We start from the raw sequence: 217640 nt of genomic DNA, 5'->3' as shown, positions 1-217640 counted from the left end.
AAACGCATAGAATGAAGGTGGCGGTTAATTCCCACCTTAGGCATCCGCTGATTTTGGGGACAGATTGGCCAGCTTTTACACAATTATTGGGGGTTTTGTGTGCGGATGCTTCTTGGGAGACAGGGCAGGGAAACGGAGAAGCGGTGGCACAGGCTGACGATGCATTTGCTGGACCTTCACAGGCTGACTCGGAGTAAACGAGAGCGAGGGCGGACTTCATGTCCCTTGAGCTAGATGACTTTCCACTGGAGTAGTCTCGTGATGAGACGCTTAAAAACGCGTATGACCGGGTCCGCACCATCGACGGACGGCTTCTCCAGCCTGATCAGCCGCTCTCTTTTCCTTATTTTTCCATAATAAAAGATAGGTTGTATCGGGTGACCCAAGATACCCAGTCAAAAAGGAATATAACCCAATTATTAGTCCCAAAAAGCCGTCGGGAAATGCTTTTCCAGGCGGCTCACTGTAGTCCCATGGCAGGCCACTTGGGGGAAGCAAAGACACGTGAGCGGCTCATGGCTTGTTTTTTTTGGCCGGGCTTTCACGAGCACATCCGCCAGTGGTGTGCGGGGTGTCGGGAATGTCAGCTGGTAAATCCGCCGGCCACTTCTAAAGCGCCATTGCGTCCCTTACCACTGATGGAGGTCCCCTTCGAGAGAATTGGTATGGACCTCATCGGGCCATTAGAACGCTCAGCACGTGGGCATCGTTTTGCATTAGTTCTCGTGGACTATGCAACACGATACCCAGAAGCAGTGCCGCTACGCACAATCTCCGCAAAGAGTGTGGCGGACGCACTGTTTCGGGTGATCTCCTGAGTGGGGATCCCCAACGAGATCCTCACAGACCAGGGCACGGCGTTTGTCACATACGGTAAGCGAGCTATACGAACTACTGGGCATTAAATCGATTCGCACCAGCGTCTATCACCCACAAACAGATGGCTTGGTGGAACGATTTAATCGCACATTGAAATCCATGGTTCGTAAGTTCGTTAAGGAGGACGCCAAAAATTGGGATAAATGGCTCGAGCCCCTGTTGTTCGCAGTGCGGGAGGTTCCAAAAGCCTCCACAGGGTTTTCCCCATTCGAGCTTCTCTATGGTCGTCAGCCCCGCGGGGTGCTTGACGTCATTAGGGAGGCTTGGGAGGAGGGGCCTTCAAACAGCCGTAGTGAAATTCAGTATGTCATGGACCTTCGAGCAAAACTTCACACTCTGGGGCGGCTGTCTATGGAGAATTTGCTCCAGGCTCAAGACAAACAGAGTCGGCTGTACAACAGGGGTACGCGAGCACGTCAATTTACACCGGGAGAGAAAGTGCTTGTGTTACTTCCAACATCCAGTTCTAAATTACTTGCAAAGTGGCAAGGACCGTTTGTGGTTACACGGCGAGTGGGGGATCTCGATTATGAGGTGGTGCGTTCGGATAGAGGGAATTCACGTCAAATTTATCATCTCAACCTTCTAAAACGGTGGAATGAGGTGACCTCGGTTGAGTTAGCCGTGACGATTTCAGCAGAGGAGGATCTCGGACCAGAAGCAGCTGTCACAACCAACCCGCTCGCTCTGGTCCCGGGGGGAGATCACCTCTCGCCACGGCAGCTTGCCGAGGTAGCCAAGTTGCAAGCAGATTTTGCGGACATGTTTTCACCCCTGCCGGGTCGCACGAATCTCATACAGCACCATATCGAAACGTTCCCTGGGGAAGTGGCGCGCAGCCGCCCCTATCGTTTACCGGACACAAAAAAAAGGTGGTTCAAGATGAATTAACGGCCATGCTAGAGTTGGGAGTAATAGAAGAATCGCATAGCGACTGGGCGAGCCCGATAGTTTTAGTCCCTAAAACAGACGGCTCGGTCCGTTTCTGTGTTGATTACCGAAAGGTGAATGCAGTGTCGAAATTCGACGCTTATCCAATGCCCCGAGTTGACGAGCTGCTTGATCGGTTAGGTTCGGCTCGCTTTTATTCGACACTGGATTTAACAAAAGGGTATTGGCAGATCCCCTTGTCGCCATTATCCAAAGAAAAAACGGCCTTCACCACGCCGTTTGGGTTGCACCAATTTGTCACCCTTCCGTTTGGGTTATTCGGGGCTCCCGCCACCTTTCAGCGTCTTATGGACAAGATTCTTCGGCCCCATTGCGCGTACGCTGCGTATCTCGACGACATCATTATACACAGTAATGATTGGCAGCGGCATATGGAACATCTGCGTGCGGTCCTGAGATCCTTAAGGGTGGCTGGACTCACGGCGAACCCACGGAAGTGTGCAATTGGGCGGGTGGAGGTACGGTATCTGGGCTTCCACTTGGGTCATGGGCAGGTGCGTCCCCAAATTGACAAGACCGCAGCAATTGCAGCTTGCCCAAGCCCCAAGACCAAAAATGAGGTGAGACAGTTCCTGGGGCTGGCGGGATATTATAGAAGGTTTATTCCTAATTATTCGGACCTCACCAGCACGATGACTGATCTCACCAAAAAGGAAGCACCAGATCCGGTCCAGTGGACGGAGCCGTGCCAACAGGCCCTAACCAAGGTAAAAGCTGCCCTGTGCCTTGGACAGGGGGTTGGGTGCAGTCCTGTCTCATGTGGTCGCAGGAGAGGAGCGGCCGGTGCTGTATCTAAGTCGAAACCGCATGAAGGATACCAACGCGCGGATCACCCGTTGGTATCTCGCTTTACTGGCTTTTAAATTCAAGGTGATCCACAGGCCGGGGGCCCAGATGGCGGTGGCCGACTTCCTCTCCAGGAGTGGGGGGGGGAGGGGTGGGGGATGGGGGTTGGGGGCTGCTGCAGGCCGGAGTGCTTCCAGGCCTGAGTCGGGCGGTGGGGGTATGTGGCGAGGTGGGCGTGGGAAGCCGAAAATACTGCAGCGGGAGAAAGAATGTGGGGACGAGCGGTAATAAGGAGGTCAAATGATTAATGATTAACACCTGTTTGTAATTCCAGTGATTGGGGAGAGAGGATTTATAAGCGCCGAGCAGACCGGCGAGGGGGGACGGGATCTTTAAGAGAGCAGAGCTGAGGAGTGTGTGTGTGTTCAGATATATAGTTTAAAGGCAGAGAGCCGAGCCGCAGTTTACTTTTGTTTATCCTGTTTTATTTTGATTTAATAAAGAGCATTTTTCGCCACCCCTGTCTTCCTTGTCCATTATCTAACGAACTGTTTATACACAGAGATAATCACAATGGATGTTAATAAGGTATCTATATTATTGTTTGTTTTTAGTACATTTTCAAGCTTTGTAATGTCAAAGACAGTAGTTAAGTTTGTTCATACAATTTATGATTTTCAATACAATTCAATACAATTAATCTCAACAATTTTGAATAAAATAAAATAGTAATTTTGAAATAGAATGATAAATAGAAAAAGCTTATTCAGTAGTTAAAGTATTCAGACATTTAAAATAACATTAATTTGGTTTAATTTATTGGATTGATATTAATCAGTAAGTCAGTCAGACAGTCACTCAACCAAGCAACCAAGCAAGCAAGCAGCCTACCCAAACAAACACACATGCACACGCACACGCACACACACACACACACACACACACACACACACACACACACACACACACACACACACACACACACACACACACACACACACGCACACACACACACATATATACACACACACACACGCGCACACACACACATATATACACACACACACACACAAACATGCATGCTTAAAGCCTTAAATTGGGTCTTATTTAATTAAATTTATTTTATCAATATGCCATTCTGTACCATTAAGTTAAATACATAAAACATATAACTAGTAAACAGCAGCTTAATGCAGACCTAAGTGTATTCTTGAAAAACAACACCCATGAAGACAACAAGCATAGCCATTAACATGAGTAAAATTGGTATCTTTGCTTCAACAAAATGAACAGCTGTAGATCAACAGGATGTTTAAATGGTTTCCTGTGTGTTTGTCCACCGTTCGTTCGTTCACTCAATCTACTTTTTCTTTCTCTTCTTGTGGTCAGCTGTGAGTTCCACAAATGTTTCCATGGGACCCTAAAACAGACATTCATTTGTTTTTCTGTCTGTGTATTTATCCGTCATATATAATATTTTGAACAAATTTCATAGCATTGATGCACTTTAGATTTATGTGGAGCATGCAATTTGGTTTTGGATTGAGTAACATCAAGTCAACATGAGAACACTGCATGAAAACATCAGAAAACAGTTATATCAATTGCTTAAAAGCTGTTTTATTTTACATGTAACAGGTCAACACGTGGGGGCAGAAATGTTGAAATAAGCAGTCTGTCCTGATACCCAAATGTGGTCTTTTCACTTGTCCACTTACAATTTCCTGTTTTTGGTTGTGTATTACTTTTTTCTTTTTAATCACAATAAGACTCACAGTTGACTTTTGCTTTCCTTTTTAATGTACCTTGTTGGTACAAGCTGTACTTGTACTTGTATTGCAAGTTGGAAAGGTTCCGACACATATCATTTGTTGTTAAAACCAATAAAGAAAACACAGTGATCAAGATGGATATTCAGAGGGATATTTTACTGAGCATATTTGTGAAGAAACTACATAAAGACTTGTGAAGACTAGACATTATAAAGTGGTCGTTAGGGGCCACAGGATGTAAGAAGTGGTTTGTTACATTACCAGTAAAGAGAGTCCAACCTTCTCTAGAAGTCAAAACCACAAATGTGTCCAGGGGTCTTTGCAACTGTCCTCATGTGAATCATTGCATGGATTGCATTGATTACGATTATTGAGATTATGATCGATGTTATAATTGCTAACCATATTTTTAACATTAGGTAAGCTCTTCTCTCAGCTGGTAAAAAAGACAGGAAACCACACCTTGTGAATACATATGTGCATTTTTATGTGCAGGGTTTGAGCTGCTTGCATAGAGTGCACAAGAATAATGGAACACACACACATACACACAAAAAACACACACACACAAATTATATTTATAAATATATATTACCTTTTTAAACATATAACCTGGAAAACTAAAGGTTATTAACTATAAACTAAAACAGTGACCAATCTAAACAAAAGAAAACAATTCCAGCTTAAGTTTATAAAAACTCTTTAGCAGAAATACCTCCCACCACAGCCAATCAAATAAGAGCTGACATCTGCACTGAAGACTCTCCCATTTATCAGTCACTGGGATGGAGCGAGCAAGAGTTACAGTCATCGGACTTCTGTGTACGTCCTCTTTTTGTGCATGTTTTTTTATGTTATGTTCCATGTCATGGCATTGAAATACATCTATTATTTATTCTCTTTTTCAGGTGTTTTGTTCTGTGAACAGCAGAGAGTCTTTGGGGCAGAAGTGGACATGAGAGTTAAAGCAGGAGACAGCATCACTCTCTACTGTGACTGTGTCATACCATTAGGATCATACATTGTTTGGTTGAGAAACTGCTCGCATGAGCATCAACCATCTCTGTTAATAGAGACTGAAAACCTGTTCCAGGAGACATTTCCACGTTTTAGTTTCGTGCTCAACATCTCCAGTAACTCCTATGATCTACACATTACAAATGTCAGTGTCTCTGATGAGGGTATATACTACTGTGCGAAAACAGAAAATAAAATAAGTAAAGATGTACACGGCATCATAAATGAAAAATCTGAGTATGAGTATGGAAACTTGACAACTCGTCTATCTGTCTTGGGTGAGAAAACATTTTCACTGTTGTTCATGTTGATTTGTTTTGTGTTAACAAACCCATTTCTTTTATTTTCATTATATTTTCGATATACTTAGCAACAAGTCTTGCACATATGCAGTACTTATGCTGACACAATCCTGCAGTCAAACTTAGAACTGCAGAAAACTGCATCTATTATGTATAAAAATCTAGGTAAACGTACAATATGGGTGCACTAATGTGCATGAATTAATTCTTAACTAATGCACAGATAATCCTGAGAAAACCATTTATTAATGATTACTTCATCAGCAAATAATAGTCTATCTGATTAATAGATCAAGTAATATATGAACTGCTATTATTTAAATGTGTCATTATTTATTAATTTCTTAACAACTTCTAGTATTAACTATTAGGTTAAATCTATGTATTAATTACCTAATTACCACAATGGATCAAAGCTATATATTTCAGCTTCCAGTTGTCTTCTTGAATTAATCATTAGCAAATGATTTACAAATCTGTCATTACGTTACATTCTTAGTTAATATTATACATTAACTCATGTGTGCATTAGTAAGTATGAATGTTTGTTAATACAAGGTTTACGGATTCTTCATTTATATTTTTCTTATTATATTAACATTAATAAACAACAAAAAACTACAATATATTTTCAGATCTGAATGTGAATACCGATTTGCTAGGCATTATGCTTGACAAATGGAAACTATGTGCATTATTAAATATATTGTTAATGGTAATTTAACATTTTAATAGAATGTTAAAATAAAATGTATATATTGATTTAATATTAAAATAAAACACGTATCTTAACTGAATAGTGTGAGACTGTTTATAAATGGCTTATGTTTGATGTAGAGCCAGTGTGTCCTGGTTCTGAGCGGTTCAACACCTCGTCCACACCTCCTGCATCAGACTGTGTGCTCTGCTGGACGCTGCTGTTCAGTGTGTGTCCAGTGTGTGTTCTCCTCTCTTCACTCCTGTCCTCCATCTGTGTGTTCTGCTTTTGTCGGGCTCAAACTACAGGTACACATTAGAAAAATAGTACACCTAAAAAGAAAAAGTGTGGAAAGTGTACTTATCCTTAGGATGGTGTAGATGTAGATGAGTTTTTGTCTTCATAGTGGACAAATTTAGCATTACATCACTTGCTCACCAGTGGATCCTCTGCAGTGAATGAGCGCAATAAGCAAGAAAAATGTTTTTAGACTCTATCAATAATATTGTAAATTTTTCGGGTGTACTATTCATTTAACATTTATTTTTATAGAAAATGAATGTGTAAAAGAATCTTAATAAAAATTACAATTATTAAAATAAGGAGTAGCTGTGCTGAAATATAACCTATAATAAAGCATAAAGCATATTCAACTATATATTTGTTAAAAGTTGTAAAAGTGGTTCAATATAGGCCTGTGTTAAAAAGCATATGGTTGAAGTTTCAGTGTCGACCTGCATTGATTTTCAACAGTCATAATTATACTTTTTCAGATTTTCATTGCATGTTTTTTAGGTCCTGACCTGAGTGCTGAGATACTCAAAGCAAATGTTTTTAAGGTAACTGTTCTTTATTGTCAGTAAGCTTCACTATTTCTGAGATGTACTGTAGGTTGATGTGATGTTTAGTTCAGGTTGTCCTCTCTCCCTCCCTCTCAATCATTACAGGCCAATCTTCTGGAGAATCATCAGTGTGAGATGAGTAAGACTGGAAAGATCTGTCTTCACACTGAAGTCTCTTATAGACTCCTGACATCTGCACAGCCCTATGCCAAGATGTGATTCTGCTTCCTCATATCAAATACATATGCTGTTGCTAGTCTATTCATATTTTATGCTCTGCTATTTCAGCTATTATTTTAGTTTGCTGCCAAACATGCATTAATTAATTTTTGGCACTGAACACAATAAAGTTTTTTTTTAAAAATCCATTTAAGCCCCTTTTTGATCCAATGATACCTTTTGGAGTTTTACATTTTATTTACTTGTTCATTTTAATGTAAATTACTTTTAATAAATATTAACATGTAACTGTATGTTCTTAATTATAATTAATTAATTTGTTTGTTTGTTACATGTTCTGCATTGAATTAAAATCTTCTTTATATCAGCCTGACTATCATCAAATCTCCCAAACAAGTCTAAAGTAAAATCTTAAGGTTGTGTGTCTGTGTTTATCTATAGATAAAATGAGTACATATCTCAAAATAAATGTGGATGTATGCTGTTCAAGTAGTAATAAGAACATGCTTTTGAATGTTTACAGTACATTGAACAAATACAAATATATATATATTCTCTGAGTAGAGGCAGCGGCGTAGCAAGCTTTTCAAAAGTGTGGGGGATGGATGTGGTTTGTTTAAAAACAATAAAAATTATGAATACATTGACAGAGGGGTACAAAATGCAGGGCTTGAAGTTCTTGCAGCGTTGGCTGGGAAAAAATAACCCTACATTAAAAAAAAAAAATAAAAAAAAAAAAACATAAAAGGGGAGAAAAAAACGCCCACACAAAGCTATTTCTCTTGTGGTATAAATAATGTAACAATTTACTGTTTTTTAAACATCAAAATAATATACACTTTTCTTTCATAGTTCTTCAACAGGAATGCAAACAATGGCTGCTGAACAATATCCCAATAATAGCAATTAGTATTAGTCTAAAAAAAGAAATATAATACCGAAAACACTTGACATGTCAACAAAACGATAACAGAACATCTTCTCAAACACATATCAAGCTTATTTTAAAAAACTCGAAAGCATAAACACTCATTCAAAGTACCTGGAAAAGGGAGACGTAAATAACCATAACCATAAGTTCCCGCCTCCTCAGCACGAGCTGACCGATAACACGCCAAGAGAGGCGGGACTTAAGGCAGAACAGCCAATCATCAGCCGGTCACACTCAAAGCCGGTGTCAAGTTTGAGAGGGAGGGGGGAGGAGGCAGCCGCGGCGAGCGCAGACACAGAGCGGTCAGAGAAACGGAGGAACGACTGTAGTAAGGCGTTTGTGCAAAACTGCGGAAAAACTGCAGAAAACGTGCGGGTGTCGAACCCTCTCGCCGGGAAAAGTGTGGGTGTTAAAACCCCCACATCCCCCACGGGTGCGACGCCCCTGAGTAGAGGTATGATGGTGTCTGTGAATATTAATACTGCTCAAAAGAGTAAAAAAATGATGATCACCCAATGGCTCCATCTAGTGGCTAATAGTCAATGTTGAAACTAGTCTGGTCTACCAAACTATTACAGACGAAGTCAAAATCACTTACCCACAAACCATTTCATCAGGACCGATTCTTGCCTAGAACGCAGAAGTCAAGAAATTCCTTTATGAAATGTAACTGACTGATAGAATGGAATAAATGGAATAATTGTGCACAAATTAAAATTGTTTTTGTTTATTATTATTTTTTACTATATTCAAGTTACATAGTGAGAAGAGAGAAGCATGCTATTGATAATTAAAAACGTAAATAGTGCAATTTATTTTGGAGTAGTACATTTTACTGATTATTTACAGATATTATATATCTATATATTGTTTATCAAATAATGACCTCCTGCATTACATCCATGGCCCTCTGGGGGGCTTTGACCCACAGGCAACTACAGCGGGATCCCAGCCAATGTTACGCGGAAAATTATAATATATCAATATAAATATATAAATATAAACAAAATCATGACTTTCTGATAAACTGGCACTATACATCACTAAGAAAAGGAGAAGCTAATGAGTATAACAATTTTAATCCTATAATACAAATAATACAATTTTTTTTTCGCCTGGTCTTCTATGGCAGGGCAGAGACAGCATTTGCTTGAGCAGACTGATATAGGTATATATCGTAAACATTGCATGCTGGTGGTCTTTCCAGTGGTCTTTGTGATTGTCCTCTTGCAAATGTTTACTTATTTTTTGGTCATTTTAACAGTCTGTATATTAATCAGTTTATTATAAATATATAAATACATATATAAATATAAACAATATAATGACTTTCTGATAAACTGCATACACTACACTACATATTGCTAAATTAAACTGACATACAATGAAAAACATTAAAGATTATATTAGGAACAATAGGGATTGCAATCTCGTTAATATAAAGACATTGTTTGTCTCAGCAGCACTGTAATATTCCTCAAATACAAAGTATTAGCAGCATGTTTAATTATGGCTATCATCGTGCTGTTCACTGTCTCTGGTGCTGAATCTCTTTCATTCTATTTAAATATTTTCTTCACTCATAATTCAGTCTATTGCTGCAAAGAATTTAAGACTGGATTTCTCTGAAGTGGAGTGAATTCTGAAATCATTTCTGGGAGCTGAAACACAATTTAGATAAGCTAAAACAGGAAACCACAAGCTTATGATTATGCACACTAGTAAGTGAATGGAACACTTTGTGGTTACAGCCAGAAACAAAAATAGGTTTCTAACAACAATAAACATCTTCAAGTAAATTCGTTCTTATACAAACAAACAAACGCAGGCACATTAATTCTGGGAGGTTTAGAGACCAAAGAAAACAATAGCCATGTAGCTGGAATATACAATACAGGAAACCCATAATGACGATCAGCACTTTAGGTCATCTCCATCGTCACATTAAACATAATAATATTGTAAAAAAAAAATATTATCAAATTTGAATGTATGACTTCTCTGCCTCTTTTAAGGTGTTACACAGTTGTATTAAAAAAAATTAGCAAAAATTACCATATTGAAACATATACAAACTATTTAACATTCTGTTACATTTAACTGTGCAGTAATTCAAAATGAAGTTGACTAAGAAGTAACTGATGGTGATAATCTAAAAGAGCTTTTTACGTGTTTAAAAAATAAAAAACAAAAATAAAATAGAAAATAAATATGTAGGACAAGACCAAAATAATATCACCCTCACTTAAAAAAAACCTCCCCTCCCACCACTATGAACCAGACCATCTACGGTGAAGGTCCTCATCCTTATCAGTCACTGAGATGGAGCGAGCAAGAGTTACATTCATCATACTTGTGTGTACGTCCGTATTTGTGTTTTTAAATTTTGTATTTTATGCCATTGTATTGATTTGATTGACTGTTCATTGACCAAACTTTCATGTATTTGAACTTGTATTTTCTTTTGCAGGTGTTTTGTTCTGTGAACAGCAGAGAGTCTTTGGGGCAGAAGTGGACATGAGAGTTAAAGCAGGAGACAGCATCAGTGACTGTGTCATACCATTAGGATCACTGATTGTTTGGTTGAGAAACTGCTCGCATGAGCATCAACCATCTCTGTTAATAGAGACTAAAAACCTGTTCAAGGAGAAGTTTCCACGTTTTAGGTTCGTGCTCAACAGCTCCAGTAACTCCTATGATCTACATATTACAAATGTCAGTGTCTCTGATGAGGGAATATACTACTGTGCAAAAAGAGAAAATAAAATAAGTAAAGATGTACACGGCATCATAAATTAAAAATCTGAGTATGAGTATGGAAACTTGACAACTCGTCTATCTGTCTTGGGTGAGAAAACATTTTCACTGTTGTTCATGTTGATTTGTTTTGTGTTAACAAACCCATTTCTTTTATTTTCATAATATTTTTAATATAGTTAGCAAGCACATATATAGTATTTATGCTGACACAATCCTGCAGTCAAACTTCCAAACATCAGAACTGCAGGAAATTGCATCTATTATGTATAAAATTTTCGGTAACAGTACAATATGGGTGCACTAATGTGCATGAATTAATTCTTAACTAATGCACAGATAATCCTGAGTTAAAACCATTATTAATGATTACTTCATCAGCAAATGATAGTCTATCTGATTAATAGATCAAGTAATATATTAACTGCAATTAATTAAATGTGTCATTATTTATTAATTTATTAACAACTTCTAGTATGTACTAATAGGTTAAATGTATGTATTAATTACCACAATGGATCAAAGATATATATTTCAGCTTCCAGCTGTCTTCTTTAATGAATCATTAGCAAATGATTTACAAATCTGTCAATACGTTACATTCTTAGTTAATATTATACATTAACTCATGTGTGCTTTAGTAAGTATGAATGTTTGTTAATACAAGGTTTACAGATTTTTAATTTATATTTTTATTATTTTAGCATTAATAAACAACAAGCAAATTTCGTACCATTCAAATATGATCTGAATGTCAATCCTGATTTGTTAGGCATTATGCTTGGCAAATGGAAAATATCTGCAATATTAAATATATTGCTAATGGTATTTTTTTTTATTTTAATAGGATGTTAAAATAAAATGTATATATTAATTAAATATATAAAATAAAACATGTATCTTAAATGAATAATGTGAGACTGTTTATAAATGGCTTGTGTTTGATGTAGAGCCAGTGTGTCCTGGTTCTGAGCGGTTCAACACCTCGTCCACACCTCCTGCATCAGACTGTGTGCTCTGCTGGACGCTGCTCAGTGTGTGTCCATTGTGTGTTCTCCTCTTCTCCATCTGTGTGTACTGCATCTGTCAGAGGAAAACTACAGGTGATCTTTCACTCCTGAACTCAATAACATTACAGCTATAATGTTGCCAGATATTATCACAGCTCTAGATTTTCATACAGTATCACATGAAAACTGTAAAATATCACAGTCACCGTAATGAAAACTTTATGCATTTCCTTTGATCAGTCAATTGAGCTTATGCTGTACAATTTTAAATCTCAATTAATTTGATCTGAACCAAGTTGACTCTTACGTTATTTTAATTTCCTGTAGGTTCTGGCACTGAAACACAGACTGTGAGTGTGAACAGACATGTTGAGGTATTGAATTATATATGCACAGCAAGAAGAATATTTAAATACAATTTACACTTGCTTGATAGTTTAAAACTATAAATTACATCTTTATAATACATAATACATTACATATTAATATAATATAATATAATATAATATAATATAATATAATATAATATAATATAATATAATATAATAGTGTTTTACATACACTATTATTTCTATTCACAAAGAAGTAAATAGATTAAAACAATATTTATATATTTTAACAATTCATGTTTTTCCAGGGTGGTGATGAAGTATGTTATGCTTCATTGGACATGCTCTTATTACTTCAAATGCAATGGTATTAGATGACACTTAAACCTCTGTAAGTATAATCAGGCGTTTGTATTAAAATTCCAGTTGTATTTGAGTTGTATCTGAAATCATTTTAATTTGGCATGCAGTTATAGGCATTGTCAGGTTACAGCGCCACCTTTGGGCAAAAAAAGAAAAGAAAAAAGAACTATGCTAGTATGTTATGTGTATTATTCTTATGCTAAGCTTTGTGACAATAGTCTTATGGCCCTTTAAATAATTTTAAACCAAGCCATGTCCAGAACAGTTAATTATTCTGATGTTGCTGTTTTGATCTCAAGTTTTTTTTTTTTTTTTTTTTTTTGACAAAATTGCTTTGGGAACTTGGGTTTTCATGTTAAAACAAGTTGAAAATGTTTACAGAGTGGTCAAATTAGAAGTATTGCGAAAAAAAATAAATAAAAAAAAATAAAAAAATAATAATAATATTAATAAAAAAAAAATAATAATTGTAATGTAATTACCTCCTTTACCATTTTTCTATATGCAGTTTTACTGACAAGAATATGTAACAGATTTTCTAATTTACTACATTATTTATTTAAGATTTTAGACATTCTTCAGTAAATGATAAATGTGCATTATTTGTCATATCACAAACTGTCCTTACAACTTTAGAATATAGTGATTTTAATTAAGTAGAAATTCAGCACATTGGACAGCTACAAGAGCTAAACATGTGAGACATGAATTACTGCATCTTCTATCTTACTTTGACATGTAATGGCTACTTTTTGAAATGAGACTCAGTGACTTACCAAATGCAGCTGACAAGTGCTTTCGATAGAGAAGCCTTTTAAAATGAGACCAAGAGTCTGCAGACTTGAAGAGTTCACCCAAAGATTTGTTGAAAATTGACTCACTTTTTCGTCATCCAAAATGTAGATGAGATTTATACAAATGTAAATGTAGCATGACATCACTTGCTCACCAGTGGATCTCTGCAGTGAATTCGGAGCCGTACAAATGAGGGTTCAAACACCTCAATAAACCACAAGTAATCCACATGACACCAGTCCATTAATGAACATATTTTAAAGTGAAAAGATGCATGTTTGTTAGAAAAACAATCCACAATAAAGATATTTTTAACGTATGCCTAACTGTTGCTTCTAAAATACAAGACCTTGGTCCATAATATGGATAAGAAAAAATTTGTCTCAGCTGAATCAGTAGAAAAATGTGCACAGATCAAGCACTGCGTACAAGTGTAAACAGTCCAAAACAGCTCTAAATAAATATTTGTTGCAGGTATTATAAAGGACAAACTCCTCTACATCTTTGATATGCTGAATGTGAGTAAATGTTCGGCAAATTTTCATTTTTGGGTGAACTGTTAAAATATAAGAAAAGGGACTGTGATTTAATGAAAGAAACATCCAGACCAGTTATGTTGGTTATTGCTGAATTAGTGAAAAATGGCAAATATTAAAATGGATAAACTGGAGAACCACAGTATGCCAGACTTTTCATTTAAAAAAAAGAATGAACTCAAATCTTATTTTGATAGCCATAAAAACACACATAAAACTTCCCTAGTGCATGAATTAATGCGAGCTAGATGCCTTTGTTCAAATACATAATGATAACCGACACACAAAAGCATACAAAGGCTAAAGGGAAAATTTTTGTTTGGTGAGCAATAATCTACAAGATGTTCATGTTTCAGTTTGATGATGTGTAAAAGCAGCAAATGTGAGCAGGTTGTAAGTGGTCTGAATGGGGCCTGTGGGTTTCCTGTTTTGACCTGTTTGGATGTTGCTGCATCATAGCTTCTTATTTTGACCAACTACAGTAAAACAACAAAAAAAGAACCACACAGATTTTACACTATTCCTTCAGTTCAAAGCTCATTAATTTACTCATTGCATGTCAAATGCAAAGCGCATAATATTGGGCTTATCTGCGCACACAAAACATCTTAAATAATATAGAAATCTCTTTAAATAATAGTCTCTGTACATATCTGTCCGATGATGAAATGTCTTAATATTTTCATGGTCACAAAGAGTCAAGTCAAGTCAAATCACTTTTATTGTCACATCACCACAGCATGTGTGCTTTAGTAAGTGAAATTCTTGGAAGTGTGCACCAGAAATTGCAGAAACAATTTACATATAACCATACCAAAGACAAATCGGAGCAAACAAATGTATATTAGGTAATGGATAAGTGGTTAATACTGGTCTCAATCTTCCTGCGTTCATACAATAACCTAATTTACTGCTGAAACCTCATGATGTGGGCCGCTTTAGGTAAAACTTTCCACTGACCTGAACCAATCATATGAGAGCTTACATCTGCTTTGAGACCCTCACCAGTGTCAGTTATTGACAATCACTCACTAAGAAGGAGAGGCAAAGACTTGCTCTCATCGTACTTATATATAAGCAAAAATACACTTCTTCAGCTGTTTATTTTTTGAATGGTAGTTGTTTTGTTCAACTAGAACTGGGGATATGTCTACGTTTCAGCTTTATTCACAACAAGGCCAAACAAAGTAGTTATGCTTTCATTATCGGCGAACTCCCAACTGATCCCAGAGCGCCACAGCATAAATGGCTGCCCACTGCTCTGGGTGTGTGTTCACGGTGTGTGAGTGTTCACTGCTGTTTGTGTGCACTTTGGATGGGTTAAATGCAGAGCACAAATTTAGAGTATGTGTCTCCATACTTGGCATGGCCGGTGGATTCGACAAAGGATCTTGCGGCAACCACATGTGATGACCCCTTCGTCCATGGTGAAAGCTGATCCAGCGATTCAAAGCGCGAAGTTGATGTATTTTCTCAGCGACCAGCACAGATCACCCCTAGGCATAGTGAAGAGGATATCATCCTCTTTTGGATTTGACAACAAAACACACTGCATCTCCACAACATGGCGGAGGCAGCAACATTACTACAGTGAGAATAATAGTTATATCTCTTTGAATAATTAAAGAATATCTCTTTGGGTTTACCACTTTAGTCTTTGCCACTTTAGGGATCTTATCTATGCATGAAAAGCTTGTAACACAAGAGAAAGGAAAATTTATAAATGCATCATATGACCCCTTTAAAACATGTCCGTGGTTATCATATAATGCTTTCATTATGCATATAATGCATATTTTGCATATATAATGCTTTTTTTAATAAGCAATAAAGTATGCATGGCTGCAAAACCTGAAATTTTGAGTGCTCTTTTACAACTCCAAAGTAAAAAATAAATAAAAATACAAATAAAATAAATTCTTGCTCATTTTAGTTGCTCTTCAGTAGTAAGATACATTCCTTATTTTCCTTTTTTGTTATCTTTCAGACTGGTGCACAATCGATTCTTAAGGACATTTAAAATAAATTGGAAATCAAGTAGACGTAAATTAAAAGAAGGTTTTCTTTTAAACCCTTCTTCAAAATCTCTTTACTGTCTTTGTTTTCTCTCAAAGATAAGTCTTTTCTCATTCTCATGTAAAATGATAACCATCTTAACCACAAATGTTTCCATTCAGTTCACTGATTGTGTGCATATGAGAGAGATGTAGAGAGGACAGAGGTTGGTTTGTGTCTGGAAATGCTTATGTGGTGAGTTTGTGGTGAATGCAATGTCTGCAAAGGCTTGATTTGCATCTGCAGACTTCACAAATACCCTTTGATGGATGAGTATGTATCAATTACAGCACAGTGGACAGCACACAGTGCTGAACGATTGAACAACATCTGCTTTATTGTATATGTTGAGCTTCCTGTTTGTTTGAAGATGTATTAAGAGAAGAGACATCTTTATTAGGATCTCACAGACATATTTAACAATTTACACCACATGTTCAGATTTTAATATTATTTTTAATCATTTTCAAATATTTGCAAACCTCAGGCAAATATAATCACTGTACTAGGATTTTAGACCCACAGGTTTATCAACTAATTAACTAATGGTCACTGAGTAAATTTAATGTAGGCTGTAGTTTGTTTTTGAGGTTTTCTAAAATAGGAAAAAAAAATGTATATGGTTTCAGTGCTTACTACAATTTCCTGTCCAGCACATGTTTTACCATAAAAAGAATGGGGCATATTCATGGCTCTTCGCTTTCCTTTAATTTTCAAAAACATGTTCTTTTTGTCCTCCTATAAATCTATTTGATCCATAAGGACCAGTAAGTCTTGCTAACTGTTACGATCTCCAGCTGGAGTGCCCATGAACTCCACCAGAGAGCACTCCACCCCTGACTCTTGCCATTCTATCCTTGTAGACTACATGTACCATGATCCATTGCCCGGACTCAACATCTATTGCAAACACCTGTATCTATCACCCCATCAGTCTCACTCTATTTAAAGACATTTTTTTTCTGCCCATTCATTGCTTAGTCTTGAAAGTGTCTCTCTGCTGTTCTTAGCCTTTTATTCTGGTTCCTTTGTTGTAGTTAATATCTTTAACTGGTTTCCTGGTCATCCTTATTGTCTAAAGTTTTCTGCCCTAATTGTTTGGACTGACTACCTTGTTTATGTCAGCAGAATGACTCTCTTCAATGAGAGGAAACCTCCATACTCAATCCTAGTCTGAACTCTTAAGAGTGGAGGCCTCTGCCTAGCCACATTTAGCCTCAAAGGCAGTTAGTGAGGTCTCTCCTGTCTAGGCGGAGCTCTGGGGAGCGGAGGCTTCAGCAGAATGACTCTCAAATAAGAGGAAACCTACAATGCTCAACCCTGGCACGGGAGCTCTTAAAGGGTTAGTTCATCGAAAAATCTAAATTATGTAATTAATAACTCGTTTCAAACCCGTAAGACCTCTGTTCATCTTTGGAACACAATTTAAGATATTTTATATTTAGTCCGAGAGCTCTCAGTCCCTCCATTGAAACTGTGTGCACTGTATATTGTCCATGTCCAGAAAGGTAAGAAAAACATCATCAAAGTAGTCCATGTGACATCAGAGGGTCAATTAGAAATTTTTGAAGCATCGAAAATACATTTTGGTCCAAAAATAGCAAAAACTATGACTTTATTCATCATTGTCTTCTCTTCAGAGTTCAAAACAAAGCAGTTTGTGATATCCAGTTCGCGAACGAATCATTCAATGTAACCAGATCTTTTTGAGCCAGTTCACCAAATCGAACTGAATCGTTTTAAATGGTTCGCGTTTACAATACCATTAATCCACAAAAGACTTAAGCTGTTAACTTTTTTAATGTGGCTGACACTTCCTCTGAGTTCAAACAAACCAATATCCCGGAGTAATTCATTTACTCAAACAGTACACTGACTGAACTGCTGTGAAGAAATAACTGATGATGAACACCGAGCCGAGTCACATAACAAACAAAAGATTGACTCTCCTCTAGTCACGAACCGTTTCTGTCAGAAGCGTCTGATTCGAGAACCGAGGAGCTGATGATACTGCTTTTCGATTTACTAACCCTTTAAGAGTGGAGGTCTCAGCTTTACAAATATCTAAAGCTAGAGGAGACCTGGCTCAGCACCAGAGGCTGTATGTGAGGCTCAAAGAAGGAGCCTACAACTAACAACACTGCCCATGCTGGAGCTCTGAAGAGCCTAAGGCTTCAGCAGGTTGACTCTCTTAAACGAGAGGAAACATAACACTCAACCCTAGTTTGAGCTCTTAAGAGTGGAGGCCTCAGCATGATGAATCTCTAGAGAGAGAGGAGGCATAACAACACTTAGCGCTAAAGACAGTTGGCTAGGCTCACAAAAGAGGAGCCTTTCGGTGATGAGAGGAAACCTACAACGCTCAACCCAGGCAGGGGAGCTCTCAAGAGTGGAGGTCTCAGCATAACGACTCTCTAAAGTGAGAGAAGACCTGGCTCCACTCATTGCCAGAGGCAGTAAGCAAGGCTCCAAAACGAGACTTCAAACTCATATCACTGCACACGATGGAGCTCTGAAGAGCGAAGACTTCAGCAGAATGACTCTCTTAAAGGAGAGGAAGACTAACACTTAACTCTCTTAGAGAAACTCTTAAGAGTGAAGGCCTCATTATGATGATTCTCTAGAGCGAGAGAAGGCCTAACAACACTCAGCACTAAGGACAGTTGGAGAGGCTTTTCTCTTGAATGAGAGGAAACCTACACACTCGATCCTACAAAATCTAGTTTCGTTACTTCAGACTACTTCAGACTAGATTCTCATCATTGGTCAGGCTCCAGGATCCCTAGTTTTGAGGGGGTGTGGGTGGTCACCATAGTGTGTGGACAGAAGGCCCCAAACGCCTTCTTCCCAAGGCCTTGCCTAGACTGGAACTGTCCCTTGTGCTTGGGCGCAGACGTAGACCGGCGTGGTATAAAAGATTTATACGCTGCCGAGCGCCCCTTTGTGTCCCTGAATTTACAGACCACCACCTCAATGGATGTGCCAAACAATTCAGAGGGCGAAATCGGCGTATAGAGAAGAAAACATTTTTCCTTTTCCCCGATGACAGCCAGGTTCACCCACAGGTGCCTCTCCATGGCCACCATTGCCGCCATCGATCTACCAATCGTGGCAGCTGTCTGCTTGGTGGCCCTGAGAGCCAGGTCGGTGGTGAGGCACAACACTGCCAACGCCTCAGGGGGAGCATCTGATCCTGGTCTAGGTCCTTCAGAAAATCAGCCTGGTATGCCTGCAGTACAGCCATTGTATGCAAGGCAGCACCCGCCAGACCTGCTGCTGCATATGCCCTACCAAGATGTTTCTTTCAGCTTCCTGGATGGCAAGGCTGGAGCCTTCAACAAAGATGTCATCCCATCTGAGAGATAGCTTGCAAGCATCTCTTTGATAGGGGGCATCGACACATATCCTAAGCACATAACACAAAGTTTGTGTGCATCATACGGTGTCAAATAGCATGGACACAGATCTGCACACTCCCTAATACGCCTAAGATTAGACATTTTACTTACACTAAAGAACAAACAGCCCTGAAGACAAAAGAGAGGATGATTTGTTCTACAAGTGCCCTCCGCAGTTTACATCCGCAGTCGCTCATTTGCTCACGTCATAGGCTTCCACCTGCCAATGTCAAGTCACGCTGACAGCTTTCCCAAAGTGACGTCTAGAGGATGCAGCGTGAAGTTCCCTTTCGAACGCTTGTTCAGTGCAACTTTTCAGCTATGATTGGCCATTGCATTCTTAAGTTCAACATAATTGTGTGTGATTTATTTAAATGCTCAGAAGTCAATTTAACGCCTTATATATACGCAAAAAAAAATATGTTTTGCAAACGAAAATTAAAGTATTGAGGAAAATAAATTCGCTTTTTGCAAACAAAAATTTAGAATTGCAAAACATAAATGAAACAGCGCAAAAGCAATGATTTTGCAATACATATTTACCGTGGTCATATCTAATTATTTATTTGCAACACTGATTTTATTTTGCGTGTCAGTCTAGTTTGAGCTTGTGATACCATTTTCCTTTGCGCTTCACTTTTTTGCGTGTCTTGCTTTGTGGCACTGTTTTGATGTGAGGGTGGAGTCAAGGGATGAGGGTGTGCACAACATGCCTCCCTGGAAGTGACATCATCGGCCCGAGACGCAACTCACTGATCCAGATACTGTCATGATAAGCAGAAACTTTCGATTGATCCTTTCTTTTTATTCAATGGCATTAAAATTAATAATTTTCGTTTTATTAACCTTATTAACAAATGTATATTAGCAGCATTGGCTCAAGTTAAAGAAGTTGTTACCATGAACATCTGCTGTTTATTTCTCTTGATGTGCAAACTTTTGCTGTCACATAGCATAATCAAAGCTTTATTGACATGTCAGGCTTTTACAGTATAGGCTATTATTTACAAAACTCTTCAAGGCTGCGTTTTCCTCTGAACTAATGTAAACAAAGAACGCTTCAGTGCGCTGGCATCTTCCCGCAAGTTAAGAGATTTTAAACAAACACTTGCAGTTAACCAAATTAAACAATATACATTTTAATGCTATAAAAGTTTTGCATTGAATAAAAACTATTGAATAAAAAGAAACAATCCACTCGAAAGTCTCTGTTCATCAAGACAGGACCTGGATCAGTGAGTTGCGTCTCGGGTCGATGATGTCACTTCCAGGGAGGCATGTTGTACACGCCCCCGTCCCTTGACTCCACCCCATGTCAAAACAGTGCCACAAAGCAAGACGTGTAAAAAAGTGAAGCGCAAAGGGAAAATGGTATCGCAAGCTCAAACTAGACTGACACACAAAATCATGGCTTTCGCGCTGTTTTCATTTTGCAATTCTTAATTTTTGTTTGCAAAAAGCAAATTTATTTTCCTCAATACTTTATTTTTATTAGCAAAACTTTATTTTCTTTTTGCAAAACTTGTTTTTTTTTTTTTTGCGTATATATAAGGCATTAAATTGACTACATATCAGTGCTGTAAAAAGGTGTCTGTCTTGGCTCTGCGCCAGCTAGCAAACACAGATTTGAATTTTGGGGGAGTTATTGTTAGCCAGCACCTTGAACTGAGCTGAAACACAATTTAGACATGTTAAAACAGGAAACCACAAGCTTGTGTTTATATGCACTAGTAACTGAATGGAAAGCTTTGTGGTTACAGCCAGAAACAAAAACTTTTCATAACCCAGGTCAACAAACATCTTTAAGTCAGTGCATTCTTTCACAACAACACCCTCACACATACAGGAAATTCGTAGATGGAGCGATGAAGTTACAATCATCGTACTTGTCTGTAAGTCCATATTTGTTATTTTAAGGGTATGCTATACTTATGCTAAGCTTTGTGACAACTGACTTAAGTTTTTGGTGATATCATGTTTTTACAATTTCTTCAGGCAAAGTTGCTCATTATACTTGGGTTTTTCATCTTTTTCAACTACTTTTTTGTACATGTAGTTTCCGTGACAAAAATGTTCCGTGTTAGGTAAAATTTGTTAGCCTGAATGCACTGTAAGTCGTTTTGGATAAAATCATATGCTAAATGCATAAATGTAAATGTAAAAACATCTAACGGAGTTTCACATTTACTGGAAAATTGGTTTAAGACAACAAGGAAACTAACTGCATATTATACATTCTTCAGTCAATAAGAAATATATGCTTTCTTGTCATATCACACAATGAAATTGCAATTATAGAAAATAGTGAATTTAATCAGAAAAGTTTTTTTTCACCTTTTGGAAATGGAAAACCGGAAATTCAGCACATTGGACAGCTCCAAGTGCTGAAAGGATTAAATAAGTGTCTGCCTAAAATTTGATCTGATTTATGTGAGTCTCTCCACAAAATCATAAAAGTATTAAAGGGGCCCTATTATGTTTTTTACTTTTTCAACTTCAGTTAGTGTATTGTTGCTGTTTGAGCATAAAAAAAGATCTGCAAAATTACAAAGATCCAAGTCCACTTTGATGAATGACTCGTTTGGATGCATATTTTCCGGGATTTGTGATAACACAAATACTGATGAATGGGACAAGATCTGGTTCAGCTAGAGTAGGCAATAAGTGTTATCACTATGCTAGAGACATGCTAGCTTTCCCAAGGCAGACAAACTTAGAGTGGTTACAATCCCCCGGGTTTAAATCTTGTTCAAATTGATTTGTTTTTGATGCCATATTTAAACTTAAGCTTGCAGACGGCTATCTGGTAAGGGGCATGACATTTATTCCCAAACATGCACAAAGTGGAGCCAATCACAACAGACACTGGCCCAGCTGACCAATCCTGGCACATTACGTATTTCAGAAGGCGGGCCTTCATTTGATACAGGAACTATTCCAGCAGTTCATGCCAGAATGGCGAGAGAGGTGTTGCAATAATGTAAAATATATGAAAAAGAATGTGTTTTTCGAACAACCTAGTATCAGAGCCTATTCTGGTACACCCCAAAACAAATCAATACTATGAAAAAGAGCATAACAGAACCCCTTTAAACCACATCTGCATTATAACCTCACAGACATAGCAAAAAATCATATTCAGCTCTTATCTGACAATAAAAAAAAAAATCACACATTACTGTGTATTTGCCCTTATGAGGTGCATTTGCCACATACTTTATTGGGGATGACCTGTTTCAGAAAATTAAGCATTATAAAATTGACCTTTATTCCTTGAAATGCAGGAATTGCTTTAATGTCTTTATTACTTTGGAACATAATGGTAACTTTATTGAAATTATTAGAAAATATATACTGTATCACCTGTATGTGACTGACAAATGCTGCATCTAGAAAATGCAGTCTTCAAAAAATTATACTTCTCCATTTGTTGTTATTATTATTATTATTTTTAAACGTAAATACTAAATGAAAAACAATGCTGTTACTGTGAATATTTTGTAAGGCAGCATCAACTGAAGTGCTTTATACAGATATTTTATGCTTTTACAGGTGTTTTGCTGTTCAGTCAGATTGATTGAGAAAAAATGGAGATGAAAGTCTGACCAGGAGACAACATCACTTTCTTCTGTGATCGCTCTGTGACTTCTGGTTCCCACATTGTATGGTTAAGAAACAGCACTCATGTAAATCATCACTCTTTTTTATAAATGTCAAAGTTTTTGAATAATATAAAAAACAAAAACAAAAAATAAATAAAATACAAAATAAAAAAAGCTTCAGTATTTACAGTGTTGTATCAAATATTATTCAAACATTTAAAATAACTCTAATTTGGTTTAATTTATTGGATTGAAATCAATCAATCAATCAATAAATTATGCATCCTATGTTCATCTCAATAATCCATCCTTCCATCCATCCATACATACATGCTTCAAGCCTTGAATTGGATTTTATTAACATTATTTTGTTTGTTTTTTATCAATATGCCCTTTTGTGCCATTAAGTTAAATGCATAAAACATACTGTATAATTGAGGAACAACAGCTTAATGCAGATCTCAATGTAACTCTAGCACTGAATCACAATTACTTTATTTGTTGTGCAGCACTCAGTTTTCTGGGTTCTTACAGATATGAAGACAACAGGTATAGCATTATCATGAGTAAAATGGGCATCTTTGCTGCAACAAAATGAAGAGTTGTTGATCAACAGGATGTTACAATGGTTTCTCTCCACCGTATGCTCGCTCTCTTACTCTTTCTCTTTCTCTCTCTTCTTGTGGTCAGCTGTAAGTACCTACCACAAATGTTTCCACAGTACCCTAAAACAGACATTTGTCTGTCTGTTATATATATTTTGCACAAACTTCATAACATTAATTCAATTTAGATTTGTCATTAAATGCTCCAGAATCAACTTTTGTGGTGGATTAATTAACAACAAGTCAACACAACAGGAAATAATTACAATGCAAAGCAAAACAGTCTTCAACTAGTAGCTAATATTCAAAGTCTGTTCTTTCAGGGGGACTCAGAAATGTTTCTTTATTAAAAAAATAAAGAAATAAGTAAATCTACATATAAAGTAGAAAATATGTCTAAACATGATATAACAGTAATATCAATAGCATTTATTTTACATGTAAGTCCTGACACTGTTATTATGATAATATGAGTAATATTAGAATGCTAAATTTGAATATGTATATCTAAATTTCATATTAGTCTGTATCTATGCCTTTTGTTTCAGTATAATATATCAAATGATAATTTAATCTTTTTAGGTGGTGTATATATGGAACTAACAGTCATTTATGTGAGAATTTGGCTATTGCAAGTTTGTCAATTGCAAAGATTCAGTTACATATCATGTGTTATGATAATTATTAAAGAAAACAGTGATCAAGATGTATATCCACATGAAGGCTATTAAACATTATGAAGTGGTCTTTAGGGGCCACAGAATGTAAGAAGTGGTTTGTTGTTTAATGTGTGAATTCATTCTTGTTGTGTGCACAGGTTCTATTTCCAGTAAAGAGAGTCCAGCATCTCTAGAAGTTCTAGTAGTTCTTTAGAAGTGTTCTAACAACTAAAAAGTGTCCAGTGGTATTTGTGACTGGTATTATTTTTGCTAACGATATGTTTAAGAAGTAAGGTAAGCTCTTCTCTCAGAAAGAAGCACAGGAAACCACACCTTGTGAATATATGTGTGCATTTTAAAGTGCAATATCTGAGCTGCTTGCATAGAGCCCACAAGTGTAATGGAACACACACACACACACACACACACACACACACACAAACACACACACGCACACACACACATATTCCAAAAAATTCCATCCCTTAAGTTTATCAAAACTCTTTAGCAGAAATATGTCCCACCACAGCTAATCAAATAAGAGCGGACATCCGCACTGAAGACCCTCACCTTTATCAGTCACTGAGATGGAGCGAGCAAGAGTTACAGTCATCATACTTGAGTGTACGGCCATATTTGTGTTTTTAAATTTGATATTTTATGACATTGTATTGATTTGATTTTCAGTCCTCTTTCATGTATTTTAACTTGTATTTTCTTTTGCATGTGTTTTGTTTCAGCAGAGATCCTTAAAAAAAAAAAAAAAAAAAAAAAAAAAAAAAAATATATATATATATATATATATATATATATATATATATATATATATATATATATATATATATATATATATATATATGAATACAGTTCAAAAGAGTAAAAGAGTTATGATCACCCAATGGCTCTATCTAGTGGCTAATAGTCAATGTTGAAACTAGTCTGGTTTTCCATACAATTACAGACGATGACATCAAAATCACTTACCCACAAACCATTTCATCAGGCAATTATACAGAAATACTTTGATGACAGACTTTGCTTGGACATTTCAGAATGATCATATAACAACATATCATATGCGGATCAATATCGGTCCGCTGGTTAGTTAGGATTTACCTTCCTGGCCTGGTCTTCAATGGCAGGGCAGAGACAGCATTTGCTTGAGCAGACTGATATAGGTATATATCGTAAAGAATGCATGCTGCATTACAAGATGCAAAAGGGGCTTTTTGATGCAACAGGATGTAAGAAGTGGTTTTCGTGTGTGAATTCAGTGCTAGCTATTCACAGAGTCCAGTCGTCTCTTTTTTTTTCTAAGGTAACGTTCAAACCACAAATGTTTCCAGTGGTCTTTGTGATTGTCCTCTTGCAAATATTTACTTCTTTTTTGGTCATTTTAATAATCTGTATATAAATTAGTTTATTTTACAAGTCTTTTTTTTTGACAATAAAAAAAAATATATATATTGATTTATTTTTTTCATTAATTCAAATTATGTATTTTAAATTGAGTAAATATATAAAATAAATATAAATTTTATTGGAGCATGTAAAATCCATGGTAATCTAATTATTATAATTATAATAATTTTATATATTATCATACACACAGTACATATTGCTAAATTAAACTGACATGCAATGAAAAACATTAAAGACTATATTAAGAACAATAAGGATTGCAATCTCATTAATAAAAAGACATGATAATGTTTGTTTCTGCAGAACCGTGTAATTTTCCTCAACTACATTGAACATAGCAGCATGTTTATTTATGGCTATCATCATGCTGTTCACTGTCTCTGGTGCTGAAACTCTTTTATTCTATTTAAATATTTTCTTCACTCATAATTCAGTCTATTGCTGCAAAGAATTTAAGACTGGATTTCTCTGAAGTGGAGTGAGTTCTTCTACCATTTCTGGGAGCTGAAACACAATTTAGATAAGCTAAAACAGAAAACCACAAGCTTATGATTACACACACTAGTAAGTGAATGGAACACTTTGTGGTTACAGCCAGAAACAAAAATAGGTTTCTAACAACAATAAACATCTTCAAGTAAATTCATTCTTATACAAATAAACAAAACACAGGAACATTAATTATTGGAGGTTTAGAACCCAATGAAACAATAGCCATGTAGCTGGAATATGCAATACAGGAAACCCATAATGACGATCAGCACTTTAGGTCACCTCCATCGTCACATTAAACATAATAATATTGTCAAGAAATAAATAAATAAATATATAATAATTTATAAATAAAAAAATTGTCATGTTTGAATGTATGGCTTCTCTGCCTCTTTTAAAGTTTTACACAGTTGTATTTAAAAAAATTAGCACTTTAACATATTGAACATATTGAAAAATATACAAACTATTTAACATTCTGTTACATTTAAATGTGTTGTAATTCAAAATGAAGTTGACAAATAAGTTATTTAATTGGTGGAGAAAACTTAACCCTACCCTCCCACCACTATGAACCAGACCATTCACACTGAAAGTCCTCATCCTTATCAGTCACTGAGATGGAGCGAGCAAGAGTTACAGTCATCATACTTGTGTGTGCGTCCATATTTGTGTTTTTTTAATTTTTACAATTTATGGCATTATATTGATTTGATTGATAGTCCTCTTTCATGTATTTGAACTTGTATTTTCTTTTGCAGGTGTTTTGTTCTGTGAACAGCAGAGAGTCTTTGGGGCAGAAGTGGACATGAGAGTTAAAGCAGGAGACAGCATCACTCTCTACTGTGACTGTGTCATACCATTAGGATCACTGATTGTTTGGTTGAGAAACTGCTCACATGAGCATCAACCATCTCTGTTAATAGAGGCTGAAAACCTGTTCTTGGGGACGTTTCCACGTTTTAGTTCCGTGCTCAACAGCTCCAGTAACTCCTATGATCTACATATTACAAACGTCAGCGTTTCTGATGAGGGAATATACTACTGTGCGAAGAGAGAAAATAAAATAAGTAAAGATGTAAACGGCATCATAAATGAAAAATCTGAGTACGAGTATGGAAACTTGAAAACTCATCTAACTGTCTTGGGTGAGAAAACATTTTCACTGTTGTTCATGTTGATTTGTTTTGTGTTAAAGAACTTCTTTCTTTTATTTTCATAATATTTTTAATATAGTTAACGAAAAGTCTTGCACATATACTGTACTTATGTTGACACAATCATGCAGTCAAACTTAGAACTGCAGGAAACTGCATCTATTACATATATAAAATGGTGGTAACAGTACATTATGGGTGCACTAATGTGCATGAATTAATTCTTAACTAATGCACAGATAATCCTGCATTAAAACCATTCATTAATGATAACTACATCAGCAAATAATAAAGAGTCTATTTGATTCATAGATCAAGTAGTATATAAATTGCTATTAATTAAATGTATCATTGTGAATTAATTCCTTAACAACATTTTTTATTGTAATAGGATGTTAAAATAAAATGTATATATTAATTAAATATATAAAATAAAACATGTATCTTAAAAGAATAATGTGAGAAAAATGGCTTATGTTTGATGTAGAGCCAGTGTGTCCTGGTTCTGAGCGGTTCAACACCTCCTCCACACCTCCTGCATCAGACTGTGTGCTCTGCTGGACGCTGCTGTTCAGTGTGTGTCCAGTGTGTGTTCTCCTCTGTTCACTCCTGTCCTCCGTCTGTGTGTTCTGCTTTTGTCGGGCTCAAAGTACAGGTAACCCATTCACACATTAGAAAAATAGTACACCCAAAAAGAAAATGTGCGGAAAGTGTACTTATCCTCAGGATGGTGTAGATGTAGATGAGTTTTTGTCTTCATACATCACTTGCACACCAGTGGATCCTCTACAGTGAAGGAGCGCAATAAGCAAGAAAAATGTTTTTAGACTCTATCCATAATATTGTTGTCATGATTCTGCCCTCGTGTCCTTGATTTTTCCTAGTCTTGAGGCAGGATCATGACAGACCCGTGTTTTGTGTACAAGCGCATGGCCTTGTCTTTGGGCCATGTGCTTGTGTTGTCTCGTTCCCTTGCCCCGCCCCCCTTGTTAACCTAGTCGTGTCTTGATTGTCCCATCTGTGCCACCTGTCGTGTCTTGATTGTTCCCCCTATTTAGCTTTCCTAGTGTGCTCTGTCTTGCGTCGGTTCATTGTACCTGTGATTGTGATTTGTGTACCTCTGATGAGATTTGTTCATCACTTGTGATTGTACCTGTTCCTGAAGAAGTGTTTTGTATTACCGTGAGTGTTTGTTTATAGTTAGTATTTAGAGTCCTTGTTTTTCTTGTCAGTCCAGTCCTGTTTTAGTTATTTAGTCTTTACCTTGCTCCGTGTTTTCCCCCTCGTGGGTTTTGTTTTCCCCTTTTTGTGAATAAACCTGTTTGTGTTGTAAATCCTGTCTGCACCTGAGTTCCTCCTTGCCAAGATCCTGACAGAATGAACCGACCAGAATGGAACTCAGCGGACAGGAGGCAATGCTGGATGCCCGTGCCAGCAGCGTTGAGAGCTGGCGTGCCCGTGCCAGCAGCGTCGAGAGCTGGCGTGCCCGTGCCAGCAGCGTCGAGAGCTGGCGTGCCCGTGCCAGCAGCGTCGAGAGCTGGCGTGCCCGTGCCAGCAGCGTCGAGAGCTGGCGTGCCCGTGCCAGCAGCGTCGAGAGCTGGCGTGCCCGTGCCAGCAGCGTCGAGAGCTGGCGTGCCCGTGCCAGCAGCGTCGAGAGCTGGCGTGCCCGTGCCAGCAGCGTCGAGAGCTGGCGTGCCCGTGCCAGCAGCGTCGAGAGCTGGCGTGCCCGTGCCAGCAGCGTCGAGAGCTGGCGTGCCCGTGCCAGCAGCGTCGAGAGCTGGCGTGCCCGTGCCAGCAGCGTCGAGAGCTGGCGTGCCCGAGCCAGCAGCGGTGAGCGTGCCCGAGCCAGCAGCGGTGAGCGTGCCCGAGCCAGCAGCGGTGAGCGTGCCCGAGCCAGCAGCGGTGAGCGTGCCCGAGCCAGCAGCGGTGGGCGTGCCCGAGCCAGCAGCGGTGAGCGTGCCCGAGCCAGCAGCGGTGAGCGTGCCCGAGCCAGCAGCGGTGAGCGTGCCCGAGCCAGCAGCGGTGAGCGTGCCCGAGCCAGCAGCGGTGAGCGTGCCCGAGCCAGCAGCGGTGAGCGTGCCCGAGCCAGCAGCGAGGAGCGTGCCCGAGCCAGCAGCGAGGAGCGCTGGCGTGCCCGAGCCGGCAAAGAAGAGAGCCGTATTCAAGTCTGCAGTCGTCAGAGCGGAGGAGAGAGCCGCGGCCGACTCTGCAGCAAAGACTTTAGTACAGTGTGTCTCATCTCGTAAGGAGATGCCAATTGTTTTAGCGGCTAAAGCCTTTTCAGATTATTTGTCTAGTCTTGTCCGTATCCTAGAAGTCCCCGTCAGTCCTGTCTTGTCCTCAGACCCTGTCCCCAGAAATCCCGAGTGTCCTGATGTCGTCTCCCCGTGTCCCGTAGATGTCGTCTCCCCGTGTCCCGTGAGTGTTGCCCCGTGTCCTGCTGATGAAGTCATGTATCCTGTTGATGTGGCCCCGTGTCCCGTAGATGTCCCGTGTCCTGTTGTCCCCCCGTGTCCAGTAGATGTTGTCTCCCCGTGTCCAGTAGATGTTGTCTCCCCGTGTCCAGTAGATGTTGTCTCCCCGTGTCCAGCAAGTGTTGCCCCGTGTCCAGCTGATGTAGTCCCGTGTCCCAGTGATGTTGCCCCGTGTCATGTTGTCCCCCCGTGTCCAGTAGATGTTGTCTCCCCGCGTCCCGTAAGTCTTGCCCCGCGTCCCGTAAGTGTTGCCCCGCGTCCCTTGTCTGCTCCTGTCATGTCCCCTGTCAGTTGTCCCGAGACCCCTCCCCGCCCCTCACCACCCAGACCTGCCCGTACCCCCCGTCGTCAGCCTTCGTCCTGTCCTCCTAAGATTCCTACCCCTCCCACCCGCCCTGGTCTGTCCCCCATGAACTTTGTGGTCCCGCCCCCTCCCCTTCCCTGTTTGTTTTTTTTGATTTGTCACCCCAACCCTGCCGTTGTGTATTCATGTTTGCCCTTGTTGTTGTTCGTCATGTCTTGTTGGTTTGTGTCTGTGTCCCAGTCTGTCATGTCAGTCGTGTCCCGTGTTTGCTGTTCCCTTGAGGAGCGTCTGGAAGCCGCTCCTTAAGGGAGGGGTTCTGTCATGATTCTGCCCTCGTGTCCTTGATTTTTCCTAGTCTTGAGGCAGAATCATGACAGACCCGTGTTTTGTGTACAAGCGCATGGCCTTGTCTTTGGGCCATGTGCTTGTGTTGTCTCGTTCCCTTGCCCCGCCCCCCTTGTTAACCTAGTCGTGTCTTGATTGTCCCATCTGTGCCACCTGTCGTGTCTTGATTGTTCCCCCTATTTAGCTTTCCTAGTGTGCTCTGTCTTGCGTCGGTTCATTGTACCTGTGATTGTGATTTGTGTACCTCTGATGAGATTTGTTCATCACTTGTGATTGTACCTGTTCCTGAAGAAGTGTTTTGTATTACCGTGAGTGTTTGTTTATAGTTAGTATTTAGAGTCCTTGTTTTTCTTGTCAGTCCAGTCCTGTTTTAGTTATTTAGTCTTTACCTTGCTCCGTGTTTTCCCCCTCGTGGGTTTTGTTTTCCCCTTTTTGTGAATAAACCTGTTTGTGTTGTAAATCCTGTCTGCACCTGAGTTCCTCCTTGCCAAGATCCTGACAATTGTAAGTTATTTGGGTGAACTATTCATTTAACATTCATTTTTATAGAAAATGAATGTGTAAAAGAATCTTAATGAAAATTTAAATTATTAAAATAAGGAGTAGCTATGCTGAAATATAACCTACAATAAAGCATATTCAACTATATATTTGTTAAAAGTTGTAAAAGTGGTTCAATATAGGCCTGTGTTAAAAAGCATATGGTTGAAGTTTCAGTGTCGACCTGCATTGATTTTCAACAGCCATAATTATACTTTTTCAGATTTTCATTGCATGTTTTTTAGGTCCTGACCTGAGTGCTGAGATACTCAAAGCAAATGTTTTTAAGGTAACTGTTCTTTATTGTCAGTAAGCTTCACTATTTCTGAGATGTACAGGTTGATGTGGTGTTTAGTTCAGGTTGTCCTCTCTCCCTCCCTCTCAATCATTACAGGCTGATCCTCTGGAGAATCATCAGTGTGAGATGAGTAAGACTGGAAAGATCTGTCTTCACACTGAAGTCTCTTATAGACTCCTGACATCTGCACAGCCCTAGGCCAAGATGTGATTCTGCCTCCTCATTTCAAATACATATGCTGTTGCTAGTCTATTCATATTTTATGCTCTGCTATTTCAGCTATTATTTTAGTTTGCTGCCAAACATGCATTAATTAATTTTTGGCACTGAACACAATAAAGTTGTTCTGCATTGAATCAAAAGCTTCTTTATATCAGCCTGACTATCATCAAATCTCCCAAACAAGTCTAAAGTAAAATCTTAAGGTTGTGTGTCTGTGTTTATCTATAGATAAAATGAGTACGTATCTCAAAATAAATGTGGATGTATGCTGTTCAGGTAGTAATAAGCACATGCTTTTGAATGTTTACAGTACATTGAACAAATACAAATATATATATATTCTCTGAGTAGAGGTATTATAGTGTCTGTGAACATGAATACTGCTCAAAAGAGTAAAAAAAATATGATCACCCAATGGCTCTATCTAGTGGCTAATAGTCAATGTTGAAACTAGTCTGGTCTACCAAACTATTACAGATGACGAAGTCAAAATCACTTACCCACAAACCATTTCATCAGGACCGATTCTTGCCTAGAATACAGAAGTCAAGAAATTCCTTTATGAAATGTAACTGACTGATAGAATGGAATAAATGGAATAATTGTGCACAAATTAAATTTTTTTTTTTGTTTATTATTATTTTTTACTATATTCAAGTTACATAGTGAGAAGAGAGAAGCATGCTATTGATAATTAAAAACGTAAATAGTGCAATTTATTTTGGAGTAGTACATTTTACTGATTATTTACAGATATTATATATCTATATATTGTTTATCAAATGATGACCTCCTGCATTACATCCATGGCCCTCTGGGGGGCTTTGACCCACAGGCAACTACAGCGGGATCCCAGCCAATGTTACGCGGAAAATTATAATATATCAATATAAATATATAAATATAAACAAAATCATGACTTTCTGATAAACTGGCACTATACATCACTAGGAAAAGGAGAAGCTAATGAGTATATAAATTTGAATCCTATAATACTAATAATACAATTTTTTTTTCGCCTGGTCTTCAATGGCAGGGCAGAGACAGCATTTGCTTGAGCAGACTGATATAGGTATATATCGTGGTGTTTTATAAAAAAAAAATGCAACAGGGGCTTTTTGATGCAACAGGATGTAAGAAGTGGTTTTCGTGTGTGAATTCAGTGCTAGCTGTTCACAGAGTCCAGCCTTAACGTTCAAACCACAAATGTTTCCAGTGGTCTTTGTGATTGTCCTCTTGCAAATGTTTACTTATTTTTTGGTCATTTTAATAATCTGTATATTAATCAGTTTATTATAAATATATAAATACATATATAAATATATAAATATAAACAATATAATGACTTTCTGATAAACTGGATACACTACACTACATATTGCTAAATTAAACTGACATACAATGAAAAACATTAAAGATTATATTAGGAACAATAGGGATTGCAATCTCGTTAATATAAAGACATTGTTTGTCTCAGCAGCACTGTAATATTCCTCAAATACAAAGTATTAGCAGCATGTTTAATTATGGCTGTCATCATGCTGTTCACTGTCTCTGGTGCTGAATCTCTTTCATTCTATTTAAATATTTTCTTCACTCATAATTCAGTCTACTGCTGCAAAGAATTTAAGACTGGATTTATCTGAAGTGGAGTGAGTTCTTCTACCATTTCTGGGAGCTGAAACACAATTTAGACATGCTAAAACAGGAAACCACAAGCTTATGATTCTGCACACTAGTAAGTGAATGGAACACTTTGTGGTTACAGCCAGAAACAAAAATAGGTTTCTAACAACAATAAACATCTTCAAGTAAATTAATTCTTATACAAACAAACAAAACACAGTTACATTAATTCTGGGAGGTTTAGAGACCAAAGAAAACAATAGCCATGTAGCTGGAATATGCAATACAGGAAACCCATAATGACGATCAGCACTTTAGGTCATCTCCATCGTCACATTAAACATAATAATATTGTAAAAAAAAAATATGATCAAATTTTGATGTATGACTTCTCTGCCTCTTTTAAGGTGTTACACAGTTAGCAAAAATTACCATATTGAAACATATACAAACTATTTAACATTCTGTTACATTTAACTGTGCAGTAATTCAAAATGAAGTTGCCAAAGAAGTTATTTAACTGATGGTGATAATCTAAAAGAGCTTTTTACGTGTTTAAAAAATAAAAAAACAAAAATAAAATAGAAAATAAATATGTAGGACAAACCAAAATAATATCACCCTCACTTAAAAAAAAAAAAAAAAAAAAAAACCTCCCCTCCCACCACTATGAACCAGACCATCTACGGTGAAGGTCCTCATCCTTATCAGTCACTGAGATGGAGCGAGCAAGAGTTACATTCATCATACTTGTGTGTACGTCCGTATTTGTGTTTTTAAATTTTGTATTTTATGCCATTGTATTGATTCGATTGATAGTCCTCTTTAATGTGTTTGAACTTGTATTTTCTTTTGCAGGTGTTTTGTTCTGTGAACAGCAGAGAGTCTTTGGAGCAGAAGTGGACATGAGAGTAAAAGCAGGAGACAGCATCACTCTCTACTGTGACTGTGTCATACCATTAGGATCACTGATTGTTTGGTTGAGAAACTGCTCGCATGAACATCAACCATCTCTGTTAATAGAGACTGAAAACCTGTTCAAGGAGAAGTTTCCACGTTTTAGGTTCGTGCTCAACAGCTCCAGTAACTCTTATGATCTACATATTACAAACGTCAGCGTTTCTGATGAGGGAATATACTACTGTGCGAAGAGAGAAAATAAAAAGTAAAGATGTAAACGGCATCATAAATGAAAAATCTGAGTATGAGTATGGAAACTTGACAACTCGTCTATCTGTCTTGGGTGAGAAAACATTTTCACTGTTGTTCATGTTGATTTGTTTTGTGTTAACAAACCCATTTCTTTTATTTTCATAATATTTTTAATATAGTTAGCAAGCACATATATAGTATTTATGCTGACACAATCCTGCAGTCAAACTTCCAAACATCAGAACTGCAGGAAATTATGCATCTATTATGCATCTATTATGTATAAAATTTTCGGTAACAGTACAATACGGGTGCACTAATGTGCATGAATTAATTCTTAACTAATGCACAGATAATCCTGAGTTAAAACCATTTATTAATGATTAATTCATCAGCAAATAATAGTCTATCTGATTAATAGATCAAGTAATATATTAACTGCAATTAATTAAATGTGTCATTATTTATTAATTTATTAACAACTTCTACTATTAACTATTAGGTTAAATGTATGTATTAATTACCACAATGGATCAAAGATATATATTTCAGCTTCCAGCTGTCTTCTTTAATGAATCATTAGCAAATGATTTACAAATCTGTCAATACGTTACATTCTTAGTTAATATTATACATTAACTCATGTGTGCTTTAGTAAGTATGAATGTTTGTTAATACAAGGTTTACAGATTTTTAATTTATATTTTTATTATTTTAGCATTAATAAACAACAAGCAAATTTCGAACCATTCAAATATGATGTGAATGTCAATCCTATTTGCTAGGCATTATGCTTGGCAAATGGAAAATATCTGCAATATTAAATATATTGCTAATGTGAATTGTTTTTATTTTAATAGGATGTTAAAATAAAATGTATATATTAATTAAATATATAAAATAAAACATGTATCTTAAATGAATAATGTGAGACTGTTTATAAATGGCTTGTGTTTGATGTAGAGCCAGTGTTTCCTGGTTCTGAGCGGTTCAACACCTCCTCCACACCTCCTGCATCAGACTGTGTGCTCTGCTGGACGCTGCTGTTCAGTGTGTGTCCAGTGTGTGTTCTCCTCTTCTCCATCTGTGTGTACTGCATCTGTCAGAGGAAAACTACAGGTGATCTTTCACTCCTGAACTCAATTACATTACAGCTATAATGTGCCAGATATTATCACAGCTCTAGATTTGCTTTCATACAGTATCACATAAAAACTGTAAAATATCACAGTCACCGTAATGAAAACTTTATGCATTTCCTTTGATCAGTCAATTGAGCTTATGCTGTACAATTTTAAATCTCAATTAATTTGATCTGAACCAAGTTGACTCTTACGTTATTTTAATTTCCTGTAGGTTCTGGCACTGAAACACAGACTGTGAGTGTGAACAGACATGTTGAGGTATTGAATTATATATGCACAGCAAGAAGAATATTTAAATACAATTTACACTTGCTTGATAGTTTAAAACTATAAATTACATCTTTATAATACATAATACATTACATATTAATATAATATAATATAATATAATATAATATAATATAATATAATATAATATAATATAATATAATATAATATAATAGTGTTTTACATACACTATTATTTCTATTCACAAAGAAGTAAATAGATTAAAAGAATATTTATATATTTTAACAATTCATGTTTTTCCAGGGTGGTGATGAAGTATGTTATGCTTCATTGGACATGCTCTTATTACTTCAAATGCAATGGTATTAGATGACACTTAAACCTCTGTAAGTATAATCAGGCGTTTGTATTAAAATTCCAGTTGTATTTGAGTTGTATCTGAAATCATTTTAATTTGGCATGCAGTTATAGGCATTGTCAGGTTACAGCGCCACCTTTGGGCAAAAAAAGAAAAGAAAAAAGAACTATGCTAGTATGTTATGTGTATTATTCTTATGCTAAGCTTTGTGACAATAGTCCTATGGCCCTTTAAATAATTTTAAACCAAGCCATGTCCAGAACAGTTAATTATTCTGATGTTGCTGTTTTGATCTCAAGTTTTGTTTTTGTTTTTTTTGACAAAATTGCTTTGGGAACTTGGGTTTTCATGTTAAAACAAGTTGAAAATGTTTACAGAGTGGTCAAATTAGAAGTATTGCGAAAAAAAAATAAATAAAAAAAATAAAAAATAAAATAATAATATTAATAATAAAAAAAAAATAATTGTAATGTAATTACCTCCTTTACCATTTTTCTATATGCAGTTTTACTGACAAGAATATGTAACATATTTTCTAATTTACTACATTATTTATTTAAGATTTTAGACATTCTTCAGTAAATGATAAATGTGCATTATTTATCATATCACAAACTGTCCTTACAACTTTAGAATATAGTGATTTTAATTAAGTAGAAATTCAGCACATTGGACAGCTCCAAGAGCTAAACATGTGAGACATGAATTACTGCATCTTCTATCTTACTTTGACATGTAATGGCTACTTTTTGAAATGAGACTCAGTGACTTACCAAATGCAGCTGACAAGTGCTTTCGATAGAGAAGCCTTTTAAAATGAGACCAAGAGTCTGCAGACTTGAAGAGTTCACCCAAAGATTTGTTGAAAATTGACTCACTTTTTCGTCATCCAAAATGTAGATGAGATTTATACAAATGTAAATGTAGCATGACATCACTTGCTCACCAGTGGATCTCTGCAGTGAATTCGGAGCCGTTCAAATGAGGGTTCAAACACCTCAATAAACCACAAGTAATCCGCATGACACCAGTCCATTAATGAACATATTTTAAAGTGAAAAGATGCATGTTTGTTAGAAAAACAATCCACAATAAAGATATTTTTAACGTATGCCTAACTGTTGCTTCTAAAATACAAGACCTTGGTCCATAATATGGGTACATAACCATAAGAAAAAATTTGTCTCAGCTGAATCAGTAGAAAAATGTGCACAGATCAAGCACTGCCTACAAGTGAAAACAGTCCAAAACAGCTCTAAATAAATATTTGTTGCAGGTATTATAAAGGACAAACTCCTCTACATCTTTGATATGCTGAATGTGAGTAAATGTTCGGCAAATTTTCATTTTTGGGTGAACTGTTAAAATATAAGAAAAGGGACTGTGATTTAATGAAAGAAACATCCAGACCAGTTATGTTGGTTATTGCTGAATTAGTGAAAAATGGCAAATATTAAAATGGATAAACTGGAGAACCACAGTATGCCAGACTTTTCATTTAAAAAAAAGAATGAACTCAAATCTTATTTTGATAGCCATAAGAACACACATAAAACTTCCCTAGTGCATGAATTAATGCGAGCTAGATGCCTTTGTGCAAATACATAATGATAACCAACACACAAAAGCATACAAAGGCTAAAGGGAAAATTTTTGTTTGGTGAGCAATAATCTACAAGATGTTCATGTTTCAGTTTGATGATGTGTAAAAGCAGCAAATGTGAGCAGGTTGTAAGTGGTCTGAATGGGGCCTGTGGGTTTCCTGTTTTGACCTGTTTGGATGTTGCTGCATCATATCTTATTTTGACCAACTACAGTAAAACAACAAAAAAAGAACCACACAGATTTTACACTATTCCTTCAGTTCAAAGCTCATTAATTTACTCATTGCATGTCAAATGCAAAGCGCATAATATTGGGCTTATCTGCGCACACAAAACATCTTAAATAATATAGAAATCTCTTTAAATAATAGTCTCTGTACATATCTGTCCGATGATGAAATGTCTTAATATTTTCATGGTCAGAAAGAGTCAAGTCAAGTCAAATCACTTTTATTGTCACATCACCACAGCATGTGTGCTTTAGTAAGTGAAATTCTTGGAAGTGTGCACCAGAAATTGCAGAAACAATTTACATATAACCATACCAAAGACAAATCGGAGCAAACAAATGTATATTAGGTAATGGATAAGTGGTTAATACTGGTCTCAATCTTCCTGCGTTCATACAATAACCTAATTTACTGCTGAAACCACATGATGTGGGCCGCTTTAGGTAAAACTTTCCACTGACCTGAACCAATCATATGAGAGCATACATCTGCTTTGAGACCCTCACCAGTGTCAGTTATTGACAATCACTCACTAAGAAGGAGAGGCAAAGACTTGCTCTCATCGTACTTATATATAAGCAAAAATACACTTCTTCAGCTGTTTATTTTTTGAATGGTAGTTGTTTTGTTCAACTAGAACTGGGCATATGTCTACGTTTCAGCTTTATTCACAACAAGGCCAAACAAAGTAGTTATGCTTTCATTATTGGCGAACTCCCAACTGATCCCAGAGCGCCACAGCATAAATGGCTGCCCACTGCTCTGGGTGTGTGTTCACGGTGTGTGAGTGTTCACTGCTGTTTGTGTGCACTTTGGATGGGTTAAATGCAGAGCACAAATTTAGAGTATGTGTCTCCATACTTGGCATGGCCGGTGGATTCGACGAAGGATCTTGCAGCAACCACATGTGATGACCCTTTCGTCCATGGTGAAAGCTGATGCAGCGATTCAAAGAGCGAAGTTGATGTATTTTCTCAGCGACCAGCACAGATCACCCCTAGGCATAGTGAAGAGGATATCATCCTCTTTTGGATTTGACAACAAAACACACTGCATCTCCACAACATGGCGGAGGCAGCAACATTACTACAGTGAGAATAATAGTTATATCTCTTTGAATAATTAAAGAATATATCTTTGGGTTTACGACTTTAGTCTTTGCCACTTTAGGGATCTTATCTATGCATGAAAAGCTTGTAACACAAGAGAAAGGAAAATTTATAAATGCATCATATGACCCCTTTAAAACGTGTCTGTGGTTATCATATAATGCTTTCATTATGCATATAATGCATATTTTGCATATATAATGCTTTTTTTAATAAGCAATAAAGTATGCATGGCTGCAAAACCTGAAATTTTGAGTGCTCTTTTACAACTCCAAAGTAAAAAATAAATAAAAATACAAATAAAATAAATTCTTGCTCATTTTAGTTGCTCTTCAGTAGTAAGATACATTCCTTATTTTCCTTTTTTGTTATCTTTCAGACTGGTGCACAATCGATTCTTAAGGACATTTAAAATAAATTGGAAATCAAGTAGACGTAAATTAAAAGAAGGTTTTCTTTTAAACCCTTCTTCAAAATCTCTTTACTGTCTTTGTTTTCTCTCAAAGATAAGTCTTTTCTCATTCTCATGTAAAATGATAACCATCTTAACCACAAATGTTTCCATTCAGTTTACTGATTGTGTGCACATGAGATAGATGTAGAGAGGACAGAGGTTGGTTTGTGTCTGGAAATGCTTTTGTGGTGAATGCAATGTCTGCAAAGGCTTGATTTGCAACTGCAGACTTCATAAATACCCTTTGATCAATTACAGCACAGTGGACAGCACACAGTGCTGAACGATTGAACAACATCTGCTTTATTGTATATGTTGTGCTTCCTGTTTGTTTGAAGATGTATTAAGAGAAGAGACATCTTTATTAGGATCTCACAGACATATTTAACAATTTACACCACATGTTCAGATTTTAATATTATTTTTAATCATTTTCAAATATTTGCAAACCTCAGGCAAATATAATCACTGTACTAGGATTTTAGACCCACAGGTTTATCAACTAATTAACTAATGGTCACTGAGTAAATTTAATGTAGGCTGTAGTTTGTTTTTGAGGTTTTCTAAAATAGGAAAAAAAATGTATATGGTTTCAGTGCTTACTACAATTTCCTGTCCAGCACATGTTTTACCATAAAAAGAATGGGGCATATTCATGGCTCTTCGCTTTCCTTTAATTTTCAAAAACATGTTCTTTTTGTCCTCCTATAAATTTATTTGATCCATACGGACCAGTAAGTCTTGCTAACTGTTACGATCTCCAGCTGGAGTGCCCATGAACTCCACCAGAGAGCACTCCACCCCTGACTCTTGCCATTCTATCCTTGTAGACTACATGTACCATGATCCATTGCCCGGACTCAACATCTATTGCAAACACCTGTATCTATCACCCCATCAGTCTCACTCTATTTAAAGACATTTTTTTTCTGCCCATTCATTGCTAAGTCTTGAAAGTGTCTCTCTGCTGTTCTTAGCCTTTTATTCTGGTTCCTTTGTTGTAGTTAATATCTTTAACTGGTTTCCTGGTCATCCTTATTGTCTAAAGTTTTCTGCCCTAATTGTTTGGACTGACTACCTTGTTTATGTCAGCAGAATGACTCTCTTCAATGAGAGGAAACCTCCATACTCAATCCTAGTCTGAACTCTTAAGAGTGGAGGCCTCTGCCTAGCCACACTCAGCCTCAAAGGCAGTTAGTGAGGTTTCTACTGTCTAGGCGGAGCTCTGGGGAGCGGAGGCTTCAGCAGAATGACTCTCAAATAAGAGGAAACCTACAATGCTCAACCCTGGCACGGGAGCTCTTAAAGGGTTAGTTCATCGAAAAATCAAAATTATGTAATTAATAACTCGTTTCAAACCCGTAAGACCTCTGTTCATCTTTGGAACACAATTTAAGATATTTTATATTTAGTCCGAGAGCTCTCAGTCCCTCCATTGAAACTGTGTGCACTGTATATTGTCCATGTCCAGAAAGGTAAGAAAAACATCATCAAAGTAGTCCATGTGACATCAGAGGGTCAATTAGAAATTTTTGAAGCATCGAAAATACATTTTGGTCCAAAAATAGCAAAAACTATGACTTTATTCATCATTGTCTTCTCTTCAGAGTTCAAAACAAAGCAGTTTGTGATATCCAGTTCGCGAACGAATCATTCAATGTAACCAGATCTTTTTGAGCCAGTTCACCAAATCGAACTGAATCGTTTTAAATGGTTCGCGTTTACAATACCATTAATCCACAAAAGACTTAAGCTGTTAACTTTTTTAATGTGGCTGACACTTCCTCTGAGTTCAAACAAACCAATATCCCGGAGTAATTCATTTACTCAAACAGTACACTGCTGTGAAGATGGAACTGATGATGAACACCGAGCCGAGTCACATAACAAACAAAAGATTGACTCTCCTCTAGTCAAGAACCGTTTCTGTCAGAAGCGTCTGATTCGAGAACCGAGGAGCTGATGATACTGCTTTTCGATTTACTAACCCTTTAAGAGTGGAGGTCTCAGCTTAACAAATATCTAAAGCTAGAGGAGACCTGGCTCAGCACCAGAGGCTGTATGTGAGGCTCAAAGAAGGAGCCTACAACTAACAACACTGCCCATGCTGGAGCTCTGAAGAGCCTAAGGCTTCAGCAGGTTGACTCTCTTAAACGAGAGGACACATAACACTCAACCCTAGTTTGAGCTCTTAAGAGTGGAGGCCTCAGCATGATGAATCTCTAGAGAGAGAGGAGGCATAACAACACTTAGCGCTAAAGACAGTTGGCTAGGCTCACAAAAGAGGTGCCTTTCGGTGATGAGAGGAAACCTACAACGCTCAACCCAGGCAGGGGAGCTCTTAAGAGAGGAGGTCTCAGCATAACGACTCTCTAAAGTGAGAGAAGACCTGGCTAGACTCATCGCCAGAGGCAGTAAGCAAGGCTCCAAAATGAGACTTCAAACTCGATGGAGCTCTGAAGAGCGAAGACTTCAGAAGAATGACTCCCTTAAAGGAGAGGAAGACTAACACTCAACTCTCTTAGAGAAGCTCTTAAGAGTGAAGGCCTCATTATGATGATTCTCTAGAGCGAGAGAAGGCCTAACAACACTCAGCACTAAGGACAGTTGGAGAGGCTCTTCTCACAATAGAAGAGGAGCCTACCTACCAATATTACTGTCCAAGCGGAGCTATGGAGAGTGGAGGCATCCACAGGATTACTCTCTTGAATGAGAGGAAACCTACACACACGATCCTACAAAATCTACTTTACTTACTTCAGACTACTTCAGACTAGATTCTCATCATTGGTCAGGCTCCAGGATCCCTAGTTTTGAGGGGTGTGTGGGTGGTCACCATAGTGCGTGGACTGAAGGCCCCAGACGCCTTCTTCCCAAGGCCTTGCCTAGGCTGGAACCGCGTTTATATGGCGTGGTATAAAAGATTTATACGCTGCCGAGCGCGCGTTTGCGTCCCTGAATTCACAGACTACCACCTCAATGGATGTGCCGAACAATTCAGAGGGCGAAACCGGTGTATAGAGAAGAAAACATTTTTCCTTTTCCCCGATGACAGCCAGGTTCACCCACAGGTGCCTCTCCATGGCCACCATTGCCGCCATTGATCTACTAATCGTGGCAGCTGTCTGCTTGGTGGCCCTGAGAGACAGGTCTGTGGTGAGGCACAACACTGCCAACGCCACAGGGGGAGCATCTGATCCTGGTTTAGGTCCTTCAGAAAATCAGCCTGGTATGCCTGCAGTACAGCCATTGTATGCAAGGCAGCACCCGCCAGACCTGCTGCTGCATATGCCCTACCAAGATGTTTCTTTCAGCTTCCTGGATGGCAAGGCTGGAGCCTTCAACAAAGATGTCATCCAATCTGAGAGATAGCTTGCAAGCATCTCTTCGATAGGGGGCATCGACACATATCCTAAGCACATAACACAAAGTTTGTGTGCATCATACGGTGTCAAATAGCGTGGACACAGATCTGCACACTCCCTAATACGCCTAAGATTAGACATTTTACTTACACTAAAGAACAAACAGCCCTGAAGACAAAAGAGAGGATGATTTGTTCTACAAGTGCCCTCCGCAGTTTACATCCGCAGTCGCTCATTTGCTCACGTCATAGGCTTCCACCTGCCAATGTCAAGTCACGCTGACAGCTTTCCCAAAGTGACCTCTAGAGGATGCAGCGTGAAGTGCCCTTTCGAACTCTTGTTCAGTGCAACTTTTCAGCTATGATTGGCCATTGCATTCTTAAGTTCAACATAATTGTGTGTGATTTATTTAAATGCTCAGAAGTCAATTTAACGCCTTATATATAAGCAAAAAAAAATATATATTTTGCAAACGAAAATTTAGAATTGCGAAACATAAATGAAACAGCGCAAAAGCAATGATTTTGCAATACATATTTACCATGGTCATATCTATTAATTCATTTGCAACACTGATTTTATCTTGCGTGTCAGTCTAGTTTGAGCTTGTGATACCATTTTCCTTTGCGCTTCACTTTTTTGTGTGTCTTGCTTTGTGGCACTGTTTTGATGTGAGGGTGGAGTCAAGGGAACATGCCTTCCTGGAAGTGACATCATCGGCCCGAGACGCAACTCACTGATCCAGATACTGTCAAGATAAGCAGAAACTTTCGATTGATCCTTTCTTTTTATTCAATAGCATTAAAACATTGATGTTTTCGTTTTATTAACCTTATTAACAAATGTATATTAGCAGCATTGGCTCAAGTTAAAGAAGTTGTTACCATGAACATCTGCTGTTTATTTCTCTCGATGTGCAAACTTTTGCTGTCACATAGCATAATCAAAGCTTTATTGACATGTCAGGCTTTTACAGTAAAGGCTATTATTTACAAAACTCTTCAAGGCTGCATTTTCATCTGAACTAATGTAAACAAAGAACGCTTCAGTGCGCTGGCATCCTCCCACAAGTTAAGAGATTTTAAACAAACACTTGCAGTTAACCAAATGAAACAATATACATTTTAATGCTATAAAAGTTTTGCATTGAATAAAAACTATTGAATAAAAAGAAACAATCCACTCGAAAATCTCCCTTGACTCCACCCCCATGTCAAAACAGTGCCACAAAGCAAGACGTGTAAAAAAGTGAAGCGCAAAGGGAAAATGGTATCGCAAGCTCAAACTAGACTGACACGCAAAATAAAAGCAGCGTTGCAAATACATTAATAGATATATCTATTAAAATATGTATTGCAAAATCATTGCTTTCGCGCAGTTTTCATTTTCCAATTCTTAATTTTTGTTTGCAAAAAGCAAATTTATTTCCCTCAATATTTTAATTTTTATTAGCAAAACTTTATTTTCTTTATTTATTTATTTTTTGCGTATATATAAGGCATTAAATTGACTACATATCAGTGCTGTAAAAAGGTGTCTGTCTTGGCTCTGCGCCAGCCAGCAAACACAGATTTTAATTTTGGGGGAGTTATTGTTAGCCAGCACCTTGAGCTGAGCTGAAACACAATTTAGACATGTTAAAACAGGAAACCACAAGCTTGTGTTTATATGCACTAGTAACTGAATGGAAAACTTTGTGGTTACAGCCAGAAACAAAAAAATTTCATAACCCAGGTCAACAAACATCTTTAAGTCAGTGCATTCTTTCACAACAACACCCTCACACATACAGGAAATTCGTAGATGGAGCGATGAAGTTACAATCATCGTACTTGTCTGTAAGTCCATATTTGTTATTTTAAGGGTATGCTATACTTATGCTAAGCTTTGTGACAACTGACTTAAGTTTTTGGTGATATCATGTTTTTACAATTTCTTCAGGCAAAGTTGCTCATTATACTTGGGTTTTTTATCTTTTTCAACTACTTTTTTGTACATGTAGTTTCCGTGACAAAAATGTTCCGTGTTAGGTAAAATTTGTTAGCCTGAATGCACAGTAAGTCGTTTTGGATAAAATAAATGTAAATGTAAAAACATCTAATAGAGTTTCACATTTACTGGAAAATTGGTTTTAGACAACAAGGAAACTAACTGCATATTAGACATTCTTCAGTAAATAAGAAATGTATGCTTTCTTGTCATATCACACACTGACATTGCAATTATAGAAAATAGTGAATTTAATTAGAAAAGTTTTTTTTCACCTTTTGGATATGGAAAACCGGAAATTCAGCACATTGGACAGCTCCAAGTGCTGAAAGGATTAAATAAAGCTCCAAGTCCACTTTGATGAATGACTCGTTTGGACGCATATTTTCCGGGATTTTTGATAACACAAATACTGATGAATGGGACAAGATCTGGTTCAGCTAGAGTAGGCAATAAGTGTTATCACTATGCTAGAGACATGCTAGCTTTCCCAAGGCAGACAAACTTAGAGTGGTTACAATCACCCGGGTTTAAATCTTGTTCAAATTGATTTGTTTTTGATGCCATATTTAAACTTAAGCTGGCAGACGGCTATCTGGTAAGGGGCATGACATTTATTCCCAAACATGCACAAAGTGGAGCCAATCACAACAGACACTGGCCCAGCTGACCAATCCTGGCACATTACGTATTTCAGAAGGCGGGCCTTCATTTGATACAGGAACTAAAAAAGAATGTGTTTTTCGAACAACCTAGTATCAGAGCCTATTCTGGTACACCCCAAAACAAATCAATACTATGAAAAAGAGCATAACAGAACCCCTTTAAACCACATCTGCATTATAACCTCACAGACATAGCAAATAATCATATTCAGCTCTTATCTGACAATTAAAAAAAATCACATATTACTGTGTATTTGCCCTAATGAGGTGCATTTGCCACATACTTTATTGGGGATGACCTGTTTCAGAAAATTAAGCATTATAAAATTGACCTTTATTCCTTGAAATGCAGGAATTGCTTTAATGTCTTTATTACTTTGGAACATAATGGTAACTTTACTGAAATTATTAGAAAATATATACTGTATCACCTGTATGTGACTGACAAATGCTGCATCTAGAAAATGCAGTCTTCAAAAAATTATACTTCTCCATTTGTTATTATTATTATTATTTTTAAACGTAAATACTAAATGAAAAACAATGCTGTTACTGTGAATATTTTGTAAGGCAGCATCAATTGAAGTGCTTTATACAGATATTTTATGCTTTTACCGGTGTTTTGCGGTTCAGTCAGATTGATTGAGAAAAAATGGAGATAAAAGTCTGACCAGGAGACAACATCACTCTCTTCTGTGATCGCTCTGTAACTTCTGGTTCCCACATTGTATGGTTAAGAAACTGCACTCATGTAAATCATCACTCTTTTTTTTATAAATGTCAAAGTTTTTGAATAATATAAAAAACAAAAACAAAAAATAAATAAAATACAAAATAAAAAAAGCTTCAGTATTTACAGTGTTGTATCAAATATTATTAAAACATTTAAAATAACTCTAATTTGGTTTAATTTATTGGATTAACAATCAATCAATAAATGCATCCTATGTTCATCTCAATAATCCATCCTTCCATCAATCCATACATACATGCTTCAAGCCTTGAATTGGATTTTATTAACATTATTTTGTTTTTTATCAATATGCCCTTTTGTGCCATTAAGTAAAATGCATAAAACATACTGTATAATTGAAGAACAGCAGCTTAATGCAGATCTAAATGTAACTCCAGCACTGAATCACAATTACTTTATTTGTTGTGCGGCACTCAGTTTTCTGGGTTCTTACAGCTATGAAGACAACAGGTATAGCATTAACATGAGTAAAATGGGCATCAATATGCAACAAAATGAAGAGCCTGTTGATCAACAGGATGTTACAATGGTTTCTCTCAACTGTTTGCTCGCCCTCTCTCTCTCTCTTTCTCTCTCTTCTTGTGGTCAGCTGTAAGTACCTACCTCAAATGTTTCCACAGTACCCTAAAACAGACATTTGTCTGTCTGTTATATATATTTTGCAGAAACTTCATAGCATTAATTCAATTTAGATTTGTCATTAAATGCTCCAGAATCGACTTTTGTGGTGGATTAATTAACAACAAGTCAACACTGTCAGGGTTTGGTAAGGGAGGAACTCAAGTGCAGACAGGATTCAACAAAAAAGGGTTTATTTACAAAAGGGGAAAACAAAACCCACGAGGGGGAAAACAATAGCTAGGGAAAAGACTAAATAACAAAACAAGATTGGGCAGACAAGATAAAGACACTTAACACTAACTATAAACAAACACTCACGGTATTACAAAGACTTCTTCAGGGATGACAATCACAATTGTGGAACAATCTCAGACGAGGAAACAATCACAAATCACAGTCACAAATCTTAGGGTACAAATCTCAATGAACCGACGCAAGACAGAGCACACTAGGAAAGCTAAATAGGGGAACTAATCAAGACACGACAGGTGGCACAGATGGGACAATCAAGACAAGACTAGGATAACAAGGGGGGCGGGGCAAGGGAACGAGACAACACAAGCACATGGCCCAAAGGCAAGGCCATGTGCTAGTACACAAAACACGGGTCTGTCATGATCCTGCCTCAAGACTAGGAAAAATCAAGGACACAAGGGCAGAATCATGACAGAACCCCTCCCTTAAGGAGCGGCTTCCAGACGCTCCTCAAGGGAACATCAAACACGGGACATGACTGACATGACAGACTGGGACACAGACACAAACCAACAAGACATGACAATTAGTAACAACGGCAAACATGAATACACCACGGCAGGGTTAGGGTGACAAATAAAAAAAAAAACAAACAGGGAAGGGGAGGAGGCGGGACCACAAAGTTCATGGGGGACAGACCAGGGTGGGTAGGTGAGGCAGGAGTCTTAGGAGGGCGGGACGAAGGCTGACGACGAGGGGTCCGGGCAGGTCTGGGTGGTGAGGGGTCTTGGGACAACTGACAGAGGACATGACAGGAGCAGACACAGGACGAGGGACGACAACAGCTGGACGAGGGACGACTATATCAACGGGACGCGGGGGGACAACAGGACACATGACAACATCAGCTGGACACGGGGAGACAACATCTACTGGGCTCGGGGAGACAACAGGACACGGGGAGACAACGGCTGGACACTCGGGACTTCTGGGGACAGGGTCTGGGGACAAGACAGGACTGACGGGGACTTCTAGGATCTGGACAAGACTAGACAAATAATCTGAGAAGGCTTTAGCAGCTAGGATAATTGGCATCTCCTTACGAGATGAGACAGACTGTACTAGAGTCTTTGTTGCAGAGTCGGCCACGGCACTCTCATCCGCTCTCACGACTGCAGACTTGCATACAGCTCTCTTCTTTGCCGGCTCGGGCACGCTCTCCGCTGCTGGCTCGGGCACGCTCTCCGCTGCTGGCTCGGGCACGCTCTCCGCTGCTGGCTCGGGCACGCTCTCCGCTGCTGGCTCGGGAGGAGACAGGGTCACAGGACCGGCAGGCCCCTTCTTCTTCCCCTCCTCCTCAGGCGCAGTGCAGAGGCTACAGCTGGGTCAGAGGCGGGTTGGGGGAGTTTGGTCTCGGGCAGGGCAGCCTCAGACGCCGAAGACTCTGAAGCTGACTCCCAAGAAAACCGTCTCCCTCGCTTGTTGGGGAGACTTAAGGTAGTGGGAGGTGCCTCAGGATCTTGGGAGGGACTTGCCTGATCCCCCAGGGTTGCCACGGCCAGGACACGACCCTCTGGGATCATTGGCAGCTGGGTAGGTGGAGGGGACCTCTGTGGCTCCTCCTGGGAGATGCTCTCCCACAGCCGGGCATAATTCTGAAGGATCCACTCCCCCTCGGGCGAGTATGGGAGGGTGACCCCCTTCCTGTCGGTGGGGGATGACATCCAACATTGACGACAGGACTCCAACAAGTGTTGGAGCTCGGGGGACCTCCTGCCTGCTGAATTCCTTTTTGGTCGGTTCATTCTGTCAGGGTTTGGTAAGGGAGGAACTCAAGTGCAGACAGGATTCAACAAAGGGTTTATTTACAAAAGGGGAAAACAAAACCCACGAGGGGGAAAACAATAGCTAGGGAAAAGACTAAATAACAAAACAAGACTGGGCAGACAAGATAAAGACACTTAACACTAACTATAAACAAACACTCACGGTATTACAAAGACTTCTTCAGGGATGACAATCACAATTGTGGAACAATCTCAGACGAGGAAACAATCACAAATCACAGTCACAAATCTTAGGGTACAAATCTCAATGAACCGACGCAAGACAGAGCACACTAGGAAAGCTAAATAGGGGAACTAATCAAGACACGACAGGTGGCACAGATGGGACAATCAAGACAAGACTAGGATAACAAGGGGGGCGGGGCAAGGGAACGAGACAACACAAGCACATGGCCCAAAGGCAAGGCCATGTGCTTGTACACAAAACACGGGTCTGTCATGATCCTGCCTCAAGACTAGGAAAAAGCAAGGACACGAGGGCAGAATCATGACAAACACAACAGGAAATAATTACAATGCAAAGCAAAACAGTCTTCAACTAGTAGCTAATATTCAAAGTCTGTTCTTTCAGGTGCACTCAGAAATGTATCTTTATTAAAAAAATAAAGAAATAAGTAAATCTACATATAAAGTAGAAAATATGTCTAAACATGAGATAACAGTAATAGCATTTATTTTACATGTAAGTCCTGACACTGTTATTATGATAATATGAGTAATATTAGAATGTTAAATTTGTATATGTATATCTAAATTTCATATTAGTCTGCATATATGCCTTTTGTTTCAGTATAATATATCAAATGATAATTTTATCTTTTTAGGTGGTGTATATATGGAACTAACAGTAATTTATGTGAGAATTTGGCTATTGTAAGTTTGTCAATTGCAAAGATTCAGTTACATATCATGTGTTATGATAATTATTAAAGAAAACAGTGATCAAGATGTATATCCACATGAAGGCTATTAAACATTATAAAGTGGTCTTTAGGGGCCACAGAATGTAAGAAGTGGTTTGTTGTTTAATGTGTGAATTCATTCTTGTTGTGTGCACAGGTTCTATTTCCAGTAAAGAGAGTCCAGCATCTCTAGAAGTTCTAGTAGTTCTTTAGAAGTGTTCTAACAACTAAAAAGTGTCCAGTGGTATTTGTGACTGGTATTATTTTTGCTAACGATATGTTTAAGGAGTAAGGTAAGCTCTTCTCTCAGAAAGAAGCACAGGAAACCACACCTTGTGAATATATGTGTGCATTTTAAAGTGCAATATCTGAGCTGCTTGCATAGAGCCCACAAGTGTAATGGAACACACACACACACACACATATTACAAAAAATTCCATCCCTTAAGTTTATCAAAAATCTTTAGCAGAAATATGTCCCACCGCAGCTAATCAAATAAGAGCGGACATCCGCACTGAAGACCCTCACCTTCATCAGTCCCTGAGATGGAGCGAGCAAGAGTTACAGTCATCATACATGTGTGTACGGGCATATATGTGTTTTTAAATTAGATATTTTATGACATTGTATTGATTAGATTTTCAGTCCTCTTTCATTTATTTTAACTTGTATTTTCTTTTGCATGTGTTTTGTTTCAGCAGAGAGCCTTAAAAAATGTATATATATATATATATATATATATATATATATATATATATATATATATATATATATATATATATATATATATATATATATGAATACAGTTCAAAAGAGTAAAAGAGTTATGATCACCCAATGGCTCTATCTAGTGGCTAATAGTCAATGTTGAAACTAGTCTGGTTTTCCATACAATTACAGATGATGACGTCAAAATCACTTACCCACAAACCATTTCATCAGGCAATTATACAGAAATACTTTGATGACAGACTTTGCTTGGACATTTCAGAATGATCATATAACAACATATCATATGCGGATCAATATCGGTCCGCTGGTTAGTTAGGATTTACCTTCCTGGCCTGGTCTTCAATGGCAGGGCAGAAACAGCATTTGCTTGAGCAGACTGATATAGGTATATATCGTAAACATTGCATGCTGCATTACAAGATGCAACAGGGGCTTTTTGATGCAACAGGATGTAAGAAGTGGTTTTCTTGTGTGAATTCAGTGCTAGCTATTCACAGAGTCCAGCCTTCTCTTTTTTTTTCTAAGGTAACGTTTAAACCACAAATGTTTCCAGTGGTCTTTGTGATTGTCCTCTTGCAAATATTTACTTCTTTTTTGGTCATTTTAACAATCTGTATATAAATTAGTTTATTTTACAGGTCTTTTTTTTGACAAGTTCACATTTTTTTTATATTGATTTATTTTTTAATTAATTCAAATTATGTATTTTAAATTGAGTAAATATATAAAATAAATATAATTTTTATTGGAGCATTCAAAATCCATGATAATCTAATTATTATATATTAATAATTATTATAATTTTATATATTATCATACACACATTACATATTGCTAAATTAAACTGACTTACAATGAAAAACATAAAAGATTATATTAAGAACAATAAGGATTGCAATCTCATTAATATAAAGACATGACAATGTTTGTTTCTGCAGAACCGTGTAATTTTCCTCAAATACATTGAACATAGCAGCATGTTTAATTATGGCTGTCATCATGCTGTTCACTGTCTCTGGTGCTGAAACTCTTTTATTCTATTTACATATTTTCTTCACTCATAATTCAGTCTACTGCTGCAAAGAATTTAAGGCTGGATTTCTCTGAAGTGGAGTGAGTTCTTCTACCATTTCTGGGAGCTGAAACACAATTTAGATAAGCTAAAACAGAAAACCACAAGCTTATGATTACGCACACTAGTAAGTGAATGGAACACTTTGTGGTTACAGCCAGAAACAAAAATAGGTTTCTAACAACAAGAAACATCTTCAAGTAAATGCCTTATTATACAAATAAACAAAACACAGGTACATTAATTCTTGGAGGTTTAGAAACCAATGAAAAAATAGCCATGTAGCTGGAATATGCAATATAGGAAACCCATAATGACGATCAGCACTTTAGGTCATCTCCATCGTCACATTAAACATAATAATATTGTCAAAAAATTTAATAAATAAATATATAATAAATAATAAACAAAAAAAAGATCATGTTTAAATATATGGCTTCTCTGCCTCTTTTAAAGTTTTACACAGTTGTATTTTAAAAAAATGAGCACTTTAACATATTGAAACATATACAAACTATTTAACATTCTGTTACATTGAAATGTGTAGTAATTCAAAATGAAGTTGCCAAAGAAGTTATTTAATTGGTGGAGAAAACCTAAAAGAGCTTTTTACTTGTTTAAAAAAAAAAAAAAAAAAAAACTCCCCTCCCACCACTATGAACCAGACCATTCACACTAAGGGTCCTCATCCTGATCTGTCACTGAGATGGAGCGAGCAAGAGTTACAGTCATCATACTTGTGTGTACGTCCGTATTTGTGTTTTTAAATTTTGTATTTTATGCCATTGTATTGATTCGATTGATAGTCCCCTTTAATGTGTTTGAACTTGTATTTTCTTTTGCAGGTGTTTTGTTCTGTGAACAGCAGAGAGTCTTTGGGGCAGAAGTGGACATGAGAGTTAAAGCAGGAGACAACATCACTCTCTACTGTGACTGTGTCATACCATTAGGATCACTGATTGTTTGGTTGAGAAACTGCTCACATGAGCATCAACCATCTCTGTTAATAGAGACTGAAAACCTGTTCTTGGGGATGTTTCCACGTTTTAGTTTCGTGCTCAACAGCTCCAGTAACTCCTATGATCTACATATTACAGATGTCAGTGTCTCTGATGAGGGAATATACTACTGTGCGAAAACAGAAAATAAAATAAGTAAAGATGTAAACGGCATCATAAATAAAAAATCTGAGTACGAGTATGGAAACTGGAAAACTCGTCTATCTGTCTTGGGTGAGAAAAATTTTCACTGTTGTTCATGTTGATTCGTTTTTTGTTAAAGAACTTCTTTCTTTTATTTTCATAATATTTTTAATATAGTTAACGAAAAGTCTTGCACATATACCGTACTTATGCTGACACAATCCTGCAGTCAAACTTAGAACTGCAGGAAACTGCATCTATTAGGTATAAAAATGTTATGGCATAACATTACATTATGGGTGCACTAATGTGCATGAATTAATTCTTAACTAACGCACAGATAATCCTGAGTTAAAACCATTCATTAATGATAACTACATCAGCAAATAATAAAGAGTCTATTTGATTCATAGATCAAGTAGTATATAAATTGCTATTAATTAAATGGATCATTGTGAATTAATTCTTTAACAACATTTTTTATTGTAATAGGATGTTAAAATAAAATGTATATATTAATTAAATATATAAAATAAAACATGTATCTTAAATGAATTGTGAGACTGTTTATAAATGGCTTATGTTTGATTTAGAGCCAGTGTGTCCTGGTTCTGAGCGGTTCAACACCTCCTCCACACCTCCTGCATCAGACTGTGTGCTCTGCTGGACGCTGCTGTTCAGTGTGTGTCCAGTGTGTGTTCTCCTCTTCTCCATCTGTGTGTACTGCATCTGTCAGAGGAAAACTACAGGTGATCTTTCACTCCTGAACTCAATTACATTACAGCTATAATGTGCCTGATATTATCACAGCTCTAGATTTGCTTTCATACAGTATCACATAAAAATGGTAAAATATCACAGTCACCGTAATGAAAACTTTATATAATGCCTTTGATCAGTCAATTGAGCTTGTGAAGTACAATTTTAAATCTCACTTAATTTGATCTGAACCAAGTTGACTCTTACGTTATTTTATTTTCCTTTAGATTCTGTCGCTGAAACACAAACTGAGAACAGATTTGTTGAGGTATTGTATTTTACACTTGAAATGTACACTTGCTTGATAGTTTAAAGTTATATAAATTATATCTATATAATATATTACCTAATAAATTATATATAATATAATATAATATAATATAATATAATATAATATAATATAATATAATATAATATAATATATAGAAGAAAACAGATTAAAAAAAAATATTAATATATTAAAAAAATGCATGTTTTCCAGGGTGGTGGTGAATTATGTTATGCTTCATTGGAGATGCCTTCCATACGGCGGAAAAAGCTGAAGAAAAAAACAGTTCAGAGTTCAGACTTTAGTGTTTATTCTGAGGTCCGAGCCAACAGAACATAAAAGAAATGTTGTTCAGTAGTAATTTGCACCGGATGGTTTTAAGAATAATGAGACAAATTATATTCTTTGTGGCATTTTCTCCTATGGCATCCAATTTTGGTTTTATTCCCCCCAAAAAAAACTTTATTTTTATTAGTGTATTGATGGTTTTGTTGATGTTTGATGTATCATAAGTTATGTTCTAGACAAAGAACATACTATTTAATGAATTCTCAGAATGTTTATGCTTAAATAAAAATAAGAAGTGTTCTTACATTTGACTTAATTTGATTTTTTAAAATTAACATTAACGTTACAGTGTAAATGTATTAGTGTGATATAATGAACAGCATTGTTGTTTTTTCAACTTGATTCACCTAACAAATGGTTACTAGGCAGTGGTTAATTTAATATGTTTGCATTTAGCCTCAGCAATGTATTTTTTTTTCTTTGTACTGATGACTCAGGTTGTACTGTTCAAGAAAATGAAGGTGAGAGTACACACCCCAAATATTTCCACTTGAGCATGCAACAGTGAACATCATGAACATCAAGTGTTTGTGTTTAATCTGGTGTGGCTGCATGCTGGACATGTGCATGAAAGTGTGAAAACAGACAAAAACAGAAAGAAGCATGTTGAAAAAAGTTAACTGCAACGTGTTAATAAATGTAAGTGTACTGTATATACTTCCTCAATCAGATAATCAGGAAATTATTCAGATACTACTACTACAAAAAAAGAGAAAAAAAGAAAGAAAGAAAAAAAAACAGAAAAAAAACCCAGACCACAGATGGTATTAAATGACACTTAAACCTCTGAGTATAATCAGGCGTTTTAATTACAATTTTAGATGTATTTGAGTTGTATCTGAAATCATTTTCATTTGACGTGCAGTTATAGGCATTTTCAGGTTACAGCGCCACCTTTTGGCTAAAAAAACTAAGCTAGAATGTTATATGGGTGCATGCTATTCTTATGTTAAGCTTTGTGACAACACACTTATCGCCTTTTAAAAATGTTTAATCCAAGCCACGTCCAAAACAGTTCATTTTCTGATGTTCTGATCTGATGTTGCAGTTTTGATCTCAGGTTTTTCCTGAACTTGTTCATAATTACTGTTAACATTGGATCTCTAGAGAAATAATTAGTGAATTAACTGAAATTACAGGAATATTGAGATGAGCTTTAAGGACTAGTTATTTAAGAAAGGTTTATTCACAAAAGATGTGGTAAAATTAGAAAAAAAGTAATACATGTAATGAAATTACCTCCTTTACAATTTTTCTATACGCTGTTTTACTGACAATAATATCTAATGGATTTTCCATTTACTAGGTTATTTGTTTAAGATAGAAAGGGAATGTATTTTAGGCATTCTTCGGTAAATGATACATTTGCATTATTTTGTCACATCACACACTGTCCTTAAAACTTCAGAATAGTGAATTAAATTAAGTAGGACTTCAGCACATTGGACAGCTCCAAATGCTGAACATGTGAGACATTAATTACTGCATCTTCTATCTTACTTTGGAATGTAACGGGTACTTTTGAAATGAGACTTATTGATTACCTTATGCAGCTGACAAGTGCAACCTTTCGATAGAGAAGCCTTTTGAAATGAGACCCAGAGCCTGGAGACTTTCTTGAAGAGTTCACCCAAAGATTTGTTGAAAATTTACGCCTTCTAAAATGTAGATGAGATGACATCACTTGCACACCAATGGATTTCTCCAGTGAATGGATGCCATTTAAATGAGAGTTTAAACACCTTAATAAAGCACAAGTTATCCACATGACACCAGTCCATCAATAAACATCTTTTAAAGTGAAAAGATGCATGTTTGTTAGAAAAAACGATTCACAATAAAGATGCTTTTAATGTATTCCTAAATGTTGCTTCTAAAATACAAGACCTTGGTTCATAATATGGGTCTATAACCATAAGAATTTTTTTTTGCTCAGCTGAATCAGTAAAGAAATTTGCACAGATCAAGCACTGCGTACAAGTGAAAACAGTCAAATATAGCTCTAAACAAATATTTGTTGCAGGTATGATAAAGAACAAACTCATGTACATCTTGGATATGCTGAAGGTGAGTAAATGTTCATAAAATTTTAATTTTGGGTGAACAGCTAAGATATAAGAAAAGGGACTGTGATTGAATTAAAGAAATATCCAGACCAGTTATATTGGTTATTGTTAAAGAATACACATGCAGCAACAAGTGAGGCTGGAAGAACTCACATCCAACACCATCAGCACTCCTCAGGGCTGTGTTTTCTCCCCACTTTTCTTCTCTCTCTACACAAATGACTGCACCTCTAAAGACCCCTCTGTCAAGCTCCTGTCGTCGGCCTCATCCAGGACGGTGACAAGTCTGCTTACAGACAGAAGGTTAAATTAAAGAAACATCCAGACCTTTAATTTTATGTTGATTATTGTTGAATAATTGAAAAATGCCAAATATTAAAACTGTGTTTAAATGATAAACTGCAGAACTAACTTATGCCAGACTTTTCAAAAAAAAAAAAAAAGAAAAAAAAAAAAAGAAAAAAAAAATTGTTTATATGAGAGATTAATCTTAAAATGAACTCAAACCTTATTTTGATAGCCATAAGGAAACTTCCCTAGTGCGTGAATTATTGTGAGCTAGATGCCTTCGAGCAAATAAATAATAATAACCAACATACGAACACAAACAAAGGCTAAAGGGAATTTTTTTTTGTTTGGTGAGTTTGATGACGTGTATGTCAAAGTTGTGGAGACGATTGTGGACTTCAGGAGAACCCCCCCCCCCCCCCCCCCCCTTCACTCTCCCTCCACTCACTATCATGGAGAGTATTTTGACTGTCATGTGGAGTCATTCAGTTTCCTGGGCACAACCATCTCTCAGGATCTGAAGTGAGACACTGATAAAGACTCCATTGTGAAAATTTCAACCTGCCATAGGCACAGATGACACAGGTTTACTCAGCTATTATTCAGTTGATTCTGTGCTCTACTATAACTTTCTGGTTTGAGTCAGTCAACAAATCAGATTTAAGAAGTCCGCAACGGACAACGGAGTTATGAAATGGGCAGGTAACATCATCAAAGACCCCTCTCACCCCAGACACAATCTGTTTGCTCTTCTCCCCTCAGGCAGACGCTACTCTGTGCACTAGAACATCTAGGCATAATCCCCTCCCCCATGCCATTTCCAGCTTAAACAGGTAACATGCAGTATGACTCATTACCTGTGTTACGTAACTAATTTCCTTAAATCATTCTACATCTTAAATTATTGCCTTTCTCAAGTATTATGTAAATACATATGCATATCTCCTTATTTAAACAGTTCTAAATAGAGTAAAATTGCACAAATCTGTACATAAATCAATCTACTGTTCCAGATTCAGACACATTATCTATTGCTAAGTCTCACTATTTGTTTCTTTTTTTGATTCTGTTTTCATGACAGATGTGTACAGTATGTATGCATGTATTCATGAATGTGCTAGGAGCAAAAAAAAACTGCTTAAAACCCGTGTTTGAAGAATCAGTGGCAAATTCTTTCAATCTACAAAATAAAGGCTGTGAGTCAGAACCACCAGATTGTCCTTGCAAAGTTTATAAAAACATCCTTTGAACACAGACGCATTGTAGGCTGCTGGTCCAGGAAACAGCCCTCCAAAAAAAAAAAAAAAAAAGAACTGCACACATCTGAATATTTGGGTTGAATATTTCTGGAATAGTGTTGTAAATACAACTGTAGTGCCTTCCAGTAAGTCACTTCAGACGCCTCAGGGGTTTCAATATATTCTTGGTTTATTCCAGTAAAAAATAAAATGTGATTTAACTGATAAATAATCCACAAGTAAATAAATTGAAAACCATATGCCTGCTGGCGTCCATTCATTTCCAACATCAAGTTCAAACTCCTTTGTCTGCCACTAATTGGCACAGGTGTGCAATTTAACTCATTCTGTTCCAAGGCCTTTCAAGACCACAATATCATAATTCACCAGCAGGGGTCACTAAATTAACTTAAACATAAATATCATATGGCTGGCTCCTATGGCTCCTACACACCGGCCCTCTTATTGCTACCGGCTATATAGGTACAATAATAACTAAACAGAAAACATGGAGCCATACATTATAATATACACAGAAAAGATAAATTTGTCAAATCATCAATAATCAGAATCATTCACACGTATACAATACAACATACATACAATTCAATTCAACAATATCAGTTCGAATTAAAGTTCATCAATAGTTCTTTTTTAGAGTCCTTCTTGTTCAATATATAATGTAAACAACAAAACATGAGTCCATTATGCCACAAGAGGCATTGTGCATTCAAAGGTCAATTTCAGTGTGTATTTATGTGTATACGCGCATGTGTGCACGTTGCAAGAAATTTCTTGCTCGAATAGTCCTTGGTCCATTGTGCGCTTGTAAAGATCAGTACATATAAGTTCTTACAAGGTAAAGTAATCATCACATATACATTGGTCATTCATATCTACATGTCATTTTCCATCAATAAACAAACCTTTGTAATTGGTCTGTCTATAACACTTGTCTTTGTTTTTAAAGTCAAACTACGAACAATTCCCTTTGAATCTTTCTTTGTGTCAATAACCTTCCCTAACATCCAAGATCCCCTAGGGGCAGTAGGGTCTGCAATTAACACAATGTCACCATTTGCATAGTTTCTTTTCTTGTTAAACCATTTCTGTCTCTCTTGTAGGTTTGGAAGATATTCTCTAACCCATCTTTTCCAAAATATATCAGCTAAGTATTGTATTTGCTTCCATCTACGTCTACTATACGTGTCTGATTTCTGAAATAAGCCAGGTGGTAATGTAGGTTGCCCTTTAAGAAGTAAAAGGTGGTTGGGCGTTAAAGGTTCAAGGTCATTTGGACTATCCGGATTTGTGGTAAGTGGGCGACTATTCATTATGGCTTCTACCTCACAGATGAAAGTGTGAAGAGATTCATCATCTAGAATTTGATCCTTTGTTAGTGATAGAAGTGTTTGTTTGACCTGTTTTATTAACCTCTCCCATACTCCTCCAAAGTGTGAAGCGGCAGGTGGGTTGAAAATCCATTCTATGCCCTTTTGTTGCAGAGAAACTTGGAGTTTGTGGTTTTGGTTCCACTCTTTTATGGCCTTCTTTAGTTCAGAGTCAGCTGATGTCAGGTTAGTTCCATTGTCAGATCTTATTTGACGCACTTGCCCTCGTCTGCATATGAATCTGCGGATTGCATTGATGCATGAATCAGTGTCAAGTGAATTGGCTATTTCCAAATGTATTGCTCGAGTTGTGAAACAGGTAAAGATGACACCATATCTTTTCACTTCACTGCGTCCTCTTTTTACTACAATTGGACCAAAGAAGTCTGCTCCAACAAAGGTAAATGGTGGTAAATCTGGTGTTATTCTTTCTTTTGGCAAGTCTGCCATTTTTTGTTCTCCTAGGTTTGAATGTAAGCGTTTGCAGAACACACACTCAGACCGTATTTTTCTAGCAAGGGAATTTGCTGCTGGAATCCAGTATTGCTGTCGCAGCTTGGCTAACATGTGATTCCTTCCACAGTGGCCAAGTTGTTCATGAATGTGTTTCAACACCAGTTTGGACACATGATGGTGTTTTGGAAGAATCATAGGATGTTTTTGGTCCTCTGGCATAGCCATTTTGCTTAATCTCCCTCCTGTACGAAGTATACCATCTTGCAGAATAGGATCAAGCTTACGAATGTGGCTCTGACGACTGACGTGAGTGTTTTCTTTTTGCAAGGTTTCGATTTCTTCTGGAAATGCCTCCATTTGTGTAAAACGTACGATTGCATTTTCTGCTCTTTTGACATCTTCTAAAGTAATCTGCTGTACATTCATAAATTTTTTTGACGATTTGCATTTTTCTTTCCATCAGACATTTTTTCTCTGCATTTGAGTTCTTACTTGTGTTGGTAAGTATTTCCTTTCGTTTGTGACTTAGTTGCAAGAGAACGTCCTTTAGCTTAAGTAACCAAGCTACTGCTCTGGTTAGATTGTTCCAATTTGAGTGATAGTGTATGAATGTATGAGTAGGATTTTGTTCTTCCTTTACAATTAAGTTCATGATGAGAACGTCCTTCTTCACTTCCACATCAGCATCCTCATCACCTTCATGCGTTTGTGTGAAAATATCGGAATTTGTCCATTCAGATTCATGACATTTGAGGAATTCTGGACCATTTAGCCAAGCCTTTGAATTCAGAAGAGCACTGGCCTTGAGACCACGAGATGCACAATCTGCTGGATTTTGTTTAGTGTTTATGTATCTCCATTGTTTTACCTTGGTAAATTCTCTGATTGTGTTCACTCTATTGGCCACGAATGTTTTAAATCTTTTGTTCTCATTCTGAATGTACTTCAATGTTGATGTACTATCTGTCCAGAAAATGGAGTTCTCAAGAGCAAGTTGTAACTCTGCTTTGATCATTCTATCCATTCTTACCGCAAGAACTGCTGCAGTGAGTTCCATTCTTGGCATTGTAGTATGTTTCAGTGGTGCAACTCGTGATTTCCCCATTATAAATGAGGTGTGCACTTCAAGTTTTGAATTTGTGAGACGAAGGTACGTGACACAGCCATAACCACTTTCAGATGCGTCACTAAAGTGGTGTAGTTGTGCAGATGTTATTGGACCAAAGCTCTTTGGCTTGAGACATCTGTTGACACTGAGCTCCCCAATGCAACTTAGACCTGCCATCCATTCACGCCACATCTCTATGTAGTGGTCTGGTAGGTCTTTGTCCCAGGCGAAATTGAGCTTGCAAAGATCTTGCAGAATGTTCTTAGCAGTGAGGACGAATGGACAGATAAAGCCAAGAGGATCGTATACTGAGGATATGATGGACAGTATTCCTCTTCGAGTATATGGCTGCTGTTTCAGGCTCACTGCGAAAGTGAGTTTGTCTCTTTCTATGTGCCATTGTATGCCAAGGGTTCTTTCTGTAGGAAGATCATTGGATTCCAAGTCAAGGTCTTTGACCTCCTTTGCTCTGGCTGCCTGTGGGATGGACATTAGTACTGTTCTGCTGTTACTTATCCACTTGTGCAAACGAAAGCCTCCCATTGAGCAAGCCTTTTCAAGCTCTTTTAGCAACATCACAGCATCAGTTTCAGTGGGCACTGATTTCAAGCAATCATCTACATAAAAATCTTGCTTAATTGTTTCCACCGTTTCTGGCGAAAAGAGATCTTTGAAATCTTCGGCAGCTTGTCTGAGGGCAAAACTTGCACAACTTGGTGAAGATGTTGCCCCAAATAAATGCACTGTCATTCTGTGTTCTTTCAAAGGTAATCCTGTGTCACCATTTGGCCACCATAGAAAGCGCAAAAAGTCCACATGCTTCTCCATAACTCTTACCTGGTGAAACATGCTTTCCACATCTGCCATAAGGGCGATTGGCTCCTGGCGGAAACGCAACAAGACACCTACCAGATTACTGGTGAGATTTGGACCTTGTATTAATTTGCTATTCAAGGATGTTCCCTGGAAGGATGCAGAGCAATCGAATACAACTCTTAGGGAGCCCTTCTTTGGATGGTGCACTCCATGATGTGGAATGTACCACACCTTTCCACTTTGTGTTTCCAGTTCATCAACTGGCACCGCTTCTGCGTGACCTTTTTCAAGCATTCCTTCTAGAAATGCAGTATACTCTCTATGATATCGTTCATTCTTGTCAAATTTTCTTTTCAGAGACATAACACGTTGCTGTGCCTGTTGGTAGTTGTTTGGCATCATTACGTCATTTTCTTTAAAAGGTAACGGTAAGTAATAATGCCCATTTCTCAGTTCCTTTGAACTTTCCATCATAGACATGAACCTTTTGTCTTCGACTGACATCTCTGATTTCTCCTCAGCTGCAAGTTCTGGAAAATCCTGATGATACTGTTTAATCAACAAGTCATTCAAATCTGCTACAGATATGCGATTAACTACAATACATGAGTGACTTCCTTGCATTTGACATGTTGTTTCTTGCATGAGCCCGTTGACGACCCATCCTAAGGGTGTGTTAACAGCATATGGCCCATTACCTCTACTGTTTATCACCTTCCATGGCTCCATAAGCTTTGCAGCATTTGTGCCTATTAACAACTCAATGTCAGCATCCAATTGTGGAATCTTCACCTCATGTAAGTATTTCCATTTCTCTAGTGATTTTTGTGTTGGTATGTGTCGTTTTGAAACTGGTAATTTTGTTTGAGTATAAACTTCTGGGAGTTTATGATACAGCAGGCCTTCCATATTGCTGACTTCAAGGCCAGAGACTATACTGCTGTGGACACTTTTCTCCTGTCCCATTGTACACAAGAGTATTGTGGTGTTTTTACCAGAGACGTTTAACTTTCTTTTCAGTGAGTCAGTACAAAATGTAGCTGAGCTACCGGGATCCAGAAATGCATGAGTATTTATGACTTTGTCAGAATTTGAGACCTTTACTTTCACTGGCACAATAGCAAGAGTGCACTGTTTTGATTGACCGACCTCCATTAGTTCATCATCTTCTACGGATACCATGGCACTACTCAATGGTTTGTTTCCAGTTACAATGCAGTCATCTTTAATTACATCTTTTACTTTACCAGTATGAATGTGAAGGATAGTTGGATGAGACAGAGAACATGTTTCACATTTCATTCTATTTTTGCATGTTTTGCTAACGTGTCCCTTTGTTAGACAACCAAAGCACATCCCGCTTGTTTTCAGGAATTCTATTTTCTCACTATTTGGTTTGGACTTAAACTTTTCACAATTTTCAAATGTGTGATTTCTTTCACAAAATAAGCAAGGTCTTTCAAGGTAACACTTATTTGCATTCCGTTTGTGTTCATTTTGTGACTCGTTCTTTTTTATTTCAGATGCTTGAGCAACTGTAGTGGCAAAGCTGGTCCTCCCACTAGGTTTGGTGATAGGTTTTTGTGGTTTAGGTCTTGACGTTATTTTGCTCTCCATTGAGATGTGGATGTCACCAAATATTGGATCAAGCATTGCTCTGGACTGTCTATCAATAAAGTCTATTAAGTCTTTGAATGTTGCTCTGTGTTTGTTATCTTGCATGCTACACACATTTGCTCGCCATTTATCTCGCAGCTTATATGGGAGTTTAGACACAATGAGTCTTAAATTAGTGGAACTTTCAAGCTCTTTTAATCCATCAATGTCTTGCATTGTATTGTAGCAGCTATGTAAAAATAGAGCATATGATTGCAACCCATTTCCATCCTCTGGTTTGATGGTTGACCAGTTTAAGGCTTTATTCATGTAAGCAGATGCTATTTTATAGCAGTTTCCAAAATGGTATTCGAGCTGCCTTTTAGCTTCCTTATATGCAACGGTAGGATCCATATGCATGAAGCTACTGACAAGGTTTCTGGGCTGGTTTCTTGTATACTGTTGTAAGTAATATAGCCTGTCATCCATATTTGTAGTTTTACTCTCAACACATTGCTCAAATGCTTTGATGAATGTCCTATATTGAAGAACATCACCATCGAATATGGGAATTTCTCTATCTGGCAGAAGAGAAAGTGTTTGTTGTTTCACTAACATTTCAGTGATTTGAGTTTGACTTTTTAAAATATCAGTGACGTTTTTGTCATAGCCATTTGGGTGAATCGCTCTTTCTATTGGCACTGAAACGCTCGAGTTTACATTTTGTTGTGCACCTAAAGTTTGCCTAGGGTCACTTCGAGGGGCTGATCCTTCTCTCTTGGATTTCATTGGTCTTTGTGCTGTTGCAGGGAGGTTATATTCGGTCGGTGTACCGTATTTATATTCGCCCGACACTGAACGTTGTTCTTCAGCTTCCCTGAATACTTTAACCCTTGCCTCTGCGGCAGCCAGTTCGGAATCTATGACCATTTTCTCTCTTCGTGCCTTTAATTTTGCAATAATATTTGCTTCTTCAATATCAAGGTCAAGTTTATTATTCAAAGCCTGTGCCTTTGCTCTAATAGCCGCGCATTCTGCTTCAGCCTTTAGATGCGTGAGAGATTCTCGTGATGCGCCACTGAGAGCGCTTGTCGCTTTGCAGCTATGCGTGACACTGTGCGCTACTTGAGATGCGCTATCTTGGGGCTTAACAGTACCAATATCGTCCTGCTCGTCTTTCTCATTATCATCATCTTGATCAACCTCGAGCCAGTTCGTGACATCATCTAAGAAGCTTTTGAAAAGGTGATATTTGGGTTGGTACCAGTCTAAATCATCAGCCTCCTTTTCATATTCATCTTTTATTAATTGTTGTACAGTTGCTTGTAAACTAATAAACTCAGCAAAAAATCCATCAAACGAGTTAACTTGTCTCCTGACAGTTTCTTTGTCCTGTCCTGCTTCAATAAGACTGTTAATTTCATTTCGTTTGCGTGTTAAAACACCAAGCTTTCCCCTTCGTGTTGCAATTAACTTAAACAGTTGTTTTTCTTCAGACGAATCCTGCTCTACAGTCTCTTCGTCAGACATTTTTCAAGGATCAACTCCAAAGTTCAACACATCAATGAGATCAATTTATGTTTATGGTGTAAACACGTTGGCTCATGTTCAAAGTCATTGTAAGAGCTCAGCGGCCCGGTCCAATTCAGCGGTTTACTCACAAACTTTAGAGAACGCTGCTCCCAGTCTTTCAAGTATTCCTAGAAGTCCTTGAATCAAACTTTCCAATAGCAGAGGTTTTCAACTATGTAGTGCCTTCCAGTAAGTCACTTCAGACGCCTCAGGGGTTTCAATATATTCTTGGTTTATTCCAGTAAAAAATAAAATGTGATTTAACTGATAAATAATCCACAAGTAAATAAATTGAAAACCATATGCCTGCTGGCGTCCATTCATTTCCAACATCAAGTTCAAACTCCTTTGTCTGCCACTAATTGGCACAGGTGTGCAATTTAACTCATTCTGTTCCAAGGCCTTTCAAGACCACAATATCATAATTCACCAGCAGGGGTCACTAAATTAACTTAAACATAAATATCATATGGCTGGCTCCTATGGCTCCTACAACAACTTAACCACTGATGTCTAACTGTGTCCTCTTTTGGAAGGCCAAACAATAGTCTCGCTTTCACATCGCAACACACAGCATCACACATGGCGGGCAAAAGTGATGAATGTCCGGAGGACTTGAGTTTGGCGTGGTCGGTGGATTTGACAAAGGAGCTTGCTCAAACACATTTGATGATCCCAGGCTGGACTCCACTTTGTCCACGGTGAGAGCTGATCCGGAGATCCAAAGCATGAAGTTAATGTATTTTCTCAGTGACCAGCACAGATCAGCTCTAGGCATGACAAAGAGGATATCCTCTTTTAGAAGGCCAAACAAAGTAGTTTCGCTTTCACAACAAATCAAACAGCGTCTTCAAACATGGCGGCAGCAGCAACAATACTACAGCGAGAACAAAAGTTATATCTCTTTGATTAAATAAAGAATATCTCTTTGGGTTTGAGACTTTAGTCTTTGCAACTTTAGGGATATTATCTATGCACGGACAACTTGTAACACTCCAAAGAAAGAGAAAATGTTTTAACTGCATCATATGACCCCTTTAAAATGTGTCTGTGATGATCATATAATGCTTTCATTAGGTATATAATGCATATTTGACATATATAATGCTTTTTTTATAAGCAGGAAAGTATGCACGGCTGCAAAACCTGAGTTTTGAGTGCTGTCTCCAAAAAATAAAATAAAATAAAAACTACATTCCTGCTCATTTTAGTTGCTCATAAGTAGTAAGATACATTCCTTATTTTCCTTTTTTTGTTATCATTCGCACTGGTGCATAATTGATTCTTAAGTACATTTAAAATAAATTTGAAATCAAGTAGATGTAAATTAATAAAAAGGTTTTCTTTTAAACCCTATTTCCAAATGTCTTTGTTTACACTCAAAGATAGGTCTTGTCTCATTCTCATGTAAAAAGATAACCATCTTAACCACAAATGTTTCCATTCAGTTTACTGATTGTGTGCATATGAGAGAGATGTAGATAGGACATAGGTTAGTTTGTGTCTGGAAATGCTTTTGTGGTGGGTTTGTGTAAAATGCAATGTCTGCAAAGGCTTGATTTGCATCTGCAGACTTCAAAAATACCCTTTGATGGATGAGTATGTATCAATTACAGCACAGTGGACAGCACACAGTGCTGAACAACTGAACAACATCTGCATTATTGCATATATGATTGTGCTTCCTGTTTGTTTGAAGACGTATTAAGAGAAGAGACATCTCTATTAGGACCTCACAGACATATTTAACAATTTACACCACATGTTCAGATTTTAATATTATTTTTAATCATTTTCAAATATTAATAAAAAATTGCAAACCTCAGGCAAATATCATCACTAGAATAGATTTTTGACCCACAGGTTTATCAACTAATTAACTAATGGTCACTGAGTAAATTTAATGTAGGCTGTAATTTGTTCTTGAGGAGGTATTCTAAAAAAGGGAAAAATTTGCTATGGTTTCAGCCCTTACTATAATTTTCTGTCCAGCACAAGATTTATCATAACAAGAATTGGGCATATTCATGGCTCTTTGCTCTCCTTTAATTTAAAAAAAAAAAAACAGTTCTTTATGCACTCCTATAAATCTATTTGATCCATAAGGACCAGTAAGTCTTGCTAACTGTTACGATCTCCAGCTGGAGTGCCCATGTACTCCACCAGAGGGCACTTCACCCCTGACTCTTGCCATTCTACCCTGGACTACATATACCGTGATCCTTTGCACGGACTCAGCATCTATTGCAAAAACCTGTATCTATCACCCAATTAGTCTCACTCCAGTCTCAGTCTCACTGTATCTATCACCCCCCCCCCCCGTTCATTCATTGCTTAGTCTTGAAAGTGTCTCTCTGCTGTTCTTAGCCTTGTATTCTGGTCCCTTTGTTGTAGTTGATATCTTTGCCTGATTTCCTGATCATCCTTATTGTCTTAAGTTTTCTTTCCTAATTGTTTGGACTGACTACCTTGTTTATGACCTTATGCCTGTTTATGGGCTATGGCTTTGGATTACCCCTGAAATATATTGAATTTGGATCGTCAAACTTTGTGTCCCTGTGCAGATTGTGACTTTAACATTGCACTTATATTTTGTAGTTGGACATGATTTATTGATCTTCACTTATATTTAGTTAAATTACACCGTGTTACACAAAAGACTGTATCATATGTTTCTGTCTCATAATTTAACGTAGCTAATTTAATCTTGATGGACATCTGTCAGTGTCAGTTTAACCATAGAGCATTAGCAGAAATTGTTTGAGCAAGTACTTCTCTCCTTCAAAATATGCACTATAACCTACACTCAAAACCACACAAAGATAATGGAAACGTGTGCTTTGTGACCAATGATCAACCAAGAGATGGAAAGAGAGAGTCTCATGATGTTTTGCAAATGAAATGTGAGCGGTCTGAATGAAAAACTTGTGGGTTTCCTGTTCCTTGATGTTTCGATGTTAAACTGAACCTATTACAATAAAACAAAGAACCTCATTAATTGTGCATGTAAACTTTGATTAAGAATATTAGACATTCATGACAGGCATGAACTGGACAATTGCACGTGAAATGTAAAGCATAAAATGTCTCAAATAAGGACATCTGCATGTCTGAAATAAATATATTGTTGAAAATAATTTAAAGTAATCTTGAACATTTGCATTTTTATGAACTGCAGCTGGCTGATCACAAAGCCAAATCAGAGTAAAAAAGTTTTTAAGGTGACTGTGTAAAACTTCTCATACTTCTTACATACAAACAGTAAATCAGTTTACTGCCAGCCCCTCATGATGCAGGCCATTTTAGGTAAAACTTTCCAGTGATGTTTACCAATCAGATGAGAGATGAAGTTTGCATTAAGATCCTCACCAGTGTCAGTTATTCACAATCACTCACTGAGATGGAGAGGTCAAGAGTTGCTCTCATCATGCTTATGTGTAAGAAAAAAAAGAAAAATTCAGTCGTTTTTAAGAGCTTTTTTAATAACAGTGTCACCACTGTGAATATTTTGTAGAAATATTTTTGAATATATTGTACATTTTGAAGTGTTAAAGTTGTTTTGTTCTTTTACAGTTTTACTCTTCCATCAGACAAGAATCTATGGAGAAGAAGTGGAGATGAAAGTCAGACCAGGAGACAACATCACTCTCTACTGTGATCAGTCTCTAACTTCTGGTGTAGTCATTGTATGGATAAGAAACTGCTCTCATGAAAATCAACCCTCTCTCATAATAAATTTTACGAAATGGGAACTGAAGTTACTTCAGCGTTTCAGCTCTATCTACAACCGCTACAGTAATTCTTATGATCTACATATTTCCAACATCAGTGACTCTGATCTGGGACTGTACTACTGTGCAGAACTAAAGAATAAGGTAAACAAAGATGACAAAGGCATCATCACCTCATCAGAAGTGTATTATTATGGAAACCGCACAACTCATCTCTCTGGAAGGTAAGAAAAAAATTCTATATTATTACATTGTGTAATTCTAAAGAACTTTAACTTCCTCTGTGAAAAATCAAAATGACTAGAACAAAAATATGTTTATTAACATTCATTGATACATTTGTGTTAATCTAGAACAAGTGACTTCCTGTTCTGAACCCTCCGCTCCTCCTGACTGTGTGCTCTGCTGGACGCTGCTGTTCAGTGTGTGTCCGGTGTGTGTTCTCCTCTCTTCACTCCTGTCCTCCGTCTGTGTGTTCTGCTTCTGTCGGGCTCAAACTACAGGTAAACCATTCACTCTTCATTTCTTTGACATCTTTTTTCCTACATTGTTTTTTTTTGCACTTAAAAAATGGCAACCTAAAAATATATATATACATAAAAATGTCAGTGCAATCTTAATACATAAATATTGGTCTATAATATATATATATATATATATATATATATATATATATATATATATATATATATATATATTAATGTGTGCTGAAGTACCTTTGTTCAGACCTGCATTATTTTCTCAATTTACTTGCATCTATTCATATTTAGGTTCTGATTGGAGTGCAGAGATGCTCACAGCGGATGTTAATAAGGTATCCATATTATTATTTGTTTTCTGTAAATTTTCAAACTTTCCCTAGTGAAAAATAAATATGCTAAAATGTAATTGAAATACATTTATTTCCAGCTAAGTACTACAGATACATTTACATATTTATGCACTAAATAAAAATACCCTGCAATTGTACTTTTGGTATAGTAAACTGGTATACACAAAATCTGCAAAATGTTATGCTTGATGCATTTTAATTGTGCGAAAGTAGAACTAAAGTCCAAATAAAGATATAATGAAGTATATTTGATTGAGTTAAAGTGGAACTATTGCAACTATTTTTAAGGTACACTTTAAATATCTTGGATTTAAAGACAGATATTATTCAGAAATCATACAGTCCTTATAATAGTGAAATTAAAAAACATTTTAGGCTTAATATTGAGTATGCATTGTGCAGAAGTATTACTCCAAATAGAATGTAATTAGAATTTGTATATCAGTAAGTCTCGAGCGTCAGTAAATATGTTAATAGATTTGAACTATACTTAGTATGAAATAAATGTTTTTTAAATATATTTTACTAAGGTTGTCATGCATTTCCTGTTCATTTCAGTGGGATCCTATGGAGAATTATCAGTGTGAGATGAGTAAGAATGGAAAGATCTGCCTTCACACTGAAGTCTCTTATAGACTATTGACCTCTGCCTATCCCAATGCCAAGATGTGATCCAAGATGTGATCATGTTTTTCTCAAGCATGCTTTTTAACTACAAAACCAGTCATAAGTGTTAATTTTTCTAAATTGATATTTATAAAGCATCTGAAATAAAATTAATAAGCTTTCCACTGTTGTATGGTTTATTAGGAACAGACATTATTTGGGCTGAGATACAACTATTTGAAAATCTGGAATCTGAGGTGCAAAAAAAAAAACAAACAAAAAAAAAAAATACTGGGAAAATCACCTCTAAAGATATCCAAATGAAGTTTTAGCAATGCATATTTCTTATAAAAAATTAAGTTTTGATATATTTTTACGGTAGGAAATTTACTAAATATCTTCATGGAACATGATGTTAACATCCTAATGATTTTGACAAAAGAAAAATCTATATTTTTGACCAATACAATGTTTTTTTGGTTATTGCTAAAAAATATACCCCTTTGTCTTAAGACTGGTTTTGTGGTCCAGGGTCACATTAAGTATGCACGCACAAACATGAAACAAACTTGGAACATATAGAATTATCATCTTCATCTTCATAGAATTACACATTTACATATGTAATTACCCATAAAGCAAAACATATTCACAAAAGGTAAATCACTTTTACAAATGCTGAAAGTTGAAATAAAATATGAGCAAAATAGAAAAAGGTTTTCAGTTTTAATTTTGTTATTAAATGTTATCTGTACATTTTCTGATTTTACATTTTATTTTTATTATAAAATAACAATAATTATATATTTTTTGAGAGTGAGTGAAGACTTCATATAATAACTAGGTGTTTATCAGCAAAGTCAAGTCACCTTTATTTATATAGCACTACAATTCAGATTGTTTAAAGGCAGCTTAACAGTAATAAACATAACAGAATCAATAAAGCAAACTTCTTCAAATATGAGACAAGGTTCAACTCGATCTCATGAATATGCATTTCTGTACCATGAGTTTTCTATTTATATTTGACACTATTTATACGCAGAAATTGACTGTGGTGTTTATATGATATGCAATGGTTAGGATTAGGGGTATGGGGATAGGTGTGTATTAAACTGTATGTACTAAACCAAAACTGCATATCATATGCACACCAAAGTCAATTTATAAATAGCATCCGAAATAGAAACCGAAAATCAGGCTATTGCATTTTCATCAGACCGGGCTCAAAAAGTTAGTGACAGCAACTTCTCAGTGTGCGATTTGCAGTTTGTAATCTCTTTGTTTCTCATAGCAGGAACCCTGAAAAACAGGGCTAATCAAACAATAATTAATTGAAATAATTTATCTTTATTAAATGTTTAAAGAATAAAGAAATCTACATGAAGAAATACAGAAATGTATAGTACTTTCAGAAATACAAAATATGCTTCAGCAGTCATATCAATATTTTAAAACAATATCAACATCAAAAGAGTGATTTTGAATAAAACTCATATGGAGCCACAAAACCTATATGATAACATAACCTATTTGATTTGACATTTTATATTCAGTTATGTTTCAGGGCAGGGGCGTGTCAATCATTTCAGAAGTGGGGGGGGGGGGGGGGATATCAAATGTAATAATAATGATAATACTAATAATGATGATAACATTGAATCAATAATAATAATAATATTTGTCAAATTGAAAAAAAACTTTAATGTCTTAAAATGTTAAATTTTCATCACAGAATAAGGCAGATTATATATTTTGTAACTTCTGTAGCTACTGTAATAAATGCTATGTCAGATAGCACTTTATCATTCAAATACTTTATTTATTATCTGGAGAAGACTTGAAAAACACACATATGTTGTTGCAATTGTTTATTGTCTTAACGTTTTATTAGTTATGGTTTATGCTTGTTATTCAGCTTAGTTACAGCAATCGCTGGATTCCTTTAGGTGCATCTCAATCAGCTTCCCTAGCTCCCGAGCAAATGAATCAGTATATAGTGTACACAGATTTGGTCACTGGTAAGTTTCCTGTCTTGACTCACTGCACGTTGGGACAGTGATCACTCAAATTCCATTGACATGATAACGTTCAACTAATAACGGACCACATAGTAGAACATCACTTTATGAATTAATAAACAACATAAAAAAGGTCTCTCTTTTCAATTCTTCTATCATATGTCTTTATATCTACAGAGTTGACTCATGTGGTTTGTGTTTCACGCTTTAGAAATGTGACATTATTTCCAGTAAGGGAGCATACTGGTATGTTTTTATATATAAGGCTATTTTAGGTCTTCTTCCATCCTACCTTCTGACCTACATCAGTGTAAAAGATATAGGGACTTACAATCTTCGGTCCCAGGATCTTGTTCTTTTGTCTGTACCAAGTGTTAGAACTGAGCTGGGGAAAAAGGCGTTTAACTTTGCTGCTCCTTTTGCATGGAACAAGTTACAGAAAAATTTGAAACTTAATAAGCTTGTCTCATTGGTTACTTTTAAGAGGATATTAACTGACTTGGAAACAGCCACATCTGGCTGTAGTTGTTCTGCATGATATGCTAAGGATTTGTGGTTGTTGTATCTGCTATTTTAGTTGTCTTATGTTATTGTGTATTCTGTGTTGTATGTATGGTTGTACTGCTGCCTATCTTGGCCAGGACACTCTTGAAAAAGAGATTTTTAATCTCAACGAGTACTTTCCTGGTTAAATAAAGGTGAAAAATAGTGAGTGCCGATGCAACATAGTTTTTGAGGTGCATTGTGGGATTTTTCAGGTGGCGAACGTTCCAGACAGCCTTTAAAATTGCCGGCCCCTTTAAAGCCCCTGGCCTAAAAGCTGTTTTACTTCATATCTAATGGGTCACATGGAGGCAGAAATTTTGAGATTTTAGCAGTTGGTCCAAATACCCACACATGTGCTCTTTTCTTTGACCACTTGTGTACTTGCATGACATATTTACTGTTTTTGGCCCAAGCCTTCAAGTGAGTATGATATTATTATCACCATCATTATTGATAGCTATGCTTCTAACAATAAGGTAAGTTTTCTTCTCATGCACCAAAGAGGGCTGGTAAGAAGTATAGGAAACCACAACCTTGCAAATATGTATGTGCATTATTATTTGTGTGTAAACTAGGGCCTGCATAGAGTGCACTGTTGTAATGGAATGATTGGTGGTTTTGACACCTCTTCAGAACCCAGAGCTTAACACATCTCAACCAAGTTTATACTTGTTCAATCATATGTACAAGTAAATAATTTACATATTTAGAGACCAATATACATACTAGTTACATAACTACAATAAATAATGATACCCCTCAATCAAATAAGAGCTGACTTCCGCTCTGAAGACCCTCACATTTATAAGTCACTGAGATTGCGTGTTACAGAGTTACAGTCCTCATTGTGCTGGGGAACTGTGATGGTAGGGCAGCGTTCAGAAAGGATTGCGGTTGTAGACCACAGGGGGGAGGGGGGAGGGGCAGGCAGGGGCCACTTGCACTTTTAGAGGGCACACTTTAAAAATTCATGTTGACCTACTTTCAGTATTATTCTTTAAGTCATTTTACACCATGTAATGTAACATTGCAATCTCTAAGAAAGCTATACACATTAAAACTCAAATGAATGTTTCATCATGTTTAATAGTTAAATAATTTTGTATTGCTTGTGCTTGTCATGTGACACACAGCAGCTACAATGGAACTTTATAAGTGACATAGGCTTACGTTTTATTTATTTTTTCCTTTTTATTCAAAATATTCCTAAACATGTTAACTACATCCTGAAATATCTTGATTCTCAAATATGTATAAGTAAATGCAATTTGTAATAATTTAACTATACATAACCCCCCCCCCCATTTTTTTTTTACTTAGGTAGCTACCAGATATGGTTGTCATGCCATTAAATATGTTGAATATGACTGACTTTGTATTTAATGTGAATTTAATAAAAACATTGTAAGTTACTAATTATAACACTTTCATGGTACAGAAAGAGAGGAAAGAACATTTATATTATCAAAAAACATTATCACTGACTTCATAGCCAGAGTTAAATCACTCTTAAAAACTCCCATTAAAATCACGGAAGCTATTTATATTGAAATATCTTTTGAAATATAAAAAAATATTGAATATCTTTTTTACATTCGCTTATTGCTTATTGGAGACGTGAACCATTTTAAATGATTAAGTTCGATTTGGTGAACTGGTTCAAGAAGATCTGGTTACATCGACCAAAATGTATTTTCGATGCTTCAAAAAATTCTAACTGACCCTCTGATGTCACATGGACTACTTTGATGATGTTTTTCTTACCTTTCTGGACATGGACAGTATACCGTACACACAGCTTCAATGGAGGGACTGAGAACTCTCGGACTAAATCTAAAATATCTTAAACTGTGTTCCGAAGATAAAGGGAGGTCTCACAGGTTTGGAACGACATGAGGGTGAGTTATTAATGACATCATTTTGATTATTGGATGAACTAACCCTTTAATAATAAATGCACGTTTTCTTGTCATATCACACACTGACATTGCAATTATGGAACACAGTGAATTTAATTAGAAAAATTTCGGAAATTCAGCACATTGGACAGCTCCAAGTGCTGAAAGGATTGAATAACAGTCATCTGCCTAAAATTTTATCTGATGTATGTGAGTCTCTCCACAAAATCAAGAAAGTAATAGGCCCTATTATGCTTTTTACTTTTTCATCTTCAGTTAGTGTTATTGCTGTTTGAGCATAAAAAGGATCTGCTAAATTACAAAGCTCAAAATCCACTATGACGAATGACTCATTTGGACTACTACGCATATTTTCCGGGATTTGTGATATCACAAATACAGACGAATGGGACAATCTCTGGTTCAGCTGCACTAGAGTAGGCAATAAGTGTTATCACTATGCTAGAGACATGTTAGCTTTCCCATGGCAGAGAAACTTGGTTACAATCACCCGGGTTTAAATCTTGGTCAAATTGATTTGTTTTTGATGCAATATTTAAACTGAAGCTAACATTTCCCAACCTTACACAAAGTGGAGCCAATCACAACACACACTGGCCCAGCTAATCAATCCTGGCATGGTGTATTTCAGAAGGTGTGCTTTGAATTGATACATGAACTATTTGGCAGTTCATGCCAGATTGGAGAGAGAGGTGTTGCAATAATGTAAAATATGTGAAAAATAATGTGTTTTTCGAACAATCTAATATAAGAGCCTGTTCTAGTACACCCCAAAACAAATCAAGACTTTGGAAAATAACATAATAGGACCCCTTTAAACCACATCTGCATTATCACCCCATAGAGCAAAAAATTATATTCAGCTCTTATCTGACATTAATAAATCACACATTGCTGTGTATTTATCCTTCTGAGGTGCATTTGCTGCATACTTCATTGGGGACGTCCTGTTTCAGAAAATGTATTCCTTGAGAGGCAGAAATTACTGTAATGTCTTTATTACTTTTGAACATAAAGGTTACTTTACTGAAATTAGTGGAAAAAAATATATACTGTATCACCTGTGTGTGACTGACAATGATGCCTCTGGAAAGTGCAGTCTTCAAAAAAATATTCTTTTTCATTTGCTGTTATTATTATTATTATTTTTTACAAGTAATTACAAAACAAAAATGCTGTTACTGTGTATTATGTAAGGCAGCATCAACAGACATGCTTTATATTATTATCTAATACTTTTACAGGTGTTTTGCTGTTCAGTTAGATTGATTGAGAAGAAGTGGAGATGAAAGTCAGACCAGGAGACAACATCAATCTCTACTCTGATCGCTCTATAACTTCTGGTTCCCTCATTGTATGGATAATAAACTGCACTCATGTAAATCATCACTCTTTTTTTAATGAAATATAAAAAAAAAATAAAATAAATAAAAAACTACATAGAAAAAGCTTCAGTATTTACAGTATTGTATCAAATATTACTCACACATTTAATATAACTTTTTGATTTAATTTATTGGATTAAAATCAATCAATCAATCAATGAATCAGTTAATAGATCCTTCTTATTTATCAGTATGCCCTTCTGTGCAATAAAGTTAAATGCATAAAACAAACTGCATAATTGAGGAACAGCATGTAGATCTCATCTTTGCAGCCCTGAATCAAAATTACTTTATTTGCTGTGCAGCACTCTGAAAAACTCAGATTTCTTTTCTATAGCATTAACATGAGTAAAATGGGCATCTTTGCTGCAGCAAAATGAAGAGTTGTTGATCAACAGGATGTTACAATGGTTTCTCTCAACTGTTTGCTCGCTCACTTACTCTTTCTCTTTCTCTCTCTTCTTGTGGTCAGCTGTACCTAACACAAATGTTTCCACAGGACCCTCAAACATACACTTGTCTGTCTGTCATATATATTTTGTACAAAATTCATAGCATTAATGCAATTTTGATTTGGGTGGATTCAACAAACAACATACTTTTATGTTGAAAATAATATTTTATTTTAAAAATAAAGAAATAAGTGAATCTACACATGAAGTACAAAATATGTCTAAACATGAAATAACAGTAATATTAATAGCCTTTATTTTACATGTAATGGGTCACCACATGCATGGGGTCAGAAATGTTGATATTAGCAGTCAGTCCCAATACTTACACTTGAGGTATTTTCTCTTGATCACTTGTCTACTTACATGATGTTTTTCCTAGTTTTATGTCAATAAGACTCACAGTTGACATGTTTTCGGTTTCATGTATGGTACAAGCTGTACTTAAATCATCAACCCCTTTTTCTGAGATTCCTGACACTGTATGATAATATGAGTAATATTAGAATGCTAAAATTGTATTTGTATATTTTCAAAACTTGACATTGGTCTATATCTATGCCTTTTGTTTCAGTATAATATATAAATTGATAATTTAATCTTTTTAGGTGGTGTATATATGGAACTAACAGTCATTAATGTGAGAATTTGGCTATTGTAGGTTTGGCAATTGCAAAGATTCAGTTACATATTATGTGTTATGATAGTTATTAAAGAAAACAGTGATCAAGATGTATATTCAGAGGGATAACTGACTGAGCTTATTCATGTAGATATCACATGAAGGCTAGCAAACATTATAAAGTGGTCTTAAGGGGCCACAGGATGTAGGAAGTGGTTTGTTGTTTAATGTGTGAATTCATTCTTGTTGGGTGCACAGGTTACATTTCCAGTAAAGAGAGTCCAGCATCTCTTGAAGTTCTAGTAGTTCTTTAGAAGTGTTGTTCCAAATAAAAATGTGTTCAGTGATATTTGTGACTGTTATTATTATTTTTGCAAAGCATGTTTTTAACATGCAATGTAAGAAACCACACCTTGTGAATACATGTGTGCATTTTAAAGTGTTTTAGCTTTATGTTTGATGTTTGAGCTGCTTGCATAGAGCCCACAAGCGTAATGGTATATATATATATATATATATATATATATATATATATATATATATATATATATATATATATATATGTATATATATATATATATGCATTTTAAATTATTTGTTTAATTTAGAGGCAGTATCTATGCATGAATCTACCACCATTGCCACACTTCCTGCATCAGACTGTGTGCTCTGCTTGACGCTGCTGTTAAGTGTGTGTCCGGTTTCTCTCTTCACTCCTGTCCTCACTTTATATATTTGAGAAATTATTGTAAATTACTTTTAATAAATATTACGATTATGCAGATCATCTAACTGTATGTTCTTAATTAATTTTAATTATTTAAAAATTATTATTATTATTTATTTTTTTACATGTTCTGAATTGTATTAAAAGCTTCTTATATATCAGCCCGACTATCAATCAGATGTCCCAAACAAGTGTAAAGCATCATAAGTGTTTGAGTTTATGTGCAGATAATATGAATATACATCTCAAAATACATTTGGATATAATTGGTCAAATTATTGCTGTTCAACCAGTAATGAGCACATGCTCTCGAATGTTTACAATGAAAAAAAATTATAGTTTCTCTAAGTTATGATAGTGTTTATGAATATGAATACAGCTCAAAAGAGTAAAAAATGTATGATCACCCAATGGCTCCATCTAGTGGCTAATAGTCCAAACTAGTCTGGTCTTCCTTACAATTACAGACGATGACGTCAATATCAGTTACCAACAAACCATTTTATCAGGACCGATTCTTGCCTAGAACACAGAAGTCAGGGAATTATTTTATGAAATATAGACTCAAAAAAAAAAAAAAAAAAAATCTTATCTTATAATACTGAAACTTACTGGCCTGGTCTTCAATGGCAGGACAGAGACAGCATTTGCTTGAGCAGACTGATATGGTGAACATTGTAAGCAGGTGTTATATTACAAAATGCAACAGTGACTTTAACAGGATGTAAGAAGTGGTTTTTGTGTGTGAATTCAATGCTATTCACAGAGTCCAATCATCTCTTTTTTCTAAGGTAAAGGTCTAATCACAAAAGTTTCCAGTAGTCTGTGACTGTCCTCCTTGAAAATGTTTACTTTATTTTTGGTCATTTTAACAGGTTCATTTTTTGTCAAGTTCAAATTATTATTATTTTTTAATATTGATACATTTTTCATTTATTCAAATGATGTATTTCTAATTTCATAAATATGTATTTTATTGGATCAATTAAAATCCATGATAATTTTATACATTATCACACACACACTTCATGTTACTAAATTAAACTGACAAAAAAAACAATACGGAGTTCACTGTTAAATTACAGTTTTTCAAAAATCTCTTATTCTGCCTCATAATTTAACATAGCTAATTTCATCTTGATAGACATTTGTCAGTGTCAGTTTTACCACAGAGCATTAGCAGAAGTTATTTGAGCAAGTACTTCTCTCTTTCAAATATGTGTAATTGTGTAATTGTGTTTCATTGTAAGGACCCCCTTGAAAACGAGATGATACGTCTCAAGGGGTTAATCTTAATAAATTAGAATTAATGTGCAATCTAACCTACGCTTAAAACCACACAAAGGTAATGGAAACATGTGCTTGGTGACCGATGATCAACTAAGAGATGGGAAGAGAGAGTCTCATGATGTGTTGCAAATGTGTAGTGTTTGTGAGCACTCTGAATGAAAAACGTGTGTGTTTCTGTTTTGACATGTTTATACTGAACTGAACCTATTACAATAAAACAAAGAATCTCATGAATTGTGCATGTGCAGTTTGATTAAAAAGATTATACACTCATGACAGGCATGAACTGACTAGCTGATTGCGTGTAAAATGTAAAGTATAAAATGTCTCAAATAAGGATGATAATCTGCATGTCTGAAACAAAGATACGGCTGAACATATCAATCAAATAATCTAAAGTACAGTTAAATTTCAGGTCAGGTGATTGATCATAAGGCCAAATCAGAGCAAAAAAGTATATAAGGTGACTGGCAGTGTTGGGTGTAACGCGTTACAAAGTAACGCGTTACTGTAATAATATTACTTTTTTCAGTAACTAGTAGTGTAAGGCATTACTCGTCTGAAAATGGTAATATTATTACAGTTTTCCCAAGCTAGTTACTTGCGTTACATTTGCCAGTAGCACCTTCATCACACACAAGGCACACAACACAGAGAACAGAAGGGAAGGGAAGGAGGGCGTGAATGGAACAGTGATTGGTCTGGGTTTGGCACGAGGTATCATTTACCATCACTGATTGGTCGACAGCCGGCAGCAGAGCGGCACGCTCAGACAGATGGGGAAAAATGGAAGCGTCAACAACGGCAAGCTCTTTTTCAGAGGAAGGTTCCCAGCAACAGAAAGCTAGTTTCGACGGGTGGAGATTCAGTAATTATTTTGTAGGAGTGCTCAGATCACGATCGGCCGCTCGTTAATGCGCATCTCAGTAAAGCCGGTTCTCTAAAGCGGTTTATTCCATCAGGTGCGTGAACCATATGTTCATACAACCGTGCCAATAAACGCTGAAAATGAACGTGGATTTGCGCATCTTCTCAGTTAATAACGGCTCTGTGTAGTAACAGCTGCTCTATGTGAAATCACGCACCTGATGGAATTAACCGCTGATTAGAGAACAGGTGTACTGACGAGCAGTAATATAAGTGAGTTGTGTAAACAGTGATTTATGTGACTTCAATTATTTCTTATTAAACTGAAATCGAAAAGTAAAAAGTATTTTTTGGAAAAACCACATCCTGGTGTTAGTCTTCATATGCTGCTGAATAGTGTTAACACGGATATAGAAAAATAAGGAGTGCAAGAGATTGATTCCTAATGTCAGTTTATTTTTAATTAATACTACAGTAGTTCGGTTCCCTTTACATCTTTAACTACCCGTTAATTTATCAATTGAATGGGTGACCTATCCTCATTAATAGAGCAAACATTTGCCCCCCCTGAGAGAATTGGCAGGAGCCGCCACAGATAAAGACCCTAAAGAACACTCCTCCTTTGTATGTTCTCCCTCCATCTGATGCATCTCAGGCAATCATAGAGTAATTAAGAAAAAAAGATGTAACTAGTAATATAACTAGTAATATAACTAGTTACTTTCTCCAGGGAGTAATAAAGTAAAGTAAGGCATTACTATTTTTGAGAGTAATATGTAATATGTAATATATTACTTTTTTGAGTAACTAGCCCCAACACTGGTGACTGGTGTGTGGTTAAGTCTGTGCTCATGCTTCTTTCATACAGAGAGCAGCTCAGTTTACTGCCAGCCCCTCATGACTCAGGCCATTTTAGAGGAAACTTTCCATTTATCTTTACCAATCAGATGAAAGTTTACATCTGCATTGAGACCCTCACCAGTGTCAGTTATTCACAATCAATCACTGAGATGGAGAGGTCAAGAGTTGCTCTCATCATGCATCATGTGTAAGTAAAAATATACTTTGTCAGTATTTTTTGATAGTTTTTTGAACAATAGTGTCACTACTATGGATATTTTTTTGTATAATTATGTTTTACAAAGTAGTTTTGTTCTTTTACAGTTTTACTGTTCCATCAGACAAGAATCTATGGAGAATAAGTGGAGATGAAAGTCAGACCAGGAGACCAGGAGAAAGCTTACTTTTTGAAAAATGCACAGTATGTTCACTAAACAGCAGTGGTGGACGAAGTACACAAATCAAGTACTTGAGTAAAAGTACAGATACATATGGTAAAATATTACTCCAGTAAAAGTAAAAGTACTCCTTTTTCAATTTTACTCAAGTGAAAGTACAAAAGTACTCAATTTTTTATGTACTTAAGTAAAAAAGTACTGCAAGATAGATGTTTGCAATTTTATATAGGCTACTTAATATAATTTTATATTAGCACATTTTTTTTTATAATCCTACTGCTCAAAATACCTTGGATTTTTTCCAAAATAACCACTATATGGAGTCAAGATATTTTTGTTGTTGATATGGACTACGCTGATTAGAGTAATGTTCACTGTGAAGCTTACACTGTGATGTACCTGAGAGAAAACAGAGATGACCATCTGATTTTCACCAGTAAGAAAAAAGTATTTTAAAGTTAGTTGTTTTACAGAACATCAAAGTTACAGTACAGACCAAAAGTTTGGACACACCTTTTCATTCAAAGAGTTTCCTTTATTTTCATGACTATGAAAATTGTAGAGTCACACTGAAGGCATCAAGGGCTATTTGAGCAAGAAGGAGAGTGATGGGGAGTTGCGCCAGATGACCTGGCCTCCACAGTCACCGGACCTGAACCCAATCCAGATGGTTTAGGGGTGAGCTGGACCGCAGACAGAAGGCGAAAGGGCCAACAAGTGCTAAGCATCTCTCGGGGAACTCCTTCAAGACTGTTGGAAGACCATTTCAGGTGACTACCTCTTAAAGCTCATCAAGAGAATGCCAAGAGTGTGCAAAGCAGTAATCAAAGCAAAAGGTGCTACTTTGAAGAACCTAGAATATGACATATTTTCAGCTTCACACTTTTTTGTTATGTATATAATTCCATATATAATTCCACATGTGTTAATTCATAGTTTTGATGCCTTCAGTGTGAATCTACTATTTTCATAGTCATGAAAATAAAGAAAACTCTTTGAATGAGAAGGTGTGTCCAAACTTTTGGTCTGTACTGTATATATGACATGATAATAAGGCCTAAAGTTAGGAAGAACATTTTAAGGAAAATATAATAAAACAAATTTCATAATGATTTTTTCCTTCTCAAATCTTGTCTGTGGTTTAAAAACACCCCTAGCCAAACGGGGTGCATCTCTTCCCACTGATAATTACTGTAGTTACCATGTTCTGAACATCATCATTTCTTTTCTAACCAGATGTAATCTCTCTCTCTCTCTCTCTCTCTCTCTCTCTCTCTCTCTCTCTCTATATATATATATATATATATATGTGTGTGTGTGTGTGTGTGTGTGGCTGAATAAAAATATTTGGACATTATAAAAATTACATCAACTTAGCACTAACAAGCTTTTTAGCTAGACAGTTAGCATCAGCTAACAATATTTGCTTATTTTCAGTACGATGAACATTCATGTCTGTCTACTCGTCTAGTTAATCCAAACAATATACATATGTATAACGTTACTGTCGATAAACAATATAAAAACAGACGTAACATAGGACATTTTATTAAAACTGTTAACATTACGGCAGCGCTGAATTTGAACGTGCATGAGTTATTGTATTTAATCTGTGTTATTTTATGTTTTTTTTTTTTTTTTTACCTAAAATTGATGTGTCTGCATCGTCTGCACTCGAGCATTTGAGTGGGCTTAAATAGATCACTCTTTACAACGGATTTAGTTCCCAAACAACTGACAGTTTTGACCTAAATATGATTTTCAGTTACAATAATTTATCCAAAATTTCGACATAACTTACATTTAGCAACATCAGACGCACGCGCGCTCACGATCTACCGGTTCTTACTTAAAAACTCAACGTCACTCTGTTCTTCCTTTAATGTGATTGGCCATGGGAGAAATTCTGCCTAGCAACAAGAGAACAAAAGCACTGATTGGTGGGTTGCAAAATTCATCCTTTTGGTCTCTTTGGTTGCTGAACTACAATTCAAGAGGAAGTTTTTCTTTGTGTACTATGTTCGGTGACTAAAATTATGTAGATATAAAGTTGTTTTGCATGATTTCTACTGGTGAAATATGTTAATTTAAATCCTTGTGGTACGTGATTTTGAGATGATTATTGAAATGACAACTTAAGTATTTGATGAAGTGGCCCAATCGTTTTCCTTTGAGCGAAAGAACATGGCAGCTAAAGTTACTGCTTAACTCGTTAGATCGAAAACCCTAATAAGTTGAATGAACTAAATTGATTGAGTAAACTCATTGCCTCAATTTAATTGAGTAATGGAGTCCCCCAAAACTTACATATTTAAGTTAATTTAACTTGACGGTTTTGTAGACTGTGCACTGAAAACCCTAATAAGTTGACTGAACTAAATTGATTGAGTAAACTCGTTGCCTCAATTTAATTGAGTAATGGAGTCTCCCAAAACTTACATATTTAAGTTTATTTAACTTGACGGTTTTGTAGATTGTACTTAAATCACTCAGTTCACCAAACTTGATGTTTATTTAATGTACTTAAACAATTATGTTCACTTAACTTGGTACTAATTTCAAGTGTACTTATATATTTAAGTTAACTCAACATGTAAATTTAACTGAAAATGATGTTCTTATTTTTGACAGCACACTGAAGTAAAACAAATAACAGCATATTTAAACTTTGACCTTTTGACAAACTGTCACAATATTTATGAAAATACAGTAAACCCTATGCTGCACAGTAAAAAAAAAAAAAAAAAAAAATATATATATATATATATATATATATATATATATATATATATATATATATATATATATATATATATATATGTCTTTGCAGACATTGAAAAGACATCCACTGAGGAGAGAATGTTTTTATGACGTCTTTTTTAAATGTTTTTTATGTCTTCTGTACATCCGATACAGATGTTCACATATCCTCCTTACAAGGTTCTGTGACTTTATTTCTGTCAGACATCTAGAGAAGCTCTTATTGAGAATTAACAGAGGTTTAAATGTGCATACTTGATTCATTTGAAGTCACCATTGTGGTGGAAAATGTTTGGTTTAGTTGGGATCTTGGTCCAGATACTTCTTATGTTCGCTTGTCTCTTGCTGCTATAACAGTATATTTTAAAATGCTGTTTTTGTGGCGAAGAAAGACAAAGTTTAAAAGAGCTCAGGTGTTATCAGCTCTTTGTTGGTGTTAGCTTGTTTCTTGCTGCTGTAACTTGTGTGTTGTAAAACACTGTTACTGTGGCAAAGAGAGTTGAGATCTAACATACACATATCTTGCTTGTAATGGTGACTAATTATAGTAAAATAAAATGTATTGCTGCAACTATGGATATACTTTTATAGATATAAACTTTGTAGATAAAACAATGTACTTACTTTTAGAAAACCGATCATGTCGTCACAAACAGACATCAAGATTTTGGATATGCATCACATCAATGGTGACAATCAGAACAAAAAAGGCTGGAAAATAAGGAGGAGTTTGTGCTATGGAGCTCTTTTGTTTGTCACCATTATTGTGATGCATATGCTACATCTAGAAGTCTGTGTGTGTGAGTACTTGATTGATTCTTTTACTCAAATTATTTAAAACACATTCATTTCGTCCATCTTTAAAATAAGTATTTTACTCCTGGTGCCTGTTAAAAATATCAAACAAAACTTATTTTATGATCTCAAATACGTATTATGCGATGACTTTCTCATCAGCAAAAAACATCAAATAACACTTGAGCTCATTTAAATTTGTCTTTTTTTCACCACAAAAACAGCGTTTTAAAATACACCAATACAGCAGCAAGAGACAAATTAACACAAGAAGTAACTGGACCAAGATCCCAACTAAACCAAACACTTTCCACCACAATGGTGACTTCAAATGAATCATGTATCAACATTTAAACCTCTGAGGGATTTAGGTAGTCTACAAAACCGTCAAGTTAAATAAAATTAAATATGTAAGTTTTGGGAGACTCCATTACTCAATTAAATTGAGGCAACAAGTTTACTCAATAATTTTAGTTCAGTCAACTTATTAGGGTTTTCAGTGCACAAGCTTATGATTCTGCACACTAGTAAGTGAATGGAACACTTTGTGGTTACAGCCAGAAACAAAAATAGGTTTCTAACAACAATAAACATCTTCAAGTAAATTCATTCTTATACAAACAAACAAAACACAAGTACATTAATTCTGGGAGGTTTAGAGACCAAAGAAAACAATAGCCATGTAGCTGGAATATACAATACAGGAAACCCATAATGACGATCAGCACTTTAGGTCTTCTCCATCATCACATTAAACATAATAATTATCAAATTTTAATGTATGACTTCTCTGCATCTTTTAAGGTGTTACACAGTTGTATTAAAAAAAAAGTAGCAAAAATTACCATATTGAAACATATACAAACTATTTAACATTCTGTTACATTTAACTGTGCAGTAATTCAAAATGAAGTTGACTAAGAAGTTATTTAACTGATGGTGATAATCTAAAAGAGCTTTTTACGTGTTTAAAAAATAAAAAAACAAAAATAAAATAGAAAATAAATATGTAGGACAAACCAAAATAATATCACCCTCACTTAAAAAAAAAAAAAAAAAAAAAAACCTCCCCTCCCACCACTATGAACCAGACCATCTACGGTGAAGGTCCTCATCCTTATCAGTCACTGAGATGGAGCGTGCAAGAGTTACATTCATCATACTTGTGTGTACGTCCGTATTTGTGTTTTTAAATTTTGTATTTTATGCCATTGTATTGATTTGATTGACTGTTCATTGACCAAACTTTCATGTATTTGAACTTGTATTTTCTTTTTCAGGTGTTTTGTTCTGTGAACAGCAGAGAGTCTTTGGGGCAGAAGTGGACATGAGAGTAAAAGCAGGAGACAGCATCACTCTCTACTGTGACTGTGTCATACCATTAGGATCACTGATTGTTTGGTTGAGAAACTGCTCACATGAGCATCAACCATCTCTGTTAATAGAGACTGAAAACCTGTTCAAGGAGAAGTTTCCACGTTTTAGGTTTGTGCTCAACAGCTCCAGTAACTCATATGATCTACATATTACAAATGTCAGTGTCTCTGATGAGGGAATATACTACTGTGCAAAAAGAGAAAATAAAATAAGTAAAGATGTACACGGCATCATAAATGAAAAATCTGAGTATGAGTATGGAAACTTGACAACTCGTCTATCTGTCTTGGGTGAGAAAACATTTTCACTGTTGTTCATGTTGATTTGTTTTGTGTTAACAAACCCATTTCTTTTATTTTCATAATATTTTTAATATAGTTAGCAAGCACATATATAGTATTTATGCTGACACAATCCTGCAGTCAAACTTCCAAACATCAGAACTGCAGGAAATTGCATCTATTGTGTATAACATTTTCGGTAACAGTACAATACGGGTGCACTAATGTGCATGAATTAATTCTTAACTAATGCACAGATAATCCTGAGAAAACCATTTATTAATGATTACTTCATCAGCAAATAATAGTCTATCTGATTAATAGATCAAGTAATATATTAACTGCAATTAATTAAATGTGTCATTATTTATTAATTTATTAACAACTTCTAGTATGTACTAATAGGTTAAATGTATGTATTAATTACCACACTGGATCAAAGATATATATTTCAGCTTCCAGTTGTCTTCTTTAATTAATCATTAGCAAATGATTTACAAATCTGTCAATACGTTACATTCTTAGTTAATATTATACATTAACTCATGTGTGGTTTAGTAAGTATGAATGTTTGTTAATACAAGGTTTACAGATTTTTAATTTATATTTTTATTATTTTAGCATTAATAAACAACAAGCAAATTTCGTACCATTCAAATATGATCTGAATGTCAATCCTATTTGCTAGGCATTATGCTTGGCAAATGGAAAATATCTGCAATATTAAATATATTGCTAATGGTAATTTTTTTATTTTAATAGGATGTTAAAATAAAATGTATATATTAATTAAATATATAAAATAAAACATGTATCTTAAATGAATAATGTGAGACTGTTTATAAATGGCTTATGTTTGATTTAGAGCCAGTGTGTCCTGGTTCTGAGCGGTTCAACACCTCCTCCACACCTCCTGCATCAGACTGTGTGCTCTGCTGGACGCTGCTCAGTGTGTGTCCATTGTGTGTTCTCCTCTTCTCCATCTGTGTGTACTGCATCTGTCAGAGGAAAACTACAGGTGATCTTTCACTCCTGAACTCAATTACATTACAGCTATAATGTTGCCAGATATTATCACAGCTCTAGATTTGCTTTCATACAGTATCACATAAAAACTGTAAAATATCACAGTCACCGTAATGAAAACTTTATGCATTTCCTTTGATCAGTCAATTGAGCTTATGCTGTACAATTTTAAATCTCAATTAATTTGATCTGAACCAAGTTGACTCTTACGTTATTTTAATTTCCTGTAGGTTCTGGCACTGAAACACAGACTGTGAGTGTGAACAGACATGTTGAGGTATTGAATTATATATGCACAGCAAGAAGAATATTTAAATACAATTTACACTTGCTTGATAGTTTAAAACTATAAATTACATCTTTATAATACATAATACATTACATATTAATATAATATAATATAATATAATATAATATAATATAATATAATATAATATAATATAATATAATATAATATAATAGTGTTTTACATACACTATTATTTCTATTCACAAAGAAGTAAATAGATTAAAACAATATTTATATATTTTAACAATTCATGTTTTTCCAGGGTGGTGATGAAGTATGTTATGCTTCATTGGACATGCTCTTATTACTTCAAATGCAATGGTATTAGATGACACTTAAACCTCTGTAAGTATAATCAGGCGTTTGTATTAAAATTCCAGTTGTATTTGAGTTGTATCTGAAATCATTTTAATTTGGCATGCAGTTATAGGCATTGTCAGGTTACAGCGCCACCTTTGGGCAAAAAAAGAAAAGAAAAAAGAACTATGCTAGTATGTTATGTGTATTATTCTTATGCTAAGCTTTGTGACAATAGTCTTATGGCCCTTTAAATAATTTTAAACCAAGCCATGTCCAGAACAGTTAATTATTCTGATGTTGCTGTTTTGATCTCAAGTTTTGTTTTTTTTTGTTTTTGACAAAATTGCTTTGGGAACTTGGGTTTTCATGTTAAAACAAGTTGAAAATGTTTACAGAGTGGTCAAATTAGAAGTATTGCGAAAAAAAAAAAAAAAAAAAAATAATAATAATATTAATAAAAAAAAATAATAATTGTAATGTAATTACCTCCTTTACCATTTTTCTATATGCAGTTTTACTGACAAGAATATGTAACAGATTTTCTAATTTACTACATTATTTATTTAAGATTTTAGACATTCTTCAGTAAATGATAAATGTGCATTATTTGTCATATCACAAACTGTCCTTACAACTTTAGAATATAGTGATTTTAATTAAGTAGAAATTCAGCACATTGGACAGCTCCAAGAGCTAAACATGTGAGACATGAATTACTGCATCTTCTATCTTACTTTGACATGTAATGGCTACTTTTTGAAATGAGACTCAGTGACTTACCAAATGCAGCTGACAAGTGCTTTCGATAGAGAAGCCTTTTAAAATGAGACCAAGAGTCTGCAGACTTTCTTGAAGAGTTCACCCAAAGATTTGTTGAAAATTGACTCACTTTTTCGTCATCCAAAATGTAGATGAGATTTATACAAATGTAAATGTAGCATGACATCACTTGCTCACCAGTGGATCTCTGCAGTGAATTCGGAGCCGTACAAATGAGGGTTCAAACACCTCAATAAAGCACAAGTAATCCACATGACACCAGTCCATTAATGAACATATTTTAAAGTGAAAAGATGCATGTTTGTTAGAAAAAACAATCCACAATAAAGATATTTTTAACGTATTCCTAAATGTTGCTTCTAAAATACAAGACCTTGGTCCATAATATGGGTACATAACCATAAGAAAAAATTTGTCTCAGCTGAATCAGTAGAAAAATGTGCACAGATCAAGCACTGCGTACAAGTGAAAACAGTCCAAAACAGCTCTAAATAAATATTTGTTGCAGGTATTATAAAGGACAAACTCCTCTACATCTTTGATATGCTGAATGTGAGTAAATGTTCGGCAAATTTTCATTTTTCATTTTTCATTTTTGGGTGAACTGTTAAAATATAAGAAAAGGGACTGTGATTTAATGACAGAAACATCCAGACCAGTTATGTTGGTTATTGCTGAATTAGTGAAAAATGGCAAATATTAAAATGGATAAACTGGAGAACCACAGTATGCCAGACTTTTCATTTAAAAAAAAGGAACTCAAATCTTATTTTGATAGCCATAAGAACACACATAAAACTTCCCTAGTGCATGAATTAATGCGAGCTAGATGCCTTTGTGCAAATACATAATGATAACCGACACACAAAAGCATACAAAGGCTAAAGGGAAAATTTTTGTTTGGTGAGCAATAATCTACAAGATGTTCATGTTTCAGTTTGTTGATGTGTAAAAGCAGCAAATGTGAGCAGGTTGTAAGTGGTCTGAATGAGGCCTGTGGGTTTCCTGTTTTGACCTGTTTGGATGTTGCTGCATCATATCTTATTTTGACCAACTACACTAAAATAACGAAAAAAGAACCACACAGATTTTACACTATTCCTTCAGTTCAAAGCTCATTAATTTATTCATTGCATGTCAAATGCCAAGCGCATAATATTGGGCTTATCTGCGCACACAAAACATCTTAAATAATATAGAAATCTCTTTAAATAATAGTCTCTGTACATATCTGTCCGATGATGAAATGTCTTAATATTTTCATGGTCAGAAAGAGTCAAGTCAAGTCAAATCACTTTTATTGTCACATCACCACAGCATGTGTGCTTTAGTAAGTGAAATTCTTGGAAATGTGCGCCAGAACTTGCATAAACAATTTACATATAACCATACCAAAGACAAATCGGAGCAAACAAATGTATATTAGGTAATGGATAAGTGGTTAATACCGGTCTCAATCTTCCTTTGTTCATACAATAACCTAATTTACTGCTGAAACCTCATGATGTGGGCCGCTTTAGGTAAAACTTTCCACTGACCTGAACCAATCATATGAGAGCATACATCTGCTTTGAGACCCTCACCAGTGTCAGTTATTGACAATCACTCACTAAGAAGGAGAGGTAAAGACTTGCTCTCATCGTACTTATATGTAAGCAAAAATACACTTCTTCAGCTGTTTTTTGAATCGTAGTAGAATTTGAAGAGCTTCATGTAGTTGTTTTGTTCAACTAGAACTGGGCATATGTCTACGTTTCAGCTTTATTCACAACAAGGCCAAACAAAGTAGTTATGCTTTCATTATGGGGGAACCCCCAACTGATCCCAGGGCGCCGCAGCATAAATGGCTGCCCACTGCTCTGGGTGTGTGCTCACGGTGTGTGAGTGTTCACTGCTGTTTGTGTGCACTTTGGATGGGTTAAATGCAGAGCACAAATTTAGAGTATGTGTCTCCATACTTGGTGTGGCCGGTGGATTCGACATAGGATCTTGCGGCAACCACATGTGATGACCCCTTTTTCCATGGTGAAAGCTGATGCAGCGATTCAAAGCGCGAAGTTGATGTATTTTCTCAGCGACCAGCACAGATCACCCCTAGGCATAGTGAAGAGGATATCATCCTCTTTTGGATTTGACAACAAAACACAATGCATCTCCACAACATGGCAGAGGCAGCAATATTACTACAGCGAGAATAATAGTTATATCTCTTTGAATAATTAAAGAATATCTCTTTGGGTTTGAGACTTTAGTCTTTGCCACAAGGGATCTTATCTATGCATGAACAGCTTGTAACTCAAGAGAAAGGAAAATTTATAAATGCATCATATGACCCCTTTAAAACGTGTCTGTGATTATCATATAATGCTTTCATTATGCATATAATGCATATTTTGCATATATGATTATTTTTTTTAATAAGCAGCAAAGTATGCATGGCTGCAAAACCTGAAATTTTGAGTGCTCTTTTACAACTCCAAAGTAAAAAAAATAAATAAAAATACAAATAAAATAAATTCCTGCTCATTTTAGTTGCTAGTCAGTAGTAAGATACATTCCTTATTTTCCTTTTTTGTTATCTTTCAGACTGGTGCACAATCGAATCTTAAGGACATTTAAAATAAATTGGAAATCAAGTAGACGTAAATTAAAAGAAGGTTTTCTTTTAAACCCTTCTTCAAAAGCTCTTTACTGTCTTTGTTTACTCTCAAAGATAAGTCTTTTCTCATTCTCATGTAAAATGATAACCATCTTAACCACAAATGTTTCCATTCAGTTTACTGATTGTGTGCACATGAGAGAGATGTAGAGAGGACAGAGGTTGGTTTGTGTCTGGAAATGCTTTTGTGGTGAATGCAATGTCTGCAAAGGCTTGATTTGCAACTGCAGACTTCATAAATACCCTTTGATGGATGAGTATGTATCAGTTACAGCACAGTGGACAGCACACAGTGCTGAACGATTGAACAACATCTGCATTATTGTATATGTTGTGCTTCCTGTTTGATTGAAGATGTATTAAGAGAAGAGACATCTTCATTAGGATCTCACAGACATATTTAACAATTTACACCACATGTTCAGATTTTAATATTATTTTTAATCATTTTCAAATATTTGCAAACCTCAGGCAAATATAATCACCGGACTAGGATTTTAGACCCACACGTTTATCAACTAATTAACCAAATGGTCACTGAGTAAATTTAATGTAGGCTGTAGTTTGTTTTTGAGGTTTTCTAAAATAGGAAAAAAAAATTATATGGTTTCAGTGCTTACTATAATTTCCTGTCCAGCACATGTTTTACCATAAAAAGAATGGGGCATATTCATGGCTCTTCGCTTTCCTTTAATTTTCAAAAACATGTTCCTTTTGTCCTCCTAAAAATTTATTTGATCCATAAGGACCAGTTAAGTCTTGCTAACTGTCACAATCTCCAGCTGGAGTGCCCATGAACTCCACCAGAGAGCGCTCCACCCCTGACTCTTGCCATCCTATCCATGTAGACTACATGTACAATGATCCATTGCCCGGACTCAACATCTATTGCAAACACCTGTATCTATCAATCCATCAGTCTCACTCTATTTAAAGACATTTTTTTTCTGCCCATTCATTGCTAAGTCTTGAAAGTGTCTCTCTGCTGTTCTTAGCCTTTTATTCTGGTTCCTTTGTTGTAGTTAATATCTTTAACTGGTTTCCTGGTCATCCTTATTGTCTAAAGTTTTCTGCCCTAATTGTTTGGACTGACTACCTTGTTTATGTCAGCAGAATGACTCTCTTCAATGAGAGGAAACCTACATACTCAATCCTAGTCTGAACTCTTAAGAGTGGAGGCCTCTGCCTAGCCACACTCAGCCTCAAAGGCAGTTAGTGAGGTTTCTACTGTCTAGGCGGAGCTCTGGGGAGCGGAGGCTTCAGCAGAATGACTCTGAAATAAGAGGAAACCTACAATGCTCAACCCTGGCACGGGAGCTCTTAAAGGGTTAGTTCACCGAAAAATCTAAATTATGTAATTAATAACTCGTTTCAAACCCGTAAGACCTCAGTTTATCTTCGGAACACAGTTTAAGATATTTTAGATTTAGTCCGAGAGCTCTCAGTCCCTCCATTGATACTGTGTGTACGGTATACTGTCCATGTCCAGAAAGGTAAGAAAAACATCATCAAAGTAGTCCATGTGACATCAGAGGGTCAATTAGAAATTTTTGAAGCATCGAAAATACATTTTGGTCCAAAAGTAGCAAAAACTACGACTTTATTCATCATTGTCTTCTCTTACGTGTCTGTTGGTACAGAGTTCAAAACAAAGCAGTTTGTGATATCCAGTTCACGAACGAATCATTCAATGTAACCAGATCTTTTTGAGCCAGTTCACCAAATCGAACTGAATCATTTTAAACGGTTCGCATTTCCAATACCATTAATCCACAAATGACTTAAGCTGTTAACTTTTTTAATGTGGCTGACACTTCCTCTGAGTTCAAACAAACCAATATCCCGGAGTAATTCATTTACTCAAACAGTACACTGACTGAACTGCTGTGAAGAAATAACTGATGATGAACACCGAGCCGAGTCACATAACAAACAAAAGATTGACTCTCCTCTAGTCAAGAACCGTTTCTGTCAGAAGCGTCTGATTCGAGAACCGAGGAGCTGATGATACTGCTTTTCGATTTACTAACCCTTAAAGAGTGGAGGTCTCAGCTTAACAAATATCTAAAGCTAGAGGAGACCTGGCTCAGCACCAGAGGCTGTATGTGAGGCTCAAAGAAGGAGCATACAACTAACAACACTGCCCATGCTGGAGCTCTGAAGAGCCTTAGGCTTCAGCAGGTTGACTCTCTTAAACGAGAGGAAACATAACACTCAACCCTAGTTTGAGCTCTTAAGAGTGGAGGCCTCAGCATGATGAATCTCTAGAGAGAGAGGAGGCATAACAACACTTAGCGCTAAAGACAGTTGGCTAGGCTCACAAAAGAGGTGCCTTTCGGTGATGAGAGGAAACCTACAATGCTCAACCCAGGCAGGGGAGCTCTTAAGAGAGGAGGTCTCAGCATAACGACTCTCTAAAGTGAGAGAAGACCTGGCTACACTCATCGCCAGAGACAGTAAGCAAGGCTCCAAAATGAGACTTCAAACTCGATGGAGCTCTGAAGAGCGAAGACTTCAGAAGAATGACTCCCTTAAAGGAGAGGAAGACTAACACTCAACTCTCTTAGAGAAGCTCTTAAGAGTGAAGGCCTCATTATGATGATTCTCTAGAGCGAGAGAAGGCCTAACAACACTCAGCACTAAGGACAGTTGGAGAGGCTCTTCTCACAATAGAAGAGGAGCCTACCTACCAATATTACTGTCCAAGCGGAGCTATGGAGAGTGGAGGCATCCACAGGATTACTCTCTTGAATGAGAGGAAACCTACACACACGATCCTACAAAATCTACTTTACTTACTTCAGACTACTTCAGACTAGATTCTCATCATTGGTCAGGCTCCAGGATCCCTAGTTTTGAGGGGTGTGTGGGTGGTCACCATAGTGCGTGGACTGAAGGCCCCAGACGCCTTCTTCCCAAGGCCTTGCCTAGGCTGGAACTGTCCCTTGTGCTTGGGCGCAGACGTAGACCGGCGTGGTATAAAAGATTTATACGCTGCCGAGCGCGCGTTTGCGTCCCTGAATTCACAGACCACCACCTCAATGGATGTGCCGAACAATTCAGAGGGCGAAACCGGTGTATAGAGAAGAAAACATTTTTCCTTTTCCCCGATGACAGCCAGGTTCACCCACAGGTGCCTCTCCATGGCCACCATTGCCGCCATTGATCTACTAATCGTGGCAGCTGTCTGCTTGGTGGCCCTGAGAGCCAGGTCTGTGGTGAGGCACAACACTGCCAACGCCTCAGGGGGAGCATCTGATCCTGGTTTAGGTCCTTCAGAAAATCAGCCTGGTATGCCTGCAGTACAGCCATTGTATGCAAGGCAGCACCCGCCAGACCTGCTGCTGCATATGCCCTACCAAGATGTTTCTTTCAGCTTCCTGGATGGCAAGGCTGGAGCCTTCAACAAAGATGTCATCCCATCTGAGAGATAGCTTGCAAGCATCTCTTCGATAGGGGGCATCGACACATATCCTAAGCACATAACACAAAGTTTGTGTGCATCATACGGTGTCAAATAGCGTGGACACAGATCTGCACACTCCCTAATACGCCTAAGATTAGACATTTTACTTACACTAAAGAACAAACAGCCCTGAAGACAAAAGAGAGGATGATTTGTTCTACAAGTGCCCTCCGCAGTTTACATCCGCAGTCGCTCATTTGCTCACGTCATAGGCTTCCACCTGCCAATGTCAAGTCACGCTGACAGCTTTCCCAAAGTGACCTCTAGAGGATGCAGCGTGAAGTGCCCTTTCGAACTCTTGTTCAGTGCAACTTTTCAGCTATGATTGGCCATTGCATTCTTAAGTTCAACATAATTGTGTGTGATTTATTTAAATGCTCAGAAGTCAATTTAACGCCTTATATATAAGCAAAAAAAAAAAATATATGTTTTGCAAATGAAAATTTAAGTATTGAGGAAAATAAATTCGCTTTTTGCAAACAAAAATTTAGAATTGCGAAACATAAATGAAACAGCGCAAAAGCAATGATTTTGCAATACATATTTACCATGGTCATATCTATTAATTCATTTGCAACACTGATTTTATCTTGCGTGTCAGTCTAGTTTGAGCTTGTGATACCATTTTCCTTTGCGCTTCACTTTTTTGCGTGTCTTGCTTTGTGGCACTGTTTTGATGTGAGGGTGGAGTCAAGGGATGAGGGTGTGCACAACATGCCTCCCTGGAAGTGACATCATCGGCCCGAGACGCAACTCACTGATCCAGATACTGTCATGATAAGCAGAAACTTTCGATTGATCCTTTCTTTTTATTCAATAGCATTAAAACATTGATGTTTTCGTTTTATTAACCTTATTAACAAATGTATATTAGCAGCATTGGCTCAAGTTAAAGAAGTTGTTACCATGAACATCTGCTGTTTATTTCTCTCGATGTGCAAACTTTTGCTGTCACATAGCATAATCAAAGCTTTATTGACATGTCAGGCTTTTACAGTAAAGGCTATTATTTACAAAACTCTTCAAGGCTGCATTTTCATCTGAACTAATGTAAACAAAGAACGCTTCAGTGCGCTGGCATCCTCCCACAAGTTAAGAGATTTTAAACAAACACTTGCAGTTAACCAAATGAAACAATATACATTTTAATGCTATAAAAGTTTTGCATTGAATAAAAAGAAACAATCCACTCGAAAATCTCCCTTGACTCCACCCCCATGTCAAAACAGTGCCACAAAGCAAGACGTGTAAAAAAGTGAAGCGCAAAGGGAAAATGGTATCGCAAGCTCAAACTAGACTGACACGCAAAATAAAAGCAGCGTTGCAAATACATTAATAGATATATCTATTAAAATATGTATTGCAAAATCATTGCTTTCGCGCAGTTTTCATTTTCCAATTCTTAATTTTTGTTTGCAAAAAGCAAATTTATTTTCCTCAATATTTGAATTTTTATTAGCAAAACTTTATTTTCTTTATTTTTATTTTTTTTGCGTATATATAAGGCATTAAATTGACTACATATCAGTGCTGTAAAAAGGTGTCTGTCTTGGCTCTGCGCCAGCCAGCAAACACAGATTTTAATTTTGGGGGAGTTATTGTTAGCCAGCACCTTGAGCTGAGCTGAAACACAATTTAGACATGTTAAAACAGGAAACCACAAGCTTGTGTTTATATGCACTAGTAACTGAATGGAAAACTTTGTGGTTACAGCCAGAAACAAAAAAAATTCATAACCCAGGTCAACAAACATCTTTAAGTCAGTGCATTCTTTCACAACAACACCCTCACACATACAGGAAATTCGTAGATGGAGCGATGAAGTTACAATCATCGTACTTGTCTGTAAGTCCATATTTGTTATTTTAAGGGTATGCTATACTTATGCTAAGCTTTGTGACAACTGACTTAAGTTTTTGGTGAAATCATGTTTTTACAATTTCTTCAGGCAAAGTTGCTCATTATACTTGGGTTTTTTATCTTTTTCAACTACTTTTTTGTACATGTAGTTTCCGTGACAAAAATGTTCCGTGTTAGGTAAAATTTGTTAGCCTGAATGCACAGTAAGTCGTTTTGGATAAAATCATATGCTAAATGCATAAATGTAAATGTAAAAACATCTAATAGAGTTTCACATTTACTGGAAAACTGGTTTAAGACAACAAGGAAACTAACTGCATATTAGACATTCTTCAGTAAATAAGAAATGTATGCTTTCTTGTCATATCACACACTGACATTGCAATTATAGAAAATAGTGAATTTAATTAGAAAAGTTTTTTTTCACCTTTTGGATATGGAAAACCGGAAATTCAGCACATTGGACAGCTCCAAGTGCTGAAAGGATTAAATAAAGCTCCAAGTCCACTTTGATGAATGACTCGTTTGGACGCATATTTTCCGGGATTTTTGATAACACAAATACTGATGAATGGGACAAGATCTGGTTCAGCTAGAGTAGGCAATAAGTGTTATAACTATGCTAGAGACATGCTAGCTTTCCCAAGGCAGACAAACTTAGAGTGGTTACAATCACCCAGGTTTAAATCTTGTTCAAATTGATTTGTTTTTGATGCCATATTTAAACTTAAGCTGGCAGACGGCTATCTGGTAAGGGGCATGACATTTATTCCCAAACATGCACAAAGTGGAGCCAATCACAACAGACACTGGCCCAGCTGACCAATCCTGGCACATTACGTATTTCAGAAGGCGGGCCTTCATTTGATACAGGAACTAAAAAAGAATGTGTTTTTCGAACAACCTAGTATCAGAGCCTATTCTGGTACACCCCAAAACAAATCAATACTATGAAAAAGAGCATAACAGAACCCCTTTAAACCACATCTGCATTATAACCTCACAGACATAGCAAATAATCATATTCAGCTCTTATCTGACAATTAAAAAAAAAATCACACATTACTGTGTATTTGCCCTTATGAGGTGCATTTGCCACATACTTTATTGGGGATGACCTGTTTCAGAAAATTAAGCATTATAAAATTGACCTTTATTCCTTGAAATGCAGGAATTGCTTTAATGTCTTTATTACTTTGGAACATAATGGTAACTTTACTGAAATTATTAGAAAATATATACTGTATCACCTGTATGTGACTGACAAATGCTGCATCTAGAAAATGCAGTCTTCAAAAAATTATACTTCTCCATTTGTTGTTATTATTATTATTATTTTTAAACGTAAATACTAAATGAAAAACAATGCTGTTACTGTGAATATTTTGTAAGGCAGCATCAATTGAAGTGCTTTATACAGATATTTTATGCTTTTACAGGTGTTTTGCTGTTCAGTCAGATTGATTGAGAAAAAATGGAGATGAAAGTCTGACCAGGAGACAACATCACTCTCTTCTGTGATCGCTCTGTAACTTCTGGTTCCCACATTGTATGGTTAAGAAACTGCACTCATGTAAATCATCACTCTTTTTTTATAAATGTCAAAGTTTTTGAATAATATAAAAAACAAAAACAAAAACAAAAAATAAATAAAATACAAAATAAAAAAAGCTTCAGTATTTACAGTGTTGTATCAAATATTATTAAAACATTTAAAATAACTCTAATTTGGTTTAATTTATTGGATTAAAATCAATCAATCAATCAATAAATAATGCATCCTATGTTCATCTCAATAATCCATCCTTCCATCAATCCATACATACATGCTTCAAGCCTTGAATTGGATTTTATTAACATTATTTTGTTTTTTATCAATATGCCCTTTTGTGCCATTAAGTTAAATGCATAAAACATACTGTATAATTGAGGAACAGCAGCTTAATGCAGATCTAAATGTAACTCTAGCACTGAATCACAATTACTTTATTTGTTGTGCAGCACTCAGTTTTCTGGGTTCTTACAGCTATGAAGACAACAGGTATAGCATTAACATGAGTAAAATGGGCATCAATATGCAACAAAATGAAGAGCCTGTTGATCAACAGGATGTTACAATGGTTTCTCTCAACTGTTTGCTCGCTCTCTCTCTCTTTCTCTTTCTCTTTCTCTCTCTTCTTGTGGTCAGCTGTAAGTACCTACCTCAAATGTTTCCACAGTACCCTAAAACAGACATTTGTCTGTCTGTTATATATATTTTGCAGAAACTTCATAGCATTAATTCAATTTAGATTTGTCATTAAATGCTCCAGAATCAACTTTTGTGGTGGATTAATTAACAACAAGTCAACACAACAGGAAATAATTACAATGCAAAGCAAAACAGTCTTCAACTAGTAGCTAATATTCAAAGTCTGTTCTTTCAGGTGCACTCAGAAATGTATCTTTATTAAAAAATAAAGAAATAAGTAAATCTACATATAAAGTAGAAAATATGTCTAAACATGAGATAACAGTAATATCAATAGCATTTATTTTACATGTAAGTCCTGACACTGTTATTATGATAATATGAGTAATATTAGAATGCTAAATTTGTATATTTATATCTAAATTTCATATTAGTCTGTATCTATGCCTTTTGTTTCAGTATAATATATCAAATGATAATTTAATCTTTTTAGGTGGTGTATATATGGAACTAACATTAATTTATGTGAGAATTTGGCTATTGTAAGTTTGTAAATTGCAAAGATTCAGTTACATATCATGTGTTATGATAATTATTAAAGAAAACAGTGATCAAGATGTATATCTACATATTATGGACTTTACGGCTATTAAACATTATAAAGTGGTCTTTAGGGGCCACAGAATGTAAGAAGTGGTTTGTTGTTTAATGTGTGAATTCATTCTTGTTGTGTGCACAGGTTACATTTCCAGTAAAGAGAGTCCAGCATCTCTTGAAGTTCTAGTAGTTCTTTAGAAGTGTTGTAACAACTAAAAAGTGTCCAGTGGTATTTGTGACTGGTATTATTTTTGCTAACGATATGTTTAAGGAGTAAGGTAAGCTCTTCTCTCAGAAAGAAGCACAGGAAACCACACCTTGTGAATATATGTGTGCATTTTAAAGTGCAATATCTGAGCTGCTTGCATAGAGCCCACAAGTGTAATGGAACACACACACACACACACACACACACACACACACACACACACACACACATATTCCAAAAAATTCCATCCCTTAAGTTTATCAAAAATCTTTAGCAGAAATATGTCCCACCACAGCTAATCAAATAAGAGCGGACATCCGCACTGAAGACCCTCACCTTTATCAGTCACTGAGATGGAACGAGCAGGAGTTACAGTCATCATACTTGAGTGTACGGCCATATTTGTGTTTTTAAATTTGATATTTTATGACATTGTATTGATTAGATTTTCAGTCCTCTTTCATTTATTTTAACTTGTATTTTCTTTTGCATGTGTTTTGTTTCAGCAGAGAGCCTTAAAAAATGTATTTATGTATATATATATATATATATATATATATATATATATATATATATATATATATATATATATATATATATATATATATATATATATATATATATATATATATATGAATACAGTTCAAAAGAGTAAAAGAGTTATGATCACCCAATGGCTCTATCTAGTGGCTAATAGTCAATGTTGAAACTAGTCTGGTTTTCCATACAATTACAGACGATGACATCAAAATCACTTACCCACAAACCATTTCATCAGGCAATTATACAGAAATACTTTGATGACAGACTTTGCTTGGACATTTGAGAATGATCATATAACAACATATCATATGCGGATCAATATCGGTCCGCTGGTTAGTTAGGATTTACCATCCTGGCCTGGTCTTCAATGGCAGGGCAGAAACAGCATTTGCTTGATCAGACTGATATAGGTATATATCGTAAACATTGCATGCTGCATTACAAGATGCAACAGGGGCTTTTTGATGCAACAGGATGTAAGAAGTGGTTTTCTTGTGTGAATTCAGTGCTAGCTATTCACAGAGTCCAGCCTTCTCTTTTTTTTTCTAAGGTAACGTTTAAACCACAAATGTTTCCAGTGGTCTTTGTGATTGTCCTCTTGCAAATATTTACTTCTTTTTTGGTCATTTTAACAATCTGTATATAAATGAGTTTATTTTACAGGTCTTTTTTTTTGACAATCAATGTTTTTTATATTGATTTATTTTTTAATTAATTCAAATTATGTATTTTAAATTGAGTAAATATATAAAATAAATATAATTTTTATTGGAGCATTCAAAATCCATGATAATCTAATTATTATATATTAATAATTATAATAATTTTATATATTATCATACACACATTACATATTGCTAAATTAAACTGACATACAATGAAAAACATAAAAGATTATATTAAGAACAATAAGGATTGCAATCTCATTAATATAAAGACATGACAATGTTTGTTTCTGCAGAACCGTGTAATTTTCCTCAAATACAGTGAACATAGCAGCATGTTTATTTATGGCTATCATCATGCTGTTCACTGTCTCTGGTGCTGAAACTCTTTCATTCTATTTAAATATTTTTTTCTTCACTCATAATTCAGTCTACTGCTGCAAAGAATAAGGCTGGATTTCTCTGAAGTGGAGTGAGTTCTTCTACCATTTCTGGGAGCTGAAACACAATTTAGATAAGCTAAAACAGAAAACCACAAGCTTATGATTACGCACACTAGTAAGTGAATGGAACACTTTGTGGTTACAGCCAGAAACAAAAATAGGTTTCTAACAACAATAAACATCTTCAAGTAAATGCCTTATTATACAAATAAACAAAACACAGGTACATTAATTCTTGGAGGTTTAGAAACCAATGAAAAAATAGCCATGTAGCTGGAATATGCAATACAGGAAACCCATAATGACGATCAGCACTTTAGGTCATCTCCATCGTCACATTAAACATAATAATATTGTCAAAAAATTTAATAAATAAATATATAATAAATAAAAAAAAAAAAAAAAAGATCATGTTTGAATGTATGGCTTCTCTGCCTCTTTTAAAGTTTTACACAGTTGTATTTAAAAAAAATGAGCACTTTAACATATTGAAACATATACAAACTATTTAACATTCTGTTACATTGAAATGTGTCGTAATTCAAAATGAAGTTGCCAAAGAAGTTATTTAATTGGTGGAGAAAACCTAAAAGAGCTTTTTACTTGTTTAAAAAAAAAAAAAAAAACCTCCCCTCCCACCACTATGAACCAGACCATTCACACTAAAGGTCCTCATCCTGATCAGTCACTGAGATGGAGCGAGCAAGAGTTACATTCATCATACTTGTGTGTACGTCCCTATTTGTGTTTTTAATTTTTACATTTTATGCCATTGTATTGATTCGATTGACAGTCCTCTTTCATGTATTGGAACTTGTATTTTCTTTTGCAGGTGTTTTGTTCTGTGAACAGCAGAGAGTCTTTGGGGCAGAAGTGGGCATGAGAGTTAAAGCAGGAGACAGCATCACTCTCTACTGTGACTGTGTCATACCATTAGGATCACTGATTGTTTGGTTGAGAAACTGCTCACATGAGCATCAACCATCTCTGTTAATAGAGACTGAAAACCTGTTCAAGGAGAAGTTTCCACGTTTTAGTTTCGTGCTCAACAGCTCCAGTAACTCCTATGATCTACATATTACAGATGTCAGTGTCTCTGATGAGGGAATATACTACTGTGCGAAAACAGAAAATAAAATAAGTAAAGATGTACACGGCATCATAAATAAAAAATCTGAGTACGAGTATGGAAACTGGAAAACTCGTCTATCTGTCTTGGGTGAGAAAAATTTTCACTGTTGTTCATGTTGATTCGTTTTTTGTTAAAGAACTTCTTTCTTTTATTTTCATAATATTTTTAATATAGTTAACGAAAAGTCTTGCAGATATACCGTACTTATGCTGACACAATCCTGCAGTCAAACTTAGAACTGCAGGAAACTGCATCTATTAGGTATAAAAATTTTATGGCATAACATTACATTATGGGTGCACTAATGTGCATGAATTAATTCTTAACTAACGCACAGATAATCCTGAGTTAAAACCATTCATTAATGATAACTACATCAGCAAATAATAAAGAGTCTATTTGATTCATAGATCAAGTAGTATATAAATTGCTATTAATTAAATGGATCATTGTGAATTAATTCTTTAACAACATTTTTTATTGTAATAGGATGTTAAAATAAAATGTATATATTAATTAAATATATAAAATAAAACATGTATCTTAAATGAATTGTGAGACTGTTTAAAAATGGCTTATGTTTGATTTAGAGCCAGTGTGTCCTGGTTCTGAGCGGTTCAACACCTCCTCCACACCTCCTGCATCAGACTGTGTGCTCTGCTGGACGCTGCTGTTCAGTGTGTGTCCAGTGTGTGTTCTCCTCTTCTCCATCTGTGTGTACTGCATCTGTCAGAGGAAAACTACAGGTGATCTTTCACTCCTGAACTCAATTACATTACAGCTATAATGTGCCAGATGTTATCACAGCTCTAGATTTGCTTTCATACAGTATCACATAAAAATGGTAAAATATCACAGTCACCGTAATGAAAACTTTATATAATGCCTTTGATCAGTCAATTGAGCTTGTGAAGTACAATTTTAAATCTCACTTAATTTGATCTGAACCAAGTTGACTCTTACGTTATTTTATTTTCCTTTAGATTCTGTCGCTGAAACACAAACTGAGAACAGATATGTTGAGGTATTGTATTTTACACTTGAAATGTACACTTGCTTGATAGTTTAAAGTTATATAAATTATATCTATATAATATATTACCTAATACATTATATATAATATAATATAATATAATATAATATAATATAATATAATATAATATAATATAATATAATATAATATAATATAATATAATATAATATGTGTTTTAAATACACTATTATTTATATTTACAAAGAAGAAAACAGATTAAAAAAAATATTAATATATTAAAAAAATGCATGTTTTCCAGGGTGGTGGTGAATTATGTTATGCTTCATTGGACATGCCTTCCATACGGCGGAAAAAGCTGAAGAAAAAAACAGTTCAGCGTTCAGACTTTAGTGTTTATTCTGAGGTCCGAGCCAACAGAACATAAAAGAAATGTTGTTCAGTAGTAATTTGCACCGGATGGTTTTAAGAATAATGAGACAAATTATATTCTTTGTGGCATTTTCTCCTATGGCATCCAATTTTGGTTTTATTCCCCCCCAAAAAACTTTATTTTTATTAGTGTATTGATGGTTTTGTTGATGTTTGATGTATCATAAGTTATGTTCTAGACAAAGAACATACTATTTAATGAATTCTCAGAATGTTTATGCTTAAATAAAAATAAGAAGTGTTCTTACATTTGACTTAATTTAATTTTTTTTAAATTAACATTAACGTTACAGTGTAAATGTATTAGTGTGATATAATGAACAGCATTGTTGTTTTTTCAACTTGATTCACCTAACAAATGGTTACTAGGCAGTGGTTAATTTAATATGTTTGCATTTAGCCTCAGCAATGTATTTTTTTTTCTTTGTACTGATGACTCAGGTTGTACTGTTCAAGAAAATGAAGGTGAGAGTACACACCCCAAATATTTCCACTTGAGCATGCAACAGTGAACATCATGAACATCAAGTGTTTGTGTTTAATCTGGTGTGGCTGCATGCTGGACATGTGCATGAAAGTGTGAAAACAGACAAAAACAGAAAGAAGCATGTTGAAAAAAGTTAACTGCAACGTGTTAATAAATGTAAGTGTACTGTATATACTTCCTCAATCAGATAATCAGGAAATTATTCAGATACTACTACTACAAAAAAAGAGAAAAAAAGAAAGAAAGAAAAAAAAAACAGAAAAAAAACCCAGACCACAGATGGTATTAAATGACACTTAAACCTCTGAGTATAATCAGGCGTTTTAATTACAATTTTAGATGTATTTGAGTTGTATCTGAAATCATTTTCATTTGACGTGCAGTTATAGGCATTTTCAGGTTACAGCGCCACCTTTTGGCTAAAAAAACTAAGCTAGAATGTTATATGGGTGCATGCTATTCTTATGTTAAGCTTTGTGACAACACACTTATCGCCTTTTAAAAATGTTTAATCCAAGCCACGTCCAAAACAGTTCATTTTCTGATGTTCTGATCTGATGTTGCAGTTTTGATCTCAGGTTTTTCCTGAACTTGTTCATAATTACTGTTAACATTGGATCTCTAGAGAAATAATTAGTGAATTAACTGAAATTACAGGAATATTGAGATGAGCTTTAAGGACTAGTTATTTAAGAAAGGTTTATTCACAAAAGATGTGGTAAAATTAGAAAAAAAGTAATACATGTAATGAAATTACCTCCTTTACAATTTTTCTATACGCTGTTTTACTGACAATAATATCTAATGGATTTTCCATTTACTAGGTTATTTGTTTAAGATAGAAAGGGAATGTATTTTAGGCATTCTTCGGTAAATGATACATTTGCATTATTTTGTCACATCACACACTGTCCTTAAAACTTCAGAATAGTGAATTAAATTAAGTAGGACTTCAGCACATTGGACAGCTCCAAATGCTGAACATGTGAGACATTAATTACTGCATCTTCTATCTTACTTTGGAATGTAACGGGTACTTTTGAAATGAGACTTATTGATTACCTTATGCAGCTGACAAGTGCAACCTTTCGATAGAGAAGCCTTTTGAAATGAGACCCAGAGCCTGGAGACTTTCTTGAAGAGTTCACCCAAAGATTTGTTGAAAATTTACGCCTTCTAAAATGTAGATGAGATGACATCACTTGCACACCAATGGATTTCTCCAGTGAATGGATGCCATTTAAATGAGAGTTTAAACACCTTAATAAAGCACAAGTTATCCACATGACACCAGTCCATCAATAAACATCTTTTAAAGTGAAAAGATGCATGTTTGTTAGAAAAAACGATTCACAATAAAGATGCTTTTAATGTATTCCTAAATGTTGCTTCTAAAATACAAGACCTTGGTTCATAATATGGGTCTATAACCATAAGAATTTTTTTTTGCTCAGCTGAATCAGTAAAGAAATTTGCACAGATCAAGCACTGCGTACAAGTGAAAACAGTCAAATATAGCTCTAAACAAATATTTGTTGCAGGTATGATAAAGAACAAACTCATGTACATCTTGGATATGCTGAAGGTGAGTAAATGTTCATAAAATTTTAATTTTGGGTGAACAGCTAAGATATAAGAAAAGGGACTGTGATTGAATTAAAGAAATATCCAGACCAGTTATATTGGTTATTGTTAAAGAATACACATGCAGCAACAAGTGAGGCTGGAAGAACTCACATCCAACACCATCAGCACTCCTCAGGGCTGTGTTTTCTCCCCACTTTTCTTCTCTCTCTACACAAATGACTGCACCTCTAAAGACCCCTCTGTCAAGCTCCTGTCGTCGGCCTCATCCAGGACGGTGACAAGTCTGCTTACAGACAGAAGGTTAAATTAAAGAAACATCCAGACCTTTAATTTTATGTTGATTATTGTTGAATAATTGAAAAATGCCAAATATTAAAACTGTGTTTAAATGATAAACTGCAGAACTAACTTATGCCAGACTTTTCAAAAAAAAAAAAAAAGAAAAAAAAAAAAAGAAAAAAAAAATTGTTTATATGAGAGATTAATCTTAAAATGAACTCAAACCTTATTTTGATAGCCATAAGGAAACTTCCCTAGTGCGTGAATTATTGTGAGCTAGATGCCTTCGAGCAAATAAATAATAATAACCAACATACGAACACAAACAAAGGCTAAAGGGAATTTTTTTTTGTTTGGTGAGTTTGATGACGTGTATGTCAAAGTTGTGGAGACGATTGTGGACTTCAGGAGAACCCCCCCCCCCCCCCCCTTCACTCTCCCTCCACTCACTATCATGGAGAGTATTTTGACTGTCATGTGGAGTCATTCAGTTTCCTGGGCACAACCATCTCTCAGGATCTGAAGTGAGACACTGATAAAGACTCCATTGTGAAAATTTCAACCTGCCATAGGCACAGATGACACAGGTTTACTCAGCTATTATTCAGTTGATTCTGTGCTCTACTATAACTTTCTGGTTTGAGTCAGTCAACAAATCAGATTTAAGAAGTCCGCAACGGACAACGGAGTTATGAAATGGGCAGGTAACATCATCAAAGACCCCTCTCACCCCAGACACAATCTGTTTGCTCTTCTCCCCTCAGGCAGACGCTACTCTGTGCACTAGAACATCTAGGCATAATCCCCTCCCCCATGCCATTTCCAGCTTAAACAGGTAACATGCAGTATGACTCATTACCTGTGTTACGTAACTAATTTCCTTAAATCATTCTACATCTTAAATTATTGCCTTTCTCAAGTATTATGTAAATACATATGCATATCTCCTTATTTAAACAGTTCTAAATAGAGTAAAATTGCACAAATCTGTACATAAATCAATCTACTGTTCCAGATTCAGACACATTATCTATTGCTAAGTCTCACTATTTGTTTCTTTTTTTGATTCTGTTTTCATGACAGATGTGTACAGTATGTATGCATGTATTCATGAATGTGCTAGGAGCAAAAAAAAACTGCTTAAAACCCGTGTTTGAAGAATCAGTGGCAAATTCTTTCAATCTACAAAATAAAGGCTGTGAGTCAGAACCACCAGATTGTCCTTGCAAAGTTTATAAAAACATCCTTTGAACACAGACGCATTGTAGGCTGCTGGTCCAGGAAACAGCCCTCCAAAAAAAAAAAAAAAAAAGAACTGCACACATCTGAATATTTGGGTTGAATATTTCTGGAATAGTGTTGTAAATACAACTTAACCACTGATGTCTAACTGTGTCCTCTTTTGGAAGGCCAAACAATAGTCTCGCTTTCACATCGCAACACACAGCATCACACATGGCGGGCAAAAGTGATGAATGTCCGGAGGACTTGAGTTTGGCGTGGTCGGTGGATTTGACAAAGGAGCTTGCTCAAACACATTTGATGATCCCAGGCTGGACTCCACTTTGTCCACGGTGAGAGCTGATCCGGAGATCCAAAGCATGAAGTTAATGTATTTTCTCAGTGACCAGCACAGATCAGCTCTAGGCATGACAAAGAGGATATCCTCTTTTAGAAGGCCAAACAAAGTAGTTTCGCTTTCACAACAAATCAAACAGCGTCTTCAAACATGGCGGCAGCAGCAACAATACTACAGCGAGAACAAAAGTTATATCTCTTTGATTAAATAAAGAATATCTCTTTGGGTTTGAGACTTTAGTCTTTGCAACTTTAGGGATATTATCTATGCACGGACAACTTGTAACACTCCAAAGAAAGAGAAAATGTTTTAACTGCATCATATGACCCCTTTAAAATGTGTCTGTGATGATCATATAATGCTTTCATTAGGTATATAATGCATATTTGACATATATAATGCTTTTTTTATAAGCAGGAAAGTATGCATGGCTGCAAAACCTGAGTTTTGAGTGCTGTCTCCAAAAAATAAAATAAAATAAAAACTACATTCCTGCTCATTTTAGTTGCTCATAAGTAGTAAGATACATTCCTTATTTTCCTTTTTTTGTTATCATTCGCACTGGTGCATAATTGATTCTTAAGTACATTTAAAATAAATTTGAAATCAAGTAGATGTAAATTAATAAAAAGGTTTTCTTTTAAACCCTATTTCCAAATGTCTTTGTTTACACTCAAAGATAGGTCTTGTCTCATTCTCATGTAAAAAGATAACCATCTTAACCACAAATGTTTCCATTCAGTTTACTGATTGTGTGCATATGAGAGAGATGTAGATAGGACATAGGTTAGTTTGTGTCTGGAAATGCTTTTGTGGTGGGTTTGTGTAAAATGCAATGTCTGCAAAGGCTTGATTTGCATCTGCAGACTTCAAAAATACCCTTTGATGGATGAGTATGTATCAATTACAGCACAGTGGACAGCACACAGTGCTGAACAACTGAACAACATCTGCATTATTGCATATATGATTGTGCTTCCTGTTTGTTTGAAGACGTATTAAGAGAAGAGACATCTCTATTAGGACCTCACAGACATATTTAACAATTTACACCACATGTTCAGATTTTAATATTATTTTTAATCATTTTCAAATATTAATAAAAAATTGCAAACCTCAGGCAAATATCATCACTAGAATAGATTTTTGACCCACAGGTTTATCAACTAATTAACTAATGGTCACTGAGTAAATTTAATGTAGGCTGTAATTTGTTCTTGAGGAGGTATTCTAAAAAAGGGAAAAATTTGCTATGGTTTCAGCCCTTACTATAATTTTCTGTCCAGCACAAGATTTATCATAACAAGAATTGGGCATATTCATGGCTCTTTGCTCTCCTTTAATTTAAAAAAAAAAAACAGTTCTTTATGCACTCCTATAAATCTATTTGATCCATAAGGACCAGTAAGTCTTGCTAACTGTTACGATCTCCAGCTGGAGTGCCCATGTACTCCACCAGAGGGCACTTCACCCCTGACTCTTGCCATTCTACCCTGGACTACATATACCGTGATCCTTTGCACGGACTCAGCATCTATTGCAAAAACCTGTATCTATCACCCAATTAGTCTCACTCCAGTCTCAGTCTCACTGTATCTATCACCCCCCCCCCCCCCCCCCCCGTTCATTCATTGCTTAGTCTTGAAAGTGTCTCTCTGCTGTTCTTAGCCTTGTATTCTGGTCCCTTTGTTGTAGTTGATATCTTTGCCTGATTTCCTGATCATCCTTATTGTCTTAAGTTTTCTTTCCTAATTGTTTGGACTGACTACCTTGTTTATGACCTTATGCCTGTTTATGGGCTATGGCTTTGGATTACCCCTGAAATATATTGAATTTGGATCGTCAAACTTTGTGTCCCTGTGCAGATTGTGACTTTAACATTGCACTTATATTTTGTAGTTGGACATGATTTATTGATCTTCACTTATATTTAGTTAAATTACACCGTGTTACACAAAAGACTGTATCATATGTTTCTGTCTCATAATTTAACGTAGCTAATTTAATCTTGATGGACATCTGTCAGTGTCAGTTTAACCATAGAGCATTAGCAGAAATTGTTTGAGCAAGTACTTCTCTCCTTCAAAATATGCACTATAACCTACACTCAAAACCACACAAAGATAATGGAAACGTGTGCTTTGTGACCAATGATCAACCAAGAGATGGAAAGAGAGAGTCTCATGATGTTTTGCAAATGAAATGTGAGCGGTCTGAATGAAAAACTTGTGGGTTTCCTGTTCCTTGATGTTTCGATGTTAAACTGAACCTATTACAATAAAACAAAGAACCTCATTAATTGTGCATGTAAACTTTGATTAAGAATATTAGACATTCATGACAGGCATGAACTGGACAATTGCACGTGAAATGTAAAGCATAAAATGTCTCAAATAAGGACATCTGCATGTCTGAAATAAATATATTGTTGAAAATAATTTAAAGTAATCTTGAACATTTGCATTTTTATGAACTGCAGCTGGCTGATCACAAAGCCAAATCAGAGTAAAAAAGTTTTTAAGGTGACTGTGTAAAACTTCTCATACTTCTTACATACAAACAGTAAATCAGTTTACTGCCAGCCCCTCATGATGCAGGCCATTTTAGGTAAAACTTTCCAGTGATGTTTACCAATCAGATGAGAGATGAAGTTTGCATTAAGATCCTCACCAGTGTCAGTTATTCACAATCACTCACTGAGATGGAGAGGTCAAGAGTTGCTCTCATCATGCTTATGTGTAAGAAAAAAAAGAAAAATTCAGTCGTTTTTAAGAGCTTTTTTAATAACAGTGTCACCACTGTGAATATTTTGTAGAAATATTTTTGAATATATTGTACATTTTGAAGTGTTAAAGTTGTTTTGTTCTTTTACAGTTTTACTCTTCCATCAGACAAGAATCTATGGAGAAGAAGTGGAGATGAAAGTCAGACCAGGAGACAACATCACTCTCTACTGTGATCAGTCTCTAACTTCTGGTGTAGTCATTGTATGGATAAGAAACTGCTCTCATGAAAATCAACCCTCTCTCATAATAAATTTTACGAAATGGGAACTGAAGTTACTTCAGCGTTTCAGCTCTATCTACAACCGCTACAGTAATTCTTATGATCTACATATTTCCAACATCAGTGACTCTGATCTGGGACTGTACTACTGTGCAGAACTAAAGAATAAGGTAAACAAAGATGACAAAGGCATCATCACCTCATCAGAAGTGTATTATTATGGAAACCGCACAACTCGTCTCTCTGGAAGGTAAGAAAAAAATTCTATATTATTACATTGTGTAATTCTAAAGAACTTTAACTTCCTCTGTGAAAAATCAAAATGACTAGAACAAAAATATGTTTATTAACATTCATTGATACATTTGTGTTAATCTAGAACAAGTGACTTCCTGTTCTGAACCCTCCGCTCCTCCTGACTGTGTGCTCTGCTGGACGCTGCTGTTCAGTGTGTGTCCGGTGTGTGTTCTCCTCTCTTCACTCCTGTCCTCCGTCTGTGTGTTCTGCTTCTGTCGGGCTCAAACTACAGGTAAACCATTCACTCTTCATTTCTTTGACATCTTTTTTCCTACATTGTTTTTTTTTGCACTTAAAAAATGGCAACCTAAAAATATATATATACATAAAAATGTCAGTGCAATCTTAATACATAAATATTGGTCTATAATATATATATATATATATATATATATATATATATATATATATATATATATATATATATATATATATATTAATGTGTGCTGAAGTACCTTTGTTCAGACCTGCATTATTTTCTCAATTTACTTGCATCTATTCATATTTAGGTTCTGATTGGAGTGCAGAGATGCTCACAGCGGATGTTAATAAGGTATCCATATTATTATTTGTTTTCTGTAAATTTTCAAACTTTCCCTAGTGAAAAATAAATATGCTAAAATGTAATTGAAATACATTTATTTCCAGCTAAGTACTACAGATACATTTACATATTTATGCACTAAATAAAAATACCCTGCAATTGTACTTTTGGTATAGTAAACTGGTATACACAAAATCTGCAAAATGTTATGCTTGATGCATTTTAATTGTGCGAAAGTAGAACTAAAGTCCAAATAAAGATATAATGAAGTATATTTGATTGAGTTAAAGTGGAACTATTGCAACTATTTTTAAGGTACACTTTAAATATCTTGGATTTAAAGACAGATATTATTCAGAAATCATACAGTCCTTATAATAGTGAAATTAAAAAACATTTTAGGCTTAATATTGAGTATGCATTGTGCAGAAGTATTACTCCAAATAGAATGTAATTAGAATTTGTATATCAGTAAGTCTCGAGCGTCAGTAAATATGTTAATAGATTTGAACTATACTTAGTATGAAATAAATGTTTTTTAAATATATTTTACTAAGGTTGTCATGCATTTCCTGTTCATTTCAGTGGGATCCTATGGAGAATTATCAGTGTGAGATGAGTAAGAATGGAAAGATCTGCCTTCACACTGAAGTCTCTTATAGACTATTGACCTCTGCCTATCCCAATGCCAAGATGTGATCCAAGATGTGATCATGTTTTTCTCAAGCATGCTTTTTAACTACAAAACCAGTCATAAGTGTTAATTTTTCTAAATTGATATTTATAAAGCATCTGAAATAAAATTAATAAGCTTTCCACTGTTGTATGGTTTATTAGGAACAGACATTATTTGGGCTGAGATACAACTATTTGAAAATCTGGAATCTGAGGTGCAAAAAAAAAAACAAACAAAAAAAAAAATACTGGGAAAATCACCTCTAAAGATATCCAAATGAAGTTTTAGCAATGCATATTTCTTATAAAAAATTAAGTTTTGATATATTTTTACGGTAGGAAATTTACTAAATATCTTCATGGAACATGATGTTAACATCCTAATGATTTTGACAAAAGAAAAATCTATATTTTTGACCAATACAATGTTTTTTTGGTTATTGCTAAAAAATATACCCCTTTGTCTTAAGACTGGTTTTGTGGTCCAGGGTCACATTAAGTATGCACGCACAAACATGAAACAAACTTGGAACATATAGAATTATCATCTTCATCTTCATAGAATTACACATTTACATATGTAATTACCCATAAAGCAAAACATATTCACAAAAGGTAAATCACTTTTACAAATGCTGAAAGTTGAAATAAAATATGAGCAAAATAGAAAAAGGTTTTCAGTTTTAATTTTGTTATTAAATGTTATCTGTACATTTTCTGATTTTACATTTTATTTTTATTATAAAATAACAATAATTATATATTTTTTGAGAGTGAGTGAAGACTTCATATAATAACTAGGTGTTTATCAGCAAAGTCAAGTCACCTTTATTTATATAGCACTACAATTCAGATTGTTTAAAGGCAGCTTAACAGTAATAAACATAACAGAATCAATAAAGCAAACTTCTTCAAATATGAGACAAGGTTCAACTCGATCTCATGAATATGCATTTCTGTACCATGAGTTTTCTATTTATATTTGACACTATTTATACGCAGAAATTGACTGTGGTGTTTATATGATATGCAATGGTTAGGATTAGGGGTATGGGGATAGGTGTGTATTAAACTGTATGTACTAAACCAAAACTGCATATCATATGCACACCAAAGTCAATTTATAAATAGCATCCGAAATAGAAACCGAAAATCAGGCTATTGCATTTTCATCAGACCGGGCTCAAAAAGTTAGTGACAGCAACTTCTCAGTGTGCGATTTGCAGTTTGTAATCTCTTTGTTTCTCATAGCAGGAACCCTGAAAAACAGGGCTAATCAAACAATAATTAATTGAAATAATTTATCTTTATTAAATGTTTAAAGAATAAAGAAATCTACATGAAGAAATACAGAAATGTATAGTACTTTCAGAAATACAAAATATGCTTCAGCAGTCATATCAATATTTTAAAACAATATCAACATCAAAAGAGTGATTTTGAATAAAACTCATATGGAGCCACAAAACCTATATGATAACATAACCTATTTGATTTGACATTTTATATTCAGTTATGTTTCAGGGCAGGGGCGTGTCAATCATTTCAGAAGTGGGGGGGGGGATATCAAATGTAATAATAATGATAATACTAATAATGATGATAACATTGAATCAATAATAATAATAATATTTGTCAAATTGAAAAAAAACTTTAATGTCTTAAAATGTTAAATTTTCATCACAGAATAAGGCAGATTATATATTTTGTAACTTCTGTAGCTACTGTAATAAATGCTATGTCAGATAGCACTTTATCATTCAAATACTTTATTTATTATCTGGAGAAGACTTGAAAAACACACATATGTTGTTGCAATTGTTTATTGTCTTAACGTTTTATTAGTTATGGTTTATGCTTGTTATTCAGCTTAGTTACAGCAATCGCTGGATTCCTTTAGGTGCATCTCAATCAGCTTCCCTAGCTCCCGAGCAAATGAATCAGTATATAGTGTACACAGATTTGGTCACTGGTAAGTTTCCTGTCTTGACTCACTGCACGTTGGGACAGTGATCACTCAAATTCCATTGACATGATAACGTTCAACTAATAACGGACCACATAGTAGAACATCACTTTATGAATTAATAAACAACATAAAAAAGGTCTCTCTTTTCAATTCTTCTATCATATGTCTTTATATCTATAGAGTTGACTCATGTGGTTTGTGTTTCACGCTTTAGAAATGTGACATTATTTCCAGTAAGGGAGCATACTGGTATGTTTTTATATATAAGGCTATTTTAGGTCTTCTTCCATCCTACCTTCTGACCTACATCAGTGTAAAAGATATAGGGACTTACAATCTTCGGTCCCAGGATCTTGTTCTTTTGTCTGTACCAAGTGTTAGAACTGAGCTGGGGAAAAAGGCGTTTAACTTTGCTGCTCCTTTTGCATGGAACAAGTTACAGAAAAATTTGAAACTTAATAAGCTTGTCTCATTGGTTACTTTTAAGAGGATATTAACTGACTTGGAAACAGCCACATCTGGCTGTAGTTGTTCTGCATGATATGCTAAGGATTTGTGGTTGTTGTATCTGCTATTTTAGTTGTCTTATGTTATTGTGTATTCTGTGTTGTATGTATGGTTGTACTGCTGCCTATCTTGGCCAGGACACTCTTGAAAAAGAGATTTTTAATCTCAACGAGTACTTTCCTGGTTAAATAAAGGTGATAAATAGTGAGTGCCGATGCAACATAGTTTTTGAGGTGCATTGTGGGATTTTTCAGGTGGCGAACGTTCCAGACAGCCTTTAAAATTGCCGGCCCCTTTAAAGCCCCTGGCCTAAAAGCTGTTTTACTTCATATCTAATGGGTCACATGGAGGCAGAAATTTTGAGATTTTAGCAGTTGGTCCAAATACCCACACATGTGCTCTTTTCTTTGACCACTTGTGTACTTGCATGACATATTTACTGTTTTTGGCCCAAGCCTTCAAGTGGGTATGATATTATTATCACCATCATTATTGATAGCTATGCTTCTAACAATAAGGTAAGTTTTCTTCTCATGCACCAAAGAGGGCTGGTAAGAAGTATAGGAAACCACAACCTTGCAAATATGTATGTGCATTATTATTTGTGTGTAAACTAGGGCCTGCATAGAGTGCACTGTTGTAATGGAATGATTGGTGGTTTTGACACCTCTTCAGAACCCAGAGCTTAACACATCTCAACCAAGTTTATACTTGTTCAATCATATGTACAAGTAAATAATTTACATATTTAGAGACCAATATACATACTAGTTACATAACTACAATAAATAATGATACCCCTCAATCAAATAAGAGCTGACTTCCGCTCTGAAGACCCTCACATTTATAAGTCACTGAGATTGCGTGTTACAGAGTTACAGTCCTCATTGTGCTGGGGAACTGTGATGGTAGGGCAGCGTTCAGAAAGGATTGCGGTTGTAGACCACAGGGGGGAGGGGGGAGGGGCAGGCAGGGGCCACTTGCACTTTTAGAGGGCACACTTTAAAAATTCATGTTGACCTACTTTCAGTATTATTCTTTAAGTCATTTTACACCATGTAATGTAACATTGCAATCTCTAAGAAAGCTATACACATTAAAACTCAAATGAATGTTTCATCATGTTTAATAGTTAAATAATTTTGTATTGCTTGTGCTTGTCATGTGACACACAGCAGCTACAATGGAACTTTATAAGTGACATAGGCTTACGTTTTATTTATTTTTTCCTTTTTATTCAAAATATTCCTAAACATGTTAACTACATCCTGAAATATCTTGATTCTCAAATATGTATAAGTAAATGCAATTTGTAATAATTTAACTATACATAACCCCCCCCCCCCATTTTTTTTTTACTTAGGTAGCTACCAGATATGGTTGTCATGCCATTAAATATGTTGAATATGACTGACTTTGTATTTAATGTGAATTTAATAAAAACATTGTAAGTTACTAATTATAACACTTTCATGGTACAGAAAGAGAGGAAAGAACATTTATATTATCAAAAAACATTATCACTGACTTCATAGCCAGAGTTAAATCACTCTTAAAAACTCCCATTAAAATCACGGAAGCTATTTATATTGAAATATCTTTTGAAATATAAAAAAATATTGAATATCTTTTTTACATTCGCTTATTGCTTATTGGAGACGTGAACCATTTTAAATGATTAAGTTCGATTTGGTGAACTGGTTCAAGAAGATCTGGTTACATCGACCAAAATGTATTTTCGATGCTTCAAAAAATTCTAACTGACCCTCTGATGTCACATGGACTACTTTGATGATGTTTTTCTTACCTTTCTGGACATGGACAGTATACCGTACACACAGCTTCAATGGAGGGACTGAGAACTCTCGGACTAAATCTAAAATATCTTAAACTGTGTTCCGAAGATAAAGGGAGGTCTCACAGGTTTGGAACGACATGAGGGTGAGTTATTAATGACATCATTTTGATTATTGGATGAACTAACCCTTTAATAATAAATGCACGTTTTCTTGTCATATCACACACTGACATTGCAATTATGGAACACAGTGAATTTAATTAGAAAAATTTCGGAAATTCAGCACATTGGACAGCTCCAAGTGCTGAAAGGATTGAATAACAGTCATCTGCCTAAAATTTTATCTGATGTATGTGAGTCTCTCCACAAAATCAAGAAAGTAATAGGCCCTATTATGCTTTTTACTTTTTCATCTTCAGTTAGTGTTATTGCTGTTTGAGCATAAAAAGGATCTGCTAAATTACAAAGCTCAAAATCCACTATGACGAATGACTCATTTGGACTACTACGCATATTTTCCGGGATTTGTGATATCACAAATACAGACGAATGGGACAATCTCTGGTTCAGCTGCACTAGAGTAGGCAATAAGTGTTATCACTATGCTAGAGACATGTTAGCTTTCCCATGGCAGAGAAACTTGGTTACAATCACCCGGGTTTAAATCTTGGTCAAATTGATTTGTTTTTGATGCAATATTTAAACTGAAGCTAACATTTCCCAACCTTACACAAAGTGGAGCCAATCACAACACACACTGGCCCAGCTAATCAATCCTGGCATGGTGTATTTCAGAAGGTGTGCTTTGAATTGATACATGAACTATTTGGCAGTTCATGCCAGATTGGAGAGAGAGGTGTTGCAATAATGTAAAATATGTGAAAAATAATGTGTTTTTCGAACAATCTAATATAAGAGCCTGTTCTAGTACACCCCAAAACAAATCAAGACTTTGGAAAATAACATAATAGGACCCCTTTAAACCACATCTGCATTATCACCCCATAGAGCAAAAAATTATATTCAGCTCTTATCTGACATTAATAAATCACACATTGCTGTGTATTTATCCTTCTGAGGTGCATTTGCTGCATACTTCATTGGGGACGTCCTGTTTCAGAAAATGTATTCCTTGAGAGGCAGAAATTACTGTAATGTCTTTATTACTTTTGAACATAAAGGTTACTTTACTGAAATTAGTGGAAAAAAATATATACTGTATCACCTGTGTGTGACTGACAATGATGCCTCTGGAAAGTGCAGTCTTCAAAAAAATATTCTTTTTCATTTGCTGTTATTATTATTATTATTTTTTACAAGTAATTACAAAACAAAAATGCTGTTACTGTGTATTATGTAAGGCAGCATCAACAGACATGCTTTATATTATTATCTAATACTTTTACAGGTGTTTTGCTGTTCAGTTAGATTGATTGAGAAGAAGTGGAGATGAAAGTCAGACCAGGAGACAACATCAATCTCTACTCTGATCGCTCTATAACTTCTGGTTCCCTCATTGTATGGATAATAAACTGCACTCATGTAAATCATCACTCTTTTTTTAATGAAATATAAAAAAAAAATAAAATAAATAAAAAACTACATAGAAAAAGCTTCAGTATTTACAGTATTGTATCAAATATTACTCACACATTTAATATAACTTTTTGATTTAATTTATTGGATTAAAATCAATCAATCAATCAATGAATCAGTTAATAGATCCTTCTTATTTATCAGTATGCCCTTCTGTGCAATAAAGTTAAATGCATAAAACAAACTGCATAATTGAGGAACAGCATGTAGATCTCATCTTTGCAGCCCTGAATCAAAATTACTTTATTTGCTGTGCAGCACTCTGAAAAACTCAGATTTCTTTTCTATAGCATTAACATGAGTAAAATGGGCATCTTTGCTGCAGCAAAATGAAGAGTTGTTGATCAACAGGATGTTACAATGGTTTCTCTCAACTGTTTGCTCGCTCACTTACTCTTTCTCTTTCTCTCTCTTCTTGTGGTCAGCTGTACCTAACACAAATGTTTCCACAGGACCCTCAAACATACACTTGTCTGTCTGTCATATATATTTTGTACAAAATTCATAGCATTAATGCAATTTTGATTTGGGTGGATTCAACAAACAACATACTTTTATGTTGAAAATAATATTTTATTTTAAAAATAAAGAAATAAGTGAATCTACACATGAAGTACAAAATATGTCTAAACATGAAATAACAGTAATATTAATAGCCTTTATTTTACATGTAATGGGTCACCACATGCATGGGGTCAGAAATGTTGATATTAGCAGTCAGTCCCAATACTTACACTTGAGGTATTTTCTCTTGATCACTTGTCTACTTACATGATGTTTTTCCTAGTTTTATGTCAATAAGACTCACAGTTGACATGTTTTCGGTTTCATGTATGGTACAAGCTGTACTTAAATCATCAACCCCTTTTTCTGAGATTCCTGACACTGTATGATAATATGAGTAATATTAGAATGCTAAAATTGTATTTGTATATTTTCAAAACTTGACATTGGTCTATATCTATGCCTTTTGTTTCAGTATAATATATAAATTGATAATTTAATCTTTTTAGGTGGTGTATATATGGAACTAACAGTCATTAATGTGAGAATTTGGCTATTGTAGGTTTGGCAATTGCAAAGATTCAGTTACATATTATGTGTTATGATAGTTATTAAAGAAAACAGTGATCAAGATGTATATTCAGAGGGATAACTGACTGAGCTTATTCATGTAGATATCACATGAAGGCTAGCAAACATTATAAAGTGGTCTTAAGGGGCCACAGGATGTAGGAAGTGGTTTGTTGTTTAATGTGTGAATTCATTCTTGTTGGGTGCACAGGTTACATTTCCAGTAAAGAGAGTCCAGCATCTCTTGAAGTTCTAGTAGTTCTTTAGAAGTGTTGTTCCAAATAAAAATGTGTTCAGTGATATTTGTGACTGTTATTATTATTTTTGCAAAGCATGTTTTTAACATGCAATGTAAGAAACCACACCTTGTGAATACATGTGTGCATTTTAAAGTGTTTTAGCTTTATGTTTGATGTTTGAGCTGCTTGCATAGAGCCCACAAGCGTAATGGTATATATATATATATATATATATATATATATATATATATATATATATATATATATATATGTATATATATATATATATGCATTTTAAATTATTTGTTTAATTTAGAGGCAGTATCTATGCATGAATCTACCACCATTGCCACACTTCCTGCATCAGACTGTGTGCTCTGCTTGACGCTGCTGTTAAGTGTGTGTCCGGTTTCTCTCTTCACTCCTGTCCTCACTTTATATATTTGAGAAATTATTGTAAATTACTTTTAATAAATATTACGATTATGCAGATCATCTAACTGTATGTTCTTAATTAATTTTAATTATTTAAAAATTATTATTATTATTTATTTTTTTACATGTTCTGAATTGTATTAAAAGCTTCTTATATATCAGCCCGACTATCAATCAGATGTCCCAAACAAGTGTAAAGCATCATAAGTGTTTGAGTTTATGTGCAGATAATATGAATATACATCTCAAAATACATTTGGATATAATTGGTCAAATTATTGCTGTTCAACCAGTAATGAGCACATGCTCTCGAATGTTTACAATGAAAAAAAATTATAGTTTCTCTAAGTTATGATAGTGTTTATGAATATGAATACAGCTCAAAAGAGTAAAAAATGTATGATCACCCAATGGCTCCATCTAGTGGCTAATAGTCCAAACTAGTCTGGTCTTCCTTACAATTACAGACGATGACGTCAATATCAGTTACCAACAAACCATTTTATCAGGACCGATTCTTGCCTAGAACACAGAAGTCAGGGAATTATTTTATGAAATATAGACTCAAAAAAAAAAAAAAAAAAATCTTATCTTATAATACTGAAACTTACTGGCCTGGTCTTCAATGGCAGGACAGAGACAGCATTTGCTTGAGCAGACTGATATGGTGAACATTGTAAGCAGGTGTTATATTACAAAATGCAACAGTGGCTTTAACAGGATGTAAGAAGTGGTTTTTGTGTGTGAATTCAATGCTATTCACAGAGTCCAATCATCTCTTTTTTCTAAGGTAAAGGTCTAATCACAAAAGTTTCCAGTAGTCTGTGACTGTCCTCCTTGAAAATGTTTACTTTATTTTTGGTCATTTTAACAGGTTCATTTTTTGTCAAGTTCAAATTATTATTATTTTTTAATATTGATACATTTTTCATTTATTCAAATGATGTATTTCTAATTTCATAAATATGTATTTTATTGGATCAATTAAAATCCATGATAATTTTATACATTATCACACACACACTTCATGTTACTAAATTAAACTGACAAAAAAAACAATACGGAGTTCACTGTTAAATTACAGTTTTTCAAAAATCTCTTATTCTGCCTCATAATTTAACATAGCTAATTTCATCTTGATAGACATTTGTCAGTGTCAGTTTTACCACAGAGCATTAGCAGAAGTTATTTGAGCAAGTACTTCTCTCTTTCAAATATGTGTAATTGTGTAATTGTGTTTCATTGTAAGGACCCCCTTGAAAACGAGATGATACGTCTCAAGGGGCTAATCTTAATAAATTAGAATTAATGTGCAATCTAACCTACGCTTAAAACCACACAAAGGTAATGGAAACATGTGCTTGGTGACCGATGATCAACTAAGAGATGGGAAGAGAGAGTCTCATGATGTGTTGCAAATGTGTAGTGTTTGTGAGCACTCTGAATGAAAAACGTGTGTGTTTCTGTTTTGACATGTTTATACTGAACTGAACCTATTACAATAAAACAAAGAATCTCATGAATTGTGCATGTGCAGTTTGATTAAAAAGATTATACACTCATGACAGGCATGAACTGACTAGCTGATTGCGTGTAAAATGTAAAGTATAAAATGTCTCAAATAAGGATGATAATCTGCATGTCTGAAACAAAGATACGGCTGAACATATCAATCAAATAATCTAAAGTACAGTTAAATTTCAGGTCAGGTGATTGATCATAAGGCCAAATCAGAGCAAAAAAGTATATAAGGTGACTGGTGTGTGGTTAAGTCTGTGCTCATGCTTCTTTCATACAGAGAGCAGCTCAGTTTACTGCCAGCCCCTCATGACTCAGGCCATTTTAGAGGAAACTTTCCATTTATCTTTACCAATCAGATGAAAGTTTACATCTGCATTGAGACCCTCACCAGTGTCAGTTATTCACAATCAATCACTGAGATGGAGAGGTCAAGAGTTGCTCTCATCATGCATCATGTGTAAGTAAAAATATACTTTGTCAGTATTTTTTGATAGTTTTTTGAACAATAGTGTCACTACTATGGATATTTTTTTGTATAATTATGTTTTACAAAGTAGTTTTGTTCTTTTACAGTTTTACTGTTCCATCAGACAAGAATCTATGGAGAATAAGTGGAGATGAAAGTCAGACCAGGAGACCAGGAGAAAGCTTACTTTTTGAAAAATGCACAGTATGTTCACTAAACAGCAGTGGTGGACGAAGTACACAAATCAAGTACTTGAGTAAAAGTACAGATACATATGGTAAAATATTACTCCAGTAAAAGTAAAAGTACTCCTTTTTCAATTTTACTCAAGTGAAAGTACAAAAGTACTCAATTTTTTATGTACTTAAGTAAAAAAGTACTGCAAGATAGATGTTTGCAATTTTATATAGGCTACTTAATATAATTTTATATTAGCACATTTTTTTTTATAATCCTACTGCTCAAAATACCTTGGATTTTTTCCAAAATAACCACTATATGGAGTCAAGATATTTTTGTTGTTGATATGGACTACGCTGATTAGAGTAATGTTCACTGTGAAGCTTACACTGTGATGTACCTGAGAGAAAACAGAGATGACCATCTGATTTTCACCAGTAAGAAAAAAGTATTTTAAAGTTAGTTGTTTTACAGAACATCAAAGTTACAGTACAGACCAAAAGTTTGGACACACCTTTTCATTCAAAGAGTTTCCTTTATTTTCATGACTATGAAAATTGTAGAGTCACACTGAAGGCATCAAGGGCTATTTGAGCAAGAAGGAGAGTGATGGGGAGTTGCGCCAGATGACCTGGCCTCCACAGTCACCGGACCTGAACCCAATCCAGATGGTTTAGGGGTGAGCTGGACCGCAGACAGAAGGCGAAAGGGCCAACAAGTGCTAAGCATCTCTCGGGGAACTCCTTCAAGACTGTTGGAAGACCATTTCAGGTGACTACCTCTTAAAGCTCATCAAGAGAATGCCAAGAGTGTGCAAAGCAGTAATCAAAGCAAAAGGTGCTACTTTGAAGAACCTAGAATATGACATATTTTCAGCTTCACACTTTTTTGTTATGTATATAATTCCATATATAATTCCACATGTGTTAATTCATAGTTTTGATGCCTTCAGTGTGAATCTACTATTTTCATAGTCATGAAAATAAAGAAAACTCTTTGAATGAGAAGGTGTGTCCAAACTTTTGGTCTGTACTGTATATATGACATGATAATAAGGCCTAAAGTTAGGAAGAACATTTTAAGGAAAATATAATAAAACAAATTTCATAATGATTTTTTCCTTCTCAAATCTTGTCTGTGGTTTAAAAACACCCCTAGCCAAACGGGGTGCATCTCTTCCCACTGATAATTACTGTAGTTACCATGTTCTGAACATCATCATTTCTTTTCTAACCAGATGTAATCTCTCTCTCTCTCTCTCTCTCTCTCTCTCTCTCTCTCTCTCTCTCTATATATATATATATATATATATATATGTGTGTGTGTGTGTGTGTGTGTGGCTGAATAAAAATATTTGGACATTATAAAAATTACATCAACTTAGCACTAACAAGCTTTTTAGCTAGACAGTTAGCATCAGCTAACAATATTTGCTTATTTTCAGTACGATGAACATTCATGTCTGTCTACTCGTCTAGTTAATCCAAACAATATACATATGTATAACGTTACTGTCGATAAACAATATAAAAACAGACGTAACATAGGACATTTTATTAAAACTGTTAACATTACGGCAGCGCTGAATTTGAACGTGCATGAGTTATTGTATTTAATCTGTGTTATTTTATGTTTTTTTTTTTTTTTTTTACCTAAAATTGATGTGTCTGCATCGTCTGCACTCGAGCATTTGAGTGGGCTTAAATAGATCACTCTTTACAACGGATTTAGTTCCCAAACAACTGACAGTTTTGACCTAAATATGATTTTCAGTTACAATAATTTATCCAAAATTTCGACATAACTTACATTTAGCAACATCAGACGCACGCGCGCTCACGATCTACCGGTTCTTACTTAAAAACTCAACGTCACTCTGTTCTTCCTTTAATGTGATTGGCCATGGGAGAAATTCTGCCTAGCAACAAGAGAACAAAAGCACTGATTGGTGGGTTGCAAAATTCATCCTTTTGGTCTCTTTGGTTGCTGAACTACAATTCAAGAGGAAGTTTTTCTTTGTGTACTATGTTCGGTGACTAAAATTATGTAGATATAAAGTTGTTTTGCATGATTTCTACTGGTGAAATATGTTAATTTAAATCCTTGTGGTACGTGATTTTGAGATGATTATTGAAATGACAACTTAAGTATTTGATGAAGTGGCCCAATCGTTTTCCTTTGAGCGAAAGAACATGGCAGCTAAAGTTACTGCTTAACTCGTTAGATCGAAAACCCTAATAAGTTGAATGAACTAAATTGATTGAGTAAACTCATTGCCTCAATTTAATTGAGTAATGGAGTCCCCCAAAACTTACATATTTAAGTTAATTTAACTTGACGGTTTTGTAGACTGTGCACTGAAAACCCTAATAAGTTGACTGAACTAAATTGATTGAGTAAACTCGTTGCCTCAATTTAATTGAGTAATGGAGTCTCCCAAAACTTACATATTTAAGTTTATTTAACTTGACGGTTTTGTAGATTGTACTTAAATCACTCAGTTCACCAAACTTGATGTTTATTTAATGTACTTAAACAATTATGTTCACTTAACTTGGTACTAATTTCAAGTGTACTTATATATTTAAGTTAACTCAACATGTAAATTTAACTGAAAATGATGTTCTTATTTTTGACAGCACACTGAAGTAAAACAAATAACAGCATATTTAAACTTTGACCTTTTGACAAACTGTCACAATATTTATGAAAATACAGTAAACCCTATGCTGCACAGTAAAAAAAAAAAAAAAAATATATATATATATATATATATATATATATATATATATATATATATATATGTCTTTGCAGACATTGAAAAGACATCCACTGAGGAGAGAATGTTTTTATGACGTCTTTTTTAAATGTTTTTTATGTCTTCTGTACATCCGATACAGATGTTCACATATCCTCCTTACAAGGTTCTGTGACTTTATTTCTGTCAGACATCTAGAGAAGCTCTTATTGAGAATTAACAGAGGTTTAAATGTGCATACTTGATTCATTTGAAGTCACCATTGTGGTGGAAAATGTTTGGTTTAGTTGGGATCTTGGTCCAGATACTTCTTATGTTCGCTTGTCTCTTGCTGCTATAACAGTATATTTTAAAATGCTGTTTTTGTGGCGAAGAAAGACAAAGTTTAAAAGAGCTCAGGTGTTATCAGCTCTTTGTTGGTGTTAGCTTGTTTCTTGCTGCTGTAACTTGTGTGTTGTAAAACACTGTTACTGTGGCAAAGAGAGTTGAGATCTAACATACACATATCTTGCTTGTAATGGTGACTAATTATAGTAAAATAAAATGTATTGCTGCAACTATGGATATACTTTTATAGATATAAACTTTGTAGATAAAACAATGTACTTACTTTTAGAAAACCGATCATGTCGTCACAAACAGACATCAAGATTTTGGATATGCATCACATCAATTGTGACAATCAGAACAAAAAAGGCTGGAAAATAAGGAGGAGTTTGTGCTATGGAGCTCTTTTGTTTGTCACCATTATTGTGATGCATATGCTACATCTAGAAGTCTGTGTGTGTGAGTACTTGATTGATTCTTTTACTCAAATTATTTAAAACACATTCATTTCGTCCATCTTTAAAATAAGTATTTTACTCCTGGTGCCTGTTAAAAATATCAAACAAAACTTATTTTATGATCTCAAATACGTATTATGCGATGACTTTCTCATCAGCAAAAAACATCAAATAACACTTGAGCTCATTTAAATTTGTCTTTTTTTCACCACAAAAACAGCGTTTTAAAATACACCAATACAGCAGCAAGAGACAAATTAACACAAGAAGTAACTGGACCAAGATCCCAACTAAACCAAACACTTTCCACCACAATGGTGACTTCAAATGAATCATGTATCAACATTTAAACCTCTGAGGGATTTAGGTAGTCTACAAAACCGTCAAGTTAAATAAAATTAAATATGTAAGTTTTGGGAGACTCCATTACTCAATTAAATTGAGGCAACAAGTTTACTCAATAATTTTAGTTCAGTCAACTTATTAGGGTTTTCAGTGCACAAGCTTATGATTCTGCACACTAGTAAGTGAATGGAACACTTTGTGGTTACAGCCAGAAACAAAAATAGGTTTCTAACAACAATAAACATCTTCAAGTAAATTCATTCTTATACAAACAAACAAAACACAAGTACATTAATTCTGGGAGGTTTAGAGACCAAAGAAAACAATAGCCATGTAGCTGGAATATACAATACAGGAAACCCATAATGACGATCAGCACTTTAGGTCTTCTCCATCATCACATTAAACATAATAATTATCAAATTTTAATGTATGACTTCTCTGCATCTTTTAAGGTGTTACACAGTTGTATTAAAAAAAAAGTAGCAAAAATTACCATATTGAAACATATACAAACTATTTAACATTCTGTTACATTTAACTGTGCAGTAATTCAAAATGAAGTTGACTAAGAAGTTATTTAACTGATGGTGATAATCTAAAAGAGCTTTTTACGTGTTTAAAAAATAAAAAAACAAAAATAAAATAGAAAATAAATATGTAGGACAAACCAAAATAATATCACCCTCACTTAAAAAAAAAAAAAAAAAAAAAAACCTCCCCTCCCACCACTATGAACCAGACCATCTACGGTGAAGGTCCTCATCCTTATCAGTCACTGAGATGGAGCGTGCAAGAGTTACATTCATCATACTTGTGTGTACGTCCGTATTTGTGTTTTTAAATTTTGTATTTTATGCCATTGTATTGATTTGATTGACTGTTCATTGACCAAACTTTCATGTATTTGAACTTGTATTTTCTTTTTCAGGTGTTTTGTTCTGTGAACAGCAGAGAGTCTTTGGGGCAGAAGTGGACATGAGAGTAAAAGCAGGAGACAGCATCACTCTCTACTGTGACTGTGTCATACCATTAGGATCACTGATTGTTTGGTTGAGAAACTGCTCACATGAGCATCAACCATCTCTGTTAATAGAGACTGAAAACCTGTTCAAGGAGAAGTTTCCACGTTTTAGGTTTGTGCTCAACAGCTCCAGTAACTCATATGATCTACATATTACAAATGTCAGTGTCTCTGATGAGGGAATATACTACTGTGCAAAAAGAGAAAATAAAATAAGTAAAGATGTACACGGCATCATAAATGAAAAATCTGAGTATGAGTATGGAAACTTGACAACTCGTCTATCTGTCTTGGGTGAGAAAACATTTTCACTGTTGTTCATGTTGATTTGTTTTGTGTTAACAAACCCATTTCTTTTATTTTCATAATATTTTTAATATAGTTAGCAAGCACATATATAGTATTTATGCTGACACAATCCTGCAGTCAAACTTCCAAACATCAGAACTGCAGGAAATTGCATCTATTGTGTATAACATTTTCGGTAACAGTACAATACGGGTGCACTAATGTGCATGAATTAATTCTTAACTAATGCACAGATAATCCTGAGAAAACCATTTATTAATGATTACTTCATCAGCAAATAATAGTCTATCTGATTAATAGATCAAGTAATATATTAACTGCAATTAATTAAATGTGTCATTATTTATTAATTTATTAACAACTTCTAGTATGTACTAATAGGTTAAATGTATGTATTAATTACCACACTGGATCAAAGATATATATTTCAGCTTCCAGTTGTCTTCTTTAATTAATCATTAGCAAATGATTTACAAATCTGTCAATACGTTACATTCTTAGTTAATATTATACATTAACTCATGTGTGGTTTAGTAAGTATGAATGTTTGTTAATACAAGGTTTACAGATTTTTAATTTATATTTTTATTATTTTAGCATTAATAAACAACAAGCAAATTTCGTACCATTCAAATATGATCTGAATGTCAATCCTATTTGCTAGGCATTATGCTTGGCAAATGGAAAATATCTGCAATATTAAATATATTGCTAATGGTAATTTTTTTATTTTAATAGGATGTTAAAATAAAATGTATATATTAATTAAATATATAAAATAAAACATGTATCTTAAATGAATAATGTGAGACTGTTTATAAATGGCTTGTGTTTGATTTAGAGCCAGTGTGTCCTGGTTCTGAGCGGTTCAACACCTCGTCCACACCTCCTGCATCAGACTGTGTGCTCTGCTGGACGCTGCTGTTCAGTGTGTGTCCAGTGTGTGTTCTCCTCTTCTCCATCTGTGTGTACTGCATCTGTCAGAGGAAAACTACAGGTGATCTTTCACTCCTGAACTCAATTACATTACAGCTATAATGTTGCCAGATATTATCACAGCTCTAGATTTGCTTTCATACAGTATCACATAAAAACTGTAAAATATCACAGTCACCGTAATGAAAACTTTATGCATTTCCTTTGATCAGTCAATTGAGCTTATGCTGTACAATTTTAAATCTCAATTAATTTGATCTGAACCAAGTTGACTCTTACGTTATTTTAATTTCCTGTAGGTTCTGGCACTGAAACACAGACTGTGAGTGTGAACAGACATGTTGAGGTATTGAATTATATATGCACAGCAAGAAGAATATTTAAATACAATTTACACTTGCTTGATAGTTTAAAACTATAAATTACATCTTTATAATACATAATACATTACATATTAATATAATATAATATAATATAATATAATATAATATAATATAATATAATATAATATAATATAATAGTGTTTTACATACACTATTATTTCTATTCACAAAGAAGTAAATAGATTAAAACAATATTTATATATTTTAACAATTCATGTTTTTCCAGGGTGGTGATGAAGTATGTTATGCTTCATTGGACATGCTCTTATTACTTCAAATGCAATGGTATTAGATGACACTTAAACCTCTGTAAGTATAATCAGGCGTTTGTATTAAAATTCCAGTTGTATTTGAGTTGTATCTGAAATCATTTTAATTTGGCATGCAGTTATAGGCATTGTCAGGTTACAGCGCCACCTTTGGGCAAAAAAAGAAAAGAAAAAAGAACTATGCTAGTATGTTATGTGTATTATTCTTATGCTAAGCTTTGTGACAATAGTCTTATGGCCCTTTAAATAATTTTAAACCAAGCCATGTCCAGAACAGTTAATTATTCTGATGTTGCTGTTTTGATCTCAAGTTTTGTTTTTTTTTGTTTTTGACAAAATTGCTTTGGGAACTTGGGTTTTCATGTTAAAACAAGTTGAAAATGTTTACAGAGTGGTCAAATTAGAAGTATTGCGAAAAAAAAAAAAAATAAATAATAATAATAATATTAATAAAAAAAAATAATAATTGTAATGTAATTACCTCCTTTACCATTTTTCTATATGCAGTTTTACTGACAAGAATATGTAACAGATTTTCTAATTTACTACATTATTTATTTAAGATTTTAGACATTCTTCAGTAAATGATAAATGTGCATTATTTGTCATATCACAAACTGTCCTTACAACTTTAGAATATAGTGATTTTAATTAAGTAGAAATTCAGCACATTGGACAGCTCCAAGAGCTAAACATGTGAGACATGAATTACTGCATCTTCTATCTTACTTTGACATGTAATGGCTACTTTTTGAAATGAGACTCAGTGACTTACCAAATGCAGCTGACAAGTGCTTTCGATAGAGAAGCCTTTTAAAATGAGACCAAGAGTCTGCAGACTTTCTTGAAGAGTTCACCCAAAGATTTGTTGAAAATTGACTCACTTTTTCGTCATCCAAAATGTAGATGAGATTTATACAAATGTAAATGTAGCATGACATCACTTGCTCACCAGTGGATCTCTGCAGTGAATTCGGAGCCGTTCAAATGAGGGTTCAAACACCTCAATAAAGCACAAGTAATCCACATGACACCAGTCCATTAATGAACATATTTTAAAGTGAAAAGATGCATGTTTGTTAGAAAAAACAATCCACAATAAAGATATTTTTAACGTATTCCTAAATGTTGCTTCTAAAATACAAGACCTTGGTCCATAATATGGGTACATAACCATAAGAAAAAATTTGTCTCAGCTGAATCAGTAGAAAAATGTGCACAGATCAAGCACTGCGTACAAGTGAAAACAGTCCAAAACAGCTCTAAATAAATATTTGTTGCAGGTATTATAAAGGACAAACTCCTCTACATCTTTGATATGCTGAATGTGAGTAAATGTTCGGCAAATTTTCATTTTTCATTTTTCATTTTTGGGTGAACTGTTAAAATATAAGAAAAGGGACTGTGATTTAATGACAGAAACATCCAGACCAGTTATGTTGGTTATTGCTGAATTAGTGAAAAATGGCAAATATTAAAATGGATAAACTGGAGAACCACAGTATGCCAGACTTTTCATTTAAAAAAAAGGAACTCAAATCTTATTTTGATAGCCATAAGAACACACATAAAACTTCCCTAGTGCATGAATTAATGCGAGCTAGATGCCTTTGTGCAAATACATAATGATAACCGACACACAAAAGCATACAAAGGCTAAAGGGAAAATTTTTGTTTGGTGAGCAATAATCTACAAGATGTTCATGTTTCAGTTTGTTGATGTGTAAAAGCAGCAAATGTGAGCAGGTTGTAAGTGGTCTGAATGAGGCCTGTGGGTTTCCTGTTTTGACCTGTTTGGATGTTGCTGCATCATATCTTATTTTGACCAACTACACTAAAATAACGAAAAAAGAACCACACAGATTTTACACTATTCCTTCAGTTCAAAGCTCATTAATTTATTCATTGCATGTCAAATGCCAAGCGCATAATATTGGGCTTATCTGCGCACACAAAACATCTTAAATAATATAGAAATCTCTTTAAATAATAGTCTCTGTACATATCTGTCCGATGATGAAATGTCTTAATATTTTCATGGTCAGAAAGAGTCAAGTCAAGTCAAATCACTTTTATTGTCACATCACCACAGCATGTGTGCTTTAGTAAGTGAAATTCTTGGAAGTGTGCACCAGAAATTGCAGAAACAATTTACATATAACCATACCAAAGACAAATCGGAGCAAACAAATGTATATTAGGTAATGGATAAGTGGTTAATACCGGTCTCAATCTTCCTTTGTTCATACAATAACCTAATTTACTGCTGAAACCTCATTATGTGGGCCGCTTTAGGTAAAACTTTCCACTGACCTGAACCAATCAGATGAGAGCTTACATCTGCTTTGAGACCCTCACCAGTGTCAGCTATTGACAATCACTCACTAAGAAGGAGAGGTAAAGACTTGCTCTCATCGTACTTATATGTAAGCAAAAATACACTTCTTCAGCTGTTTTTTGAATCGTAGTAGAATTTGAAGAGCTTCATGTAGTTGTTTTGTTCAACTAGAACTGGGCATATGTCTACGTTTCAGCTTTATTCACAACAAGGCCAAACAAAGTAGTTATGCTTTCATTATGGGGGAACCCCCAACTGATCCCAGGGCTCCGCAGCATAAATGGCTGCCCACTGCTCTGGGTGTGTGCTCACGGTGTGTGAGTGTTCACTGCTGTTTGTGTGCACTTTGGATGGGTTAAATGCAGAGCACAAATTTAGAGTATGTGTCTCCATACTTGGTGTGGCCGGTGGATTCGACATAGGATCTTGCGGCAACCACATGTGATGACCCTTTCGTCCATGGTGAAAGCTGATGCAGCGATTCAAAGAGCGAAGTTGATGTATTTTCTCAGCGACCAGCACAGATCACCCCTAGGCATAGTGAAGAGGATATCATCCTCTTTTGGATTTGACAACAAAACACAATGCATCTCCACAACATGGCAGAGGCAGCAATATTACTACAGCGAGAATAATAGTTATATCTCTTTGAATAATTAAAGAATATCTCTTTGGGTTTGAGACTTTAGTCTTTGCCACAAGGGATCTTATCTATGCATGAAAAGCTTGTAACTCAAGAGAAAGGAAAATTTATAAATGCATCATATGACCCCTTTAAAACGTGTCTGTGATTATCATATAATGCTTTCATTATGCATATAATGCATATTTTGCATATATGATTATTTTTTTTAATAAGCAGCAAAGTATGCATGGCTGCAAAACCTGAAATTTTGAGTGCTCTTTTACAACTCCAAAGTAAAAAAAATAAATAAAAATACAAATAAAATAAATTCCTGCTCATTTTAGTTGCTAGTCAGTAGTAAGATACATTCCTTATTTTCCTTTTTTGTTATCTTTCAGACTGGTGCACAATCGAATCTTAAGGACATTTAAAATAAATTGGAAATCAAGTAGACGTAAATTAAAAGAAGGTTTTCTTTTAAACCCTTCTTCAAAAGCTCTTTACTGTCTTTGTTTACTCTCAAAGATAAGTCTTTTCTCATTCTCATGTAAAATGATAACCATCTTAACCACAAATGTTTCCATTCAGTTTACTGATTGTGTGCACATGAGAGAGATGTAGAGAGGACAGAGGTTGGTTTGTGTCTGGAAATGCTTTTGTGGTGAATGCAATGTCTGCAAAGGCTTGATTTGCAACTGCAGACTTCATAAATACCCTTTGATCAATTACAGCACAGTGGACAGCACACAGTGCTGAACGATTGAACAACATCTGCTTTATTGTATATGTTGTGCTTCCTGTTTGATTGAAGATGTATTAAGAGAAGAGACATCTTCATTAGGATCTCACAGACATATTTAACAATTTACACCACATGTTCAGATTTTAATATTATTTTTAATCATTTTCAAATATTTGCAAACCTCAGGCAAATATAATCACCGGACTAGGATTTTAGACCCACACGTTTATCAACTAATTAACTAATGGTCACTGAGTAAATTTAATGTAGGCTGTAGTTTGTTTTTGAGGTTTTCTAAAATAGGAAAAAAAAATTATATGGTTTCAGTGCTTACTATAATTTCCTGTCCAGCACATGTTTTACCATAAAAAGAATGGGGCATATTCATGGCTCTTCGCTTTCCTTTAATTTTCAAAAACATGTTCCTTTTGTCCTCCTAAAAATTTATTTGATCCATAAGGACCAGTTAAGTCTTGCTAACTGTCACAATCTCCAGCTGGAGTGCCCATGAACTCCACCAGAGAGCGCTCCACCCCTGACTCTTGCCATCCTATCCATGTAGACTACATGTACAATGATCCATTGCCCGGACTCAACATCTATTGCAAACACCTGTATCTATCAATCCATCAGTCTCACTCTATTTAAAGACATTTTTTTTTCTGCCCATTCATTGCTAAGTCTTGAAAGTGTCTCTCTGCTGTTCTTAGCCTTTTATTCTGGTTCCTTTGTTGTAGTTAATATCTTTAACTGGTTTCCTGGTCATCCTTATTGTCTAAAGTTTTCTGCCCTAATTGTTTGGACTGACTACCTTGTTTATGTCAGCAGAATGACTCTCTTCAATGAGAGGAAACCTACATACTCAATCCTAGTCTGAACTCTTAAGAGTGGAGGCCTCTGCCTAGCCACACTCAGCCTCAAAGGCAGTTAGTGAGGTTTCTACTGTCTAGGCGGAGCTCTGGGGAGCGGCGGCTTCAGCAGAATGACTCTCAAATAAGAGGAAACCTACAATGATCAACCGTGGCACGGGAGCTCTTAAAGGGTTAGTTCACCGAAAAATCTAAATTATGTAATTAATAACTCGTTTCAAACCCGTAAGACCTCAGTTTATCTTCGGAACACAGTTTAAGATATTTTAGATTTAGTCCGAGAGCTCTCAGTCCCTCCATTGATACTGTGTGTACGGTATACTGTCCATGTCCAGAAAGGTAAGAAAAACATCACCAAAGTAGTCCATGTGACATCAGAGGGTCAATTAGAAATTTTTGAAGCATCGAAAATACATTTTGGTCCAAAAATAGCAAAAACTACGACTTTATTCATCATTGTCTTCTCTTACGTGTCTGTTGGTACAGAGTTCAAAACAAAGCAGTTTGTGATATCCAGTTCACGAACGAATCATTCAATGTCACCAGATCTTTTTGAGCCAGTTCACCAAATCGAACTGAATCATTTTAAACGGTTCGCATTTCCAATACCATTAATCCACAAATGACTTAAGCTGTTAACTTTTTTAATGTGGCTGACACTCCCTCTGAGTTAAAACAAACCAAAATCCCGGAGTAATTCATTTACTCAAACAGTACACTGACTGAACTGCTGTGAAGATAGAACTGATGATGAACACCGAGCCGAGCCACATAACAAACAAAAGATTGACTCTCCTCGAGTCAAGAACCGTTTCTGTCAGAAGCGTCCGATTCGAGAACCGAGGAGCTGATGATACTGCTTTTCGATGAACTAATCCTTTAAGAGTGGAAGTCTCAGCATAACAAATATCTAAAGCGAGAGGAGACCTGGCTAGACTCAGTGCCAGAGGCTGTATGTGAGGCTCAAAGAAGGAGTCTACAACTAACAACACTGCCCATGCTGGAGCTCTGAAGAGCCTAAGGCTTCAGCAGGTTGACTCTCTTAAACGAGAGGACACATAACACTCAACCCTAGTTTGAGCTCTTAAGAGTGGAGGCCTCAGCATGATGAATCTCTAGAGAGGGAGGAGGCATAACAACACTTAGCGCTAAAGACAGTTGGCTAGGCTCACAAAAGAGGAGCCTTTCGGTGATGAGAGGAAACCTACAACGCTCAACCCAGGCAGGGGAGCTCTCAAGAGTGGAGGTCTCAGCATAACGACTCTCTAAAGTGAGAGAAGACCTGGCTCCACTCATTGCCAGAGGCAGTAAGCAAGGCTCCAAAACGAGACTTCAAACTCATATCACTGCACACGATGGAGCTCTGAAGAGCGAAGACTTCAGCAGAATGACTCTCTTAAAGGAGAGGAAGACTAACACTCAACTCTCTTAGAGAAACTCTTAAGAGTGAAGGCCTCATTATGATGATTCTCTAGAGCGAGAGAAGGCCTAACAACACTCAGCACTAAGGACAGTTGGAGAGGCTCTTCTCTTGAATGAGAGGAAACCTACACACTCGATCCTACAAAATCTACTTTCGTTACTTCAGACTACTTCAGATTAGATTCTCATCATTGGTCAGGCTCCAGGATCCCTAGTTTTGAGGGGGTGTGGGTGGTCACCATAGTGTGTGGACAGAAGGCCCCAAACGCCTTCTTCCCAAGGCCTTGCCTAGACTGGAACTGTCCCTTGTGCTTGGGCGCAGACGTAGACCGGCGTGGTATAAAAGATTTATACGCTGCCGAGCGCCCCTTTGTGTCCCTGAATTTACAGACCACCACCTCAATGGATGTGCCAAACAATTCAGAGGGCGAAATCGGCGTATAGAGAAGAAAACATTTTTCCTTTTCCCCGATGACAGCCAGGTTCACCCACAGGTGCCTCTCCATGGCCACCATTGCCACCATTGATCTACCAATCGTGGCAGCTGTCTGCTTGGTGGCACTGAGAGCCAGGTCTGTGGTGAGGCACAACACTGCCAACACCTCAGGGGGAGCATCTGATCCTGGTCTAGGTCCTTCAGAAAATCAGCCTGGTATGCCTGCAGTACAGCCATTGTATGCAAGGCAGCACCCGCCAGACCTGCTGCTGCATATGCCCTACCAAGATGTTTCTTTCAGCTTCCTGGATGGCAAGGCTGGAGCCTTCAACAAAGATGTCATCCCATCTGAGAGATAGCTTGCAAGCATCTCTTCGATAGGGGGCATCGACACATATCCTAAGCACATAACACAAAGTTTGTGTGTATCATACGGTGTCAAATAGCGTGGACATAGATCTGCACACTCCCTAATACGCCTAAGATTAGACATTTTACTTACACTAAAGAACAAACAGACCTGAAGACAAAAGAGAGGATGATTTGTTCTACAAGTGCCCTCCGCAGTTTACATCCGCAGTCGCTCATTTGCTCACGTCATAGGCTTCCACCTGCCAATGTCAAGTCACGCTGACAGCTTTCCCAAAGTGACCTCTAGAGGATGCAGCGTGAAGTTCCCTTTCGAACGCTTGTTCAGTGCAACTTTTCAGCTATGATTGGCCATTGCATTCTTAAGTTCAACATAATTGTGTGTGATTTATTTAAATGCTCAGAAGTCAATTTAACGCCTTATATATAAGCAAAAAAAAATATGTTTTGCAAACGAAAATTAAAGTATTGAGGAAAATAAATTCGCTTTTTGCAAACAAAAATTTAGAATTGCAAAACATAAATGAAACAGCGCAAAAGCAATGATTTTGCAATACATATTTACCATGGTCATATCTATTAATTTATTTGCAGCACTGATTTTATTTTGCGTGTCAGTCTAGTTTGAGCTTGTGATACCATTTTCCTTTGCGCTTCACTTTTTTGCGTGTCTTGCTTTGTGGCACTGTTTTGATGTAAGGGTGGAGTCAAGGGATGAGGGTGTGCACAACATGCCTCCCTGGAAGTGACATGATCGGCCCGAGACGCAACTCACTGATCCAGATACTGTCATGATAAGCAGAAACTTTCGATTGATCCTTTCTTTTTATTCAATAGCATTAAAACATTGATGTTTTCATTTTATTAACCCTAATAACAAATGTATATTAGCAGCATTGGCTCAAGTTAAAGAAGTTGTTACCATGAACATCTGCTGTTTATTTCTCTCGATGTGCAAACTTTTGCTGTCACATAGCATAATCAAAGCTTTATTGACATGTCAGGCTTTTACAGTATAGGCTATTATTTACAAAACTCTTCAAGGCTGCATTTTCCTCTGAACTAATGTAAACAAAGAACGCTTCAGTGCGCTGGCATCCTCCCACAAGTTAAGAGATTTTAAACAAACACTTGCAGTTAACCAAATGAAACAATATACATTTTAATGCTATAAAAGTTTTGCATTGAATAAAAACTATTGAAAAAAAAGAAACAATCCACTCGAAAGTCTCTGTTCATCAAGACAGGACCTGGATCAGTGAGTTGCGTCTCGGGTCGATGATGTCACTTCCAGGGAGGCATGTTGTACACGCCCCCGTCCCTTGACTCCACCCCATGTCAAAACAGTGCCACAAAGCAAGACGTGTAAAAAAGTGAAGCGCAAAGGGAAAATGGTATCGCAAGCTCAAACTAGACTGACACGCAAAATCATTGCTTTCGCGCTGTTTTCATTTTGCAATTCTTAATTTTTGTTTGCAAAAAGCAAATTTATTTTCCTCAATACTTTATTTTTATTAGCAAAACTTTATTTTCTTTTTGCAAAACTTGTTTTTTTTTTTTTTTTGCGTATATATATAAGGCATTAAATTGACTACATATCAGTGCTGTAAAAAGGTGTCTGTCTTGGCTCTGCGCCAGCCAGCAAACACAGATTTGAATTTTGGGGGAGTTATTGTTAGCCAGCACCTTGAACTGAGCTGAAACACAATTTAGACATGTTAAAACAGGAAACCACAAGCTTGTGTTTATATGCACTAGTAACTGAATGGAAAACTTTGTGGTTACAGCCAGAAACAAAAAATTTTCATAACCCAGGTCAACAAACATCTTTAAGTCAGTGCATTCTTTCACAACAACACCCTCACACATACAGGAAATTCGTAGATGGAGCGATGAAGTTACAATCATCGTACTTGTCTGTAAGTCCATATTTGTTATTTTAAGGGTATGCTATACTTATTCTAAGCTTTGTGACAACTGACTTAAGTTTTTGGTAATATCATGTTTTTACAATTTCTTCAGGCAAAATTGCTCAATATACTTGGATTTTTCATCTTTTTCAACTACTTTTTTGTACATGTAGTTTCCATGACAAAAATGTTCCGTGTTAGGCAAAATTTGTTAGCCTGAATGCACTGTAAGTTGCTTTGGATAAAATCATATGCTAAATGCATAAATGTAAATGTAAAAACATCTAACGGAGTTTCACATTTACTGGAAAATTGGTTTAAGACAACAAGGAAACTAACTGCATATTATACATTCTTCAGTCAATAAGAAATATATGCTTTCTTGTCATATCACACAATGAAATTGCAATTATAGAAAATAGTGAATTTAATCAGAAAAGTTTTTTTTCACCTTTTGGAAATGGAAAACCGGAAATTCAGCACATTGGACAGCTCCAAGTGCTGAAAGGATTAAATAAGTGTCTGCCTAAAATTTGATCTGATTTATGTGAGTCTCAAAATTACAAAGATCCAAGTCCACTTTGATGAATGACTCGTTTGGATGCATATTTTCCGGGATTTGTGATAACACAAATACTGATGAATGGGACAAGATCTGGTTCAGCTAGAGTAGGCAATAAGTGTTATCACTATGCTAGAGACATGCTAGCTTTCCCAAGGCAGACAAACTTAGAGTGGTTACAATCACCCGGGTTTAAATCTTGTTCAAATTGATTTGTTTTTGATGCCATATTTAAACTTAAGCTTGCAGACGGCTATCTGGTAAGGGGCATGACATTTATTCCCAAACATGCACAAAGTGGAGCCAATCACAACAGACACTGGCCCAGCTGACCAATCCTGGCACATTACGTATTTCAGAAGGCGGGCCTTCATTTGATACAGGAACTATTCCAGCAGTTCATGCCAGAATGGCGAGAGAGGTGTTGCAATAATGTAAAATATATGAAAAAGAATGTGTTTTTCGAACAACCTAGTATCAGAGCCTATTCTGGTACACCCCAAAACAAATCAATACTATGAAAAAGAGCATAACAGAACCCCTTTAAACCACATCTGCATTATAACCTCACAGACATAGCAAAAAATCATATTCAGCTCTTATCTGACAATAAAAAAAAAATCACACATTACTGTGTATTTGCCCTTATGAGGTGCATTTGCCACATACTTTATTGGGGATGACCTGTTTCAGAAAATTAAGCATTATAAAATTGACCTTTATTCCTTGAAATGCAGGAATTGCTTTAATGTCTTTATTACTTTGGAACATAATGGTAACTTTATTGAAATTATTAGAAAATATATACTGTATCACCTGTATGTGACTGACAAATGCTGCATCTAGAAAATGCAGTCTTCAAAAAATTATACTTCTCCATTTGTTGTTATTATTATTATTATTTTTAAACGTAAATACTAAATGAAAAACAATGCTGTTACTGTGAATATTTTGTAAGGCAGCATCAACTGAAGTGCTTTATACAGATATTTTATGCTTTTACAGGTGTTTTGCTGTTCAGTCAGATTGATTGAGAAAAAATGGAGATGAAAGTCTGACCAGGAGACAACATCACTTTCTTCTGTGATCGCTCTGTGACTTCTGGTTCCCACATTGTATGGTTAAGAAACAGCACTCATGTAAATCATCACTCTTTTTTATAAATGTCAAAGTTTTTGAATAATATAAAAAGCAAAAACAAAAAATAAATAAAATACAAAATAAAAAAAGCTTCAGTATTTACAGTGTTGTATCAAATATTATTCAAACATTTAAAATAACTCTAATTTGGTTTAATTTATTGGATTGAAATCAATCAATCAATCAATAAATTATGCATCCTATGTTCATCTCAATAATCCATCCTTCCATCCATCCATCCATACATGCTTCAAGCCTTGAATTGGATTTTATTAACATTATTTTGTTTGTTTTTTATCAATATGCCCTTTTGTGCCATTAAGTTAAATGCATAAAACATACTGTATAATTGAGGAACAACAGCTTAATGCAGATCTCAATGTAACTCTAGCACTGAATCACAATTACTTTATTTGTTGTGCAGCACTCAGTTTTCTGGGTTCTTACAGATATGAAGACAACAGGTATAGCATTATCATGAGTAAAATGGGCATCTTTGCTGCAACAAAATGAAGAGTTGTTGATCAACAGGATGTTACAATGGTTTCTCTCCACCGTATGCTCGCTCTCTTACTCTTTCTCTTTCTCTCTCTTCTTGTGGTCAGCTGTAAGTACCTACCACAAATGTTTCCACAGTACCCTAAAACAGACATTTGTCTGTCTGTTATATATATTTTGCACAAACTTCATAACATTAATTCAATTTAGATTTGTCATTAAATGCTCCAGAATCAACTTTTGTGGTGGATTAATTAACAACAAGTCAACACAACAGGAAATAATTACAATGCAAAGCAAAACAGTCTTCAACTAGTAGCTAATATTCAAAGTCTGTTCTTTCAGGGGGACTCAGAAATGTTTCTTTATTAAAAAAATAAAGAAATAAGTAAATCTACATATAAAGTAGAAAATATGTCTAAACATGATATAACAGTAATATCAATAGCATTTATTTTACATGTAAGTCCTGACACTGTTATTATGATAATATGAGTAATATTAGAATGCTAAATTTGAATATGTATATCTAAATTTCATATTAGTCTGTATCTATGCCTTTTGTTTCAGTATAATATATCAAATGATAATTTAATCTTTTTAGGTGGTGTATATATGGAACTAACAGTCATTTATGTGAGAATTTGGCTATTGCAAGTTTGTCAATTGCAAAGATTCAGTTACATATCATGTGTTATGATAATTATTAAAGAAAACAGTGATCAAGATGTATATCCACATGAAGGCTATTAAACATTATAAAGTGGTCTTTAGGGGCCACAGAATGTAAGAAGTGGTTTGTTGTTTAATGTGTGAATTCATTCTTGTTGTGTGCACAGGTTCTATTTCCAGTAAAGAGAGTCCAGCATCTCTAGAAGTTCTAGTAGTTCTTTAGAAGTGTTCTAACAACTAAAAAGTGTCCAGTGGTATTTGTGACTGGTATTATTTTTGCTAACGATATGTTTAAGAAGTAAGGTAAGCTCTTCTCTCAGAAAGAAGCACAGGAAACCACACCTTGTGAATACATGTGTGCATTTTAAAGTGCAATATCTGAGCTGCTTGCATAGAGCCCACAAGTGTAATGGAACACACACACACACACACACACACACACACAAACACACACACGCACACACACACATATTCCAAAAAATTCCATCCCTTAAGTTTATCAAAACTCTTTAGCAGAAATATGTCCCACCACAGCTAATCAAAAAAGAGCGGACATCCGCACTGAAGACCCTCACCTTTATCAGTCACTGAGATGGAGCGAGCAAGAGTTACAGTCATCATACTTGAGTGTACGGCCATATTTGTGTTTTTAAATTTGATATTTTATGACATTGTATTGATTTGATTTTCAGTCCTCTTTCATGTATTTTAACTTGTATTTTCTTTTGCATGTGTTTTGTTTCAGCAAAGATCCTTAAAAAAAAAATAAAAAAAAAAATAAAATAAAATATATATATATATATATATATATATATATATATATGAATACAGTTCAAAAGAGTAAAAGAGTTATGATCACCCAATGGCTCTATCTAGTGGCTAATAGTCAATGTTGAAACTAGTCTGGTTTTCCATACAATTACAGACGATGACATCAAAATCACTTACCCACAAACCATTTCATCAGGCAATTATACAGAAATACTTTGATGACAGACTTTGCTTGGACATTTCAGAATGATCATATAACAACATATCATATGCGGATCAATATCGGTCCGCTGGTTAGTTAGGATTTACCTTCCTGGCCTGGTCTTCAATGGCAGGGCAGAGACAGCATTTGCTTGAGCAGACTGATATAGGTATATATCGTAAAGAATGCATGCTGCATTACAAGATGCAAAAGGGGCTTTTTGATGCAACAGGATGTAAGAAGTGGTTTTCGTGTGTGAATTCAGTGCTAGCTATTCACAGAGTCCAGTCGTCTCTTTTTTTTTCTAAGGTAACGTTTAAACCACAAATGTTTCCAGTGGTCTTTGTGATTGTCCTCTTGCAAATATTTACTTCTTTTTTGGTCATTTTAATAATCTGTATATAAATTAGTTTATTTTACAAGTCTTTTTTTTTGACAATAAAAAAAAAAATATATATATTGATTTATTTTTTTCATTAATTCAAATTATGTATTTTAAATTGAGTAAATATATAAAATAAATATAAATTTTATTGGAGCATGTAAAATCCATGGTAATCTAATTATTATAATTATAATAATTTTATATATTATCATACACACAGTACATATTGCTAAATTAAACTGACATGCAATGAAAAACATTAAAGACTATATTAAGAACAATAAGGATTGCAATCTCATTAATAAAAAGACATGATAATGTTTGTTTCTGCAGAACCGTGTAATTTTCCTCAACTACATTGAACATAGCAGCATGTTTATTTATGGCTATCATCATGCTGTTCACTGTCTCTGGTGCTGAAACTCTTTTATTCTATTTAAATATTTTCTTCACTCATAATTCAGTCTATTGCTGCAAAGAATTTAAGACTGGATTTCTCTGAAGTGGAGTGAGTTCTTCTACCATTTCTGGGAGCTGAAACACAATTTAGATAAGCTAAAACAGAAAACCACAAGCTTATGATTACACACACTAGTAAGTGAATGGAACACTTTGTGGTTACAGCCAGAAACAAAAATAGGTTTCTAACAACAATAAACATCTTCAAGTAAATTCATTCTTATACAAATAAACAAAACACAGGAACATTAATTCTTGGAGGTTTAGAACCCAATGAAACAATAGCCATGTAGCTGGAATATGCAATATAGGAAACCCATAATGACGATCAGCACTTTAGGTCACCTCCATCGTCACATTAAACATAATAATATTGTCAAGAAATAAATAAATAAATATATAATAATTTATAAATAAAAAAATTGTCATGTTTGAATGTATGGCTTCTCTGCCTCTTTTAAAGTTTTGCACAGTTGTATTTAAAAAAATTAGCACTTTAACATATTGAACATATTGAAAAATATACAAACTATTTAAAATTCTGTTACATTTAAATGTGTTGTAATTCAAAATGAAGTTGACAAATAAGTTATTTAATTGGTGGAGAAAACTTAACCCTCCCCTCCCACCACTATGAACCAGACCATTCACACTGAAAGTCCTCATCCTTATCAGTCACTGAGATGGAGCGAGCAAGAGTTACAGTCATCATACTTGTGTGTGCGTCCATATTTGTGTTTTTTTAATTTTTACATTTTATGGCATTATATTGATTTGATTGATAGTCCTCTTTCATGTATTTGAACTTGTATCTTCTTTTGCAGGTGTTTTGTTCTGTGAACAGCAGAGAGTCTTTGGGACAGAAGTGGACATGAGAGTTAAAGCAGGAGATAGCATCACTCTCTACTGTGACTGTGTCATACCATTAGGATCATACATTGTTTGGTTGAGAAACTGCTCACATGAGCATCAACCATCTCTGTTAATAGAGGCTGAAAACCTGTTCTTGGGGACGTTTCCACGTTTTAGTTCCGTGCTCAACAGCTCCAGTAACTCCTATGATCTACATATTACAAACGTCAGCGTTTCTGATGAGGGAATATACTACTGTGCGAAGAGAGAAAATAAAATAAGTAAAGATGTAAACGGCATCATAAATGAAAAATCTGAGTACGAGTATGGAAACTTGAAAACTCATCTAACTGTCTTGGGTGAGAAAACATTTTCACTGTTGTTCATGTTGATTTGTTTTGTGTTAAAGAACTTCTTTCTTTTATTTTCATAATATTTTTAATATAGTTAATGAAAAGTCTTGCACATATACCGCACTTATGCTGACACAATCCTGCAGTCAAACTTAGAACTGCAGGAAACTGCATCTATTACATATATAAAATGGTTGTAACAGTACATTATGGGTGCACTAATGTGCATGAATTAATTCTTAACTAATGCACAGATAATCCTGATTCTGAGCGGTTCAACACCTCCTCCACACCTCCTGCATCAGACTGTGTGCTCTGCTGGACGCTGCTGTTCAGTGTGTGTCCAGTGTGTGTTCTCCTCTGTTCACTCCTGTCCTCCGTCTGTGTGTTCTGCTTTTGTCGGGCTCAAAGTACAGGTAACCCATTCACACATTAGAAAAATAGTACACCCAAAAAGAAAATGTGCGGAAAGTGTACTTATCCTCAGGATGGTGTAGATGTAGATGAGTTTTTGTCTTCATACATCACTTGCACACCAGTGGATCCTCTACAGTGAAGGAGCGCAATAAGCAAGAAAAATGTTTTTAGACTCTATCCATAATATTGTAAGTTATTTGGGTGAACTATTCATTTAACATTCATTTTTATAGAAAATGAATGTGTAAAAGAATCTTAATGAAAATTTAAATTATTAAAATAAGGAGTAGCTATGCTGAAATATAACCTACAATAAAGCATAAAGCATATTCAACTATATATTTGTTAAAAGTTGTAAAAGCGGTTCAATATAGGCCTGTGTTAAAAAGCATATGGTTGAAGTTTCAGTGTCGACCTGCATTGATTTTCAACAGCCATAATTATACTTTTTCAGATTTTCATTGCATGTTTTTTAGGTCCTGACCTGAGTGCTGAGATACTCAAAGCAAATGTTTTTAAGGTAACTGTTCTTTATTGTCAGTAAGCTTCACTATTTCTGAGATGTACTGTAGGTTGATGTGGTGTTTAGTTCAGGTTGTCCTCTCTCCCTCCCTCTCAATCTTTACAGGCTGATCCTCTGGAGAATCATCAGTGTGAGATGAGTAAGACTGGAAAGAACTGTCTTCACACTGAAGTCTCTTATAGACTCCTGACATCTGCACAGCCCTAGGCCAAGATGTGATTCTGCCTCCTCATTTCAAATACATATGCTGTTGCTAGTCTATTCATATTTTATGCTCTGCTATTTCAGCTATTATTTTAGTTTGCTGCCAAACATGCATTAATTAATTTTTGGCACTGAACACAATAAAGTTGTTCTGCATTGAATCAAAAGCTTCTTTATATCAGCCTGACTATCATCAAATCTCCCAAACAAGTCTAAAGTAAAATCTTAAGGTTGTGTGTCTGTGTTTATCTATAGATAAAATGAGTACGTATCTCAAAATAAATGTGGATGTATGCTGTTCAGGTAGTAATAAGCACATGCTTTTGAATGTTTACAGTACATTGAACAAATACAAATATATATATATTCTCTGAGTAGAGGTATTATAGTGTCTGTGAACATGAATACTGCTCAAAAGAGTAAAAAAAATATGATCACCCAATGGCTCTATCTAGTGGCTAATAGTCAATGTTGAAACTAGTCTGGTCTACCAAACTATTACAGATGACGAAGTCAAAATCACTTACCCACAAACCATTTCATCAGGACCGATTCTTGCCTAGAATACAGAAGTCAAGAAATTCCTTTATGAAATGTAACTGACTGATAGAATGGAATAAATGGAATAATTGTGCACAAATTAAATTTTTTTTTTTGTTTATTATTATTTTTTACTATATTCAAGTTACATAGTGAGAAGAGAGAAGCATGCTATTGATAATTAAAAACGTAAATAGTGCAATTTATTTTGGAGTAGTACATTTTACTGATTATTTACAGATATTATATATCTATATATTGTTTATCAAATGATGACCTCCTGCATTACATCCATGGCCCTCTGGGGGGCTTTGACCCACAGGCAACTACAGCGGGATCCCAGCCAATGTTACGCGGAAAATTATAATATATCAATATAAATATATAAATATAAACAAAATCATGACTTTCTGATAAACTGGCACTATACATCACTAGGAAAAGGAGAAGCTAATGAGTATATAAATTTGAATCCTATAATACTAATAATACAATTTTTTTTTCGCCTGGTCTTCAATGGCAGGGCAGAGACAGCATTTGCTTGAGCAGACTGATATAGGTATATATCGTGGTGTTTTATAAAAAAAAAATGCAACAGGGGCTTTTTGATGCAACAGGATGTAAGAAGTGGTTTTCGTGTGTGAATTCAGTGCTAGCTGTTCACAGAGTCCAGCCTTAACGTTCAAACCACAAATGTTTCCAGTGGTCTTTGTGATTGTCCTCTTGCAAATGTTTACTTATTTTTTGGTCATTTTAATAATCTGTATATTAATCAGTTTATTATAAATATATAAATACATATATAAATATATAAATATAAACAATATAATGACTTTCTGATAAACTGGATACACTACACTACATATTGCTAAATTAAACTGACATACAATGAAAAACATTAAAGATTATATTAGGAACAATAGGGATTGCAATCTCGTTAATATAAAGACATTGTTTGTCTCAGCAGCACTGTAATATTCCTCAAATACAAAGTATTAGCAGCATGTTTAATTATGGCTGTCATCATGCTGTTCACTGTCTCTGGTGCTGAATCTCTTTCATTCTATTTAAATATTTTCTTCACTCATAATTCAGTCTACTGCTGCAAAGAATTTAAGACTGGATTTATCTGAAGTGGAGTGAGTTCTTCTACCATTTCTGGGAGCTGAAACACAATTTAGACATGCTAAAACAGGAAACCACAAGCTTATGATTCTGCACACTAGTAAGTGAATGGAACACTTTGTGGTTACAGCCAGAAACAAAAATAGGTTTCTAACAACAATAAACATCTTCAAGTAAATTAATTCTTATACAAACAAACAAAACACAGTTACATTAATTCTGGGAGGTTTAGAGACCAAAGAAAACAATAGCCATGTAGCTGGAATATGCAATACAGGAAACCCATAATGACGATCAGCACTTTAGGTCATCTCCATCGTCACATTAAACATAATAATATTGTAAAAAAAAAATATGATCAAATTTTGATGTATGACTTCTCTGCCTCTTTTAAGGTGTTACACAGTTAGCAAAAATTACCATATTGAAACATATACAAACTATTTAACATTCTGTTACATTTAACTGTGCAGTAATTCAAAATGAAGTTGCCAAAGAAGTTATTTAACTGATGGTGATAATCTAAAAGAGCTTTTTACGTGTTTAAAAAATAAAAAAACAAAAATAAAATAGAAAATAAATATGTAGGACAAACCAAAATAATATCACCCTCACTTAAAAAAAAAAAAAAAAAAAAAAACCTCCCCTCCCACCACTATGAACCAGACCATCTACGGTGAAGGTCCTCATCCTTATCAGTCACTGAGATGGAGCGAGCAAGAGTTACATTCATCATACTTGTGTGTACGTCCGTATTTGTGTTTTTAAATTTTGTATTTTATGCCATTGTATTGATTCGATTGATAGTCCTCTTTAATGTGTTTGAACTTGTATTTTCTTTTGCAGGTGTTTTGTTCTGTGAACAGCAGAGAGTCTTTGGAGCAGAAGTGGACATGAGAGTAAAAGCAGGAGACAGCATCACTCTCTACTGTGACTGTGTCATACCATTAGGATCACTGATTGTTTGGTTGAGAAACTGCTCGCATGAACATCAACCATCTCTGTTAATAGAGACTGAAAACCTGTTCAAGGAGAAGTTTCCACGTTTTAGGTTCGTGCTCAACAGCTCCAGTAACTCTTATGATCTACATATTACAAACGTCAGCGTTTCTGATGAGGGAATATACTACTGTGCGAAGAGAGAAAATAAAAAGTAAAGATGTAAACGGCATCATAAATGAAAAATCTGAGTATGAGTATGGAAACTTGACAACTCGTCTATCTGTCTTGGGTGAGAAAACATTTTCACTGTTGTTCATGTTGATTTGTTTTGTGTTAACAAACCCATTTCTTTTATTTTCATAATATTTTTAATATAGTTAGCAAGCACATATATAGTATTTATGCTGACACAATCCTGCAGTCAAACTTCCAAACATCAGAACTGCAGGAAATTATGCATCTATTATGCATCTATTATGTATAAAATTTTCGGTAACAGTACAATACGGGTGCACTAATGTGCATGAATTAATTCTTAACTAATGCACAGATAATCCTGAGTTAAAACCATTTATTAATGATTAATTCATCAGCAAATAATAGTCTATCTGATTAATAGATCAAGTAATATATTAACTGCAATTAATTAAATGTGTCATTATTTATTAATTTATTAACAACTTCTACTATTAACTATTAGGTTAAATGTATGTATTAATTACCACAATGGATCAAAGATATATATTTCAGCTTCCAGCTGTCTTCTTTAATGAATCATTAGCAAATGATTTACAAATCTGTCAATACGTTACATTCTTAGTTAATATTATACATTAACTCATGTGTGCTTTAGTAAGTATGAATGTTTGTTAATACAAGGTTTACAGATTTTTAATTTATATTTTTATTATTTTAGCATTAATAAACAACAAGCAAATTTCGAACCATTCAAATATGATGTGAATGTCAATCCTATTTGCTAGGCATTATGCTTGGCAAATGGAAAATATCTGCAATATTAAATATATTGCTAATGTGAATTGTTTTTATTTTAATAGGATGTTAAAATAAAATGTATATATTAATTAAATATATAAAATAAAACATGTATCTTAAATGAATAATGTGAGACTGTTTATAAATGGCTTGTGTTTGATGTAGAGCCAGTGTTTCCTGGTTCTGAGCGGTTCAACACCTCCTCCACACCTCCTGCATCAGACTGTGTGCTCTGCTGGACGCTGCTGTTCAGTGTGTGTCCAGTGTGTGTTCTCCTCTTCTCCATCTGTGTGTACTGCATCTGTCAGAGGAAAACTACAGGTGATCTTTCACTCCTGAACTCAATTACATTACAGCTATAATGTGCCAGATATTATCACAGCTCTAGATTTGCTTTCATACAGTATCACATAAAAACTGTAAAATATCACAGTCACCGTAATGAAAACTTTATGCATTTCCTTTGATCAGTCAATTGAGCTTATGCTGTACAATTTTAAATCTCAATTAATTTGATCTGAACCAAGTTGACTCTTACGTTATTTTAATTTCCTGTAGGTTCTGGCACTGAAACACAGACTGTGAGTGTGAACAGACATGTTGAGGTATTGAATTATATATGCACAGCAAGAAGAATATTTAAATACAATTTACACTTGCTTGATAGTTTAAAACTATAAATTACATCTTTATAATACATAATACATTACATATTAATATAATATAATATAATATAATATAATATAATATAATATAATATAATATAATATAATATAATATAATATAATATAATATAATATAATAGTGTTTTACATACACTATTATTTCTATTCACAAAGAAGTAAATAGATTAAAACAATATTTATATATTTTAACAATTCATGTTTTTCCAGGGTGGTGATGAAGTATGTTATGCTTCATTGGACATGCTCTTATTACTTCAAATGCAATGGTATTAGATGACACTTAAACCTCTGTAAGTATAATCAGGCGTTTGTATTAAAATTCCAGTTGTATTTGAGTTGTATCTGAAATCATTTTAATTTGGCATGCAGTTATAGGCATTGTCAGGTTACAGCGCCACCTTTGGGCAAAAAAAGAAAAGAAAAAAGAACTATGCTAGTATGTTATGTGTATTATTCTTATGCTAAGCTTTGTGACAATAGTCCTATGGCCCTTTAAATAATTTTAAACCAAGCCATGTCCAGAACAGTTAATTATTCTGATGTTGCTGTTTTGATCTCAAGTTTTGTTTTTGTTTTTTTTGACAAAATTGCTTTGGGAACTTGGGTTTTCATGTTAAAACAAGTTGAAAATGTTTACAGAGTGGTCAAATTAGAAGTATTGCGAAAAAAAAAAAAATAAAAAAAATAAAAAATAAAATAATAATATTAATAATAAAAAAAAAATAATTGTAATGTAATTACCTCCTTTACCATTTTTCTATATGCAGTTTTACTGACAAGAATATGTAACATATTTTCTAATTTACTACATTATTTATTTAAGATTTTAGACATTCTTCAGTAAATGATAAATGTGCATTATTTATCATATCACAAACTGTCCTTACAACTTTAGAATATAGTGATTTTAATTAAGTAGAAATTCAGCACATTGGACAGCTCCAAGAGCTAAACATGTGAGACATGAATTACTGCATCTTCTATCTTACTTTGACATGTAATGGCTACTTTTTGAAATGAGACTCAGTGACTTACCAAATGCAGCTGACAAGTGCTTTCGATAGAGAAGCCTTTTAAAATGAGACCAAGAGTCTGCAGACTTGAAGAGTTCACCCAAAGATTTGTTGAAAATTGACTCACTTTTTCGTCATCCAAAATGTAGATGAGATTTATACAAATGTAAATGTAGCATGACATCACTTGCTCACCAGTGGATCTCTGCAGTGAATTCGGAGCCGTTCAAATGAGGGTTCAAACACCTCAATAAACCACAAGTAATCCGCATGACACCAGTCCATTAATGAACATATTTTAAAGTGAAAAGATGCATGTTTGTTAGAAAAACAATCCACAATAAAGATATTTTTAACGTATGCCTAACTGTTGCTTCTAAAATACAAGACCTTGGTCCATAATATGGGTACATAACCATAAGAAAAAATTTGTCTCAGCTGAATCAGTAGAAAAATGTGCACAGATCAAGCACTGCCTACAAGTGAAAACAGTCCAAAACAGCTCTAAATAAATATTTGTTGCAGGTATTATAAAGGACAAACTCCTCTACATCTTTGATATGCTGAATGTGAGTAAATGTTCGGCAAATTTTCATTTTTGGGTGAACTGTTAAAATATAAGAAAAGGGACTGTGATTTAATGAAAGAAACATCCAGACCAGTTATGTTGGTTATTGCTGAATTAGTGAAAAATGGCAAATATTAAAATGGATAAACTGGAGAACCACAGTATGCCAGACTTTTCATTTAAAAAAAAGAATGAACTCAAATCTTATTTTGATAGCCATAAGAACACACATAAAACTTCCCTAGTGCATGAATTAATGCGAGCTAGATGCCTTTGTGCAAATACATAATGATAACCAACACACAAAAGCATACAAAGGCTAAAGGGAAAATTTTTGTTTGGTGAGCAATAATCTACAAGATGTTCATGTTTCAGTTTGATGATGTGTAAAAGCAGCAAATGTGAGCAGGTTGTAAGTGGTCTGAATGGGGCCTGTGGGTTTCCTGTTTTGACCTGTTTGGATGTTGCTGCATCATATCTTATTTTGACCAACTACAGTAAAACAACAAAAAAAGAACCACACAGATTTTACACTATTCCTTCAGTTCAAAGCTCATTAATTTACTCATTGCATATCAAATGCAAAGCGCATAATATTGGGCTTATCTGCGCACACAAAACATCTTAAATAATATAGAAATCTCTTTAAATAATAGTCTCTGTACATATCTGTCCGATGATGAAATGTCTTAATATTTTCATGGTCAGAAAGAGTCAAGTCAAGTCAAATCACTTTTATTGTCACATCACCACAGCATGTGTGCTTTAGTAAGTGAAATTCTTGGAAGTGTGCACCAGAAATTGCAGAAACAATTTACATATAACCATACCAAAGACAAATCGGAGCAAACAAATGTATATTAGGTAATGGATAAGTGGTTAATACTGGTCTCAATCTTCCTGCGTTCATACAATAACCTAATTTACTGCTGAAACCACATGATGTGGGCCGCTTTAGGTAAAACTTTCCACTGACCTGAACCAATCATATGAGAGCATACATCTGCTTTGAGACCCTCACCAGTGTCAGTTATTGACAATCACTCACTAAGAAGGAGAGGCAAAGACTTGCTCTCATCGTACTTATATATAAGCAAAAATACACTTCTTCAGCTGTTTATTTTTTGAATGGTAGTTGTTTTGTTCAACTAGAACTGGGCATATGTCTACGTTTCAGCTTTATTCACAACAAGGCCAAACAAAGTAGTTATGCTTTCATTATTGGCGAACTCCCAACTGATCCCAGAGCGCCACAGCATAAATGGCTGCCCACTGCTCTGGGTGTGTGTTCACGGTGTGTGAGTGTTCACTGCTGTTTGTGTGCACTTTGGATGGGTTAAATGCAGAGCACAAATTTAGAGTATGTGTCTCCATACTTGGCATGGCCGGTGGATTCGACGAAGGATCTTGCAGCAACCACATGTGATGACCCTTTCGTCCATGGTGAAAGCTGATGCAGCGATTCAAAGAGCGAAGTTGATGTATTTTCTCAGCGACCAGCACAGATCACCCCTAGGCATAGTGAAGAGGATATCATCCTCTTTTGGATTTGACAACAAAACACACTGCATCTCCACAACATGGCGGAGGCAGCAACATTACTACAGTGAGAATAATAGTTATATCTCTTTGAATAATTAAAGAATATATCTTTGGGTTTACGACTTTAGTCTTTGCCACTTTAGGGATCTTATCTATGCATGAAAAGCTTGTAACACAAGAGAAAGGAAAATTTATAAATGCATCATATGACCCCTTTAAAACGTGTCTGTGGTTATCATATAATGCTTTCATTATGCATATAATGCATATTTTGCATATATAATGCTTTTTTTAATAAGCAATAAAGTATGCATGGCTGCAAAACCTGAAATTTTGAGTGCTCTTTTACAACTCCAAAGTAAAAAATAAATAAAAATACAAATAAAATAAATTCTTGCTCATTTTAGTTGCTCTTCAGTAGTAAGATACATTCCTTATTTTCCTTTTTTGTTATCTTTCAGACTGGTGCACAATCGATTCTTAAGGACATTTAAAATAAATTGGAAATCAAGTAGACGTAAATTAAAAGAAGGTTTTCTTTTAAACCCTTCTTCAAAATCTCTTTACTGTCTTTGTTTTCTCTCAAAGATAAGTCTTTTCTCATTCTCATGTAAAATGATAACCATCTTAACCACAAATGTTTCCATTCAGTTTACTGATTGTGTGCACATGAGAGAGATGTAGAGAGGACAGAGGTTGGTTTGTGTCTGGAAATGCTTTTGTGGTGAATGCAATGTCTGCAAAGGCTTGATTTGCAACTGCAGACTTCATAAATACCCTTTGATCAATTACAGCACAGTGGACAGCACACAGTGCTGAACGATTGAACAACATCTGCTTTATTGTATATGTTGTGCTTCCTGTTTGTTTGAAGATGTATTAAGAGAAGAGACATCTTTATTAGGATCTCACAGACATATTTAACAATTTACACCACATGTTCAGATTTTAATATTATTTTTAATCATTTTCAAATATTTGCAAACCTCAGGCAAATATAATCACTGTACTAGGATTTTAGACCCACAGGTTTATCAACTAATTAACTAATGGTCACTGAGTAAATTTAATGTAGGCTGTAGTTTGTTTTTGAGGTTTTCTAAAATAGGAAAAAAAATGTATATGGTTTCAGTGCTTACTACAATTTCCTGTCCAGCACATGTTTTACCATAAAAAGAATGGGGCATATTCATGGCTCTTCGCTTTCCTTTAATTTTCAAAAACATGTTCTTTTTGTCCTCCTATAAATTTATTTGATCCATACGGACCAGTAAGTCTTGCTAACTGTTACGATCTCCAGCTGGAGTGCCCATGAACTCCACCAGAGAGCACTCCACCCCTGACTCTTGCCATTCTATCCTTGTAGACTACATGTACCATGATCCATTGCCCGGACTCAACATCTATTGCAAACACCTGTATCTATCACCCCATCAGTCTCACTCTATTTAAAGACATTTTTTTTCTGCCCATTCATTGCTAAGTCTTGAAAGTGTCTCTCTGCTGTTCTTAGCCTTTTATTCTGGTTCCTTTGTTGTAGTTAATATCTTTAACTGGTTTCCTGGTCATCCTTATTGTCTAAAGTTTTCTGCCCTAATTGTTTGGACTGACTACCTTGTTTATGTCAGCAGAATGACTCTCTTCAATGAGAGGAAACCTCCATACTCAATCCTAGTCTGAACTCTTAAGAGTGGAGGCCTCTGCCTAGCCACACTCAGCCTCAAAGGCAGTTAGTGAGGTTTCTACTGTCTAGGCGGAGCTCTGGGGAGCGGAGGCTTCAGCAGAATGACTCTCAAATAAGAGGAAACCTACAATGCTCAACCCTGGCACGGGAGCTCTTAAAGGGTTAGTTCATCGAAAAATCAAAATTATGTAATTAATAACTCGTTTCAAACCCGTAAGACCTCTGTTCATCTTTGGAACACAATTTAAGATATTTTATATTTAGTCCGAGAGCTCTCAGTCCCTCCATTGAAACTGTGTGCACTGTATATTGTCCATGTCCAGAAAGGTAAGAAAAACATCATCAAAGTAGTCCATGTGACATCAGAGGGTCAATTAGAAATTTTTGAAGCATCGAAAATACATTTTGGTCCAAAAATAGCAAAAACTATGACTTTATTCATCATTGTCTTCTCTTCAGAGTTCAAAACAAAGCAGTTTGTGATATCCAGTTCGCGAACGAATCATTCAATGTAACCAGATCTTTTTGAGCCAGTTCACCAAATCGAACTGAATCGTTTTAAATGGTTCGCGTTTACAATACCATTAATCCACAAAAGACTTAAGCTGTTAACTTTTTTAATGTGGCTGACACTTCCTCTGAGTTCAAACAAACCAATATCCCGGAGTAATTCATTTACTCAAACAGTACACTGCTGTGAAGATGGAACTGATGATGAACACCGAGCCGAGTCACATAACAAACAAAAGATTGACTCTCCTCTAGTCAAGAACCGTTTCTGTCAGAAGCGTCTGATTCGAGAACCGAGGAGCTGATGATACTGCTTTTCGATTTACTAACCCTTTAAGAGTGGAGGTCTCAGCTTAACAAATATCTAAAGCTAGAGGAGACCTGGCTCAGCACCAGAGGCTGTATGTGAGGCTCAAAGAAGGAGCCTACAACTAACAACACTGCCCATGCTGGAGCTCTGAAGAGCCTAAGGCTTCAGCAGGTTGACTCTCTTAAACGAGAGGACACATAACACTCAACCCTAGTTTGAGCTCTTAAGAGTGGAGGCCTCAGCATGATGAATCTCTAGAGAGAGAGGAGGCATAACAACACTTAGCGCTAAAGACAGTTGGCTAGGCTCACAAAAGAGGTGCCTTTCGGTGATGAGAGGAAACCTACAACGCTCAACCCAGGCAGGGGAGCTCTTAAGAGAGGAGGTCTCAGCATAACGACTCTCTAAAGTGAGAGAAGACCTGGCTAGACTCATCGCCAGAGGCAGTAAGCAAGGCTCCAAAATGAGACTTCAAACTCGATGGAGCTCTGAAGAGCGAAGACTTCAGAAGAATGACTCCCTTAAAGGAGAGGAAGACTAACACTCAACTCTCTTAGAGAAGCTCTTAAGAGTGAAGGCCTCATTATGATGATTCTCTAGAGCGAGAGAAGGCCTAACAACACTCAGCACTAAGGACAGTTGGAGAGGCTCTTCTCACAATAGAAGAGGAGCCTACCTACCAATATTACTGTCCAAGCGGAGCTATGGAGAGTGGAGGCATCCACAGGATTACTCTCTTGAATGAGAGGAAACCTACACACACGATCCTACAAAATCTACTTTACTTACTTCAGACTACTTCAGACTAGATTCTCATCATTGGTCAGGCTCCAGGATCCCTAGTTTTGAGGGGTGTGTGGGTGGTCACCATAGTGCGTGGACTGAAGGCCCCAGACGCCTTCTTCCCAAGGCCTTGCCTAGGCTGGAACCGCGTTTATATGGCGTGGTATAAAATATTTATACGCTGCCGAGCGCGCGTTTGCGTCCCTGAATTCACAGACTACCACCTCAATGGATGTGCCGAACAATTCAGAGGGCGAAACCGGTGTATAGAGAAGAAAACATTTTTCCTTTTCCCCGATGACAGCCAGGTTCACCCACAGGTGCCTCTCCATGGCCACCATTGCCGCCATTGATCTACTAATCGTGGCAGCTGTCTGCTTGGTGGCCCTGAGAGACAGGTCTGTGGTGAGGCACAACACTGCCAACGCCACAGGGGGAGCATCTGATCCTGGTTTAGGTCCTTCAGAAAATCAGCCTGGTATGCCTGCAGTACAGCCATTGTATGCAAGGCAGCACCCGCCAGACCTGCTGCTGCATATGCCCTACCAAGATGTTTCTTTCAGCTTCCTGGATGGCAAGGCTGGAGCCTTCAACAAAGATGTCATCCAATCTGAGAGATAGCTTGCAAGCATCTCTTCGATAGGGGGCATCGACACATATCCTAAGCACATAACACAAAGTTTGTGTGCATCATACGGTGTCAAATAGCGTGGACACAGATCTGCACACTCCCTAATACGCCTAAGATTAGACATTTTACTTACACTAAAGAACAAACAGCCCTGAAGACAAAAGAGAGGATGATTTGTTCTACAAGTGCCCTCCGCAGTTTACATCCGCAGTCGCTCATTTGCTCACGTCATAGGCTTCCACCTGCCAATGTCAAGTCACGCTGACAGCTTTCCCAAAGTGACCTCTAGAGGATGCAGCGTGAAGTGCCCTTTCGAACTCTTGTTCAGTGCAACTTTTCAGCTATGATTGGCCATTGCATTCTTAAGTTCAACATAATTGTGTGTGATTTATTTAAATGCTCAGAAGTCAATTTAACGCCTTATATATAAGCAAAAAAAAAAATATATTTTGCAAACGAAAATTTAGAATTGCGAAACATAAATGAAACAGCGCAAAAGCAATGATTTTGCAATACATATTTACCATGGTCATATCTATTAATTCATTTGCAACACTGATTTTATCTTGCGTGTCAGTCTAGTTTGAGCTTGTGATACCATTTTCCTTTGCGCTTCACTTTTTTGTGTGTCTTGCTTTGTGGCACTGTTTTGATGTGAGGGTGGAGTCAAGGGAACATGCCTTCCTGGAAGTGACATCATCGGCCCGAGACGCAACTCACTGATCCAGATACTGTCAAGATAAGCAGAAACTTTCGATTGATCCTTTCTTTTTATTCAATAGCATTAAAACATTGATGTTTTCGTTTTATTAACCTTATTAACAAATGTATATTAGCAGCATTGGCTCAAGTTAAAGAAGTTGTTACCATGAACATCTGCTGTTTATTTCTCTCGATGTGCAAACTTTTGCTGTCACATAGCATAATCAAAGCTTTATTGACATGTCAGGCTTTTACAGTAAAGGCTATTATTTACAAAACTCTTCAAGGCTGCATTTTCATCTGAACTAATGTAAACAAAGAACGCTTCAGTGCGCTGGCATCCTCCCACAAGTTAAGAGATTTTAAACAAACACTTGCAGTTAACCAAATGAAACAATATACATTTTAATGCTATAAAAGTTTTGCATTGAATAAAAACTATTGAATAAAAAGAAACAATCCACTCGAAAATCTCCCTTGACTCCACCCCCATGTCAAAACAGTGCCACAAAGCAAGACGTGTAAAAAAGTGAAGCGCAAAGGGAAAATGGTATCGCAAGCTCAAACTAGACTGACACGCAAAATAAAAGCAGCGTTGCAAATACATTAATAGATATATCTATTAAAATATGTATTGCAAAATCATTGCTTTCGCGCAGTTTTCATTTTCCAATTCTTAATTTTTGTTTGCAAAAAGCAAATTTATTTCCCTCAATATTTTAATTTTTATTAGCAAAACTTTATTTTCTTTATTTATTTATTTTTTGCGTATATATAAGGCATTAAATTGACTACATATCAGTGCTGTAAAAAGGTGTCTGTCTTGGCTCTGCGCCAGCCAGCAAACACAGATTTTAATTTTGGGGGAGTTATTGTTAGCCAGCACCTTGAGCTGAGCTGAAACACAATTTAGACATGTTAAAACAGGAAACCACAAGCTTGTGTTTATATGCACTAGTAACTGAATGGAAAACTTTGTGGTTACAGCCAGAAACAAAAAAATTTCATAACCCAGGTCAACAAACATCTTTAAGTCAGTGCATTCTTTCACAACAACACCCTCACACATACAGGAAATTCGTAGATGGAGCGATGAAGTTACAATCATCGTACTTGTCTGTAAGTCCATATTTGTTATTTTAAGGGTATGCTATACTTATGCTAAGCTTTGTGACAACTGACTTAAGTTTTTGGTGATATCATGTTTTTAAAATTTCTTCAGGCAAAGTTGCTCATTATACTTGGGTTTTTTATCTTTTTCAACTACTTTTTTGTACATGTAGTTTCCGTGACAAAAATGTTCCGTGTTAGGTAAAATTTGTTAGCCTGAATGCACAGTAAGTCGTTTTGGATAAAATAAATGTAAATGTAAAAACATCTAATAGAGTTTCACATTTACTGGAAAATTGGTTTTAGACAACAAGGAAACTAACTGCATATTAGACATTCTTCAGTAAATAAGAAATGTATGCTTTCTTGTCATATCACACACTGACATTGCAATTATAGAAAATAGTGAATTTAATTAGAAAAGTTTTTTTTCACCTTTTGGATATGGAAAACCGGAAATTCAGCACATTGGACAGCTCCAAGTGCTGAAAGGATTAAATAAAGCTCCAAGTCCACTTTGATGAATGACTCGTTTGGACGCATATTTTCCGGGATTTTTGATAACACAAATACTGATGAATGGGACAAGATCTGGTTCAGCTAGAGTAGGCAATAAGTGTTATCACTATGCTAGAGACATGCTAGCTTTCCCAAGGCAGACAAACTTAGAGTGGTTACAATCACCCGGGTTTAAATCTTGTTCAAATTGATTTGTTTTAGATGCCATATTTAAACTTAAGCTGGCAGACGGCTATCTGGTAAGGGGCATGACATTTATTCCCAAACATGCACAAAGTGGAGCCAATCACAACAGACACTGGCCCAGCTGACCAATCCTGGCACATTACGTATTTCAGAAGGCGGGCCTTCATTTGATACAGGAACTAAAAAAGAATGTGTTTTTCGAACAACCTAGTATCAGAGCCTATTCTGGTACACCCCAAAACAAATCAATACTATGAAAAAGAGCATAACAGAACCCCTTTAAACCACATCTGCATTATAACCTCACAGACATAGCAAATAATCATATTCAGCTCTTATCTGACAATTAAAAAAAAATCACATATTACTGTGTATTTGCCCTTATGAGGTGCATTTGCCACATACTTTATTGGGGATGACCTGTTTCAGAAAATTAAGCATTATAAAATTGACCTTTATTCCTTGAAATGCAGGAATTGCTTTAATGTCTTTTTTACTTTGGAACATAATGGTAACTTTACTGAAATTATTAGAAAATATATACTGTATCACCTGTATGTGACTGACAAATGCTGCATCTAGAAAATGCAGTCTTCAAAAAATTATACTTCTCCATTTGTTATTATTATTATTATTTTTAAACGTAAATACTAAATGAAAAACAATGCTGTTACTGTGAATATTTTGTAAGGCAGCATCAATTGAAGTGCTTTATACAGATATTTTATGCTTTTACAGGTGTTTTGCGGTTCAGTCAGATTGATTGAGAAAAAATGGAGATAAAAGTCTGACCAGGAGACAACATCACTCTCTTCTGTGATCGCTCTGTAACTTCTGGTTCCCACATTGTATGGTTAAGAAACTGCACTCATGTAAATCATCACTCTTTTTTTTATAAATGTCAAAGTTTTTGAATAATATAAAAAACAAAAACAAAAAATAAATAAAATACAAAATAAAAAAAGCTTCAGTATTTACAGTGTTGTATCAAATATTATTAAAACATTTAAAATAACTCTAATTTGGTTTAATTTATTGGATTAACAATCAATCAATAAATGCATCCTATGTTCATCTCAATAATCCATCCTTCCATCAATCCATACATACATGCTTCAAGCCTTGAATTGGATTTTATTAACATTATTTTGTTTTTTATCAATATGCCCTTTTGTGCCATTAAGTTAAATGCATAAAACATACTGTATAATTGAAGAACAGCAGCTTAATGCAGATCTAAATGTAACTCCAGCACTGAATCACAATTACTTTATTTGTTGTGCGGCACTCAGTTTTCTGGGTTCTTACAGCTATGAAGACAACAGGTATAGCATTAACATGAGTAAAATGGGCATCAATATGCAACAAAATGAAGAGCCTGTTGATCAACAGGATGTTACAATGGTTTCTCTCAACTGTTTGCTCGCCCTCTCTCTCTCTCTTTCTCTCTCTTCTTGTGGTCAGCTGTAAGTACCTACCTCAAATGTTTCCACAGTACCCTAAAACAGACATTTGTCTGTCTGTTATATATATTTTGCAGAAACTTCATAGCATTAATTCAATTTAGATTTGTCATTAAATGCTCCAGAATCGACTTTTGTGGTGGATTAATTAACAACAAGTCAACACTGTCAGGGTTTGGTAAGGGAGGAACTCAAGTGCAGACAGGATTCAACAAAAAAGGGTTTATTTACAAAAGGGGAAAACAAAACCCACGAGGGGGAAAACAATAGCTAGGGAAAAGACTAAATAACAAAACAAGATTGGGCAGACAAGATAAAGACACTTAACACTAACTATAAACAAACACTCACGGTATTACAAAGACTTCTTCAGGGATGACAATCACAATTGTGGAACAATCTCAGACGAGGAAACAATCACAAATCACAGTCACAAATCTTAGGGTACAAATCTCAATGAACCGACGCAAGACAGAGCACACTAGGAAAGCTAAATAGGGGAACTAATCAAGACACGACAGGTGGCACAGATGGGACAATCAAGACAAGACTAGGATAACAAGGGGGGCGGGGCAAGGGAACGAGACAACACAAGCACATGGCCCAAAGGCAAGGCCATGTGCTAGTACACAAAACACGGGTCTGTCATGATCCTGCCTCAAGACTAGGAAAAATCAAGGACACAAGGGCAGAATCATGACAGAACCCCTCCCTTAAGGAGCGGCTTCCAGACGCTCCTCAAGGGAACATCAAACACGGGACATGACTGACATGACAGACTGGGACACAGACACAAACCAACAAGACATGACAATTAGTAACAACGGCAAACATGAATACACCACGGCAGGGTTAGGGTGACAAATAAAAAAAAAAACAAACAGGGAAGGGGAGGAGGCGGGACCACAAAGTTCATGGGGGACAGACCAGGGTGGGTAGGTGAGGCAGGAGTCTTAGGAGGGCGGGACGAAGGCTGACGACGAGGGGTCCGGGCAGGTCTGGGTGGTGAGGGGTCTTGGGACAACTGACAGAGGACATGACAGGAGCAGACACAGGACGAGGGACGACAACAGCTGGACGAGGGACGACTATATCAACGGGACGCGGGGGGACAACAGGACACATGACAACATCAGCTGGACACGGGGAGACAACATCTACTGGGCACGGGGAGACAACAGGACACGGGGAGACAACGGCTGGACACTCGGGACTTCTGGGGACAGGGTCTGGGGACAAGACAGGACTGACGGGGACTTCTAGGATCTGGACAAGACTAGACAAATAATCTGAGAAGGCTTTAGCAGCTAGGATAATTGGCATCTCCTTACGAGATGAGACAGACTGTACTAGAGTCTTTGCTGCAGAGTCGGCCACGGCACTCTCATCCGCTCTCACGACTGCAGACTTGCATACAGCTCTCTTCTTTGCCGGCTCGGGCACGCTCTCCGCTGCTGGCTCGGGCACGCTCTCCGCTGCTGGCTCGGGCACGCTCTCCGCTGCTGGCTCGGGCACGCTCTCCGCTGCTGGCTCGGGAGGAGACAGGGTCACAGGACCGGCAGGCCCCTTCTTCTTCCCCTCCTCCTCAGGCGCAGTGCAGAGGCTACAGCTGGGTCAGAGGCGGGTTGGGGGAGTTTGGTCTCGGGCAGGGCAGCCTCAGACGCCGAAGACTCTGAAGCTGACTCCCAAGAAAACCGTCTCCCTCGCTTGTTGGGGAGACTTAAGGTAGTGGGAGGTGCCTCAGGATCTTGGGAGGGACTTGCCTGATCCCCCAGGGTTGCCACGGCCAGGACACGACCCTCTGGGATCATTGGCAGCTGGGTAGGTGGAGGGGACCTCTGTGGCTCCTCCTGGGAGATGCTCTCCCACAGCCGGGCATAATTCTGAAGGATCCACTCCCCCTCGGGCGAGTATGGGAGGGTGACCCCCTTCCTGTCGGTGGGGGATGACATCCAACATTGACGACAGGACTCCAACAAGTGTTGGAGCTCGGGGGACCTCCTGCCTGCTGAATTCCTTTTTGGTCGGTTCATTCTGTCAGGGTTTGGTAAGGGAGGAACTCAAGTGCAGACAGGATTCAACAAAGGGTTTATTTACAAAAGGGGAAAACAAAACCCACGAGGGGGAAAACAATAGCTAGGGAAAAGACTAAATAACAAAACAAGACTGGGCAGACAAGATAAAGACACTTAACACTAACTATAAACAAACACTCACGGTATTACAAAGACTTCTTCAGGGATGACAATCACAATTGTGGAACAATCTCAGACGAGGAAACAATCACAAATCACAGTCACAAATCTTAGGGTACAAATCTCAATGAACCGACGCAAGACAGAGCACACTAGGAAAGCTAAATAGGGGAACTAATCAAGACACGACAGGTGGCACAGATGGGACAATCAAGACAAGACTAGGATAACAAGGGGGGCGGGGCAAGGGAACGAGACAACACAAGCACATGGCCCAAAGGCAAGGTCATGTGCTTGTACACAAAACACGGGTCTGTCATGATCCTGCCTCAAGACTAGGAAAAAGCAAGGACACGAGGGCAGAATCATGACAAACACAACAGGAAATAATTACAATGCAAAGCAAAACAGTCTTCAACTAGTAGCTAATATTCAAAGTCTGTTCTTTCAGGTGCACTCAGAAATGTATCTTTATTAAAAAAATAAAGAAATAAGTAAATCTACATATAAAGTAGAAAATATGTCTAAACATGAGATAACAGTAATAGCATTTATTTTACATGTAAGTCCTGACACTGTTATTATGATAATATGAGTAATATTAGAATGTTAAATTTGTATATGTATATCTAAATTTCATATTAGTCTGCATATATGCCTTTTGTTTCAGTATAATATATCAAATGATAATTTTATCTTTTTAGGTGGTGTATATATGGAACTAACAGTAATTTATGTGAGAATTTGGCTATTGTAAGTTTGTCAATTGCAAAGATTCAGTTACATATCATGTGTTATGATAATTATTAAAGAAAACAGTGATCAAGATGTATATCCACATGAAGGCTATTAAACATTATAAAGTGGTCTTTAGGGGCCACAGAATGTAAGAAGTGGTTTGTTGTTTAATGTGTGAATTCATTCTTGTTGTGTGCACAGGTTCTATTTCCAGTAAAGAGAGTCCAGCATCTCTAGAAGTTCTAGTAGTTCTTTAGAAGTGTTCTAACAACTAAAAAGTGTCCAGTGGTATTTGTGACTGGTATTATTTTTGCTAACGATATGTTTAAGGAGTAAGGTAAGCTCTTCTCTCAGAAAGAAGCACAGGAAACCACACCTTGTGAATATATGTGTGCATTTTAAAGTGCAATATCTGAGCTGCTTGCATAGAGCCCACAAGTGTAATGGAACACACACACACACACACATATTACAAAAAATTCCATCCCTTAAGTTTATCAAAAATCTTTAGCAGAAATATGTCCCACCGCAGCTAATCAAATAAGAGCGGACATCCGCACTGAAGACCCTCACCTTCATCAGTCCCTGAGATGGAGCGAGCAAGAGTTACAGTCATCATACATGTGTGTACGGGCATATATGTGTTTTTAAATTAGATATTTTATGACATTGTATTGATTAGATTTTCAGTCCTCTTTCATTTATTTTAACTTGTATTTTCTTTTGCATGTGTTTTGTTTCAGCAGAGAGCCTTAAAAAATGTATATATATATATATATATATATATATATATATATATATATATATATATATATATATATATATATATATATATATATATGAATACAGTTCAAAAGAGTAAAAGAGTTATGATCACCCAATGGCTCTATCTAGTGGCTAATAGTCAATGTTGAAACTAGTCTGGTTTTCCATACAATTACAGATGATGACGTCAAAATCACTTACCCACAAACCATTTCATCAGGCAATTATACAGAAATACTTTGATGACAGACTTTGCTTGGACATTTCAGAATGATCATATAACAACATATCATATGCGGATCAATATCGGTCCGCTGGTTAGTTAGGATTTACCATCCTGGCCTGGTCTTCAATGGCAGGGCAGAGACAGCATTTGCTTGAGCAGACTGATATAGGTATATATCGTAAACATTGCATGCTGCATTACAAGATGCAACAGGGGCTTTTTGATGCAACAGGATGTAAGAAGTGGTTTTCTTGTGTGAATTCAGTGCTAGCTATTCACAGAGTCCAGCCTTCTCTTTTTTTTTCTAAGGTAACGTTTAAACCACAAATGTTTCCAGTGGTCTTTGTGATTGTCCTCTTGCAAATATTTACTTCTTTTTTGGTCATTTTAACAATCTGTATATAAATTAGTTTATTTTACAGGTCTTTTTTTTGACAAGTTCACATTTTTTTTATATTGATTTATTTTTTAATTAATTCAAATTATGTATTTTAAATTGAGTAAATATATAAAATAAATATAATTTTTATTGGAGCATTCAAAATCCATGATAATCTAATTATTATATATTAATAATTATTATAATTTTATATATTATCATACACACATTACATATTGCTAAATTAAACTGACTTACAATGAAAAACATAAAAGATTATATTAAGAACAATAAGGATTGCAATCTCATTAATATAAAGACATGACAATGTTTGTTTCTGCAGAACCGTGTAATTTTCCTCAAATACATTGAACATAGCAGCATGTTTAATTATGGCTGTCATCATGCTGTTCACTGTCTCTGGTGCTGAAACTCTTTTATTCTATTTACATATTTTCTTCACTCATAATTCAGTCTACTGCTGCAAAGAATTTAAGGCTGGATTTCTCTGAAGTGGAGTGAGTTCTTCTACCATTTCTGGGAGCTGAAACACAATTTAGATAAGCTAAAACAGAAAACCACAAGCTTATGATTACGCACACTAGTAAGTGAATGGAACACTTTGTGGTTACAGCCAGAAACAAAAATAGGTTTCTAACAACAAGAAACATCTTCAAGTAAATGCCTTATTATACAAATAAACAAAACACAGGTACATTAATTCTTGGAGGTTTAGAAACCAATGAAAAAATAGCCATGTAGCTGGAATATGCAATATAGGAAACCCATAATGACGATCAGCACTTTAGGTCATCTCCATCGTCACATTAAACATAATAATATTGTCAAAAAATTTAATAAATAAATATATAATAAATAATAAACAAAAAAAAGATCATGTTTAAATATATGGCTTCTCTGCCTCTTTTAAAGTTTTACACAGTTGTATTTTAAAAAAATGAGCACTTTAACATATTGAAACATATACAAACTATTTAACATTCTGTTACATTGAAATGTGTAGTAATTCAAAATGAAGTTGCCAAAGAAGTTATTTAATTGGTGGAGAAAACCTAAAAGAGCTTTTTACTTGTTTAAAAAAAAAAAAAAAAAAAACTCCCCTCCCACCACTATGAACCAGACCATTCACACTAAGGGTCCTCATCCTGATCTGTCACTGAGATGGAGCGAGCAAGAGTTACAGTCATCATACTTGTGTGTACGTCCGTATTTGTGTTTTTAAATTTTGTATTTTATGCCATTGTATTGATTCGATTGATAGTCCCCTTTAATGTGTTTGAACTTGTATTTTCTTTTGCAGGTGTTTTGTTCTGTGAACAGCAGAGAGTCTTTGGGGCAGAAGTGGACATGAGAGTTAAAGCAGGAGACAACATCACTCTCTACTGTGACTGTGTCATACCATTAGGATCACTGATTGTTTGGTTGAGAAACTGCTCACATGAGCATCAACCATCTCTGTTAATAGAGACTGAAAACCTGTTCTTGGGGATGTTTCCACGTTTTAGTTTTGTGCTCAACAGCTCCATCGACTCGTATGATCTACACATTACAAACGTCAGTGTCTCTGATGAGGGAATATACTACTGTGCGAAAACAGAAAATAAAATAAGTAAAGATGTAAACGGCATCATAAATAAAAAATCTGAGTACGAGTATGGAAACTGGAAAACTCGTCTATCTGTCTTGGGTGAGAAAAATTTTCACTGTTGTTCATGTTGATTCGTTTTTTGTTAAAGAACTTCTTTCTTTTATTTTCATAATATTTTTAATATAGTTAACGAAAAGTCTTGCACATATACCGTACTTATGCTGACACAATCCTGCAGTCAAACTTAGAACTGCAGGAAACTGCATCTATTAGGTATAAAAATGTTATGGCATAACATTACATTATGGGTGCACTAATGTGCATGAATTAATTCTTAACTAACGCACAGATAATCCTGAGTTAAAACCATTCATTAATGATAACTACATCAGCAAATAATAAAGAGTCTATTTGATTCATAGATCAAGTAGTATATAAATTGCTATTAATTAAATGGATCATTGTGAATTAATTCTTTAACAACATTTTTTATTGTAATAGGATGTTAAAATAAAATGTATATATTAATTAAATATATAAAATAAAACATGTATCTTAAATGAATTGTGAGACTGTTTATAAATGGCTTATGTTTGATTTAGAGCCAGTGTGTCCTGGTTCTGAGCGGTTCAACACCTCCTCCACACCTCCTGCATCAGACTGTGTGCTCTGCTGGACGCTGCTGTTCAGTGTGTGTCCAGTGTGTGTTCTCCTCTTCTCCATCTGTGTGTACTGCATCTGTCAGAGGAAAACTACAGGTGATCTTTCACTCCTGAACTCAATTACATTACAGCTATAATGTGCCTGATATTATCACAGCTCTAGATTTGCTTTCATACAGTATCACATAAAAATGGTAAAATATCACAGTCACCGTAATGAAAACTTTATATAATGCCTTTGATCAGTCAATTGAGCTTGTGAAGTACAATTTTAAATCTCACTTAATTTGATCTGAACCAAGTTGACTCTTACGTTATTTTATTTTCCTTTAGATTCTGTCGCTGAAACACAAACTGAGAACAGATTTGTTGAGGTATTGTATTTTACACTTGAAATGTACACTTGCTTGATAGTTTAAAGTTATATAAATTATATCTATATAATATATTACCTAATACATTATATATAATATAATATAATATAATATAATATAATATAATATAATATAATATAATATAATATAATATAATATAATATAATATAATATATAGAAGAAAACAGATTAAAAAAAAATATTAATATATTAAAAAAATGCATGTTTTCCAGGGTGGTGGTGAATTATGTTATGCTTCATTGGAGATGCCTTCCATACGGCGGAAAAAGCTGAAGAAAAAAACAGTTCAGAGTTCAGACTTTAGTGTTTATTCTGAGGTCCGAGCCAACAGAACATAAAAGAAATGTTGTTCAGTAGTAATTTGCACCGGATGGTTTTAAGAATAATGAGACAAATTATATTCTTTGTGGCATTTTCTCCTATGGCATCCAATTTTGGTTTTATTCCCCCCAAAAAAAACTTTATTTTTATTAGTGTATTGATGGTTTTGTTGATGTTTGATGTATCATAAGTTATGTTCTAGACAAAGAACATACTATTTAATGAATTCTCAGAATGTTTATGCTTAAATAAAAATAAGAAGTGTTCTTACATTTGACTTAATTTGATTTTTTAAAATTAACATTAACGTTACAGTGTAAATGTATTAGTGTGATATAATGAACAGCATTGTTGTTTTTTCAACTTGATTCACCTAACAAATGGTTACTAGGCAGTGGTTAATTTAATATGTTTGCATTTAGCCTCAGCAATGTATTTTTTTTTCTTTGTACTGATGACTCAGGTTGTACTGTTCAAGAAAATGAAGGTGAGAGTACACACCCCAAATATTTCCACTTGAGCATGCAACAGTGAACATCATGAACATCAAGTGTTTGTGTTTAATCTGGTGTGGCTGCATGCTGGACATGTGCATGAAAGTGTGAAAACAGACAAAAACAGAAAGAAGCATGTTGAAAAAAGTTAACTGCAACGTGTTAATAAATGTAAGTGTACTGTATATACTTCCTCAATCAGATAATCAGGAAATTATTCAGATACTACTACTACAAAAAAAGAGAAAAAAAGAAAGAAAGAAAAAAAAAACAGAAAAAAAACCCAGACCACAGATGGTATTAAATGACACTTAAACCTCTGAGTATAATCAGGCGTTTTAATTACAATTTTAGATGTATTTGAGTTGTATCTGAAATCATTTTCATTTGACGTGCAGTTATAGGCATTTTCAGGTTACAGCGCCACCTTTTGGCTAAAAAAACTAAGCTAGAATGTTATATGGGTGCATGCTATTCTTATGTTAAGCTTTGTGACAACACACTTATCGCCTTTTAAAAATGTTTAATCCAAGCCACGTCCAAAACAGTTCATTTTCTGATGTTCTGATCTGATGTTGCAGTTTTGATCTCAGGTTTTTCCTGAACTTGTTCATAATTACTGTTAACATTGGATCTCTAGAGAAATAATTAGTGAATTAACTGAAATTACAGGAATATTGAGATGAGCTTTAAGGACTAGTTATTTAAGAAAGGTTTATTCACAAAAGATGTGGTAAAATTAGAAAAAAAGTAATACATGTAATGAAATTACCTCCTTTACAATTTTTCTATACGCTGTTTTACTGACAATAATATCTAATGGATTTTCCATTTACTAGGTTATTTGTTTAAGATAGAAAGGGAATGTATTTTAGGCATTCTTCGGTAAATGATACATTTGCATTATTTTGTCACATCACACACTGTCCTTAAAACTTCAGAATAGTGAATTAAATTAAGTAGGACTTCAGCACATTGGACAGCTCCAAATGCTGAACATGTGAGACATTAATTACTGCATCTTCTATCTTACTTTGGAATGTAACGGGTACTTTTGAAATGAGACTTATTGATTACCTTATGCAGCTGACAAGTGCAACCTTTCGATAGAGAAGCCTTTTGAAATGAGACCCAGAGCCTGGAGACTTTCTTGAAGAGTTCACCCAAAGATTTGTTGAAAATTTACGCCTTCTAAAATGTAGATGAGATGACATCACTTGCACACCAATGGATTTCTCCAGTGAATGGATGCCATTTAAATGAGAGTTTAAACACCTTAATAAAGCACAAGTTATCCACATGACACCAGTCCATCAATAAACATCTTTTAAAGTGAAAAGATGCATGTTTGTTAGAAAAAACGATTCACAATAAAGATGCTTTCAATGTATTCCTAAATGTTGCTTCTAAAATACAAGACCTTGGTTCATAATATGGGTCTATAACCATAAGAATTTTTTTTTGCTCAGCTGAATCAGTAAAGAAATTTGCACAGATCAAGCACTGCGTACAAGTGAAAACAGTCAAATATAGCTCTAAACAAATATTTGTTGCAGGTATGATAAAGAACAAACTCATGTACATCTTGGATATGCTGAAGGTGAGTAAATGTTCATAAAATTTTAATTTTGGGTGAACAGCTAAGATATAAGAAAAGGGACTGTGATTGAATTAAAGAAATATCCAGACCAGTTATATTGGTTATTGTTAAAGAATACACATGCAGCAACAAGTGAGGCTGGAAGAACTCACATCCAACACCATCAGCACTCCTCAGGGCTGTGTTTTCTCCCCACTTTTCTTCTCTCTCTACACAAATGACTGCACCTCTAAAGACCCCTCTGTCAAGCTCCTGTCGTCGGCCTCATCCAGGACGGTGACAAGTCTGCTTACAGACAGAAGGTTAAATTAAAGAAACATCCAGACCTTTAATTTTATGTTGATTATTGTTGAATAATTGAAAAATGCCAAATATTAAAACTGTGTTTAAATGATAAACTGCAGAACTAACTTATGCCAGACTTTTCAAAAAAAAAAAAAAAGAAAAAAAAAAAAAGAAAAAAAAAATTGTTTATATGAGAGATTAATCTTAAAATGAACTCAAACCTTATTTTGATAGCCATAAGGAAACTTCCCTAGTGCGTGAATTATTGTGAGCTAGATGCCTTCGAGCAAATAAATAATAATAACCAACATACGAACACAAACAAAGGCTAAAGGGAATTTTTTTTTGTTTGGTGAGTTTGATGACGTGTATGTCAAAGTTGTGGAGACGATTGTGGACTTCAGGAGAACCCCCCCCCCCCCCCCTTCACTCTCCCTCCACTCACTATCATGGAGAGTATTTTGACTGTCATGTGGAGTCATTCAGTTTCCTGGGCACAACCATCTCTCAGGATCTGAAGTGAGACACTGATAAAGACTCCATTGTGAAAATTTCAACCTGCCATAGGCACAGATGACACAGGTTTACTCAGCTATTATTCAGTTGATTCTGTGCTCTACTATAACTTTCTGGTTTGAGTCAGTCAACAAATCAGATTTAAGAAGTCCGCAACGGACAACGGAGTTATGAAATGGGCAGGTAACATCATCAAAGACCCCTCTCACCCCAGACACAATCTGTTTGCTCTTCTCCCCTCAGGCAGACGCTACTCTGTGCACTAGAACATCTAGGCATAATCCCCTCCCCCATGCCATTTCCAGCTTAAACAGGTAACATGCAGTATGACTCATTACCTGTGTTACGTAACTAATTTCCATAAATCATTCTACATCTTAAATTATTGCCTTTCTCAAGTATTATGTAAATACATATGCATATCTCCTTATTTAAACAGTTCTAAATAGAGTAAAATTGCACAAATCTGTACATAAATCAATCTACTGTTCCAGATTCAGACACATTATCTATTGCTAAGTCTCACTATTTGTTTCTTTTTTTGATTCTGTTTTCATGACAGATGTGTACAGTATGTATGCATGTATTCATGAATGTGCTAGGAGCAAAAAAAAACTGCTTAAAACCCGTGTTTGAAGAATCAGTGGCAAATTCTTTCAATCTACAAAATAAAGGCTGTGAGTCAGAACCACCAGATTGTCCTTGCAAAGTTTATAAAAACATCCTTTGAACACAGACGCATTGTAGGCTGCTGGTCCAGGAAACAGCCCTCCAAAAAAAAAAAAAAAAAAGAACTGCACACATCTGAATATTTGGGTTGAATATTTCTGGAATAGTGTTGTAAATACAACTTAACCACTGATGTCTAACTGTGTCCTCTTTTGGAAGGCCAAACAATAGTCTCGCTTTCACATCGCAACACACAGCATCACACATGGCGGGCAAAAGTGATGAATGTCCGGAGGACTTGAGTTTGGCGTGGTCGGTGGATTTGACAAAGGAGCTTGCTCAAACACATTTGATGATCCCAGGCTGGACTCCACTTTGTCCACGGTGAGAGCTGATCCGGAGATCCAAAGCATGAAGTTAATGTATTTTCTCAGTGACCAGCACAGATCAGCTCTAGGCATGACAAAGAGGATATCCTCTTTTAGAAGGCCAAACAAAGTAGTTTCGCTTTCACAACAAATCAAACAGCGTCTTCAAACATGGCGGCAGCAGCAACAATACTACAGCGAGAACAAAAGTTATATCTCTTTGATTAAATAAAGAATATCTCTTTGGGTTTGAGACTTTAGTCTTTGCAACTTTAGGGATATTATCTATGCACGGACAACTTGTAACACTCCAAAGAAAGAGAAAATGTTTTAACTGCATCATATGACCCCTTTAAAATGTGTCTGTGATGATCATATAATGCTTTCATTAGGTATATAATGCATATTTGACATATATAATGCTTTTTTTATAAGCAGGAAAGTATGCACGGCTGCAAAACCTGAGTTTTGAGTGCTGTCTCCAAAAAATAAAATAAAATAAAAACTACATTCCTGCTCATTTTAGTTGCTCATAAGTAGTAAGATACATTCCTTATTTTCCTTTTTTTGTTATCATTCGCACTGGTGCATAATTGATTCTTAAGTACATTTAAAATAAATTTGAAATCAAGTAGATGTAAATTAATAAAAAGGTTTTCTTTTAAACCCTATTTCCAAATGTCTTTGTTTACACTCAAAGATAGGTCTTGTCTCATTCTCATGTAAAAAGATAACCATCTTAACCACAAATGTTTCCATTCAGTTTACTGATTGTGTGCATATGAGAGAGATGTAGATAGGACATAGGTTAGTTTGTGTCTGGAAATGCTTTTGTGGTGGGTTTGTGTAAAATGCAATGTCTGCAAAGGCTTGATTTGCATCTGCAGACTTCAAAAATACCCTTTGATGGATGAGTATGTATCAATTACAGCACAGTGGACAGCACACAGTGCTGAACAACTGAACAACATCTGCATTATTGCATATATGATTGTGCTTCCTGTTTGTTTGAAGACGTATTAAGAGAAGAGACATCTCTATTAGGACCTCACAGACATATTTAACAATTTACACCACATGTTCAGATTTTAATATTATTTTTAATCATTTTCAAATATTAATAAAAAATTGCAAACCTCAGGCAAATATCATCACTAGAATAGATTTTTGACCCACAGGTTTATCAACTAATTAACTAATGGTCACTGAGTAAATTTAATGTAGGCTGTAATTTGTTCTTGAGGAGGTATTCTAAAAAAGGGAAAAATTTGCTATGGTTTCAGCCCTTACTATAATTTTCTGTCCAGCACAAGATTTATCATAACAAGAATTGGGCATATTCATGGCTCTTTGCTCTCCTTTAATTTAAAAAAAAAAAACAGTTCTTTATGCACTCCTATAAATCTATTTGATCCATAAGGACCAGTAAGTCTTGCTAACTGTTACGATCTCCAGCTGGAGTGCCCATGTACTCCACCAGAGGGCACTTCACCCCTGACTCTTGCCATTCTACCCTGGACTACATATACCGTGATCCTTTGCACGGACTCAGCATCTATTGCAAAAACCTGTATCTATCACCCAATTAGTCTCACTCCAGTCTCAGTCTCACTGTATCTATCACCCCCCCCCCCCCCCCCCGTTCATTCATTGCTTAGTCTTGAAAGTGTCTCTCTGCTGTTCTTAGCCTTGTATTCTGGTCCCTTTGTTGTAGTTGATATCTTTGCCTGATTTCCTGATCATCCTTATTGTCTTAAGTTTTCTTTCCTAATTGTTTGGACTGACTACCTTGTTTATGACCTTATGCCTGTTTATGGGCTATGGCTTTGGATTACCCCTGAAATATATTGAATTTGGATCGTCAAACTTTGTGTCCCTGTGCAGATTGTGACTTTAACATTGCACTTATATTTTGTAGTTGGACATGATTTATTGATCTTCACTTATATTTAGTTAAATTACACCGTGTTACACAAAAGACTGTATCATATGTTTCTGTCTCATAATTTAACGTAGCTAATTTAATCTTGATGGACATCTGTCAGTGTCAGTTTAACCATAGAGCATTAGCAGAAATTGTTTGAGCAAGTACTTCTCTCCTTCAAAATATGCACTATAACCTACACTCAAAACCACACAAAGATAATGGAAACGTGTGCTTTGTGACCAATGATCAACCAAGAGATGGAAAGAGAGAGTCTCATGATGTTTTGCAAATGAAATGTGAGCGGTCTGAATGAAAAACTTGTGGGTTTCCTGTTCCTTGATGTTTCGATGTTAAACTGAACCTATTACAATAAAACAAAGAACCTCATTAATTGTGCATGTAAACTTTGATTAAGAATATTAGACATTCATGACAGGCATGAACTGGACAATTGCACGTGAAATGTAAAGCATAAAATGTCTCAAATAAGGACATCTGCATGTCTGAAATAAATATATTGTTGAAAATAATTTAAAGTAATCTTGAACATTTGCATTTTTATGAACTGCAGCTGGCTGATCACAAAGCCAAATCAGAGTAAAAAAGTTTTTAAGGTGACTGTGTAAAACTTCTCATACTTCTTACATACAAACAGTAAATCAGTTTACTGCCAGCCCCTCATGATGCAGGCCATTTTAGGTAAAACTTTCCAGTGATGTTTACCAATCAGATGAGAGATGAAGTTTGCATTAAGATCCTCACCAGTGTCAGTTATTCACAATCACTCACTGAGATGGAGAGGTCAAGAGTTGCTCTCATCATGCTTATGTGTAAGAAAAAAAAGAAAAATTCAGTCGTTTTTAAGAGCTTTTTTAATAACAGTGTCACCACTGTGAATATTTTGTAGAAATATTTTTGAATATATTGTACATTTTGAAGTGTTAAAGTTGTTTTGTTCTTTTACAGTTTTACTCTTCCATCAGACAAGAATCTATGGAGAAGAAGTGGAGATGAAAGTCAGACCAGGAGACAACATCACTCTCTACTGTGATCAGTCTCTAACTTCTGGTGTAGTCATTGTATGGATAAGAAACTGCTCTCATGAAAATCAACCCTCTCTCATAATAAATTTTACGAAATGGGAACTGAAGTTACTTCAGCGTTTCAGCTCTATCTACAACCGCTACAGTAATTCTTATGATCTACATATTTCCAACATCAGTGACTCTGATCTGGGACTGTACTACTGTGCAGAACTAAAGAATAAGGTAAACAAAGATGACAAAGGCATCATCACCTCATCAGAAGTGTATTATTATGGAAACCGCACAACTCGTCTCTCTGGAAGGTAAGAAAAAAATTCTATATTATTACATTGTGTAATTCTAAAGAACTTTAACTTCCTCTGTGAAAAATCAAAATGACTAGAACAAAAATATGTTTATTAACATTCATTGATACATTTGTGTTAATCTAGAACAAGTGACTTCCTGTTCTGAACCCTCCGCTCCTCCTGACTGTGTGCTCTGCTGGACGCTGCTGTTCAGTGTGTGTCCGGTGTGTGTTCTCCTCTCTTCACTCCTGTCCTCCGTCTGTGTGTTCTGCTTCTGTCGGGCTCAAACTACAGGTAAACCATTCACTCTTCATTTCTTTGACATCTTTTTTCCTACATTGTTTTTTTTTGCACTTAAAAAATGGCAACCTAAAAATATATATATACATAAAAATGTCAGTGCAATCTTAATACATAAATATTGGTCTATAATATATATATATATATATATATATATATATATATATATATATATATATATATATATATATATATATATATTAATGTGTGCTGAAGTACCTTTGTTCAGACCTGCATTATTTTCTCAATTTACTTGCATCTATTCATATTTAGGTTCTGATTGGAGTGCAGAGATGCTCACAGCGGATGTTAATAAGGTATCCATATTATTATTTGTTTTCTGTAAATTTTCAAACTTTCCCTAGTGAAAAATAAATATGCTAAAATGTAATTGAAATACATTTATTTCCAGCTAAGTACTACAGATACATTTACATATTTATGCACTAAATAAAAATACCCTGCAATTGTACTTTTGGTATAGTAAACTGGTATACACAAAATCTGCAAAATGTTATGCTTGATGCATTTTAATTGTGCGAAAGTAGAACTAAAGTCCAAATAAAGATATAATGAAGTATATTTGATTGAGTTAAAGTGGAACTATTGCAACTATTTTTAAGGTACACTTTAAATATCTTGGATTTAAAGACAGATATTATTCAGAAATCATACAGTCCTTATAATAGTGAAATTAAAAAACATTTTAGGCTTAATATTGAGTATGCATTGTGCAGAAGTATTACTCCAAATAGAATGTAATTAGAATTTGTATATCAGTAAGTCTCGAGCGTCAGTAAATATGTTAATAGATTTGAACTATACTTAGTATGAAATAAATGTTTTTTAAATATATTTTACTAAGGTTGTCATGCATTTCCTGTTCATTTCAGTGGGATCCTATGGAGAATTATCAGTGTGAGATGAGTAAGAATGGAAAGATCTGCCTTCACACTGAAGTCTCTTATAGACTATTGACCTCTGCCTATCCCAATGCCAAGATGTGATCCAAGATGTGATCATGTTTTTCTCAAGCATGCTTTTTAACTACAAAACCAGTCATAAGTGTTAATTTTTCTAAATTGATATTTATAAAGCATCTGAAATAAAATTAATAAGCTTTCCACTGTTGTATGGTTTATTAGGAACAGACATTATTTGGGCTGAGATACAACTATTTGAAAATCTGGAATCTGAGGTGCAAAAAAAAAAACAAACAAAAAAAAAAAATACTGGGAAAATCACCTCTAAAGATATCCAAATGAAGTTTTAGCAATGCATATTTCTTATAAAAAATTAAGTTTTGATATATTTTTACGGTAGGAAATTTACTAAATATCTTCATGGAACATGATGTTAACATCCTAATGATTTTGACAAAAGAAAAATCTATATTTTTGACCAATACAATGTTTTTTTGGTTATTGCTAAAAAATATACCCCTTTGTCTTAAGACTGGTTTTGTGGTCCAGGGTCACATTAAGTATGCACGCACAAACATGAAACAAACTTGGAACATATAGAATTATCATCTTCATCTTCATAGAATTACACATTTACATATGTAATTACCCATAAAGCAAAACATATTCACAAAAGGTAAATCACTTTTACAAATGCTGAAAGTTGAAATAAAATATGAGCAAAATAGAAAAAGGTTTTCAGTTTTAATTTTGTTATTAAATGTTATCTGTACATTTTCTGATTTTACATTTTATTTTTATTATAAAATAACAATAATTATATATTTTTTGAGAGTGAGTGAAGACTTCATATAATAACTAGGTGTTTATCAGCAAAGTCAAGTCACCTTTATTTATATAGCACTACAATTCAGATTGTTTAAAGGCAGCTTAACAGTAATAAACATAACAGAATCAATAAAGCAAACTTCTTCAAATATGAGACAAGGTTCAACTCGATCTCATGAATATGCATTTCTGTACCATGAGTTTTCTATTTATATTTGACACTATTTATACGCAGAAATTGACTGTGGTGTTTATATGATATGCAATGGTTAGGATTAGGGGTATGGGGATAGGTGTGTATTAAACTGTATGTACTAAACCAAAACTGCATATCATATGCACACCAAAGTCAATTTATAAATAGCATCCGAAATAGAAACCGAAAATCAGGCTATTGCATTTTCATCAGACCGGGCTCAAAAAGTTAGTGACAGCAACTTCTCAGTGTGCGATTTGCAGTTTGTAATCTCTTTGTTTCTCATAGCAGGAACCCTGAAAAACAGGGCTAATCAAACAATAATTAATTGAAATAATTTATCTTTATTAAATGTTTAAAGAATAAAGAAATCTACATGAAGAAATACAGAAATGTATAGTACTTTCAGAAATACAAAATATGCTTCAGCAGTCATATCAATATTTTAAAACAATATCAACATCAAAAGAGTGATTTTGAATAAAACTCATATGGAGCCACAAAACCTATATGATAACATAACCTATTTGATTTGACATTTTATATTCAGTTATGTTTCAGGGCAGGGGCGTGTCAATCATTTCAGAAGTGGGGGGGGGGGATATCAAATGTAATAATAATGATAATACTAATAATGATGATAACATTGAATCAATAATAATAATAATATTTGTCAAATTGAAAAAAAACTTTAATGTCTTAAAATGTTAAATTTTCATCACAGAATAAGGCAGATTATATATTTTGTAACTTCTGTAGCTACTGTAATAAATGCTATGTCAGATAGCACTTTATCATTCAAATACTTTATTTATTATCTGGAGAAGACTTGAAAAACACACATATGTTGTTGCAATTGTTTATTGTCTTAACGTTTTATTAGTTATGGTTTATGCTTGTTATTCAGCTTAGTTACAGCAATCGCTGGATTCCTTTAGGTGCATCTCAATCAGCTTCCCTAGCTCCCGAGCAAATGAATCAGTATATAGTGTACACAGATTTGGTCACTGGTAAGTTTCCTGTCTTGACTCACTGCACGTTGGGACAGTGATCACTCAAATTCCATTGACATGATAACGTTCAACTAATAACGGACCACATAGTAGAACATCACTTTATGAATTAATAAACAACATAAAAAAGGTCTCTCTTTTCAATTCTTCTATCATATGTCTTTATATCTATAGAGTTGACTCATGTGGTTTGTGTTTCACGCTTTAGAAATGTGACATTATTTCCAGTAAGGGAGCATACTGGTATGTTTTTATATATAAGGCTATTTTAGGTCTTCTTCCATCCTACCTTCTGACCTACATCAGTGTAAAAGATATAGGGACTTACAATCTTCGGTCCCAGGATCTTGTTCTTTTGTCTGTACCAAGTGTTAGAACTGAGCTGGGGAAAAAGGCGTTTAACTTTGCTGCTCCTTTTGCATGGAACAAGTTACAGAAAAATTTGAAACTTAATAAGCTTGTCTCATTGGTTACTTTTAAGAGGATATTAACTGACTTGGAAACAGCCACATCTGGCTGTAGTTGTTCTGCATGATATGCTAAGGATTTGTGGTTGTTGTATCTGCTATTTTAGTTGTCTTATGTTATTGTGTATTCTGTGTTGTATGTATGGTTGTACTGCTGCCTATCTTGGCCAGGACACTCTTGAAAAAGAGATTTTTAATCTCAACGAGTACTTTCCTGGTTAAATAAAGGTGAAAAATAGTGAGTGCCGATGCAACATAGTTTTTGAGGTGCATTGTGGGATTTTTCAGGTGGCGAACGTTCCAGACAGCCTTTAAAATTGCCGGCCCCTTTAAAGCCCCTGGCCTAAAAGCTGTTTTACTTCATATCTAATGGGTCACATGGAGGCAGAAATTTTGAGATTTTAGCAGTTGGTCCAAATACCCACACATGTGCTCTTTTCTTTGACCACTTGTGTACTTGCATGACATATTTACTGTTTTTGGCCCAAGCCTTCAAGTGGGTATGATATTATTATCACCATCATTATTGATAGCTATGCTTCTAACAATAAGGTAAGTTTTCTTCTCATGCACCAAAGAGGGCTGGTAAGAAGTATAGGAAACCACAACCTTGCAAATATGTATGTGCATTATTATTTGTGTGTAAACTAGGGCCTGCATAGAGTGCACTGTTGTAATGGAATGATTGGTGGTTTTGACACCTCTTCAGAACCCAGAGCTTAACACATCTCAACCAAGTTTATACTTGTTCAATCATATGTACAAGTAAATAATTTACATATTTAGAGACCAATATACATACTAGTTACATAACTACAATAAATAATGATACCCCTCAATCAAATAAGAGCTGACTTCCGCTCTGAAGACCCTCACATTTATAAGTCACTGAGATTGCGTGTTACAGAGTTACAGTCCTCATTGTGCTGGGGAACTGTGATGGTAGGGCAGCGTTCAGAAAGGATTGCGGTTGTAGACCACAGGGGGGAGGGGGGAGGGGCAGGCAGGGGCCACTTGCACTTTTAGAGGGCACACTTTAAAAATTCATGTTGACCTACTTTCAGTATTATTCTTTAAGTCATTTTACACCATGTAATGTAACATTGCAATCTCTAAGAAAGCTATACACATTAAAACTCAAATGAATGTTTCATCATGTTTAATAGTTAAATAATTTTGTATTGCTTGTGCTTGTCATGTGACACACAGCAGCTACAATGGAACTTTATAAGTGACATAGGCTTACGTTTTATTTATTTTTTCCTTTTTATTCAAAATATTCCTAAACATGTTAACTACATCCTGAAATATCTTGATTCTCAAATATGTATAAGTAAATGCAATTTGTAATAATTTAACTATACATAACCCCCCCCCCCATTTTTTTTTTACTTAGGTAGCTACCAGATATGGTTGTCATGCCATTAAATATGTTGAATATGACTGACTTTGTATTTAATGTGAATTTAATAAAAACATTGTAAGTTACTAATTATAACACTTTCATGGTACAGAAAGAGAGGAAAGAACATTTATATTATCAAAAAACATTATCACTGACTTCATAGCCAGAGTTAAATCACTCTTAAAAACTCCCATTAAAATCACGGAAGCTATTTATATTGAAATATCTTTTGAAATATAAAAAAATATTGAATATCTTTTTTACATTCGCTTATTGCTTATTGGAGACGTGAACCATTTTAAATGATTAAGTTCGATTTGGTGAACTGGTTCAAGAAGATCTGGTTACATCGACCAAAATGTATTTTCGATGCTTCAAAAAATTCTAACTGACCCTCTGATGTCACATGGACTACTTTGATGATGTTTTTCTTACCTTTCTGGACATGGACAGTATACCGTACACACAGCTTCAATGGAGGGACTGAGAACTCTCGGACTAAATCTAAAATATCTTAAACTGTGTTCCGAAGATAAAGGAAGGTCTCACAGGTTTGGAACGACATGAGGGTGAGTTATTAATGACATCATTTTGATTATTGGATGAACTAACCCTTTAATAATAAATGCACGTTTTCTTGTCATATCACACACTGACATTGCAATTATGGAACACAGTGAATTTAATTAGAAAAATTTCGGAAATTCAGCACATTGGACAGCTCCAAGTGCTGAAAGGATTGAATAACAGTCATCTGCCTAAACTTTTATCTGATGTATGTGAGTCTCTCCACAAAATCAAGAAAGTAATAGGCCCTATTATGCTTTTTACTTTTTCATCTTCAGTTAGTGTTATTGCTGTTTGAGCATAAAAAGGATCTGCTAAATTACAAAGCTCAAAATCCACTATGACGAATGACTCATTTGGACTACTACGCATATTTTCCGGGATTTGTGATATCACAAATACAGACGAATGGGACAATCTCTGGTTCAGCTGCACTAGAGTAGGCAATAAGTGTTATCACTATGCTAGAGACATGTTAGCTTTCCCATGGCAGAGAAACTTGGTTACAATCACCCGGGTTTAAATCTTGGTCAAATTGATTTGTTTTTGATGCAATATTTAAACTGAAGCTAACATTTCCCAACCTTACACAAAGTGGAGCCAATCACAACACACACTGGCCCAGCTAATCAATCCTGGCATGGTGTATTTCAGAAGGTGTGCTTTGAATTGATACATGAACTATTTGGCAGTTCATGCCAGATTGGAGAGAGAGGTGTTGCAATAATGTAAAATATGTGAAAAATAATGTGTTTTTCGAACAATCTAATATAAGAGCCTGTTCTAGTACACCCCAAAACAAATCAAGACTTTGGAAAATAACATAATAGGACCCCTTTAAACCACATCTGCATTATCACCCCATAGAGCAAAAAATTATATTCAGCTCTTATCTGACATTAATAAATCACACATTGCTGTGTATTTATCCTTCTGAGGTGCATTTGCTGCATACTTCATTGGGGACGTCCTGTTTCAGAAAATGTATTCCTTGAGAGGCAGAAATTACTGTAATGTCTTTATTACTTTTGAACATAAAGGTTACTTTACTGAAATTAGTGGAAAAAAATATATACTGTATCACCTGTGTGTGACTGACAATGATGCCTCTGGAAAGTGCAGTCTTCATAAAAATATTCTTTTTCATTTGCTGTTATTATTATTATTATTTTTTACAAGTAATTACAAAACAAAAATGCTGTTACTGTGTATTATGTAAGGCAGCATCAACAGACATGCTTTATATTATTATCTAATACTTTTACAGGTGTTTTGCTGTTCAGTTAGATTGATTGAGAAGAAGTGGAGATGAAAGTCAGACCAGGAGACAACATCAATCTCTACTCTGATCGCTCTATAACTTCTGGTTCCCTCATTGTATGGATAATAAACTGCACTCATGTAAATCATCACTCTTTTTTTAATGAAATATAAAAAAAAAATAAAATAAATAAAAAACTACATAGAAAAAGCTTCAGTATTTACAGTATTGTATCAAATATTACTCACACATTTAATATAACTTTTTGATTTAATTTATTGGATTAAAATCAATCAATCAATCAATGAATCAGTTAATAGATCCTTCTTATTTATCAGTATGCCCTTCTGTGCAATAAAGTTAAATGCATAAAACAAACTGCATAATTGAGGAACAGCATGTAGATCTCATCTTTGCAGCCCTGAATCAAAATTACTTTATTTGCTGTGCAGCACTCTGAAAAACTCAGATTTCTTTTCTATAGCATTAACATGAGTAAAATGGGCATCTTTGCTGCAGCAAAATGAAGAGTTGTTGATCAACAGGATGTTACAATGGTTTCTCTCAACTGTTTGCTCGCTCACTTACTCTTTCTCTTTCTCTCTCTTCTTGTGGTCAGCTGTACCTAACACAAATGTTTCCACAGGACCCTCAAACATACACTTGTCTGTCTGTCATATATATTTTGTACAAAATTCATAGCATTAATGCAATTTTGATTTGGGTGGATTCAACAAACAACATACTTTTATGTTGAAAATAATATTTTATTTTAAAAATAAAGAAATAAGTGAATCTACACATGAAGTACAAAATATGTCTAAACATGAAATAACAGTAATATTAATAGCCTTTATTTTACATGTAATGGGTCACCACATGCATGGGGTCAGAAATGTTGATATTAGCAGTCAGTCCCAATACTTACACTTGAGGTATTTTCTCTTGATCACTTGTCTACTTACATGATGTTTTTCCTAGTTTTATGTCAATAAGACTCACAGTTGACATGTTTTCGGTTTCATGTATGGTACAAGCTGTACTTAAATCATCAACCCCTTTTTCTGAGATTCCTGACACTGTATGATAATATGAGTAATATTAGAATGCTAAAATTGTATTTGTATATTTTCAAAACTTGACATTGGTCTATATCTATGCCTTTTGTTTCAGTATAATATATAAATTGATAATTTAATCTTTTTAGGTGGTGTATATATGGAACTAACAGTCATTAATGTGAGAATTTGGCTATTGTAGGTTTGGCAATTGCAAAGATTCAGTTACATATTATGTGTTATGATAGTTATTAAAGAAAACAGTGATCAAGATGTATATTCAGAGGGATAACTGACTGAGCTTATTCATGTAGATATCACATGAAGGCTAGCAAACATTATAAAGTGGTCTTAAGGGGCCACAGGATGTAGGAAGTGGTTTGTTGTTTAATGTGTGAATTCATTCTTGTTGGGTGCACAGGTTACATTTCCAGTAAAGAGAGTCCAGCATCTCTTGAAGTTCTAGTAGTTCTTTAGAAGTGTTGTTCCAAATAAAAATGTGTTCAGTGATATTTGTGACTGTTATTATTATTTTTGCAAAGCATGTTTTTAACATGCAATGTAAGAAACCACACCTTGTGAATACATGTGTGCATTTTAAAGTGTTTTAGCTTTATGTTTGATGTTTGAGCTGCTTGCATAGAGCCCACAAGCGTAATGGTATATATATATATATATATATATATATATATATATATATATATATATATATATATATGTATATATATATATATATGCATTTTAAATTATTTGTTTAATTTAGAGGCAGTATCTATGCATGAATCTACCACCATTGCCACACTTCCTGCATCAGACTGTGTGCTCTGCTTGACGCTGCTGTTAAGTGTGTGTCCGGTTTCTCTCTTCACTCCTGTCCTCACTTTATATATTTGAGAAATTATTGTAAATTACTTTTAATAAATATTACGATTATGCAGATCATCTAACTGTATGTTCTTAATTAATTTTAATTATTTAAAAATTATTATTATTATTTATTTTTTTACATGTTCTGAATTGTATTAAAAGCTTCTTATATATCAGCCCGACTATCAATCAGATGTCCCAAACAAGTGTAAAGCATCATAAGTGTTTGAGTTTATGTGCAGATAATATGAATATACATCTCAAAATACATTTGGATATAATTGGTCAAATTATTGCTGTTCAACCAGTAATGAGCACATGCTCTCGAATGTTTACAATGAAAAAAAATTATAGTTTCTCTAAGTTATGATAGTGTTTATGAATATGAATACAGCTCAAAAGAGTAAAAAATGTATGATCACCCAATGGCTCCATCTAGTGGCTAATAGTCCAAACTAGTCTGGTCTTCCTTACAATTACAGACGATGACGTCAATATCAGTTACCAACAAACCATTTTATCAGGACCGATTCTTGCCTAGAACACAGAAGTCTGGGAATTATTTTATGAAATATAGACTCAAAAAAAAAAAAAAAAAAATCTTATCTTATAATACTGAAACTTACTGGCCTGGTCTTCAATGGCAGGACAGAGACAGCATTTGCTTGAGCAGACTGATATGGTGAACATTGTAAGCAGGTGTTATATTACAAAATGCAACAGTGGCTTTAACAGGATGTAAGAAGTGGTTTTTGTGTGTGAATTCAATGCTATTCACAGAGTCCAATCATCTCTTTTTTCTAAGGTAAAGGTCTAATCACAAAAGTTTCCAGTAGTCTGTGACTGTCCTCCTTGAAAATGTTTACTTTATTTTTGGTCATTTTAACAGGTTCATTTTTTGTCAAGTTCAAATTATTATTATTTTTTAATATTGATACATTTTTCATTTATTCAAATGATGTATTTCTAATTTCATAAATATGTATTTTATTGGATCAATTAAAATCCATGATAATTTTATACATTATCACACACACACTTCATGTTACTAAATTAAACTGACAAAAAAAACAATACGGAGTTCACTGTTAAATTACAGTTTTTCAAAAATCTCTTATTCTGCCTCATAATTTAACATAGCTAATTTCATCTTGATAGACATTTGTCAGTGTCAGTTTTACCACAGAGCATTAGCAGAAGTTATTTGAGCAAGTACTTCTCTCTTTCAAATATGTGTAATTGTGTAATTGTGTTTCATTGTAAGGACCCCCTTGAAAACGAGATGATACGTCTCAAGGGGCTAATCTTAATAAATTAGAATTAATGTGCAATCTAACCTACGCTTAAAACCACACAAAGGTAATGGAAACATGTGCTTGGTGACCGATGATCAACTAAGAGATGGGAAGAGAGAGTCTCATGATGTGTTGCAAATGTGTAGTGTTTGTGAGCACTCTGAATGAAAAACGTGTGTGTTTCTGTTTTGACATGTTTATACTGAACTGAACCTATTACAATAAAACAAAGAATCTCATGAATTGTGCATGTGCAGTTTGATTAAAAAGATTATACACTCATGACAGGCATGAACTGACTAGCTGATTGCGTGTAAAATGTAAAGTATAAAATGTCTCAAATAAGGATGATAATCTGCATGTCTGAAACAAAGATACGGCTGAACATATCAATCAAATAATCTAAAGTACAGTTAAATTTCAGGTCAGGTGATTGATCATAAGGCCAAATCAGAGCAAAAAAGTATATAAGGTGACTGGTGTGTGGTTAAGTCTGTGCTCATGCTTCTTTCATACAGAGAGCAGCTCAGTTTACTGCCAGCCCCTCATGACTCAGGCCATTTTAGAGGAAACTTTCCATTTATCTTTACCAATCAGATGAAAGTTTACATCTGCATTGAGACCCTCACCAGTGTCAGTTATTCACAATCAATCACTGAGATGGAGAGGTCAAGAGTTGCTCTCATCATGCATCATGTGTAAGTAAAAATATACTTTGTCAGTATTTTTTGATAGTTTTTTGAACAATAGTGTCACTACTATGGATATTTTTTTGTATAATTATGTTTTACAAAGTAGTTTTGTTCTTTTACAGTTTTACTGTTCCATCAGACAAGAATCTATGGAGAATAAGTGGAGATGAAAGTCAGACCAGGAGACCAGGAGAAAGCTTACTTTTTGAAAAATGCACAGTATGTTCACTAAACAGCAGTGGTGGACGAAGTACACAAATCAAGTACTTGAGTAAAAGTACAGATACATATGGTAAAATATTACTCCAGTAAAAGTAAAAGTACTCCTTTTTCAATTTTACTCAAGTGAAAGTACAAAAGTACTCAATTTTTTATGTACTTAAGTAAAAAAGTACTGCAAGATAGATGTTTGCAATTTTATATAGGCTACTTAATATAATTTTATATTAGCACATTTTTTTTTATAATCCTACTGCTCAAAATACCTTGGATTTTTTCCAAAATAACCACTATATGGAGTCAAGATATTTTTGTTGTTGATATGGACTACGCTGATTAGAGTAATGTTCACTGTGAAGCTTACACTGTGATGTACCTGAGAGAAAACAGAGATGACCATCTGATTTTCACCAGTAAGAAAAAAGTATTTTAAAGTTAGTTGTTTTACAGAACATCAAAGTTACAGTACAGACCAAAAGTTTGGACACACCTTTTCATTCAAAGAGTTTCCTTTATTTTCATGACTATGAAAATTGTAGAGTCACACTGAAGGCATCAAGGGCTATTTGAGCAAGAAGGAGAGTGATGGGGAGTTGCGCCAGATGACCTGGCCTCCACAGTCACCGGACCTGAACCCAATCCAGATGGTTTAGGGGTGAGCTGGACCGCAGACAGAAGGCGAAAGGGCCAACAAGTGCTAAGCATCTCTCGGGGAACTCCTTCAAGACTGTTGGAAGACCATTTCAGGTGACTACCTCTTAAAGCTCATCAAGAGAATGCCAAGAGTGTGCAAAGCAGTAATCAAAGCAAAAGGTGCTACTTTGAAGAACCTAGAATATGACATATTTTCAGCTTCACACTTTTTTGTTATGTATATAATTCCATATATAATTCCACATGTGTTAATTCATAGTTTTGATGCCTTCAGTGTGAATCTACTATTTTCATAGTCATGAAAATAAAGAAAACTCTTTGAATGAGAAGGTGTGTCCAAACTTTTGGTCTGTACTGTATATATGACATGATAATAAGGCCTAAAGTTAGGAAGAACATTTTAAGGAAAATATAATAAAACAAATTTCATAATGATTTTTTCCTTCTCAAATCTTGTCTGTGGTTTAAAAACACCCCTAGCCAAACGGGGTGCATCTCTTCCCACTGATAATTACTGTAGTTACCATGTTCTGAACATCATCATTTCTTTTCTAACCAGATGTAATCTCTCTCTCTCTCTCTCTCTCTCTCTCTCTCTCTCTCTCTCTCTCTCTCTCTATATATATATATATATATATGTGTGTGTGTGTGTGTGTGTGTGGCTGAATAAAAATATTTGGACATTATAAAAATTACATCAACTTAGCACTAACAAGCTTTTTAGCTAGACAGTTAGCATCAGCTAACAATATTTGCTTATTTTCAGTACGATGAACATTCATGTCTGTCTACTCGTCTAGTTAATCCAAACAATATACATATGTATAACGTTACTGTCGATAAACAATATAAAAACAGACGTAACATAGGACATTTTATTAAAACTGTTAACATTACGGCAGCGCTGAATTTGAACGTGCATGAGTTATTGTATTTAATCTGTGTTATTTTATGTTTTTTTTTTTTTTTTTACCTAAAATTGATGTGTCTGCATCGTCTGCACTCGAGCATTTGAGTGGGCTTAAATAGATCACTCTTTACAACGGATTTAGTTCCCAAACAACTGACAGTTTTGACCTAAATATGATTTTCAGTTACAATAATTTATCCAAAATTTCGACATAACTTACATTTAGCAACATCAGACGCACGCGCGCTCACGATCTACCGGTTCTTACTTAAAAACTCAACGTCACTCTGTTCTTCCTTTAATGTGATTGGCCATGGGAGAAATTCTGCCTAGCAACAAGAGAACAAAAGCACTGATTGGTGGGTTGCAAAATTCATCCTTTTGGTCTCTTTGGTTGCTGAACTACAATTCAAGAGGAAGTTTTTCTTTGTGTACTATGTTCGGTGACTAAAATTATGTAGATATAAAGTTGTTTTGCATGATTTCTACTGGTGAAATATGTTAATTTAAATCCTTGTGGTACGTGATTTTGAGATGATTATTGAAATGACAACTTAAGTATTTGATGAAGTGGCCCAATCGTTTTCCTTTGAGCGAAAGAACATGGCAGCTAAAGTTACTGCTTAACTCGTTAGATCGAAAACCCTAATAAGTTGAATGAACTAAATTGATTGAGTAAACTCATTGCCTCAATTTAATTGAGTAATGGAGTCCCCCAAAACTTACATATTTAAGTTAATTTAACTTGACGGTTTTGTAGACTGTGCACTGAAAACCCTAATAAGTTGACTGAACTAAATTGATTGAGTAAACTCGTTGCCTCAATTTAATTGAGTAATGGAGTCTCCCAAAACTTACATATTTAAGTTTATTTAACTTGACGGTTTTGTAGATTGTACTTAAATCACTCAGTTCACCAAACTTGATGTTTATTTAATGTACTTAAACAATTATGTTCACTTAACTTGGTACTAATTTCAAGTGTACTTATATATTTAAGTTAACTCAACATGTAAATTTAACTGAAAATGATGTTCTTATTTTTGACAGCACACTGAAGTAAAACAAATAACAGCATATTTAAACTTTGACCTTTTGACAAACTGTCACAATATTTATGAAAATACAGTAAACCCTATGCTGCACAGTAAAAAAAAAAAAAAAAAAATATATATATATATATATATATATATATATATATATATATATATATATATATATATATATATATGTCTTTGCAGACATTGAAAAGACATCCACTGAGGAGAGAATGTTTTTATGACGTCTTTTTTAAATGTTTTTTATGTCTTCTGTACATCCGATACAGATGTTCACATATCCTCCTTACAAGGTTCTGTGACTTTATTTCTGTCAGACATCTAGAGAAGCTCTTATTGAGAATTAACAGAGGTTTAAATGTGCATACTTGATTCATTTGAAGTCACCATTGTGGTGGAAAATGTTTGGTTTAGTTGGGATCTTGGTCCAGATACTTCTTATGTTCGCTTGTCTCTTGCTGCTATAACAGTATATTTTAAAATGCTGTTTTTGTGGCGAAGAAAGACAAAGTTTAAAAGAGCTCAGGTGTTATCAGCTCTTTGTTGGTGTTAGCTTGTTTCTTGCTGCTGTAACTTGTGTGTTGTAAAACACTGTTACTGTGGCAAAGAGAGTTGAGATCTAACATACACATATCTTGCTTGTAATGGTGACTAATTATAGTAAAATAAAATGTATTGCTGCAACTATGGATATACTTTTATAGATATAAACTTTGTAGATAAAACAATGTACTTACTTTTAGAAAACCGATCATGTCGTCACAAACAGACATCAAGATTTTGGATATGCATCACATCAATGGTGACAATCAGAACAAAAAAGGCTGGAAAATAAGGAGGAGTTTGTGCTATGGAGCTCTTTTGTTTGTCACCATTATTGTGATGCATATGCTACATCTAGAAGTCTGTGTGTGTGAGTACTTGATTGATTCTTTTACTCAAATTATTTAAAACACATTCATTTCGTCCATCTTTAAAATAAGTATTTTACTCCTGGTGCCTGTTAAAAATATCAAACAAAACTTATTTTATGATCTCAAATACGTATTATGCGATGACTTTCTCATCAGCAAAAAACATCAAATAACACTTGAGCTCATTTAAATTTGTCTTTTTTTCACCACAAAAACAGCGTTTTAAAATACACCAATACAGCAGCAAGAGACAAATTAACACAAGAAGTAACTGGACCAAGATCCCAACTAAACCAAACACTTTCCACCACAATGGTGACTTCAAATGAATCATGTATCAACATTTAAACCTCTGAGGGATTTAGGTAGTCTACAAAACCGTCAAGTTAAATAAAATTAAATATGTAAGTTTTGGGAGACTCCATTACTCAATTAAATTGAGGCAACAAGTTTACTCAATAATTTTAGTTCAGTCAACTTATTAGGGTTTTCAGTGCACAAGCTTATGATTCTGCACACTAGTAAGTGAATGGAACACTTTGTGGTTACAGCCAGAAACAAAAATAGGTTTCTAACAACAATAAACATCTTCAAGTAAATTCATTCTTATACAAACAAACAAAACACAAGTACATTAATTCTGGGAGGTTTAGAGACCAAAGAAAACAATAGCCATGTAGCTGGAATATACAATACAGGAAACCCATAATGACGATCAGCACTTTAGGTCTTCTCCATCATCACATTAAACATAATAATTATCAAATTTTAATGTATGACTTCTCTGCATCTTTTAAGGTGTTACACAGTTGTATTAAAAAAAAAGTAGCAAAAATTACCATATTGAAACATATACAAACTATTTAACATTCTGTTACATTTAACTGTGCAGTAATTCAAAATGAAGTTGACTAAGAAGTTATTTAACTGATGGTGATAATCTAAAAGAGCTTTTTACGTGTTTAAAAAATAAAAAAACAAAAATAAAATAGAAAATAAATATGTAGGACAAACCAAAATAATATCACCCTCACTTAAAAAAAAAAAAAAAAAAAAAAACCTCCCCTCCCACCACTATGAACCAGACCATCTACGGTGAAGGTCCTCATCCTTATCAGTCACTGAGATGGAGCGTGCAAGAGTTACATTCATCATACTTGTGTGTACGTCCGTATTTGTGTTTTTAAATTTTGTATTTTATGCCATTGTATTGATTTGATTGACTGTTCATTGACCAAACTTTCATGTATTTGAACTTGTATTTTCTTTTTCAGGTGTTTTGTTCTGTGAACAGCAGAGAGTCTTTGGGGCAGAAGTGGACATGAGAGTAAAAGCAGGAGACAGCATCACTCTCTACTGTGACTGTGTCATACCATTAGGATCACTGATTGTTTGGTTGAGAAACTGCTCACATGAGCATCAACCATCTCTGTTAATAGAGACTGAAAACCTGTTCAAGGAGAAGTTTCCACGTTTTAGGTTTGTGCTCAACAGCTCCAGTAACTCATATGATCTACATATTACAAATGTCAGTGTCTCTGATGAGGGAATATACTACTGTGCAAAAAGAGAAAATAAAATAAGTAAAGATGTACACGGCATCATAAATGAAAAATCTGAGTATGAGTATGGAAACTTGACAACTCGTCTATCTGTCTTGGGTGAGAAAACATTTTCACTGTTGTTCATGTTGATTTGTTTTGTGTTAACAAACCCATTTCTTTTATTTTCATAATATTTTTAATATAGTTAGCAAGCACATATATAGTATTTATGCTGACACAATCCTGCAGTCAAACTTCCAAACATCAGAACTGCAGGAAATTGCATCTATTGTGTATAACATTTTCGGTAACAGTACAATACGGGTGCACTAATGTGCATGAATTAATTCTTAACTAATGCACAGATAATCCTGAGAAAACCATTTATTAATGATTACTTCATCAGCAAATAATAGTCTATCTGATTAATAGATCAAGTAATATATTAACTGCAATTAATTAAATGTGTCATTATTTATTAATTTATTAACAACTTCTAGTATGTACTAATAGGTTAAATGTATGTATTAATTACCACACTGGATCAAAGATATATATTTCAGCTTCCAGTTGTCTTCTTTAATTAATCATTAGCAAATGATTTACAAATCTGTCAATACGTTACATTCTTAGTTAATATTATACATTAACTCATGTGTGGTTTAGTAAGTATGAATGTTTGTTAATACAAGGTTTACAGATTTTTAATTTATATTTTTATTATTTTAGCATTAATAAACAACAAGCAAATTTCGTACCATTCAAATATGATCTGAATGTCAATCCTATTTGCTAGGCATTATGCTTGGCAAATGGAAAATATCTGCAATATTAAATATATTGCTAATGGTAATTTTTTTATTTTAATAGGATGTTAAAATAAAATGTATATATTAATTAAATATATAAAATAAAACATGTATCTTAAATGAATAATGTGAGACTGTTTATAAATGGCTTGTGTTTGATTTAGAGCCAGTGTGTCCTGGTTCTGAGCGGTTCAACACCTCGTCCACACCTCCTGCATCAGACTGTGTGCTCTGCTGGACGCTGCTGTTCAGTGTGTGTCCAGTGTGTGTTCTCCTCTTCTCCATCTGTGTGTACTGCATCTGTCAGAGGAAAACTACAGGTGATCTTTCACTCCTGAACTCAATTACATTACAGCTATAATGTTGCCAGATATTATCACAGCTCTAGATTTGCTTTCATACAGTATCACATAAAAACTGTAAAATATCACAGTCACCGTAATGAAAACTTTATGCATTTCCTTTGATCAGTCAATTGAGCTTATGCTGTACAATTTTAAATCTCAATTAATTTGATCTGAACCAAGTTGACTCTTACGTTATTTTAATTTCCTGTAGGTTCTGGCACTGAAACACAGACTGTGAGTGTGAACAGACATGTTGAGGTATTGAATTATATATGCACAGCAAGAAGAATATTTAAATACAATTTACACTTGCTTGATAGTTTAAAACTATAAATTACATCTTTATAATACATAATACATTACATATTAATATAATATAATATAATATAATATAATATAATATAATATAATATAATATAATAGTGTTTTACATACACTATTATTTCTATTCACAAAGAAGTAAATAGATTAAAACAATATTTATATATTTTAACAATTCATGTTTTTCCAGGGTGGTGATGAAGTATGTTATGCTTCATTGGACATGCTCTTATTACTTCAAATGCAATGGTATTAGATGACACTTAAACCTCTGTAAGTATAATCAGGCGTTTGTATTAAAATTCCAGTTGTATTTGAGTTGTATCTGAAATCATTTTAATTTGGCATGCAGTTATAGGCATTGTCAGGTTACAGCGCCACCTTTGGGCAAAAAAAGAAAAGAAAAAAGAACTATGCTAGTATGTTATGTGTATTATTCTTATGCTAAGCTTTGTGACAATAGTCTTATGGCCCTTTAAATAATTTTAAACCAAGCCATGTCCAGAACAGTTAATTATTCTGATGTTGCTGTTTTGATCTCAAGTTTTGTTTTTTTTTGTTTTTGACAAAATTGCTTTGGGAACTTGGGTTTTCATGTTAAAACAAGTTGAAAATGTTTACAGAGTGGTCAAATTAGAAGTATTGCGAAAAAAAAAAAAAAAAATAATAATAATAATATTAATAAAAAAAAATAATAATTGTAATGTAATTACCTCCTTTACCATTTTTCTATATGCAGTTTTACTGACAAGAATATGTAACAGATTTTCTAATTTACTACATTATTTATTTAAGATTTTAGACATTCTTCAGTAAATGATAAATGTGCATTATTTGTCATATCACAAACTGTCCTTACAACTTTAGAATATAGTGATTTTAATTAAGTAGAAATTCAGCACATTGGACAGCTCCAAGAGCTAAACATGTGAGACATGAATTACTGCATCTTCTATCTTACTTTGACATGTAATGGCTACTTTTTGAAATGAGACTCAGTGACTTACCAAATGCAGCTGACAAGTGCTTTCGATAGAGAAGCCTTTTAAAATGAGACCAAGAGTCTGCAGACTTTCTTGAAGAGTTCACCCAAAGATTTGTTGAAAATTGACTCACTTTTTCGTCATCCAAAATGTAGATGAGATTTATACAAATGTAAATGTAGCATGACATCACTTGCTCACCAGTGGATCTCTGCAGTGAATTCGGAGCCGTACAAATGAGGGTTCAAACACCTCAATAAAGCACAAGTAATCCACATGACACCAGTCCATTAATGAACATATTTTAAAGTGAAAAGATGCATGTTTGTTAGAAAAAACAATCCACAATAAAGATATTTTTAACGTATTCCTAAATGTTGCTTCTAAAATACAAGACCTTGGTCCATAATATGGGTACATAACCATAAGAAAAAATTTGTCTCAGCTGAATCAGTAGAAAAATGTGCACAGATCAAGCACTGCGTACAAGTGAAAACAGTCCAAAACAGCTCTAAATAAATATTTGTTGCAGGTATTATAAAGGACAAACTCCTCTACATCTTTGATATGCTGAATGTGAGTAAATGTTCGGCAAATTTTCATTTTTCATTTTTCATTTTTGGGTGAACTGTTAAAATATAAGAAAAGGGACTGTGATTTAATGACAGAAACATCCAGACCAGTTATGTTGGTTATTGCTGAATTAGTGAAAAATGGCAAATATTAAAATGGATAAACTGGAGAACCACAGTATGCCAGACTTTTCATTTAAAAAAAAGGAACTCAAATCTTATTTTGATAGCCATAAGAACACACATAAAACTTCCCTAGTGCATGAATTAATGCGAGCTAGATGCCTTTGTGCAAATACATAATGATAACCGACACACAAAAGCATACAAAGGCTAAAGGGAAAATTTTTGTTTGGTGAGCAATAATCTACAAGATGTTCATGTTTCAGTTTGTTGATGTGTAAAAGCAGCAAATGTGAGCAGGTTGTAAGTGGTCTGAATGAGGCCTGTGGGTTTCCTGTTTTGACCTGTTTGGATGTTGCTGCATCATATCTTATTTTGACCAACTACACTAAAATAACGAAAAAAGAACCACACAGATTTTACACTATTCCTTCAGTTCAAAGCTCATTAATTTATTCATTGCATGTCAAATGCCAAGCGCATAATATTGGGCTTATCTGCGCACACAAAACATCTTAAATAATATAGAAATCTCTTTAAATAATAGTCTCTGTACATATCTGTCCGATGATGAAATGTCTTAATATTTTCATGGTCAGAAAGAGTCAAGTCAAGTCAAATCACTTTTATTGTCACATCACCACAGCATGTGTGCTTTAGTAAGTGAAATTCTTGGAAATGTGCGCCAGAACTTGCATAAACAATTTACATATAACCATACCAAAGACAAATCGGAGCAAACAAATGTATATTAGGTAATGGATAAGTGGTTAATACCGGTCTCAATCTTCCTTTGTTCATACAATAACCTAATTTACTGCTGAAACCTCATGATGTGGGCCGCTTTAGGTAAAACTTTCCACTGACCTGAACCAATCATATGAGAGCTTACATCTGCTTTGAGACCCTCACCAGTGTCAGCTATTGACAATCACTCACTAAGAAGGAGAGGTAAAGACTTGCTCTCATCGTACTTATATGTAAGCAAAAATACACTTCTTCAGCTGTTTTTTGAATCGTAGTAGAATTTGAAGAGCTTCATGTAGTTGTTTTGTTCAACTAGAACTGGGCATATGTCTACGTTTCAGCTTTATTCACAACAAGGCCAAACAAAGTAGTTATGCTTTCATTATGGGGGAACCCCCAACTGATCCCAGGGCGCCGCAGCATAAATGGCTGCCCACTGCTCTGGGTGTGTGCTCACGGTGTGTGAGTGTTCACTGCTGTTTGTGTGCACTTTGGATGGGTTAAATGCAGAGCACAAATTTAGAGTATGTGTCTCCATACTTGGTGTGGCCGGTGGATTCGACATAGGATCTTGCGGCAACCACATGTGATGACCCCTTTTTCCATGGTGAAAGCTGATCCAGCGATTCAAAGCGCGAAGTTGATGTATTTTCTCAGCGACCAGCACAGATCACCCCTAGGCATAGTGAAGAGGATATCATCCTCTTTTGGATTTGACAACAAAACACAATGCATCTCCACAACATGGCAGAGGCAGCAATATTACTACAGCGAGAATAATAGTTATATCTCTTTGAATAATTAAAGAATATCTCTTTGGGTTTGAGACTTTAGTCTTTGCCACAAGGGATCTTATCTATGCATGAACAGCTTGTAACTCAAGAGAAAGGAAAATTTATAAATGCATCATATGACCCCTTTAAAACGTGTCTGTGATTATCATATAATGCTTTCATTATGCATATAATGCATATTTTGCATATATGATTATTTTTTTTAATAAGCAGCAAAGTATGCATGGCTGCAAAACCTGAAATTTTGAGTGCTCTTTTACAACTCCAAAGTAAAAAAAATAAATAAAAATACAAATAAAATAAATTCCTGCTCATTTTAGTTGCTAGTCAGTAGTAAGATACATTCCTTATTTTCCTTTTTTGTTATCTTTCAGACTGGTGCACAATCGAATCTTAAGGACATTTAAAATAAATTGGAAATCAAGTAGACGTAAATTAAAAGAAGGTTTTCTTTTAAACCCTTCTTCAAAAGCTCTTTACTGTCTTTGTTTACTCTCAAAGATAAGTCTTTTCTCATTCTCATGTAAAATGATAACCATCTTAACCACAAATGTTTCCATTCAGTTTACTGATTGTGTGCACATGAGAGAGATGTAGAGAGGACAGAGGTTGGTTTGTGTCTGGAAATGCTTTTGTGGTGAATGCAATGTCTGCAAAGGCTTGATTTGCAACTGCAGACTTCATAAATACCCTTTGATGGATGAGTATGTATCAGTTACAGCACAGTGGACAGCACACAGTGCTGAACGATTGAACAACATCTGCATTATTGTATATGTTGTGCTTCCTGTTTGATTGAAGATGTATTAAGAGAAGAGACATCTTCATTAGGATCTCACAGACATATTTAACAATTTACACCACATGTTCAGATTTTAATATTATTTTTAATCATTTTCAAATATTTGCAAACCTCAGGCAAATATAATCACCGGACTAGGATTTTAGACCCACACGTTTATCAACTAATTAACCAAATGGTCACTGAGTAAATTTAATGTAGGCTGTAGTTTGTTTTTGAGGTTTTCTAAAATAGGAAAAAAAAATTATATGGTTTCAGTGCTTACTATAATTTCCTGTCCAGCACATGTTTTACCATAAAAAGAATGGGGCATATTCATGGCTCTTCGCTTTCCTTTAATTTTCAAAAACATGTTCCTTTTGTCCTCCTAAAAATTTATTTGATCCATAAGGACCAGTTAAGTCTTGCTAACTGTCACAATCTCCAGCTGGAGTGCCCATGAACTCCACCAGAGAGCGCTCCACCCCTGACTCTTGCCATCCTATCCATGTAGACTACATGTACAATGATCCATTGCCCGGACTCAACATCTATTGCAAACACCTGTATCTATCAATCCATCAGTCTCACTCTATTTAAAGACATTTTTTTTCTGCCCATTCATTGCTAAGTCTTGAAAGTGTCTCTCTGCTGTTCTTAGCCTTTTATTCTGGTTCCTTTGTTGTAGTTAATATCTTTAACTGGTTTCCTGGTCATCCTTATTGTCTAAAGTTTTCTGCCCTAATTGTTTGGACTGACTACCTTGTTTATGTCAGCAGAATGACTCTCTTCAATGAGAGGAAACCTACATACTCAATCCTAGTCTGAACTCTTAAGAGTGGAGGCCTCTGCCTAGCCACACTCAGCCTCAAAGGCAGTTAGTGAGGTTTCTACTGTCTAGGCGGAGCTCTGGGGAGCGGAGGCTTCAGCAGAATGACTCTGAAATAAGAGGAAACCTACAATGCTCAACCCTGGCACGGGAGCTCTTAAAGGGTTAGTTCACCGAAAAATCTAAATTATGTAATTAATAACTCGTTTCAAACCCGTAAGACCTCAGTTTATCTTCGGAACACAGTTTAAGATATTTTAGATTTAGTCCGAGAGCTCTCAGTCCCTCCATTGATACTGTGTGTACGGTATACTGTCCATGTCCAGAAAGGTAAGAAAAACATCATCAAAGTAGTCCATGTGACATCAGAGGGTCAATTAGAAATTTTTGAAGCATCGAAAATACATTTTGGTCCAAAAATAGCAAAAACTACGACTTTATTCATCATTGTCTTCTCTTACGTGTCTGTTGGTACAGAGTTCAAAACAAAGCAGTTTGTGATATCCAGTTCACGAACGAATCATTCAATGTAACCAGATCTTTTTGAGCCAGTTCACCAAATCGAACTGAATCATTTTAAACGGTTCGCATTTCCAATACCATTAATCCACAAATGACTTAAGCTGTTAACTTTTTTAATGTGGCTGACACTTCCTCTGAGTTCAAACAAACCAATATCCCGGAGTAATTCATTTACTCAAACAGTACACTGACTGAACTGCTGTGAAGAAATAACTGATGATGAACACCGAGCCGAGTCACATAACAAACAAAAGATTGACTCTCCTCTAGTCAAGAACCGTTTCTGTCAGAAGCGTCTGATTCGAGAACCGAGGAGCTGATGATACTGCTTTTCGATTTACTAACCCTTAAAGAGTGGAGGTCTCAGCTTAACAAATATCTAAAGCTAGAGGAGACCTGGCTCAGCACCAGAGGCTGTATGTGAGGCTCAAAGAAGGAGCATACAACTAACAACACTGCCCATGCTGGAGCTCTGAAGAGCCTTAGGCTTCAGCAGGTTGACTCTCTTAAACGAGAGGAAACATAACACTCAACCCTAGTTTGAGCTCTTAAGAGTGGAGGCCTCAGCATGATGAATCTCTAGAGAGAGAGGAGGCATAACAACACTTAGCGCTAAAGACAGTTGGCTAGGCTCACAAAAGAGGTGCCTTTCGGTGATGAGAGGAAACCTACAATGCTCAACCCAGGCAGGGGAGCTCTTAAGAGAGGAGGTCTCAGCATAACGACTCTCTAAAGTGAGAGAAGACCTGGCTACACTCATCGCCAGAGACAGTAAGCAAGGCTCCAAAATGAGACTTCAAACTCGATGGAGCTCTGAAGAGCGAAGACTTCAGAAGAATGACTCCCTTAAAGGAGAGGAAGACTAACACTCAACTCTCTTAGAGAAGCTCTTAAGAGTGAAGGCCTCATTATGATGATTCTCTAGAGCGAGAGAAGGCCTAACAACACTCAGCACTAAGGACAGTTGGAGAGGCTCTTCTCACAATAGAAGAGGAGCCTACCTACCAATATTACTGTCCAAGCGGAGCTATGGAGAGTGGAGGCATCCACAGGATTACTCTCTTGAATGAGAGGAAACCTACACACACGATCCTACAAAATCTACTTTACTTACTTCAGACTACTTCAGACTAGATTCTCATCATTGGTCAGGCTCCAGGATCCCTAGTTTTGAGGGGTGTGTGGGTGGTCACCATAGTGCGTGGACTGAAGGCCCCAGACGCCTTCTTCCCAAGGCCTTGCCTAGGCTGGAACTGTCCCTTGTGCTTGGGCGCAGACGTAGACCGGCGTGGTATAAAAGATTTATACGCTGCCGAGCGCGCGTTTGCGTCCCTGAATTCACAGACCACCACCTCAATGGATGTGCCGAACAATTCAGAGGGCGAAACCGGTGTATAGAGAAGAAAACATTTTTCCTTTTCCCCGATGACAGCCAGGTTCACCCACAGGTGCCTCTCCATGGCCACCATTGCCGCCATTGATCTACTAATCGTGGCAGCTGTCTGCTTGGTGGCCCTGAGAGCCAGGTCTGTGGTGAGGCACAACACTGCCAACGCCTCAGGGGGAGCATCTGATCCTGGTTTAGGTCCTTCAGAAAATCAGCCTGGTATGCCTGCAGTACAGCCATTGTATGCAAGGCAGCACCCGCCAGACCTGCTGCTGCATATGCCCTACCAAGATGTTTCTTTCAGCTTCCTGGATGGCAAGGCTGGAGCCTTCAACAAAGATGTCATCCCATCTGAGAGATAGCTTGCAAGCATCTCTTCGATAGGGGGCATCGACACATATCCTAAGCACATAACACAAAGTTTGTGTGCATCATACGGTGTCAAATAGCGTGGACACAGATCTGCACACTCCCTAATACGCCTAAGATTAGACATTTTACTTACACTAAAGAACAAACAGCCCTGAAGACAAAAGAGAGGATGATTTGTTCTACAAGTGCCCTCCGCAGTTTACATCCGCAGTCGCTCATTTGCTCACGTCATAGGCTTCCACCTGCCAATGTCAAGTCACGCTGACAGCTTTCCCAAAGTGACCTCTAGAGGATGCAGCGTGAAGTGCCCTTTCGAACTCTTGTTCAGTGCAACTTTTCAGCTATGATTGGCCATTGCATTCTTAAGTTCAACATAATTGTGTGTGATTTATTTAAATGCTCAGAAGTCAATTTAACGCCTTATATATAAGCAAAAAAAAAAAAAATATGTTTTGCAAATGAAAATTTAAGTATTGAGGAAAATAAATTCGCTTTTTGCAAACAAAAATTTAGAATTGCGAAACATAAATGAAACAGCGCAAAAGCAATGATTTTGCAATACATATTTACCATGGTCATATCTATTAATTCATTTGCAACACTGATTTTATCTTGCGTGTCAGTCTAGTTTGAGCTTGTGATACCATTTTCCTTTGCGCTTCACTTTTTTGCGTGTCTTGCTTTGTGGCACTGTTTTGATGTGAGGGTGGAGTCAAGGGAACATGCCTCCCTGGAAGTGACATCATCGGCCCGAGACGCAACTCACTGATCCAGATACTGTCATGATAAGCAGAAACTTTCGATTGATCCTTTCTTTTTATTCAATAGCATTAAAACATTGATGTTTTCGTTTTATTAACCTTATTAACAAATGTATATTAGCAGCATTGGCTCAAGTTAAAGAAGTTGTTACCATGAACATCTGCTGTTTATTTCTCTCGATGTGCAAACTTTTGCTGTCACATAGCATAATCAAAGCTTTATTGACATGTCAGGCTTTTACAGTAAAGGCTATTATTTACAAAACTCTTCAAGGCTGCATTTTCATCTGAACTAATGTAAACAAAGAACGCTTCAGTGCGCTGGCATCCTCCCACAAGTTAAGAGATTTTAAACAAACACTTGCAGTTAACCAAATGAAACAATATACATTTTAATGCTATAAAAGTTTTGCATTGAATAAAAACTATTGAATAAAAAGAAACAATCCACTCGAAAATCTCCCTTGACTCCACCCCCATGTCAAAACAGTGCCACAAAGCAAGACGTGTAAAAAAGTGAAGCGCAAAGGGAAAATGGTATCGCAAGCTCAAACTAGACTGACACGCAAAATAAAAGCAGCGTTGCAAATACATTAATAGATATATCTATTAAAATATGTATTGCAAAATCATTGCTTTCGCGCAGTTTTCATTTTCCAATTCTTAATTTTTGTTTGCAAAAAGCAAATTTATTTTCCTCAATATTTGAATTTTTATTAGCAAAACTTTATTTTCTTTATTTTTATTTTTTTTGCGTATATATAAGGCATTAAATTGACTACATATCAGTGCTGTAAAAAGGTGTCTGTCTTGGCTCTGCGCCAGCCAGCAAACACAGATTTTAATTTTGGGGGAGTTATTGTTAGCCAGCACCTTGAGCTGAGCTGAAACACAATTTAGACATGTTAAAACAGGAAACCACAAGCTTGTGTTTATATGCACTAGTAACTGAATGGAAAACTTTGTGGTTACAGCCAGAAACAAAAAAAATTCATAACCCAGGTCAACAAACATCTTTAAGTCAGTGCATTCTTTCACAACAACACCCTCACACATACAGGAAATTCGTAGATGGAGCGATGAAGTTACAATCATCGTACTTGTCTGTAAGTCCATATTTGTTATTTTAAGGGTATGCTATACTTATGCTAAGCTTTGTGACAACTGACTTAAGTTTTTGGTGAAATCATGTTTTTACAATTTCTTCAGGCAAAGTTGCTCATTATACTTGGGTTTTTTATCTTTTTCAACTACTTTTTTGTACATGTAGTTTCCGTGACAAAAATGTTCCGTGTTAGGTAAAATTTGTTAGCCTGAATGCACAGTAAGTCGTTTTGGATAAAATCATATGCTAAATGCATAAATGTAAATGTAAAAACATCTAATAGAGTTTCACATTTACTGGAAAACTGGTTTAAGACAACAAGGAAACTAACTGCATATTAGACATTCTTCAGTAAATAAGAAATGTATGCTTTCTTGTCATATCACACACTGACATTGCAATTATAGAAAATAGTGAATTTAATTAGAAAAGTTTTTTTTCACCTTTTGGATATGGAAAACCGGAAATTCAGCACATTGGACAGCTCCAAGTGCTGAAAGGATTAAATAAAGCTCCAAGTCCACTTTGATGAATGACTCGTTTGGACGCATATTTTCCGGGATTTTTGATAACACAAATACTGATGAATGGGACAAGATCTGGTTCAGCTAGAGTAGGCAATAAGTGTTATAACTATGCTAGAGACATGCTAGCTTTCCCAAGGCAGACAAACTTAGAGTGGTTACAATCACCCAGGTTTAAATCTTGTTCAAATTGATTTGTTTTTGATGCCATATTTAAACTTAAGCTGGCAGACGGCTATCTGGTAAGGGGCATGACATTTATTCCCAAACATGCACAAAGTGGAGCCAATCACAACAGACACTGGCCCAGCTGACCAATCCTGGCACATTACGTATTTCAGAAGGCGGGCCTTCATTTGATACAGGAACTAAAAAAGAATGTGTTTTTCGAACAACCTAGTATCAGAGCCTATTCTGGTACACCCCAAAACAAATCAATACTATGAAAAAGAGCATAACAGAACCCCTTTAAACCACATCTGCATTATAACCTCACAGACATAGCAAATAATCATATTCAGCTCTTATCTGACAATTAAAAAAAAAATCACACATTACTGTGTATTTGCCCTTATGAGGTGCATTTGCCACATACTTTATTGGGGATGACCTGTTTCAGAAAATTAAGCATTATAAAATTGACCTTTATTCCTTGAAATGCAGGAATTGCTTTAATGTCTTTATTACTTTGGAACATAATGGTAACTTTACTGAAATTATTAGAAAATATATACTGTATCACCTGTATGTGACTGACAAATGCTGCATCTAGAAAATGCAGTCTTCAAAAAATTATACTTCTCCATTTGTTGTTATTATTATTATTATTTTTAAACGTAAATACTAAATGAAAAACAATGCTGTTACTGTGAATATTTTGTAAGGCAGCATCAATTGAAGTGCTTTATACAGATATTTTATGCTTTTACAGGTGTTTTGCTGTTCAGTCAGATTGATTGAGAAAAAATGGAGATGAAAGTCTGACCAGGAGACAACATCACTCTCTTCTGTGATCGCTCTGTAACTTCTGGTTCCCACATTGTATGGTTAAGAAACTGCACTCATGTAAATCATCACTCTTTTTTTATAAATGTCAAAGTTTTTGAATAATATAAAAAACAAAAACAAAAACAAAAAATAAATAAAATACAAAATAAAAAAAGCTTCAGTATTTACAGTGTTGTATCAAATATTATTAAAACATTTAAAATAACTCTAATTTGGTTTAATTTATTGGATTAAAATCAATCAATCAATCAATAAATAATGCATCCTATGTTCATCTCAATAATCCATCCTTCCATCAATCCATACATACATGCTTCAAGCCTTGAATTGGATTTTATTAACATTATTTTGTTTTTTATCAATATGCCCTTTTGTGCCATTAAGTTAAATGCATAAAACATACTGTATAATTGAGGAACAGCAGCTTAATGCAGATCTAAATGTAACTCTAGCACTGAATCACAATTACTTTATTTGTTGTGCAGCACTCAGTTTTCTGGGTTCTTACAGCTATGAAGACAACAGGTATAGCATTAACATGAGTAAAATGGGCATCAATATGCAACAAAATGAAGAGCCTGTTGATCAACAGGATGTTACAATGGTTTCTCTCAACTGTTTGCTCGCTCTCTCTCTCTTTCTCTTTCTCTTTCTCTCTCTTCTTGTGGTCAGCTGTAAGTACCTACCTCAAATGTTTCCACAGTACCCTAAAACAGACATTTGTCTGTCTGTTATATATATTTTGCAGAAACTTCATAGCATTAATTCAATTTAGATTTGTCATTAAATGCTCCAGAATCAACTTTTGTGGTGGATTAATTAACAACAAGTCAACACAACAGGAAATAATTACAATGCAAAGCAAAACAGTCTTCAACTAGAAGCTAATATTCAAAGTCTGTTCTTTCAGGTGCACTCAGAAATGTATCTTTATTAAAAAATAAAGAAATAAGTAAATCTACATATAAAGTAGAAAATATGTCTAAACATGAGATAACAGTAATATCAATAGCATTTATTTTACATGTAAGTCCTGACACTGTTATTATGATAATATGAGTAATATTAGAATGCTAAATTTGTATATTTATATCTAAATTTCATATTAGTCTGTATCTATGCCTTTTGTTTCAGTATAATATATCAAATGATAATTTAATCTTTTTAGGTGGTGTATATATGGAACTAACATTAATTTATGTGAGAATTTGGCTATTGTAAGTTTGTAAATTGCAAAGATTCAGTTACATATCATGTGTTATGATAATTATTAAAGAAAACAGTGATCAAGATGTATATCTACATATTATGGACTTTACGGCTATTAAACATTATAAAGTGGTCTTTAGGGGCCACAGAATGTAAGAAGTGGTTTGTTGTTTAATGTGTGAATTCATTCTTGTTGTGTGCACAGGTTCTATTTCCAGTAAAGAGAGTCCAGCATCTCTTGAAGTTCTAGTAGTTCTTTAGAAGTGTTGTAACAACTAAAAAGTGTCCAGTGGTATTTGTGACTGGTATTATTTTTGCTAACGATATGTTTAAGGAGTAAGGTAAGCTCTTCTCTCAGAAAGAAGCACAGGAAACCACACCTTGTGAATATATGTGTGCATTTTAAAGTGCAATATCTGAGCTGCTTGCATAGAGCCCACAAGTGTAATGGAACACACACACACACACACACACACACACACACACACACACATATTCCAAAAAATTCCATCCCTTAAGTTTATCAAAAATCTTTAGCAGAAATATGTCCCACCACAGCTAATCAAATAAGAGCGGACATCCGCACTGAAGACCCTCACCTTTATCAGTCACTGAGATGGAACGAGCAGGAGTTACAGTCATCATACTTGAGTGTACGGCCATATTTGTGTTTTTAAATTTGATATTTTATGACATTGTATTGATTAGATTTTCAGTCCTCTTTCATTTATTTTAACTTGTATTTTCTTTTGCATGTGTTTTGTTTCAGCAGAGAGCCTTAAAAAATGTATTTATGTATATATATATATATATATATATATATATATATATATATATATATATATATATATATATATATATATATATATATATATGAATACAGTTCAAAAGAGTAAAAGAGTTATGATCACCCAATGGCTCTATCTAGTGGCTAATAGTCAATGTTGAAACTAGTCTGGTTTTCCATACAATTACAGACGATGACATCAAAATCACTTACCCACAAACCATTTCATCAGGCAATTATACAGAAATACTTTGATGACAGACTTTGCTTGGACATTTGAGAATGATCATATAACAACATATCATATGCGGATCAATATCGGTCCGCTGGTTAGTTAGGATTTACCATCCTGGCCTGGTCTTCAATGGCAGGGCAGAAACAGCATTTGCTTGATCAGACTGATATAGGTATATATCGTAAACATTGCATGCTGCATTACAAGATGCAACAGGGGCTTTTTGATGCAACAGGATGTAAGAAGTGGTTTTCTTGTGTGAATTCAGTGCTAGCTATTCACAGAGTCCAGCCTTCTCTTTTTTTTTCTAAGGTAACGTTTAAACCACAAATGTTTCCAGTGGTCTTTGTGATTGTCCTCTTGCAAATATTTACTTCTTTTTTGGTCATTTTAACAATCTGTATATAAATGAGTTTATTTTACAGGTCTTTTTTTTTGACAATCAATGTTTTTTATATTGATTTATTTTTTAATTAATTCAAATTATGTATTTTAAATTGAGTAAATATATAAAATAAATATAATTTTTATTGGAGCATTCAAAATCCATGATAATCTAATTATTATATATTAATAATTATAATAATTTTATATATTATCATACACACATTACATATTGCTAAATTAAACTGACATACAATGAAAAACATAAAAGATTATATTAAGAACAATAAGGATTGCAATCTCATTAATATAAAGACATGACAATGTTTGTTTCTGCAGAACCGTGTAATTTTCCTCAAATACAGTGAACATAGCAGCATGTTTAATTATGGCTATCACCATGCTGTTCACTGTCTCTGGTGCTGAAACTCTTTCATTCTATTTAAATATTTTTTTCTTCACTCATAATTCAGTCTACTGCTGCAAAGAATAAGGCTGGATTTCTCTGAAGTGGAGTGAGTTCTTCTACCATTTCTGGGAGCTGAAACACAATTTAGATAAGCTAAAACAGAAAACCACAAGCTTATGATTACGCACACTAGTAAGTGAATGGAACACTTTGTGGTTACAGCCAGAAACAAAAATAGGTTTCTAACAACAATAAACATCTTCAAGTAAATGCCTTATTATACAAATAAACAAAACACAGGTACATTAATTCTTGGAGGTTTAGAAACCAATGAAAAAATAGCCATGTAGCTGGAATATGCAATACAGGAAACCCATAATGACGATCAGCACTTTAGGTCATCTCCATCGTCACATTAAACATAATAATATTGTCAAAAAATTTAATAAATAAATATATAATAAATAAAAAAAAAAAAAAAAAGATCATGTTTGAATGTATGGCTTCTCTGCCTCTTTTAAAGTTTTACACAGTTGTATTTAAAAAAAATGAGCACTTTAACATATTGAAACATATACAAACTATTTAACATTCTGTTACATTGAAATGTGTCGTAATTCAAAATGAAGTTGCCAAAGAAGTTATTTAATTGGTGGAGAAAACCTAAAAGAGCTTTTTACTTGTTTAAAAAAAAAAAAAAAAACCTCCCCTCCCACCACTATGAACCAGACCATTCACACTAAAGGTCCTCATCCTGATCAGTCACTGAGATGGAGCGAGCAAGAGTTACATTCATCATACTTGTGTGTACGTCCCTATTTGTGTTTTTAATTTTTACATTTTATGCCATTGTATTGATTCGATTGACAGTCCTCTTTCATGTATTGGAACTTGTATTTTCTTTTGCAGGTGTTTTGTTCTGTGAACAGCAGAGAGTCTTTGGGGCAGAAGTGGGCATGAGAGTTAAAGCAGGAGACAGCATCACTCTCTACTGTGACTGTGTCATACCATTAGGATCACTGATTGTTTGGTTGAGAAACTGCTCACATGAGCATCAACCATCTCTGTTAATAGAGACTGAAAACCTGTTCAAGGAGAAGTTTCCACGTTTTAGTTTCGTGCTCAACAGCTCCAGTAACTCCTATGATCTACATATTACAGATGTCAGTGTCTCTGATGAGGGAATATACTACTGTGCGAAAACAGAAAATAAAATAAGTAAAGATGTACACGGCATCATAAATAAAAAATCTGAGTACGAGTATGGAAACTGGAAAACTCGTCTATCTGTCTTGGGTGAGAAAAATTTTCACTGTTGTTCATGTTGATTCGTTTTTTGTTAAAGAACTTCTTTCTTTTATTTTCATAATATTTTTAATATAGTTAACGAAAAGTCTTGCAGATATACCGTACTTATGCTGACACAATCCTGCAGTCAAACTTAGAACTGCAGGAAACTGCATCTATTAGGTATAAAAATTTTATGGCATAACATTACATTATGGGTGCACTAATGTGCATGAATTAATTCTTAACTAACGCACAGATAATCCTGAGTTAAAACCATTCATTAATGATAACTACATCAGCAAATAATAAAGAGTCTATTTGATTCATAGATCAAGTAGTATATAAATTGCTATTAATTAAATGGATCATTGTGAATTAATTCTTTAACAACATTTTTTATTGTAATAGGATGTTAAAATAAAATGTATATATTAATTAAATATATAAAATAAAACATGTATCTTAAATGAATTGTGAGACTGTTTAAAAATGGCTTATGTTTGATTTAGAGCCAGTGTGTCCTGGTTCTGAGCGGTTCAACACCTCCTCCACACCTCCTGCATCAGACTGTGTGCTCTGCTGGACGCTGCTGTTCAGTGTGTGTCCAGTGTGTGTTCTCCTCTTCTCCATCTGTGTGTACTGCATCTGTCAGAGGAAAACTACAGGTGATCTTTCACTCCTGAACTCAATTACATTACAGCTATAATGTGCCAGATGTTATCACAGCTCTAGATTTGCTTTCATACAGTATCACATAAAAATGGTAAAATATCACAGTCACCGTAATGAAAACTTTATATAATGCCTTTGATCAGTCAATTGAGCTTGTGAAGTACAATTTTAAATCTCACTTAATTTGATCTGAACCAAGTTGACTCTTACGTTATTTTATTTTCCTTTAGATTCTGTCGCTGAAACACAAACTGAGAACAGATATGTTGAGGTATTGTATTTTACACTTGAAATGTACACTTGCTTGATAGTTTAAAGTTATATAAATTATATCTATATAATATATTACCTAATACATTATATATAATATAATATAATATAATATAATATAATATAATATAATATAATATAATATAATATAATATAATATGTGTTTTAAATACACTAATATTTATATTTACAAAGAAGAAAACAGATTAAAAAAAATATTAATATATTAAAAAAATGCATGTTTTCCAGGGTGGTGGTGAATTATGTTATGCTTCATTGGACATGCCTTCCATACGGCGGAAAAAGCTGAAGAAAAAAACAGTTCAGCGTTCAGACTTTAGTGTTTATTCTGAGGTCCGAGCCAACAGAACATAAAAGAAATGTTGTTCAGTAGTAATTTGCACCGGATGGTTTTAAGAATAATGAGACAAATTATATTCTTTGTGGCATTTTCTCCTATGGCATCCAATTTTGGTTTTATTCCCCCCAAAAAAACTTTATTTTTATTAGTGTATTGATGGTTTTGTTGATGTTTGATGTATCATAAGTTATGTTCTAGACAAAGAACATACTATTTAATGAATTCTCAGAATGTTTATGCTTAAATAAAAATAAGAAGTGTTCTTACATTTGACTTAATTTAATTTTTTTTAAATTAACATTAACGTTACAGTGTAAATGTATTAGTGTGATATAATGAACAGCATTGTTGTTTTTTCAACTTGATTCACCTAACAAATGGTTACTAGGCAGTGGTTAATTTAATATGTTTGCATTTAGCCTCAGCAATGTATTTTTTTTTCTTTGTACTGATGACTCAGGTTGTACTGTTCAAGAAAATGAAGGTGAGAGTACACACCCCAAATATTTCCACTTGAGCATGCAACAGTGAACATCATGAACATCAAGTGTTTGTGTTTAATCTGGTGTGGCTGCATGCTGGACATGTGCATGAAAGTGTGAAAACAGACAAAAACAGAAAGAAGCATGTTGAAAAAAGTTAACTGCAACGTGTTAATAAATGTAAGTGTACTGTATATACTTCCTCAATCAGATAATCAGGAAATTATTCAGATACTACTACTACAAAAAAAGAGAAAAAAAGAAAGAAAGAAAAAAAAAACAGAAAAAAAACCCCCAGACCACAGATGGTATTAAATGACACTTAAACCTCTGAGTATAATCAGGCGTTTTAATTACAATTTTAGATGTATTTGAGTTGTATCTGAAATCATTTTAATTTGACGTGCAGTTATAGGCATTTTCAGGTTACAGCGCCACCTTTTGGCTAAAAAAACTAAGCTAGAATGTTATATGGGTGCATGCTATTCTTATGTTAAGCTTTGTGACAACAGTCTTATCGCCTTTTAAAAAATTTTAATCCAAGCCACGTCCAAAACAGTTCATTTTCTGATGTTCTGATCTGATGTTGCAGTTTTGATCTCAGGTTTTTCCTGAACTTGTTCATAATTACTGTTTACATTGGATCTCTAGAGAAATTTTTCTATACGCTGTTTTACTGACAATAATATCTAATGGATTTTCCATTTACTAGGTTATTTGTTTAAGATAGAAAGGGAATGTATTTTAGACATTCTTCGGTAAATGATACATTTGCATTATTTTGTCACATCACACACTGTCCTTAAAACTTCAGAATAGTGAATTAAATTAAGTAGGACTTCAGCACATTGGACAGCTCCAAATGCTGAACATGTGAGACATTAATTACTGCATCTTCTATCTTACTTTGGAATGTAACGGGGGACTTTTGAAATGAGACTTATTGATTACCTTATGCAGCTGTTTGTTAGAAAAAAACTATTCACAATAAAGATGCTTTTAATGTATTCCTAAATGTTGCTTCTAAAATACAAGACCTTGGTTCATAATATGGGTCCATAACCATAAGAATTTTTTTTTGCTCAGCTGAATCAGTAAAGAAATTTGCACAGATCAAGCACTGCGTACAAGTGAAAACAGTCAAATATAACTCTAAACAAATATTTGTTGCAGGTATGATAAAGAACAAACTCATGTACATCTTGGATATGCTGAAGGTGAGTAAATGTTCATAAAATTTTAATTTTGGGTGAACAGCTAAGATATAAGAAAAGGGACTGTGATTGAATTAAAGAAATATCCAGACCAGTTATATTGGTTATTGTTAAAGAATACACATGCAGCAACAAGTGAGGCTGGAAGAACTCACATCCAACACCATCAGCACTGGAGCTCCTCAGGGCTGTGTTTTCTCCCCACTTTTCTTCTCTCTCTACACAAATGACTGCACCTCTAAAGACCCCTCTGTCAAGCTCCTGTCGTCGGCCTCATCCAGGGCGGTGACAAGTCTGCTTACAGACAGAAGGTTAAATTAAAGAAACATCCAGACCTTTAATTTTATGTTGATTATTGTTGAATAACTGAAAAATGCCAAATATTAAAACTGTGTGTTTAAATGATAAACTGCAGAACGTATGCCAGACTTTTAAAAAAAGAAAAGAAAAAAAAGGTCAGTTCTTAACAAAAAATTGTTTATATGAGAGATTAATCTTAAAATGAACTCAAACCTTATTTTGATAGCCATAAGGAAACTTCCCTAGTGCGTGAATTATTGTGAGCTAGATGCCTTCGAGCAAATAAATAATAATAACCAACATACGAACACAAACAAAGGCTAAAGGGAATTTTTTTTTTGTTTGGTGAGCAATAATCTACAAGATATTCATGTTTCAGTTTGATGACGTGTATGTCAAAGTTGTGGAGATGATTGTGGACTTCAGGAGACCCCCCCCCCCCCACCTTCACTCTCACTCCACTCACTATCATGGAGAGTATTTTGAATGTCATGTGGAGTCATTCAGTTTCCTGGGCACAACCATCTCTCAGGATCTGAAGTGAGACACTGATATAGACTCCATTGTGAAAATTTCAACCTGCTACAGGCACAGATGACACAGGTTTACTCAGCTATTATTCAGTTGGTTCTGTGCTCTACTATAACTTTCTGGTTTGAGTCAGTCAACAAATCAGATTTAAGAAGTCCGCAACGGACAACGGAGTTATGAAATGGGCAGGTAACATCATCAAAGACCCCTCTCACCCCAGACACAACCTATTTGCTCTTCTCCCCTCAGGCAGACGCTACTCTGTGCACTAGAACATCTAGGCATAATCCCCTCCCCCATGCCATTTCCAGCTTAAACAGGTAACATGCAGTATAACTCATTACCTGTGTTACGTAACTAATTTCCTTAAATCATTCTACATCTTAAATTATTGCCTTTCTCAAGTATTATGTAAATACATATGCATATCTCCTTATTTAAACAGTTCTAAATAGAGTAAAATTGCACAAATCTGTACATAAATCAATCTACTGTTCCAGATTCAGACACATTATCTATTGCTAAGTCTCACTATTTGTTTCTTTTTTTCATTCTGTTTTCATGACAGATGTGTACAGTATGTATGCTTGTATTCATGAATGTGCTAGGAGCAATAAAACTGCTTAAAACCCGTGTTTGAAGAATTAGTGGCAAATTCTTTAAATCTACAAAATAAAGGCTGTGAGTCAGAACCACCAGATTGTCCTTGCAAAGTTTATAAAAACATCCTTTGAACACAGATGCATTGTAGGCTGCTGGTCCAGGAAACAGCCCTCCAAAAAAAAAAAAAAAAAGAACTGCACACATCTGAATATTTGGGTTGAATATTTCTGGAATAGTGTTGTAAATACAACTTAACCACTGATGTCTAACTGTGTCCTCTTTTGGAAGGCCAAACAATAGTCTCGCTTTCACATCGCAACACACAGCATCACACATGGCGGGCAAGAGTGATGAATGTCCGGAGGACTTGAGTTTGGCGTGGTCGGTGGATTTGACAAAGGAGCTTGCTCAAACACATTTGATGATCCCAGGCTGGACTCCACTTTGTCCACGGTGAGAGCTGATCCGGAGATCCAAAGCATGAAGTTAATGTATTTTCTCAGCGACCAGCACAGATCAGCTCTAGGCATGACAAAGAGGATATCCTCTTTTAGAAGGCCAAACAAAGTAGTTTCGCTTTCACAACAAATCAAACAGCGTCTTCAAACATGGCGGCAGCAGCAACAATACTACAGCGAGAACAAAAGTTATATCTCTGTGAATAAATAAAGAATATCTCTTTGGGTTTGAGACTTTAGTCTTTGCAACTCAAGGGATATTATCTATGCACGGACAACTTGTAACACTCCAAAGAAAGAGAAAATGTTTTAACTGCATCATATGACCCCTTTAAAATGTGTGTCTGTGATGATCATATAATGCTTTCATTAGGTATATAATGCATATTTTGCATATATAATGCTTTTTTATAAGCAGTAAAGTATGCATGGCTGCAAAACCTGAGTAAAAATTTTGAGTGCTGTCTCCAAAAAATAAAATAAAATAAAAACTACATTCCTGCTCATTTTAGTTGCTCATAAGTAGTAAGATACATTCCTTATTTTCCTTTTTTTGTTATCATTCGCACTTGTGCATAATTGATTCTTAAGTACATTTAAAATAAATTTGAAATTAAGTAGACGTAAATTAAAAAAAAAGGTTTTCTTTTAAACCCTATTTCCAAATGTCTTTGTTTACACTCAAAGATAGGTCTTGTCTCATTCTCATGTAAAAAGATAACCATCTTAACCACAAATGTTTCCATTCAGTTTACTGATTGTGTGCACATGAGAGAGATGTAGAGAGGACATAGGTTAGTTTGTGTCTGGAAATGCTTTTGTGCTGGGTTTGTGCTAAATGCAATGTCTGCAAAGGCTTGATTTGCATCTGCAGACTTCATAAATACCCTTTGATGGATGAGTATGTATCAATTACAGCACAGTGGACAGCACACAGTGCTGAACGATTGAACAACATCTGCATTATTGTATATGTTGTGCTTCCTGTTTGTTTGAAGATGTATTAAGAGAAGAGACATCTTTATTAGGATCTCACAGACATATTTAACAATTTACACCACATGTTCAGATTTTAATATTATTTTTAATCATTTTCAAATATTAATAAAAAATTGCAAACCTCAGGCAAATATCATCACTAGAATAGATTTTTGACCCACAGGTTTATCAACTAATTAACTAATGGTCACTGAGTAAATTTAATGTAGGCTGTAATTTATTCTTGAGGAGGTATCCTAAAAAAGGGAAAAAATTTGCTATGGTTTCAGCCTTTACTATAATTTTCTGTCCAGCACAAGATTTATCATAACAAGAATTGGCCATATTCACGGCTCTTTGCTCTCCTTTAATTAAAAAAAAAAAAAAACCCAGTTCTTTATGCACTCCTATAAATCTATTTGATCCATAAGGACCAGTAAGTCTTGCTAACTGTTACGATCTCCAGCTGGAGTGCCCATGAACTCCACCAGAGGGCACTTCACCCCTGACTCTTGCCATTCTACCCTGGACTACATGTACCGTAATCCATTGCCCGGACTCAACATCTATTGCAAACACCTGTATCTATCACCCAATTAGTCTCACTCCAGTCTCAGTCTCACTGTATCTATCACCACCCCCCCACCCCCCCCCCCCCGTTCATTCATTGGTAAGTCTTGAAAGTGTCTCTCTGCTGTTCTTAGCCTTGTATTCTGGTCCCTTTGTTGTAGTTAATATCTTTGCCTGATTTCCTGATCGTCCTTATTGTCTTAAGTTTTCTTCCCTAATTGTTTGGACTGACTACCTTGTTTATGACCTTATGCCTGTTTATGGGCTATGGCTTTGGATTACCCCTGAAATATATTGAATTTGGATCCTCAAACTTTGTGTCCCTGTGCAGATTGTGACTTTAACATTGCACTTATATTTTGTAGTTGGACATGATTTATTGATCTTCACTTATATTTAGTTAAATTACACCGTGTTACACAAAAGACTGTCTCATATGTTTCTGTCTCATAATTTAACATAGCTAATTTAATCTTGATGGACATCTGTCAGTGTCAGTTTAACCATAGAGCATTAGCAGAAATTGTTTGAGCAAGTACTTCTCTCCTTCAAATATATGCACTATAACCTACACTCAAAACCACACAAAGGTAATGGAAACGTGTGCTTTGTGACCAATGATCAACTAAGAGATGGGAAGAGAGAGTCTCATGATGTGTTGCAAATGAAATGTGAGCGGTCTGAATGAAAAACTTGTGGGTTTCCTGTTCCTTGATGTTTCGATGTTGAACTGAACCTATTACAATAAAACAAAGAACCTCATTAATTTTGCAGGTAAACTTTGATTAAGAATATTAGACATTCATGACAGGCATGAACTGGACAATTGCACGTGAAATGTAAAGCATAAAATGTCTCAAATAAGCACATCTGCATGTCTGAAATAAATATATTGTTGAAGATAATTTAAAGTAATCTTGAACATTTGCATTTTTATGAACAAATCAGCTGGCTGATCACAAAGCCAAATCAGAGCAAAAAAGTTTTTAAGGTGACTGTGTAAAACTTCTCATACTTCTTACATACAAACAGTAAATCAGTTTACTGCCAGCCCCTCATGATGCAGGCCATTTTAGGTAAAACTTTCCAGTGATGTTTACCAATCAGAAGAGAGCTGAAGTCTGCATTAAGATCCTCACCAGTGTCAGTTATTCACAATCACTCACTGAGATGGAGAGGTCAAGAGTTGCTCTCATCATGCTTATGTGTAAGAAAAAAAAAAATAATTCAGTCGTTTTTAAGAGCTTTTTTAATAACAGTGTCACCACTGTGAATATTTTGTAGAAATATTTTTGAATATATTGTAAATTTTGAAGTGTTAAAGTTGTTTTGTTCTTTTACAGTTTTAGTCTTCCATCAGACAAGAATCTATGGAGAAGAAGTGGAGATGAAAGTCAGACCAGGAGACAACATCACTCTCTACTGTGATTGCTCTCTAACTTCTGGTTCCCTCATTGTATGGATAAGAAACTGCTCTCATGAAAATCAACCCTCTCTCATAATAAATTTTTGGCAATGGAAACTGAAGATATTTCAGCGTTTCAGCTCTATCTACAACCGCTACAGTAATTCTTATGATCTACATATTTCCAACATCAGTGACTCTGATCTGGGACTGTACTACTGTGCAGAACTAGAGAGAAGGGTAAAAAAAGATGACAAAGGCATCATCTCCTCATCAGAAGTGTACTATTATGGAAACCGCACAACTCGTCTCTCTCTGGAAGGTAAGAAAAAAATTCTGTATTATTACATTGTGTAATTCTAAAGAACTTTAACTTCCTCTGTGAAAAATCAAAATGAATAGAACAAAAATATGTTTATTAACATTCATTGATACATTTGTGTTAATCTAGAACAAGTGACTTCCTGTTCTGAACCCTCCGCTCCTCCTGACTGTGTGCTCTGCTGGACGCTGCTGTTCAGTGTGTGTCCGGTGTGTGTTCTCCTCTCTTCACTCCTGTCCTCCGTCTGTGTGTTCTGCTTCTGTCGGGCTCAAACTACAGGTAAACCATTCACTCTTCATTTCTTTGACATCTTTTTTCCTACATTGTTTTTTTTTGCACTTAAAAAATGGCAACCTAAAAATAAGTAAGTATAAGAAATATGAATTTAAGGGAAGCTGTATTACAATTATAGAGCAATATTTATGTATTTAGATTGCAGTGACATTTTTATGTATATATATATATATATATATATATATATATATATATATATATATATTAATGTGTGCTAAAGTACCTTTGTTCAGACCTGCATTATTTTCTCAATTTTACTTGCATCTATTCATATTTAGGTTCTGATTGGAGTGCAAAGATGCTCACAGCGGATGTTAATAAGGTATCTATATTATTATTTGTTTTCTGTAAATTTTCGAACTTTCCCTAGTGAAAAATAAATATGCTAAAATGTAATTGAAATACATTTATTTCCAGCTAAGTACTACAGACACATTTACATATTTATGCACTAAATAAAAATACCCTGCAATTGTACTTTTGGTATAGTAAACTGGTATACACAAAATCTGCAAAATGTTATGCTTGATGCATTTTAATTGTGTGAAAGTAGAACTGAAGTCCAAATAAAGATATAATGAAGTATATTTGATTGAGTTAAAGTGGAACTATTGCAACTATACTTAAGGTACACTTTAAATATCTTGGATTAAAAGACAGATATTATTCAGAAATCATACAGTCCTTATAATAGTGAAATTAAAAAAAACATTTTATGCTTAATATTGAGTATGCATTGTGCAGAAGTATTACTCCAAATAGAATGTAATTAGAATTTGTATATCAGTAAGTCTCGAGCGATATGACAGTAAATATGTTCATAGATTTGAATACTTAGTATGAAATAAATGTATTTTAAATATTTTTTACTAGGGTTGTCATGCATTTCCTATTCATTTCAGTGGGATCCTATGGAGAATCATCAGTGTGAGATGAGTAAGACTGGAAAGATCTGCCTTCACACTGAAGTCTCTTATAGACTATTGACCTCCAAGATGTGATTCTGCCTGCTCAAACTTCTACATACTACTGCAAAATTATTGCCTACTATTGATCACTCTTTTTGTACTAAGCAAATTCAGATGTGATTTCTGAACTTGTGTTTTTCTCAAGCATGCTTTTTAACTACAAAACCAGTCTTAAGTGTTAATTTTTCTAAATTGATATTTATAAAGCATCTGAAATAAAATTAATAAGCTTTCCACTGTTGTATGGTTTATTAGGAACAGACATTATTTGGGCTGAGATACAACTATTTGAAAATCTGGAATCTGAGGGTGCAAAAAAAGAAAGATAAAAAAAGTACTGGGAAAATCACCTTTAAAGATATCCAAATGAAGTTTTAGCAATGCATATTTCTTATAAAAAATTAAGTTTTGATATATTTTTACGGTAGGAAATTTACTAAATATCTTCATGGAACATGATCTTAACATCCTAATGATTTTGACAAAAGAAAAATCTATATTTTTGACCAATACAATGTTTTTTTGGTTATTGCTAAAAAATATACCCCATTGTCTTAAGACTGGTTTTGTGGTCCAGGGTCACATTTAGTATGCACGCACACACATGAAACAAACTTGGAACACATAGAATTATCATCTTCATCTTCATAGAATTACACATTTACATATGTAATTACCCATAAAGCAAAACATATTCACAAAAGGTAAATCACTTTTAAAAATGCTGAAAGTTGAAATAAAATATGAGCAAAATAGAAAAAGGTTTTCAGTTTTAGTTTTGTTATTAAATGTTATCTGCGCATTTTCTGATTTTACATTTTATTTTCATTATAAAATAACAATAATTATATTTTTTTGAGAGTGAGAGAAGACTTCATATAATAACTAGGTGTTTATTAGCAAAGTCAAGCCACCTTTATTTATATAGCACTACAATTCAGATTGTTTAAAGGCAGCTTCACAGTAATAAACATAACAGAATCAATAAAGCAAACTTCTTCAAATATGAGACATGGTTCAACTCGATCTCATGAATATGCATTTCTGTACCATGAGTTTTCTATTTATATTTAACACTATTTATACGCAGAAATTGACTTTGGTGTTTATATGATATGCAATGGTTAGGATTAGGGGTATGGGGATAGGTGTGTATTAAACTGTATGTACTACACCAAAACTGCATATCATATGCACACCAAAGTCAATTTATAAATAGCATCCGAAATAGAAACCGATAATCAAGCTATTGCATTTTCATGAGACCGGGCTCAAAAAGTTAGTGACAGCAACTTCTCAGTGTGCG

The 217640-nt window shown here is 35.2% G+C and overlaps 2 protein-coding genes across 13 annotated transcripts; both read left to right on the top strand.

The window, feature by feature from the left end:
* Window positions 1–52534: 52534 nt before the first annotated feature.
* LOC127970172 (uncharacterized) lies at window positions 52535–192513 on the top strand. 12 transcript variants are annotated; one of them, XM_052572602.1, is made up of 4 exons: window positions 52535–53001; window positions 103015–103170; window positions 103408–103448; window positions 192275–192513. In XM_052572602.1, exons 1-4 carry the CDS (start codon window positions 52662–52664, stop codon window positions 192338–192340), a joined length of 603 nt encoding a protein of 200 aa, XP_052428562.1. In that variant the 5' UTR covers window positions 52535–52661; the 3' UTR covers window positions 192341–192513. The 12 variants fall into 12 exon arrangements, with proteins under 12 accessions (XP_052428562.1, XP_052428815.1, XP_052428645.1 ...); XM_052572855.1 differs by lacking the exon at window positions 103015–103170 and adding an exon at window positions 53505–53660; XM_052572685.1 differs by lacking the exon at window positions 192275–192513 and adding an exon at window positions 149141–149379.
* A 21917-nt stretch (window positions 192514–214430) lies between these two features.
* Window positions 214431–217238, top strand: LOC127970102 (uncharacterized). Its single transcript, XM_052572406.1, has 5 exons — window positions 214431–214552; window positions 214689–215072; window positions 215202–215351; window positions 215645–215688; window positions 216269–217238. Exons 1-5 carry the CDS (start codon window positions 214438–214440, stop codon window positions 216365–216367), a joined length of 792 nt encoding a protein of 263 aa, XP_052428366.1. The 5' UTR covers window positions 214431–214437; the 3' UTR covers window positions 216368–217238.
* The last annotated feature ends 402 nt before the right edge of the window (window positions 217239–217640 follow it).

Source organism: Carassius gibelio, chromosome A1 (genome assembly GCF_023724105.1).
Source record: "Carassius gibelio isolate Cgi1373 ecotype wild population from Czech Republic chromosome A1, carGib1.2-hapl.c, whole genome shotgun sequence".
Taxonomy (NCBI): domain Eukaryota; kingdom Metazoa; phylum Chordata; class Actinopteri; order Cypriniformes; family Cyprinidae; genus Carassius; species Carassius gibelio.
The sequence above is the reverse complement of the archived record's forward strand: the minus strand, read 5'-3'. Positions and strand labels throughout refer to the sequence as shown.

What these genes read in the sequence shown, in the direction of transcription:
- LOC127970172 (XM_052572512.1), top strand. Translation starts at nt 52,662, where the DNA reads ATGAGAGTTAAAGCAGGAGACAACATCACTCTCTACTGTGACTGTGTC. An exon ending in CTGTCAGAGGAAAACTACAG is followed by an intron (nt 103,171 to 103,407) that starts GTGATCTTTCAC and finishes ATTTTCCTTTAG; the next exon opens with ATTCTGTCGCTGAAACACAA. An exon ending in CTGAGAACAGATATGTTGAG is followed by an intron (nt 103,449 to 103,716) that starts GTATTGTATTTT and finishes CATGTTTTCCAG; the next exon opens with GGTGGTGGTGAATTATGTTA.
- LOC127970102 (XM_052572406.1), top strand. Translation starts at nt 214,438, where the DNA reads ATGTTTACCAATCAGAAGAGAGCTGAAGTCTGCATTAAGATCCTCACC. An exon ending in TGCTCTCATCATGCTTATGT is followed by an intron (nt 214,553 to 214,688) that starts GTAAGAAAAAAA and finishes GTTCTTTTACAG; the next exon opens with TTTTAGTCTTCCATCAGACA. An exon ending in AACTCGTCTCTCTCTGGAAG is followed by an intron (nt 215,073 to 215,201) that starts GTAAGAAAAAAA and finishes GTGTTAATCTAG; the next exon opens with AACAAGTGACTTCCTGTTCT.